The sequence below is a fragment of the Rhinichthys klamathensis genome, unplaced genomic scaffold (assembly GCF_029890125.1).
Source record: "Rhinichthys klamathensis goyatoka isolate OS25496 unplaced genomic scaffold, OSU_Roscu_1.1 h1tg000497l_1, whole genome shotgun sequence".
NCBI classification, from domain to species: Eukaryota; Metazoa; Chordata; class Actinopteri; order Cypriniformes; family Leuciscidae; genus Rhinichthys; species Rhinichthys klamathensis.
In genome coordinates, this window is record NW_026606980.1 from 555717 (window position 1) to 806910 (window position 251194).

Consider the following 251194-nt stretch of genomic DNA (forward strand, 5'->3'; position numbering starts at 1 on the left):
ACACTGTAATAAATGTACAATTACATTGTAATAAACATATAATACCATTGTAATAAATGTATAATTACATTGTAATAAACATATAATTACATTGTAATAAATGTACTTTATAATTATTTTATTTATTTGTTTATTTAACAGGGACATTGCACAACAAATGTGTTGCACAGACCAGAAATAGCTAGAAGCTAATTTTCATCTGTAGTCCCTGGACAGAGGCAAGGTGACAGCAGGTTAATACAGTGGACAATGAGCATTCCCAATGATGATTGGGACTACCAGTAGTATTTACAACTATTTACAGTTCCCTTTTAAATTTACCTTCTTACATTTTTAACCAAACCCCAATTAACCAGTTTTGTGCTAATGATCACAAATCTGACCGTCTTTCAACCATTTCTTCAGATTAAGTTTAAACTGTTGCAAGGTGCTACTCTCTCGCATAGTTAAAGGCAGCGAGTTCCACATCCCTGCAGCTTTCACAGAGAAGCAATTCTGTCCAAAAGCAGAGGACCTAAAGTTGACATAACAGTCTCCTCTGGAGGAGGCTCGCATTGTTCTAAGTCCTACCTCTTCACACGATTTCACAAACATACTCAGGGGCTGTGGTGCCAAATCATGAATTACATTGTAATAAATGTATAATAAGACTGTAACAAATGTATAATTACATTTTACACTACTTTTTTTCAAAAAGAATCGCTACTTTTTAAAAAATGAATCGCTACTTTTTCAAAAATGAATCGATACTTTTTCAAAAATGAATCGTTACTTTTTTTTAAAGAATCGCTACTTTTTCAAAAATGAATCGCTACTTTTTCAAAAATGAATCGCTACTTTTTCAAAAATGATTTGCTACTTTTTCAAAAAGAATCGCTACTTTTTCAAAAGTGAATCGCTACTTTTTCAAAAGTGAATCGATACTTTTTCAAAAATGAATTGCTACTTTTTTAAGTGAATCGATACTTTTTCAAAAAAGAATCGCTACTTTTACGAAAGTGAATCGCTACTTTTTCAAAAAAGAATCGATACTTTTTCAAAAATGAATCGCTACTTTTTCAAAAAGAATCTATACAGTTTTTCATAGTTCTATACAGTTTTTAAACTGTATAGTTACATTGTAATAAACGTTTAATTACATTGTAATAAATGTATAATAAGACTGTAACAAATGTATAATAAAAAATTTTTACACTACTTTTTTCAAAAAGAATCGCTACTTTTTAAAAAATAATCGCTACTTTTTCAAAAAGAATCGCTGGTAACACTTTATTTTATGGTGTCCGTGATACAGAGTAATTACTTAATTAATAACTTAGTAGTAGACATTGTAATAACATGTAACAAAATGTAATTAACATGTAACTAAGTTATGGAACAACCTGTACTTACAGATTGTAATTACACTCATGTAAGAGGCAGCTACTGTTACACATATGTAACAGGCCGAGTCGGTTACATACGTGTTAATAATGTAACAAATGTATAATAACACTGTAATAAATGTATAATTACATTGTAATAACCGTATAATAACACTAATGAACATTGTAATAAACGAATAATTACATTGTAATAAATGTAATCGCGTTATTATAAATGTATAATAACACTGTAAACATGTATAATTATATTGTAATAAACGTATAATTACATTTTAATAAATGTATAATAAAAACCTTGAAAAGATTCGCTACATTTCTCGAAAAGAATCGCTGCTTTTTTACTTCAGAAGTAAACAGTGTAGCTGACTTAAGGTGATGATACACAGGGCAACATTTTGAGCAATGTTGCTGGGCAATGTTGCCGTCAACGGGCAACCAGATGAGACACAGGGCCCACGACCGATCTAAATTATCCAGATAGAAATGTATTGCCCATTTTCAATGGGAAAGTGCCCAAGCAACAATCGCTCGGCAAGATTGCCCAGCAACATTGCTCAAAAAGTTGCCCTGTGTATCATCACCTTTAATGTTTAGCTGACAGAATGTTTATTTTTAAACCACAATTTTTAAACCACAACCCTCTCTAATGTCAGAATGTTTATTTTTAAACCACAACTTCATTGTGTGCTTCTTTTACCGATATATTTACCGATATCTTTTGCATTTCTAATCCAAACAACGTCAAACTCGGCACTGCGCCATAAAACACAAAGTGACCGTTACAGTAACAAGACACCCGTCAAGTTTGAAATCCATCGGACTAACGGTTTGAGAGATATTCGAACAGGCAGACAGACAGACAGACAGACAGACAGACGTTCCTGTAATAAATAGATAGATAGATGAAAATCTGATACGATTTTTTTTTTTAAATTAAGCCGGTCTCAGACTACAGGAGTTTATCAATCTAAATCTTCACAGATTTACTTCTTTCAAATCTCAAACCTGCACACACTGCAAGATTTGAAAATCGTGGCGCATCACACACACTACAAGATATTCTTAAGATTATAATGGCAGATTTAGCACTACACGTAATCTCACGGGGAAGCAGATGTTAACAAAATGGATAGCCTACTGTGTCGCGGCCTACCATTATATGAAGAGACATTATAAAGGCAGTCGTGTTGTTGCCACATTTCAGCTGTTCCTCCTTCTCCGCTGTCCACCTGACCCTGACAGCTGTTTGTTGTTTCGCAGTCGCCATTTCAAAAGTTCTGTCACTTCCGTCTCCTAGTAGACTTGTCTCTCATTGGCTATCGTGATGTAACCATAGTCGGAAGCATTCCGATTTAAAATCCTAAAACATATTTGTTTGATATTGTCAGGGCGGCACCGATTTGTCCGCGAGCAGAGCGGGAGGTTTAGGATTTGATCTGTAAATGCCTCACAATACCTAGCCCGTTCTCAGCTTTTGACCATGCGTCAACATGCCGACGAACATGGTACCCCTTAAGCGTCAACATGAGACGCGCCTCCTAGTGGTCTAACCCTAACCCTACCCCAGACCTAAACCTACCCATAACGGAAGCGCCATCTAACTGACGCTAAAGGGTGCCATGTGCGTCGGATTTAGACGCATGGTCAAAAGCGTCAGTTAGATGACGCCCGAGGATGAGCGTCTCATATTGACGCTTAAAGGGTACCATGTGCGTCGGCATGTTGACGCATGGTCAAAAGTGTCAGTTAGATGACGCCTTGGGATGAGAATGTGTTGCAATACCAGATAATCTGGGCCGAACATCGGAACCGACCAATGCCCTGGACACGAATTTTTTTTCATAAATCGGTCTGAAACTTCTATAGTCTGAACCCGGCTTTAGTGTGGGCCAGCCGTAAAGCATTTAGCCGATTCTTTTAAAAACACTGAAACGTTCATGTTTAGTGATTTAATGAATCATTCACTACACACTGATTTGTTCAAAAGTCAAAACTGATTCATTCAGAATTCAATCACCATTGCGAATCGAGAGCCACATTCCATCTACTTTCCTGTACGTAAACTCCATCCTCCACTCCTTTACTAATGATAGGCCTAAATTCAGATCTTTCCCTTTGTTTTAAGATCGTTTTATTAATTTACTTTCATCAATATTAAGTTAAAGTTATTGTTAACCACAAGTAGGATTGATGACACACAGACTCTGAAAATTGATTGGCTTAAATCGTTCCCTCTAAAAGTGATGCTTTATGCTGTCAGCCTCATCTAACATTTGTTCAGAGATTAAAACTATATCAAATTAAAATACATGTCATCGTGCATCAGTTTCATTGTTTTTCTTTTTTATTTGTTTGTTATCATTAAACTTTTTTTTAAAGAAAACTTCAGCATCATTGGAGAAAGTATGGCCATTCAAATACATTTTGTCATATATTTAGGATCAGGCCTAATATCTAAAGTACGTTTGTTGCACGTTAATGGTGAATGCTGTACACATTACAGTGTGAATTATAGTGCATAATGTATTATTTCTATTAATATAGTCAAAGCTAGAGCAAGCAGTCAACAGAATGTGAACCTGGATTGAAGCAAAGAATGTTTTACTCCCCAAAAAAACAGTGAATAATGGAGAGTGTGATGAATTCATTTTATTCCTCTCCAGGGAAGTCCACACCTCTGATGCAGGATTTGCTACAGAAAGGAGACATGATGGGCCTGTGGCATTTTGAAGAGACCATATTCTTCTATCGACAGTGAACATCCTTCTATTCTCCTTTGATTTAAAAAAAAAAGGTGGAGCTACAATTCCATATTAGGCATGCAAGACAACAGCCACACATACACAAATGAGATATGCATAGCTATTTTTGAGGTTGCCTTGTCCCCGGGCATGTCTTGCTGTGCCGTTAATATTATGGAACTATGAACTGCCTTAACCAAATATAATGCTGAGAAGTTGTGAGAAGTCTATTGATGGAGACATAATGGCTAAACCATTATAACGATGTTGAAGTCCTCACTGTGAAATGCATTGCCAAGGCAAAAAGGGCTTTAGGAAATACACTGCTCCTCCATTAGCTAATTGAATCTGAATGGTTTCTGTGGATGCTTCCTGATGCTTTTACCAGCGATTTGATCAGACCCAAACTGTCTCTGTTTAGCACTCTGAGGACAGCAAACAAGAGGAGAGTCTAAACTCTCCTGATTCTCAGATATACACATGAAAGCTGAATTTGAAAACACCCTAATGGATTACATACCTTTGTGTTTTAAGTGTTTGTTGTTTTGTGAATATAGTAATTCTTCATTTTCTAGGGCTTGGAAGCATAGCTAATGGATCAGCCAGGAATAGTCGCAGAGCTAATGGATCAGTTGGTGTCATAGCAGTGGTTTGAAATGGCTGTGGTGACAGTATTATGGTGGGAGAACCACAGAAAAAGTTCATTTTGTTTGTGTTCTTGTTTCTAAACCTCTTGTTACTCTAAGGCCAGAAAAGACACAGTCATACACTTTCACGGGGTAAAGCTGCTCCGTTAATTTCATTCTATTCAGACTTTTGCAATTGTTTATGTTCACTCAGTATGCCATATTTCTTTTCTTTTTTTCAGCAGGCCTCACATTGATTTGCCGCTAAAATAGGGCACTGCAGTACATGACAGGGAATTGGAGTGAAATGTCAGTCGCAGTCCTTTAGTCCCATCCTTAATTGGTGAGTCTGACTGACCTTTGAGTCTGGGCAAGATCTCAGGAAAAACAGTCAGAAAGTGTGATATCCCCAACCAAAATCGAGTTAGTGGGATGCAATGGAGATGGAGAAAGTATGGCCATTCAAATAGATTTTGTCATGTTTTTAGGATCAGTTAAATATCACACTAATTAAGGTAACAGTAAAGATTGTGACACACGTACTTAAAGGGACAGTTCACCCCAAATTGATAATTCTGTCATCATTTACTGACCCTCATGTTGCTTCAAACCTGCATGCTTTGGGCCCCATGCACTGACTTTCATTGTATGGACAAAGACAGTTAAAATATTCTTCAAATACACTACCGTTCAAAAGTTAATGCCATTATTCAACAAGGGTGCATTCAATTGATCAGAATTGACAGTTAAGACATTTACAATGTTACAAAAGATTTCTATTTCAAATAAATGCTGTTCTTTTGAACTTTCTTTATCAAAGAATCCTAAAAAAAAAATTATCACGGTTTCCACAAATATATTATTCAGCACAACTGTTTTTAATATTGATAATGTTTTCTTGATCAGCAAATCAGCAAATTAGAATGATTTCTGAAGGATCATGTGACACTGAAAATTCAGCTTTGCCATCACAGGAATAAATTACAGTTTATAAAACTGTTTACAATATTACAGTTTTTACTGTATTTTTGATCAAATAAATACATATTTTGGTGAAAACAGAAGGTCCGTACAAAAAAATGTACGGACCCCGAACTTTTGAATGGCAGTGTATCTTCTTTTGTGTTTTGCAGAGGAAAGAATGAAATGCATACAGGTTTGGAACAACACGAGGGTGAGTAAATTACCACAACATTTTATTGTTTTGCATGAACTGTCCCTTTCAGTTCAAATTGTTCACCATATCATTTTTCGGTCACAAAGATCAAGTTCAAAGTGCCTGTATTGCATGCAAATATCCTCAAATCAAAAGCTCTCCAGGAGATATATCCTTGGCAAACTACTATGTCTGCATGGATCTGCTCTTTAATAAACTGTGAACTCATGCAGCCTGATGTATTCAATGTATTCGTGAAAACCTGGTTTCTTTTTTCTCACCATTGAAGCCATTAGATTCTTACACTTGGTTTCACAAACATCAGTTGTATTAGAATCACATAATATGTCAACGGCTCCTGGCAGACTGTTTAATAAGAGCTCATGCACTGGGGTTATGATTTCTGTAATGAGAGCTACGGCCCTAATCTGACCCCGTCTGTGAACCCTTCATAAGTCAGGAGGGCTAAGACCAATTAGGGTGGGATTGTTTACAGGGGATGACACCCTCCGAACGAGAAAGTGAGAAAACATGCCCCAATTACCTGCCGGTGATGTCATCACTCGCGGTCAGACACGCTTGATTCTTACATGACGTGACAGATGCGCTGCGAGCCCCACTGTTCATGTGAAAGATAGCGCTAGCGTCTGTGGCAAACATGCAGAGCAACCTCATAATAGGGAGGAGGCATAAGCTTCACGACACAAAATTCATTCACCGGCTTTGACCGATGATTTCCATATTGCACATTTCATATTTAGATATGATAAAGTATTTCCCTTTATTCATTAGAACATCAGTGTAGCCGACTTGTATTTTCTCCACAGAGAGATTTAGCAAAGGAAGAGAGAGTGAAGGTTAAGCCAAAGGCACACTAGACTCCATCTCCCCCTGAGGTATGTTTATTCGATTAGAGTCACACTGGGATGAAGAGTCTAAGAGATAGTTTCTCATGTTTGGCTTTGCCCATACATACTCCCCTGAAACTGGCCTAATGTATCTTCAGGGGCAGATAACCTAGAGCTGAAATTTCACAGTTAAAAGCAAAGCGTGTGTCCTTGCTTTTAGATATCTTTCTATTGATTTGCTCTGCTATGTGAACAGCCTGTATCTAAGGTGGCTTGGCATCAGCGGGTTTAGAAGATGTTTGTATTCAAGGCTGAATCCCACAGAACCCAACCTCACCACATCCACCTGTTGATCTAGAATGTGCTTTTTAAGATGTTACATAACACACTAGTATTGTATTGTCAATTTCTATGGCTATGTCAACAGCTAATTCTGCTATGTTATTGTTTGGACTCATTTTATGGGTGTTGGACATTATATTGAATGTTCCATTCATGAGGAAAATTAGGTGATCGAGCAGGCCCACAGGAGTGCTTTGCAACAGACTGAATTTAACTGCAGATATTGGGTGCTTAGCCTTTCAGTGTCGGAAGGAGACATAAACTGAGTGCGATTATTCAATAACAGCTGCCAGTGTTGCCATTTGAGGATGAACTACTAATTTTGTCATTTCTGCAGAACCTTCATTGCTGTGTTACCATGAGAACAATAATAATGCAGAAGCTGTAATTGTTTTGGTCCTGGAGACCATTAATATAATGAGACACAGCAAGAATATATATATAAAAAAAAATTCAAAAACAAGCAAAATGAAGTAGAGAGCTTGCATTATGCAGTTTTGAGTTCGAAATTCATTTGTTATAATTCATACAACTATAATTAATTCCACAAAATGGGTATCTCTTCCATTTATGAAAATGTGATTTTAAAGTATTTTCTTGGCTTAACTTATAAAAAAGTTGTACGTTTAACAGTTCGCTTAGCTATCGCTAGCTATGTGCTGAAGATCATGCCACTTAAAGGTGTTTATTACAAAGAGAGTTTAATGCTGGTATTTCTACAAATATCCAGTTTTCAATTATTAGTCGTTTACTGTCATGGTAACAGGGATGGCATTTTGAGATCTCCCCCTACAGACAAAATTTTAATTTAAGATAAAATAAATAAGAGGGAGAGAGAGAGAGAGAGAGAGAGAGAGAGAGAGAGAGCGAAGGCACTTGCTTGTCCTTGAAGAGATCATATGTTGACAAGATGTACAATTGTCCATAATTTTAATACGTTGGAGTTCTGATGGTGACACATAACCTGGGCAAACAATATGGTTTCACTTTATTTTGATGGTCCCTTTAACACATTCTGTTGACTATAAGTAACGTTGCAACTACATGTCTACTAACTCTCATCAGAGTGTTAGTAGAGTATTAGACTGGTAGGGTTAGAATAAGTTGATATGTAGTTACAAAGTTACTTATAGTCAGTAGAATGTCTGTTGAGGGACCATTAAAGAGTTAACAAATATTAAGCAGACAGTCTAATGCTCTAATGAGAGTTAGTTGACAAAGTTACTTAAATAAACAGAATGTTCAAAAAGGACCATCAAAATAAAGTGTTACCAACCATATATAATATATCCTGGTAGAAAGGAACAAAATAAACACACACACAAACACACACACAAATAAATAAATACATTTATTTCTGCATTTGAGTTGATGCATTATGAAATATGTGTATAATAGCACAGTAAAAGTTGGTGTCAGCTTTTCATTGTTTACACATGTTCACGAAGGACACAAAATGCACCAATACTAATGCCTGTTTTGCCCACCTTCAGCTCACTTTTAAATACAGCAGTGGCCCCTATGGGTTACCGTCTGCACAACAATTTTGTATATTTCTGTGGATTCAGTTTACAATTTATCAGCGTATGCAATAAAATCTCCAATTGTTGCTGTAAGATTCACTGTTCATGACCAAACTCGATTTAATGACTTCTTTTCATTTACGAATGAAAACGCTGAGAAGAGTAGCAGAATATGACCAAAGATACAGAGAGAGACTGTCCTGTTGCACGTTTCGCAAAATCATGCTTCATGATTAGAGAATTTAGCAAGGAGAAGATTGGAGCAGCGGCAGTGCAGAATCGAGCGCTGTCCGCGGTGCTGAACTCACTGAGGCGACCTATTGAAGATGAAACGCTCCTCTGTTCTCATTCCTCTCCGCACTCAACTTAGTAGCGCTGTCTCAGACGATGCTTTTCTGTCTGCTCTGGCGGTGCGAGCATCGCCAATGTAGATAAACTTACTTTCGCTCTGGGGAAACGTAATGCCATCGAATTTAATCTCGTTTATTAACTTGACATCAAATTGTTTTCTCGGCGGAGGTGCCGAAGACCAAATGGCGTTATACTGTTTTACCTGCAGTATTTGGGAGTTGATTTAAATGTCGCGGATGACTAGATGATCACGAGAAGGAAGTACATTTGTACATATGTTTTGGATCTTTTTCCCTTCCTTTTCCATATCGTGAGAGGTCTTTTAATGATCGGGGAATCATAATTGCGTTTCTGGATATGTCATTTCTGAAGTGGACATGATCAGCATTCATTTGTAAATAGTAGAGACATTCGGATTATCTGTTGTATTGGAGTAAGCACATTTTTGCACCAACCCGAATTGGAATGATTTCTTGGAGTTTATCATCATGAAGGTGTACTTGCTCGTTTGATTACGATTCCAACAAAGTGGAGCCAGACATTTCAACGCGGTAAGTCTAGTCCAGCCACTTGGTTAAAGGTGTATTCGTGTTTATTGCAATACTTCAATGCAATATTTAATTTATATTGCATGGCCATGATTATATTACTTGCTTAAAATGCATTTATCTTTACATTCAAGGCAGACAGTCTCTGCACAGATACATTCAGCATGCCAGAGGCAGTCATATTATAGACTAGACATTGACAATACTAGACTATCTTTCAGTGTAAAAGGGAAACTCTTCCTTTGAAGTGCTTTCCTCTGCCAGCTTCTTAGTGCGTGCAGAATCTCGCACTACTGTGCCGTTTATGGTTAATTTCTCGTGCTTTCACGAGTGAAGAGGCATTTGGGCTGAAGCCCATTACGCACTCGTTAATGACACAGAAACCGTGTCTTTTCTTCAGGGCTCTTGGAGCAGATGAAATTCAGAGCGTGGAAATGTACGGACATGGGCAATGCACGGACATGGGCAATGCACATCTATCTGCAGTGAGGAATTAGAAGCTGGGGAGCTACCTGTTGTCCCTGAGAAATAGACATCCTGGCTAACTTTGTTGAGCACTGTCTATGATGCCTGTGATTATCTGGGTTTTTGTGTGTGTTGATTTACTTTGTTCTTCGGGGGCTTTTTCCCGTACACACGCTTTATTGTGTATGCTTCAAAGTAATATTTTCACCACCTCCACCAGAGACAGCATTTAGGAGGAAAACACACCACGTTTATGTGAGCTGACTCTTCATCAATCTTTAGGTATCTTCGGCTGATAGTGCATTCTGTATGGGAACAAATGACAGATCTTTACCAGAGATTAACCAGTATGGGAGACCGGGGAGTGCTGTACTGGGTGAGTTGTAACACCTTCAGTTTAACAGGGGTGAAACCACTAACATACATGACCCCCATCCTCATGAGGAGACAGTAGAAGTTTTATTTACAGGACAAGCAATTTCAATTTCCTCAAAATTTTGGATTGGGAGGGTTGTAACACTTCCCAATGTGTATATGTATGTATATATATATATATATATATATATATATATATATATATATTTGAGATTTGTAAATAAATTTGACTACCACAACAAATGCATACTAAAAAAAGTCAATAGGTGTTGCAACTCATACCAGTATAACAGCACTCTGTACCTGACACTAATTTATACAGTTTAGGTTTAAGTCATATATTTCCAAAACTACTTTGTAGCAGATAAATAGCCTATGATAAAAGCATTTGAAGGTTTGAGACAGTGCAACAACAACAAAACAAAAAAACGGATTAACACATTGTTACAACACTTCCCATTCATTCGAGTTTACATTTCTCAGTAACTGTACCATGATCATTGTGACGATCTTTTTATGAGTTAAGATAAAAAAATGCATGTCCAGTTATCAAGCTACGGGTTGTTTACATTTCTTTCAGTGTCATATTTGCAGCATGGAGACTTACAACTTAAGGGACCTGAGACACTCTCCTTGAATGCGTCAAGACTGCCGCGGCAAAGGATGGGCCCTTTTCTCCCGGCGATTTGCGTCGTGCTGCTCGCCCTGAACGCCGCTGTCTCACCGGCTTCTGTCGGCCCCGAGGACTATCCCGCCGCGGAAGAGGCCGAGAGAACTGCCAACAATGACATCATTTTCGATGACTACCGAGGGAAAGGCTGCGTGGATGACAGTGGCTTTGTGTACAAGCTCGGGGAACGCTTCTTCCCTGGCCACTCGAACTGCCCGTGCATGTGCACGGAGGACGGACCTGTCTGTGACCAACCCGAGTGCCCTAAAATACACCCCAAGTGCACCAAGGTGGAACACAACGGGTGTTGCCCCGAATGCAAGGAGGTCAAAAACTTCTGTGAATACAGAGGGAAGACTTATAAAATCCTGGAGGAGTTCAAGGTAGGATCACGCTGCCTCCCAATTACCAGAATAACTATTGCAAAATGATGAGGTTACTTTATTAATTTAGCATTGCATTGGGTTAACCCACAGCCTTTGCATGAATTATTACGTGCGTCTTGCACTACAGCTAAAACTTCAACCATGTATAGTGGAGTATCATGGGGACTTTGTTTAAAAAAGCTCCAAATGGAAAAAAAGCCTTTCCATTATTCTTGCATTGTGGGTGGATTGTATTTTACAGAGTTTGAATTGTTTACTCAAGTCTGCAAATCGCACATGTCTGGCTCTAAGACAGCATTCATGACAAAATTAATCTTGCTTGATGTAGCTTCCAAGAATCCACGAGTGCACCAACTATGTCCTCAAATACAGTATAGTCTGTGTGGGTGGGTCCTTGTATGAGTGCAGTATGCGATATTGTGGGATAGTTTTGTTCTTGTTTTGTTTTACTCCAGCTCATCATGATAAGTCCTATCCATCACTATCAACTGTAATTTGATTAGAACTGTGCCACAAAAACAATCCACTTGACAAAGCAATCCATTTAAAAGTAGCATGCATTTTCTCTTGACTTTAGATTCTAGTTATTTATATTGATCAGAGGAAGAAAGTAAGCCAATCAATCATACAACAAAGCACTGAAGCATTCTTAAAAAGACCCATCAGCCATACACAGATACATGAGTGTTGTGCTGCATGACGAACCATTCTACTAACTTGAGACTCAGAAGACATAGAATTGACAAATATATGAGGCATTTAGTATTTCATGACCGCTTTATCAGACCTAACATGTTGTTGTAAGCTCTTTGGTGAAGAGCAAGAAGTTGCCTCATATTGCCGCATTTATTTACCATAAGTAGTCTATTAAGCAGCTGCATGTACTAGATATTTCTCTAATACTATATAATGTATATAAAACATAACATTACTAACATCAACAGGACCCTTGTTTACGTGGACTGATGCATTTCTACATGCAGGGATGCAGATAGCAGGTGGTACATATATTATTTTTACATACCAGAATGTATTAGTTCCCAGCCTAAGCCACACAAAATGAGTTTTCTTTTTTTTTGAAACATACAATGTCAGAGAATTGAAACTTGCAACACCAGGAAAGCGACTGAGATCACAACAGATGCCCTTGATCACAAGAATTTTTACTTTCACCAACAAAGCTCATTTCCTAGGGTTAACGTGGGCTGTTTCAGCAACTCCAAACTCTAATATAAGTCTTAGATATCAACAAAGGACAAAGCAATAAATCATCAGACACAAAATTAGTCTTTGGGCTTGCAAGTGCACCTCTTAGATTAGAGTTTCCAGCACATGTTAGCACCATTTATGAATTTCATCTCTCTTGAGAACTCTAAATTCTGTACCCTTCTGCAGCATTTTTTATTCTGTCACTGTAATTTAAACATTTATATAAATATGTATGTTTTACATGAATTTTAATACACATATTTGATCATTTAACATTTATTTATAATTTAATAACATTTCATATTATAATTTGGATAGTTATTTGTAACGATTAATCACACTGAGCAAAATCCTATTTCCAAAATGATATTTTAAGATAAACATCATGCATTTATTAAGGAGAAAGAACAGACAGAGCATAAGAAATGTTCTTCGATGTTTCTTATCATTTATACTTCACTGGCCACATTGGTAATTATGCGTTTAATCTTAATTGTGATGCTTTGGATCTTTTTCATGGATTTGCACCGCATGTATCATGAATCTTCTCTCTCCAGAGAACAAGATATCATTAGCATTCATCTCATGCTCACATCTGATTTATTGAGTTTAATCTTGAGATAATGTAAATTCAGGCCTTTTTAGGCAACCTGTCTCCCGACATTAAATGTATTGCAAATATTATTATCTTAGACTATGTTACTAGTAGATAAAAACCAGAACAATGTTTAATATCAGGATTACCGTGGAGTGGAGGGTCTATGTAATTTAGTCTCACTCTGGGTGATGAATTTCCCATCCGGCAACATCTGATATATTATCACTCACAGTTCTGTTGTATCAACATGGGGCTGGCCAGCTTTTGACAAAATCAGCATTTTATTGTAATACCTAGTGTTTTCTTTGAGGTGTCAATCTAAATTCAGTTCCACAAACAGTACCTTGGCCTGTTTCTCTATAAACAAAGACTGAGATTAAGGTTTTCGAAGTCAAACTCGTGCCAATCAAATTCAAATCTGTAAAAGCTGGCAAGGTTAGAGTACTTAGTTTAAGCACCAACATCTAAGGAATATTTTTGTGGCTAACAAGAAAGTCAAATGACATAAATGGCATTACTAGGGAAAGACCGACAAAGTCAAGCAGTTTCTTTTAATTAGGGTCTCTGAGACTTTTAAATCAAATCCATCTTTGTTAGGCGGCTGATTAGCCCTGTTGTGATGCAAGCATATGGTTCAGCTATACGTATTTGCCCATGTAAGTCTGTTTGATAAAAAGATCAGGTCCATCAATACAGCATCTCACCCGCATGTTCTCTCCAACCTTGAGCGGAAGGATAACTTACAATCTTTTATTACCTTTAAAACCGTTTATCTGACTCTACTGATTATCGCCCGTCAGAAGAGACCCTGACTGAAAGCCCATAAACAAAACGATGCAATTCATAACCAGCAGAAATCCGTTTTTGATCAGTTTCTGCTCTGAATTTGAGTTGCGCATTACGCAAACGAGGCATCGTCGCTCAATAGTGTCCAGTGAGATCTCTTTGAATTAAAAAGCAACTACTGAAGTCCAGCTGTGAATGGGAATCAAAGGGCATCACGGCTCTTGATAGCTGATCCAATTAAGAGAAGCCGACAGGGTAACCTTTGGTGTGGGCCACACTGGCATTTTCTCAGCCTTTCTTTGGCGGGGACTGTATTTTCTTGCCTCGGCAGGAGTGGGAGGAGCCCCACAGAGATATGAATCTTACACGCAGAGAAGGCTTTTCACTGTAGAATAAGGAAGACCAATCAGTCAGCAGAGCTTTTTGTTGTTACTAATCACTTCTAATGACAGCTGAGTGACGGATTTCGAAATGAAAGAATCGAAGTGCATCATTAAAGCGATTCACGTTGACCCGTGTGTAACCCAGCTTGACCCCGGACAGTTAAGTGGTTTATTAAATGTCACGTTTCCCAGGCTGAGGGTGATTAAAAGAGCTGTAGGATTTATACCAACTGAGTTGATCACATCATTTCTAAAACATGGCAATAGCTCATTCAATACATCTCTTGATTTTTACAATGTTCCAGTGAAGATGTATGTTCATACAATTCTGTCAGTCGAAACCCTGAGAGAATAAAGTATAACGGACAATTAATTCACTGCTCTCTTTCCTGCACATTTTCTCTCTGTGCTTTGAGGAGGAAGGATGTATTAGGAAGCCTTTTATTTTTATATTTAATATAAAAATACAAGTTTGCAAATACAGTGGCTCCAAAAAGTATTTGGAAATCGATCATTGGTTTAGATCATTTAAAAAAAAAAAAAAAAAAAAACAAATTTAAAAAAAAAAAATACACACAAGCAAATGCATACATACACTACTGTAAAAAAAATATGATTTTTTTTTTTTTTAAAGAAATTAAAGGAGAACTCCGGCGCAAAATGAACCTTTGGTTTAATTACACATTGTTACCTAGTCAACTGTTATCTGAGATTTGTTTTCATGATTATCGAATGTAAATAGTTTTATCTCTACAAACAGTTTAGCCTATAAAGCTAGTATAACGCTAGTATATTGGGCATAGTGTAATGACAAATAAAAATCGCTTGTTAATACCACTAACAAGGCTCAAAATAGCCCCACACTAACACGGTAGCATAATGAGGGTCCCTACCTTCAAACCGAAGCATTGAGAACTTTGTCAGTGTCCAGACAGTTTAATAAGAAGATATTTTAAACATACAGTCAACTTCGCGTATACAGGCAGAAGCCATCTTTGAAATACAGTCTTTACCAGTCGATCTACGAACGCCGATCCAAGCCTGCTGTTCGCGCTCACCTTATCACAACTTATAGCTCGTTCACATTCTCACCAGCGCACTTGGATCGGCGTTCGTAGATCGACTGGTAAAGGCTGTATTTCAAAGATGGCTTCTGCCTGTATACGCGAAGTTGACTGTATGTTTAAAATATCTTCTTATTAAACTGTCTGGACACTGACAAAGTTCTCAATGCTTCGGTTTGAAGGTAGGGACCCTCATTATGCTACCGTGCTAGTGTGGGGCTATTTTCAGCCTTTTTAGTGGTATTAACAAGCGATTTTTATTTGTCATTACTCGATGCCCAATATACTAGCGTTATACTAGCTTTATAGGCTAAACTGTTTTTAGAGATAAAACTATTTACATTCGATAATCATGAAAACAAATCTCAGATAACGGTTGACTAGGTAACAATGTGTAATTAGACCAAAGGTTCATTTTGCGCCGGAGTTCAACTTTAATACTTTTAGGATTGATCAAATGTGACAGTAAAGACATTTAGAATGTTACAAAAGATTTCTTTCGATTCAAATGCCATTCTTTAGAACTTTCTATTCAACAAAGAAATATGTTATATTTTCACAAAAATCTTAGGCAGCACAACTTTATTTATTCTATATTGTTTTCAATATTGATAATAAGAAATGCATTTGAGCACTAAATAAGCATATTAAAATTATTTCAGAAGGATCATGTGACTGAACACTTGAGCAATCAGTTTTAAAACATATTAAAATAGAAAACAGTTACTTTAAATCGATATATTTTACAATGCTAATGCTAATGTGTTTACTGTATTTTTGATCACATGCCTTGGTGAGCATAGAAGACATTAAAAAAATCGTACAGACCCTAAACTTTTAAACGGTAGTGGAGAACTGGCCCAGTCAGTTAAGTTCATAATAATAATAAAATAAAATAAAAAATAGTTTACAGATATACTACTTGGTTTACTAAGGTCTTTGGTTTGCAAAGAAATTGTCCCAATACATTTTGTGGCCACTTTACACAATAACTAAATATACTGTACTGGGAGTGTAAGAACATATAAAAACAATATGATTATAACATTAATGCTCAGTTTCACAGACAAGACTTAAGCTAGTCCCAGTTTAAAATGCATGTTTGAGCTGTCTTAACTGAAAGCAACTTGCACTGACAAATCCTAAAATATGTCAGTGCCTTTGTTTTGTCTCAAGATGCACACTAATAGTGTTTTTTTTCAGGCACATTTAAAAAAGCTACTTAAATGTCCTAATTTAACTAAGGCCTAATCCTGGCTTTATCTAAGCCCTGTCTGTGAAACCAGGCCTATATTTGGTGATTTTATAGGGGGCAGTGGGATTGGGGTTCTGGGGGGTAGTGGTTCCTATTCTGCTGTTGTGTTATATTCACTAAGAGCTCTGAAACTTACCCTCAGTAGGTGTTTCACCTACAGGGTCCCCCAGCAGCCGTGGAAGGGAGCCACTCCACCGCCGCATCCCCAGCCACTTCTCAGCTGCAAGCAAGAGACCTGAGCTATATGGTGAGTTCAGATCCCAGGCAGAAAGGCTAGGGCCGGGATGTGAGCTCTGAACGATCCCGTCTGTGTGCCTGGGATCACCAGGAAGGGGAATACCTGTGAGAGGGGGTGAGAAAATGAAGTTTTGAGGGAATGGCTTATAGATAATGCATGTAAAATAAAATTAGACATATCCTTTCAAAAGCTTATATGTAGCCTCATTGGATTTTTCTTGCTGAATCCTCAAGCATTCAGAGAAAACCATGTTTTGTAAATTAAACAGATAACACTCTCCATTTCACAAGGTTTGGAATTGTCTTGTCATGAGTATCGCTCAACGCTTCGACAAAAGAACAGTGCGTCGGTTTTGTTCAGCATCTCAAAATAAACGGCTGCGCATTTTTCATGCTGAATATTCAACGAGGAAATGTCAATTTAAATTCCATCAAAACCAAGGCAGTGGCTATCACTGTCAAATTGCAACTTTATTAAAACAGAATCGGTTTAGCGCTTAGAAATGTTTCAACTACGACGTCTCTCTCTTCTCTTCTCTCTCGCGCACACGTACATGCAAAATAAGTTGCCCTCTCATCTGCATATGCTACATGTGAGCAGTAATTAGTGACTGTACTCACTCAAACTCTGACACCTGTGAGAGGAAATAGCTATAAAAAGCACCTGAAATGAATTGCTTAAATTGAAAACTGCCTGAGGAACAGCATGGTTTTCATTTAAAACACTGATTAATAGCTAACAAGTAGGCCAGCGGAAACTGGAACTATGAAATGGTTTCAGCAAGTTTAATCTTATAATACCAAATGCTTCAAGTGGAAATTGGTGGTCACTGGCTTCAGTATCTTGATTTTCCCACCATCCTCTCTGTCTTGTATTCCCCGATCCTGGTGTTGTTTTAACATAGCCATATAGGAATGCAACCTTTGCAACCCGCCGTGATCTTTAACATTTTCTGAAGGCACTTCGCATGAGCCTTTTAGTCACCCTCATGTCTGAAACTGCATTTCCCAGAATGCTGTCAGAACGATGTAGCTCAGCATCTGTGCTTAAACTCATTAGGATCTGATGACTCAAGCTCTACATCTGAGCCATCAGTGGCACCATTAGTGAATATAACTGGTTTTAACATATTGTTTTACCACTTTAGAGCCAGCATGCCCACACGATTCAGTGGTGAGGCCCTATAGAGGAAATCCTATCATTATTTACACACCCATATGGCGTTCCAAACCCGTTTGGAATGTTTCCCAGTTGTTATTTTGTCTGTGGGACACAAAAATAAGAATTACTGTTAAACAAAATAGAAGTGACCTTGTCTGCCAAAGTCAAATAAGGATCCAAAACATAGAACGTGTCATATTAATTCTTCTTAGGCCATATGATAGATTTGTGTGATTGGTGTTATCAGTTAATAATTACTTCCAGCCATTGAGTATGTGAGGCGTGCCTTTTCGATATTTTTTTTTTTCTAATTTAAAACTTGACACTCATAATCAATGTAAAATCGTTGTTAAATGGAAACAAGCTACATTAAAACTTAAAACTTAAAAATAAAAGCATAGGTATAGGAAAAAATAATGTCATAAAAGTTGACCCAAAATGAAAATTCTGTCATCATTTACTCACCCTCAAGTTGTTCCAAACCTGTTTGAATTTCTTCCTTCTGCTGAACACAAAAGAAGATATTTTGAAGAATGTAAATAACCAAACAGTTGATGGGCCCCATTGACTTCCATTTTATGTATATATTTGTTTGCTTCGCCATACTATTGAAGTCAACAGGGCCCATCAACTCTTTGGTTACCCATATTTTTCAAAATATCTTCTTTTGAGTTCAGCAGAAGAAAGAAATCCATGCAGATTTGGAACAACTTGAGGGTGAGTAAAGGATGACAGAATTTTAATTTTTGGGTCAACTATCCTTTTATGACATTATTTTCTCAAACTTTATTATAACTTTTTTAATTAATACTTTTATTTAATAAGGATGCATTAAATTACCCTCAGAAACTGTTCTCTTGAAGACTAGACAGAAATGGGAAAAGATAGCTGTGCTCACAGCTTGCAAATGATTCTACAAATGAAGCATTTTGGCATCTCACACCATCTCTGTCACCAGTATTACAATGCTTCATCAGGCCCATGCAAAAAGTACCCTTCTAAGGGCTCATCACCATTTATCTAAGCAGTGATAGCACACAAGAGCAGGAAAGCTCTTGAATCAGAGATGATCTTGAAACAATGTGGGCCCAGGCTGAAGAAGTCATTGTCTGTTCGAGTAGAAAAGAGTATGCCTCCTCATTCTCTGCGACGTGACGAGATAAAACCATCAGCGTTAAACTGACTCATACAGCGTCAACGAATCTAAATGTAACTGGTCAGGTGTAAAATTAGTCCTAATACTACATGCGTTTCCGAAATCTTTTTAATCACATGAGCCATACAGAAATCAATGTAATCGGACAACAGTACAAAAATATCACAGACGCCCCTTTTACACATGTAACCCTTTGTACACACCCTTTGCAGTAATGCAGTTACAAAATATTGTCATCTGCCTTTAAATAAATGTGTTCATAGTATTTATATTACCTGCAGAATGCCAAATATATTGTTCAGCACTCTCTTTTCTCCAGCAGTAGGCCTATATATGGTTATTGTATATATGTATACAGCAGTAGTGACTGCTATAAGATTACATGGGATGCATGACTTCTCATATGTTTTCCTAGAAGTGGACCTTCCTCTAGCACTTATACTGTCTCTGGTACAGTTTTTGTCATTAATAATGGATGGCAGTGCTCTTCTTAAGAAAAGTATCATCCGCCACTGATATACTGTATCAGTCTAAATATATATATATATATATATATATATGTGTGTGTGTGTGTGTGTGTGTGTTAGAATGTTATACATGTAGCACTGTTATAATTACCATCAGAGAACAGGGACTTAATTACCTGTAACCAGGATATGCTGGCTTTGCATGTTAATAAGAGACAAGAGACAAAGTAAATGGAACCACTTTTGGTCACACATCAAAACGAATCGCCAGTTGCCGTGGAAGCAATACAACTATGGTCTCTGATGTGAACTGAACTGAAATGTTAGCTTGAATAATGTAAAAGCACTTGAAAGAATGATTGGCTGATCATAGGAAAGGCCTACATGCGGACCATGCTCGGTCGGCCTTTCTAAAAAAAAAAATTAATCACAAAAATGAATGCGCTATTTTTGAGAGCCCCCAAAATGCATATGCACCTAAGTAACAATTATTAATTTTGAATGAATATATTTAATCTTGACTTTGCTTTTAGAGCATTTCAAACCTTGTTAAAAAAATCAGCTTAAACCAGCCTGAGCTGATTAGGTTGGTCTGGTTTGCTGGTTTATGAGACATTTTATATACTTGTCAGTTTATCAGACTAAGAAAATTTAGCAGGTAAACCAGCTGAACACCAGCTTGGCCAGACTGGCTTAAAACCAGAAAACAATATTTTTTTCAGCAGGGAAATTGTGCCCTGAAATTTTTCCCCTTTCATTTGATTTGCTTACATTTTTGTTGGAACCATGTTGTTGAATAATATATAATGCCATAAGTAGATAATCTTGGAAAGCATAAATCCTTTACAATAAGAGTGATCTTAGTTACATAAAAAGTCTATGAACCTCTTGTCCCATACTGAATATATCTAATGAATAATTTGTAAGGATGATTTTTTTGTAGTACTGCATGTACACTTTGAATCTCATAATACCCACTCAAGACACTGCTCAAGTACTCTTTTGCAAAGCAAAATGTTCAAGATCATAGTCTGTTTTTAAGCGAGAATGTTAATCTCAGCATTCTCTACAATATAAGCAATGAAAACCATACGCTTTTGCCCACTGCTGCCCATTGTATGCTTTATTGGCGTGTGTTGGCCCTACAAGGAGTCTGGCACAATTACAAATGATTTGTATGGGCAAGTTCACAAGCCCCTGTCCCACTGGACTGAATGCTGTTATCAATGGAGAACAGAGGATTATTAGTGTGTACGTGCCACTTACACAGTGTGCAGAGACTAAAGGCCATGACCACTGCCAGGACAAGGGTTTCCAATATCTGTCTGTCCCCGAAACCTTCAGCCCTGTGAGATCCATGCTAGCATACGCACGAGTCAGTGTCACCTCTGTTTAAAAGATGAAATGAATTAATGAAACGGATTGTATCATCCAATAGTTTTCAAAAAATTCCCAGTGCTATAATTTAATACATAGTTAATGTTTTTTTAAGTCTCTTATGCTCATCAAGGCTGAATTTATTCTTCATTTCTTACTGTTATCGTGTTGAATACAGTTGTGCTAGAAACCATGATACACCTTTTTCAGGATTATTTGATGAATAGAAAGTTCAAAAGATCAACATTTGAAAAAGAAATCTTTTGTAATATTATTAATTAATTATTAATGTCTTTGCTGTGACTTTTTATTTAAAAAATAAAATAAAAAATCTAACTGACCCCAAACTAAATGTTGAGTTAATTCTGGTAAATGTTTGGTTGTGATTGTGTCATTTAGAATGGGTTTTTCATCAGAAATGTAATAATATACAATGATAATAATACAAAATTTAAATAATGGTGCAGCGATTCCCATGAACAGAAAAAGCAGAAAATGTGTATATTTGTGATAAGAATTCGTGCCATTCCAAAGTAATAAATACTCATTATGTCATAGACATATTTCAAAATAAAGTGGGATATACAGAATATACCGTTCTTCTCAAATTTAGTTAAGATACCTAGTTTGCTTGTTACTAAGCATTTAAAACAAACATTTTGATTTGAAAAGATTTGATGGCACTAACCTGACAAATGCTGGCAAATTCAGACTTTATTTCTTCATCAAGCGGTTGCTGAATCAACCCAGTACTTTGTAAACATGACATGGTTTAGGCTGACTGATGAAAAAAAAAAGACAGAGAAAGGGTTTTTCAGTTCTGCGTGTAATATACATCAGAAACGGACTATATAGGCATTTAAATAGAATTCTACATATATAGAATCCTATAAATCTGACATGTATATTTTTGACTGCATAAACTCAAAATTCAGCTCTCAAAAATACCCCAAAGTGGCTAACAAAATATTTAGATCTGGTGACTGTGCAGGCCCTGAGAGATGTTCAACTTTACATTCATGTTCATAAAACCATTCTGTCACAAGTCTCTCTGTGTGTATTGGTGAATTATCATGCTGATACACGGCACCCCCTTCAGGGTGCAATGCTTGAACCATTAGGTGCGCATGGTCATCCAGAAGGCTTTGGTAGTCCTTGGCATTGACGCACCCTTCAAGCACAGTGGTAAATGCCATGATATTGCAGCCCAAACCATCACTGATCCACACCATGCTTCACTCTGGGCATGCAACAGTTGGGTCGGTAAGCTTTATTGGGGCTTTTCCACACTGTAACTCCCACAGATGGGAAAGACAGTGAAGGTGGACTCATCAGAGAACAACACATGTTTCACATTGTCCACAGCCCAAGATTTGCACTGTTGGCATCAATCAAACCGACATTTGGCATTGGCTCGAGTGTTTGGCTATAGCAGCCCGACCATGAATATTGACCCTGTGGAGCTCCCGTCCCGACGAACAGTTTTGGTGGAAACAGAAGAGTCGAGGTGCGCATTTATTTCTGCAGTGAGTTGGGCAGCTGTAGTTTTATGTTTTTTGGATATAATCCTAGTTAGTACTTGGACATACCTTTCAGACAGCTTCCTCTTGCGTCGAGAGTTACTACTGTTGGATATGGTTTGTCCTACACGGTGGTATAGCTACCGACATTACCCTGGATACCATAGCTCTCGATACACCAAAGACTTGCTGTCCTGGCCACAGATGCACCAGCAAGACGTGCACCAACAATTTGTCCTCTTTTGAACTCTGATATGTCTCCCATTGTGTTGTATGTATTGCAATATTTTATGTGCATCTGTGATATTGCTTAATTGATAATTCAACCATCACACTCTGCTCTTACTGATGGAATGTCCAATCAGTGAAGATTGCCCACCAGGCCGCACATATATAGGTATGAATCCTCCAACACTAATATAGTGCCAGTGTTTCAGTTTCATTGTCCAACCCCTGTATATATGCTGTTTGCATAAAATTTCAGTCCCCATGTTGCATAATTTCTAAATTTGCATAGATGGTAAACAATTGCCTTAATGATGACAAAGTTGCCTCACAATTGGCCTCTACCTGGGAATCATTCAAATAACTTCCACACTCTCTCAGAGATGAGGAACCATTACTCTAGGACTGCTATGAAAATGAAGACTAGAGAACATTCCAAAATTGCTACTGTGGAAGTTAAAATAAGCACCTCAATTTGAATAAGAGTGAAAAATAATATCCAAGAGTTTGAATGTCCCAGTGGACACTGCTGTTTCAATTATCAGGATGTGGAAGATACCGGTACATCAAACCACCCAGACACTTCCTTGAAAAGGTCGTACCTCAAAACTCTCTGTGCGAACATAAAGGAGACCTGTGAGAGAAGCCAGAGAGAGCCTATCGATCACTTCGAAGGGGCTACAAAGTTCAAGAGCTGAGAATAGAGTAAAGGTGCACTAGTCAACCAAATCTGCACAACATTGGCCTACATTGTGGCACAAATGGGGAAAAATTAGCTTTAAGTAAAAAAAAAAGAAAAATGCTGAGTTTAAAAATAATAGTGTTAAATATTGTTAACTGATAATAATGCCAGCACACTTGATTTTGTGATAAGATTTCAGCCACAATTTTAAGCTATGTGGGAAATGCAGTTTTAACACTGCCCACCATCAAACATTATCATAGCAACTGTGAAGTAGCATCATTCGACTTGCCTCAACAGCCAAAATAATGGACTAAAAACATACCTGAACTGTGTGGGAAGCTGGTACATACTTATTCAAAAAGGTGGCTCTGTAGAATATTTAAATCTGTGAACTGTTTTTTAATACTGTAATAAAACATAAAATCTGTGGTCGCATTCAAATACTAGGCTACATGAAGAGTTTCTGAAATTATCACAGAAATACAAATTTTAGTGTAGGACTTTTGGGGTACATGTAATATTCAGCAGTTGGGGGAGTGTTTAAAAAAAACAAAAAAAACAAACAAATGCAATGTAGAAACTAATCCCCTATTAATTTGGGCTATACTATCCGACAAGTATGTACTGAATGGTACAGTCTCAACATGTTGTTCACTGACTGGTTAGATACTATCTGATGGAATTATTGGCGATACGAGATACATACATGAAGAAAATTCTCGGTCAGCGCCAGGTCTATCGTGCAGTCGTGAATTAGCTGAAGGCAATCAATCGTTTCATGTTCAGTGTGAAAGCTCCATTCGTTGGGGATTCGCATAGCTTTATCGCGTCACGCTCAGTGTAAAAGGGCCTTTATTTTTTATCAAGTAAATAAGCATAAGAGACTTCATAGCATAACTGATTTATTTTAAAAGTAGGCTAATAAAAAATCGGTACAATGGTAGTGTGCAAACAAAGTAAACAAATAAAGAGTTGAAAAGGGAGAGGGATTTGTGACACGAAGCAAGTTATTGCACTTTCATATACCTTTTTAGGGTGTGTTCACACTTGTAGTTTGGTTCGCTTGGTTCGTTCGTTAGGTCCAGAACAAAACAAAAAACATTTAGTCCTGGTCCGCTTAGCGGTCAGATTGGTATTTTCATCACCGAACCTAAAGATACCGACCTAAAGGCATAGGGATTCGTTCACAACCTGACTGGTTTGCTTTCATGACGTATTGCCTATTTTGAGACGGAACTTACAGAACATGTTAAACAATGCTGTGTTCTGGGCTAAAGGCGCTCGTTGTACGTGCGTAGCCTACATATTTTGGTATTTTGACCAGCTGAGAACTTTTTGAAGAGTTTATAAAATGCGTTAAGGAGTCAAAACAGCTGCAGGAATTCCTCCATCACACACACAAACGATCTGCTGCGAGGAGACGAGGTTCTGATTCCTTTACCGAAGTGTGATGGGCAACATCGCGACTATGACGAGAAAAAACAGTTATGCATGAGCATTCTGTCCTTTTTAGGGTCTCATCTTCCTGTTTATTATGTCTTTGGTCCATGTTGCGTTCATTTATCATTGAAACCGCTAAAGAGTTTGTTTGGAAGCGTACCGAGACCCATCTTTTCAGCGGTCTTGGTCCGCTTGTTTGGTGCACACCAGGGTTCAGATGGCAGCGTTCACACTAATTCAAATGAACCGCATTAACAGAGCAATCGCAAAAGGGTTCGTTTTAATCAAACCAAACATGCCATAGACTCACAAATAGGGTCAGTTTGGATTTCATGTTGACTTCCACTGTGGTGTCTTACTTTAAGAGTCTCTCACCGTATCATATTTCTCTGTCTCTCCAGCCTTCGCCCTGTGAATGGTGTCGCTGCGAGCCAAATAACGAGGTGCACTGTGTGGTCGCTGACTGTGCAGTACCAGAGTGCGTCAACCCAGTGTATGAGCCAGAACAGTGCTGCCCCATCTGTAAAAACGGTAAGAACAGCCTATTTGCTATTATAGGTTTATGGAGAAGATGAAAACACCTGCAAGGTGTACTTTAAATAATTCCTTAGAGTTCTCTCTCTACTCTTTCCCAAAGGAAAGCGAATTGTTCTGCTGACTTGCATGTATCAGATTTCATGAAATAGCCGTTATAGTGTGATATAAACAGACAGCTCTATGCACAGGTTGTTTAAAAACCACTCAAACTTTCTATTAGATCTCAGTTTCACCAGCAGGCGAGCTCTGATTACCAATCCTCTGCTCAATTACAGGGGAAATTTGGTTCAGATAAACAGTGTCCCATTGATTAAGACCATGCTAAGAAGGATTAATTGGCCAAAGGGGACTCCTCAATCTCCTGTGACTTGATGCACTATAGTCAGCAAGACCCAATTCCAAAATTACAATTATTGGATTCCAATGGCTCACTGCATGGCCAAGGGCAAGAGATATCCCTGAGTCAGTCCGATACAGCGGCACAAACACAAAATGTAAGCTCAGTGAATCAGTGGGATGAATAAAATGTTGATCGGTACTGTGCTTATAGGCCAGGCAACCTGTAGAAGCTTGCACGACTGGAATGTAACTGTAGATTAGGCAGCAAAAGATAAATATTCTAACTTTCATTTAAGATTAGGATAATAAATATACAAAATATATAAATTTATAATAAATATAAATAATGTGAATATGGTGCACATGTATTCATTTAATTATGTAAAATATTTAAATCAATTGTAATTCACAAATGAAAATATTACATTAAATCAGTCAAATTAATAATAATAATAATAATAATAATGCATGGAAGTACCAAAATACTTGGAATTGTGACTTTTTCTATGTGATAACATTGTTTTTCTACACTGATAAAAAAAAGAAAAAGATATTATCTTTAAGTACTGGTTTTGAAAGAACATCTGCTTTTAGATAAAGCTTTACGGGGGTAAAAATATATGACAGTATCAGACAGCTTACCTTTTTGTTGACGTTATAGATTTTAACAAGCTAAAATGACATCAAGTTTGCGAATTGCAGCCGAGTTCCTGTCTTCAGTCTTAAAGAAATCTTGACGCTCTTTAGTTGCGCCTCAGGAGACGTGTTTGAAAATAGATTGGTAAAGAAAAATCATATCTAATCTTCTAAGTGCAACTTTAAAATCTATGAAATTCCCTCCTTTTTCCCTTCTGGCACACATTGACCTAAATTCTCCAGGATCCACATTACACTCAGAAGTGTGGTGTAAGGTATTGTTGCTAAATAGAGACCGGCTGTGACTTTATGCGTTACTAGCGCAGAAAGACAGCCAGAGATATGCACACACAGATACACAAACCTCGCCTACAGCCTGGAAGAGAACTAATCCAGGCAGACAGGGCACGGTCACAAGCTTGTGGTGGTGGCATTTTAGGGAGGCTGCGGTGGAGCCCGTCCCCTGGAGGAAATAACCAAGTCTGCTTCCAAGATCTTTAGACGGGTCATATCAGGAAGATTCAAATTATTTCCTTGATACTTTGAGATAAAAGTGTTCAATGTACGGTATTATATTAAAAAACCTTCTGACCCAGTACTGCATTTATCATGCAAAAATGGCATTTACATCAGGGTTGGATATAATGAGTAATAAGTGAACTACGAGTACTAAGCAAAGATTATATACAGAATAAAGAAAAGTTTAAAAAAGAGCAAGATTTAACTGATTAACCACAGCCTATGAGAAGCATCAAAGAATCAGAATCACCTTTAAAAAGGGGCGAAACTTAGAATGCATCTAAAGGCTGCAAAATGGTTACTTGCATTGACTTTGGTTGCTGAACAAGAGTCTAGATGCGGTAGAGTTCGGAGATTCTTGATGATTTCGCTAGGAGTGCGCTGAAGCTTTCGATGGTCCAGGTTGAATCCAACGTAGTTACTTGAAGGTAATTTGCCGGTAAAATTCAGGAAGTGTGATGTCTCAAAGAGATTGAGCCAAGATGTTTCTAGATAAGGAACACTTAAAGGTATTTTTTCCAACTTTTTTCCAAATTTGTTTAAACTTTCTATATATATCAATGCATAATTAAAATGTAAGTACTCTGATAAAAAGAGTATAAAAAACGAGTGACTCTAGACCGTTTAATCTGCACTAAACACAGCTCATTATTTCCATCCGGGACAAAACAAAGGATTTGCTTAGGCGACTGTCACTCTCTCGCAACCATGGCAACCACCCTTTTGCCACACAGGACCTGCCCACTTGCGCGTACCCGTTTGATTTGAGGAATTCAAGAGGCACGGAACCTAGGAATAGCAAAACAATGGCAGAGAAAGACCAATTAAAATTCACATATGCAGTTCGCGAAGGCAAACCAGGCAAAAAAAGGAAGACAGTAACGCTACTAGAAAAGGTAATGAACAAAAAGTCTTTGGATAAACAACGATTTATCTGTCCTCGAGCTGACGATGCTGGAGAGTGATTATCAGATAGCCCTTATCAGAGTCAACAATGCTTTCATCATGGAAACTCTTACATGCAGAACACTATATATGTTATGAATCTTACACGAAATTCATCTTCATCACAGTGTAAATGATGGCAATGGAAAAACGTGTATCATGCAACCTGTTTTTAGCTTTGCCTTATAGATAACTAGCTCGTTAGCGAATCAATAAATATATATTTTAAACTTTACCGATATCAATATGCTAGCTTGATATTGAGTACAAAAATACATCTTATTTGTTTATCTCCATAATAATAAAGTTAGATTTTTTTTAATACATGTGATTCTGACATGATGTCACTACATGCACTGCGCTCCTTCCTCTCCGCTAGTCTCAGGTAAATAATGCGTCTTCAGCTCAGCGGTCGGAGTCGCGAGTTCATGTGTTTTGGGGGCGTGGCTTTGGAAGGAGCCCAGAAGGGAGGGGGTGGAGTGAATGGAAACAATGAGCTGTCTTTTAAAACAGTCGTGAGAGGTCTACAGACATTCGATTTTTATACTTTCTTTTTCAGAGTACTTACATTTTAATTATGCATTGATATATACAGAAAGTTTAAACAAATTTGGAAAAGAGTTTTTTTTTAATAAAAATCCTACCTACAATACCTTTAAAGCCAGTCAATCCGTCACACCCATTTTTGGTGAGGTGACCAATCAGAGGTCCGAGTTTTGACCTTATTTGCATGCATATGGTAGTCTGGAGAATTTGTGCAGTTTTACACCAAAGTATGGTAAAAAATAGTATGATGCATTTTACAGTAACATTTACATTCTTAATAGTTCTTGCTTTCCCTGGGAATCGAACCTATGACCTTGGCAATGTAAGCGCCAATGCTCTACTGTTTGAGCTACAGGAAGGCAAGGCATACAGGAGATAGCAAAAGCGAATATGGTTTGTGTTAGCAACACATTATTAGATACACTGCTAGGTAGTCTGGATACCATGTACCAAGTTTTCGCCTCATCTAGGGAACCAATCACAGAACGGGGAGTGAGCAGCAAGATGATGACGACGTCTATGCGACACACTGAAGCAGTTTGTTTATACCTATGGATCCAACATGGCAGCAGACGCGAAGTTACCTTTCGATGCAGCCTTACGGCCGTTTCACAGCGCAAGCGTGAGCGGCACTTGAGCAGCGCGTCAGCGTAACTACATCGTCACTGCAGCTGCAGACGCACGAGAGTATTCACACTGGAAGCGTTTGTACAGTGTCACAGCAGCGGCTCCAAAGCTACATATAAGCGAGCAATTCTTTACAAAGACAACTACATTTGTTTTTAGAAGTTGGTCATTTATAACATTCATAGTCTTGAAAGTTTGTAATGGGGAGGAGTACAACATTCACATATAAATGTTAAACAACAAAACAACCCAGAAAATGGCTCAAATCTATTAGTTTCAGTCATACTTTCGATATGTTTACAAGACTGCAACTCCGCGGATAAAAAACAAAACACAAATAAACCACACACTCGGGTTTGATTTGGGTTGTGGTAGCCCATGTAGCTGTCTGTGTGTTACATAAACTAAAAGAATGTTTATATAATATTTTCCGGCTAGTTTACTTTAGTTTTTTTTTATATATAATACACAACTTTCACCCAAACTGAATAATTAAAAACAAGTTTTTACCGGGTAGCCTAAATCTTCTACAAATATATTTTTGAGTCTTTATTTTCTTTTATTTGCCTAAGTTCTTGTTAAAACTCACTAGACATGCTTATTCTGTGCATTTTGGGCACTTTGTGTGAAATCATACTTATTTTTGTCCATCAAAAGTGTGCTTTCACTTTAATTGAGCTCCTGCTCGACGCTCATGCGCTGCTCCTGCTGCCGGTGTGAATGCACTCATTGATTAACATGCAAGCCTGAAAAAATACGCGCTGCTCACGCATGCGGTGTGAAACGGCCGTTAGATACACGCCATCGTGTACACATAAATCTCATAGACAGTAAAAGAAATGGACGGAGCGACCCCATTGATTTCAACGGAGAAGACTTGAAGCCCGATTATTGCACTTCCTGTCTGATGTCTGAGCGACTGCGCAGGCTCAAACTGAGCGTGACGACAGTCTGGCAGTTGAAAATCTAATAGTAGCTGTGCCAAGACAAATCTGAATCACCTAATTCCTCAAAAACGTTGAAATATTTTGTCCCATTGCTTTTATAGACTCTCTATGTATGGGCTTCTACCTTGACTTTGTGCCTCCATGTCCTCCTGATTGCCTCATAGACAGTTAAAGATTGCCTGCGAGCTTCTCCTCCTGTCTATACGGTAATGTCTCTATTGTGCGACAGAAAGTCCCGTGGTTATGACGCAATTAGCCTATTTTTAAAAAAAACGGCTTCTACGGGGCTATAACGTAAGATACAAAGTAATGGAACATTTTATACATTGTCGTGTTTCTTTAGAAATTAATAATGGACAAATGAAGTCTTTGGACGCCTCAGATGTAAAGTTATTCGCTGTCAAAGTGACGCCAAAATGAATGGGAGTCAATGGGATGCTAACAGCAGGTGATGGTCTGCTACAATGGCGGCTCCCGCGAGGCTTCAACTTCCGGCTGATGGATTACCCCCTTGATAAATCTCTGACCCATCGTCTTCTTCCTCGTCTAATTTCTGTCACTCTACATACGTCATCTGGTATAATTGAAACGATTGGCAATGAGCTACGTAAAGGCGCATTTGATAGACATTCGTAGTACTCAATAAACGGCTCTGGGCATTTGTAAACCACGCCTCAAATACGAGAAAATGAACATGTGGTTCCCAGACCCAAGTCTCAACGAGACTTGGGTCTGACGTTAGCCAGGCTAAAGCCAAAGGCTAATCATATTATTTACCGTTGTGTGTTCGACGTAGTAAGAGCGATACCATTGTACTGGTACTTGTATACTTTTTTGTACCCTTAGGGAAATTTGTCTTGGGCACAGTGTATGCTGCATTTCCAGAATAAAAATAGGACATTTAAAATAAATAAAAATAGATAAGAATTTATAAATAAATTCTAAATCAATCACATGATGTATCTCGCCTAAACAATCCATACAGTAGAGCAAAACATGTAGACTATGTAAACGGTCGTCATACTGCACATCTAAAATGACCACTGTTATCGCACAAATAGTGGTGCATCAACCTTAAGACCAGCAATAAAGTAACACTAAATAAAAATTATAACATAGAGCAATAAATAATGTTAAGTAATCAGTCCAAACCAGAGACAATCATTGTGCAGCGTTTACCTCAGTAAGTGAGTGGATCAGGTATTCTGAGCTGGTGTGAGTGAGTGTAGGCGGAGCTAATTTCAATATTCATGTTTGTATATGAAATGAAGCAAGGGTGTAGTTACATTCAAGCCGTTTTAAGGCATGAAGAATTTTTTTTCACAGGGAAAAAAAAAACATTTAAATATGTCATTTTGGTGATCAAAGATTAGTTTTAAGCAATACAGTTATTGACTACGAGAAGAGATTATTTCAATACCAAACAGATGGCATTAAAACGGTGATACATACTTACATCCTTTGGAGTTTCACTACAACTACAGAGATATAACTAAGCTGATATGGCATAGGGGCATCCATAACCCACGGGAAAATACTATATACAGTTAGCGACGGTTTGATTGTGGGTAAAATGGAGCCAACGTCCTTTTTTATGTGTATTGCAAATTTTGTAGTAGACTCTAGAACACATAGCTGGTGATGTCTGGTGTTGGGGGGTTAGGGGTCCCCACCTCTCTCCTCTCTCCTGTGCTATCTTTGAAGCTTGAGGAGAGCCCCAGACACCGTCTCCGCTAGGATTGTCCAGGGGAGCAGAGGTGATAACAGCCTTTGAAGAGAAGTTGCTTTGTGACTCTTTGGGCAGGGCCAGTGATTTAGTTTTAACAAAAGGGAGAGGAGGAAGGCTTCTGTGATGCCTTAAACATAGTCTCAGCCTCAGACGCCATGCCCACGGACCATTAGCTGAACGTCTGATGTATATGGCACACAAAATTGGAAACACTAAGTAGTCATCTGATTGGTTGAATTCTCCAGGATTTTCGGGAGACTTATGTGTCCCGTTCTTTAAAGATCCGCCGGGAAACAAAGCCATTGTGAAGCCAAACCTCTTCATGAAAGAAGTCTGTCATGTTTACAACCGTGACAATGAGCGCTTATCAGGATCAACTACATGCTGGATTTTCAAAACTATCTGAAGTTCAAAGTTCTTGAATGTAGAATGTATATGCACGTCTGTCTTATATTGTAGGGACATCGACTTTTAATTTTCACCAACCTAAACATGACTCGGAACAAAACAAACTGTGATTGGTTGTTTAACACGTCAGTTAGACTTAGCTCTTTTTGGTTGCAATTTTAGAAGGATGAAAGGCAAAATAATTAGTTCGAGATACCTTATTTCAGTTCAATCAATTCCAATAGCGTTGGTCAAAGGCTGTTCTAAACAGCCTGTCATGTAATCTCTCTCAGATTGTTCCACATGGACAAACTGAGACGTTAAATGTCAAGAGACACTTATCCCAGCATTGACGGAGCTGGCAGAGGATCAACAATGACGCTGGGAATGCCAAGTCTCAGTCAATCAAAATTCAGACATGACTGCATCATTTTTTTAGACTTCCATAAACATATAGCTCACATCTGACTCTCTTGCATGTCATGTCAAAATGAAAGATGTGGAAGCCTGGGAAGTTTCACTTCCTTTCTGAGCCTCTCTTAACGAACCTCACAGGAATGCAGTACTTTTTTGCTGAGGTAAATTTGTACTCAAAAACAGCCTCAAGAAATAGTGATGTGCCTCCTGATGGCTAATTGCCAAATTATGCCTCTAAACCTTGGCACGTGATGCAGCCTTGGATCCATGTTAACCAGAACTTTGTCCAGAAATACTAAACACAGTTTGTGCACTGCTGGAAAGACAACAGGCCATGTTTCTATGTGGGTGAGCCAATCGTGGGCAACCATCTCTCAGTGGCTTCAGTAGTTACCATAGTAATTGCATACTTGTAGGTTGCAAGCTAATCTGAGGGCAATAACGTGGGCCTCCACTGCAACAGAGTAACTTCACCTATGATAATGACTATGATCTGAATGTAGAAAGAACATGTGAAGAACAGGGTGAATTTAAAGCTGCAGAATTAAATAAAAAAAATAAAAAAATACAACATGCTGTAAATATGTAGTATGTATGCACTGCATACGTACCTCATTGTAAAGGAAATACACTGTTTGTCTCTATAGTCACATACTACAAGCATGCATTGGACTCATTATTGTAGCAGTTACATGGTTTCCAAATTTCCACTGTGAAACTGTGCAAGCAAAGTGCTCTAGGTTCACTTTATTTTCACAATTTTGACACTATAAGTTACTAAAAAAGACTCAAGGGTTTGCTGCATGAAAGTAAAACGTTTTGACAATTACAGCTTAAGTGAACCAAAATGACTTCAAAGTCAGGTACAACCAAGGCCAACTGCCATTTTCACTCAGTTCGCTTTTGGGTGAACTGAAAGAGGACTTTTTTTTCTTTAAAAAAAAGACGACGCTTGTGTGAAGACCCTTAAGACACTTCATGAGACAAAAGTAATCACTTGGTGGTTTTTGCATTTCCTGTTCAACATAAGAGCTGAAATGTCAATGTGATTTTATGCCTTCTGTTCTATTTTAGGCTTGATATCTGAGATGTCAAATGTTTATCATATCGTAGTTCAAATTGCAATTACGGAATGTCTCAAAATAAACCAATATGATTTGTTGAATCACACTGCAACAGAAAGAACATCATATGATTCAGAGATTGCAGTTCCTGGTTAGGAAGGATAAAATAAAATATAAATATTTGATGAAAAACTTGTTTTTGTACTAAAGTTGTAGTACTTAAATTACTAAAAAACAAAAACGAATAGAAATATTATAGAAATTATAGAAATATAGCTAAATAGAATTATTAACTAAAAAACTAATAAAAATGACAAAAGCACAAAATTACTAAAACTTAAATTTAAAATGAAAACTAAAAATATAATTAACAGTGTTGGGGTAAAGCATTAAAAGTAATGCGGGTTACGTAATCAGATTACTTTTTCAAGTAACGAGTAAAGTAATGTTACTTTTAAATTTACAACAAAATATCTGAGTTTTTTTTTTCAAACAAGTAACTCAAGTTTAATTATTTAATTAATTTAATTATTTTTATTATATTATATTTCATTTTATTATCTTATTTCCATGCGTATGTATGCTTTTTTTCCTGTGAATTTCTTGTCTGTAAAGCACTTTGTAAACACTGTTTTTAAAAGGTGCTATATACACTCACCGGCCACTTTATTAGGTACACCTGTCAAACTGCTCGTTAACACTTAATTTCTAAGCAGCCAATCACATGGCAGCAACTCAGTGCATTTAGGCATGTAGACATGGTCAAGACAATCTCCTGCAGTTCAAACCGAGCATCAGTATGGGGAAGAAAGGTGATTTGAGTGACTTTGAACGTGGCATGATTGTTGGTGCCAGAAGGGCTGGTCTGAGTATTTCAGAAACTGCTAATCTACTGGGATTTTCACGCACAACCATCTCTAGGGTTTACAGAGAATGGTCCGAAAAAGAAAAAACATCCAGTGAGCGGCAGTTCTGTGGGCGGAAATGCCTTGTTGATGCCAGAGGTCAGAGGAGAATGGCCAGACTGGTTCGAGCTGATAGAAGGGCAACAGTGACTGAAATAACCACTCGTTACAACCGAGGTATGCAGCAAAGCATTTGTGAAGCCACAACACGCACAACCTTGAGGCGGATGGGCTACAACAGCAGAAGACTCCACCGGGTACCACTCATCTCCACTACAAATAGGAAAAAGAGGCTACAATTTGCAAGAGCTCACCAAAATTGAACAGTTGAAGACTGGAAAAATGTTGCCTGGTCTGATGAGTCTCGATTTCTGTTGAGACATTCAGATGTTAGAGTCAGAATTTGGCGTAAACAGAATGAGAACATGGAACCATCATGCCTTGTTACCACTGTGCAGGCTGGTGGTGGTGGTGTAATGGTGTGGGGGATGTTTTCCTGGCACACTTTAGGCCCCTTAGTGCCAATTGGGCATCGTTTAAATGCCACGGCCTACCTGAGCATTGTTTCTGACCATGTCCATCCCTTTATGGCCACCATGTACCCATCCTCTGATGGCTACTTCCACCATGTCACAAAGCTCTAATCATTTCAAATTGGTTTCTTGAACATGACAATGAGTTCACTGTACTAAAATGGCCTCCACAGTCACCAGATCTCAACCCAATAGAGCATCTTTGGGATGTGGTGGAACGGGAGATTCGCATCATGGATGTGCAGCCGACAAATCTGCGGCAACTGTGTGATGCCATCATGTCAATATGGACCAAACTCCCTGAGGAATGCTTCCAGCACCTTGTTGAATCTATGCCACGAAGAATTGAGGCAGTTCTGAAGGCAAAAGGGGGTCCAACCCGTTACTAGCATGGGGTACCTAATAAAGTGGCCGGTGAGTGTAAATAAGCTTTAATATGGTTTCCCATTTATTTACTCTCCTGTCCCCATGTTGAGAGAAATCAGGAGTAAGTTGTGTGCGCTGTGTAAACATGATTGTTATTGCAGTTCTAGACTAAATGTGAGCTGGCATTTACACATCTCACTTGCACAAAAACAGATTCAGTATTCCTCAAAAATGAATAAAAACAGTGAAACACAAACAGTTTTGTTTTTCATAATTTTCTGCAATCCAGAATGGCACAGCTAAAAGGTTTGTTTGTTTGAGCTGCGCCCTCTACGCCCTCTCGCTTGTTCATTTCACTTTTGGTGTGAAAGGGCCTTTACATTTGCCAAAAAAAGAACTTTTATTTTTGTTAATAAAAAAACAAACAAGCAAACCCAGCCCAGGTGAGGAAAAAGTAATACAAAAGTGACACATCATATTACTTTTCATAAAAAGTAAGTAATGCAATATTGTAACGCATTACTTTTAAAAGTAACTTTCACCAACACTGATAATAAAAGCTACAGTACTGGCCAAAAGTGATGTCCTGAGGGGATATTTGTTTTAATGACCCTACAAGTTCGATTAAACCATCAAAATATGAGGAAAATATTTAGTATATTTTTTAAACAAACATTTTAAATATGAGGGATGAACAAAACACTAAATTTGGTAAAGGTATTTTTATGACAAAATTATTTGTCAAAAAAAAATGCAAGCTACAGGTTTCATTTTACTATGCAAAAAAGAAAATTCATAGGGGGAAAAAACATATATTGACCACAACATAATCAGTTATTAATATTTTGTTGGTTCTCTGATGTCTCCACAATTTTGGGTTTTCAGGAATAAAACAATTGACTCCATCACAACTACACAATATGCTAACAAAAGTTTAATGATTTTTGAATAAAGGGTGAGACCGTCAATTTTCCTGGCTGGACATCACTTTTGGCCACTACTGTAATTCAAAATATTAAATATGATAATAGTATATAAATAATACTAAAATACCACAATATGGGACATAAGCTGTTTAACTGCCAATTACGAACTAATACAAACTGCATATTATAACCTTATAATGTACATTGTGCGATGATGTAAATTGTAATCAATGGACTTGATCTTCAAGACAAACTAAAGTCTTAAAACAGATGTCCTGGTCATTAAGGAATGACATCAAGCATGATCCTATCCGTTATCTGTTTGGTTCCTGTCCACCTGGCCAAGGTGTCCTTGCACTAGTGACGCTCTTTTCTATAGGATGATAAATAACTGCTCTTGGCTAGGCTAGTTGTCCCGCATCTCTGTTTCACCCCCTTGAAAGGTTGCTTTTGTACTTTTGCCAACAGCTCATAATTTCTACTGATGGAAATCAAATATTTGAGTGCATGTAAGACTCCTTCAGGTCTCTTAGGAGCATGCAGAATATTGTAGGCAGTAAAGCAATTTGTGCACCGCTAACCCCGCCACCCTATTGCAAGTCTATTAACATGTCTGTGATGTGGTTAAAAGGCAATCTGGATGTTTTCTCCCACAGTAAAAGGGAGGTCATGAAAGCTTGAACTCTTTTTGAAATGTGTGGCACCACTGACTTTTACTGACTTAGAGTGAGGACCATATTTCAGGAAATACTGCAACATCAAACCAGAAGTACTTTTCAAGGACTTGCTTGTCATCAAGAATGGCCTTACATATATGCTGAAATGTTACTTCTGTAAATGCTGTTTTTTATTGGGCCGAGCATGTTGAAAACACTTCTTAAGAGCTGACGTTTTGCTAATTCAGATCTAATTTACAAATAATCATAAATGGCACCACCACAATTATAAAGAAAATGCTGTCTGGGCCTTATAGATGAAATTGCAGCTGTTTACAAAGAAATGCTCAATAGTGCTTAGTACAGATATGTTTTAGAGCAGCGCTTCATTCAAATTGAGCTGAGAATATCCACAAAGTGCAGTGTGGGGGGCTTAAACATTCTGTTTCCAGAAGATTTAATATGAAAAATGGCTTTTTTAAATCTTTATCGATGACCAAGATCACAGTCATTATAATAATATATTCTAATAAGACTTGATTGACCAGTGGCTGGTGCCTGTATAATTAATTTTTTCATAAAGCCATCACACAAATTATGATCACAAATGGGTGATTCTAATCTCTAAAGTGCAGGAACTTTAAAGGGTACCTATTATGCCCTTTTTCAAAGCCTTGTTTTTGTTTTTCGGGTCTACTGGGATAGGTTTATATGCTTGAATGTTAAAAAAAACCCACCTTATTTTTCACATATTTTACATTGTTGCAGCACCTCTCTTCCCAGTCTGTCAGTAACGCTTTGTTTAATACTTTAATTCTGCAATTCTACACACGTTTTATAATTCTCATTAAGAAAACGTGCGTACACACAGATGTGAACTTAGAGTGTGTGTACGCTAAAATCCACGGCAATGTTCGTTCTTAAAAAGATGGTCTTTGACATGGAATAGTGCTTCGTGCCTAGGGTCTAAGCAGACGTACACACTTTGCCTTGTGGCAGAGAGTTGGAGTACTGCAGGAATTTGAAAATCGAAGAAATTCTTGCCGCTTGCCATTCTCAAGTGAAGGATTTGGACGTTAACTGTTGCTCTTGTATATGTTAATGACATTAATTAGGCTGCGTTTACAAGGTGGAGATATGGCTCAGCTGCACACAATGTCAAGATCATTCACGATTTAGGGTGTGTTACACTTGTAGTTCGGTTCACTTGTCCACTTGGCATTCACATCGGCATTTTAACACTGAACCTAAAGATACCGAATCTTAAGGCATAAGGATATGTTCACAACCTGCCTGGTCGGCTTTTATTATTTATATTTCGCAACGGAACTTACCGAAAATCCAAAACAATGCTGTGTTCTGGGCTAGATGCACTCTTTGTATGTGCGTAGCCTACATTATGGTATTTTGACCAGCTGAGAACTTGTGAAGAGTTTATAAAATGTGTAAAGGAGTCAAATCAGCGGCAGGAATCCCTCCGTCACACACATAAATGAAGATCTACTGCGAGGAGAAGCGGTTCTTAGTCCTGTACCGAACTGTGATGGGCAAAATCGTGACTAAAACAAGATTTCCATTACATGAGAGTAGATGTTAAAACTTCATGCTGATTTGTACTCGGCTTTCGCCAAGATAAGCAAAACTAAGACGTAGCTTTACAGTAAACTATGCTTCTCCATCCATTTACGCTTCTTTCCATATGGTGGTGTGACTCCCCTTCTGTCCGGCGTTAACGGCTGCAGTGTACTTGGCGCGTCAGCACACGCGACGGCTGCAACTACAGGACCAGCACAACAACCGTCTGGATTGAGCCGAGTAGGGGACATCTCTAGGGTCTTCAAGTGGGCACCTTCCGTCCTCAGTGTTTCGTCGACTAGCCCACGACACCTCAAGAGGGCTCGACAGTGACTCTGGCGTCCCAGAGTCACCCCCCTCCGTCCCCCACTCAACTCAGTCCAGCTTGCTGACCTCTACATTCCTCCTGCTGCTGAGACCTAACCACAATATCACAATCTCTCCGCGACCCAACCATACGCGCCAACCCGTTTGACTAAGGCTGTCGAGCCCCACTGGTGCGTTAATATGCAGTTTCAGTGGCAACGGTTCCGTATGGCATACCACCTATCGCAAAACACAATATCTGCCCAACCACCCGTCATTCACGCAATAACGTATACAAATAAATCAACAGACTCTTCAAGTTTTCAAGAATTCAACAAAACCGTAGCGTGGCGGCCTGTACACAGCCAGCTAGAATCTTTCCGTCTCAACCACAGCCAGTTGCTGCTCCTTTCTGCTGCTTCAGATAAATTCTTTACTGTGCGACGCAACTCTTGGCCACTGAATCCGACGTCTCTGAGGAACCGGGTTGTAGAGTGTGCCACAAAACCTCGGCAACCCACTTCCACTGGATAAACCTGGACTCTCCATCCTCGCTGTCCTGCTTCAGTGGCCAGATGAGCATACCGCAGTTTCTTCCTCTCATATGCCTCATCTACCGCATCCTCCCATGGCACTGTTAACTCTATCAGTTGAACAATGCGTGCTGATCCAGACCACAAAACAATATCTGGTCGTAGGTTAGTGGTGGCAATCTCAGGTGGAAAAATAAGCCGTTGATCAAGATCAGCCAGCATCTTCCAGTCCCTAGCAGCTTCCAGTTGTCCTGGGCGAGAATTGGTGTTAACACCTTTTCTTGGTGGTTGCTCGCCTGGGCGGAGGAATATTGTCTTCTGCGTGTAATGTTTTGCTAGAACAGGTGGCAACTTATTGGTCATGTTACGCTTGCCTTCTAATGCTAAAGCCAAACATCGCAGTACTTGGTCATGGCGCCAAGTAAACCGCCCTTGGCTAAGAGCCACCTTACATCCTGTCAAAATGTGCCTTAATGTGGCAGGTGATGAACACAGAGGACAAGAGGGATCCTCTCCTACCCAGAGCTTTAGGTTCTGCGGTGATGGGAGAACATCATATGTTGACCTAATAAGGAAACTGATCCTACTCTCTTCCATTGACCAAAGGTCTTTCCAGCCCATCTTACGTTGTTCCACACTCTCCCATCTCATCCACTCTCCCTGCTTGGCCTGGGAAATGGCCTTTATACACCTCATCCTCTCCTCCTGCTTACGCACCTCGTTGACTACCAGCTTCCTCCTTTGAGCTGGGCCTGCCTTGTGCCATTTAGGAGGAGCTAAACTGAGCCCAAAACCCCCTCTTCAATGCTGTACCTGTCCCACGATATCCCCAATTTGAAGGGCAGCCTTTGCCTCTACTACAGATTTCTTTGCTGACCACTTTCTACCAGTTTTTAACACAGGGGCTGCCTCCCTTACACATTTGTCGCGTGACTCTACTAAGGTCATTTCCAGTCTGACCTTGGCACACTTAAACTCCTCAGTTAAAGCAGAGACGGGCAGCTGCAATATTCCAGGAAAAACAGGAAAGCTTGAGCATTCTGTCCTTATCAGGGTCTCATCTTGACATCATGTCCCGTTTTTGGTTTGTCTACATGTCTTTGGTCCATGTTGCATTCATATATTATTTGAACCGCACCAGAGTTCATTTGGAAGCGGACCAAGACCCATCTTTTCAGCGGTCTTGGTCCGCTTGTTTGGTGCGCACCAGGGTTCGGATGGCAGCGTTCACGCTTATTCAAATGAACCGCACTAACAGAGAAATCGCACCAGGGTTGGTTTTAATTGGACCAAACATGCCAAGTGTGAAGTTCACACCCTAAGTGTCACAATGGTATCGGTGTATCCACACCCTGGCAACCATTTAGAGCATCTTATAGATTTCACATCTGGAAGAGAGGTGTACGCATGTTTTTTTGTGCGTATGTTTGTTCACTGAATCACACGTACGTATATTTGAAAAATGATCGTAAGATCAAATGTAAGATGGTTTCTACACAACATTTTATAAATGAGGCCCTTGGTCTCTATGAAGCCCCTTCTTTTGAGCGTTTCGGAAAACGGCCCATACCATAAACACGAGTTTCAACACTACTAATGTGGCTCAACCAGGCCTCGTCACGCTTTTTTTGCATTTGAAGTGGGAATTATTTAAATGAGGAATATTGTGAGTTGTACATTCCCAGAAGAAAACACAAGACTACAATGGAGGCATTTCAGGGAATTCAGAAACATAGAGAAATATAGGCTATAGAATAACTCCCTTTGGTGCTTTGTATCTTTGTAGACCTTTTTCATGCTCAAACAGCAACATTACTCACTAAAGAAAGTTGTAAAAAAGCATAGAAGGACCCTTTTAAGATACTATACAGCCAAACATAAAATAATTATTATCTTATATGAATACCACTGATTGCAGCATCAGTCCCCCTTGAGGTCACCAAAAGTCAAGTACTGTAACAGAGACAGTATATAGACCTTATTCAGAGCAGAGCCATGACAGGTATGAAAGTGAGGCTGTGAGGTATAGACTAACCATGTTTTCAATGGCATCCGCTGTAAAAAGCTATATAGTTCAGAGATCACTTATAATTTTCCACAGCTCATACAGTCTCCGTTTTTATGTCTACTGACATTTCTTGGAAATCAGAAGAACAATCCAAAAACAGATTAAATATCAGTACAACCAACTGAAGAGATTTACGTCTATCCCTCACAGCCTCACTTTCATTCCCGCTAAAGATCAAAGATGGCGCTGCTGTGAATAAGGTCTATAAAGACAAAGAAATGCACAAGCCACAGATAAAAGAATTGCACTGCACAATATAGAGGCTACAGGAATGGACGTTTTGCCTTTACATTGCCCTTGCCTTTTACTTGATGCCTTTATGTCAATTGCTTGCAAAGCACAAATAAAGTAATCTTCAGAAACATTCAGACAAATGTGGCTGTGCTCAGCTTGTAATTGTATGGTAAAAAAACAAAACGCAAACACATCACAGGAATTAATAATACACATTGAGCTTTTTGAGCTATTCCACTTTTGATTTGCCATCATTTAGAAATGCTCACTGCTAATTTACATGGGTAAATATGGACATAAATGCAAAGATATTTGATAAGCAATTATACCAACCGCTTGGGGTTTAATTCACAGCGGGCCACTAATATTTGCTCATTGGGGAATTGCATATAAAACTAAACTCTTCTTGTAAATGATGATCATAAAATACCCTTGGAATTGAAAAACAGTGTCTGTGTTGTCAGAGTTTTAACGTTGCTGTTGACCAGATGAAAATCTGCACTGTTATTTCTTATTCAGCTTATGACCATCTCACCGAACCAGAGAGCACAAAATAAGTAAAAGGAGCCGTTCACATGATGCATCCTTGCAGCTTGATTGAGTGCAAGTACAACGTCGGCACACAATCTTAAAAAAGTGGCATTGAGAGACTAAAGATGTAAAGACTAAAGAAACAGTCAGATCGAACATCCAAAGATGCCCATTTTACACGTTTACATAGCATACGCCAACAATTAAAAACATTAGTATTTAATTTATTCCATTTATGCTTTGGGGGCTTTTCAATGGAAGCTTGTTATCTCACAATTCTGTCTTTTTTCTCTCTCAGAATTGCGAGATTTAAACTCATAATTGTGAGTTATAAAGTCAGAATTGTGTGATAAGAACTCGCAATTCTGACTTTTTCTCGCAATTGCGAGTTTATATCTCACAATTCTGGCTTATTTTTAGTTTAATCTTATCTTTAGTTTTTAGTTTAGTTTACCACTTAATTGGGTTACAAAAAGGTTTAAAACACACATTATAGACTTAACATATGCATATCCAGACACGTAACCATTTTAAAACACATAAACCATATTAAAATATGAATAAATCATAATGCGTATTACAACATGCTTCCAAATAATTTCAGTAACTAATAAATACCAAAATAATACATTAATAATCCTTTTAAAATGTCAAATTACAAAGACGGATAGCCTCTGGCACAAAAGTAAACTTAGTAAAGGTTGGTCACAGACTTAATACTTCCGAAGCGCCTACCCGAAGGTATTATCTCAAAGTGAGTGTTCAAGGGGTGCGTGTTATCGCCCATAATACTCCAGGCTTTCCTTATCACTTGCTGCTCATAAAACAGAATTAAACTCCGCAGACTAGGGGCACGCCGGTAATTGCGAGTTATAAAGTCCAATTCTGAGGAAAAAAGGCTAACTTTTTGCTCAGAATTACGCATTTATATCTCACAATTCTGACTTTATAACTCGCAATTGAGAGTATATATCATGCAATTCTGAGAAAAAAAGTCAAAATTGTGAGATAAAAAGTCGCAATTACCTTTTTTTATATTCAGTGACAGAAACGAGCTTCCATACTTTTTTTTTCAGTGAATAGTAAGTGTTTACATACAAAAAAAAAGTTTGTCAAATTTAATTTGCACCAAAGCAATTTTTTTCAATGCCATGTAAATGCAGTCCTAATGTACACAGAAGCTGCATTTATTTGATCTAAACTACAGTAATATTGCACAAAAAACGGTAATATTGTGAAAAGTATTACAATTTCAAATATCTTTCCTATTTGAATATATTTTGAATTGTCATTTATTCCTGTGATGCAAAGCTGAATTTTCAGCATCATTACTAACCAGTCTTCAGTGTCACATGATCCTTCAAAAATCATTCTAATATGCTGATTTTGTGCTAAAAAACCCAACATTTCTTATGATCAATGTTGAAAAAAGTTGTGATGCTTTTTGTGGAAATGGTAATTCGTTTATTTCAGGATTATTTGATAAATAGAAAGTTCAAAAGAGCAGCATATTTTTTTGTATACAATGTATGTGCACTCCAAAAAAATGCATGATTGTTTCAACCCATGTTTGGGTCAAATAGACAAACCCAACTGTTGGTTTAAATTAAACAGTTTAAACCTAGGTTAATTTAAACCAACGGTTAGTCCATATTTGACCCAAATATGGGTTGAAACAACCCAGTATTTTTTTTTAGAGTCTGGTTGTTTGATTGATTAATTAGCGTATCATCTAATTAATCGTTTTTCTGCATAGCTCTACAATGGTCTACAAGGCCACAATAGAAGAGAATAATGAGTGGAGCGTGCTCAGATCACACATAGTGCCAGCATGGCTGTTCAGCAGCCCCTGCAGCTTGTGGCGCATTAGAATGCAAAGCATCCCAGTGAGAGGATGGGTGTGTGAGGAGGAGAATTAGAGAGAGAAAAAAGAGAGGAAGAAAGAGGAGCAAAAGAGCTTTAGTGTTACAAAAACAAGCCCATCGGTGCATGCCCGTGAAAAACATCCACACGTCTGCTCCGCTTTCGAAACTCCCGTGAGTCACCCCAGCATTCCCTCCAAAAGAGGCTCCTGTGAGCTCTCGCTCATTCCTCCTTCCTTAAAATCTCCTCCTTTTCCCCCATGTGACAGGTCCAAATTGCTTCGCTGGTACCACAATCATCCCAGCTGGCATTGAAGTGAAGGTGGACGACTGCACCATCTGTCGGTGCCACAGCGGGGACTGGTGGAAGCCTGCGCAGTGCTTGCGGCGGGAGTGCCTCAACGGTCAGCCGTCATCATAGAAACCCTCCGGAGATGAAGAGAGGGACACCGATGCGATGTGCTGTCAGCGGCCCACCTTATGACAGCGAGAGACTGACTGACTGGCAGGAGCACAATTCCTCTGGCAAACTGAGACGGCTGGACAAGCTGAGATACATGGGACATGGACTCGACATAATGTACACACACACACACACACACACACAAAAGTCCTTGGCAGAATCATAACAGTTTGTCTTTCACTGAGAACACAGTTTATACTATGGTGAACCTCATGGAAACATTTCACTCCAAAATCAAAAGAAATAAATGAAAAAATGGTACTTTGCATAAAGAAAATAGTCTATTTTAGGACTTTATGATATTTGCATTTTCCCCCATAAAAATGTCCCCCACCCCAATTTTCATTTTATGTTTTCCCTCAGAATTACTTAAATTAATCCAAATGCGCTTTTTTTTTGTAATTGCCAATATTCGCAGGGATTTTCATTCGATTCTCATAATGAAATTCAATGTTTTTTACTGTATTAATATAAAAAAATATTAAATGATTAAATATCAAAATAAGATGACATTATTAAAAATAAATAAATATTAAAAAACATTCAAACCATCTTAAATCACAAATTAAAGTACAACATTCTATCATAATATATAAATACTTTATAACAAAGATTAAAAACTTTTTTTTGCATTACATTAAGAATTACAGTACAATACAATTACGAGAATGGCGATTTTTGCATTGCCGCAAAATGACAATTTAAGTGCAAACGTGCTTAAGTGTTAAAATACCTTAATAGTCCTAAAACGAGCTTCATTTTCTTCAGGCAAAATGCAATTTATTATCTTGTTCATTTGGTGTGAAATATGATCTGGGCATGTTCTTGACAAGTTTCATGAGATTCGCCCACTAGTTTTATTTGTTGCTTATGCTGCTTAAACACAGTGTTTGTATATTTCACGAGACCTTGAGTGCTCAATGAGAACATTTAAACCTAAAATAGCACCTCAGTCCTTTGAAGATAAAGTTGATCATTTTAGTCTGAGCTGACAGTGAGATACAGCATTACATACACAAAACCACACCTCCACTAGTCCTGTACAAGCCTCTGAGTGTGTTCCCACATTTGTTAAGTATGAGTAATATTTAGTGGTAGTATTACTAGGGGGTATTAACTTGTTCATTAAGAAACATGATTAATGACAAATTTGATTTTAATAGTTTAATTAGTGAAACAAGAGGGAATAAGGTAGATCTACTCCACATAATTGGAAAATGGCCCAAGAGAAACAGCTGAGAAGCGAAGATAATTCAGTGATTGTTTAGGGATATAATTTTATTGCTTCATTCATATGAGAAAACTGAAGAATGGAAAAAATATGATAATGGATCCAGCAGTATTGGTTGGAAACAATTTCCATGAATAGGGTACACTTTAACTTCCTGTGTTGTTAACCATTAGTATAGAGACATAAATATTTTATGTAATATAATAATTATATTAAAGCTGCAGTCCGCAGTTTTTCCTCTTTGTCGCCATCTCTGTTTGAAATCTGCAATTGCAGTTATTCGCGGAATAGTCAACTTTACGTGGGTTGTGCCTCGGCACGGCACAGCGCGGATGAACACAATGTTTGAGGAGAGTGTGCTGTGCAGCTGTCAGTCACCGCGCCGGTGTGGATACTGTCATTCGGAATCACAGATTATACTTTTTGGAAGTATGACCAACATAAGAATTTTCACCCTAAATTGTCATCTAAACAAGTAAGAAACATCCACTTTTGTTCTGACCAACTAAGGGAAAGGAAGCATTGCAGTAAATCGCGCTGATTAAATCTAACGATCGCTTATCATATCACGTCAAACCGTGCAAATTATACTTTGTTGTCAAATTGTTAATGTTAACAACATCAGCATTGCGTGACTACATTTAATGCCCTTCAGATATTTATCCTTGTTTTCGCATGGGCCCGGTTGCAGTTTTTCAAACTCTCAGTCCAAAGTCTTTTGTATTTTACAGCGGGTGAATCTGTTGTCAATGGTGATTGTCCTTGAACCTTTCTGGATCCGCCATCAAATTAATACGTTTAATTATATCAAGTGCAGTGAGAAAAGGCTAAATCTCCACCTTCAGCATCCTCACACGCAATAGAGCCTACTAGCCGAGACTCCTTCTTTATGTGTACAGATGTGACGTAATGACGCAAAGACATGCTCGAATCTCCCGCGGAAATCCACCAGTACCACTGGAATTAAAAACATTATTACAAGCTTACCGCTTTGAATCGAGCTAAGGCAAGCAGATAGTTTTGAACACTGGCTGGTTATGTACTTGCTCAAAAATATATTTTGGATCATTTTTAACCCCAAAAAAGTTACGGACTGGAGCTTTAATATATTATAATGTGGTAAAAAAAAATTAAAGAAATTATTACAGCAAGGATGCATCAATATAAGTTCAATTGCGTTTTTTAAAAACGTTCTATTCATAGAATCCTAAGAAAAAAATCAGTTTCCACAAAAACTATTAAGCAGCACAACTGTTCTCATTGATAATAATATAAAATTTTCTTGAGCCCCAAATTAGCATATTAGAATGATTTCTAAAGGATAGTGTGACACTTAAGACTGGAGTAATGATGCTGGAAACAAATTCAGCTTTGCATCACAGGAATAAATTACATTTGAAAATATATTCAACAGTTATTTTTTATTGTAATAACATTTTAGAATATTACTGCATTTTGTTCAATTAAATGCAGCCTTGGTGAGCAGCATAAGAGCATAAGAGACCCCACATTTTTTAACAGTATATATATATATATATATATATATATAAATAATAAAGTGTATAATAACTAATATGTCTATTCAAAGACGACAACAAAATCAGCGTCAGGCACATTCCAATCAAATATCATAGAAAATAAATATGTTAAATAAAACGGCTCCTCAATATTTAGCTTGACCTCCTCTTTCTGAAGATAAAGCACCTTCTTTCATTCATCATTTGTTAAATAAAACGTTGTCGTTTCAGGCAATATACTGTACCCTATTAATGGAAAGCATCCTCTAACGTTAAACCTGTGCAACCAACAAATCTCTACCGTAATGCAGTTTTCTCATCTGTTTGCAAAACCCTTGTTTTTCTCTCCCAAGCCCAAACAAGCACGCTTTCCTAAAGTCTAGCAGCTTGAACTTGTTATCTAAGCAATTAGCCATCCCACAACAGCCTACTTTAATTTTCCTTAATCAGGCAATATGCAGTGATAAATTACCCGCCTCTGCCCTCTGTGGTACTGCCCGGCAGACATGCAGCCCGGCACGCAGAGGGCTAAAACAAAGGAAGGAATCTGCATACAGTCTGGCGCTTCAAAGCCACTTCTTTTGATCTTCCGCGCATCCGTAACCTGGGCTCACGGCAATTTCGCTCGCAGCTTAGAAGGAAGATGTTGATCAACTGCACTTTGAGAAGCACTTAAACCAATAAGAACCTCTAGACAGACTCTGAGCCGCTTTCAGCCCACATTTGCTGATGATTTTTCTGTATCGTAACACATCTGTGCAGAGACCCATTACAGCACGACGTTAGCAAAGACCATCATTCGTCGGTTTAACTAATGCATAGCTTATAGACCCCCTTTAAAACAGGCACCCACCTCCGAGATTTCCTTTTTTCTTACTTTTCACAATGATGAATACCAGTCATTAATTCAATAGGAACTTCACCAAGCACCTGTGATTTATCATAGGTATTTTTTCCCCCTCCAAGAAAATTCAATGCCTTTAACCTTTTGGACTCTGTTTCTAAGCTCTGATGGATGAGCTACTTAATAACAGATCTGCAGATTTGGTAATGAGACGACAATGAATGCAATAGCGTGACCGCCAAAGGTGCTAGATATATATATATTGTCCTAGATATAAATATATATTCGCCCACTGCTTTTTACTTCATCTTTGGGGTCTCTTGTCTCTCTATAGCTCAAGGTAGAAGCCAAGACTTGTCCAATAAGCCAGCAAATCATTAGGTCTCAATTGAAATAATGAACCGTAAAAGTCTATAAATGACATATAGCGAATGACAAATGATTATTAAACAGTCCCGAGAGTCTTCTTCACACTGGACGTTTATTACAGCTCTGAGCATATAAAAAAAAACAGATGTTGTGTAGCAACATCTAACACAGAGACAGGATGATACTAAAAGAACAGATGAGTACACAAGCTGTCATGAGCAAGACTGTGAAGAACTAAGCACCAGACATGACCCACAGCTACAAGCAAAGCTCAGGCTTATGCGAGCGGGCGATCTTTTTGTTTCCGTGGGTTCTGTTTCTCTTTTTGTCCTAAGCCTGCCCATCCCAATGGATGCAAGGTGCTTACCTTTCCAAAATCACAGACTAGAGGAGGATTTCTGAGCTAAACTGCCCTCTGCTGTAGACTGATACATCTACTGTAGCACCAAAACTATAACATCAACAAGAGCTTCAAAGCACTGTGGGAAACTCATTCATTTAATTACTACACAATCTCAGATTACGATGTCATGATATATGGCTGTAAAAACTGACCAGATCACATTTCACCCTAAAAATCAAATATTGCGCAATGAAAATGATGACTATTTGGGGATCAATAAGGATTGGTTTTCAATGTGACATTGTTTTAAGTACCTTTACATGCACCAAATTCTCTATAACCAATCTGGACGTATTGTTTTTGAAGTTTTTTTTTGTATGTAGGCTACCATATTTTCTGGAATATAAGTCGACTAGAATTTGAAAAAATCACATTTTATTATTACATTCAGAAATAATGTAAAATATTGGTAAATAAAACTTTTACAAACACGATAAACCCGTATTTTAGTTCCCATCACAAAATCCCACAATAAATCCTTTCAAATGAATGGTAATTTCCATTCCATTATTCTCAAGGTTGAATCTTAATACATTAGTAAGTTTAAAGAAATATTTAATACTACTATTAATTTGGCCATTAAAGTATAAATATTGAATGTTAACATTTGTTAAAATCACTATAATTTATTTATTGCATTTATTGCATTGCAGTAAGAATTTAAGGAAGGGATTTGCTTAATTGACACAATAATATTGTATAAAATGACAACAAATCTTAATGGTGCTAAAAATGTGATTTGATGTTCTTTGTTTAAAATCGTTCTCTTTATTTTGTTGGTGAAATATGACCTGGACATGTTCTTTACACAATTTTTGTGAGAGTCACCCTAATATAATCAAAGTCTCAGCAGCTACTGAAACAAAACGTGTCCTGGAATTGTTGTACAGGATAAAACTCAGTGTTTCTTTTATATATATATATATATTTACCCTAAAAGTTAATTCAACTGGACAGCTGTTCATTGTTTCGGCATCATATCGCACATCATTGGACATGATGATGTGAGGTATCAGTGAAACTGTCATTTATTGATTATTTATTGACTGAAAGTCAGCCGTGGCACTTACAACTCCCATCTGTCCTCATGTATGATTTTTTCCCCTTACTGTTCTCTTTTGACAATCACATGGATTTCACAATGGCCAGGCCTGATGACGTGGAATACATCTCATTTGTACTTTCTCACAGCGTCTTTTCTCCTGATTCATAACAAAAGCTACAGTAATCCACTGAAGAAAGGACCGGCTTCATCTGTGAAAATATTGTGTTCTGCATCATGCTTCTAGAAAGACCTGATTCTTTGTGCACATGGCCTTCAATGTCTGTCAATGTCTCTACAATTCACTGTCAGTTTTGTAAAGGTGAACCATTGCTCTTTTTTTGAGACACTGACTAACTGTAGCTGGAAGCTGTGAAAGATTGTTCTTTTTTCTAAACAAAACTGTTATATGAACTTGTGCCTGAAAACAAACAAACAAACTGCATCTCTAATGGAAGAGGGGGAAAAATACTGTTAAACAATCAGCTTTTCTTACTGACGGGCACTGAGGGTCATTACGCTTAAAGAGACCGTTCACCCAAAAAACAGACAATTCTGTCATCATTTACTCACCCTCATGTTGTTGTTAAGTCATATGACTTGTATTCATTTTCAAATTGCGCACTTCCATGCAATTACAATGAATGAGGAGCTGAAGCTTTCAAGCTTCAAAAGGACCCCAAACTAAACCAACCAAAATATGTACAAGAGGTTTCAAGAGAGAAGTAATGTCTGATTTGCGAACAAATTATTCAGAAATTTTGAGTTAATCGGTTGGTCACGTAGGCAAAATCTTTCTGACTGATAAATTCACAATTCAGACAAATCTCTAGTCAGACTCACCATCTAAATAAAAGTGAATAAAAACAGAAGAAACAGTTGTAAAGGTTTGAAACAAGATGAGGGTGAGTAAATGACATAATTAGTATTTTCTGTGAACTACTCATTGAAAACTCATTTTACTCAATGATTATGTATCATTTAACAGTTATATTATTTAAGATTAAGAATTATTATTATTATTAATAATATTATTCCTATTATTTTATGGGACAGTACAAAGCCCAGGTGCCCTTCCTAATGTATAAACATGTAAATATCTCAAAGCGTTTAATGTGTATTCTGAATTCAGAGTTAGAAAGAGGATTCAAAACGTGTATTATTTATGAAGACAAAACTATTTTGTTAAATAGACTGAAAAAAGTGTTATTCAGTAAAAAAAAAAGAAAGCCGGTGTATGGATTTTTTTTCCCCTTCCCATCTTTTGTAAGCATATACAACCAGCTCATCTCCAACCAGATGCACAGAGCATCGCCGACACTTATGAGCAGTTCCTACATGCTGACAGGGCAGTATTTTATAACCAGCCATTCATTTACAGTGTGGAAACCTCACATTCCCTCTGTCACAGGGAGAGTCGGGCACATGCTCACTTTATTCTGCTACTGCTAAGAAAACAGACGCCACACTGAGGTCAAAGAGCAGTAAAGAGAGGAACTCAGACCATTACTGTAACTCCACCACAGGTTTACTCATCCATCATTGTCTAGGAAAGCATTAAAGTGCTGATACAAAAGGAGGAAGTGGCACAAAGAAATGCTAGAGCCCCCTAAAAGCTTTTGAAGAAGTGCAACTTTCATAATAAGTAGCAGAGAAAGTAGCCAGAACTGAATTTGCTTCCAATCCTGATGGACCAACACACATTAACATTCATGGAAAGCACTATTCACACACCATTTGTTCTCTAAACGATGTTTTGAGTTAAGTGTTATTCACACAGGACGTCTGTGATAGTGTTACATAAGCTCATGTGTCCACAAGATCATACATAATTAAGGGAAGAAATTAATTAAGGTGAGGATCTTACCTGATGCTTCTACTACTGAGGATCAGACTCTCTGTATTGATTTCATTTTCTTACATCAGATGGAGAATCAGCAGACAGCACTTGAACCGCCAACTGGCAAACAGCCTCAATAATGCAAAGGTTAGCTTAGCTACAATATTCGACAAGTAAAAATAAAAGGCACTACGGCTAGAAATGCATCTATGTTAATATTCTTCAATGCCAATACAGACCCAATATTAAAGGCAGGGTTTTTTGTTATGCTGGCTGAAAGTCTCTTCACATCCTGATAGCAGTCACTAAGTTAAGTGGTCTTAATGTATTTATATGTATATATATATATCGTCTGTGGAAGGCGCAGGACCATAAAATGTTCGTCCAATCATTGGTACGATTTCATAACTGCCGGTCAACGTATATTTCACACTACTCAGGCAGACATCACACATCATCAGCACGTTTCATGCTAGAGTTAGACAGACCTCAGACACCGAACACCGCAACCGAAACAGCAGACACCTTTTACAGTTCCTCCTGGACCCAAACAACGAGCTTATGCACCACACGCACCTACAAGGTTCACACCATAACTACCGTAATTTGGAAAAGATGGAAACCCGTGACGTTATACTCAGAGCGGTTTGTGACTCGAATATATGTTTTGATGGCAACACTATCAACGGCGAAATGAATCTGCAGCAGTCAGTTGGTACAGGTCATTATTATTGTAATGTTATGTGCTTTGAGACATGAGGTGGTTTAACACCGTCTCTCATGACGCTTTTGTTTGCTCCCTGCTGTACGTGTTCATGTGTTTCGAAGGCGGCGTGGTTTTGGAGACATTCCAGACATGCTTTCAAAGCTAGCTCGCTATTGCTAGCCTCTCTGAAAATTAACTACCCTACCTTTAAAATTCCATAATACTACTTTTGTCTAAATAAATTGAAACACTGAAATTAATCATTTAAAAAGTACAAGTAAATTTAGGTAAAACTAATTGTTATACTGTAATAATGGACATTCATTTCGAGAGTTTCTAAAGATTATATTTAACAGTTAAAATTATTTGTGTGTTTTAAATATTAAATTTAAGGCAGGGCCAAGGCTATGTGAAAATATGGACATGCACAACTGAGTATACGTAGAATGTTAATAAGATATACTATATTTATGAATATACAGCATTTAAAAAATGCTGATATCAGATATAGTGCATAAATATCCCTAGCATAACTACAGTATTGTGATAATGTATTATGTGTTATTTTAGTATAATTAAGATACCATTATATAATAGTTTGAATTAGAATTTATTTAATTTTTTTCCATTTTCATTAGAGTTAAAGATTTGGCAATGTTGTCGTGTTTTTGTCATTTTTATTAGTGTTAAAGGAGAACTCCGGCGCAAAATGAACCTTTGGTTTAATTACACATTGTTACCTAGTCAACCGTTATCTGAGATTTGTTTTCATGATTATCGAATGTAAATAGTTTTATCTCTAAAAACAGTTTAGCCTATAAAGCTAGTATAACGCTAGTATATTGGGCATAGTGTAATGACAAATAAAAATCGCTTGTTAATACCACTAAAAAGGCTGAAAATAGCCCCACACTAACACGGTAGCATAATGAGGGTCCCTACCTTCAAACCGAAGCATTGAGAACTTTGTCAGTGTCCAGACAGTTTAATAAGAAGATATTTTATACATACAGTCAACTTTGCATATACAGGCACAAGCCATCTTTGAAATACAGTCTTTACCAGTCGATCTACGAACGCCGATCCAAGCCTGCTGTTCGCGCTCACCTTATCACAACTTATAGCTCGTTCACATTCTCACCAGCGCACTTGGATCGGCGTTCGTAGATCGACTGGTAAAGGCTGTATTTCAAAGATGGCTTGTGCCTGTATACGCGAAGTTGACTGTATGTTTAAAATATCTTCTTATTAAACTGTCTGGACACTGACAAAGTTCTCAATGCTTCGGTTTGAAGGTAGGGACCCTCATTATGCTAGCGTGTTAGTGTGGGGCTATTTTAAGCCTTGTTAGTGGTATTAACAAGCGATTTTTATTTGTCATTACACTATGCCCTATATACTAGCGTTATACTAGCGTTATAGGCTAAACTGTTTTTAGAGATAAAACTATTTACATTCGATAATCATGAAAACAAATCTCAGATAATGGTTGACTAGGTAACAATGTGTAATTAGACCAAAGGTTCATTTTGCGCCGGAGTTCTCCTTTAAATAAAGTTAAACTATAAGAAAATGAAAATTAAAGTTTTTTATATCTTTTTTTTTTTTTATCACAAAAGTTTTTTATTATGGTTTTAGTTTTATTTGTATAATAACCCTGGTCAGAGGATGCCTGAGAAAAAAACTGTTGGTAACTTAATTAAATATTACCAAGGTTATGCAAGATACACATTTGAATCAGATGAGAACGAACCTCAAAAAGAAAAACTAGGCTATTCTGAAGACTAGACTTGAGACATTCTCTAACTGAAATCCAGTTAAGAATCATTCAATTCATATAGTGAAGAAAGCTTGTTTTGCAGCAGAACTACCCAGACATACAAAGAAGATCAATCTTCAGTAGTTCTGAGATTTATAACAGCCTGTTATTCATCAGCATCTGTTGGGTACTATAAGTCTAGGCGATAATTATAAAGTTAGATCTCCAACCGTTCCCTTTAATATAAATTCTGTCTAAAAAGATTATATTGGATGAATATAAAAGCCAGTGTTCATATTAAAGACATCTTCAGACATACTGTAAAACAAAAGCAACATAAGATCCAGCATAGCAAAAAACAATGCATAATGAGTAACTTTGCCCTCAGGATTGTAGCTGTCTGCACACATTGCTCTGTAAAAGTGCATTTGAAAGCTCTTGACTCTTAGTAGTGAGATGATAAAGTTTGCAAAGTCAGGTGTTAAGAGTTAAGGGTGCATGTTTCCCTCTACCCACAGGACCCTCAATACCCTCCAATTAATCACCCCACGAAACCCTGTCCACACCACTAATTGCCTCCCTCCACGTCCCTGCAGGACGAGGGCGAAGCAATTTAATGCAGCTCACAGCAATCAATAGCAATTAGGAGCATCCCTGACTAATCCCATTGAAAGCCGCGTCTTGGGAGATGGCCAAAGAGGACCAGAAATCTTTCATTTTTAACCCTTGCAGAAACGAGAAGCAAAGAAAACAAAAACTTGCTTGTTTGAAAGCCCCAAAGGTTTGAGAATGAATCGCTCTTTTTCTCTTCATTCATCTCTATGGATATTTTTTTTCCCCATCTAATCTAAATGCCACCTCATCATCTGTAGAGTCACAGAAAGCCAGAATCCCATTATCTGTCCTGGTCTATATGAATATCATTTGGTTTTTTTTTTTTTTAAACAAAAGCCATCTAAGCAATTAGCATTGCATTTTAAAGTCTGATGAAGAGGTAAGTTTTGTCTGGGGGAATATAAAACAAAATCCCATTAGATCTCTGAACGGTTGGCACACAAGTTGCGAGTCTGCTCCAAATAGGTCGTATCCTAACAATGGCAAACATTTAAATTTTTTTCTAGCTTTCGTAAGGCATAATTTGACAGAGAAAAAAAGAACAAGCACAATAGACTCTAAAAAGCATGCAAATACTTTCTCGAGAGATTTGCCACGTGACTTGAATCTTCAGGGGATAGTCAGGCCCTTTATTTTGCCTCGCATACAAAAGCTTGATGAAAACAGAGCAATTATAATGTCTCTATCTTCAGATACCGATAAAAACGAATTTCTTTTATGCAGATAATAGGTTTTATTTGATGTCATGAAGTTGAAACAGTTGTACAGCAAGGATATGTTGGTCTAGGGCTCCGGCACAGGCAGGAGCTGGAAGGCAGCTATGCAGCCCAGAAGCCACGTGGATGGAGCCGACCACACCTTACCTACTCGGACCTTCTGGGGTTTGTAGGAGTTCTGAGGATCATATAAGATATACTGGGTGCAGAGAATCTGGTCTGAACCTGGCTGAGCGTGGTAGGCCGCTGCGCTCAGGGTTTGCGTGACATCACTGTCAGGCTTGGGCTGGCGATTCAGAAGCTGACCTCCTCCTGCTTTCACTAACTGAAGGAGCTCATGTTTAGGCGGTTTGAAGAAGGAGCCCAGCATGTAGAAGAAGCAGCCATCAAAGAGTGGAGGCAGCTAAAGATGTATGAGAAAAGGAGAACAATTTAGTACATAAAGCATCAATAAAATACCTGAGTAATCAGTGAAGACATCCTAAAATGGCCTGCGTTGTAATTATTGGCATTTTGTTGAGCCTTTGCCATTTTGATAGTGGAAGTGACAGGACATTATTGGAAAAAAGAGGGAGAAAGCTGACTGGGTCCCACAACGCGCCAGATTTGAACCCACAATTCCCATGAGCAACAAAGCTCAATGTCTCTGAAGTGTGCGAACTGCCAAGTCACAATTCAGACAGAAATATTAGCATTTTTAAAGGTGATGCATGAACACTGGTCATCATTTTTCACCAATACATTTCCAAGAGTGTTCCAGTCTTTTATATAGAAATGTCTAGCTGTTTAAAAATGTTATGTCCCTGATTATACCATGACCACAGAAACCCTTAAAATAGAGCGCTTCACAACTAAAAGGGTAACTAACTACCTGCCATAAAGAGATAAAAGCAGGTGTAAAGAAAGTGCTACATTATGGTTCAGCGAAAATCTGAGCCACTTTCGATGCCATTAATGAAAGCATCTGGCAGGTCATCTGGGGTTAAGTGACAGGCTTCTGCTCTGGTGTGGTCTGGATGGTTCTGGGACAATGCCAGCTCAGGGGAGCTGTAAGATGCCTGTAAGATGTGGGTCACTGGCACACACTTGTTGAGAGGTCAACACGCTTGTCTCAGGTCATTACAGTTGCACGATAACCAGGACACACTTGCAATTTCACACAAAAAACTGCACAATTCATCAAATGGAACACATTCTTTCCATTTGCTTTTCCTGCAACTAAAAAAAAAAAAAAGAAATTAACCATTTTATACAGCAAGGATGAATTAAATTGATCAAAAGTGACACAAAAGACTTCTACAAAAAAAAATTATATACTTGAAATGAATGTATATTTGAAAAAAACGTTCTATTAATCAAAAAATCTGTATCGTGGTTTCCACAAACCTGCCAAATCAGCAATTTAGAATGATTTCTGAAGGACCATGTGACACTGAAATTCAGCTTTACCATCACATGGATAAATTACATAATAAAAATGGTTCAATAAATGTTAAAATATAGTGCTTGGTGAGCACTAGATTTCTTTAAAAAAGCATTCATAAAATCCCAAACTTTTGGTTTGTAGTGTATGTATTGATATTCTATACATCAATTTTTTTTCTCTCCAATATATACTGTATATATGCACCAATATACCAATTTACAGTAATAAACTTCCATAATTACCCACATATTTTTACCAAAATATTCAATACCTTCTGTGATCATTTTCAAGTGATAAGGCAAAATCATCAAATCAGAGTTTGAATCTGAATTTATTCTAACTCGCCCTCTCAATCAGCATTTTTGCTACTGAAGTTTAATCAGAAGTGCAATTAAAACATCTTAATACGGACGTAATAAATCGCAAGTAATTAGACAAGGAATGCATCCGCAGCTGGCCTTCAGAAACCATCATGGACAAATAGAATGTAAAGCCATTTCCATGTTTACAAATGTTGCTTAATTTTACATAACCATCAAAATCATCAAAAATGTATTGTGAAAACATCACCTCGCCCTACCACGCATCCAAAACCCTGCGTTTTTTATGTTAAATGACTGCAAAGATGCTGCTATTAAACTGCGTCACGAGTCTTCTTAGCAATCGGAGCAGAACAGCAAGCTTGGCTTCTTTGCTGCATTGCATTTAAGCAGTACACCGTGGCCTAGGGAGATCACCAGTGCCCTATATTGTCTCACAATGCACAGACCTCTCAGAAAGTCACAAGTGTGTTGCCTCCCTTTGAATTCCCTGTCCTCGAGGAAGTGCGTGGCTTTCTAAACAAGCCACAACCCATAGCACAGTCAGTAATAAAAGCCAAGCCAGCCTGAGGAGAACAGATCAACATGGCAGATTGACAATGAGAGACCATTAAAGAGCAGGACCAGGAGAGGGTTTCACTCAGCCATTATTCCTCCTCTCTGGAGAGGAAAATGTGTCGATAACTGTTAGACCCTTCACATGTTGGCCTGTCACTCACCAGGCTGCCTCTGTTCGCACGGGCACGCAGGGGGCCGTCACCTGCCTCGTACTCGCTCTCCCCGACCCAGCTGCCTGCCTGAAGGCTACAACACACCCCTGGAAAAGAGATTGAGAGTAAGAGAGCGAAACATTACAGATCAACTTAGCAGCTATACATCCGCATTTTAAAGGGATAGTTGACCAGAAATTAAAATTCTGTCATTATTTACTCACCCTCATTTTAAAACTGTATGCTATTTTTTCTTCTGTGGAATATAAAAGGAGTTATTTTGAAATAAAAATTCTCACACAAAGATATTGTATGGCTACATAATACTTAAAATATAGTGGCTAATACATTTTTTATAGTTCTTTTACTGTGGCTAATACATTTATTATAGTTCTTTTACTATGTTTTTGGTCTGTTTTGAAGAATGAGTCAAATGGAAAAAAGCTGCCCCCTTTTTTGTTTGATGGGGGAAGAAAAAAAGCACAAGGGCGAGAAAATAAAGACAGATTTTTCATTTTTCGGGTGAACTTCTAAGTGTAAAAGTTTGAAGGCAAATATGTACAACAGCAGTGATGCAACGTGCACTTAAATTCTGCAAGTCTTATGCTGTATTTTACAACTTTCACTTGGGAAAATTAACAGAGCAGGACAAGATTTTCAGGGCAGGAGACGCACACCTAGAGGGGATGATCTCTCATTTTCTCTCTTATTCATTTCTGTCAGGTAAAATTCTTCACAAAACGTCTTCAGCACAATATACTACAAGTGATCTCTCTGCTGCACAAGGCTGTCCAAAAAAAAAAACAGCTTCTGCTTCACACACATAAAAAACAAATCCTCCATCACAAGCCTTTTTCTCCTGCTGAACTTGTTTACAACTATTTGATAGCGTTCTGCTCGGTTTGCCCTAGTTGTATGTCTGGCTGAAATGGCTCTTTCTTGACTGAAGAGCTCTAGAGTAACAGGCAGCTATTGCCTGTTGTTCCAATGAGAATGACAGAAAAAGGACAAGGGGAATAAATGAGCACCTTGTAGAGCATCTAAAAATATTTATGAAGCCATTTAAGAGAAGAGCGAAGATGCTAGCTCAATCACTCATTGGCTTCTCTAACTGAAAGGCTGTCTTATATGCCTTTATATTGAAACAGGGTTATAAGAGTTTGCCATTTGCCTTTATTTTAATAATATTATAAATATACTTTTGTGTGTGTGTGTTTATATATATATATATATATATATATATATATATATATATACACTCACCGGCCACTTTATTAGGTACCCCATGCTAGTAACGGGTTGGACCCCCTTTTGCCTTCAGAACTGCCTCAATTCATCGTGGCATAGATTCAACAAGGTGCTGGAAGCATTCCTCAGGGAGTTTGGTCCATATTGACATGATGGCATCACACAGTTGCCGCAGATTTGTCGGCTGCACATCCATGATGCGAATCTCCCGTTCCACCACATCCCAAAGATGCTCTATTGGGTTGAGATCTGGTGGCTACAATTTGCAAGAGCTCACCAAAATTGAACAGTTGAAGACTGGAAAAATGTTGCCTGGTCTGATGAGTCTCGATTTCTGTTGAGACATTCAGATGTTAGAGTCAGAATCTGGCGTAAACAGAATGAGAACATGGAACCATCATGCCTTGTTACCACTGTGCAGGCTGGTGGTGGTGGTTTAATGGTGTGGGGGATGTTTTCCTGGCACACTTTAGGCCCCTTAGTGCCGATTGGGCATCGTTTAAATGCCACGGCCTACCTGAGCATTGTTTCTGACCATGTCCATCCCTTTATGGCCACCATGTACCCATCCTCTGATGGCTACTTCCACCATGTCACAAAGCTCTAATCATTTCAAATTGGTTTCTTGAACATGACAATGAGTTCACTGTACTAAAATGGCCCCCACAGTCACCAGATCTCAACCCAATAGAGCATCTTTGGGATGTGGTGGAACGGGAGCTTTGTGCCCTGGATGTGCATCCCACAAATCTCCATCAACTGCAAGATGCTATCCTATCAATATGGGTCAACATTTCTAAAGAATGCCACGTAGAATTAAGGCAGTTCTGAAGCGAAAGGGGGTCAAACACAGTATTAGTATGGTGTTCCTAATAATCCTTTAGGTGAGAGTATATATATATATATATATATATATATATATATATATATATATATATATATATATATATATATATATATATATATATATATATATATATGTGTGTTTGTGTGTGTGTGTGTGTGTGTGTATTTATGTATATTAATATATATATATATATAATAAAAAATAAACTATTTTAAACAAATTAAATTAAAATGAATATATATTAAAAATTATATATGCACACACACACACACACACACACACACACACACACACACACACACATATAAAAGGTCAGTAAGATTTATCTTAGAAACATTATTATAATTTTGTAACATTATAAATGTCTTTACTGTTACTTGTAAATGTATTTCAATTTCAAATAAATGCTGTTCTTTTGTACATTCTATTCATCAAAGACAACAACTATTAGTGGCCAAATCTTCACACCACAAACTGACAAACACATATTAACAGCAAACACACACACTCTCCCCATCCTTCTCTCTGCTCTCGGGGGAAGAAGTCTCCAAACTCATCCTTTCCAATCACCCTAATTCCTGTCTGCTTGATCCTATCCCCACTCATCTCCTTCAAGCCATTTCTTCTTCTGTTGTACCTGCACTTCACACTGGTACCTTTCCCACAGCATTTAAGCAGGCTCAGATAACCACTGCTTAACCCCTAAACCGGCAACATCCATCACAGGATACATACTCTTTAATCTCTTGTAGAATGCATGAGAAAGAATTTTTCATCCAGTTCTGTTATCATTATCATAGTTGAGTCTGTTTGTAGTATGTGGGTATGTGTAAAATTTGACTTGGTTCAAATTTTATGTGCTCATTTTTTTTGATCATCAGTAGAAATCTTGTTCCAGGAACGGGGCCCTATAGGGAATATCATTATAGGCTCCATGTACACAGTCCCCTTTCTCAATCTATGTATTCTGAGTTAAAAAATTGTGCAAATGTTAATATTCCCATATAACACTGACATTATTAAGCTCAGTTAACTCCATCTTTGCATTTTTACTGCAGGGTTTCACACGGCTAATTTTATTTTAGAACAGGGGTAATCAACCCTGCAGGACAGTGGACCTCAAGGGCTAGAGTTGCCCTTAGGTTGAAGATAAAACAATTCAGCTCGGTAAAAATACAAGAAATGTGTATGCCTCAATTTTAGGACACTTAGAAATATAATACATGCAATATATTTATCATATTAATTTTTTTTGCAACAAATAAATCATAGAAATATTGATGACTGGCTTTTTTATACCATAATAGGGCAATGTATCTATATATATGTTTTACTAAATTTCAGATGATATAAAGTGACATGAAATTACTTTTTGTTGATCATTTTCCACTCTTGCCTGTTTAAGGGTTAAGAAACCCACTCTAAATCCAGCACTTTTAGAAAACTACAGACCGGTATGCCTTCTTCCATTCATTGCTAAGACACTTGAGAAAGTCACGTTCAAGCAAGTCTCTACCTTTCTCACACAGAACAACCTCCTGGACAATGACCAGTCTGGTTTCAAAAGCGGCCACTCAACCGAGACTGCCTTGATCTTGGTTATTGAAGCTCTGCGACTGGCAAAAGCAGCTTCCAAATCATCAGTACCACTCATCTTACTGGATCTGTCTGCTTCTTTTGACATGGTTAACCACCAGATCCTTCTGTCAACCCTCATGACAATGGGAATCTCACTCCAGTGGTTCAAGTCTTACCTCTCAAGTAGGTCCTTCAGGGTGTCTTTGAAGGGTGAGTGGTCCAAGTTGCAACATCTAGCTACTGGGGTGCCTCAGGGCTCAGTGCTTGGACCACTTCTCTTCTCCATCTACCAATTGTTTTCTTGTTTTGTAAATAAATTGGTTTAATGTTTGAAGAATTTGTTGTTTGCCTCTTTTATGTTGTGGTATATGAGCCAGCCGTAACAGACATCACTAGGATCTGTCATTCAGAAACCTGGCTTTTCCTATGCTGAGGACATACAACTCTACCTTTCATTACAGCCAGATGATCCGATGGTAGCTGCCCGCATCTCAGTCTACATGACAGACATTTATTGCTGAATGAAGGACCACCACCTTCAACTCACCCTTGCAAAGACAGAACAGCATGTGATCTCAGCCAACCCAACACTACATCATAACTTCTCCATTCAGCTAGGTTCGTCATCCATAACTCCTTACAGGACAGTCAGGAACCTCGGAATTTTAAAATGATTTTTATAATTTTTTAACGTTATTAACATTATTATTAACATAAAATAAGCATGACCTTAAGTTTGCTTTTCAACCCTTTTAATTTTAATTCAGTCAATTAAAATGTTGTTCATTAAATATTTTCATACTATTTTCATATACAAAAATACTAATATAGAATAAAATAAACGCAATACCAAGTGCAAACGGGTCAGGAATGAAAATCAAATTGGTGGGGTGACCAACCATTTTTGTCCACATCCCACTGTAGTCTCTTATCGTAATGGAATAACCCACTTTAGATTAAAACTTTGCATTCCGTTGTGGAATTGTGCCACTGAGCCATTAGCAGGATTAGTATTCCTGCATCCAAAGTGTCACTGTGTATCGCTATCTCTATAACCAGCCAATCCCATAGTCTCAAAACACCTATAGGAACGAGTGCAAGCACACGCAGAATTCTCCATAGTAATCATAAGCTGTAATTGCACTTCCTCTGCCTCTTTAATTATGGTGTTCATTTCCCGGGACCCCGTGAGGGCGGTGGCGGTGAGAATGCTACATCCCAGGGTTAATCCGACTCTCTCTCTGGACGATAGGGCCAGGTTGTTAGCCGAGCACCAAAGAGCCATTAGCATATTAGCTAATTAGATTCACGATGATGGGAGACATCGAAGCTCAGCATGCATGTGTGCAGTGGGTGGCTGTGGATCATGGCGCTGGCAGCTCACACACTCATGGGCACTGAACCGTGATACAGTGAGCCATGGAGACCCATACAGAACATCAAGAGCTCATACATTATGGCACAGACAGAAAGCTAAACTGAATGATGTACACTCACTCATTCTAACATTTGAGACATTATTTTATGGTTGCACAAAAATCGCATGTGGCGATATAATAAAAATGCAACAACTCATGGTACTGCTACAAAGATTGAAGGGTACAAAAACAAAGAGTCTCCAATTTCAAGGGGCTACATGTAGAATTCAGAAACCCTTGTTATTTAACCCTTGTTATTAGCGACACCGGTGGCCATTAAATTAATTGTAGCCAGCAACTTATTGCTGATGCTTGCACTCGAGCACACGTAACATACAAGAGAATGTGATTCAATGCCTGATATACTTAAGGCGAAGTTCTTTTTTAAGCATTCGTTTCATAAGTCATAGAATGGAAGAGAGGCTATCAGGAACGCACGTAAATGTCACATCCTTTGATTTTCCTTATGCTTTTGAGTCCTTCATATAAAAATAAGTCTACAGGCTTTCATAGACAACCTAGAAAGTGGTGTTTTTTAAGTTTAGTTACAAGATGTTCACACATTGGCAATAAAAAAGCTAATAATACATTAAAATTCTTACATATAGCCCTAAAATTCTTACATATAGCCCCTTTAAGTCATTAAGTCATTGCTCATGCTCTGCCAGAGAAAATAGTTACTCTTTAATATTGTTGATACTTGCTCAAAGTCAGATGTCTAGTTTGTTTGTTTTTTTAAAAAGCTCTCTTTACACTCGTACCTGAACTGAGAAGTGGACTTATTTTAAAGAATAGTGTCTCAGTGCAATTTTGGTACATACAAGTTGAAAATATTGTCATATTTTTATCAATAATAATAATTATATTAAACTATTATATGAAAACATTGATTAAATAACAGTATTCATATTTAAATTAATACTGAATTATATAATAATATTATGATAATTATTATTATTATTTGAAAGTATTTTTGTTATACAAAATGGAATAAAAGCTTCTTTCTGTAATGCATTACAATATTTTCATTCTTATTCAGATTTGTATTCTTATCACTTCAATAATATTATAATTAATATATTATTAAATAATAATAGTAATACAACTACATGAAAATATAGTAATATAAAAAAGCTTTTCCATTCAAACAATATTTCCATTCTTATTCTAAATATGATTCTTATTATATCACTACTATTAAATATTACAAGTAATATTTATAATTATTAATAATAATAATAATAATAATGATAATACATCTTTAGAGTTTTAGTGTGTAGCTGACAATAGTTTTTACACTTTTGTAAAATAGTTTTTATGTCCCTTTCGTTAACCCAGTCTTACCTTATTAGAGATTTGCATAATAACTAGAGCAGGTTAGAAATGCTTTAAATTAGGTGAATGTGAAAAAGACTATAGACTTGAAACACACTATAGATTTAAATCATGATACATCAAGCATTTCTAATATCCAGCAAGTAACATTTCCACCACAAGCTTTTTACAACTGTTCGTATCTATAGGGAGAACTGATAGATAAGGCCATAAAATGTTGTCTACTGTGGGCTGGATATTAAAAATGAATAGCAAATATGTTAACAATAACCAAAATCAAAAAATAGATAGCTTGGAGGACAAACACCTCACCAGCAATGATCCCTCTAGGCTGCGAGAACGGCCGAGCACTTCTGATGTTGCTCACGCATAGAGCGAAATGAATTCAGCACAGAAGGCAGACTCAAAAAAGGAAGGGCTTACTTGAATCAGAGCTAAATTAATGGGCATGGCTTCAACCGAAGTCTATTGATTTTCACTATTAAACTGAAGATGTGAGAAATCATATGGAAATATCCATCGCTGATTAATTCATGAGAAAAGGACCACATGCTAAATTTATAGCTGCATTAAATGGAATAGAAAACCATTTCCAAACATATGGTTTGTCCAATCGAAATAGACTTTGCTCATCAAGAACAACACAGATTAAATGCTCACCAAAACGCATGTTAGCAAATCTGGACGTTAGCAGGTGCAAGTAACCCTATTTCTTTGGGGACTGTATTATAAGTTGTATTATAAGAGTTTAGATAGAGACATTTGAATAGTACTAATATTCACGTAAACTTACCAAACTAAGCATAAACTATCTTATCTAAAGCATTGAATCATTACTGTGCACTTACAGCTGAAACGGAGCATCCAGCAGCCGTTGAGGACTCCCTGCAGTGTGGTCAGGATAGAGGGCATGATGGGAACATCTGGTACAACCACATGGGTGACTGGAGAGACATTTAATCAAAGAGTGAAGCAATTAATCACACGAAATAAACAAATAAATGACTAGTAATATGGTAATATATTACATCTGTATTCATTTCTATTGAGAACTAAGCAATGTAATCATTAAATATTCACTGGTTATGTCTAAAGCTCACTTGAATTCATTCATGATCATCAGATGTGGCATTATGATTCTTTGAAAAGCAGTGTGAAATTAAAATACTGTCAGTTAAGTTGTTGATTAACCAGATAGTTAATTTGTTACTCTCAGTGTTATTTTAGTAGTATCTACTGTATTATATACACTCACCGGCCACTTTATTAGGTACCCCATGCTAGTAACGGGTTGGACCCCCTTTTGCCTTCAGAACTGCCTCAATTCTTCGTGGCATAGATTCAACAAGGTGCTGGAAGCATTCCTCAGGGAGTTTGGTCCATATTGACATGATGGCATCACACAGTTGCCGCAGATTTGTCGGCTGCACATCCATGATGCGAATCTCCCGTTCCACCACATCCCAAAGATGCTCTATTGGGTTGAGATCTGGTGACTGTGGAGGCCATTTTAGTACAGTGAACTCATTGTCATGTTCAAGAAACCAATTTGAAATGATTAGAGCTTTGTGACATGGTGGAAGTAGCCATCAGAGGATGGGTACATGGTGGCCATAAAGGGATGGACATGGTCAGAAACAATGCTCAGGTAGGCCGTGGCATTTAAACGATGCCCAATTGGCACTAAGGGGCCTAAAGTGTGCCAGGAAAACATCCCCCACACCATTACACCACCACCACCAGCCTGCACAGTGGTAACAAGGCATGATGGTTCCATGTTCTCATTCTGTTTACGCCAAATTCTGACTCTAACATCTGAATGTCTCAACAGAAATCGAGACTCATCAGACCAGGCAACATTTTTCCAGTCTTCAACTGTTCAATTTTGGTGAGCTCTTGCAAATTGTAGCCTCTTTTTCCTATTTGTAGTGGAGATGAGTGGTACCCGGTGGAGTCTTCTGCTGTTGTAGCCCATCCGCCTCAAGGTTGTGCGTGTTGTGGCTTCACAAATGCTTTGCTGCATACCTCGGTTGTAACGAGTGGTTATTTCAGTCACTGTTGCCCTTCTATCAGCTCGAACCAGTCTGGCCATTCTCCTCTGACCTCTGGCATCAACAAGGCATTTCCGCCCACAGAACTGCCGCTCACTGGATGTTTTTTCTTTTTCGGACCATTCTCTGTAAACCCTAGAGATGGTTGTGCGTGAAAATCCCAGTAGATTAGCAGTTTCTGAAATACTCAGACCAGCCCTTCTGGCACCAACAATCATGCCACGTTCAAAGTCACTCAAATCAACTTTCTTCCCCATACTGATGCTTGGTTTGAACTGCAGGAGATTGTCTTGACCATGTCTACATGCCTAAATGCACTGAGTTGCCGCCATGTGATTGGCTGCTTAGAAATTAAGTGTTAACGAGCAGTTGGACAGGTGTACCTAATAAAGTGGCCGGTGAGTGTATATACACTATTATAGTATTAATTATTTTGAAATGGCTTTTATTTTTATAGTTTCAGTTTTTAGTCATTTTATGTGCCGTTATCATTTGTATTTGTTTTTTTGTTTTTTTTTCAAGTTATCTTTCATTTATTTTTATTTCAGTTTTAGTACTTCAACTCAAACTTATTTCAGTTACACACAAAAAATTGTTTCATTGTGGTTCATGCTGCCTTAAAAAAGTTCAATCAAAGGGACATGGTGATGAAAAAAAATGAGATGAAAATGTCAATGCTTTTGCGTTCTCTAGCAAATGTTTTGCGTCCCCGAGAAACTTTTGAGTTCTTTGCGAGCGAACGCAAAGTTTTTCAAGGGAACGGAAAAGTTTTGCGAGGGAAAGCAAAAGCATTGACATTCTTTTCTCCCATTTCATATTTTTTATTCCATCACCATGTTCCTTTAAGGGCTCCGTAAATATTTTAATTTCGAGGTTTTATTTAATTTACCAAACTGTCTTTATAGTTTTAATACAATTGATGTACAACACTGCACACAATAGACAAAGACACTACATAGAAGCACCTAATATAGAAGTAGTATGCTACACTTCGTCAAGCCCTAGGGATCCTTTTAATTCTAGAAAACGCAAAGCTCCCCTCTTTGTTGTGTGACAAACGCACAGCCTACATTCTTCGAGAAAATTGCATTTTGCCCTTGTTCAGCTATGTGCAGCGTATGAGAAACCGCTTCAATTACTTTAATTCTACTCTGTTTCAACTTTGATTGCTCAGAAGATGAGACACTGCACATTGTTTGTCTGTTGGTGTGATTTCTGGAGGAGTCGAAAGACTCTGCGAGAGCTACATTTGTCACTGAAAGTGCTGGTTTCATAATGTATGATTTCATAATATCCTTCTTATGCTCCAGCTGGATGCCTTGTAATGCTCTTCTATGTGATGGAAGAAAGGCAAAGAAAGAAGAGACACTTCATTTCACTGCTCAGAAAATGTTTCATTGTCGTCTCCAAGGGCTGAGCCGTCCACGAAGTGTTGGAATAGTTTTATCCTCAGCAGACACAAAAAAATATTAAGACCTGACATGCAATTAAATTTGACATTTATTCTGATTAAATGCCACATATTTCATGATAATATGTATTAAATGATTATATGAAGGAAAATTAGCATGTCAAAAAATCTGTTTCGATGATTTTTTAGCACATAAACTATCCTACACCATTGGTGATATAAACACTCATATGCTTATGCTTATGTAAATAAGCTTATTCTGCCACCATGTTCATTTGATTGGTCCATTGTTTTAAACCCGATATTAGACTGTGCTGCATTTTAAAAGTTAGAAAAATAACATTTTCAACCTCACAAAATGTATTAAAAGCTATTTTACAGCTTTGAATGTGGTTCTTTCAATCAGAATTTAGTCTAAACTTTTTTGCTGTTTTGAGTATTTTGTTTGCAACTGATGTTAAATAATATGAAGCTGTTTTGTCTTCATTGGTTATTTTGTTTTCGTAAGTAAAGAAATAAGTTCTCTTACGAGAGGTTCTCTCATACTGCGTAATATCTTACGCTAGGGGAAAACCTCTTTTCCACGAGATATTGAAGCCAAAAATTATCCTTAATATTGAATTAATGTAAAACGCGTTGCGGCAGCATGCAGACATAGGCAAGACGGCTCGCGTGCCTATTGGCTGTCCTGCGGCAACTGCAGCAGCCTATCGAGAGAGGCCCTTGGTGACGTCAGATCCAATGGGGGCGCTTCGTACCCACTACGTCACCTCCCGCCAAAGCGGGCGTGGCCTGGGCCTATAAATATAGCTCGATGGGCTGATATAATCTGATTTTTCATCTCTTCAGCGAAGCTCACGCATCGCTGGATCCGGAGTGAAGAAGCCATGCCGTTTGAGAAAAAAGCCTTCTGTGGGACGAGCCTCTGCATCTGAAGCCGCTGGCCTTCATCTCATCTCTTGTCCAACCCGCGACAGCTCGCTGGTTCGCCTGCCAGCTTCGCCAGCTTCACTCGGGTCGCTCGCCGACGACGAGGCAGCTGCATCTATGGAGGAGGCCAGCTGCTCTATCCTGGCGTCGGACAGTGAGGAGTGAGCGAGCTCCGTGGACCTCCCCCTCTGCCCGCGAGTCGTCAGGGAAACGGGCCAGCATCGAGTCGGAACTGATGCGTCTGCTCTCACAGGCGGTGGCGAGCCTCGGCCTCGAGTGGGAGGCGCCCACGCGCAATCGGCTGGACGCATGTTTCCTGCAAAAGGACCGCGTCCCACCGCCTTCTAGGCCCGCACCTTTTCTTCCTGAGCTTCATGAAGAAGTCGCGAAGTCCTGGAACGCCCCCTTTTCAGCCAGAGTGCGCACCTCTGTCTCAGCAGCATTCTCTGTGGTGGACGGTGCGAAAGACAGAGGATACCAATCTCTTCCTCCTGTGGAAGAAGCTGTAGCGGCCCATCTTTGCCCGCCCTCTGCTGGACGGCGAGCTAAGACGGCGTTACCTTCCAAAGCTTGCCGAACTACTTCCGCCATGCACTCCAGTGCTTATTCCGCTGCTGGGCAGGCTGTGTCGGCATTGCATTCAATGGCCATACTGCAGATACTTCAGGCCGACCTTCTCCGAAAACTGGATGAGGAAGGACCGGAAGATATCAGCGTGCCGGATCTAAGGAGCGCTACGGACCTGGCTCTTCGCGCTGCAAAATCCGCTGCACAGGCCATTGGGCGGACCATGGCCTCTCTCACCGTCGCTGAGACACCTTTGGCTGACGCTATCTGAGATGCCGGACTCGGAGCGCTCTGTGTTCCTCGACGCACCCATCTCCCCAGCTGGCCTCTTTTTTGGATCATCCGTCAAAGATTTCGCGGATAGATTCGCCGAGGTTCAGAAGACGTCACAGGCTATGAAGCACTTCCTCCCGAAGCGCTCTAGCTCCGCAGCAGGTCGCTCAAAACAGCCGTCTGCTCGAAGCTCCCAGCCACAGCCACCAGCCACAGCCGCAGCTTCACAGCGTCGTCAAGCCCGGGACCAGAGACCACGCTCTATCTCTGCTGTCCACCTCCCCCCCTCCGCGTGGGCCCCGGCCGAAGATTGAGATAAAGAAGTCGCGTTATCGGCGCGCCCCCGCCTCGAACGCTGCAAGCACAGTGTTTACGTTACAGCACACCAAAGCTCTCCTAATCGCCACTACATTGCGGTCAGAGCCCAGATCTCATTCTACCCCTAGCTATTCATGTAAATGCGTGGGCAAAGCTTCCCGGGGTATCAGAATGGGTGCTGAACATTATAAAAAGAGGCTATTCGCTGCAGTTCGCTCGACGTCCCCGCTGTTACACGGCGCGGGTCGAAACTAAGGTAAAAACCGAAGTAGCCCATCTACTTCGAGCCGAAATAGCGAAACTATTGAGCAAAGGGGCAATAGAGCCTTTATCTCAAGCTCAGAGCGAAGGGGGCCTATACAGCAGATATTTTCTGGTACCGAAAAAAGACGGGGGTCTCAGACCCATTCTGGATCTAAGACAGCTGAACAAAGTGCTTGTGAAACGCCAGTTCAGAATGCTCACAACCAGGAAAATCCTCGTGCAGATTTGCCAAGGGGACTGGTTTATGTCAATAGATCTGAAGGACACGCATTTTCAAATACAAATAGCGTCACGTCACAGGCGATTCTTGAGATTCGCCTTCGAGGGCCAGGCATATCAATACACAGTCCTACCGTTCGGCCTGTCCCTAGCACCCCGTATATTTACAATGTGCATGGACGCGGCTCTCGCACCCCTGAAACTTCGGGGCAGGCGAGTTTTGAATTACTTGGACGATTGGCTGATTCTAGCTCGATTACACTCAGAGCTCATAGAACACAGGACCATATTACTCGAACATCTCGAGAATCTAGGTCTCAGAGTCAATTCGCCTCAAAGTCGATCAGAAATGCGTCACAGCTCTGAAACCTTGGAGAGCACTCGACTTGTACCAGTCAGGTGTAAACCTGGGGACTTCCTCGAGTGTGAAAGTGGTGTCCTTGGACGCCTCCACCTCGGGATGGGGAGCGCTGCTCGAGGGCAAACCGTTCTTTGGCCAGTGGTCAGAGCGAGAGAAGCTCCTACACATAAACTGTCTAGAAATGATGGCAGTCGAGAACCCGCTGAGGCGTTTTTGTCCCTGAATAAAAGGTCACCACATCTTGGTCCGCTCGGACAACATGACAGTGGTGGCCTACATAAATCGCCAGGGTGGCGTCAGGTCCCGAAACCTTTACAGGCTGACGGAACGCCTCCTGGTCTGGGCTCAGCACAATCTGAGCTCATTGAGAGCAGCACATGTGCCTGGTCACCTGAATCTGGGACCAGACAGACTGTCCAGAAACAATGTTCCAGCAGGAGAATGGTCTCTGCACCCGCAAACGGTCCTACTGCTGTGGGAGACATTCGGCAGAGCGCAGGTAGACCTGTTTGCGTCCCAAGAAAACGCTCACTGTCCGAAGTATTTAGCAACACAGTATAAAGCAACACAGGCTATCAGAAATGGCAAAATCTCGCATTTTAAAGAGAAACTCACCACATGTGGCACTGATGCTAGGGCATTCTGGAAAACAGTCAAGGTAATGGAAAACAAAGTTATTTCCCCTCATTTACCAGTTTCTATGTTATTTAATGACGTTATTATTACTGAGAAGTCTTGGATGGCCTCACTTCTAAACCATCACTTTATTAATGCAACCCATACAGTTTCAATGTCAAACCCTAATCCTGTATCAATGGACACTTCAGTTACAACCGATGCAGATGCTCAACTTTCTTCATCAGACAAGAGGGGCTTCTCCTTTATGCCTCTTTCCACCTCTGAAGTCCAGGATGAACTCACCAAGCTGAATACAAACAAATCTGCTGGTCTTGATGGTCTTGACCCCATGTTCTTAAAAGCAGCATCCAGCATTATTGCCGCTCCCGTCACTAGACTATTTAACATGTCCCTACAGTTCTCTGAGTTCCCTATTGATTGGAAATCAGCCACAATTTCCCCCTCTTCAAAGGGGGTTCTGAATCTGACCCAAATTGTTACCGCCCAATTTCCATCCTTCCATGCCTTGCCAAAGTTCTGGAGAAGCTCGTACAAAAACAGTTAAATGATTTCCTGGATAAAAATCATATATTTTTTGACATGCAATCCGGTTTTCGGACGGGACATGGGTGCATAACAGCCACCACAAAGGTCCTTGATGATGTAATTACAGCATTAGACAGCAAACAGGTCTATATTGCCACCTTTATAGACCTCGCCAAGGCCTTTGACTCTGTCGACCATAGGATCCTCTTACATAAGCTTTCCAGTATTGGTCTGTCCTCCTCTAGCTGTGATTGGTTTGCTAATTATCTCACCAACCGTGTCCAGCAATTGAAGGTTGACAATATTATGTCAGACCCACTTACTGTCTCTAAAGGTGTGCCTCAAGGCTCCATCCTGGGTCCAATCCTTTTTTCTATCTACATCAATGATATAGCCAGAGCTGTTGGTACCTCTCGGATTCATCTTTATGCAGATGATACCATTTTGTACTCAGTTGGTTCCTCTCCCAATTCTGCGGCTTCCAGTCTTAAACTCAGCTTCACCTACATAGAGCAGTTCTTTGACAGTCTCCACCTCCGTATTAACGCCTGTAAGACAAAATGTATCCTTTTTAGCCGAAAACAGGTTACAGAGACTCCACCTACAATCACCTGCATGAACGGTATGGCTCTGGAGTATGTCAAAGAATATAAATATCTAGGTATCTGGTTGGATTCATCCCTGTCATTCATTACACGCATCAATAACCTTCAAACAAAAGTCAAAGCTAGACTAGCCTTTCTTTTCCGTAATAAAGCCTCTTTTACCCATGCTTCCAAATGCACCCTCGTTAAGACGACAGTACTGACAATTTTGGATTACGGCGATATTATCTACAGAATGGCACCAAAAACAGCTTTAAAAAAACTTGACACAATCTATCATTCAGCCATCCGTTTTGCCACTAATGCATCCTTTCACACTCATCACTGTGACCTGTATAAACTGGTGGGTTGGCCCTCCCTTTATACCCGGCGGCTCCATCATTGGTTTCTCTTCATATACAAGACAATTCTGGGCAAGGCACCTTCTCTATTTGTCATCCCTACTTCATGCCGCTCATAACACCTATCACACAAGGTCAAGTAATTTGATTAAATTTAGATTTGGCATCCTCGCCCGGAGCTGTGGTCCCTGCACGCATGGGCCATCAACGGGTACCCGCAAACCTCCCGGAGGGAGTGTTAAACACGATCACGCAGGCTTGAGCGCCGTCTACTAGACGACTCTATTCCTCAAAATGGTCTGTGTTTTCTGGCTGGTGCAAAGCCCGAGGCTTTTCACCACTAGACTGCGGGGTTACGGAAGTTCTCACCTTCCTTCAAGAGCTACTGGATAAGGGCAGAACCCCATCCACGCTCAAAGTTTACGTGGCGGCCATAGCAGCGTTTACAAAACCCGCGACTGGCCAGTCATTGGGGAAGAACGATCTGGTCATCCGCTTCCTTAAAGGAGCTAAGAGGCTGAATCCTCCCAGACCCCCCTCAGTCCCCATGTGGGACCTTTCCACGGTTTTGGAAGCCATGAAAGGTGCCCCGTTCGAGCCAATCCACTTGTCGGACATGAAACATCTGTCATTCAAGACAGTGTTTCTTATGGCTTTTGCTTCAGTGAAGCGCATAGGGGATTTACAAGCGCTCTCAGTAAGCGCGACGTGTATGGAATTTAGGCCAAATGACTCGAAGGTCATACTCAAACCAAGACACGGATACGTGCCTAAATCCCTCAACACACCATTCAGGGCTCAGGTTATTTCCCTGTCTGCCCTGCCGGTTTACAACGAGGAAAAGGACGCGAGCTTCCTTTGCCCAGTCAAGGAATTATGTGTCTCGCTCGTCTGTTTTCAGACAGACTGAGCAGCTCTTCATTTTGTTCAGCGGACGTGCTAAGGGACTAGCCGCATCGAAACAGAGCCTATCCAGATGGATAGTTGATGCTATAGCGCTGGCATACACGTCTAAAGGCTTGAAGTGTCCTTTAGGTGTTAGAGCGCACTCCACAAGAGGCATGGCCTCGTCGTGGGCTTGGTCTAGCGGGATTACCTTTGCAGGATATCTGTATGGCGGCAGGCTGGGCCTCCCGGTCTACATTTATAAGGTTTTATAACCTAGAGGTTCCCGCCTTACAGGCTAAACTACTTTCGGTCTAAAATCAGTATTGTCTGCCCCGTTGCTTCGGCTCAGAATACTACAACCGCTTGAGCACCGCTCGCTGATCGATAAAATTACCCCATGGGCAAAAGTAAGACCCATACTGTTACACAGTTCAGGCCGAACATTTTCACCCTGACTGTGTGGAACACTGTTAATGTGATTAGCTCCCTTAGGACACTAACTTATTGGGAATGACGCTCCTAGCCTCTCTTCTCAGACTCTCTGTGAGTCCCTGGTGATTATGCACTATATGAGCCCCGGGCACTTGCCCTTGGGACTTTGGTGTTGGATCCCAGCACGCACAGCATTTTACACTGTGTTCCCCTAGTGTAAGATATTACGCAGTACGAGAGAACCTCTCGTGAGAGAACGTACTCGGTTACTAACGTAAACTCGGTTCTCTCTAGAAGAGGGAACGAGTACTGCGTATCTTTGCCGTGCCTGCAACACGCTCTGGTTCGCTTCGGCGATGAAAAAACAGATTATATCGGCTCATCGAGCTATATTTATAGGCCCAGGACACGCCCCCGCTTTGGCGGGAGGTGACGTAGTGGGCACGAAGCGCCCTCATTGGATCTGACGTCACCAAGGGCCTCTCTAGATAGGCTGCTGCAGTTGCCGCAGGACAGCCAATAGGCACGCGAGCCGTCTTGCCTATGTCTGTATGCTGCCGCAACGCGTTTTACATTAATTCAAAATTAAGGATAATTTTTGGCTTCAATATCTCGAGGAAAAGAGGTTTTCCCCTAGCGTAAGATATTACGCAGTACTCGTTCCCTCTTTTAGAGAGAACCGAGGTTACGTTAGTAACCGAGTACGTTTTTTCATAGATTTTTTGTTCATGTATAGATTTTTATGAAAGAAACAAAATACTTTTATTCAGCAAGGAAGGATTCAGCATTTTTAAGGTTACAAAAGATTTATATCTCAAATAAATGTTGTTTTCTTGAACTTTCTTTCATCTTATTTATCACGAAAAATTAAGCAGAACAACTTTTCAACATTAACCCTCTGGAGACCAAGAACGCGCCCGCGCGTTTTGCTGTTTTTTTTTTTTTTCACATAGCAGCAACATAGACTTAAAATACTCCATCATTTATGGTCATATAAATAAAATCAATACATGATTATAAACTATAGAGGGTCTTCTTTTTTGTGTACACTCACATTAAGATGAAAACCTTTTTTTTTTTTTTTAAATAAATAAAATAAACAGGGTGCGCTTTCAGCTCACTCTGTCTCCGCAAAAATCTTTCTGAAACATGTCTGGAAAACGAACTGAAAGTCAGCTAATACTTATCACACAAACATGAAACATACGTCTAAAGAACGCTTTAAATTTCTACTTTTAAATAAAACAATTCACATTTAAAACAAATATTCTCCTGCAATGTAATCTGTCTGAAACTAAAGAGAAGTACAGTTTCTCCTGTCTCAGCTCATTATCGTTAATTTGTTCACACCCACTAGCAGAGCGCGCTATTCATAAGATAATGTGTTGAGGCCATATGCTATAGATAAACGCCCCCAGGCAAATGCTGTAAACTACACTATATTTTTTAGTCAGATTAAGATTCGTCTATGAGGAATAATCCTGGGACATTTACCTCAGAACAAGTGCTGGTTTATTTTCACTTCGAGGAGGAGCAACAGATTCAGCTGAGAAGTGTAAGTGTTTTATGCTTGTGCTTTGTTCTAATCGCAATATAGAATAACGTTAGTGTCTGTAAATGGAAAATAGCATACTGTTTAAATGTGAATCATGTTTCTGTGTGTGTGTGTGTGTGTGTGTGTGTGTGTGTGAATGAATGAATGAACGCACAGATACGCACTGTTACAGACGAAATAAAAGACAAAATTTCGTTGACTAGTTTTGGATAAAGTTTTTCAAATCAAATAAGCTTCAAAATAAAGACATCAAATAAGCTTTTGTTAGGAGTTTCTGGGGATAGAAGTGTCCAGACGTATGCACCCTGTATTTTAAAGAAGAACATTTAATTATTTCCGATACATTATTCATTCACAAAGAATTAAGGGACATTATTCATGTCCCTAAAGGTTGGAGTTTTCCTCATTTTTTTAATTAAGGCATTAAGATTTTTTATTCCTCTTTTTAGTCAACTTTAGCATGGGTGTGTTCACTTATTCTAAGCAGTGTGTGTGTGTGTGTGTGTGTGTGTGTGTTTGTGTGTGTATATATATATATATATATATATATATATATATATATATATATATATAATTAAAAAGCAATTTTAACCAGAAAAATCTACAATGCATGCCCAAAGTCGTGCAGCCATATAGTTTCTCTTGATATCAGCATGTTTACAGGTGTTTATTTATTTTTTTACAGGGACAAAATGCCACTGATGAGTCCTGCTGACTTCAACATTCACAGGAGACTGTACATGAACATAGTAAAATGAAAAATCAAACACCTTGGAAATGACAGGTATGTACTATGTTTCAGGAATGGGACAATGCTGGGTGACTGTGCAAGCCTCTGTCTTTAGATCAGTGTGTTTACTAATGTGCTTTTTTGTCCTTTGTTGTGTATCTTTGGATTATGTTGTGTTGTAAATAAATCCAAACAATCTAAAAGCCATTGTTTTTTAAATCTCCTCATTCTTTGTGCAAGGCTCCTCGTAATGATAGGGCCTGATAGCACCTAATAGGGCCATTATGGGAGGGTCTTTGTCTTTCTCAGGTGTGAAATGCCATACATATTAATGAGAGATCACGCCTCCTCGCATAAAACTTTCTCAAACAAAACACGTCATACACATTCTAAAAGACTTTATTGACTTATCTGAATGAGTAGTCAGGATGATTCTCACATAGTTTTGGAGCAAATATTCTAGACTATGTGATACAATTTTCAAAAGTCTTGTGAAGAAATAATCAATATGTGTTTTGTGGCCTTATTGTAGAAACTTTTATTTTTAAGTTTTTCAATAACCATGCATAAATAATATTCTCTCAAAAATACAAACATGTACATACATGTTGCTCACATATTATGGTAGCCCCGTTTGTGCTATATAGAGTGAATTTACACCTTTGGCATTAACATGTTTATAAATAACTGAAAAAAGCACAAATGTCAGTGCATGTCAAAACATCCCAAGGGCCCCAAAAACCCCTTGGTCCCCAGAGGGTTAATAATAATGTAATAAGAAATGTTTCTTGAGCAGCAAATCAGCATATTACAATGATTTCATCATGTGACACTGAAGACTGGAGTAATGATGCTGAAAATGCAGCTTTTCCATGACAAAAATAAAATTTTAATATTAAAATAATTGCAATAATTGCAGTTTTGACTGCATTTTTGATCAAATAATTGCAGCCATGGTGAGCATAGAGAGAGCATTAAAAATGTTTGATCAAACCCAAACTTTTGAACGGTAGACTATACCATTACCATGATATAAAATGACTCATACTATGATACACCGGCGCCCACTCATTCTTTTACACAAAACCCAAAGAAGATGTACCTGCACTTGAAAAGGACTTCACTTGTTTTCCTCCAAGGAGTTGAGCGGCTTTGGAGAGCTGCTTCTGCTGAGTCTGCGTCAGCTGACTGCCAATCAGAACCACTGGACCCGTCTCCCGCACACAGCCTGCAGCCTACAAGAATACAAATAAACTATACCGCACACTTCATTTGCATTTATGCTCTTGACAAATGTGGTCTAAAAGCAACATACAAGATAAAGTGCAAAATACCAGCAATTTTGGTCTGTTTGTTTTCAGTGTGTCTATTTGTTTGTGCCAAGGGTTCGGGTCGTGTACCTTATTGAGGCTGGCGCGGGGCCTCAGGGTGGTTGTTAAAGCTTCCGGGGCCATTCTTAGGACCTCCTGCATTTCTGGAGTCAGTGCATAATCCACCGGCCGCAGGCCAAGCATATTTCTGGGAAACACAGACGTATGTATAGTTTATGCAAAGTACACTTTATTAAAAAGAAAAACATTTTCAAGGACATATTTGACATACTGTGTATCCTCTAGATGTTTTTCTGTTAAGCCTGCTAATACATTGCGCACACAGAAAAGTTGGTGCTTCAACCAGCCTGAAATAAATAAGCCTCACAAAATGGTGCACTTTGTGGATTTGTTTTGTGAACTTCAAAGCAATTCACAAATAAATGCCACAAGAATGTAAGATGTCCCTTTTGTCATTTTGTGACTTAAAAAGGAGCTCACAAAATACCCTCTTTGTGCCATTTTACCAAAAGTCAATGCAACTGGTCTCGTCTTGACCAATCATAGAGGACGGGGTTTTGTGGCAGAGGGGAAAAGATGGCGGATACAAATGTGAATGTAATATTGTTTTACTCTTTCCCCGCCATTGACGTCATTTATGAGACAATGCTTCCACGCCATTGATGGAAATTTCCGGCTTTCCGTGTTTTCACTGTTATACGGTAGAGGACGCTATTAGGCATCTTCTGAAAGTACTGAACCTCCTGATCAAAAGACATGTGAAGAATATCATATGTAAGCAGAAGCATATGTAAAATAATGCGATCCTCAAAATTAAACAGCATATACATTAAAACTGCCTAATGTTACCGAATGAAATGTCGACCCAGGACGAGTTATAGGACTGTGAAAGCTTTAGGGGTGTTGATGGACTCGATCTACTCCATCTATGTTTTGATCATCGTTCTGAATCTGATCTGGATGTAGTCTTAAACAAAAAACACGATTTTCTCAGCTTTTTGCTCAAAATGTTGCTTTTTTATGATATTTATGTGTATAACCCACATTCAAATGTTGATGAAAAAAACTTTTTGTTTGTTTGTTTGATTAAAAGGAGAGGCTCTGTTCTTTCTTTTGATATATTGCATGTTCAGATATTCATACAACCGGCAACTTTTGAATATATATATAAAAAATAAAATAAAAAACGCTGCCGGGGAAAGAGTTAATTGGCTAAAAAAAAGCCAGAGATATTACTCATAATTTTGATGGAATGTTCTCCTTGGAGAACTTTTGTACTTATAATAGTGTTATATTTCTAAAGCAAGTAAACAAAATCTTTATTTTTTCATCAATAAGGATTTTAGAATTGCTATGAATCTCCAAAGTATTAAAATCAAGATGATTTTCCTGCACACTGCTGTAGCTGTCAAAATTCCTAATATTTGTTTATTATTAATCATGACAAAAGAAGCATTTCTGTTTAAATAAATGGGATTTTGTATGCTACAGCAGTTTATTGGACTTTTTCCCATTCTGTATATGTATCTGTGTCCTGCGTACCTGTTTGCAACCATCAAGGTGTGTTAATATAAAGAATAACTTTAGTAAAAAGAAAAAAAAATACACTTTTATTCAGCAAGGACGCATTAAAGCGATACTGAAAATGAAAATTCTGTCATCATTTACTCACCCTCAAGTTGTTGCAACCCTGTATGGGTTTCTTTCTTCTGCTGAACACAAAGGAAGATATTTTGAAGAACGATTGGAAATTTGGCACCATTGGCTTCCATAGTATTTTTTTTTTCTACTATGGAAGTCAATGGTGCCAAACAACTGTTTGGTTCCAATCGTTCTTCAAAATATCTTCATTTGTGTTCAGCAGAAGAAAGAAACTCATACAGGTTTGAAACAACTTGAGGGTGAGTAAATGATGACAGAATTTTCATTTTCGAGTGGAGTATCCCTTTAAATTGATTAAAACTAAAAGCGACAGTAAAGATGCTTATGTTATAAAAAATGTATGCTCCAAACAGGTGCTGTTCTTTTGAACCTCCAATTCATCAATGAATCCTTGTTTCCACAAAAAATATTAAGCAGCACAACTGTTTTCAACATTGATAATAATAAGAAATGTTTCTTGAGCACCAAATCAGCATACTAAAATGATTTCTGAAGGAGTTAGGATCTTATGACAGTGAAAATTGAAGTAATGGATGCTGAAAATGTATATATTAACTGATATATTCAAATGTATTTTAAATTGTAATAATATTTCACAATGTTATTTTTAACCATTTATGATCAAATAAATGCAACACTGGGGAACATAAGAGGCTTCTTTCAAAAACATAAAAAAAAATATAAGGCAAAGCGTAGGACATTTGAGGTTGGCATTAGGGACAGGGCCTCAAAATACTCAAGCGTTTGCAGATTACAGAATTTAAACAGTGTAACTCACTTAGTATGCAAAACTATCAGATGAGCGAGAGGTTAAGGCCTAGGACAAACCCGAAACGGATCTGTTTGGCAAGCAGTATGTGACGGTCGGATCATTTGTCCCTGTTGGCTGTTAGGGAAAGAGAGGTGGAAATGAAAGAAAGTCGAGAGGGATGCATGTTGAGATTAAGCTTTAGCACAGATAACACCTGGGGGGCAATTAAGAGGTCCACTGGTCTATAAAATTTCATTTGGATTCATGAGCCACCCCACACCCCCCAAACAAGCCCACAGTCTCTTCACACTCCCATTGGATGTAAATTATTTTGTTTATAGGACGGCGCACAGCTTCTAATCTCAAAAAGTGAAAATCCAATAATGCCAAAGTGTCTCATACGCAGACGCCACATACATACGTGTGTGTGTTACCCATACTGATAAAGGGGAGGTGTGCAGTCATCACCTCCAGCAAAATAAGACACTCCATGCGGTTAAAGAGTGATATTAGTAAGCTAAAACCTCTCAGCAACTGCATCTATCTCGCAGTTGACAAATCAGACACAGATGCCAACGGTAAAAGGGACCAATGAATCACAGATCGATGGAGATGTGAAAATTAGTCCTCGGAGGTGCTCCAGCTGTTCCTGTTCACATAACCGAAGCAATCAAGAATGGTGGCGCTAAGCACTAGAGCTAACCAGATCTCATCGACTGAAAGAAAGAAGTTCGCTCCTTTGCTCGGATCAGATCAACAAAACAAATCAAGCTCATGCAAGCCCAATCAATCTAAATTTTCCTACTAGTACACAGCTGTTGTGTTCCAAAGCCTAGTGAGCTGCCTCACTAAGTGTCTTGGAATCTTAATTATGCTGCCTCCTAAAACACCCAAGACCAGAATGCACTGCACCAAGCTGAAAATTTGTTAAAGATTAGTGGTTGATCAGCATAGCTTTTTCAATGGTGTTGCCGATACCGACAATCAGCCAAGCAGGCATTACAATTTTAAAATGGTCAAATATTGGCTGCTTCATCTTTTAACAAAAGTTGTTGTTAACTCTCTATTACACTGTGCCTCGTTTACAAGTCAATCTGCAGTCAAATTCTCAGAACAAACATATCATCATCCGAAGCGATCTGGGACGCCATTAAAATAAACCATCCACTTGTTTCCAGTCTGTACAGAGACGCAAAGGAGCTGTTTAAACTGGACTGACAGACTCAAGCGCGCGGAGTATGTTAGAAACTGAAAATGCATCTGTATCTAGAGATGCACCATTAATTGTTAAAAGATCACGATCTCATTCCTTTCAGCTGTGTCTATTAAAAGGTACAATATGTAAGAATTATGTATCAAAATATCCACGGGCACAGTGTTATTTATTTCTTTCAATTATGTACTTACATTATCCTAAATGTTTCCAAACTCTATTTATATATATATATATTGGTGTGCAGTGGTGTTTTGAAATGAGACAATGTATATAAATATATATGTTTATGAATATAAAGAAGCGCTGTTTGTGATGTTCTGCGAGTAGCTGTCTGTGCAGAACGTTCCAAATCAGTCACATATGAGGTCCTGTGACAGTTAGGTGCTGCTTATGCAGCCAGCAGAACACTCGCTAAGTTTTGGAACAGAAATACCGACTCCGTCTTGCTTGTACTTGCTACCTGCATGGTCCCCCAAGAAGCGTCTTTTCTGTTCTGAAACGCATTAAAGATTACTGCTGGTACAGCAGGGATGTGCCAGTCAATTCATGCAACACATTACAGCGAAGGCTCTGCCCACAGCAGTTCCCCACATAGCCCCACTGCTCCGATTCCAGACCGCAAGGAGTGAAAGTGATTGATTACGTCTGACAGGAGTGGATTGCTTCTGTGCAGTGCTTCTATGACAGAGCTGATGCTTCACTTCACCATTGACTAACGAAGCATAAATCTGCTGATGCTTTATGCTCTCCCAATGTACAGCACAGCACTAGTCAATCAATGTACAAAGGGCAGACAGACAAAAAGAGACGCAGAGACGTACACAGAGAACTCTCGGGATGAGTATTCGTGCATCTGGGTTTGCTGCCAATCTTGGGGAAATAGAGTTCATTAAGATAAAGGGCATGTGGGAAGAAGCGGAACAGAAGTTCCCTAACATATCTACACCAGGTATACACAACGGCGCAGTCACAAGATATGAGCGAGATATGAACATATAAAGTTGCAACGGTAGACATGTCTCAACTTGTAGAGATTTTGCAACATCTTTTGTAGTGCAGACTCGGTCAAATGCAGATATATCGACTTCTTCACAACTATTCATTTAATAGTATTAGTTGTATTGTTTGTTTTGATTACAGTTTGATGCAAGATGTGTATTTATGTTATGAAAAATTAAAACAAATTAATTAATAATTAAATATCAAATGAGATAAAGTTATTTTAATATTTAACATTTTATTTCACTGGATTGTCCAAAAGTCCTTGCAGTTCAGCCTTTTGACCGGTAGTGTATACATGTAGTTTTTGCTGCTTAATATTTTTGTGAAAACAGTGATACACAATCATTCAAAAGTTTGGGTTAAGGTTTTTTTTTTTTTAAGAAATCAATACTTTTATTCAGCAAGACAACTAAGACATTTATAATGTAACAAAATATTTCTATTTCAAGAAAATGCTGCTCTTTTGTTTTTTCTATTTATTATAAAAAAGTATCACAAAAACTGAAAAATACAAACATATACATACACACACGAGAATGTGAAGTCAAGTACTCACAGAACACTTTGGGACGCGCCTCGTTCAACCAAGAGCTTGACCACCGCTATGTGGCCGTTCCTGATGGCATCATGCAGTGGAGAGTCGTTCTGATAACCTGGTGTGTTCAACAGCGCCCCCTGCTGAAGCAGTTCCTCCACCACTCCCAGATGACCGAGATTACAGGCCTCGTGCTGCAAAAACAAAACACAATGATAATACATAATTGCCTTAGTACAACAATGTTCTATCATATTATGAAGGATTATACGAGTGAGAGCATTATTATAATAATCTTGACCCAATAGTTCCACAGAATCAACAGCTTGGCAAAGGTCTTTAAGCCAGACCTGTGGAATTTATCACTGGGGGAAATGCAGTTATATATTTGCAGAGATTTTTCTAAGAAACTTAGAACATGTTGTGGTTCATTATTCCAGTTTTGAAAGGTTTTTCATAGAAAATGTATGATTCAGCTGTCAAGACTCCTTTTCCCAATTCTCAGTAGCCTACTGTGAAAGAAATAATGATATATTATTTAAACTGTAAAATACATTTGTAAAGTACAATTTCAAATATATGGGACCAGATCTAAGGGTCACAGTTTTTTACTCCAGTGAATATTTCTCAGGGTATGTTTACTTTTTAAAAGTACATTTCCGTGGAGTCACAAACCATGGAGTCTTGGCTACAAATAAAAAAGCTACGGTACAAACATTTCCACCAGTGTTACTCAGGAATGAAAGATACAGTTCACTGAAAACTATCTATATTGGGTAAGCATGGTCTATAACACTATATGGAGTAGGTTTTCACAATGGAACCTGCCAATAAGCATAAGCATAATTTAAACAGCAAAACTACTATGAAAAACAAAACATTTCATAAAAAGATAAAAATATCAAACCATTGTTTTGGCCAACAAATCTTTTTTTTTACATTATAAAACTATTTAAATGTATAATCCTTATCACTTGACAACTTGCCCCAATCTGACATAATTATGTAAAAAAAAAAATATATATATATATATATTATACATAAATAATAATAATAATAAAATAAAAACCCTTATATATACATACTAATATATATATATACACTCACCGGCCACTTTATTAGGTACCCCATGCTAGTAACGGGTTGGACCCCCTTTTGCCTTCAGAACTGCCTCAATTCTTCGTGGCATAGATTCAACAAGGTGCTGGAAGCATTCCTCAGGGAGTTTGGTCCATATTGACATGATGGCATCACACAGTTGCCGCAGATTTGTCGGCTGCACATCCATGATGCGAATCTCCCGTTCCACCACATCCCAAAGATGCTCTATTGGGTTGAGATCTGGTGACTGTGGAGGCCATTTTAGTACAGTGAACTCATTGTCATGTTCAAGAAACCAATTTGAAATGATTAGAGCTTTGTGACATGGTGGAAGTAGCCATCAGAGGATGGGTACATGGTGGCCATAAAGGGATGGACATGGTCAGAAACAATGCTCAGGTAGGCCGTGGCATTTAAACGATGCCCAATTGGCACTAAGGGGCCTAAAGTGTGCCAGGAAAACATCCCCCACACCATTACACCACCACCACCAGCCTGCACAGTGGTAACAAGGCATGATGGTTCCATGTTCTCATTCTGTTTACGCCAAATTCTGACTCTAACATCTGAATGTCTCAACAGAAATCGAGACTCATCAGACCAGGCAACATTTTTCCAGTCTTCAACTGTTCAATTTTGGTGAGCTCTTGCAAATTGTAGCCTCTTTTTCCTATTTGTAGTGGAGATGAGTGGTACCCGGTGGAGTCTTCTGCTGTTGTAGCCCATCCGCCTCAAGGTTGTGAGTGTTGTGGCTTCACAAATGCTTTGCTGCATACCTCGGTTGTAACGAGTGGTTATTTCAGTCACTGTTGCCCTTCTATCAGCTCGAACCAGTCTGGCCATTCTCCTCTGACCTCTGGCATCAACAAGGCATTTCCGCCCACAGAACTGCCGCTCACTGGATGCTTTTTCTTTTTCGGACCATTCTCTGTAAACCCTAGAGATGGTTGTGCGTGAAAATCCCAGTAGATTAGCAGTTTCTGAAATACTCAGACCAGCCCTTCTGGCACCAACAATCATGCCACGTTCAAAGTCACTCAAATCACCTTTCTTCCCCATACTGATGCTCGGTTTGAACTGCAGGAGATTGTCTTGACCATGTCTACATGCCTAAATGCACTGAGTTGCCGCCATGTGATTGGCTGCTTAGAAATTAAGTGTTAACGAGCAGTTGGACAGGTGTACCTAATAAAGTGGCCGGTGAGTATATATATATATATATATATATATATGTTTGTGTGTGTGTGTGTGTGTATATATATATATATATATACACACACACACACAAAACATTTCAAAGACTACCACAAACATGGAAAGGCAATGGTGAAATCTACATTATCTATTAATGCAGTTGAGTGAACATGCAGCGTTCTGCTAGGATAACATACATTACTGTACAAACAAGGAAAAGCTTTTCAACCATTTTCGGCCCAGACAACCTCGAACAAGAGACAAGGCAGTGTAAAATATTTATACTGAATTGTGTGCGAGTTCTCTTCACTCACCAGTGGTGTCCAGCCTGCGTTGTCCTTCAGGTTGGGGTCAGCTCCCTGAGCAAGGAGCTTACGGACCTCCTCCACATCACCCTGTACAAAAGACCAGGGTCAAAAGATCAGTGGTAGATATTGATCAACCAGACTCAAACACTGACCTAGCATCCATCATTAAGTAGTCAAAGTGACTCGCAGCTAGAATACTAATAAAGAACAATCTCAGATACAAGCAAACAAATGCGGTAATAAATAGTAGATTTAAACTGCTGGTTCTGAGACGCACAAATTGGTGACATGGACAGGAGGGGGGAAATACTAAACTGAAATAATAAAATGCTGCAGCTATGTAATTGACATGTGCATAGTTAAGAATAAAAATAGGCTTACCATATATTCTGGAATTAGTGGAATTTTTGTATCATTTGAAACATCCTGCAACTTACACTGAACAAAATTATAAACGCAACACTTTTGTTTTTGCCCCCATTTTTCATGAGCTGAACTCAAAGATCTAAGACTTTTTCTATGTACACAAAAGGCCTATTTCTCTCAAATATACTGTTCACGAATCTGTCTAAATCTTTGTTAGTGAGCACTTCTCCTTTGCCGAGATAATCCATCCACCTCACAGGTGTGGCATATCAAGATGCTGATTAGACAGGATGATTATTGCACAGGTGTGCCTTAGGCTGGCCACAATAAAAGGCCACTCTAAAATGTGCAGTTTTACTGTCCTGGGCTGGTGTGGTTACACGTGGTCTGCGGTTGTGAGGCCGGTTGGATGTACTGCCAAATTTTTTTAAACACCTTTGGAGCCATTTTAAAAAGGTTGTTGATAGTGGCCTGTGGAATGTTGGTCCACTCCTCTTCAATGGCTGTGCGAAGTTGCTGGATATTGGCAGGACCTGGAACACACTGTCGTATACGCCGATCCAGAGCATCCCAAACACATCAATTCATGCTGACTGCAGGAATGTCCACCAGAGCTGTTGCCGTGAATTGAATGTTCATTTCTCTACCATAAGCCATCTCCAAAGGTGTTTCAGAGAATTTGGCAGTACATCCAACTGGCCTCACAACCGCAGACCACGTGTAACCACACCAGCCCAGGACCTCCACATCCAGCATCTTCCCCTCCAAGATCGTCTGAGACCAGCCACCCGGACAGCTGCTGCAACAACATTTGAGAGAAATAGGCCTTTTGTGTACATAGAAAAAGTCATAGATCTTTGAGTTTAGCTCATGAAAAATGGGGGCAAAAATGGAGTTGCGTTTATAATTTTGTTCAGTGTATATAATGCAATTAACGCCAAGCACGCAGACAAAATACTCTTTAACAAAAATCATTAACTATGTATTTTGAATTTGGTGAATGACTTTATGTTGGTCAACACAGTAGTACAGAAATTATTCATCTCTTGGCTTTCAGTTTTTATCCCTCCTCACATTCATTTACACAGTGTTTTTATATAGCGCATTTCCCACATGCCAGTAATTTAGTTTCACCACAAATTCATTTAGTCTTGGTCTTTCTAATAAATATTCTTTATAATGAATGCCATTGTAGATTAGTTTATACTTATATTTTTCAATCTTGTTCTATAGACTATTAAGCGTTTTTGTGGAGTGAGTGGAAATAAAACATGTTTTTAGTGCTTATAATGTTTATAAACGTTTTTATTTACCGGTATTTTACATTATTTCTGAATGTAATAACAAAATGCTTACACCGATGCAACTTTTGTGGTAACAAAAGGGATGCGCATCATTAAAATTCTGTCTGATACTTACACTCACCGGCCACTTTATTAGGTACACCTGTCCAACTGCTCGTTAACACTTAATTTCTAAGCAGCCAATCACATGGCGGCAACTCAGTGCATTTAGGCATGTAGACATGGTCAAGACAATCTCCTGCAGTTCAAACCGAGCATCAGTATGGGGAAGAAAGGTGATTTGAGTGACTTGGAACGTGGCATGATTGTTGGTGCCAGAAGGGCTGGTCTGAGTATTTCAGAAACTGCTAATCTACTGGGATTTTCACGCACAACCATCTCTAGGGTTTACAGAGAATGGTCCGAAAAAGAAAAAACATCCAGTGAGCGGCAGTTCTGTGGGCGGAAATGCCTTGTTGATGCCAGAGGTCAGAGGAGAATGGCCAGACTGGTTCGAGCTGATAGAAGGGCAACAGTGACTGAAATAACCACTCGTTACAACCGAGGTATGCAGCAAAGCATTTGTGAAGCCACAACACGCACAACCTTGAGGCGGATGGGCTACAACAGCAGAAGACTCCACCGGGTACCACTCATCTCCACTACAAATAGGAAAAAGAGGCTACAATTTGCAAGAGCTCACCAAAATTGAACAGTTGAAGACTGGAAAAATGTTGCCTGGTCTGATGAGTCTCGATTTCTGTTGAGACATTCAGATGTTAGAGTCAGAATTTGGCGTAAACAGAATGAGAACATGGAACCATCATGCCTTGTTACCACTGTGCAGGCTGGTGGTGGTGGTGTAATGGTGTGGGGGATGTTTTCCTGGCACACTTTAGGCCCCTTAGTGCCAATTGGGCATCGTTTAAATGCCACGGCCTACCTGAGCATTGTTTCTGACCATGTCCATCCCTTTATGGCCACCATGTACCCATCCTCTGATGGCTACTTCCACCATGTCACAAAGCTCTAATCATTTCAAATTGGTTTCTTGAACATGACAATGAGTTCACTGTACTAAAATGGCCTCCGCAGTCACCAGATCTCAACCCAATAGAGCATCTTTGGGATGTGGTGGAACGGGAGATTCGCATCATGGATGTGCAGCCGACAAATCTGCGGCAACTGTGTGATGCCATCATGTCAATATGGACCAAACTCCCTGAGGAATGCTTCCAGCACCTTGTTGAATCTATGCCACGAAGAATTGAGGCAGTTCTGAAGGCAAAAGGGGGTCCAACCCGTTACTAGCATGGGGTACCTAATAAAGTGGCCGGTGAGTGTATAAGCCAATAAATATTTTACAATTATCAGATATCGTCCGATAAAAATTAAGTTGATAAAATAATCAATATAATGTGTATTCCTACTAAACCTCTTTTTAAATGGAGATGAAAAAAATATTCCCTGTATTGATATCAAAGGCACTATTTTGGCACAAATGTATCTGTCATTTCGTAGAAGCTAGCCAAACAGATGCCAACAAACCAATGTGTAGATGTGTGGAAGTCAACGCAAACCTTTATGGCAGCTAAGTGCAGTGGCGTCTCTCCATTGTGGTTCCTCTTCATGAAAGAGGGACTTGTCTGATTTCGTCTCACACTGGGAGACTTCCTCCTGAGGTCAGGGGTAGCTGGTGTGATTGGCTTCACATTCTGCTTCTCATTGGACTGTCTGGATGTCCTCTGAGAGGGGTCTTCAGTTCCTTCTTTAGATAACCTATTCTTCCGTCCTGAATTTCTGGGTTGTTTTGGTGTACTCTGCGGACCATAACTGTCCTGATTCTCTCTTGTTCTCTTACCAGTTCCAGGAAGGGAAGGCTGAGGAGGCCCTGGAGCATTTTCATTTGATTCTGGTGGGATATCAGTGTCAACCACAACCTGTTGATCATGATATGATGAACTCAAAGTTGCACAGTTTTGCTTTTCACGGTTTTCAATTTCCATATTTCTTAATATGCTTTTTTGGGGACTGGGAATTTGATTCTCTCCTTGGTGAGGAGCCTTATGAGTCTCCTCGGGCTGGCTGCGAGGGAAAAGAAAAGAAACTCTCTTACCGGACCCCCTGTATTCATCTCCAGAGCTCAGTTTCTCATGCTCTTCATCCTTCTTGTCTATAGCAGCCTGTTTTCCAATGGCCCAATGCTGATTGATAGCTTCTAGCTTCAGCCTCTTACATTCCTGCATAGTCTGAGTCCGTGTTGTGGGTCTTTGACCACCGCTGGCTTTTCTGTAGACTTGGCTCCTTTTTTTCTTTGTTTTCTTATTTGCCTTCCTCCGTGGAGGAGTGGATGAGCCAGATTCCTGGGAGGAAGAGGTGAAGTTGAAGACAGACAGGTCCTTAGGTTCAGACGAAGTGGCTTCCATTCCCTGGAATCCATTTGATTTGTTTGATCCAGCAGGTTTCTCAATACAGCAGCGTATTTTGCGACTTTTTGGGCTAAACCACATCTTGATGTTCTTCTTGTTCTTAGGGACAGAGCTCTTTTCTGATTGTACGGCAGTGGCCGTGGCTAAACAAAGAGAAAAAAATTCATTATTAAAAAATAGTCATCTCAGGAAGTCAAATGTTGAGCACATTAAAGTATTATTTTAAAGGACACAATGAGTGGGTTCCTACACATTTTCCATTTAAAAATCCATACTTTTACAGACTCAAATTTTCAAACCTCCTTCCAAATGATTTTTCCGGTGATATTTAACTTAAATGGTTAACTCAGCATTATTTTCATCACTATTTTTGGTATTTAGTACAATCATCTGTAAATATCTTTTTTCTGTGTTTTTTTTTTCATTGGTTTTCTCAAAGTGATAACATGCGCTAACATGATTATTAAAAATTAAAACCCTTTATAACCTGCATATCTGCACAATGAAAATGTGCACCTTGAAATCATTCAGTCGTGTTCGACAACCCCTAAATAATTACTGAACTTATGCCATGAAAACACTCTGCTTGTATGATACATTTATTTTTAGAAACTCTTAACTTTATATTTTACAAAACTGAATACGGGTGATAGTCTGGAAACACAGATACTTTTTTTCCTTTTGGTTATTCCATTTGGGGTTATTGAATTTATTATTCTTATAGCCTTACAAATTTTTTTGTTTTTTACTTGATGGCTATATCAAGTATTTAAATCTTGTTGTTGTCGTGTATATATATATATATATATATGTTTTTTTTTGTGTGTGTGTGTGTGTGTGTGTGTGTGTGTGTGTGTTTTTACTTCCAAAGATTTCTCCCTTTAATCATCTAAGACTTCCTTATTTGTCATTGACCCTTAAGCTTAAAAAAGAAACCTTTGAAAGAACAGTGAGCTTTGACATTATTTTAAATAGTAGCTAAATGTCCCCTGCTGACATTAACCTCAGAATGCTGGCAGAGCTAAAGCAGAGTGTGGTGTGTAAAGATGTAATGAGCACATTTATCCAGTGGTTTTATACACTTTTCCTGCCTAGCTGTTGTATTTGATGCTACAGCAGCACCAGCATGAGAGATTCAGCATGACCTCTCCACCAACTCAATCTCCTCTGCAGCGTTAAACTCCCTGACCCCTGGGGCACAGACCTGTCTGTCAGACAGCACATCTCTCTGCCATCGGCAACATCACCCCGAGCTTCAACTCAGCTCAGAGGAAACCGCCAGAGCTACTATGGAAAATTACATTGCATAATTATAGTCATTATCAGGCTCAAAGTTCAGTTGGGGATTTGAGTGTTGAAAAAAAAGGACCATCAATTTAAGAAGTCCATAGTGTTCAGTACATTACATTCAGGGATGTAATAATATACAAGTATTATGGTTATATAATTGGGTGCTTGATGTCATGATGTGAAGGTCTTGTCTTACTTGAGGACTCTGGTGACTCCAGCTTGCAGAATAACTGTTATGTTACTGAGCTGTTTGTTGATTTGAATGTCTTTCACCCAAGCAGGACCTTGGCACACAGTGCAACCATCACCAGCATAAGGTCCTGCACAAAACCTATAGGACAGATCACATGCATACTTTATTATTCTGTATACTTATCAGGGCTGGGTGATATAGTGGAAAAACAATGATAATATATATATATATATGTATGTATGCAAGTACCGGTCAAAAACATTACTATTTTTAATGTTTTTAAAAGAAGTCTTTTCTCACCAAGGCTCCATTTATTTGATCAAAAATACAGAACAGTAATATTGTGAATTAGAATTACAATTTTAAAATAATGGTTTTCTATTTTAATATACTGCACAATTAAGGCATTTTAGAAATGTACATTTTACATATACTGTACATTTTAAACACACACACATATATATTAGGGCTGTCAAACGATTAATCGCGAATAATCGCATCCAAAATAAAAGTGTGTTTACATAATATATGTGTGTGTACTGTGTACTTATTTTTAATACATAAATACCCACACATGCATGTGTATTTAAGAAATATTTGCATGTATATACTGTATATAGACTGAATGTAGCCTATATATAATGTATATTTTCTATAAATATAAACATTTTATATATAAATAACATTTTTCTTAAATATATACATGTGTGTATTTATATACAAAATAATTATACACAGTACACACACATATATATTATGTAAACACAAATAAATGTTTTTATTTTGGATGCGATTAATCGTGATTAATCGTTTGACAGCCCTAATATATATATATATACACATATTTGTGTGCGTATACATCTATACTATATATTATATTTGATCAAAAATACTGTAAAAACTATTGTGAAATTAAAATAATTGTTTTCTTTAAAGTACTCTTAATATTTAGTTTCTGCCATAACGGAGCTGAATTTTCAGCAGCCATTACGCCAGCCTTCAATGTCTCAATTCTTAATAATGACTCTTATTATTATTATCATTGTTAAAAACCGTTTTTGCTGCATAACATTTTTTGGAAACCATGATACATTTTTCTCAAGATATTTTGATGAAAGTTCAGTGAATGGCATTTATTTGAAGTGGAAATCTTTTGAAACCTTATAAAAGGCTTTCCTGTCCCTTTCGACCAATTTAATCTGTCCTTGCTGAATAAAAGTATACACTTCTTAAAAAACACCTTCCTTACCCCAAACTTTTTAATGGTAAAAAATTAGGCAACACAACCGGTCCAATGATAATAGGGGGAAAAATTGTTTTAGCTCCAAATCAGCATAATGATTTCTGAAAAATCATGTGACACTGAAGACTGGAGTAATGATGCTGAAAATTCAGCTTTCCCATCATAAATTGCATTTTTAAATTATTTCACAATATTACAGTTTTTAACTCTTCTTTCAAAAACATTACAAAATCTTAATTCTTCCAAACTTTTTACCGGTAGTATCAAAATAAATGGCTAAGGAGAAAGATCTGAGAACATTTGGAATCGTCGACACATTTTTTTTTAAGTAATACTTCTCTTATCCAAGGTAACTTTTAACTTATCAAAAACACCATTACTAAAGGTGTTATTACTGTTTAAATTAATGTAATTCAATCTTAATCTGTGATGAAAAGCCCCGTATGAGCAGCCAATAGTTCAGTCTAAGACAACATTACCCTATTCTTAAGAAATCACAGTAATGTGTTCATTTAGTACTAAAAAACCCTTTCTTATTATCTTAGCGCAGTTAAAAAGGTTGTCCTACTTAATGAAGTGTAGAAACAGCACTTCTACGGCTTTGTTTTGAGTATTGAGCACACTTGCATTCCTAAACTCTAGCTTCAAAAAAGGGCTGTAAAGAAACAGCTTTCTCAAGAAAAGCATCAGTTTGTTGTTCGTTTGAGAGATAAAGGCTATCGCATGTACTAGTGCCTCGAAAGAAGAAAGTAAACTGTGTTGAACCAGGACAGAGAGTGAAGTGGACAAGGCCAGATGCACAACACTGCAGAAGGCAAGTACTTCAGAGTCTCTAGCTTGAGGAACAGACGCTCAGCTGGCAGCTTCAATAAACAGTACACACCAAACACCAGTTTCATCTGCCACACTGAGAAGAAGACAGAGAGACGCTGGCCTTTTAAGAAGACTTTCAAAGATAAAACCACATCTGAAACTGCCAAATGTGAAGAAAAGGGTAGGATGACAAAAATAACATATGAACTCGATGGTAAATGGTTAGAAAAGGAGTATTATGGGAAGGTGAAAGTAAGTTTGAGATGTTGAAGGCCCATCCATAACAATAGGTAAATAATATGTTATGGATCAACCAGCCATAACAATAGGTAAAACCACAGATGTGCAGCAAAAGATTGTTGAACTTCACAAAATAGAAAGTGGCTATAAGAAAATTCCCATTTCCACCATCAGGGCAATAATTAAGAAGTTCCAATCAACAAGAAAAGTTCTGGAAGGCAAATTTGCCTGTCTAATATTGTTTTGATGCGCGGTGAGGAGGAGAGTTTGAGTGGCCAGAGACTCTCCAAGGATCACAGCTGGAGCAAACTCCAGCATATTCAGCATACACTATTTTATGGTCAGATGAAAGTAAAAAAAAAGAAAAGAAAAAAAAAAGAGCTTTTTGGCAGCAAAGCCACCAGATGGGTTTGGTGCAAACAGGGATAAATAGTACCCCATGTCCACAGTTAAATATGCTGCTGGATCTTTAATGTTGTGGGCCTATTTTTCTGCTGGAGGTCCTGGACTTCTTGTTCAGATACATGGCATCATGGATTCTGGCAAATACCAACAGATAAAAAATCAGAACGGCCTCTGCTAGAAATCAATTGGCCCATAGTTGGATCTTCCATCAGGACAACAATCCAAAACAGACATCAAAATCAACCCAAAAATGTGTCACTGAGCACAAAATGAAGCTTTCTGCAATGGCCATCCCGGTCCTCTGACCTGAACCCTATAGAAAATGAGTGGGGGGAACTGAAGACAACAAGCACTAACATGGAGCTGGGAATCTGGAGAGATTCTGTATGGAGGAATGGTCTCTAAACTCTTGTCAGGTGTTCTCCAAACTCATGCATTATAGGAGAAGACTCAGAGCTTTTATCTTGGCAAAAAGAGGTTGAAAAAAAGTATCGAACAAAAGGGTGTCATTACTTGTGCCCAACGTGTATTAGAGAAAAACATTATTTCATAAAGAGATTTTCCTCACATTTTCAATTAATTTCCTTCAATGAAAGGTTCGATTTTTGTGATTTTTTTAATAAAATATCAAAAAGATACCAATGCAGATTTATTTTCACATTTTATGTTCATAACTAGGTTGCCAGTAATTATGACCATGACTGTATGAATGCATGCGTTTGTGTGTGTATAGGCTACAGTGTAACTGTGTATGTGTATGTATGTATATATACACACACAGTCTCTCACACACACACACACACACACAAACACATAAAAATCATATATGTAATCAATCATATGCCTATAGGAGTGTAACAGTTTTAAAGGTATGTTTATTGGATATAGAGATATTCATGACATAAGCCTGATAAAGCTGCAACCCATAAATAAGCTGCAGATTCGGATACGCACGATGCGAAAACATACATAGCAATAATTTACTTAACCAGCAAAGCATATGGTCCAATATGGTTAATTGAGTACAAGGCTTACCGCCTAGCTCCTGAGATATGAGCTGTAAAATCATGTTAAAATGACTTTTTGGCCTGTTAGGACCAGGATGCCTGTCTGCTTTCATTATGAAACTAAAGCATAGCCTACCATTTAGAACACAGCAGAAGTTTTCGGAACTGTGCAAATACCTCTTTAGTCCTGGTAAATGTCTTAGGTTTTGGCAGAATGACAGGATGACATTTCTTGTTCCATAATAACCGAGAAAGAGACCGATCACAATATTTCTTTAAACAGACGTGTTTTGTTTTGCCATAGGTTTTTGCAGGTGGCGCCAACAGCGGGAAGGCGAAGGGGAGGAACTCAGTTGAGCGAACTTACACTCTGATTGGTCAACTGGGCTTTAGTTATGAAGTTCCGTTTTAATGGCTTTCCTTCCTTTATTTTTATATAATAGTTTTACTTACTTCAGAATAAAACGTCAATATAAATCATCCAAAACGTTTTGAAAAACTTTAAATATAAAGTATACTGTCTCATGGGCATTGTATTCTATATATAATATTGTGTCCTATATTGTCGTATATTGTCTTTTATATTGGATAAAATATTAAACATTTATAGATGGCAATCATATTAGTTTGTTTTTCTTTTATCACAAAAGCACAATTAAGTGAATATATGGGTGCACTGCATTCATAATTAGCCTACTTAATTTCATTACTTTGAGTGCTTCTAAAAAAAAAAAAAAAAAAAAACGTTTTCTTGAGAACATACTTGAGAATTAAATACCATGGGTAGTTGTGACTGTGATCATTTCCATTTTAATTTGACTATTGTGTATCAGTGTATCACTAAAGTACAATTCATCACCCTACTGTACATACCTATACAGTTCAGTCGGTTTGGTTAAGATGGTTTGTTGTACATTTGCTTTTAAAAATCCATCTGTAAAGTGAATGTATTTAGCTTTTTAAAATGCCATTGTGTGAGGGGTTAAGTCTTTTGAACTATTTTAAAATGACACCGGTGACAAATTATCAGAAAGTGTCTCACTTTACCTGTGTTCCCATATGTAAAAAAAAAAAGAAAAAAGAAAACTGAAATGCAGTTCGAATGAACATTGGATAGTTCATCACTTCCACAGTGCTTGATATTCTATGCAAAGAAATTGCATACCTCAACTCATGACATAAAGAACCAATTGCACCGCATTCAATAAGACAAACGCTCAACAACTGCATGTGAAAAATAGCTTTAATGTAAAAATAAGCTTGGTACATTTTTAAAAGAGGAACTGTGCCTTGAAGCAGACAGAGGAAAGGGCCGATGAAATATTCAGTACATTCTTGCACAAGAGATGTGCCTTCAGAGAAAATATTAATGAGAGTGAAGATGTGCAGACATTGAAGAATCATTTATATCTCGAAGCCAAAAAGGTCTTTGTGATTTATTTCAACCTCAGACAAGAGCTGCATCGATGCAGCCAGCAGTTTAACAGGATGGACTCTTCTCTCTGCATACATATTTAATTCTGTTATATTTTGATTAAAATATATATAATATATATCTGGTAGAGCTGGTCAAATTTCAAACAATGTAGTAAATAAATGACTTCATTTCCTTTGATAAGTAGCAGCGAATTTGTTTGACGACAAATGAAAGTAGACGTTGAATTTGCATCAAAATATGTAAACTAATGTAGACTTTGCAAATAACAAAACAAAACAAAAAAATCCATAAAAAGGTTATTTATTGTTGATCAATATTTGAACCCATATTTGGAAGAGTAGAAAGAAGATGAATACACATAATTTTTTTTATAAGGATCTTCAATAATTATCCATAAGGTATTTGGCGACTTCATTATTCAATAGCCTACAACATTTGCCTTTCATCAAAGTACAAACAAACCCAAAATATGATCGTGTCTATAAAAGATGTCCTATATATTAAATTAATGTCTTTTTTGAGGTTCATTGAATGTCATAACGTGCAAATATTTTATGAGTCTAAAGCATTGTACGAGTCTAGACTGTCGATGTCCGATCCTTCCGTGACTTCCTGTGCGTCTGTGTCCGTTTTCCCCATGGCGAAGTTAATGAAAACCTAAGGAGACAAGTCAAGACAAGCGTTTAGTCTCCACATCACCACCTCAGTGTCTCTTTTCATTTTTCTCCATTTTCACCATCACAATTAAACATTTTGTCATTATTTACTCATTATTTATTCATATTTCAGTGTATAACAAAAGAGACTTTGGTCTGTTCCTCACATAAAGCTCTTGAATGATTTCAAAAGAATAAATATAGTGTCAGGCAGGGTTATTATTATAAATGAATCTAATTGTTACTTGAAATAAAAGAAATGTTAATATATAATCAAATAAAATATAAAAACAGTATCTCTTAGTATTTTCTTTTAGTCTAAACCTGATGTACAAACCCCCCCTAAAACTACAACTGGGAAAAAAAAACTAGACATTTGACAAAAAGCCAGAACAAATGACTAAAACTTTAACTGAAATTAAAGTGAAAACTGAAAATACAAACAGACAATCTAATTCAAAATATGAATAAAAACTATAAAAGTATCTCAATGATGCTAAAAAAAAACACTGGTTTAAGGACTACTTTTATGACTTGACAAATCACTACGAACTGTAAGAAATGAGATGTGTGAAAATTCTTTAAACAAAAAATAAAATCTTTGTGTTCTACAAAATGTATCTTACCTCATCCAGAGTGGTCTGGCTGACTGAAAAGTGTTTGATTTGCAGTACAGCCTTGTTGGACTCTAGCAGGCCAAAGATTGAAGCCACACCACCAGGAGCAACAGGCACATGGTACTCCACCATATTCGAGTGATGATCCTTTATGGACAGAAGATGGATAACTTAGCTAGCTAAAACAACAGAATACACTTAAAGGGATCACATCAAAGATTTTTAGGTGTTTTTTTTTTTTTTTTTTTTTTTTTTACCTGAGGTCCACTAATAATGTTAGTAACATAATTTTCTTTGTCCCCAAAACAAGCATAATTAAATTTTTATGACCATTTCCACCCTCTCTGGCCCATGCTGTTTTTATTTTTGCTGCTGTGCCTTCAAGACTTCTCTTAGTGTAAACACCCTATTTACATGTGAAATGAGATACAGTGCATTGCTGTCAAGTCCAATATACTGTCATTTAAATCTTCAAAAATTGCATGTGGGCACATATGTGGGCTGTCACATGTTTAAATGTCTTCATCTGATGTAAAAAGCAGAAGTTCAGAACAGGCTGATTTCACAGCTTAGTTTTAAAGAGAATCTATTATGTGGTTTTTTTTTTTTTTTTTTTTTCAGCTTTCTTTAGTGTGTAATGTTTTTGAGCACGGAAAAAGGTCTGGAAAGTTAAAAAGCACAAAGTCACTCCAAAGAGAGATATTCTCTATATATCAGTAAGCACTGAAAGAGGTTCTGCAACAATGTAAAATATGAAAAACATTCAAGCATGAAAACTTGAATTGACTTTGTAAAAGAGTATAATATGTGCTCTTTAAATAGATACTCACTTTCACTGGAAAAGTTTTGAAACTTTCAGAATATGTTTTCATAGAACAATGATCTCTTATCATAGAAAAATCAAAGAATGTGATTCCTCATGTTATGACTCCAGAAATAAAAGTGATCAATTCATTTAAATTTAGGAGATATCCCAGAAAAAAATACCCCAAAAATGTGTTTAAAGAAAAACATCCTTATCGTGTGCTTTTTTTTCTCTCTCTCACCTTCAGGAACGTGCTGGGGAAATTCTGCTGCATGAAGTTACTGATCATATCTACATCATAGGAAGATCCAGCTAAGTACATCTTCACCGTGAATCCTTTGCCAAACCTGTCAGATGAACACAGATTATTTTATCACCAGGAAAAAAAAATTATGAAGCGTCTGCATGAGATATCAGGCTCTAGAGTGTGGAGACGTGAAAGAACTATGGAAAATAATTGGTAGAAGGAAGCACAGGACACAGAAAGATAAACCACTGACCTGTTCTTGATGTGCTGTAGGGAGCCGAGACATCTGAACTGTCCTTTTACCATTATAGCCAGACGGGTGCAAAGGGCCTCACACTCCTCCATACTGTAGGACACAAGGACATATTGCATAGTATATAATATATCACTGTCTTCAGGCTTTTTTAAAACTATTTAAACTTTTAAGACAAACTTTGATTGTTGGCTTCACTAAGCATTGCCTGAAACGATACATAGGTTTTAAAAAACAACAACATATTAACAGGTTAACTCATAATATGTAGTTAAACATGTTTAATGCAATATTTTACTACATTATTTAATATATATGTATACATATGGCAACATTGTCTGTAAAGCTGCTTTGTAAGGATATTTATTGTGGTAAGTGGAATACAAATACATTTAAATGGGATTTTAAATGTTTTATTGTTTTATATTTTAGTTAATACATCTTACTCTAATAGAGGGTTGCTTAGTATAATGACAATGTCAAGGCCAGTTATTGTCCTTAATATTTTTCTCAGTACAAACGCATCTGTATCTATGAAAATATGTAGCTTTATAATTCACAAAAGATGTCCCTTACTGTATATTTGAAAGTGGATCATCATATCTGGATGTCCTTGGCATCAAAAAGCTTGAAACCCCCTGGTTTTGGCTAAATGTGTCGTTACTGCCCCCCATTTGTTTGGAGGAACTGATGCAGTGTCAGTCAAGAGCAGTCATTACCTGTGTGATGTCAGGACCACAGCACATTTGCCCATCACTTGCTCAGAGATGATCTTCCAAAGGTGTCGTTTGGAGCGTGGGTCCATTCCAGAGCTGGGTTCATCCTGAGAGGTTAGAGGAGACATTTAAGAAACATGTGGGATGTTTCTGTGAGTTTACACAATGTGTGCAAATCCCACACACTCCCCAGGTAAATGCAATCGTGCAATGCACCAAGCCAAAATTTCAAGTTAGAATAACTGATGTGCTTAGAGACTTTGGCCAAACAGCACACCGACGCATTTCAGAGGTGTTTGTAATAATGAGTGTGCAACATTTTACCCATTCAAACCCCTCTGAGCAAACACTCAAGACAACATGCAATACAGTGATTTATAATGTAGCTGTACTGATTACTAAATGGTTTCAGTTTCCCCTTTGGTCAGTGGGATGATGTGTGTTTTTCGCTCACCAGAAGAAGGATCTGTGGGTTCCCAATCAGGGCCAAGGCTGTAGACAGCTTCCGGCGGGTTCCACAACTGTAGTTCTCGCTTGTGTTGTGCCTGTGGTAATTCAGCTCCAACTTTTTCAACAGATAGTTCACAACCTAAAGAAAAAAAGATCAAATATTGAGATTCTCACAGCATGTATTAATATAACATCATGTTAAATAAGAAAACAAATTGATAACAATTCGATTTTCACATTTTATGATGCAAATATGAGTTCATCTTGCTCGTGCAAAACCCCACAAATCTAAGGTATTGTGATTGGTTGCCAGGGCGTTGCTACAGTATGTGGTTGCAAAGGTGTTTTGGGTGGTAGTTAGGGTGTTGCTATGTGGTTGTTCAGTGGGGTTTGTTCAAATCCCTAACTCTACAACCATAATAGTGATGTTAGCCTTGCAAACATTACTAATAATGTAAAAATAATTACAATTTTAAATCGAGGTTGCTCAATTAAATCTACATAAACTGAAATCGCGATATGGGCGTAGTGTGATTATCAAATTGCAAAGGCTGTTATTTAATTAAATAAATATATATGCTACGTGTTTCTCATCTCTGCATCTGCTCTGAGTTTGGGTCGCTCATAATGTGCATTTGGAAACACAATATTTGCCAACCAGCTTCCCAACCGTGGTCAACAAAATAGAGGCTCCTCATGGTTTTCATCAAAATAAAATCTTGATGGTTTAATGTTTGAAAATGAAGAAATAAAGACAGCCTTAAATATAAGTATTGTAATTTTACAACTACAAAAATATTATTATTATTTTTTTATTTTGTTTTTACAATGAAATATCCATGATTTTGTTTACTATATTTTTATTAAAAAAAATATTACGAATCACCATTTAAATTGCAATTGCAATTTTTCTCAGAAAAAAATATCACAATTTGATGTTTTCCCAAAATTGTGCAGCCCTATTTCAAAGCATGTATCACACTTGCAGTTCAGTCATAATTTCCCTGCAATTTAGTTTTGATTAACAAAGCAATAATTGTCCCCAAAAAGGCTTAACAAGTTGTTCTAACACATTAATTGTGTAGTCTTGACATCATAATGAGTCCCTTTGAATAATGTTTTGATTAAATGCCTGTTGACATTTGACCCCACACAGAGAATGTCATGGTTTCTGCATTCATTTAACTAATTGGATTCATACATCAAAGGATCCAAGTAGACATTCTATGAATTTAAATAGCTTCTCATAAACCTGCAAGAAACCATAAAGGACTCTCCGTCTAACAGGGGTTATATGCACCTACAGATCATCCTTTTGGGCCGGCATTGAATTGTGTGCTTCCCTCAGGACATCAAAATTTACCAGCCGTTTCCTCTGAATCCTCTAATCCAAGTTAATGGGCCAAACCGCAAAAGCCATTTCAAAGTCTCAGCAGCTTCTACACAAAGGCTTTCGGTAGCCGAAAGATGACTGATGGTATTCATAGATTGTTAAGTCAATTCCTTATTTGCCCTTTTTATAGAAGGGTAACATCATCATTACAGGGTGCCGGTTTTACTTCATTTTAGACAAAGTTGCACTTTATATCAACTTTACTCAAAGATTTAAAGCATTAGTTCTCCAAGCATGAATATTCTGTCATGATCTACTCACCCTTATGTCATTTAAAACCCTTATGATTTTCTTTCATTCACGGGTATATAAAAAGGACAACGTTTGTAGCATGTTCGAGCAGCTCTTTTCCTTAAAATGAAAGTGGATGGTGACCAGGGACTGGTCAAGCTCCAAAAAGACACAAAAAAAAGCAGCATAAAAATAGTCAACATGACTTGTGTGCCATTGTGTTCTATTATAAGTGTTTTGAAGCTAATCAATAGATTTGTGTGAGAAACAGAACCGATTATTCCCTGAAAATCCTTTGGTCACTTTCTTTTCACTTTCTTTTTTTCTAGAAAAAAATAATATTCTTTAAAGCATTTACCTTGGCAGATGATACAGTTTTAACACAACATGAGGTTGAGTAAACAATACTTTTTGCTTTTAAATTTGTTGAATTTCGTCGCATTACTGTAATCAAATACTGCAGGTGGCAAGCTTCATATAAAAACAGACTTTTTTCACAACTTCTGTAGATGACTCCTTTCACCACAGGCTAACCAACGTATTAGTAGAGACAACACCAAATTACATAAGAGAAAGGAAAAAGCTTGACAGTGGGGTATGTGTGTGTGTGTGTGTTTGAGCCATGTGCTCATAACGTCATACTGTAAATGCATGTCACAGTCTCTGATCATAATGGAGTTGATATATTCAGTTCAAGTTTAAGCCCTCTAGATCAAAATATTGTGCAGGATCAGGATGCAATAAAGAGAAAAAAAAGACAAAGCAGTGCGATTTATCTTCTAAACAGTTCTCCTGCGTACCTTCAGAAATATAGCTGTTGAGAACAGCACGGCAGGTCCTGCATTACAAAAACGGATGGTTCTGACTCTAAAATTTGATTTAGAAGCTCACGTATTCCTTACATTTAACTTTTTTAATGTCTTTTTTTCATATTGACATTGCTGCTGCTGTATAAAAGCAATAAAAGCCATGATTCAGTGTTACACTCAGCTATTAATAACCCATAGTTTCATAGAAACACTATTGCGACTAAAACTTATTTTCATAATAACTTACTAATATGACATAGCAACCTCTTATGCAAGCTATATACCAGTGTTTCAGTCTTTAGGAAAACTGATAAAGAGTTCACATCATCTGCAGCCAAAGGCAAGTTTTACAGAAGTGCTTTTTACCAATAATCCTGGGAGAATGCAAGATTAATTAGCTTTCTCGTTAATCAATATGGAAAAGAGCCAACCATTTCGTGTCAAATGCAATACTAAGACAATACCAAACTGAAATCTATTCACGTTCTACCGAGAAGTCCAGCAGGGATTTCCAGGTGGGTCGATGATTGTTAGTGCTGGTCAAGTGAGTAGACCCGCATTGCAAAAGTTGTTTAATTAAAACTGGTGACGCTGGTCTCAATCACAACAGAAGCATCTCAATCACACTCTATGCTGGTGCTTTCAGAACTGCTGTTAAACCTCCATTTCCTGACATGTTTTTGCATGTGTGGAAAGATGTCACACTTGACGAAAGACACATCCAAAATCTTTCTTAGAGTGTTAAAATATGTCATTGAGTTGTGACATGAAATTAACAGACAGCTGTCTGCTATGCCTCATCTCTTCTCTCTCATTTCCAATCAGCAAACTTCCAATCAGTGGAATACATTTAGTTGCATATAAGCAGGGATGTCAAGAGTTCCAGCATTACAGAATCAAATGATGCCAGTCTCTCTTTATTTTTAAGGGGTGGTGATGGCGCAGTGGATAAGACACATGCCTTTGGCGTGAGAGACCCAGGTTCAAATCCACTGTGAGACACCAATGTGTCCCTGAGCAAGACACTTAACCCCTAGTTGCTCCAGAGGCGTGCGACCTCTGACATATATAGCAATTGTAAGTCGCTTTGGATAAAAGCGTCAGCTAAATGAATAAATGTAAATGTAAATTTTCAGCAATACAAACTATAGACTCAGTACTAACTCAGATGACGGCCTTTAAACTTGCGCATGTGTGACTTTCACTTTAAATTGAATTTGCTTCTATATAAAGTTCATAACCCGTTTAAACTTTGGGGTCAGTAAGATTTCTTTATGTTTTTAAAGAAGTCGCCATATGCTCACCATGGCTGCATTTATTTGATCAAAAATACAGTAAAACAATAATATTAATAATAAAATAGCTATTTTACATTTTTATAAAATGTCATTTATTACTGTAATGGCACAGCTGAATTTTCTTTAGTGTCACATGATCCTTCAGAAATCATTCTAATATACTGATTTGGTGCTCAAGACACATTTCCAATTATTATCAATGTTGAAAACAGAATTATTTTTGTGGAAACTGTGACCTTTTTTTTTTTCAGAATTCCTTGATGAATAGAAAGTTCAAAAGGACTGCATTTATTTGAAATAGAAATCTTTTGTAACATTGTAAATGCACTGATCACTTTTGATGTTTCCTTGTTGAAAAAAAGGGTATTATTTAAATCTTACAGACCCCCAATGTTTGAACTCTTGAATTTAGTATCGAGACGCTTGAAATTTTACTGGTATCGAATACTGGGATTTTATTAAATAAAATGACAACCATACACAGGTATCATTATAACCGAAAGCATGCACTGTTTGTAAGTCAGTTTAATAAGAAACTGGCCTTTGCCAGAACAAAATAGATGTTGATATAGCTGTGACCTTACCTGGCCAGTCTCCCTCTTGGAGATGCCCCTGATGCGGGCATAAAAATAGAGATGTTCTTCTCCAGTCAGGAGGTCATCCAGTGCGTCCACCTGGGGGCAGTAACCAATATTTATGCCCTCTCTCCTGCAGTCTATGATGTCAACCATCCTCCTGAGGACACAGGCCAGGGAGATTTATGGACATGCAATGAAACCCAACACAAATGCCTAGTAAAATGCTTTAGAAAAAGACGCTGAGCGACAGTAAAGGTACCAGATGTAGTTTTTAAAAGGAGAAAGAAAAGTACCCGTCAATGTCACGGATCTGAGCCGAGCCATCAGTAGGGCTAATGTCTCCTGTTAGCATCTTGAACGTAGTGGTCTTCCCTGCACCGTTGACTCCCAGCAATCCAAAGCACTAAGGAAGATATTAAGCTTCCGTTCAATCACAATGAATGTTTTGCTGTCAATGATTATTCTTAAAATCTGAATCATAAATCTTCTATGAATAACATTTAAACCATGGAAAATAATGAAGCAAAGCATATGCAAAGTGCCTTAAATATATAGCTGCATTTCCCCTCTGTGATCCATATTCTGGTTAAAACATTCTTGATTTGGTCATTTTGTTTAATACTTGCACGAAACTTTATCCAACTCACTGAAACATTTTTTTTTAAAAGTTTGAAGCATAAAAACAATCAGAACAAGCATTTTGATCTTTGATCTGAATTTACCCAATTTACTTTCATAGTACACATTCTTAACCTCCAGGTATTATAAATCATAAAGTGGAACACCCACTTTTCACAATCCAATTCATTCACAATGCACAAAATGAATGATCAATTCTTGCTGATAATCGGAAATACATCTCATTACGAAAGCAAAATGTATTGCAAATTTATGTTGACTTCAATATTCTTGTGCAAGTAAACGCTCTCATAATTAATTTTACTATGCAAATGGCACAGACCTCGCCAGCTGGGATGCCAACAGACAGCCTCTTCACCGCCTGTACCCTCTTCCTCAGGTTTTGGTACACCTTAGACAGCTCATTAACCTGCAGAATATCTGCACTTGCATCCCCACGGTTCACACGCAAGCGTTCAGCCACCACGTCTTCATCTTCATTGGGGCTATAGCTCTGAACAACGTTCCTCTTACACCAAAATAAACGTCTGTGAAGAAAACACAAATGCACAAAAATGAGACAGCTTTAGGGTAAAAGGTTTTAATAACCAGTAACCACTTTAAATCTATAGTGCCCGAGCCTCAGGTATACCTGACTTTGCGAAGGAGTGTCTTGTTAAGTAGCAGGCGGAGCGTGAAGCAGATGAAACCCTGCAGGAACATGGAGATGTACATCCAGCCCAGAGTGTCCATGCTGAAGGGGTTCTTGTAGGCATCCACCCCAAAAGAGCTCAAGATTTGCACCTGCATGTCAACCCTTGTCAACTCCATCAACCCATTGCCAAAGCTGAACTGAGGGAAGACTAGGAAGATGTTGCTCATGGTACGGTACACATTCTGGATGCTCTGAAATGGACAGGGAGAGCAAGTTAGAGAAGGAAGGACAATGTGCAAAGCTACTTATGTTGATCCATTTTTTTGGTTGGTGGAAATTTATTTGAATATTCTCTGTTCTATTACATACACTACAGTTAAAAAAATTTGGGGTCGGTAAGATATTTTAAAGAGATTTATACTTTTATTCAGCTAGGATGGATTAAACTGATCAAAAGTGACAATAAAGACAATTAAAGACAATTATAATGTTACAAAAGATTTAAATTTTAAACAAATGCTGTTCTTTTGAACTTTCTATGAATCAAAAAAAATTATCACCGTTTCCAAAAAGAATATTAATAATAAGAAGAAATGTTTCTTGAGCACCAAATCAGCATATTAGAATGATTTCTGAAGGATCATGTGACACTGAAGACTGAAGTGATGCTGAAAATTCAGCTTTGCCATCACAGGAATAAATTACATTTTAAAATATATTCAAATAGAAATATAGTTATTTTAAGTTGTAATAATATTTCACACAAAAAATGCCTTGGTGATCATAAGAGACTTCTTTCAAAAACATTAAAAATAATATCTTATCGACCACAAACTTTTGAATGTTAGTATATATCCCTACTTACTAAAGAATAAAATATGGATAATAGGTAATGAGAATTCGAGGGCAATAAATGTGCTTAATTGTCATGAAAAAAATATCACAAAGCAAAAATTCTAAATGGTCTTAAAATTGGTTTCAGTGTCGTAATATAATTTGATTTCTTTTGTAAAAAAATTTTTTAATTTGGGGGTGAAACATCCCTCTGACTTTTCTCTCACCAGGTCATTCTGGTTAAGCTGACCCAGGAAGTAGATAACGGATGTGGCGATGATGGTGTTGATACTGATGAAGAGATTGATGCAAACATAACCAATGAAGGCCATTTCCGTATCCTTGAATATCGAAGACAGAAGGTACATCCAAGGGAAGGTGGAGAAACTGAAAATAAACAATGAAATCAATGTGGTAAGTGACAAGCTTGTCTGAACAGAAGAATTACAACATGGAGGAAGACAAAAGAACTATAGTAAGACTTCTGCTTTGAGTTTAGCAAAGAGAGAGAGAATATATTCCACAGTTGAGCTAAGAAGCCAGAAGATAAATGAGTTCATCTATTTCCTTTTTGTGAAGCATTCTCTCTCCTCTTCAGCTCCACAGAATGATCTGTTTTTTTATTCATTACTCTCGGTGATTGGGGTGGTGGGGTCAAGGAAGAGGATGTGTTTAAACTGAGAGGGTACCGTGTGTGTGTGTGTGTGTGTGTGTTGCGAGTTGGCCGGCCTGTCTGCGTGTATTGTTAGTGGTGGAAAGTCCACACCGCTCAGCTAAACAAAAGCAATTAAGCAGGTTGAAGGGAAAGTGGTCGGATCGCTGTGATGTGTGGTTATTTATGGGCCGAGAGCCGGTGAGCTCACAGGTGGATGAATGCGGGCCAGACTGCTGACTTCACACAATGAACGGCCTCCCAAGCAGCCTGGAGCTCTGAAGCCTAAAGACTGACTGTGAGTGGTCTCACTGCTCTCCACAATGCAATTAACTGGGTGACGAAGTGTGTGAAATCACTTCTTCAGAGCCCAGGCCTTGCAGGAAAGCTTCAAGCAGCTCTCCTCTTTCTAGCAGAGAGCCTGTGTTTACCTGAAAGACGGTGCATTAACTAAAACTTCCCCTTTGCCAATGCTGCGACATGTAGCATTTGATGAATAATACATTCATGAAGCTCCACTGCCTTGAGGACCTGTCAGCGCTGAGACATTCTAATGAGACGTCCGTCTTGTGACAGGAAAGTCTCTGGTGGTAAAGGTACTTTAATGTATGCTGACCCAAATAGCACCAGCAGAAGTGTGACCGCGCCAAGGTTCTGTCTGTCTGTGAAGGCTGGGAGCTGGAACGCTGCTATCATCGCCACCGAGAGGACAACAGGAACCATGTAAAGAGCCTGCAATGCAACAGAAAAGACAAACACGTAAACACAAACAGTCTTCTGTAATATATATATATATTTATATTATATTATATAATCTGAGCAATTAAAATTGCCACAGGCACAAATGGTTGTTGTTACTGCATGCAGTTGATGTATTCTGGGTTGTAATCTTTCTTGCATAGTTTGGGTTTTTGGATATTTAAGATCAATGCAACGGATCTAAAAGGCTGAAATCTATCAACTAATGATGAAGTACCATATCATAGAAGAAGTTGATGATCCAGTAAAAAGGTTCGCTGATGCCAGAGATCTGTTGGAGTCTCTTGGAGCCTGTGTGATGTTCCTGAACCTCATAGATGGCAAAGCTGGCAGTCATGATAGAGTAGCCAGTGAGGACACAGATAGCAACCAAGATGCTGACCAAACCGCCCACCCTTGAGGAATACAAAAAGAAAGATTTCAATACTAAGGATCAGTAAGTGAAAACAGTAATATTGTGAAACATTTTAAAAATAACTCTTTTCTGTTCTCTCTCTCTCTCTCTCTCTCTCTCTCTGTATATATATATATATATATATATATATATATATATAAGAATTGTTTCTGAGCACCAAATCAGCATATTAGAATGATTTCTGAAGGATCATGTGACACTGAAGACTGGAGTAATAGATCCTGAAAATTCAGCTTTGCCATCATAGGAATAAATGACATTTTTAAATATACATTAAATTGATAAATTACTAAATATATATACAGTATATACAATATATATATATATATATATATATATATATATATATATATATATATATATATATATATATATATATATATATTTAGTAATTTATTATTTTAATGTATATTTAAAAATGTAATTTATTCCTATGATGGCAAAGCTGAATTTTCAGCATCATTACTCCAGTCTTCAGTGTCACATGATCCTTCAGAAATCATTCTAATATGCTGATTTGGTGCTCAGAAAAAAATCTAAATATTATTGATGTTAAAAACAATTGCTAATTAATATATTTTTGTGGAAACTCTTTAAAAAAAAAAAATTCTGACCCCCAACCTTTAGTAGCACATATTTATTACATGCACACATTAAGTTTATAATAAGACCAGAAACATGTATTAATAAAGTAAATAGGTCCATAGCTGTACATTTAATAGACACACCTGCAAAAAAAGCTGTTATTCTGCGGCAGCGGTGCAGTGAGAGCATGTCCTGCTGTCTTACCCTTACAATACAAACTGCACTTCATATTTCCAACAGTGTCACACATGAGCTTAACACTGTTCTTCAGTCAAGCCTGATGCATTTACAACGGCACCAGACACAGTGAGGAGAAAACATAAAAGCCACGAGAATTAAGATCTCTCTATCGGTGAGAATTGTGTAAGACAGAGTCAGAGACGATCAAGAGTTCAGTCTCAGCAGGACACTTCTTTTTCTAGCAGTCACCAGCTGAGCTCTTGCCTTTAATGCTGCTCCTTTGCGTCCCATTTCTGCTCCCAAGTACTCCAAAAAAATATAGCAAGAATGGAGGACAAATAAGAACCAGGGAAAGACAGAAGACCCATACCACAGAGTGTTGAGCCTGAATGCAGAAGTGGGGATCATTTTACATTCAGATAAGAAAGGGCTCGGTTTGTTGATGATCACTGAAGTCAAGGGATAAGAAATGACTTATAAAGTACTTGTCTACAGCTTCAGACTTTCCTAGTTCCAATTTTGGAACTTTGTATTGCAGCTTTTCTTACTGCCTCCTAAGAGTGCCTCGATCGTATTGAAGATATTTTCATTACTTTGAATTCAACGTGGCTGCCTGACGCCAATGAAGACTGTTGGACATGGCCTATTTTAGCTATAATTCCTAAATAAGTCATTTTGATTACATTTGGTGTCACTCACATACAACTTTTTCAGATAGTTGTTGAAACTATACAAATGATAAACCTCATGTTAAAGTGGTGCTAATCTATGATTAAGACACTTAATATCGATTTGGTCCTAACTAAGATGACAACAATATTATTATACCTATACCTATTTCATTAGGTATGAGACAAGGTTAGCAATCACTCATTACAATATGTTACTGAAACATAATCTTCGTTTTTGAAGTATATACAACAGACTGCTGCAAGAATGGCAAAATTTTGTAGGCCAACCTAGAAGTTAGAATCACCCTGGTTCCCTCTACATAAAGCCAATAGAGCTTTTCCATTGATTATTTCAGAAAATAAGCTCTGTGACCATCAAAAGTTTGACTTCAATGTCACCACCTCTAAGTTTCAAACCAATATTTTAAGCTTTCTTTAAATCTGCAAGTTGGAAACTTTGAGTTAGAATGGTAAGAGCGCGAGTATTAATACAACAAGGCTTTAAAAACGGACTATAGTTAGTAGATGAGTTTTCCTGCACGGCGTGATGATGTTTAATGTCCCAGACAACCATTGTGGTCCCATTTAACCAGTAAAAGCTTAAATAATTACAAGTAGGGTATTACTGATGTATGTCATAGAAAAAAAGCTTGTGTAAACCACAGACCTTATTTCAGTCATATAACTAAAACCTCATTCAAAAACCCATTGACTGCAGGATGATGGAACCAAAAGTTCAAAAATGATAAATCATTTCTGTGCTTTAGGACTCACGCCTGCAGCACTCTATTTGTAGTTGAAACAGCTGCCTGAGGCTGTTACCAATATGGCCACCAAGTGCTTTGACTTGCCTTAAAATGGGACTTTGCTTTTGATATAAGTATCTGGAAAATGAATGCGTTCTTTTCTGCTCTTTTCAGCTACTCACAGAATCATTTTTTATTTTGAGTAGCCAACCTATTCTTCTTCATTTGACTTGCTTTCTCTGCATGTTTTCTCCTCAGCCTAAGCCTAAGTAGCAGGCGTCAAGCTAGACTCATCCCAGCTGTGAGACTGAAACAATTGCGTTCATTTTACAGAGCGTGTCTTTTAAATTTAGGCACGGTTGAAATCGCCCACAGTGTTGAAAATACAAGCATGTTTGGGTGGCGACGTTGAATCAATTAACCTCTGAACCACCTTCAGAGTAAACACACATTATATTGGGCTAGTAATCAATAAGCCAAGCTCAGGGAAAAAAATCAAAGAGGAGTAAATACAGGAGTCAAATTACATTAGTTCAAGTGCTCCACTAGAATGAAAATGTCAGAGCAATGTTTGCATATCTTATCTAAAGCCCATCATTTGGCTGATTGCTTTCTTTTCCCCACCACTGGGTCTGTGATTTGGTACCGGCCCAACTAATACGCTCAGTCTGTATTTGGTCCCACAGAGTACTTTATCAGCTTTAGCTGCCAGACAGAAGGACGGGCGTGTGTGAGTGTGTGTGTGTGTGTGCGTGCATGCGTGTGTGTGCGTGCTCTTACATTACATCCTCGTCTTGCACTTGGCCAGGGTAGGGGTGGCTGGATATGGAGATAGCTGTAAAGAGAGATTTTAGCACATGAGAAAATACACACTTGCTCGGGCCAACACGTGATCGGTAATCTGCTCCTCCCATGAACCTTTGCTGAATTTATGCTCTGTTTTGCCCTGAATGAGTTCACTGGCTACATTTGAATGAATGCATCCCCCCTTTCCATTATTGACTGCTAGGATTGCATTAATCTTGCCTGGAGGCGGACAGTGAATCTCAGCCAGTGGGCCAGTCTGGCAGTGTTGAAATAAGACCAGCTCTATTCCTTCATTTCAGTTCTCAGCACCTCTAATTAGCATTCAGACCACTCTGCCTTCTAGTGGGAGATAGAATAGACACACTGCCCCCTGTCTAAGGGTAGTGGTATTGCAATTGTTATTGTCACTATTGTCTCTGAAGGCAAGGATGATATTTCAGCATATTGCAAAAAAGCTATTTTTTTTCAGTAATCATAAATATATATATATTTAAAAAAAAGAACTTGGTAAAGTTCTTTGCAGTCAGTCAGAAGGTGTCCTCCTGTCTAAGTGGGCAGTTCTTGCTCAAAATAAGGTGCTAAGTGAATTAGACCTTATGCTGCAAGTCAAAATTCTATACGCAAAAATTAAGCGCACAATAATGAAAATTTGGGATGCATTACACATTTTATCTGTTATACAACTTAAAATTATTAGATATATATACATTACTGTTTAAAAGTTTGGGGTGGTTAAAATTATTAATGCTTTTGAAAGAAGTCTCTTATGCTCATCAAGGCTGAATTTATTTGATCAAAAATATAGTACAAATATTAATATTGTGGAATATTATTACAAATTTTTGTATTAAATATATATATATACAGTATTTTAAATGCAATTTATTCCTGTGACTTTTCCCAGCATCCATTACTCCAGCCTTTAGTGGCACATGCCACATGATCCTTCAGAAATCCTTTTAATTTGCTGTTCAAAAGCTTAATTTTTTAGGGAATAAAGTGATAAAACATTTTCAGAATTTAAAATGTACAAATAATTTTATAAATGTCTTTACAGTTCCTTTTTAGCCATTGAATGCATCCTTGCTGAATACAAATTTTTCTTAAAAAAAAAAAAAAATTCTTACTGACTCCAAACTTTTGAACAACAGTGTATGTGAAATTTTATAGATTCTAAGAGAAACCTAGAATCTACAAAATCTTACACAATTAGAGAGAGAGGTTTAACTAACTATATTGTTGTCGTTTCTCAGGTGGCAGACTGGATCTCAGGATGAAGTTGTTGAGGCTGTTGAGGTAGGCAGGCATGGTGTGGTGACCTTCTGGATTATACCAAATCTGTGTGAACACAAATATTAATACAATGCACCACAATTCCTCTCTAATCAAATAAAGGCTAAGGTAAATAAGGTTCTGTTCCGAAACTTAATGAGCTGCATTGACTGCTGCCTTTTAAGGCTTTATCAGGAAAACTAACAACCTAATATCCAAACATGTGTAAAAACACAGTACCAGATATTAGAATGATTTCTGAAGGATCATGTGACACTGAAGACTGGAGTAATGATGCTGAAAATTCGGCTTGGCCATCGCAGGAATAAATTACATTTTAATATATATACAAATAGAAAACAGTGATTTTTACTGTATTTTTGATTAAATAAATGCAGCCTTGGTGTGCATTAGAGACTTCTTTTAAAACATTACAAAATTACAATGTTTCCAAACTTTTGACAGGCACTGTACATTGCTCATACAAATATTGGGTGAAAAAGACCATTTGTAATTAGACTCAACTACTGTATTTTGGTACTGAAATAACTTTTCTCTTGCTTCATTTGTCATCTTGAAAGTATTTTTTTCACTGAACACTGGGATGCATGCAATATTGCCTTAAAATTATGCCAAAAAGGTATCTTAGAAGGCAACATAATGATGCTGCCTACCTTTTGGAACAGCTTTCACAACAGGAGGGTGATTATGATGCATTAAAATGCTGCCTACGTGGCAGCTTACTTGGTTTTGGAACAGAGCCTGTTAGCGTCCACATAAACTGCTACATTGGGACAATGAGCCACTTTGCCATTGGGGCAATGTACTGTAATATCACTCATCCAAATTACCTTACTAAGCGTTCTGTTATCTGGCACATCTAACATGTCCAACTTAAGATCAATGGGAAGAGGCTTTCCAAAGTCCCAGCCTCCATATCTGAAACAAAGCACAAAACAACTTACATTAGAACGTGTAACTCCTGGCTGGTATAACATCCTGTTCACATGTTGTACATATTTATTACATCTTCTGAATAGCTACTTTATAGCTGAATTCGTTTAATATTTGATGAACTTTACACAGTTATTGAAGTGAACTGACCCAACTCTGAACTGGCTTTACAGCAGAATTAGAATTTGTCTCATATTTATTGAAGTTTGCATCATTGATTCTGTTATTTACAGTGAAGCTGCTTTGAAACAATCTCTACTGTATAAAGCGCTATAAATGTGACTTGACAGTTACTGGGTGCAATGCGCTTGCTGGTAATTTTGACCCTATTTATGCATTTGTGTAGGTTTTTTGGTTAATGCATTCTAGGGTTAAAGGAATCTCTTTTAGTAACTTTAATTGGACTCACAGCCTGTGAATTTATATGTTCTTTCCCACATTCTTTATATATTAAAGCTCAATTTATTTAACAATAACTTTAGTGTTTTGAGACTCTAAAGACTTTTTCCTCATGATATACTCCTAATTAATAGTTGTTGAATTCTCATCCAATTTCTTGATAGAGCAGTGATTTACCTTTTTTATTGCTATTTTCGCCACCACACAGCAGGGCTGTGTGTTTTATTAAATTTTTTTGGAAGAGCAATGTATGAATAATAAATGCATGCCTTACTATTTTAGGTGTAATAAAGTATTTTCATGCCAGCAGCACGCTCAAGAGCTGTGTGCTATTTGACTAGGATGGAAAATGTCAGCTGGTCGGAAATGCCATGGTAAAGATGGGATAAACCGAAGTGCTTCCTCTTTAATTATTAATCAGCCTACCAGCGGTTCATAAATTCCTTAATATTCCACCTCACCATATTCTGAACTTGTGACATTAAGGAATTATCTTTTGAAATTAGTTTAATGCTGTGAAGTGACGTGTGTAATCAAATTCACCTGTTTCTGACGAAGTCATTCGCAGTGGCCAACAGGTAGTCCTCTACGTTGATGCCCGTCAGGTTGTAGACAATCTGGGATGATGGATTTCTTCTGTGAGGTGGTTGGTAACCTGATGCAGGACACGACTGAAAGTGACAGAAAAGTAAGTGATATTTTGAGCAGATGCCGCGATACAGGATTGGGGAAAAATCTGAATATAACAACTTGCTCCCTGTCAAATTGTGAGTAGAATTATCCACGCCCCACAGGAAGCTGATTTGAAAATAACATGAAGAGGCATTTACTAAATTGAAAGTAAATTATAACAAAATTACAAAAATCAACAGGCACACAGCAGAAAATTGCATTATCCCAACTCAAGTTTGGTGACAAAATGTATTAATTACATCATTAAGTTGACTAATTATACCTATTTACTCACTGATATGTAATAGTTTTTCTTCCGTTGATATATTTCCCTGAAATAAGTTAAATTCTCCTAAATAAATTAAACTAAATTGAATACTGCGGAAAAACAGGCAAAAAACTATTTTAATTTCCATACAGAACCACACTGTTTTCATTTCATTTTTTTCAAAAAATAAAAACTGATATACATTCTGATAATATAGAGTCTTCTGAGAAATTAAGTGTTCTACGACAGTCCATAAATGAAAGTCCATATTTTAAAAAACTATAACTCATTTTATAGGTGGCATTTCAAAACATTAATTAATATTATATAATGTCTATGTAAATGTGTTTTGTGAATGATAACACGTTTATGTGTAATTTGAACTGAAATCATTTTTTAAAAGTATTATTTCAATTATTAAACATTCTATTTTTCTTATTCCTTACATTTGAATGTTGATTTTGCATTATACTTGCTGCCTCGATTCATAGTCAAAGGAACTGATTTTAAAAGGCATCCTCAAATTAACTGTGAAGGGCACGCAACCCTGCTGTGATCAACAATCACCTTCACGCTATCAAAACACTAATGATCTTTTTATCAATATTTAAACAGTGAAAGATGCACATCATTGAGGATAAGTGATAATGTTGTTTGTGTTATGATGGTTATGCTCTGTTTGACCCACCTGCACTTGGTTGCTACACTTGCAGGTGGTAAATGCAGCAGAGCTGTTGCCTCCGGAGATCCAGGTCTGAGTTCCTGCAGGTCTCTTTTTGCAAACCCTGTAAAAAAAGAAAGAAAAATGTTTTCTTGTAGTAAAAAGAAGAAGCAAACAATAGTCTACATGCAAGAACCACTTCAAACTGTGTAATGATTATTTTGAAGGTATCAGTGATAAAGTCTATTAGGGAAATCAATCCTACAAACAGGAAATGCATGAGAAATGCAAATGATCCCTGGGTGAATCTCACAAAAACGTGCAAGTGAGGTTCTTCTCTGAGATTTACGCCCCTATACAGAAGCATTATTATAAGCTCTTACAGAAGAATTACAAAAGGCAGAGCTTTCAGATGTGTGGGTGAAAGAGAGAAATGGAAAAACAGAGAACAAGAAAGCAAGAGAGTGGTATGAGCGAGTTACAGAGAGAGTAAAAAGAGTAAGATGAGAAGAGATGGGAAAATAGCGTGATAAAAAACAGTGATAGAAAACTAAAAGTGGCACATTAGTGTGATGAAATTGACCAGGAACGCGAACAGACCCGCTGATACAAGCAGGCAGAGTATCAGAGTCCCAGGGCTCAGATAAGTAGATGGCGACCAGAGCTTAAGAACAGACCTGCGAAGATCAGAGAGGCTAAAATCATAGCCGGCAAAAATGAAAGCCATTTGCAGTGGCCAGGTGAGCTGATGCTGTGATATGTAATCACTCATGGCTTATAGCAGCATGCAGTCTGATTACTGAGCTCACAGTTCTAAACCACACCGCAGATCACCAAGACATATGGATGATTACTTACGAATCTGTGGGGTCTCTCATGCAGACGTGGTCAATGCCTGGATAGGACATCATGGTATCTACAAGACTGCTGGTGGTGGCATTGTGATTCCTGTGGAGATAATGTGCAATGGCACTGTTTAAGGATGAGCAAAATATGTAATATTTACACTATATATATTATATTACTTTGGAGGCAATAGAAAAATAACCAACATTGGGAATAACGCAATAATGTGCTTTTATTTGCCCATTTACGTTGCGTCAGCTAAAGTGGCAATTGGCTAGTTGTGCGCCAGTGAGTGACCCGTAAGTATGAGAGGTATTTTAAAAGCATCTCTGTCATAACCTTCATTAAATGTCACCAGAGTGAGGAAGTTCAAATAATTTCAGTGAATCAGTTATTTTGAATCAGTCAATGAATGATTCGTAAGCATAATTACTCAAAAATGTTCATACAAGTTTTGGTGAGGCATTTTACATGCTTTGAAAGGTTGTAGTAAAATATATATCGAGGTAAATGCTGTTGATTATTATGTATTTTCTATAAATAAAAATGATTATATGTATTTATACTTCGTGTTTTTCCCCCACAAAATGAACACAGCGGGGGGAAGCCTTGCTAAAAAAAAGGATGCTACATTTACATTTCTAAAAATCACCCTTCTAGGCTTCTAGAGTTAAATAAATAAATAAAGGATAGCCAGTCATAATCATAAAATATATTTTGTATATTTTCAATAATGACCAGATGACAGTACATTATCCCATACTGTTATATATATATATATATATACAGTAGCTATTACCCAGTCATTAACAACATTATCATTTTCTGTTATCATCATCACCATTATCTTTGAGTAGATTAGCAAAGTCTAAACTTGAATAAATAAATTTGAATAGAGTTCATGTAGCTCAAAAAACAGAGCATGGCTCTGATAATAGTAATGGTTTCAATACCCGGAGGATACAGAAATGTACACTTTGAATGCAATGTAAGTTGCCGTGGACAAAAGTGTTGGCAAATGGCATAAATGTAAATGAATAGATTATTAATCTTAAAAACAAGTTAATTATCTAAAGTTCAGCAGTACCCATATTATCAAACGGAAATCAGAGCTACTTTTGAATCACAAGCAAGTTACACAACAGAGCGAGTCTAACCTAAAGAAGGCATACTGGTCATCAACGTGGTACAGAGCAGGAGAGAGGACGATCTTAGGGAAGTGCTGAAGATCACTCTTGATGGAGCCCAGGCCCATGGCAGCAATTACAAAGAATACGGGCAGCAACACCTGGGAGAACAGCCCCTTCCAGTCCCTCCTGGAGTGATGCACGCGTTTCAGCAACATGGCCATCACCCGCTGTGCAGTCAAAGCAAGCCCACTCACAGTCGAGGACCCAGTGAGGCCTTTAAAAGAGAAGAAGAGAGTATCCTACATGAGACAGAGCCAATCATCTCAACCGCTTCAATCTAGGTAAATTCTGAAGATGAGCTTTCAAAGTTCAAAGCATTCAAGGGGTAACTGGGAAAGTACAGTCACTAATGCTGCAAGAAACTAATAGTCCTAAAAGACTTACTGGCTTTCTCTCCAAGGTACATGCTGTCGATGTCGTCAGGAATGCTGTCTCTTGAAGCAGAGATGTCATTCACTATTACAGACTCTGACACAGAGAAGGTGTCACTTTCTCTAGGCTCCATGTCATCTCGAGTCAACTGCAGGAACACCTGAGAGAAAACACAATCTTTTTGAGTGCACCTGGACAGGGTGGATCATGGTTCCTCGTGGTTTTGTAAGGTTAACATTAAAGTTAACTTTCCCCCCATTTTTTCTTGATGTGTTTCACGATCCTCACTCTCTCAGAAAAAATCGTAAGTATTTGTACACTGTAAAAAAAAGATTTCTCAAAGTTGTAACTAAAAGATGATTGGAGTATGTTTTTGAAGAATATACTATTTTAGTCTTTCTTCTTCAGAATTTCAGACAAAATGCAATGTGTTACTTGCTGTTTGTCATTTTTTTGTGAAATGTACTAGCAATTTCTGAGTGAGAATTGTAAATCCTACACCAATTTATTTTCAGTGTAGAAATTGTGTGGGAATTTGTGATTTGTGAATAATGAAAACAGCATGCAAATTCATCTTTTGAAAAAGTATGAGACAATATTAAAAACATCTTTATTTTTGTTCTGAAGATGACGGGAAGTGAAAAACTTAATAAAATAGCAATTTAAAGGGGTACTGTCACCATTTACTCACCCTAAAGTTGTTCTAATCCTGTTCTGAACACAAAAGAATATGTTTTGCAGAATGTTGGTAAGCAAACAGTTGCTGGACCCCATTGACTTCCATAGTATGAAAAAAAAATACTTTGGAAGTCAATGGGGGCCAGCAACTGTTTGGTTACCAATATTCTTCAAAATATATTATTTTGTGTTCAAAGAAACTCATACAGGTTTAGAACAACTAACTAATGGTGAGTAAATAATGACAGAATTTGTATTTTTGGGTGAACTATCCCTTTAAAATGCTTGGAAACCCCGGCTGGAAGCTGTTACCCTCATATTGGGAAACCATATCCCATTGGGTGGTCCAATCTCCCACCATAAGATGACTAAAAATAGTAGCCTACACAAATCTTATGCATTTACACATGGATTGATTGCCTCAGAAATTTGAATTTCATGTCAATATAACTCAATATCTCCCAGCTCTATGTGGGATATTTGATTCTGAAATGTGAAGCTTGCACTGTATGCGCCAAGAATCCCAGGGAACCTAGTGTGGTTCAGCTTTCTTTAACAATCTTGGGCTGCTTTGAAGGTTTCTGGGCTGGCTGTCTGAACCCCAGTGGCAGTGGCTCAGTCCATAATTCAATCTTGCACCTGGGGTCTTCATCTGATAATTACCTCTTCCAAGGTGGTGTCTGAAATGCCGTAGCACCCCAGCTGAAGCATGTCCAGGTTCTGATCCAGATCGGTGAGAAGAGACTGGTACGCAGCTGCGTTCTGGGTGGTGTACGATGGAAGGGCGTAGATCAAATCGCCCACCTCTCCCTCCTTCCGTTGAGCGTCAGGCAGGTAGGATTGAATGAAATCCCTGATTACTTCAATGTCAAACTTTTCATTTGAATCAGGACTCTGAACCTGAACCAAAAACATAGAAATGCATGTTGACATAACAATTTTTAAAATATAAATTTTGGAAAACACATTTTACCACAGTAATATATAATGATACATGTCTTAGATAATCCTTATTTACCATTGTATACAGTATATACACTACCTTTCAAAAGTTTTAAATAAGTATGATTTTTTTTTAAAGAAAATAATACTTTTATTCCGCAAGGATGCAGTAAATTGACAAGTGACAGTAAAGACAATAATGTTCCAAAAGATTTCTATTTCAAATAAATGCTGTTCTTTTGAAAGTTATTCTCAAAGAATCCTGACTTTTTTTTTTTCACCGTTTCTACAAAAATATGAAACTGCACAACAGCTTTCTTGAGTACCAAATCAGCATATTAGAGTGATTTCTGAAGGATCATGTGACACTGAAGAGTGGAGTATTGTTCCTAAAAATTCAGCTTTGCCATCACAGGAATAAATTACATTTTTAAATAGAAAAGTTAATTTATTACAACGATATTTCACAATATTATAATTTTTACTGTATTTTTTATTCAAATAAATGCAGTCTGGGTGAACATAAATGACTTAAACCAAAACATTTACAAAAAATCGTACTGACTTTTGAACAGTAGTCTATATCAACGTACCTTGGTGTTACTATTTATACCCTTACTGTAGTGTGCTATGCCACTTTTTTTGAGTTAACTCAAGTAAGAACTGAATGACATTTTTCATGGGATGTACCTTCTTTGTGAGGGTGAGGTTGTAGCCTTTAGCCAGCTTGTCTTTAAGGTAGAAGGGTGAACCACAGCATTTGAGGCCTCCACGCTCCAGGAAGGCGATGCGGTCACTGAGAACTTCAGCCTCATCCAGGTGATGGCTGGAAAGAATGATGGTGCGTTCTGGACAGTTAAACAAAATGAACACAGAGGCATGTCAAATCAAAGATCCACTGATACAGGTAGACAGAGAGAGAGACAGATTCTGAACAAAGAGCTGATGAACAAAGATAAACCAGGAGAATCTGACATGACCCTCTTTTACAGTCTTAAATCCTTGCTCGAGATAAATTCGCTAACTGTCTCCGAGGAAGATAATTAAACATCAGAGGGAGCATGCCGGATAACAATCAGTCGTTACTACATCTGCGTCTGGATTTTTCCCTGTCTGGATTTGACTGCACGCACCTTGAGAAAATCCATTCAAGCTTAATTAAATTCTAAACCAAGTGTCAGATACCCGATAAGAACAAAGCCCTTTGGGGAGGTTTGCCTCAGGTACAAGCCAGGAGATTATTTTCACCCTGGTCTAAATTGCAGAGGGATTTCACCTTGCTTGTGCTGAAGGACAATGTCCCAGATGCTGCGTCGGGAACAGGGATCCACCCCGGTGGTTGGCTCATCTAGCACCACCAGCCGTGAGCCTCCAATGAAGGCAATGGAGATGGATAACTTCCTCTTCATACCTCCTGACAGGGTGCCGACACGCTTGTGGCGGTGGGCGTGCATGTCTGTTTCCATTAGGATTCTAAGACAGGAAAAAGAGGGACCAAGTTAATGCAAATTTCTCATTTAGCGGATACTCTTATCTATAGTGATCTGAGGCAAATTGCCTTGCTCAAGGGCACAGTGTGTTCATGGATTGTCCATTGTGGTATATGAACCAACAAACTATTACCAACCTATTCATTAACCACTAAGACAGACCATTCCCAACTTAAGGTGCAATGCTGGGGACTAACTAAATCTGTACTTTTTGTCTGAAACAGTTATGGTTAACTAAAACTAAATTGAAATAAAGCTGGAATAAAATAAAATAAAATATGCATTTTATGTATATTTAAAAAAAAATACAAAGATGATTAACTCCTCATTTTTAGAGCACTAAAATAATTTCAAGCACTAACATTAATAAATAGAAATAAATAAACCTAAAACTGAACTAGAATCAAAATAAAAGTAAATTAAACCTAAATACGTATATTTAAAAAAAACGAATAAAAATGACAAAAGCATGTAACTAAAAAGTTTTTAAAAAAAGTACAATTAAAGTATAAAAATAAAAGCAATTCAAAATATTAATAAAAACAATAATCGTATATAAATAATACTAAAATAACAGTGGTCTAAAAATAAGTATAAATATTTTATACATTTTCAAGTTAATGAATATACAGATATTTTTCATGGAGAAACAAAACTTTTATGATTTATGACTCTTTTTGCATCTAAATATTTTGTTAAACACTGCTGTTCGTGTTTTCGTCTGATATTGTTATATTTAGAATGAACGTTATTTTCATATTTTACATTTTTTTATCATTCATTATTTATTTTATGTATTATTACTTGTTAATGAAAGCATATCACATATACTTTTTCTTAGCAGCTGAACTATAGATTACAAGTAGGTTGTAGTGTGGGAAGCTACCATTTTAAAGTAGCTTCTCCAACACCATTAAGGCCACATTAGAAACCTACATGCCATATCAGTCAAGATAACAAATGGCTCCCAGATAAAGTAAATTTCTCTCAGGAAATGTAACAGAACAAAGTAATACTGTGAGACAAATGTTGAAACTTACCTGTGCACTTGTTCGTTCACTTCCTGTTTGGTCAAGTTGGGAGCTTTGATCTGAGCGTATAGCAACAGATGTTCCTTAGTGGTAAGGTGGTCGAACAGGACATCATACTGCATGCACACGCCCATCTCTTTACGCACATCATCTATGTACGTCTGCATATCCATCCCGTAAACCTCAATAGTGCCGCTGGTGGGTGAAAACAACCCCGTCAGAAGCGACCTGGAACATAGAAAATACAAAAGTACAGTTCAATTACCTAAAATTCACATGGACTACGTATTTTTATGCTTATTAGAATATGAAATCATTATCTTAGCAATTACAGCATTATTTCAATATAAAATAGACTGTTATGCTCTTACATAGTGGTGGTTTTTCCAGCTCCATTGTGCCCCAGCAGAGAGGTGACATGCCCCTCATAGAAAGAAAGGTTCAGGTTGTCTACAGCATGCCGGCCTCCGTAGGTCTTTGTCAGGCCATAGAGTGACACCCCAACAGGCAATCCTGAGAAGTCTTCTTCTCCATTACTCGCCAAGCTACTTTTACCTAACACAGATGAAGAGAAACAAAGATGTTAAAATATTGCACTGAAATTAAATGGATTAAAATGTTTTCCACAGTTGCAACTTGAGTCACTTTCACAGAGGGTAGAGAGTGCAAGTATATTGGAACAAATAAATTTGAGGCAAATGAAGAAACACTACCATTCAAAAATGGAAAATTGAATACTGGAAAATTGGCTACTAAAAATTCAAATTTGCCATCACAGAAAAAAAAAAGAAATTTTCAAATAAATTAAAATAGAAAAGACAATTTTTAAAATGTAATAATATTTCACAATATTATTTTTGATTTTTGCAGCCTTGGTGAGCATAATAGGTTTCTTTCAAAGATTTTACAGCCCTCAAACTTTTGAACGGTAGTGTAGGTAATGTACTGAGGCGAAACAGAGGGTCTTACTATTTTGTAATAATGACCAGCTGACTGTATATTACCCTGCTACTTACAAAGCTACTAAAACAAATTAATAAACAGGCATTAAAAATGTAGTCATGGAAGCATTTAATTTCTTTGTGAAATTCTTCGATTATCTTTCCCTTAAATCAGCTTACTTGTTTTCCAAAAAAGAAAAAATAGTCGAACAGCACAGAACACAAAGACATTTTGTTGTTTTCTATGAACTAGCTAACATTTTTTGTTGCAATATAGCATGTCTTCCTCTGTAATCGGATGCACCAATTAACTTTCACTGGTATTAAAAAAGGAGTGAAATGAGAGACAAACAAACATACAGATTAGCACTCATGCAAAAGTTCTTTACCGCTCAATGTTGCTATAGACCAATCAGAATCAAGCATTCCACATCAGAGTGTAATAATGTACCTTTGCTCTTGTCAGTGCTCTTTTGCTCCTGCATCATGTTGGTGAACAGCAGCCCTCTGCCTATTTTCTTTGGCGCTTTGCAACAGCAGCTGAACATATCTGCCCAGAAGGATCGTGTCACAGGGAAGTACCATGGAACACCAATCCCATACTTTCCTGATTGAGAGAAAAATACATTGGATTACAGCCATAATATTGTAAAATTCACTTGTCAAATGAATATTGTTTATTAAAAACCACACCAAAAAAATGGTTGAGTTTCTCAATTGAGCAGCTCACACATACCTGGGAAGACCATGCGGATGTAAATCCCAATGATAAAATATACTACTGAGTCAATTAACAGCAACCAGCAGAGCCAACCGAAGGAGGAAGTGTCACCAGCCAGAGGAGAGATATACATGTTGCTCCACTGGATGCCTGAGGTGTAAATTCACAATACATCCAGTCAATGTAATTATCCCAAACAAAAACTAATTACAGAGAGTCTGAGGGTTTATGCCGACTTACCTTCCTCCTGTTTTTCATAGCGGGAGATATACTGACTGGCATAACTGAAGCATGTCGGAGAAAAGATACTCTGTGAACCAAAAACAAACACAGACAGATTTATACTACAGCTGTCATTCGATGTTCACCCAAAAACGAACATTCTGTCATAATTTACTCTCCAACAGGTCATTCCAAACCTTACTTTCTTACAAAACGTGAGCTGTTAAGGACTGCGACACTATCCATAAAAATAAATAAAAAAACTCAGACAGGTTTGGAAAAACATGAGAGTAAATAATGACAAAATCAAAAAAATTGGGGGTGATTATTATTTAAAGTTGTTTTTGCAGCGGCCTGTGCATTATTCCTCTGCTGGTGTTCGCATTAACATTTCTATGAATTATGCGGTTTCACATTTGTGGGTGATATTTCACTTGTGGAGCTGCTATGATAATTAAATTTCACCAAACAAAGAATGCAAATGACTTTTGTTAAATGTCCCGTCTGGCTTTGATTTATAAATAAATTATCCGTAAAAGAATTCTTTCCTCAGTTCCTGTGTGTGTGTGTGTGTGTGTGTGTGTGTGTGTGTGTGTGCAAATATTTTGGTCCCACAATGACAGTAAAACCTGAAATCATTGAGGAAAGTGACCTAGCAAACATACTAAATAATGTATAAATATAAAAATGCAAAAAGGTCCCCACCATGATAGAATGGTGTTTTAGAAATCACAACGAACAGAATGATATTTATAATGTCAAACTGAAAGCCTGAAAAAAAGCCGCATTCATTTTATATAATTAATCTCATGCGTTAATGAGAACTTTGAAAGCCCTTTTACATATCTCAAAATGTAACTGTGCAATGATGAAATATTGCAAACCAATTTAAATGCAGTACAGACCAGAGCGCTCTTCACAGAGAAGGAAAGATTGTCCTCCAAGTGGATCAGCACGATGAAGGGGAAGAAGCTGATGACATAGATAAGGCTGCCGCTCAGCCCGGCGATGTTGGTCTTATCAAAGAAGGTGCTGACCAGGAAGCTGATTGCAAGGATGCTGAAGCCGTAGTCACAAAGGTAGAGGAAGAGCACAAAGCCATCGCTGCGAGGAAGGATGCCGCCACCTTTCAAAATGATGGTGAGGATGATGATGGTCACAAGCAAGAACACAGCACTCTCTATGAACCAGGCAAAGAAGTGGCTGATGGGATTGACCCCCATCATTTTCATGTACTGTGGGATAAGCGAAAAAGAGTTTAGTACCTAATCAAAGCTTGTTGGAACCACCTAGGGGAAAATATGTTTGGTTCCATACCTCATGAAGTCGTAGTTCTCTCTCGTGGACGAGTTTCTTCACAAAGTTGGCGATAAACAGCACCCAGGAAATCATGAGTGCCATTGGGAAGGCAAAAGCGATGCTGTTGAGATAACTGGGGAAGAGAAAGATTTGAGATTAGCAGGTGGAGGCTATATTTGTGATCCTTAACTATATCGCTTCAACTGTTTAAGGAAAAGAAACTGTTGAGCTGGCTGACTTGTTTTGTAATTAAGAGTCTAAATTGATGGCCCAAAGTGTTAAACTTCTCCAATTAATTCAGACGTTAATTTGGGATGTTTTTGTAAGATTACGTTTTGTAAGATTCTTTTTGATTAAACATTACAAATCTTTCACGGATTTCCATCGTCGGGTTTTGAATATGAAGATTTAAACAGTGATGATGTCATAATAATATTTGCATACTGGCCATTTATCCAAAATCTCTTCCATTTTAGCCTTCTTTCACATGTACCTTTGTACAGTGAAATTAATCTAATAATCAGAACTCTCATCATGAGCACAAAACAAAGTTAACTATAGCAATTTCAAAGTGTTTTGTCTTCCCTCGCCATCTCTAAACAATTTTCCAAATTATAACCTTGTTTATTATTATGCTGATTAATAATGCTAAATGTATGGGAAAAACAAAACGTCTGAAGGAGCGACGTGTTAACTTGTCACAAACCTGGTTTAGTTAAACGGTCAGTTATCTGTATGACAGATTCAAATAATTGTATTTGCTGCATTCTCGTTTTCTGCAGCGTTTTAGCAAAAGTATCTATTTTGCTGCTCACTGTGTTTCAGCTATTGTTAAAATAACTTAATGTGGCGCTTTACGTCTTTAGTGTAAATGTTAAAATGATTTTTACTAGTTTGTTAATAAACAAAAACAACACCAGCATCTGTTTAGCCACCTTTGCATTGCAAAATAATTGTATGAGATGTCATTGTGATGTTATTTATATTGATTCTCTAGCCAGCAGAAAATACAGTGCCATGACAACAGCTCTGATGCCAAACCTAAGCTTACCTAAAACCTACACAATTGTTCTGATGTCTTGCAAGCACTACAGTTTCATGTAGCAAATGCAAATCTAGTATTTCTATGAAATACAAGTGAACATTTGTCTTACTAGAGTTTTTTTTCGAATAAACAAAATGAAACAGGTGTTCAGTGTCGGTGTAAAGCTACTGATTATTTGTACAGATGCCACATCTTAGATGAGCATCTCAGTCCTTATATGAGACGCTCAGTGTGTATGTGGGGTTCGTGCTTGTGAGACACTTACTCATCCTTGTAGTAGCAGGGATAAGGGAATGCCTGCATCTGGACCGCCGGCCCATCCATGGCTTTACCCGTCTGCATTTCGATGATGGCTCTCTCGATGCTCTCCTGCAGGAACACAAAGCCTCGGCTGTACCGCTGGGTCTTTGTTGTCGAGATGTAGGCATCTTTCACCCAGAAGGGATTTCGCGAACGGTCGGTGCGCATGACATTCTCGATGTTCATGCGGATGGTGTAGTCGATGTTCGGGGGCAGGCTGCTGGAGGTCTCCTCAGGAAGTTTCAAAATGATGCCTGTGAAGATGAGCAGAACTCGTGTGTATAAAAGGGAATTTCAGTATGCGAGTGATCTGTTGTCATAGTAACCTCAGAGGCCTGCTGCACCTCGATAACAGTGAAAATCTATATCTCAATGGAATTGAATCGAATTGAACTGAATTACAGGCTTTACAGCCCGATGGCTCTCCAGTGACGGTGGTGTCTTCAACCGCAAAGTATCACCTAACGCATGAGTGGAGTAGTCAGTTGAAAAGGTATCTCCTGATGAGAGTAAGTGTGTGTGTGTGTGTGTGTACTCACTGGCGTAGAGCTCACGGTTTTGAGCCTGTCTCTCCGCCTGTTTGTTGAGTTCATCCGTGGAGTTGAAGCCTCGGTAGCGGTCAAAGTTGACACAGGAGGAGAGGTTCAACATCAGCATAGAGAGGGTGGTGATCTGCTCCATGATAAACTTGTTTTTCTCTAACAGGACTGTCATGTTTGCTGAAAAGAGAGTAAGAAAAACTGTTCAAGCCACTGCAGATTTAGGATAAGACACATTTGGGTGTATATTCAGACCGGGCTAGTTTTCCCTGAGGAGGTTTGGTAAATTTGTATCTCACAGACTTAAACCCTAATTGGAAAGTAATGACTGAATTTCTCAGGGAGTCATGAATTCAGCATGTATAGATGGTAGTCTGTAATTTAAAGGGATTTATAGTTCACCCAAAAATGAAAATTCTGTCAACATTTACTCATCCTCAAGTTGTTCCAAACCTGTATCAACTTGTTTCTTAGATATTTTGACTTCCATAATATGCAAAAATACTATGGAAGTCAATGAGGCCCATCAACTATTTGGTTACCGACATTCTTCAAAACATCTTCTTTTGTGTTCAGCAACTCGTTTAACAATTGTCACAAACCTGTTTTAGTTAAACAGTCAGAGTTATCCGTATGACAGATCAAAATAATTGTATTATTTAGTACCGGTATATATATATTTTGCTGCACACTGTGTTTCAGCTACTATTGTTAAAAGAAGATGTTTTGAAGAATGTCGGTAACCAAATAGTTGATGGGCCTCATTGCCTTTTTTTATACTATGGAAGTCAAAATATCTTCTTTTGTGTTCAGCAGAAGAAAGAAATTCATACAGGTTTGGAACTACTTGAGGGTGTGTAAATGATGACAGAATTTTCATTTTTGGGTGAACTATCCCTTTAATTGCTGTGTGAATCGTTAGTCCCTTTTTTAACCACTGCTTATGGTTTATAGACAAACTTCAGGGTCTTTGAGATTACAAGGAAGAATTGATTTATTGTATATATATAAAACGACTCCAAAGTCTCCAAACAAGACTAAATTCTTAGTCATAATAATGAGAAACTTTCTTATAATTATGGGTTAATCTATTATTTAATTTTTTTTAAAACACCTCATTATTAAAACTTTTTATTATAACGCAAAACTGTCTCATAATAATTAATCAGAAACGCTAAATGAGAACTTTCTCGTAATAATGACTTTGTTTCTCATAAAATTGAGAAACATCCTTGTTATATTGACTTATCACATAATAATGAGAAACTTTTTTGTAATAGCAATGATGCATCACCAACCATGATTTCAAACTCTTGAGAACTTACAGAATTGGTTGAGAGTTGAGCTCATTTGTCCAACATCAATACCAGTCTGAGTCTGAATGAAGTTTTGGACGAAGGGATTGCGCAGAGCATTCTGTGAAGAGTTGTTTGATAAAAAAACAGTTAATGCAGTGGAGGGGAATAAAAAAAATGTAATAAAAAGTTATTATTTGATTTTCACTTGACTCATTGTAGTATACCTGGAGTATTGGCAATGTTTTTGTCAGAATGTTAGCAGACTGAATCACATAGGATGATGACTCAATCCACTCAGACGCATAAAGCTTTAGATCACCAAACTGGTGCAGTGAAGAATTTGACTGCAGGAAAAAAAAAAATTTGTTTTGCTACAGTCAAACACAAGACGGTAAAAGAAAACACAATTTTTTTTTCTTTGTAACCAGACTTGGTCTACAGTATATCTTAAGAGGAGAATCAGATATGACTTTGGATGTAGGTCAGATGACCTTGTGTAAAAAAGCAGGATTTATGCTGCACTCCATTCCAAATCGGAAGTGGGATATGTACTTTACTTTGCAGGTATCTGATTCTCATCTAAGACGTATCCTAGCAACCAAACATTGGAGGAAAAATTACACTATGCAATGATATCAATACAATTACCAAAAGAAATGGTCATTCACTGTGTTTAACCATCATGTAGGAACTTTTATTTAATTCATACTTCTTTGAATATACTTATTTGTGCATACTTCTCCCCGGGTGCTGCCATGTTTGCATGATGTCATACATTCACAGTTGTATTAATATTCTCTTACACTTTTCAATGGCGAAAATCAGAAATTCCAACTTGAGAACGTAAAACGCATTTAAAATGGGTTTCGATCTCACATTTTTTTGCTTTTTACATGCATGCATGCATGCAAAAAAAAAAACTGTCAGTTATCATTAATGTATTTTTTGTTACATTGGAAATTTAAAAATAAATTTAAAAGCAGCACCTTTCTCATGATCTCTCTCGTCAGTGGAGTGTCTGGTGAGTAGAGGACCTGTCCTAACAGCATGGGCTTGAGGAAGGCCCAGGCCACCGCACCGCCTGTAGTGTTCACCATATCCAAGTAGAGGTTCATACAGAAGGGACCTGGAGACCAAGACATAAGCAGTATATTAATTAAGCCTGACCACAGCACTTCATCAATCTGAACTCAACATGCTGTAAGCAGATTCTTGACAGGTCATTATCATAATGCTTTATTGCACATTTAGCTGGGTGCTGAGATTATGCGTTCATACTAGCATCGTGTGGGATTTTGAACTTCTTAATGAGCTCTTCTCTGCTGTGGTCCGACTGGACAGAAGGATCAGTCTCGGTTACGATAGGAACTTTCGTTATGGCAAACAGCGTCAGGATGCCATTTTTGCACAAGGCACGAGAGATGGTGTTAAAGGTGGCCCTGCTGGATATGGTGGACCGCTTTCCCCTCACCAGCTGTGGGAGAGAGAATCCAAAGACACATTTAAATAAATAAATAAATACAATAATTAATTAATAAATACATACATGAATTTGTCTTTGGGACAACTTACACCGCGGAACTCTTTGTTGACCGCCAGGTTTAGTTTTCCTATGTTTGTCAGGTATTCCTGCAGTTTGCTAATGGCAGGTAAAAATTTCTGCATCATGTCCGTCAAAAATTTGATAATCTGTAGCATAGTTCCCACTAAATCCTGAATCTCTTTGGATAACATCAGCTGCAAAAAAATGTCACAGGGTTACAACAGGCAACACCACTGGTTTACGGTATTTTTCATTTTTTCTGGAAATGTAACAAAAAGTGGTTTATATATATATATATATATATATGGATATTCCTGATAAATAGCTTTTCATTATAAATAAACAGTATAGCAAAAGCTTGGCCATTTAACAGCAAGACCCAGCCCTAATCTGGAAAAACTAAATAAGAAAAAATAATAATGAATGTATAAGAAAAAAAAGCAACTATTATTTAGTTTCATAGTATTCATGTGCGAAACATTACTTGCATTTAATTAATTACAAAACAGAGGAGCAGCCTTTGTATTTCATTGGATACAGTATGTCCAATACATTCTGTGGCCCCCAGCTCTTTACCCTGAATAAAGCAGTCTTCGTGTCCACATGACGAAGAAAGAGAACCGTGATGCTGTACCAATCATCTGACAGTTCACAGAAGGCACTGAAGATCTCCTGGCCTGTTGGGTCCAGATGCAAAGACGAGGGGTCTGAGCACTGGCGCAGGTTTGCCAACCATGTCAAGATCTGTGATGAGAGGAAAAAGGACAAACAGAGACCATTTCAATAATTGTATATTTCCAAACATCCCACAATAATCTATATATATAAAAAAAAATCTAGACAATCAATTACAAAAGAGCTATAATGCCAACCATTCTCTTGCATTACTTTACATTATGCATGATTTGTGGTGTACCTGCATGTTGCTGCTGGGTAGAGGGTAATCTAGCAGAGTCTGAAGAACGGTAGGGGGGAAGTTGGTATACCGCTTGACATCCTGAACAAACAGAGTTGTATTTTTCAGCAGCTCTGAAACTTTCACTTCAGCTGTCAAAATGCAAGACAAAAGACAAGTGAGAGAGCAGACATGCATGCATGACAAAGTTGAAAAAGACTGATTAAACCACCATCTGATAGCTAAGGAACACTGGTGTTTCTGCAGTTCTTTTGCTGGAAGCGACGGCTGTACACACCTGGAGATGTAATATTGATATCAAGAGTTTTCAGAGTGGAGACGTCGAAGCCTACAACTTGAGAGAGAGTTGAGGTCCTTTGGAAAAAAGAAAAAAAGAGAAAGAGAGATATTAAAACCATGAGTATTATTCCTGGAGACAAACCGTTTAAAATGTTGTAAAATGTATTATATAAATAACTATATATAAAAAAAAAATATATATATATATATTAATATTAGTATTGGCATAAATATAATAATATAATATTATTTTAGATGGGAACCAGTGATAAACAGCTAGATTTAATTATATATATATATATATATATATAGAAGATTTGTAATCATCTGATGAATTGGTGAATCATTAATTTTTTTAACCTATTCATTGGAATTTGGGGTCTGAACAAAACATAAATTCTCAAAATATACCAGACTTGCCAATGCTTCATATGAAAAAGTGGACATTTGAGGCGAGTGAGTTTAATTGCTACCCCAGTTTGCTAAGCTTTAAGCTGTGTATGGTAGAGAATGTGACACTAATAACAAATATAGTGCAAATGATTGAAAAAGTAGCTTGATACTGGAAATGCTTCATTGTATTGAAAAGGAATTAGCTGATTTCACTCTAATAAAAATGTTAGCAGTGTAGCTACTTTTAGTAAGTTACTCCGCAACACTGGTAACATGCATAATACAAGCTACGGCAACAAGGTTGAAGGTCATTATAGAATGCAGTACCAGTCCACTTCAGTGCTGTAAGTGCTAGGGTCTCCAACAAATGTCTGGAAAATCAGATCATAGATGTTGCTGGTTTGGTTCACCAGGCTGGTTGAGAGCACATGGAAGGCCTGGATTGTGGGAACAACGGTGTCACATAGCAGTCTAGGGCCTAGTGGCAGAAACTGGCTGATCAGCTGCACAGAGGCCATGTTTTCCAGAGCACACACCTACATTATCAAGAAAGAAAGTTACAGGTAAACCAACACTACACATAAAATCCACTCATGTGCTACTGTACATAAAACTATATGTATGTCTTCAGAATACTTGAAGTATAGCATATGAGTTAAATGGACTAAAAATGTCTCCTTTTGTAATTGTGTATGGCATGTGCATAATAATGAGTAACTAATGACAAAATGTTGATTTATTTGTTGAGGGACCTATTCTTCTAATAAATGTCATTTTTTTTCTATGTAAACCATCAAATTTCTTACCTGAGTTAACAGGTGGTCCAGTATCAGGCCTGAACTCTCATTTGCCCAGTTGCCTGAGCCAAATTCAAAGGCAGTGTTTAGCACTTGCAGTAGAAGATGCATATTTTCTGCAGAGAGACGAGAGAAATGGAAGACAGAAACAAAGATCAAGTTTTTGCAGAGCTAAAGTAACTTAAATTCCCTACAGGCATCATTACTTGCACCTAACTCTGCTTTCAGGCCAACCTCACTGTGCAGCAAGCAGCAAATGATCTAGCAAAGAAACCCCCCTTAGAAAAAGAAAAGCTTTATGGTGCCGTGTGCTGATTTAGATGTGACAGCTCCTACGTGTATAACACCTCAAGCGATATATAAGATCAGACACTTATGAGGGAAATTAAATGCTCAAGAAGACATCATCTTTATTAAAGAAAATATACCGCAAACTGGAGCGACTTATCAATGAAAATGAGGGAGTGCTGCACACAAAGAAAGTGGGGGAAAACTGTGGATCTCCAGAGAAACAAAAAATTGTGCACTCTGAAGTACAGCATGGTGATATATTTTAAAGTTAACTCTTAAAAGGATACTTCATCAAAATAAATTGATTTACTTGCACTATCTACTGATCTAATTATGTCTTGGTTTCTGGTAAAAATATCTAAACATCTGCAAAACAAAAAAAATTTCAGAAGTGAAATTAATACTTTAGACTTGTTTTCAGAGCATACATCTCAATAGGTTTATTTTTCTTACCCCAATGTTAAAAAAGAAAATCTTGTTTAAAGCACAAATGTCTCTAAATTGTGTTAGATACAGTATATGCGTGGAGGGAGGGAGGGAGGGGGGGGGGGGGGGGGGATGATGCATGCAGATTTGGAATGACACAAGAATGAATAAATAATGAAAATTACATTTTTGGGTGAACTACTTATTTAAAGCAACTGGGCTGATAATAAAAAAGCATAAATAAAAACATAAATATTAGCTATTTTAAAGAGCACAGACACTGTAAAAGGTTTTCTCATATACTCTGTCTGGCCACATGCCTCTTGGCTGAATACTGCAGAAAGCTGACTTCAAACCTGCTGTTTACTGCATTGCTATGAAAACCAAAAACAGGTTTGCAATGACATAAACATAAAGCAACATACATTGTTTAATGTCAATGGGGATTACTAAGAGTAATGTATTCAGTGGGAGAATAGGGAGCCTGCAACATATACTGTGCACATGCATCTTGTTCTTGAGCTTAATAAATGCAAATTATGCAGAAAAATAATGATGTATTCACACAGCTGAATGCAAAATACTTAAACATGCTATATGCAACTGTGGATATCTAGTCAGCACATAAGATTGTCGAAATAAAACCCCTGAATGAACAGTGTTAGAGGTCAATAGATGTTGTGAGATGATTTATGTACCTTGGGATTCGTTGGCCAGACTTCTCATGATGGACTTAATAAGAGAAGAATACTGCAGGTCATCTGGAAGGCTATTAGCAAGGTTTGTCAGCAGCACAGGCAGCCTATGTAAACAGAAAAGTTTAATTAACTAACAAAAAGTTGACATTGTTGCTGGGTTAACTAAATCATAATGCACTACACTATGGATTATGATCATTTATTTTCATGACCTCAAGAATGTGTTCTTTTCAGAGTCATAAACTATATTTCACTGAAGAAGTAAGCAATTATGCGGGGTAAATGCCATGGTGGATGAAACCATGAGAGCAAAGTAATAGCCATGCAATGAACAAGAAAAAGAAATGAAAAACTGGGCCTTGTTATGAGTTCATAACCCGGAACCAGCCTTGAGAGCATAACCTCAAAGAAACTCACTTGTCGGTCCAGTTAGTGTCATTCATCCCCAGCAGATGGCCAATATTCATGCTAGAAGCCCCCAGCACTATTTTGGCGAGTTCAGACTCCACACTGCTGCTATTGCCCTGCGATATGAGATTTTGGATGGTGTGCAGCAGCTGCTGGGTAATATCAACTGTTTGGGTGAGAGGGCTTTGGTCTGCTTGGATGATCATTAAGATTGTCTTCAGGGTGTGCTCCAGGTCTCCTATAATGCTGCTGAAAGAGTCTGTGTTCATGTTGGGCACCATGGCCAGAAGGTTGTTGAAAGAATTGACTACTTGAGATACAGCCCCATTGACATCCCCAAAGGTGCTGGTGTCATTAAGGACAAAAGACATTGTCTCCATGAGTTTCAGCGTGATATTGATGTACAGCCGTCCCTCAACAGGCATTATAGAGTATATGGAAGATGCAACCTCACTTAAAGAGTTCACAACTTGTAAGATTTGGATAGGGGAACCGGATAACTTAAGCCCCTCGTAGAGACTCATGGACACTTGATTAGACACTGTCATCAAGATGTAAACAAGGCCATCTGGAGTCATATGCGTGGATGTCAGATCATAAGTAATGTTTAGAGAGTTAAGGAGAGACTGTGTAACCAACTGAGAGATTTCTGGGAAGTGGGATGTGATTTCTGCAGTGCTGGATACTCTTGAGAGGGCAGTGAAAAGAGCCGATTTGATAGCGAAGAGGTGCACGTGTGTTTCTTCGGGGAGAATGACAACCATCTGATCGAATGTCTGGGTCAAAAGCATCTCTCTCTCAGCATCACTGCTCAGGCTGTAGTTTGACATGGAGAGGTTGAATAGGATGTGGGTGGCCATTGCACTGCTAAGAATGAGGGGATGTGTGACCTCTTGAATGGATTGTCCATTTGGAAGAGTTGTGATATTTGAGAGGGCAAGGACGTGATTTAGGGAGTTAGAAATCATGCTGGTGGACATCATGACTTTTTCTATGTCTCCAGGATATGCCTCAAGCAATGCAAAGGCTTGCAGCATTTGTCCAGATATGTTGAAATACCCTGCTTCCTCTCCAGAGAGGAGTGAGGCGAAGGTTTCAGCAGTTTGATCCATGGCTTCCAAATAGGATGCTATGCTCATCTGAGACCCTGTACTGTAAAATGAGCCAATTATGTTTTGGAGAATGCCAGTGACCTGAGGGCTGATGTCCTTGATTTCCTCAAAGTTCTCACTAAGGATGCTGTTGAGCGTAGTGAGGAACTGGATTGCAGTGTCAGTGCCATTTCCTTCCTGTGAGACTATGTTCGACACCGAAGCTTGAAGTTGTTGGGCCATGTGCTCGATTCTTTGTGTGATGCTCAGAGATGGCTGGTCAGATAGCGCCATGGCCACGTCAATCATTCTTCCTATGCTTTCTGCCAGCTTCTCTATTTTATTAAGGTCGTGCAAACTCCCTCCTTCACTAGCGATCTCCGTGAACATCTCTAGAAACTGTTGTCCATTACTAGGGAGTGTCAAGTAAGACAGCACGTTCAGAGCTGTGTCAATGGTTACATCCTGATTCGTGTTTCCAGCCATTTCCCTTGAAAGACCCTTCAGGATGACACCCAAGTCTGGATTTGCAAAGAAAACATGGATGGTCTCGAAAATTTCAGTCGATGTGGGTGGAATGGAGAGAACTGCAAGCAAGGCTTGGTAGTCGATGTCAAGGAGGTCAAGGAAGTCATCCACCGGCTCCCTCTGAACTTTACGTGCAACACTTCTGGTGTTTCTTGTATGGGACACAAGACCTTGTAGGTTCTGTCCATGAGCAATTCGCATTTTAATTGGGCTTAGATATTGTTCCACAGGGGCGAAGAGGTCACTGGTTAGCTTAATCTGTTTCAGCAGGTATAAAGCATTGCCTGCAAGGTCAATAAAAGTGTTTGACAAGCAAGACAGAGGAGTTGGCATCTTGGTTAGAGCATCCCTTAATATCTCGTACAACTTGCGCAGGATCTCCAAGGTAAAATTTAGTCCAGTATCTTCAGTAGTGTACAGCCAGTTGAAAAACTCAACAGATTTCCACAGGGTGCCACTTGTATCTTCGAAGTACAAAACCTGCTGCATTACTCCATAAAGCATAGGCCACTCTCCCAGCAATCCTGTACCAATGATTTGCTGGATCACCTCTTTTATTATATTGTCAACCATGCTTCCATTGGGCTTCATAAATATGTCTCCACTCAGGATATAATTAATGATTTCCTCTGTGAAATTCATTCCGGTGAGTGTGATCTCCAAAGCCTGCATGACGATCAGAGGGCTTGCAGTGGAGTTCTGGATGAGATAGCCATTCTGTAGGATGTCCTCAATGGTTTTTCCAATTGCTTCGATGTATGGCACCATCCAGGGAGCTTCTGTCTTAATTTGCTCCAGAGCCATTTGTACTGTGGAGAGGCTGATGAGAGAGAAATTAGTATTGCATGGTCACAAAAAAAATTACAAATAAAAAATGGCTTTTTAAGGATCCATTCACTCACTAGATTAGATAATGTACTGTTATGCACATATGAGAGAGATTATGAACTAATTCAGTCCAAGATATTTAAATCGATTTTTATGTATCGGTCATACAAACATAAAATGTCTACAATTTTTAAACTGGATTACTTATATCTAATTGCTGCAAAACAGTTTATAATTCATCTGGATTTTGCTCTCCATTTCAGTGGGCACTCACATTATATTTATAGAACTGTATAGTTATAATAGACTTAGAGACAATTTTCATCATGTTCAATGATCTACAGCGGGTGCATAAATGTTCCTCCAGTCTTACATGACTGATTTGCCCAGATATGCACAAATGCATAATTTGATTCCTATCAGTAGTCAGTTCATTACAGGGATGAGCACATAAAGCAGAATCAATTTAAGAGCAGGGAGATAGAGATAACAGAATAATAGAAACTACTTTATCTGCTCAAACCTGTTTGGAAGCAAAGGAGTCAAACTGAATAAATCAACCTTAATGCAAATTTAATTACTCTTACTTAGTTTGTTTGCATGATTCCAACCCCTGGTCCTTATGGGTAATAACTGCAAATCTCATTGCAAATTTGAGGAGGTTTTTCGGTAATATAATCGGGCTTATGATAATGTCGAGGTATAATGGGCAAATGAGTTCGTGTGGAATTGCTGCATACTTTTGTTGTCGCCAATTTATTCAAGCTATACAGAAAAATAATGGTGAAAAGCTCAATGCACATTGAAGCACAGAGTGTGTATCTTTGTAAAAGATCTTTCTCTGTTATAAGACTGCCATTTGTTTTCTGTCATTTAATATGACTCAGGTCATGTATCACGGTGAGAATATATGTTCCTGTAAAAATAACTCCAGCGCATTAATACCTTTGGTACAGCTGCATCTCCAAGAGCAGGGCATTCCAGTTTGCCTGGTTTGTTAATTCTGATACTGAGAGGTTGGATATCATTGATGTGTAATACAACAGGACTTCAGTTAGGTGAATGCTAGCAAAGGTATTGTTCAGGATCGCCCCGTAGAAATTCTCCAGTGACCCGGCCATCATTTCTGCAGTGACGTTTAACCAAAGAGGGTTCATCTCCATTCCCTGTTTAGAAACATAAAGGGACAAAGTCTAAATCAGTCTTTAGTGCACACCACCATCTAGTGGTGACATATGACAGTTGCATTTGAGAGCAAAAAAAAACTGCTATAAACTACTAACAGAAAAACGGTAAATTGTTCATAAAACTGTAACTTGTCTCACCGTCATATTGAAAGCTGGAGTTGCATCTCCTGGTTTACTGAAGGCTGCTATGACTGGCAGTAGGCTGATGTTACACCACAAAGTGACATGGTCTTCACTTATTCCAGTCACAACTTGGACATCCTGCCATATCCGCTCCACATAGCTGCAGTTCAGGCTCTGACCCCCCAAACCAGCCTGAGGGGTGAGCAATGAAAATTAAATAATTATCAGAGAAGGCAGAGATTGCAAGAGATATAGGATGATAATAAAACTAAAGATACAGCTTGTAAAAGCAAGACAAACTACAGTATACACAGATAAATGTAAAACAAATTATATATAATTTATATTCTTTTCTTCTATCTTATTCTTCAGGGACTTGTCACATTTTAAACTAAATAAAACAATATACCAACCAAATAAATAAATACATAAACACATTTCTCAGTTTGTCAGGATGACAAAAGGTTTTGGCCATGGTTCATATATTGGGCCCAAGGGAAGGGGAGGGGTGATCTTGTTTTATGCCTAATGAATTCAAGTGACGTGATCATTGATACTCTCATAGACAAAGCAGTAGGAAGTAGAGCAATATACAATAATTATACAATATAAAACACAAAAGTAGAAGCAGAAGTAGAGATATATGACTCCTGCCAGGATTTGAGCATCTTTTGTCTAAGGAAACCAAATTCACTCTAGGGATGAAAAGCAGCATCTAACGCACGCTAATGTAGGCTAGCTGTTTATCTGTGATTAATACACTTCTTGGCACACTGAATGGGCCTTTTGGGCCAATATTGCTGTATTCATTTCTAAAAAAATTACTTAATTGTGCCTATAGCTGTTTGGAAACACACAACAAGCTAATTAACAAACACTGCCAAGGTTATGCCTGATCAAAAACATAGCACATTACTGTGATATCGTGTTCTTACTAATAAAAAGAGATTTTAACCGGTTAGCTCTCTAAGCCAACCTTTCAAATCCTCTTTTTTGTGTTTTCTTCAATTGGCATAATAGGGAGCCATTTCTCTCACTTCCAATCACGCACCTAATAAGAGTGCTTGCAAAATGTTGTCTTGGCCAAAATTCAAGATCAAAATCAAGTCATTTGAATTGGCTAGTGGGACACAACCTTATTTTACACTATCATGCTTATATAATGCCATTCTTTTCTTTCTACTGTCACTAAGGACTTTTTAAAGCTGGACCCACAACAAACACATTGTAGATATCTGATAACACAGTATCATGCACATTACTTTGTTATTGATACAGTATGTGTCATGAATGAGAAGGTCAATCATTATTCAACAAGCTTTAGGTGCATTAAACAGGAATGCCAGTTCACCAACCCTCTATTATATGCTGAAAACCCTGCATTCTTTACATTCTTTACAACTTTATGAAAGTACTGTATAATTGTCTTCACAGTCCATCACATCAGTAGATATAAATGTTGTTCTAACCTGTAGAGCAGCTTCTGCAGTCAACACAATGGCCTGTGGCAATCCACTAACAAAAGACTGAGCAGTAAAACTGCTTGTGTTCATAACATGGAAAATATCTGTTAAAAGGCTGGACAATGGCTGCTGGAGAACATAGAAGAGCTCTGTGGAAAAGAAAGCACTTGCATTATAGATGCATACAGTTCATGTCTGGAAGAATCTGGAAACATACCCTGCAACTCTTTTGCAGCTGTATTCAACTGGAGGCATGTTTTTCTCACCTGTTTGTGCCTGCATGTTGTGAGTACTGTTGACAATGGCTTCTTGGATTGTGGACACTATAGACGGCAACGAATCCCAGATGGGAGTATCTCTGAAGGTTGAAAACAGAGCAGCCAGCATCTCCTCCAACCTATTTAACAAACACAGTCGGATTACCATTCAAAAGCTAAGACAATAAAAAAAAGGAACATTTCTAATATATTCTGTGGTTATTTATGCTTATTGGTTTGATTCCTGCCAAATCCATGAATGTAAATGCATGTGTCCTTTTTAATATATTAAAGTGCCCCTATTATGCTTTTTTGAATATTACCTTTCATGCAGTGTAATATAGCCTTCTGTCAATGTAAACGGTAAATTTACGTCTGACATTTCTACCTCCGCTTTCATCATTTGTTATCATTTAAGAGTAGAAAACCCACAACCGCTTGATTATAGAATCATCAAAGATCAGCATATGTAATAAGTGGCTTTGCGCTGACAAAAACTGTTTGACCAAATCAAAAGAAAACCTTCAGTGTGAGGAACAAACTCATTAGTCACAGCCAAAACCATGATCTGTGATCATTTCAAACATGGTCAATGTTTTCAGAGAAACTCAGAGATATGGCCACATGGACTCTCTGATTCTCTTGACAATGTAAATGAAGCTTTTGACTGAAAATCAAATAGTGAGATGCCAGCCTTACTTGTCAAAGGTCAGCTGGTCAGCACTTCCGGAGAGGATCTGGACTAGAACGGCTACAGATTCTGTGGCAGTCTGGGCAGACTCATTCATGAATGGTGACACAGAGCCCAGAAAGATGGCAAGCTGTGGCATCACAAATCAAGTTAAAAGTTTAAAACAAGTATAAATTGACATGTTTGTGTGTTTTTATTTATGCAATAAATCCTCACATCCCAATATGGTGATATTTTTGAGTCAGAAGATCTGTTTGTTATGAAGTAGATTTCAATAACAGGCCTTCGAGAAATAAAAGCAATTTACCTGTTCTGTTATTTCATTTAGGTTGCCAAGACTGAAGTTTCCTAAGTTGTCCCACATGTTTGTATATCCTGAGAAAAATAATATGGTACATATAATATGGTACATATATCTATGACAACTTGATTGAATAAAAAAAGAATGATGCCCACAGTAATTATCATCCAATGAATTCGAACAAACAACACCACAGTAAACTTGCCTTCATTTGATTTTAGAACATACTCTGTGACCTTAAGAATTCCAGATATGATGGGCTGAGCTTTGTTGTCAGATGGCAGAGAATTCTGAAGCTCTCTCATCACATTTACAATGCTGAAAATGAGAAAGAAAAAGATCACTATAACTTCCATGACACATGCATACACAAATACATGTACTGCATATACTCTACATACACACGGCTTTTAGGGTCAGTAAGACATTTTAATGTTTTTAAAATAAGTCTCTCATACTCACCAAGGCTGCCTTATTTGATAAAATATACAGTAAAACACGAATATTGTGAAACAATATTACAATTTAAAATAGCTGTATTTATTTATTTTTTAAAAATCTTACTGGCCCAAAACGTCTGAATGCTGGTACTGTATATACAGTAGATGAATAGATGGATGGATAGATAAATGTCTGTTTTTCGCTATCTACTATATATTAACAGATCTCCCTTATAAAGATACATCCTCTACATTTATACTTCATTCAATTTAGCTAGCAGAGGGGCCTTGGTGATACAAAGGCTGAGAATCACTGCTCTATACATATTTTAGGGGGGAAAAAATAAAAGAGAGACATAGACACAATACTTTGGGAGTAATACAGTCTACACTTACACTTCATTCCATTTGTCAGGTCCAGCAGGTTGGGAGCTGGTCTGCAAATAGGTTATAATGCTGTTTTTCATGGGAACCAACACCTCAACCACCTCTGCTGGCAAAAGGGCATGAAGCGCTCCTTCTACCATCTGGATAGTCTCCTGAGTGAGGTTGCTAGCTTTACTGTAGTCCATGTTAGGGTTCAGGATCAGCTGAAGTGAACCATGAATTGCACCAAGAATACTGTCGACCACATGCTGAGGTAGAGCTCCAGTCTCATTAGAAATACTCTCCAGAAACACTCTCACAGAACTGATGATGGCTTCTGTAAAGTTTTCACTTTGGAGACCACCTTCAGTGCTAGCCACCTGCAGAGCATAGGTTAGTGTCTGAGATACTTGTCCAGTGACAGAGATGAAGGCTCTGTCCTCAGGAGAGAGCAATGGTGTCAGTGCTTCCAAAAGCTGATTAAGATCTTTCCCAGTTGTTGTGAGATCTACAGTGCTAACGTTCCCCTGGAATATTCCGGAAAGTGCCATTGTTAATTGTTGGGTAATTATCCACTCCTTTGTCAAGTTGCCTCCATTTGAGCTCAGAACAAATTCCGTGAGGTTTAGCAACATAGATATGATGGGCTGAGCTGTGTTGTTTGATGGCCAGGAAACCTGAAGTTCTTTCATGACATTTATAACTCTGAAATAGAAAATGAACATTGTCAAGTTTCTCATGACTCTTTCATAAGAGATTTGTTGCATTTATTATTCATGTTCTATAATTCATGTTCAGAACCAGACCTGTTATAAACCTAAATATACTTGAATTAATTAAAAAGTGTACTATCCAAGTAGTAATAGAAGATGTTTATTGTAATAATGAAGACAGTATCGCACACAAAAGTAGTAGCTGTTCCGTGCTACCACACAGTCAGCGATTACAATACAGGTCCGGGCAAAGTAGGAGGGATCATACTAGTCTAGGCCACTCAGTGGTTCATGTAGGTTGTCTACAAACTGGAAGGTTGGTGGTTCAATCCCCGGTTCCACCTGACCAAGTGCCGAGGTGTCCATGAGCAAGACACCTAACCCCAGCTGCCTTGCATGGCTGACACCGCTGTCGGTGTATGAATGAATGAGTGAGTGAATGGGTGAATGTGAGGCAATATGTTAAGCGCTTTGGTGGCCATTGGGTCTGTGAAAGCGCTATATAAATGCAGTCCATTTACCATTTACTAGTCAAACGAACCAGATTTTGGAGGTCAAACGTGCTCCAGCACAGGCCCGGCTCCACGGGGGGGCCAGGGTGGGCCTGGCCCACCCAATCAGAAGCTTGGCCCACCCTGGCCCCACACCACATAACAATCACAAAATTGGTGCGATATTCAATTCAGCTCGAGATAGGCTACGTTATTTTCTATTTTCTACCCAACCCCCTCCTTTTTCCCTCCGAGAGTCCAGTGTTGCCAAATTAGCGCCTTTGTCGCTATTTTTAGAGACTTTTCAGACCCCTTTAGCGAAATTTTTTTCAAAAAAGCGACAAACCTCAGTATAACCTCCAAATGTTGCCAGTACTGTTCTGCGAGCGCGAGGTCTTGCTTTCTCCCTGTCGTCACTCTCTCTAGCTGCGTCTCCCCTGTTCAGTGAATGGCTGAGAGGAGCGCACGGCCGCTGACAGACGCGAATGAGCAGTGTTTTTCCATGGACTTATCACTTATCTGCTTTTCTTTTGTTATATTTAAAGAATTTAGTTTGACCATTTTAATTTTTATTTATTTTCTTTTGCTTATTACTTGTAACACTCACTATCACAGAGCTTAGTTCATCCGGTTCCCTAACTCTCTCAATTCAGATAATGTTCCACATAGGCCAATAAAAAATGTAATCATTCACTATATTATAGCTACTCGTTCTATTGTCTGACAACAAAAAAAATAGGAAATGAGAATAGCTTTATTTGACATTCGGGGTCACACGCAAGGTCTCTCGCTCGCTTTCCCTCTATGCCGTGCGCGCGCGCTACATGGTTTGGAGCACAATCTCTGTCTCTGGCGCTCGCTCTAGATTACGAGAGATTTTAACTAATTTGCGGCATAGCTACTCGATCACGAGTGGCTCAACAGGTAGATATATAGATACACTCATCTTCCAGGCATTTGACCGACCTGGGGTGCGTTTCCCAAAAGCATCGTTGGCCAACTATGATCGCAATTTCCATTGAACTCTATTCTAACGATGGAACTTGCGACCATAGTTGGGTTTGGGAAACGCACCCCAGGTTGACACTTCAGCGTGATAGATCGGGGGTGTGGCGTGTGAGCGTGTGAAACCAATCAAATGCGTGTGTCGCACGGCCAATGCGTGAGAGTTGGCAGCTCTGTATTAGTAGTTTATTAGTATATATATACACTACCGTTCAAAAGTTTGGGGTCGGTACGATTTTAAATACTTTTAAAAGAATTCTCTTCTGCTAACCATGGCTGCGCTTATTTGATTAAAAATACAACAAAAGCTGAATTTTCAGCATCACCAGTGTCAGTGTCTTCAGTGTCAAATGATCCTTCACAAATCAGTATAATATGAGGATTTGATGCTCAAGAAAATTTATTATTATTATCAATGTTGAAACAGTTGTTGGTCTGTCAGTTGTACAGTTTTTTTTTTTTTTTTAGGATTCTTTGATAAATAGGGTTAGGGTTAGAATCTTTTGTAACATTATAAATGTCTTTACTGTCACTTTCGATCAAATTAATTATTCCTTGATAAATAAAAGTATTGATTTCTTTCCTCCAAAAAATAAAAATAAAATTCTCACTGACCCCAAACTTTTAAACGGTAGTGTACATAAAGTTACTACATAGTTCCAAAATGTATACAAAAAATATTAAAAATGAAGAACATGTTAACATTTTTAGTTAGTAGTTGATGTAAATAGTTATTTTAAAAGATCTGCTCCTTTTTATCAAATCTATAGTTACTTAATTGAAACAAGATCTGTTAAGAGGTCAAAAAAAATATTACAAATGCAAAAAGAGAGAATGTAAAAATATATTATAAAAAAATGTAAAGAATGTAAAAATATATATAGTTACTAAATAGTTCCAAAATATGTACAAAAAAATATTAAAAATGAAGAAAAAACAAACACAACAATAACAAACAACCCTAACAATTGCCGTAAATGCATGTAATTAAAATTACTCAACACCCCCCCGACCGGCCCACCTGGAATGTCACTTGGCCCACCTTTCATCTCATATCTGGAGCCGGGCCTGCTCCAGCAAAGTTCAGATAGCCTTGTGTCAGTTTACCCTTATACACATATTGAAAGACAGAGATAGCCAGAATGATTTGGAAGAAATATATTGTCTGCACTTACACTTCATTCCATTTGTCAGGTCCACTAGGTTGGGAGATGGTCTTCAAATAGGTTAGAATGCCACTTGTGATGGGAACCAACACTTCAGCCGCCTCTTCTGGCAAAAGGGCATGAAGAGCTCCCTCTAGCATCTGGACAGTCTCTTGTGTGAGGCTGGTAGCTTGATTGTAGTTCATATTGGGGTTCAGGGTCAGCTGAAGTAAACCATTAAGAGCACCAAGAATATTGTCAACCACATCTTGAGGTAGAGCTCCAGTCTCATTAGACAGACTCTCCAGAACCACTCTCACAGCACTGATGACGGCTTCTGTGAAGTTTTCACTTTGGAGACCACCTTCAGTGCTAGCCACCTGTAGAGCATAGTTTACTCTCTGAGACACCTGTTCAGCAATTGAAATGATGATTTTTTCCTCAGGGTAGAGTAAGGGGGCCATGGCTTGCAGAAGCTGGTCAAGATCCACACCGGTTGCTGCAAGATCTACAGAACTAACATTCCCCTGGAAGACTGCCTCAAGTGCCATTGTCAGTTGTTGGTTAATGATCCAGTCATTTGTCATGTTGCCTTCATTTGGGCTCAGAAGGTTTTCTGTGACTTTTATCATCATTGATATGATGGGCTGAGCTGTGTTGTTAGATGGCAGGTAATTCTGAAGTTCTGTCATCACGTTTATAATGCTGAAAAAGAAAATCAGTAAACTGTCATCTTTCCTCCAAATATACATATAGGTACATATAGAAATGTAATTAGAAACTGAGAGTAAACAGAGAGAAAGAAAAAATATGCAACAAATATATAGTCTCTACACTTACAGTTCATTCCATTGATCAAATCCAGCAGGTTGGGAGATGTTTTTTAGATAGCTTAAAATGCTGTTTTTGATGGGAACCAACACCTCAGCCGCCTCTGCCGGTAAAAGGGCATGAATCACTCCTTCTACCATCTGGAGAGTTTCCTCTGTGAGGTTGCCAAGTTGAGCATAGCTCATATTGGGGTTCAGGATCAGCTGAAGTGAACTATTGAAAGCACCCAGAATTTTATCAACCACATCCTGAGATAGAGCTTCAGTCTCATTAGACAGACTCTCCAGAACCACTCTCACAGCACTGATGACTGCTTCTGTGAAGTTTTCACTTTGGAGACCACCATCAGTGCCAGCCAACTGCAGAGCATAGGTTAGTGTCTGAGACAACTGTTTGGAGACAGAAAGGAAAGCTCTTTCCTCCGGGGAGAGTAGGGGGGCAATGGCTTGCAAAAGCTGGTCAAGATTCACCCCAGTTGTTGCGAGATCTACAGTACTAACATTCCCCAGGAAGATTCTGGCAAGTGCAATTGTCAGTTGTTGGTTAATGATCCAGTCCTTCGTCAAGTTGCCTTCATTTGAGCTTAGAATGAATTCTGAGACCTTCATCAACGTGGATACAATAGGCTGAGCTGTGTTGTTCGATGGGAAGAAATTCTGAAATTCTTTCATCACATTGATAATGCTGAAAAATGAAAATCATCAAGACGGTTATGGAATCTTCCTACCTCTTTAGACATATACAGTCAATCGAAAAAGAGAGACACTTCACATGGAACAAATATATAAGAAAATAAGAAATAAACAATAATTTGGGAGTAATATAGTTTTGCACTTACAGTTCATTCCATATGTCGGATCCACCAGGTTGGGAGATGGTCTGGAAATAGGTGAGAATGCTTTTTGTGATGGGAACCAACACCTCTGCTGCCTCTGCTGGCAAAAGTGCATTAATCAGTCCCTCCACCCTCTGGACAGTCTCCTGTGTGAGGTTGCTAGCTTGAGCATAGCTCATATTGGTGTTCAAGATCAGCTGAAGGGTACCGTTAAAAGTGCTAAGAACATTTTCAACCACCCCCTGAGGTAGAACACCAATCTCATTATACATGCTCTCCAGAACCACTCTCACAGCACTGATGATGGCTTCGGTGAAGTTTTCATTTTGAAGACCACCATCAGTGCTAGCCACCTGTAGAGCGTAGTTTACTGCCTGAGAGACCTGGTCAACAACAGCAAGATACTCTCTCTCTTTAGGAGGGAGTAGGGGAATCATGGCTTGGAGGAGCTTCTCAAGATCCATCCCAGGTGTTGTGATATCTACAGAGCTCATTTCCCATTGGAAAATTCCTGCAAGTGCCGTTGTCACTTGTTGGTTAGTGATCCATTCCCTTGTCGAGCTGAGATAGCTCATGATCTGGGCTTCAATTTCAGCAGGAATACTAATGTTCATTGGGAAGCCAAGAGAATCGTAGAACGCCTGTTGAATCTCAAGGTTTCTTTTAATCAGTCCCAGCTCACCTTGCAACATAATCATAATTGTATTGGCAACTCGTACAAGATCTTCGCCTTCCAGAGGAAGCTGCACATGGGTCAAGTTCTGGATCTGATTCATCACCAGCGTCGCCATATCTGCCTCTGCATTGATGAGTGCCACTTGCATTTCTGTCATGTGTATCAGATGATTGAGAATCTCTGCAAACATACTGCCACTGGTGGCATTTCCAAGCTTGTTAAGATACCACAGTGTGATATCCACATACATCTTCTGTGCATACTGCCCCTGCGCCATCAATGTTGAGTTAATGGTGTGGTATGGATACTGTTCTCTGATTACCTTTTTCAAGAAGTCTTCTAGAATGTTTAAATCACTTGTAATATCAGTGATGTTCTCTACACCGAGACCCTGAAGGTTCTGTCTGATGGCTGACAGTGTTGTTATCAGCACCTCTTCTGTCAATGCAAGTGGGTCAGATCTGGAACTAGACATGTTACTTAGTTTCTGATACGCTACTACAGTGATGTTAAGCAGATCTTTAAGACTCATTTGAGCGTTCTCTGCTACAGGTATTATTTCAATTAAACCAGATGCACTCTGAATGAGCTGAAGGACACATTTGGCTTCTCCACTGGCAGGATGCCATTGTGGAAATTGTGTGGTTTGAGTGTTCAGGCATTGTGGGATTTGAACGGCCATATTCAGAGTCTGCAGTATGGACGCTGACCATCTATAATGAATTGTAGAATTGATTTGTACTAATTCAAAAATGGTGAGATTGGAGGCTTGTAGTCCTTGACTGATGTTGAAAACAGGAGATGCATAAGCCTGCTCGAGAAGATGTTGAACCTTCCTCACAATTTCCATAGAGGCTTCTGCTGGCTGGGACATGTTCCATGGCAGGAACAGAGTGAGCACATCAACCACAACAGGGAGAGTCATGTTTCCCCTAAGAGGTGTTATTTGGATGGTGATATTATTTCCAAATGCAAGCATTGCTCCGAGAAAATCAAATACATTCTGGATATCAGCAACACAGTGCTGGCCAAGAGCTGAACAGATCTCCAGATCTCGAATGAGGACATGAGTCTTATTTAACCCTGCTTCTAACTGATACTGCTGCTCTGGAGGCAAAATGGCTCCAAGTTGGCTCAAAATTGTGTGAAGAACTGCAAAACCCTCCTCATTGTTTAGCATCTGGATGGACCCATTGTTCAAGAACTGAAGAACGTCCATGATCACTGGTTGAAGGCTGGTTGTCTGGGATCCTCCTGACAACAGGTTCTCTATCTGCCCCAGTCCAAGAGCCGCCATGATGTCATTTAACAGATTGAGTGAAAGTTGAGTGTCAAACTGCTGTGTGGACTCAATGTTTGAGAGGAGCTGAATTTCTTTTTCAACTGTATTAATGAGGTTCAGCAACAAGTCTTGTAGTGAAATGTCACTACCAAGCAGTTGATTAGGTATGCTGTTTACAAGGACTTGTTTCAAAAGTGCCATGTAACTGTTTTGGAGGAAAGCCACTGTTCCCTGGAGAGGTCTAAAATCAGAATAAAAATTGTCTGTATTACAGTGGAAATTAGTCTATAACAAAAAAATATATATACATACGGGTCTTCTTATGCAGTTTAATATATTTTGAATATCATGATTCATGAATGCACATAGTAGTAGAGGAGGTAAATATTACTTTCGTATCAATAAATATTTTGCAGTAAACAATCACTACCTTAGCAGGCTGTCAGGTTCAGAGATCACTTCAGATATCAAAGAATGAATCAGTGGAACAGATGTTTCCCATGTAAAGCCGGTCTGACAGGTGAAGGTAAATGAAGTGCCTGCAAAAATGTGAGCATAATTCACTGCATATTATTCATAGTTTTTTGTATATTAATTATAATTTTGTTTAAATAAATAAAATTACAATCAAGCAATAACTTCAGGAATTTCACAATGATGTTAGGTTATAAAATAATTGCAAATTATAACACTTTTCAGTACATTGTCAAAGTTATATTTAAGTCATATCTATAAAACTGGCAACAAATGTTAACTTATAAATATACTATTGTTTATTGTTATTTCATGTTTATTCGAAATACATTAATTTAAATTTATACAGCTTAACTACTTATATAATGTAATTATAATTCAACATAAGAAAAATAATTTATTAAAAACCGATAAAAAATAATAATTAAAACCAGTCTAGATTAATAAATGATGTAAAAAGATTACTCATCATTATAAAATTAATAGCAACAACTATGTTAAATCATATAATTCCACAACATAACCAGATATTAAGAACCAAGTCTACTGATTGATCATAGATTTGTAATTTTTTGACACTCACAGTTTGGTGATACAGTGGCGTTTGGTTGGTAGGTCAAAATCCAATAAGCTATTTGAAAATATGGTTCCATGGAGGGCCACAGAGAGCTCTTCTCTAGCAGAGAACCCATGGTCTCAAGTGCATCAGTACCCCTGTATCACAAGAAATTAAAATGCAAATAAACATGTAAATTGCCCTGAAATGTGTTTCTATGGGGACTGTAATAGTTTGGTTCACTATTTGATGTAATTCTCAACAAAAAACATCCTGATCACATAGCAGAAATTGAACAATAAGTAGGTTACTGACCTGGTCAACAGAATCTGGTCCAAACCAACTGAAATGTTCCCTGGGATCCAAGCAACAAAATATTCCTCATTAAGCTCAGTTTGCAAGTTCTGAAGGGCAGAGCCATACTGCTGGGAGGTTGTGTATAGACTGTGCCACTCCGCCATAAGAATGGAGGGTGTGACGTTGTACATTACAGTTCCATTTACTACACCAACCAACTGTTGGACCTGTGAAAACATTTTTAGTAATAATCATTAATTTCCATTTTTTGTCAAATAGTAACAAAGCTTGAATCTGCAAATCACTTCAAAACACATCCCTTTACCTTCTCGATTACAGGCAAAAGTGGTGTAAAGAGTATTTGCTGAAGACTTGTGTCATTCCCAGAGCAAACTAGAGTGCCCCATAACTGAGGGTCTATAGAGCTGTATGTTGACATCCAAGCCCAGGGAGCAGAAAGTTCTCTGCAGCTAGTGTGACCTTCTAGAACCTGTATGAAAAAATTAGGGGACATCCAATCTGGCAAATGAAGTCTTTAATGCAAACTACATAAAAAAAAATTTTTTAACCCACCTTGGCCACTGTTTGCACAATAGAGTCCATGCCATGGTCAGCCCAGGCCTTAGCAAATGTCTCATTCTGCATTAGAGAAAGGAAGACCTCCTGGACATACTTGGCATCCCCCAGGATCACATCAATGAATTCTGTGAAACAGATAATGATAAATCAGATGAACTACTGTATGTGGCTAGCATTGGAAATTGTTTTCATATCATAATTTTCTTCACATGCTGATACATACGTAGCTGTGCTTCCATTGCAACTCTTGCCACCTGCATGGATGAATGGCCACCCATCATTAAAGTCTGAATGTATTCCCAGCCTGGCATCCCTTGTAGAAAATCAAATGCTGTACTGCCTAATCCGAAGATTCTGTAGGGGGTGTGTGGGGTTTTTGGGTGATAAATAGGGTGGATTTTAGGTTCAACTTTAAAAACAGATTTCTTTTTTTCATTCAGATGTCAGATGAACCAGCAGGAAGTGGCAGTGAGAATAAAATTAACAAAAGTTTTACAATAACCTTTTTTCGTTTTTATGACAAACACTAGGCTATAGGCTGTAGATTTCTCTCGCTAAACCAGCAGTAACAAGTGTTTGTTTGTTTGTTTGTTTGTTTGTTTAATGCCATGCCAGCTTCTGTTGCCAAACTATATCAGGTTTTTCAAATCTATTTTTTGCTAAAAACAATTGCTCCATGTAGGTGCTCTATGCTATTCAAGCACAAAGTCACCTCTCACTTATCAAACCAGATTCTGCAGATGCCACCATAGACAGATTGCGTGACATGCACTCATTCTCAAAAAACAACCAAAAATATGCAAATAAAAACGGGTTATATACTTTCATGGTTCATGGTACTATTTGTTACAGAAAAACAGATCAATCTCATTACTGCATATAACTCCATCTAAACAGATGCAAATAGTCTAGGTTGACATACAATTGTTCCCCTAGGCTCTGTGGCTGAGCGTCACTGCTGCGCTGCGACCTGCTGTGTTTGAGAAGAGCATCCATGCTCGATGGAGAGACTAGGCCCAGCAAGCTGTCGAACACCTCCTTAGTGAAGGCCAGGTCTGCAGAGGCAGAGGTCTGACTCCAGGCCAACAGCACCTGCAGGGAGCACATGCAGGCATGAGACATGAAAATGTTATTGGTCTGGTCATTTACAATATTAAAATATCATGCAAAATTGAAATGAATGCAAATGACATATGCAAGAAGTGGGTTTGCTCAAAATATATCAACAATTTTTTATTTTTTTATTTCAAGCAACTTTACAGGAAGTTATTCGGTCAACAAAAGTAGGTCAACTAGCCTCAAAACGTGCATGTATTATTTTTTTAATCACCCTAAATGAATATGATTAATTAACAGTCCTACTAAATACTCAGCATGGCATTTGTCATATGAACATGTCACATGCCTTTTGAATGCAAAATCATGGTGATAGGATATTGTTGTGGAGTCCCCTCTGAGGTGAGGGGACTATCTAATTGGGGCTCCCTGGAGGCTTGCTCTATATACATACTTTTTATGCAATCAGCCTCAGTGCGGCTAGCGTGCTGTTTTGTATTTAGACTGAGCTGGTTTCCAAGGTAACATGCATAGCTGATGTTTGTGTGTTTTCCCACAAGACAGCAGGTAAGTAGGAGGAACCACAATTGAGAATTTCTCACCCTACAACAGGTTATTTTTTAGGTTATAAAGCAGATATTAATAGATACTGATATGTATCTGAGAAACTTACCTGTTCAACAACCTTCCACGTATTAATCCCTTGAAATATCTGGCCCACTTCCCAGCTCCAACAATAGGAGGCGAGAATGTTTTGGTCACACAAAAAGGTACGAAAGTCTTCCTCATTTAGCAGCACAAGAATCTGAGAAGGACACAATATGTGTGAGTGTGAATGAGTGTGTAGTAATTTGTGTGTGTTTATATAAACTACTAATCTTTAAACAAAGTAAAACAGTCCGACATCGAATTCTTCCCTACTATATAGCACGCGAAAAAAAACAGTAGGCGAAAAGTCCCCGGACGACCTACTACTTCCGGCAGGATTCTGAAGTGTGCATTCGATGGACACCTTACTATCCCATGAGGCCACGGGAGAAAATTAATGAATGGAGGTGAAGCGACGCAACTGACGCTGGTGGGTCACATGTTAATGACAACATGGCGAATGTAGTACGTACGGGTTACATTCATTCTACGCATTCATACCATATAGAACATACATTTTAACGATCTAGAAGTAAGTTTAAAATCAAATGTAGTAACTACTCGGATAGTACGCGATTTAGGACACACTGTTGGTCTCTCCCAAAACAAAAAAATAAAGAAATTTTGCAGAAATTTTGCTAATGTGACCGCATCTTTAGAGTATCATGTTGTTGTGAGCGTAGCAACATGTTATCGCCAAATTCTGCTCAAACTGAAACACAAACTGAATAAAGACTTTTGCCAAAATTGTCAACATATAAAAAAATCCATGAAATGCTGAGAATAAATACTAAAAAGTCATACAATAACTAAATGCATGAATCAAGTTTAATGTTAGAGGATCATGTTGTTGTTAAATTAGCAACATGCTAACATCAAACTCTCCTGAAATATGCTGAAATATAAAATGAATAAGGAAGGTAAATTTCACATGTGTAAACAGAATATTTGTTATGTGCATATTTAATGAATATAAAATGCTTATTAAGAAATTAGCCTTAGTGTTTAAATGTTTAAAATTTCCACCACAGAATAATACGCACATCATTTGAGATGTGGTGGAAATGTTCATAACTTTTAAAGGAAACAAAAGGCAGACAATTCTCTTTGATACACGCCTATACAGTTGATGTAGAAGCGCTCATATTTTGAACAAAGAACCGGCATTGAGAAACCAAGAGAGGCCTACCTTGTCTAGAGGGATCTGGGTTTGGTTGATAAGGTTCTTTATGTCTGAGCTGAGTACAACAATGCTGCTTGGGCTCATAACATCACTCAGTTTGACATTCACATCTATATAAAACAAGAGAAAAATGTGATTGCACTTTTGACCAACACGTGAGAGTTCTTGTGCGAGTATGCAGGCAGGCAGCTTTCTAAAGCACTTGAAAGTTGAACGTTAATTCACACACCACCAGAGTCTTTGCAAAAGATTTGTAAAAAAAATGACTGTTTTCAAAAAGGTTTCCTGAACACTCCTGCCAATAGTCAAACAACCAAGCCCGAAACCAAGCCCCATACCTTTGGTTGAAATCAACCTATGAATGGCTCTCATATGCATATCTGTAATGGTCACCAGCTGGAGTGCCCTTGAAAGCCACCAGAGGGCACTCCACAGCTGACTGTTGTCATTCCCTCACAAACTACATCTCCCATAGTTCTCTGCCTGGACTCATTACAACTCATTGTTTTCACCTGTGTCTCATCTTCTTGTTTGCTCACCCTATTAAAGCCTGGTTCTTTCTGTCATTCCCTGCGAAGTCTTGTTTTGTGTCACACCGCAATTCCGAGCATTCTCCCTGGTTTCGTGTCTCTGGGTTTTTGGATTTCTTGCCTGTTCCGTGGATTACTCTTTTGCCCGTGTTCCCTGCCTTGTTGTGATTGTTTGTTTGTGTATGACCCTTGCCTTGATTTGGATTACAATTGTGAATAACCCTTTAAATAAATACTGCATTTGGAACCTCAACCTTCGTGTCTCAGAGTAGTGATGGCAAGATGAGGCTTCCTGAACCACTGAGACCTCGCAGGCCATTGCTTCACCCAAAGGTTCATTACTCGAAGCTTCATTCAGCATTGCTCACTAGTGACACCTAGCTACTGTGCAAAGAAATAGCAGACAAATTAATTCATTCTGAACCAATGACCCGCCCCCCTCCCGCTCTGTTTTATTTATTTATTTATCTTCTTCTCACTGTTAATGTCTCTGTAACCTTTTATTTGCAATAATAAAGAGATCTGTGCAGACATTTGTCCATTGCCTGGGTATGAAATAAAACGTGTATCTTTCTCTGTCTGCATTTACTTGTACAGAGACAACTGTCACACACACAATTAATTAATTATTCAGAAAAAAATTGGATAGTGACAGTATGAACAACAAAAGTGACTGTGTTGAGTGCAGTGCTTATGGTGGAGGGACTCGAGGTAGTGTAATAAAGTAAACTGCAGTAAACACTGCAGTTTGGGGTGGATGAAGGAAGGATTACAATAGATTTTTATTGAGAAAATGAATTTTTTGAAGTGTGTTGGGGTTTAGACAATTCCTTTTCTTGGACAAAACCTCTCCAGCCTTGGAAAAATATCCTTTCACAAGGAACAGAGGATGTCAGTGCCAGCGGGTATACATGAAGATACTGATGCTTCTGTTGAGCCCAGACAGGGGAGGATTTCCTCTTTCTTGCTTGCTCCATTACCATGAAAAAGGAAGATGTCATAAAAAGCAAACAAATCCAAAAGGGCAATCCAAAACAAAAAGCAGTCCAGTCCAGATCCAAAAATCCAAAGCAATCGAAATAATCTTATCTAATTAATATAACAAGACTATAATATAGCTACTATATTTGATAATAACAATTATTAATAATTATTAATAACTATTCTAACCTGATATAGTGTAATAATATACAGCCCTAACACATATATGACACAATAACGACAATGAGATTTCTCTAACTCTGACTCTCGCGAGTTTCGACCCCCTTTATCCGGAAGCGACACTCAGACCGAACCGATGACGTTGGCCCTGTCCCAAATGGCACACTTCATGTGCACTTTCGGTCTTGTGGACTTACAATGGCTGCCGCGTGCGCGTGTCCGTTAAGTCCGTGAGACCGTCGTGTGTCCCATTTGTCATTTTTAGATCTCAGAAGGGTGCTCGCGAGCGCCCCCTCTGCGGTCGATTTGCGCCCTTGATGCGCACTTTTGCCGAGCCCGCGCTGATGCGGACTCCACAGCAGACTTCTTCCCGACATTCAAAGCGGCGTTACGTCGCGAAAGTGCGGACTCACCAGAGGAAGACCGCGAGTGCTTAGGGTTCCATTTGGGACAGGGCATTCTTCACACAAACCGAGGCCTCGTTTGTCATTAGTCACGTGATTTTCACGTTAACAACACAAGCCTCGAATCGCGGCTTCATCTGGCACGCCTATTTTTTCTCGACACAAGCTCCGACGCCTCGGTTCAAATGTCACATCACTATCTCAGAGCAGTTCGTGACAATATCTGTGCATATTAAACAGGGATCAAAATAATAAGTTCTCAAACTAATAAAATCCATTAAAAACTCCACTTAGCTTTCTTCTATGACAACATAATTGTAATGTGATAATACTTTTTCACAATGCCAAGTAGGATATTCACCTTCATTTAAGGCTGTGGTGCACATAGAACAAGGCTGTCCAAACAGGTTTTGACAATAGAACATTGGTCTCTAAATCCCCTAATGATCAACATCTCCCCCAAGATAGTAAGGAACCTGGCAGTGTTCAATGGTTTAAACCAACAATTGTCAGCTTAACAACCTTTTCTGGTTATCCTTATCCATTGAAAAAACTCATCCAACCTTGTACAAACTTGACACGTAAATAGCCACTTTACTGGCATTTGATATCAATGATATACCAAATGCTGTTTTTTGTGCATTCAAGTTTAAATACTATATTGTTAGATTTTGCTGTATTTGTATTTAGCCAAGCGGTCGTTTGGGTGGCTCGCCAATGTATTCGATTTCTCTAATATATAAAACAAGTATGTTTGACCAGAGTTCGTGTGGGGAGAAAATAAGGTGTGTAGTGTAGCAGTTCTTCAGCAGCGATGTTAGCTTGCCGTTCTTCAAAAATCTTAACCCAAACAGAGATTCAATACTCAATATTTGTGTGGGCCGTCTGGCCTACACCTATCCGTTCCTATGGGCCATTTGGTTCACATCTTTACAGACATGGTTTCATCTTGAGGCACAGTAACAAAGTAAATGCATCTGACTAGTTAACTGAAATACAGCATCTTTCAGTATGCATTTGAATATTAGTTTGTATATATATATATATATATATTAGTGCTGGACAAGTTAACGCGTTATTATCGCGTGAACGCATTTATTAATTAATGCCGACAATTTTTTTATCGCGCGTTAACGCAGAGGTTTTTTTTTATTTTATTTTGAAAGTCCGTTGCTCGCTGCCTCTGAATACACATAGGCCTACAGTCAAACCATGATCACAGGAGGGGTGGGATGTTGGTCAGCCAGCAAATAACCCACCCAAACAAGCAGTGGAGAGGCTTTGGCAGGTTCTCTCAGGTGAACAGAAAGGGAGACAGCGCTCCGCGAGTGAATGACAGGCGCTCTATGGATAGTAACCATGGCACCGGCTTCTGTGCGCTACGCAGCTGTAGCCTTTTTAACTTAAATTAAAATTATACATAACTTTACCTGATAGGCCTGCGTTTAGTTTAGCGGGGATGCTCTGCCATGTGAATTCCCTCCTGTTGATGTCCTGATAACTATTTAGATTCTGGAAACTCACAAACAGCGAGCCGAGGATCAGTCTCTCTTCCAATGATTTGTGCTGCGCGTCGTGTACAAAAAGTTAGACAGTTCAACTTCGGCAACGCGCGGGCGCGTGCGTGAGGCGAGCATGACCGCAACAGTTTCACAGGAACGCACCCGCTTGTCGCTGCACCTGTGCTCGACCACTTCACCTCACTCGTCACTCTAGGCTGATTTATACTTCTGCGTCGGACCTACACCGGAGCCTCTCTACGCTATAGACTACGCGTTGGTTTTCATTTATATATCTGCGTCGTTGTCCGCGTTGACGCGCAATTACACATGAGGGAGAGTGTGAAACCCGGGGAGCGGTTCTAGCAATCACAGCGCTTGCGGTACGCGTAGAATTGACGTTACATTTTTGGAGAGATGCACGTCAGGGTACGCGCGCTACACAGCTACGGCGTGAGTTCGATGCAGAAGTATAAATTGGGCTTTACCTCTGTTTAATGTAATCTTACGTGGGAAACCATGGCATGCCATGACCAAACCTAAGCTGCTATCAGAGAAGTAACGTTGGTCGACTTATATCTGTAGTAGTGATCATGACCCTTTGACTACATAGACTGTTTCTGCTACTCCCTGATACAAGATACCTGTTCAGAAAAAAAGAAAACTGGACTCGTTTTAACAAGCTAGATAAAAGGTAATGCCCTGGCAGTGGCAAATAGCTTTGTTTAAATATTTGATTTGATTACATTAATGTTTAAGTTGAGATTTACAAGAAATATTTTATTGATACTGTGTAAAGGGAATACTGCTGGTATAAAAGCACCTTATTTGTTTAAAGTTTTTGCAAACCACATGTTATTGCACTTTTGTAGCAGTACATTTAAATCAAAAGTGCGCAATACACTACTAGAATTCATTATTCAATTTTGCGCGTAACAATGCTATTAATCGCGATTAATCGCAAGAAAATCATGCGATTAATCGCGATTAAATTTTTTAATCGTTGCCCAGCACTAATATATATATATATATATATATATATACAGTATATATACAGCCTGTGAGTGCCAATACAAGTGGAAAACATTTGAAACTACATTCAACTTAAATTAAAAGGAATTAGCATGTACTCACTAAGTAATTAAGAGAATGATGATAGCACTTAACAATAGATTACCACAAATACCATGCATGCAGTTCACAAAACAAGTTCAGCAAGTCAACTTCAGCATACCTCTCCCTTTCCATTCACCCATGTAGTTGAGAATGCCGATGCCTTTATTGATGACTGGGTTTGTGGCAGCAGTAGAGATGTTGGCCTGTGGGAAAGTCCTCTGGAGGAATGTCAAGGCACTAATTGAAAATAAATAAAGAGAGGCTGAGATTCTTTGAAACTAGTCAAAACAACAAACATTACACATAATTCACACGTAATGGGAATGTGCAGTGTTGTGGATATAAACATCAAACTGACTTTCAAAATCCAAGCAGAGCACCTACATCAACGAAGATATACAGAATATCCAGAACCCTAATGTCTGAACTAACCTATTTTATCACTTGCACTTCTTAATTTACACAGTCGTTCAAAAGTTTGGGGTCAGTAAGATTGTTAAATGTTTCTGGGGAAAAAATGTCACTTATCCTCAGCAAAGCTGCATTTATTTATTTATTTGATCAAAAATACAATGTTTCTTATTCTGAATTTTATTTATTCCTGTGATGGCATAGGAATTACAGTGTCACATTCTGATTGATCCCTCAGAAATCATTCTAATATGCTGATTTGAGGATCAAAAAACATTTCTTATTATTACCAATGTTGAAAACAGTTGTGCATTTTTGTTTTAGGATTATCTGATCAATTGAAAGTTCAAAAGAACAGAATTTATTTGAAATAAAAAACTTTTGTAACATTATAAATGTCTTTACCGTCACTTTTACTCAATTCAATGCATGCTTGCTGAATAAAAATTATAATTTCTTTCAAAAAGAAAAGATTCTTAATAACCCCAAATCTGTGAATGAACTTATGTGCGATATGACCACAATTTTATTTGAACACTATTTTCCTCAAAACTCACTTCTTAAGATTCTCCAATTCCCCTGCCCCAGATTTTAGTTTCTCTTTATCTGTGGGCTTCAGGAAAAGATCTGGCAGGCCAAGCATGAAGTCCCACACTGACGTCTCCTGTTGAAGTCTATCTAGGACCACCACAGTCCCTCCAATCATTTCCAACACTTCTGCCGGGTTATTGAGCAGCATTTCTGTCAGTACCTGGTGACCCACACAAGTCATCAGATAAACATAAAAGCCATGATGTCTAAGGATTCATTTAAATGACACTTTCATTTGATATTCGTGGGCATAAAGAGACTAGACTGAAAGATTGTGAACAGTGTGGGAGGTCTGACCCACCTGGCTCAGGGTTAGTAAGGATGCTTCTAGAACCGTGTCATTAGAACTGCAGAAGTTTATTAAGCCTTGTGTGAAGAGATCGTGGGTCCCGGCTGATGTGTTGATGGCAGTCATGAAGAAACTGCATAAGGACTTTTTCAGAATGTTCACTGACTCCCAAACAGGTTCCATTGTCTACAACAAAGAGTGAAAAAAACAAACATTTTAATAACCAGCCATTTCCTTGTTTGTTGTTGCATGAGTCAAGCCAAGATATTCATGTAACCATATTGCATGAAAAATATACAGAAACATTTAAACTATAATGATTACCTTTTAATGGACCATCACAACAAACATTGAATTTTACAAACATTTCTATTACAATTTTTTTTTACAGTAGATGTATTTTTGTATATTAATAACTATAACTATAACTATAAAAACTATAAATTAATTAACCTTTTACATATTATCTCTTATAAATAAAATAAAATAAAATAAAATAAAATAAAATAAAACAAAATTAAATTAAATTAAATTAAACGTGAGGAATTTTTTAAATGTGGTATATGTACACAAGATACATGGATACATCAAGATTACAAAAAACACAAACCTGATCTGTGTTGTTAAAAGCTTGCATGACGGAAGTCACATTGGGAATGTTTTGAAGGCTGGAATCTTTACAAAAAAAATGTAAACAACAGTTAAAAAACATAGAAACGGATTAATTGTATTTATTTTTGTGGCGTTGTATTAAATGACTAAAGATAATTTACATACTGAGCATCCTGTCCCATATCTCCAGGAGCTCTGGATGATCTGATGTCTCCCTTTTCAGGATTGAGTGAACCAGACCTCCCTTCTCTAGATGGGCCAGTGGAGGTAAACCATGGAGCAGTCCTGGTAGACTAAAATAAAACAGGACCATGGATGATATATACAAGAATTCTAGTTATTTTTTTAAAGAATAATCTATAGTTTTGTTACTTAAAGTGTAGCAAATTGTTATATTATACTACAGTTATATAACATGTGATTATGTACTCAACAAAGACATGGTTATGTAAATGCTGACGTCTTCAAGCCAACACATAAAAGAAACAGGATAGACAGATTTTTTCAAAAGCCCATGTCACAGTGAAAGATGGATCATTACTTAAAGATAAGCACTAGGTGAAGGATTACGAAAACAAATCATGTGAATTTAAACCCTCATTGAGGTATGAGCTGGTAGTGAGTTTGTACAGTGGGTACACAAAGAAATGTAATTAATAAGAGGAAGCAAAAAGAGGAATGCCACCATGGGAGTTTCTGCCCTACCTCCCTCTTTTTTTTATATCTATGGAATGTTTAAATTCACTCATGAAATGTTCTGTGGTTTATGTTAAAGCATAGTAAATCTAAACTAACAAACCTTATTGTTAAATAGAATTTTACTTTACTTTATTGAGGCAGTGCCACTTCATTTTTTTTTTTCATTCTTTAACCTTATACTTTAATTCAGTTCACTGACGTTAGTATAATATTAAAGTTTTTGATCTGGAGGCAAGAAGAGCAAATGTTAACCTAAATGTACGGAAAAGAGCAGCTTTGACATTTTTACTCCTTTTGAGTTTCACAGAAAAACAAGTTTCAAACAATATGACAATATGTACATGACAGAATTAAATTTAAACCAAGTGATCTTGACTGAACTGATCGAATTATAACAATGAATAAGTGATTTCTACTACTAACGTTTTAACTATAATCATTCAATTTATTATCAATTTTTTTTTTTTTTTTAAGTAGCAGGATTCAAGCCTACTTGGCTCAAAAATCTAAAGAGGCACATGACTCACCAAACAAACATTTGCAACAATGACGAAAGATTTTGACTGTTGACTCAACATGGACATTATACACACTGCAGTAAAGAACTGGTGTGGAACAATGGGTTTGGTAAATATTCCTCTGTTAAACAGCCAAACACTTTTGCAAATCATCTGGCCAAACAAGGGTATTCTTAGCTTTATAAATACTGAATACACTATACTTTATGAATACTGAGGCAAAGGGGATAGCGATGTCACGGGAGGTGCAGTATTCTGCCATGAGATCCATTATTATCTCATCAGTGATGCATCCAAACACAGGTGAACTGAGCCATCTTTATCAGACATCTAAGGCACGTGACATTAATGTGCTGGGTCACAAATATCACCAATAATGTGCACATCTGATCATCATAGCACAACCAATATGGAATTCAAAACAAAAACAGACTTGAGGCTTTCTAAGAAAATGGTGCTACATGAAACAAGTTTGTGGGGGAGAAAATGTTTCTGGAAATGTGTTAGATTCAGACCTGTGAGATTCAGCATCCCTGCGGCGACGATGACCTGTGTACCAGTTCGATTTGGACTGTCCCTCATTTAGGTAAGATTTGCCGGTGCACGCAGTGTCGGTGCTACACATGAGGGTCTGCAGGAAAGGGAAAAATCCGGTGCTCGGAAGGTTTTTCGGTGCCACATAGCCTGAAAGAAACAGTGCAGAGTTACATTTTAATGCTCAGAGGTTCGTTTTTTTCATTGTTAAGGATAGCCCATGATGTCTTGTTGAACAGTTTTACTTCTTGTGTTGACATATTTCCCACTGAAACAGGACATATCAAATTCATAATTTGCCACTTGCTATTGCTAGATGATGGCAGGTGGTATAAGTGGGGACATTCTCATTCTAGAGACATTTAATTGGACAGAAACGTGTATACGTCCCTGAGGGAAAGATGAGTCACCAATATTTTTAGTCTGCTTTCCAGGAAGAGAAAGACTGTACATTTTAAATGCATATGTGCTAAAAGTTTTTTTTTTTTTATGTCAACATGGTAGTACTACATATGACCTCAAATCTAATCGGATTTGGACTAAAAGGGGAGAAAAAGAGCATGTATCTCTTAAAACTTAGGAGAAATAAATATGCAATGAGACATTTATATTTGTAAGAATATAGACAATAAAATAAATGAATGCAACTAGTATCCACCTTTGCCCCATGATGCCTTGCAAAATTACTTTAATTAAAGCTGCAGTCGACAAGTCTGGCAGATTGAGTGGACTTAAGCCTAGTTCACACTACAGGATTTAAAAATATCGGGCTGAACTGTGCGGTTCACACTACATGACTTGCTCTCTGTGAATTCAGGAGTGTTCAAGTTGTTGAGCTTAAATTAAGTCATCAAAATTAAACTTAAAAGTGAAAGTATAAATTATCATCAGCAGACCATGAACTAGCCCAAAAGCTCAAATGAGTCTGCAGCAATGTTAAAGATATACAAATACGGATTACGTAAAATATATAGTGTTAATATATACATATATATATATATATATATATTAACTGTGTTAATATATATAAGTCTATATTACTTAACATACATGTATGTTGCATGAATGAAACATTTTCTATTGTTAACTAGAACACTGATGGATATTTCAAAGTGCTTTGCATCATTTTGACAGATAACAAATAAGGGTAAGATTACTTTAGTTTAGGGTCCAATTCTCACTATTAACTAGTTGCTTTGCTTATTAGCATGCATATTACAAGGATATTGGTTGTTAATTAGTAATTATAAAGCACATATTAATGCCTTATTCTGCATGACCATATTCTACATCCCTTAATCCTTCCCAATACCTAAACTTAACAACTACCAGTTACTAACTATTTATAACCAGTAATTAGGAGTTTATTGAGGCAAAATTCATAGTTAATAGTTCGTTAATCGTGAGAATTGGATCCTAATCTAAAGTGTGACCCAAATATTGTATTTCTCTGCTTTAGAAACATTCTAGTTAACACTGCTGAAAGGGATTTGTGGAAGTGACAGCAATAATTTAAAAAGGAGTAGACTCATTGGGAAAAAGTTGATAGTGTAATATTTGCTTGTGGGTGATCTTTGGGATTCAATCCTAAGGAAACTTCAAGAATATAGAAATAAAACCCTCGGACACTGACAATTTCTTATTTCTACTTTTTTCTCTCCTTCCACTCTCTGCATATATACCCCCGTCATAAATAGATACTGCTGAATTGACATCAAATATTCAAATATAACATCAGCTTTCATATTTTACATAATGTAATAAACTTTTAACTCTTACAATAGCCCACATAATTTTGTCTTGAAGTAAAGCTCATATTGAAGTCTTAGATATATCTGATTGCCGACTACAGTCTCTGTTTGACCTCTGAAATTCTAAGAGGAGGTACTTTTCCTCAGGAAAAAAAAAAAATCATTTTCGCATTGCTGTCTGGGGAAAAACATATGAGATCTCAATCATGTTTTTCTCAACCTGGGTTGTTTTTTCTTTTTTCTAGGGGAGGGAGAATGTTTGTTTTTACTGTCTGGTTTTATGGTTTAGGACTTTCAATGGCAATATACCATGTTTGATTTCGTCAGTTCTTAGAAACAAACACAATGCCATGATTCAAAACATACATTACTATAGACTAAGAGTGACCACTTAAAAGGATTATTTTAGGATTATTGACCTTATGCAATGTTTGTCCAGCAAATAGTGTTTGAATGAACCAAAACCATAGAGAAACCATAGAGATTGATATAAAATAAACATGACATTAGCTACTTGGGGTGTGCCAAGCATACAAATGATTTGATCGCTGCAACTTCCTGAAACATACAGAGAAGGTATTATTAAAGGAAAAGTTTGTCATTTACACACCCTCAAGTTGTTCCAAACCTGTACGAATTTCTTTTTTCTGCTAAACACAAAAGAAGATATTTTGAAGAATGTTGGTAACCAGACAGTTGATGAAACAGTTGATGGTCCCCATTGACCTCCAAAGTATGGAAAATACTATGGAAGTCAATGGGGACCATCAACTGTTTCATCAACTTGAGGGTGAGTAAATAATGACAGAATTTACATTTTTGGTTGAACTATCCCTTTAACATGAGGAAATACTAACAAGGACTGTTGCATTCACCCTCTGGTTCTGTTTGTGTGGAGGTCAAAAATTACAGATTAAAAAAAAACTATATTTTAGTGTGATTATGTTTTTATGTATTTAATGTATTTATGTAATAGTTATGATCAATTTATTACATGTTAATCACTTATTGAACATAGACCTGAAAATGACATTTTAAAAAAAGTTAAACAAAAAAACATTAGATAAGATTACAACTGTGACTTTTTTTTCAGGACCATTTAACCTTTATGAATCAGAATCATATCCATGATTTTTTTGTTTTTTTGTTATTCACATAGCAAGTGTCAAAACCTTTACCAAGTTTCATACCATTCCGATAAAGTAAAAAATTCAAACCAAATGAATGAACAGCACCAGAGGGTTCAGTTAATCATCAATAAATTTTAATTTAATAACAAAAGCGATTTTATCATATCCAAATGTTGTTTATTCAGCCATTACAGATTTTTAAAAATATACTAGGATAGATGACAATCCATCATATTTCATTAATTTACTCTTTATAGGGAAAAGGGCGGCCAGGATATTACCTTAAATATTCTCATCATATTAGTTTTTCTTTTAACAATAAAAACAGCACCTACAAAATATACTTTTTTGTTTACTTATCTATACATCTCTCCTATATGCAAATATCAAGGAAAACACACCAACTAGAATTAGTGGGGGTCAGAATAGATTACCTCTGAGGTTAAGCACTTGTTTTCTCACATTATCAAATGAGTTTCTTATGGATGCATATATACAATTAGACAAACACTGAATCTGCCTGTGCAGAACATTGCAAGGCATAAGGGAGCTACTCACGGGAAGGACCAGGCCTAACAACCCAATCCTCCAAAGAGAGATGTGAAATAACAGAAAACTCCCAAAGGACAGTCAGCTTAAAGGGAAAGGTTGCATACAAATCTGAGAATATGTATTTTTATCCCATATCATAGTTAAAGGAACCTGGAGGCAGACGGATAATGTAAAACATTGGAGATTAGCTGCTGGGCATCCATTACGTAGAAATAAGACACTAGTCTAGAACATTCCCAAGCAATGGGGTGGATAACATCAAATGTGCTCAAGAGATCTGTGGCATCAGCCTGCTTAAGATCTGCACCATATTGCACATATTTAAATAGGAAGGAAAACTTGTTCAGCAGCATATCTCCATCAAACCACGAATCAAACCATCAGCAATGTTACTGTTCCTTGCAGATGAGCAGACCCGCTTTCGAGTAGGGAAGTTACAGTACACTAAGTGCAATGACGGTCCCCATGGGCTAACCTGAGGTTAAGTGTTTTGCTCAAGGACATAATAGTAATAAAGCAGGATTGTGATCTCAGTAACTCCACAGGTTCTGACTCAGACCTTCTCAGGATTGAAACCACAAACCTTTATATAGAAGCCCAGAACCTAAACCATCTTTTAACCGACCCAGAATGCCTTCAGTCACTGTCATGTCACTGTGATCACAACAGTATTTAGTTGACTTCCTTTTACAGTCTACATAGGATGCTGTGTAATAGAGGTACTTACAGGTGTCTTTGAGTTTTGGAGGGAACTGTGAACGGGTGACCGCCAGGATGATAAAGATCACAAGTGGCCAGATAAGGAGAGCCAGTGACCAGCCCTGAAAACATCAATAAACAAATGTCCCGTCAGATTTTACTGTTGGTTACATTGTGCTGAGCATACCATAAGACATGTATAGGTCTTCTGAAACATTTAAAAAATATGTTTTAAGGATACAACAATATTAAAGCAATAAAGCACAGGTAATACAAGAACTACTGTCCTACTGTACAATGCAGCAAGTAATTTCTCTGATAGATATCACTCCATAGAATACAGTATCACTTTGCTGTGTTAACTTAATTCTATAAAAGCAATAACGCAACCAAATCAGCTAACAAAAAAAACAAAAAAAACAAGGTGTGTAGAACTTACTCTTAAATTTTAACATTCATTATGTAAATATTATGTTGCGCAAAGGGTTAGGTAGAATAAAAACCTAGCCTGGGAAAACCCAGACAACTTCCGGCAAATTTAGATTTGCTCTGAAAGTTAGTCTGGCAAAGAGCTCATTCAAACCTACAGTCTATGATTCAAACCATAGACTGTAAAAAAATGATTCAAACCCATTTCCAATCCGTCGAAATCGCGGCACCAATCAGAAACGTTGGGGCGGGCTTTACACGATGACGACAGCGCTGGGATTTTGAAGCAGATTTTGTAGCCTACATTACAAAGATGGATGCCGCCGTCGAACATCACTCGTTCGAATCAGCTATCGCGTCTGTTTTAAGCGATTTGAACGTTTCCTTTTTGTTAAAAACCGAGCAAAGAACAACACTCGGAGATGTGTTTCCGCCGCTCTGCATACGTCATCTCCTCGCTCTGATTGGGTTTAGGTCTATCCGCGACGTCCGTTCGTGACGCCCCTCTGGAAATGATTTGTCTATGACGCTTTGCCAGACCATAACTAGTTACAACTGAGAATGGTCTGGTTTTAACCAGGCTAGTAGAAACCCACAGAACTCCACAGAATCCATGCTCAATGCAGACATCATCATTTTAATCTGGGCATCCAGCTTTTTTTTTTTTTTTTGAAACCATAAAATGAGAACATCCAATTGTACAATTTGCATTTACTCACTGGCTGCCGGATGACACTGAGGCCATTTTTCCAGAGAAGAAGTCTTAACTGTTGTAAGAAGGCCATTAGAGGAGACGGCCTGATAGAAACAAAAGAAAAATGCAGGTTATGTTAAATATATTCAGTAATTCCAGCATTGGAACAGATGCTATATGTTTCAACATCAATTGCACTTTAATATCAAGAAGCAATCAAACATAAAAGTTATTAATAATTACCAAGTTAATTATTAATGACTAGGTAATAGTGAACATGATCGAGCTTCAACATCTAACTGATCTCAGCGAGTTCATCATAAATCCACTGCCAAATGAGAATGTTATTCTTTATTCTTGGTAGCCTACACCTTGGACAAACTTGTAGACCACATTACACCAAAAACCAGCGATGGAAATGGGTGCAGCCAGGAAGTGAATTTAAAAGGTGGATGGAGTTCCAGTTCAAAATGTAGAGAATTTTTTGTTTCATATTTTATCCACATAATATCCTCAAAACGCTATGCAAACTTCATATATAAATATAGTTGGATTTTTATGCTTTTAAAATATAAAATAGTGAATCTCTGCCATTTCCACCACTGACAATAAACCCAGTTTAACTAACTTAAAGCAATTTATGATATATGCCTTGTCTACCATTGTTGCACAAGATTTCCAACTTTATATTATAACGCCATTTTGTATAGATGCTGTTTAAATTCATAATAATAAAATTAATAAAATAATTTAAAAAAAAACAAATGTAGGCTACATAAACATAAAAATAATTAAAAAGACTGATTTTTTTAATCTAATCCCCCCTGCCCCTTTACGTTGTGTCTTTGTGCGCTTTTGATTAAAACTGTTGAAAATCACTGAGTTTTTCCTAACTAATCCCCACTAAATTCCATTTACCTCATATTTAATACCGCCAAATAATATTTAATTGACATTATGACTGAATCTCAGTGACTCACTTTATTATCGCACCTACAAAATGAATAGCCTACCGTACCACTTCATCAGATGTCAGAAGTTCAGAACTCTATACTTATTAGAGATCACTAAAAGAATATAAATGGATGAAGTTATATTTACCTTGTTTAGTCTGGGTTGAATTTGGTTTATAGTTATTGGGTCCGATGCGTTTGATATACTGAAGACATTTTGCTAGGTTATTCCTAGCAAAGAGCTCTTTCCATGTGATATTCAACCACCTGAAGAAAAATTAATAATAACAACGAAAATCAAGAATGTACTCCTGTTAATGACGCGCCGTAGAAGAACCGTTTTTAAATCTCGTCAGGTGTTCGCACCGGTGTCAGTGACATCCAATATAGACTTATCTCTGTAATGCTTATGACTGTGGTTGTGCAGTACAGGTGAGAGGCGGGTGTTTCACACACAGCTTGTATGACCGGTTTGAAGATTCCGTGCCGTCTCTCTCTCTCTCTGTGTGTGTGTGTGTGTGTGTGTGTGTGTGTGTTAGAGAGTACAAATATGCAATCGTGGAACGAATATTGTGTTCATATTGAAACTACAAGTAGGCCTATCATCAAATAAAAATGCAATGTCAACCAAAATTTTTATTCGGCTCAATTTATATTGTCTGTTGTACAATCGGGACTATCAATCTACCATCGCAATGGTGTTATTCCCAAGGCGTCATATAATGACGCTTTTGCCAAAGCGTCTACATCCAACGCACATGATAGGCTACCCTTTAGCGTCAATATGAGACGCAGATATATATGGGCCAGAAGGCGCCTCCTATACCCCTTTTCCACCAACAAGAACCGGGTGCTGGTTCAGAGCCAGAGCTGGTTCGGAGTTGGTTCGACTGACAAGCTTACTAAGAACCGGTTTGCCTTTCCACAGGCTAGAGAGCCACAACAGAGCCAGATCTTACGTCACTGCATACATCTCATGTTCCCCAGCAACGCTAGTGCGGTAGCGCCAAACACAAACACGCCAGGCTTGTTCGAGATGCATCGGCTTCTCCCAGATCAATCGCCGCATGACATCAAAGCACTGCAAAAGCGATCCAAAAGCACAAGGAGTCGTATGATCTCCAAACACTCCCGCAGCTCCGATCGGTCCGCGCCGCTCCGATGCATCTCGAACAAGCCATCAACAATAACGGACATTGCGTTACTATGGATGCTCATGGGTTTGCAAAAATACATCGGAATCCAACGCGTTTGTGCAGCTCGCCGTAACTTACATAGACGGATATTATAATCAAGCTGCTATTAGCTCGACTAGCTGCTATTTAAAAATGGCGGTCAGAAGTTTCTATTCGTCTTGTTGGTCACGGTAACCCCGCCCCCAGCCCCTGACGCAAGCGGTTCTTACTTGGCTCTGTTCTAGACCAGCAATGATTTGGTGCTACTGAAGAACCACTTTTCCTAGTTCGGAGCTGGTGCTTTGCGTGTGGAAAAACAAAGAACCGAATTGAAACTAGGCTCTGGCTCCGAACCAGCACCAGCTCTGCCTTGGTAGAAAAGGGGACGGGGTACTAGTGGTCTAACCCTAACACTACCCCAGACCTAAACCTACCCATAACCGAAGCGTGTTATATTGACGCTAAAGGGTGCCATGTGCGTTGGATGCATAGACAGTATAAGAAGTGGACAGAGCCATCTCATTGGAACTCAGTTGAGACAGTTGAAGCCCATTTTTACCGATTTTTGAGCACTTCCGTTCCTGACGCGCAGACTCAAACCGACTCAAACTAAGCTTGATGACGTGAGCAACCTGTCTGACAGACGTTAATCTTCTAGTAGCTGTGCGTGAAAATTGCCAACGTTAATCTTGCAGAGACGGGGAACTTGAGCAAAGAGTTATTTGGCGTGAGTGAGCAGGAGTAAGTATTCCGTTGCTTTTATGGACTCATTATCTATGGGCTTCTCCCTTGACGGTACGTCGCCCCGATTGCCTGCGAGCTACTCCTCGTGTCTGTACGGTAATTTCTGTACACCGCACAGAGAGTCGAGTGGTTATGACGCAATCGTTAGCCTATTTTTACAAAATCTGTTTCTACGGGGCCATAATGTAACATAGAAGGTAATGGAGCCCTTTATACATTGTCGTGTTTCTTTAGAAATAAATAATGGACAAATAGAGTCTTTAAACGCCTCAGATGTAAAGTTATTCGCTGTCAAAGTGATGCCAAAATGAATGGGAGTCAACGGAAATGCTAACGCAAGTGAAGTTCTGCTACAACATGGCGGCACCCGGCCGGCTTCAACTTCCGGTCGATGGATTACCCCCTTGGTTGGATGTAGACGCTTTGGCAGTATATGACGCCTTCGGATGAGAATGCATTGTTTTTGCGCATGTGAAAGGATGCTGGATGCTGGGACACGAGTGAAGCAATAGTTACGCATCCAAGTGCGGATATAGAAACTTTAGGAGCCCAACGCCGGTTTCAGTTTCGCTTTACAAAGGCTAGCCTAAATTTGTTTAGGCTTTAAAATAAATATGGTTTGTGGGCTAATGAATGGCACTATAGCCTAATTGATGTTTATTTTATACTTATATTTTTCATTCTTTTGCGTTGAATACAGTTAAATTTAAAGCATTTGTTGTGGAAATACTAGCCTGGGAAAACCCAGACAACTGAAAGTTAGTCTGGCAAAGAGCTCATTCATCCCCATTTCCAATCCTTCGAAATCGAGGCACCAATCAGAAACGTTGGGGCGGGCTTTACACGATGACGACAGCGCTGGGATTTTGAAGCAGATTTTGTAGCCTACATTACAAAGATGGATGCCACCGTCGAACATCGCGTCTGTTTTAAGCGATTTGAACGTTTCCTTTTTGTTAAAAACCAAGCAAAACACTCGGAGATGTTTCTGCTGCTCTGCATACGTCATCTCCTTCATCGTTCTGATTGGTTTTAGGTCTATCCGCGATGTACGTTGGTGACGCCCCTCTGGAAATGATTGGTCTATGACGCTTTGCCAGACCATAACTAAGTTACAACTGAGAATGGTCTGGTTTTTGACCAGGCTATGGAAATTCCCTAAAAAACATGTTTGTAAACATGTAGTTTTTACCGGTATTTTACATTGTTTTTTAATGTAATAATAAAATGCGACTAATAACTGGTGGATGTTGGCCGGATGTGGGCCGGATCTGGGCCAACACTATGTTGCTGTCTGGAATATTACACGTCAATATACAAAATATGTCATTTTAACAAGAAAAATATGTCGTTTTAACAACAATATCTCATTATTACGAGAAAATCTGTCGTTAAAACGACATAACATCTCGTTATTACGACATAATTGTGTGGGAAAAAATAATGTGTATAGGTGGCAGCAACTGTGACACATTCTACGCCTGCTGTTTCCATCCTATCACCACTAGAGGTTACCTGTTCACAATTAAGACTTTTTCACTGCGCACACAGTTACAGGTTACTTTGGACTACATTTCCCATACTCCATTGCTTTGATTATTTCCACACCTGTAGTCAATATCAGGGACTATAAATCACTGATACATGAGCTCTCTGGTTGCGGAGTATTGTTTAACTATTGTGAAACCTTACTGAGTGTTCATTTCTGTGTCTGCCTGCTCGTCTTGTGACTTTTCTGTTTTGAATATCTCCCTGTCTACTGCCTGCCTCTGATACCTCTGCTTGGTCTTCCGACTATGAGTATTTGCTGCCTGTCCTGATCATTTGCTTGGTTTTGTATTACGTTTTGGCCCAGTCTTCATGGTTGTTTTTGCTGGTTCTGATCTTTGTCCTGTTTGTTAATGATTAAGTCTCTGCCTGTTTTGAACGCATCTCGCTGATTAAAAGCTCTTCACATGGATCCGCACGCCTCTTGTATCTGTCCCAACGTAACAGAATACTCCGCCAAACAAGGATCCACCGGCTTTTCTGAAGAACAAGAACACTGGTCAGGTTTGAACCTTGCAAAACAATTACTAGCCCTAAAACAGGGTATGAGACTGTTAGAGGAATATATTCAGGAGTTTTTGGATTTAGCATATTTTTCTGATCTGCCTGATTGTGTTCTCATTGACTTTTTTTGTGACGGTATAAATAAACCCCTAAGATCTCGATTAATCCATGAGGGTCCTCGAACATCGCTCTGTCATTTTTTAGATTATGCTCTATGTTTACTGGCTCATCTCTCACTGTGGGGGTTGCAGAGGAATGCACCGGTACTTCCGTGCCTATAATGCAGCAGCTCCAGAGCCTCGTGTCGTCTCAGCAGACCTTCCAGAGCCTTGTGTTGTCTCAGCAGACCTTCCAGAGCCTCGTGTCGTCTCAGCAGACCTTCCAGAGCCTCGTGTCGTCTCAGCAGACCTTTCAGAGCCTCGTCTCGTGTCGTCTCAGCAGACCTTCCAGAGCCTCGTGTCGTCTCAGCAGACCTTCCAGAGCCTTGTGTCGTCTCAGCAGACCTTCCAGAGCCTTGTGTTGTCTCAGCAGACCTTCCAGAGCCTCGTGTTGTCTCAGCAGACCTTCCAGAGCCTCGTGTCGTCTCAGCAGACCTTCCAGAGCCTTGTGTTGTCTCAGCAGACCTTCCAGAGCCTCGTGTCGTCTCAGCAGACCTTCCAGAGCCTCGTGTCGTCTCAGCAGACCTTCCAGAGCCTTGTGTCGTCTCAGCAGACCTTCCAGAGCCTTGTGTCGTCTCAGCAGACCTTCCAGAGCCTCGTGTCGTCTCAGCAGACCTTCCAGAGCCTCGTGTCGTCTCAGCAGACCTTCCAGAGCCTCGTGTCGTCTCAGCAGACCTTCCAGAGCCTCACCACGTCATGTCTGCCACTTCAGAGCCACGTCTTGTTGTGGTTGTCGTACCGCAACCCTCCTCTGATCTGTCAGGGGAGACCGTCATCAAGCGCCAGAGGTTGGCATCCAGCATGGAGGATCCACCACTGGTGTCTGTACGCACAGCTGAGATTCCCAAAGCAACTCATTCTGGCCCTTCTACTCCTGAGGTTATCCTGTCGGCCGCTCTCCCTGTAATGGGGCTCGCTTTATGGTGTGTCTGGGCCACGTACACCACCGCTGAATATCCAGAGGTGGTGGCACTCGTTTCAGCTCCTGGCGCGGTGATGACTTTTAGGGATGAACTTTGGTCCAGTTTTGAATTGGTCAGGGAGGCCGATTATGAACTTTTGCCTTGTCCTAAACTAGCCATGAAGATCATTTCTGAACCCTTGTTTTCCTGCCCTGAAACTGCCTTAGAGGCTGGTAATGAACTTTCCTCCTGCGTTGACCTGGATACGGAGGCAATCTTTCAACTACCATCTTGTTCAGCACCACCCAAGCAGACTAACAATGAATTATGGTACCGTCCTGAACTAGCCAGGAAGGACAATTATGGACTTTGGCCCTGTTCTGACCCAATTGTAGAAGCCAGTCCTGAATACTCATGTGATCATCTTCCTCTCAATGAACTCTCGTCCTGTTCTAAACCGACCGAGGAGACTATTAGTGAACTCCCGCTCAGTCTTGATCCGACCACAGAGATCATGAAGGAACTTAGTCTTTGCCCTGTTAACCCTGTCATGACCCAAGACACTATGGAAAAATTTCCTGACGGCTCTAGTAGCCTTGTCGTGACTAAAGTGGCCACAAATGAATTATCTGATTATTCCATTTCTATCCCTGAGTTTTCTGAACTGTCTATTTGCCTAGTTTCCATTCATGAACCTGATTTTGAATTTTATGCTGATTCAGACACTTCCACAGAGATTCTGATTGAACCCGTTGCTTTGCTGGCTTCGACCCGACGGGCTGATCTACCCGAGGGGACGCCCCCGCAGCCTGCTCCGCCCTGGACGCCCCCGCAGCCTGCTCTGCCCTGGCCCTCCATCCCACCCCCGGATCCGCCTCCGCTCCACCACCCACCTGGATTATATTGTTTTAGGAGCGTCTGGAAGCCGCTCCTAGGAGGGGGGCTCTGTGACACATTCTGCGCCTGCTGTTTCCATCCTATCACCACTAGAGGTTACCTGTTCACAATTAAGACTTTTTCACTGCGCACACAGTTACAGGTTACTTTGGACTACATTTCCCATACTCCATTGCTTTGATTATTTCCACACCTGTAGTCAATATCAGGGACTATAAATCACTGATACATGAGCTCTCTGGTTGCGGAGTATTGTTTAACTATTGTGAAACCTTACTAGGGCTGTCACTTTATCGTTCGAAATTCGATTGCACAATCGATCGGACCAACCAACACAAGTTTCAAAAATGAAAATAGGGAATCGATTTTAACAGCCTTTTTTCTTCTTTTTTTTTACCAAAAATGTGTTTTAGGTGGACAGATCAATACAGTATCAGAACATGTAGGATGCTGGAAAATAGCAATGTCTTTTCTGTTAACCAAATTCGCTATTACTTCAATGCAAGTAAACAAGTGCGCTGTTATTTGTTGCTTAGTGACGTGTGTGTGTGTGTGTGTGTGTCTGTTCAAGTAAGCCAGAAATGCGCAGATTCTGTGCAATACGCTGTATTTAATATATCATGAGGACTCGCGAGTTGCGTATTTGCGCTAAATCCGCGCAGATTTGTCTTGCACGAACTTCCCCAGCAAAGTGAGTAAAAACAGAAACACGCCAGATTGGCTCGTGATTTGACAGCATTTCCCGCAAAAGTTAATTTTTACCCGCGTTTGGCAGGTCGGAGGGTGTTAATTTCAATCCCTGAAGTCTGCACTCCTGTTTATCATTGTGCACGCAACTTCACGCCAATAAATCATCAGAAATATTGCTATATTTGTGCGTGTCTCAGGCGCCCTCTTTACGCTCGTCCTAATGCCTAAGTTAGGTGTCCGTGGATTTGCCTGTATTTGGTGTTGAAAATGGAAATGTCTTTAGACATCGAAAATCGATTTTACAATCGATTCAATGAACACTTATGTTTTAAAAAATCGATCAGGATTTTTCCACAAAAGTGACAGCTCTAAACCTTACTGAGTGTTCATTTCTGTGTCTGCCTGCTCGTCTTGTGACTTTTCTGTTGGGATATCTCCCTGGCCCTGTCCCAAATGGAACCCTAAGCACTTGCGGTCTTCCTCTGAGTCCGCACTTCCGCGACGTAACGCCGCTTTGAATGTCGGGAAGAAGTCTGCTGTGGAGTCCGCATCAGCGCGGGCTCGGCAAAAGTGCGCATCAAGGGCGCAAATCGACCGCAGAGGGGGCTCGCGAGCACCCTTCTGAGATCTAAAAATGACAAATGGGACACACTGCGGTCTCACGGACTTAACGGACACGCGCACGCGGCAGCCATTGTAAGGGCCGTTACATAGTCAACGCGAGCAACGCGAGCGACGCGAGCTACGCGCTCCTTTTCATAGTACACAAGCGTCACCGGCGATGCGTGAAATGCAATACACCGATCGCGCAGCAGGGGGTAGTAGAGTCTAGAGTCGGGTCATGTAATATTCAGATCAAAATGGCAACTGAAGAGGAGTGCATATTGCTGATTTTACATCGGCGGCAACAAAGGATGTATACGAACAAGCTCGCATAACTTTTCCTCTTCGCCCGCCATTGTATTCAAATCTTCTTCTTCTGTAAACATAATAATATACCTTTTTATGTACATTACTTGCAATGTCGCCCCCACCGACAACGCATAGTATTGCGTGCATCGGCGCGTCGCGTATCAAAAACTAGGATGACACATTTGGCTACGCATCGACGCATAATGGCGGCCGAAGCGTAGCGATGTGTAGCCTTGCGCACGCGTATGCGTACCGATGCGTTGACTATGTAAGGGCCCTAACGGTACAGATCCACTTTTGCGACACGACTGAAGCGTGGTGTCGCACGCCTCTCCACATTTGTACATTGATGGGCGTTCCTCAAGTTTACCGCTATGGGGGTGGTTTTGACCCAGCGGCCAGTCTAGAACAAAGGCCCCTCGAGAGACTACTTCTATTGGATAGACGCGTCGCGTTTGGCGGATTCATTTGCATAAAGCTGGGCATCGGCCAGCTTTTGGACGCGCAGCATTTTTCCAAATGAAGCGCCGCCTTCCCGGGATGCTTTGCGGGCGCGTTAAAGTCGCGTGACGTCACCCATAGGAAAAAAGTGGAGTGCGACGCGACTGAAGTGCCGCACGGACAAGTGGATCCGCACCGTGAGTCCACAAGACCGAAAGTGCACATGAAGTGTGCCATTTGGGATTGGGCCCCTGTCTCTGATACCTCTGCTTGGCCTTCCGACTATGAGTATTTGCTGCCTGTCCTGATCATTTGCTTGGTTTTGTACTACGTTTTGGCCCAGTCTTCACGGTTGTTTTTGCTGGTTCTGATCTTTGCCTGTTTGTTCATGATTAAGTCTCTGCCTGTTTTGAACGCATCTTGCTGATTAAAAGCTCTGCACATGGATCCGCACGCCTCTTGTATCTGTCCCACCGTAACAGCAACGTGCCACCGTAGAATCGGTTTGCGATTCAGGAACAGTTTCTCTCTACAACAGTAACGTGATATGTAGGCGCAGAGAACAAAACCAGTGGATCAAGGGAAAAAAAAATACCTATGAATTGAAACAAGATATGATTATTGTTTCTATCGTTTGTCAGTGATAAGGAAACTCTTTATTTAAAGGTTTAACACCTGCAGCATTAAGTATACTGCAGGTCAAGACATTTTCCAAACAAAAGAGAAGTCAACACACTAACAATTCACTAAAGCACATAAAGAACTATTGCATTACCATGACTTTGAAGTAGGTCTACTCTTCCATAAAATAGCGTACATATCCTATAGGCCTATATCAAATAATGATATGAAACCATCAGTGTTGGGTAAGTTAAAAAAGTAATTTATTATAGCTAAACTAATTACATCTTCAATAGTGTAATCAGATTACTAGTTACTATCTCTAAAAAAGTATTGGATTACTTGTTACTATACTTTTTAATAATCAACCTCGGCCAGTGCAAGGATGCAATGCTGACCAAAGTGAGTAAAGGGAGAAGGTTACATTAAAAACATACATTTTAACATTACATTTTGATGTTAAATCCACTGTTGTTTTATCAAGTTGTTATAAAGTCAATTAATGCAATTACATAAGAAGTAGGCTAACTGTAATTAAATGACAGAAAAACTAAGAGTAACCCCTTACTTTATTTTTTTCAAGGGGAAAGTAACTAAATTATAGTAATTATTTACAGTAATTAATTACATCCAACACTGATATCACAGCGTGGTACTGTTTGAATGGTACATTTGCTAAACTTATTACATTACCTTTAAATAAACATGTATCAGATTTCAAAATCATCAAATTACAGCAGACTGTTTTTAATAAGTATTTATTTAAAAGTTAAGTTGCTTAAATGAACTGTAAATGAACTTGAAGTAATTTAGTAAAGTCCCATGTAGCTTATAGAGTGCTTCCTCTAATTCGTCAATTTCAGCTGAACTTATTTACATATTAATATTTCAGTTGAGAGGTGGTAACACTTTAGAATACTGTTTCTGTCATTAACGAAAAACTACACAGGAACAAATGTGTAACGCACTATTAACATTCTAGTAATACTATTAACTAACAAGAAACTCTGATTAACAAATTAGTAAGTAACAGTGCTCAGTTGAATGTGATCGTTCACTATTAGCTAATCAGTAAATACTATTTTTTCACCTCACTGAGGACTACTAAGAACAATATCTACATCCTTCTAAAGGAACTACTAATTATTTGGATCAGTATTCTAGTGTGAGGATAACCCACTAGTAATGACTCAAGCATTACCAAATCCATCAGAAGGAATTACTTTTCAAAATCTTACAAAAATCTCTCAAAAGCTTACAATGACTTCAGTCATTTCTAGAGTTATCATGCTTTTCACTTTAGAATACTGATCCAAATTAGTAGTAGTTCCTTTAGAAGGATGTAGTAACACTTGAGTCATTACTAGTGGGTTACCATCACCTTATATTATAAATATCCATGTTAATTATTGACCTGTAGTAGTTCTTAGTTCTCTGGAAGGTATGAAAAAAAAGTTACTGATTAGCTAGTGAACTACCACATTTAACTGCGTGCTATTACTTACTAATTTGTTAATCAGAGTTTCTCATTAGTTAACCGTAGTTACTAGAATGTTAATAGTGCATTACTCATTTGTTCCTGTTATCCACTAATGATGGAACAGTATTCTAAAGTGTTACTGAGAGGTTGGTATAGCTTAACTAACTAATGTTGTAGTAGCTACTTGAGACTGGTCTCAAGAGCATTTATTGAAGGTGTTGGTCTTGTCTCGGTCTTGGGATTTTACTTCAAGACCGGTCAAGACCACAGCATGCAGGGATATCACTAAATTGCCAGCACATCGTCTTATTTGTTAACATCATTAATGTAATTGAATGAAAAACTTCCTGCTTCAAATGCAAACAATAACTTGTTTATAATTTGATTTCTTTTGTTTCTGTTGTGCCGGGTCTGTAATCAACAAGGGATTGTGTCAAAAATGCCTAAAATTACCAAAATAAATCAAATTCCCACAAAATTCAAGATAATGCTTGCAAAAAAGTACTTGTATGAGATCTTGATTTTTATGTTATAGCATATGATATAATTAAGCAATATCACAAGAGCAAGAGGTGTTTTGGTCAAATATGAGCATGACAGCAGTTTGGTCTTGACTACAACACTAATAACTAGTACCAAGCTGAGAGAGAAAATATACCCAACTAAAAATGTGACAATAAGATTCGGTCTCAGATACACAAATCTGTCTTATCACTGTTGTGGTTCACACGCCTATTGTTGTTGAGGAAATTAATATCCATGTCAAGCTGGGAAGGTTTCATGAAGAGTAAAACCTAAAATTCAAATTCATATTTTTGCTATATCTGAGTAAACAAGATTTTTACAGAAAGGTTGAACCATGTTCTCAGGATAAAGGTATTAAATGTCAGGTCGGGATCAGCAAATATTATTACAATATTTACTTTAAAGTATGTGCCTAAAAAAAAAACGGACAAAAAATAAACCTCCTGAGAAATATTCACTGAAGGAAGTGTGAAAAGTCTCCTCTACAATGATGATCTTCACACAAGTTTGAAATTCTTGTTTTCCAGCCTATTCATGTTTACATGAATGGAACAAAGGAGCTAAAGGACTTTTTTTTTTTTTTTACTGTGAAATGGAGATCACATTCAGTGTGTCAACCAAGTCATGATGGTTAGATTGTAAAGTTCATCAAGTTAAACCTTCCTTTAGGTTAGATTCTAATAGGAAAAAGACATAACGTACATACATTATATTGTATATCACCTATGTTTTTCAATTCTAAAGCTGATTAAACACCCAAGATTAGGATCCACTTAGCATGCTGGTAAAATTCGAGACTTGGCTTGGAAAGTTCAACACAGAACAACAACAAAAGACTGAAAAACACTTCATGCTGCCTCTTTTCTGTGAGAATAAGTCACAAAGCATTTCTCCACCCACAAGTTGAGGTAAAATGATCAGTATAGCTTTGAGCAGGACAGATTAGCATCATATGAAACCAGATTCAACCACCAGGAGAGAGATCGCAAAAAACAGTCAGGTATAAACAAACAAAACCTACAGAAATGTAACTAATGTGGCTGATTTATAATGAATTACAGTCCAAGGCACTGATTATAGTTTAAATCCTTAACAATAAAAACTCTTTTCACAGAAATGAAGCAAAAAACACTTGATCACGGTCACATCAAATGATGTGATCATTACAATTTAATTTTTTTTTTAACTTTAAAGGAGCTGTATGTAAGATTGTGGCCAAAACTGGTACTGCAATCACTTTCAAATTACTGTAGAGTGGTGTATCCCCTCCCCCTCCCCCCTGACTCAAGGTTGCCAGATAGGCTGTAGGATCCAGCAGGAACGTGACGAGCTGCAGCTGTGGTAACTAGAGCAGAGCTGGCAACCCGGATGCCGCAACACTACTGACTTCATGATTGGTAGATAGGTGGAGGGAGGAGCATCAGACCAAAACACAACATGACAACATCAACATCAGTTGAGGGCTGCAACTGCACTTTTTAAATGACAATATCCTGGCCGGACTACTGTTGTCAGTGATATAAGTATTTGAAATGTACATGATTTCTTAATGTCTCGTGATATATCAGGGCCATTTTATGATTAATTGAAATAAATTTCTTACATACAGCTCCTTTAAGAAAACATTTATAGAACGGGCACATATACAGTAATTTCAGAATGGTAAAGGTAAACATACACTTAAAAATTTCCAAACAAAAGAAATGCACAAACCAAACCTGCCAATGAAAAACTGCTTGTGTAATGTTGCCATACCAGAAGCTTATCTTTGTAATTTTTATATACTTGTGATTGAACACCTCCAGTTAGCTTTCTTTATGAAAGCAAAAAGCACACTGTGGTATTCAAATTAATAAGAACATGAGAAAGCTTCACTACTGTATAGTGTAAAAATACTGTATGGTTTTTTTTTCTTCTCCAAATAGCAGACAGGCACAATACTGACAGAAATATAGGTGATACTTTATAATAAGGTTCATTATTTAACATTAATGTATTAACTAACGGTGAGCAATACATTTGTTACAGTATCTATTAATCTTTGTTAATGTTAGTTGATCAAAAATACAGCTGTTTATTGTTTGTTCATGTTAGTTCACAGTCCATTATAACAAATACAACCTTGGATCTTAATAATGCATTAGTAAATGTTAAAATTAATATTAACTAAATTAATAAATGCTGTAGAAGTATTGTTCATTCTTAGTTCATGTTAACTAAGGTAGTTAATTAATGTTAACCAAGGTAGTTATTAATGTTAACCAAGGTAGTTATTAATGTTAACCAAGGAACCTTATTGTAAAGTGTTACCGAAATATCAAATAAACACTAACACTGTATGTTTATACATGTTATTTGTCAAAGGCAAAAAATGTGGTGAGACAAAAATAATTGGCAAGTACTAAATTACACAAAAAGCTAGACTTCAAATACTGGAGCAGTGGTGAAAAATCATGTTGAGCATTTTCAAACAGGTTTGCTCATAGTGTTATACACAGTTCATCTTGAGTATCAACAATCCGAATGAAAGAACTGTGAGAACAGAGCAGCAGCATTCACAAATTCCATATCTGACACAAGATATGAGATAAAAGCCATTTGATATATTTATCTTATGGCTCCCCTTATCTAACAAAGGACTAACCCTACATTTTACACAGGATCGGAATCCATCCTTTAAAAGTGGGTATTTTCAACATTGTCAGCAAAAACATTTGAAAAATATAGACAATACTTTTAAATCTGAGAAATCAGTTGCAGTCTGTGTGACCAGCATCATGTTTTCTGTGGTTTCTGTGTTAATAGACAATTTTCCAGTGTGTTGGTTGTTCACATTCGTTCTCATCGTCACCACAGAATCGGTTATAGGTGGTTTTAGGATCGAAACCTAGGATTTCTCTTTCCTCATGTATTCTGAAAGAGAAGGTTGAAACCGATGTCCCAGTGAAATACCTGACAAGAAAGACAACAGATGTGAGTGGGTGATACATTGTTGCTTTAGAAAAGATATGTTGATAGGTTGGTTGTCATATCAAACAATGAGCATTTTTTCCAGTAAAGCAAGTGCTTGAGATGATAGTCATAACGTCATAGGTGACGCTTTTGGTTTTTAATGGAAAGAATCTTTCAGAGTCACACCCAATTCAATGAAACGTTGAATTTCGAATTTGTAATGATCCTTTATCCTAAATAAACTTTTTAAAATTAAGCTGATATTAAAATATAAACTTGAAATAGTTTGCCAAGAGAAAAACAACACATTTTGTGATTATATTATACTCAGTTCTCAAGTTTAAATCGAAACAGAATTGTAGGATTTTCTTTAATACTGACACTTCATCAACTTAATCCTCTAGGGACAGATTTAAAATGAAGCTAGACAAAGAAAAATATAGTTAAATAAAGAAATAAAGGAAAAAAGAATTAAAGAAAAAATTCTTAACTGGCTTGAAAAGCAACTAACTGTAGTAGATGATCTTTTAACACATTTGATAAAGCAGGTTTTGTACACCTACAGCATAAAAAAATGCAATGTCATTCCATGACTTCTTTGTTGCGACAGAAAAAAAATCCCAGCAGAGGGTGTGGTTGAATACCTTGCATGGGCACAGATCCACTGGTCTATGATGGCCACCCCTCCGTCTTTCAGGAGCTCAAGGTCCTCCCAGGTGGGCTCGTAGCGAACCATCTCAGGAAGCATCCTTTTCAGTTTAGCAAGCTCTAAAAGAGGAAAAGGCCTGATGTCACATTCGACTATATGTGTGTGTGTGTGTCTTATGCCCACCAAGGCTGTATTTAATTAATAAAAAATTAAGTAAAAATGGTAATATTGTGAAATTTATGACAATTTAAAATAACGTTGCATAATTGAAAAAAAAATTTAAACTGTAATTTTTTTTCTGTGAATTTTCAGCACCATTACTCCAGTCTTCAGTGTCACATGATCCTTCAGAAATCATTCTAATATGCTAATTTGCTGCTCAAGAAGCATTTCTTATTATTATCAATGTTGAAAACAGTTGTGCTATTTTATTATACTTTTTTGTATCATTCTTTGATAAATATAAAGTTCAAAAGCATTTATTTAAATTGTATTAAAATGTCTTTACTGTTATTTTTTTATCTATTTAACGTGTACTTGCTGAGTAAAAGCTATCAAATGGCTTCAGAAGACATGTAATATAATAGAGCTCAAGTCATATTAAAGGTAGGGTAGGCAATTTTTTTCATAAACACTTTTTGTTATTCTGATTTAAACTCTTTTCACATCCTGATAGCAATTAGTAATAGAAGTGGTCTAAATATATCAATTTTTTTTTTTTTTTTTACATATATATCGTCTGTGGAAGTCTCAGGGCCAAAAAATTTTTTATTTCAAAATGCATTCGGTCCAAATGCAATGATACAATGTCTTACCTGCCTGTGTGTATTTCCATACCTCTACGCACCCAGCTCGCACAGACATCACACGTCATCAGCATGTTCAGTAAGGCTATGTAGAGTTGTAGAGTCACCGGGCACCAAAAACAAACAGCAGCCTCCTTTTACAGTTCCTTCTGAACCAAAACAACGAGCTTATGCTGCGTTCACGCCATGTCATAACCGTAATTACGAGATGGCAACCCGTGATGTTCCTCAGACTCGTATTTATGCGTTTCTATGTCAACACTATCAACGGCGAAATTAATCTGCAGCAGTCAGGTGGTACAAGTTAGAGCTCTTTAAGTTATTTACATTTATTATTATTGTAATGTTATGTGCTTTGAGACATATGTGCTAATTTCACCTCGTCTCATGGCACTTTGCTGAATCTGCTCTGGCTGTGTGCGTTCATGTGTTTTGGAGGAGGCATGGCTTTGGACCTATTGCTAGCCGCTCTGAAATTGCCAACCCTATCTTTAACTACTTTTATGGTGGTTTTTTTATCTTTTTAAAACTGGACAGACATGCATGAATATACTTTAAAATCTTATATTTTGCTGAAGAGAAATAAATATCAGCAAAAGGTTTTGGAATGACACGAAGTTGAGTAAACGATAACAAATATCTGAATTTGTGAGTAAATATTCCTTAAAATACCACAATGTCGTGGATGTTGCTGTTTGGCGGGAAGTATGGCCTCTACCTCTATTCAGTGAAAGTTTTGTAAAAAAACCACACACAAAAAACATGTCTGAACGTAAGCTTAAATGCTTGGTACATTATTGATGTTTTACTATTTTTTTAATCTGTACCTTCTTCGTCTGCATCGGTGGCAACAAAGACTTGCTGAAGCTTGTGCTTCTTCATGAGGCTCTGGATCTTCTTTACTGCACCAATAAGGCTAGGCACATCTTCTCTGTGACCCCAGATGAAGTCCTTCCTACGTAAGTGGACTCCCAGGTAAGGACCTCCCTTAGCACTGCCCAACCTGTTCTGGGCCAAAGAGTTTATAAAAGTTCATGAAACAAATATGACTGCTATCATAATAAAATGAGCGTGGGTGTAAAGCACATTGCAAACATTCTAAAAACGCATTGTCGTGACATGTGAACTAAAGAGCTCAAATCCTTCATCTTGTTGCATAAACACCAGTTTGACTCAAGATACTCAGTATCTATCATGCAGACAGCAGTGACACCAGCACTTCTTGTAGTTGAACAATGAGAAGGGAGTATTACTGTAAGTAAAACATACTTTCATTTGGGTCCAGTCCTCGTTGTATGGTGTCTGGTCCTTTTTATCTGTGGAGTTGAGATACTTGGCCCTAAACTCATCCCCTATGATACGCAAGTGTTTGGCAAACACCATGCTTCGCCGTGTCTGTTGAGCAATATAGTCAAATGTTTGGTTTAATTTCAAACCATCAGGTGAGAAATGTTTCAAAAATCTTAATTACTACTATATTTTGGCTAAATTATTTCTAAAACATGAAAATATTTGTTGATGGACTTACATCCCAGTAGTCCTTCCCAGCATAGTGATCATGAAGGACAGTCTCAGCTCTGTCCAGCATTACTGACCTGTGGTTGAATGAAAACAAAAAAACAACACCCCCATTTGCATTTAAAAGCTATTTTATTGCAATTCTAATTAAAAAGTGACTTACGTGGCTGATAAGTTGTTTTGTAGGAAAGGGGCCAAGATAGAGGCATGTCCCTGAGCAGATAAACAGGTGACATTTAATGCTCTGGTCTCCTCATAACCCCAAAACCAACCTCTGGAGAAAGAGAAACAATATTTAATTCAATAAAAATAGTTTGAACATTAAAATTCTGGCATCATTACTTTGTTCCAATCCTGTGGATTTCTTTCTTCTGTGGAACACAAAAGAAGGACCAGTGTTGAAGGACCAGTCTTGTTTTGTTTGGACTTATCTTGTATAGACAAAACAGTTAAAAATATATTCGTTCACATTCAACAGAACAAAGAAAATCATACACTGGAACAGGGTGAGTAAATGATGACACAACCTATCCCTTTTATTTCAGTTTGTTCGTCACACAAAGGCATCGTATAGTACACAAGTTGTATGTACATACTTTGCAATTCAAAAGAATTAATGTTTTAAAAAAATGAATACTTTTATTCAGCAAGGATACATTAAATTTGTCCAAAGTGACAGTAAAAACTTTAATAATGTTACAAAAGCCTTCTATTTCAAATAAGTGCCGTTCTTTTGAACTATCTATTCATCAAAGAATCCTGAAAAACATTATCATGGTGTCACGGTCCTGGTTGCACCAGAGACAAAACTGGATCTTAGTGCAGCAGTCATTATTAATAACAAACTCAAACTAATAGAAATACTGAAGATTCTCAGAATACAACCACAAGGAACAGAACAACCAGAAACTATCCAAGGGCACGCGTAACGACAGACTGATGAACATGACTCAACACTGGGCTTAAATACACCACAAACAAGAGAGGGTAAATTAACTAGACACACCTGGGGCCTGTACCATGATGGTAGTTGAACAAACTCAGGGTTGCAGGATTAGTTTTGAGTTGACAAAAACAAACCAATCCAACCAGGCTTTGTTGGTACCATGATGCTGATCATCAACTTTCTCTGTCAACTCAGGCTTGGATCCAGAGTTTAGGAGTTTAGGTGTGACATCAATAGCGAACAGCCAATCACATGCTGAGAAAGAGTGAAACTGCGATTCATTTCTCGAGAGAGAGAAGCAGCGCAATTCACTTATTAAATAAAAGTATTAAAATATTATGAATTTAAACAAATTTACACAGCAAGAAGAAAATAGCTGTCTATGAAAGAGGACAACTAAAAGAAAAAGTCTCGCTACTGTATATCAGTGCAAGTAAAAGCTGTGAAGTTAGTTTATACAGTTGATAAAGGTATAGAGAGAATTGAACATTTAAGCTCATATGTAGTCATTTTATAGCTTCATCTATTGACTCTAAAGCGTATTTATATTACCTTTATATATTTATTCATTTAAACTCTACTAAATGATACATGTGTGATCAATTAAGGGTATAATAATTACATAAATAATATCTAAATCATACAAATTTATTATTCTAAATAAGCATTACTAAAAGCCAGACGATTTTGTCTTTAAAAATCATTTGTTATGTAGTGACCTTTAATTTGGAGAGGAAACAGGTGGAGTGACTTAAGCGCGTCACTTTGCTCACAGCTGATTGGTCCAAGTTCGGTTTGCAACCTCTTACCAGGAACATAACCTGCCCTAGACCAAGTTAGCTAGCAGTGGAGTGTAAGTTACTATGGTGATGAACACAGCTAAAAGCCAAACCACTTTCATGGTGCCTAAAACCCAGGGTTGGCGCAAACTAAACTGAAACATACCCGGCTAGCCACCTAAACCGGGTTCATGGTATAGGCCCCTGAACTCAACTAACTTAATCAGTAACCAAGGATACAAACAGGCAGGGGAGGAGGAAGACTGAACTAATGAACACATTAGAAGACTAACTAGGAAACACACACCTGAACAGAGCTGGAAAAGAAAAGAGATTAAAAAATATATATTCTAAACATGAACAAATAAACTCAAAACGTGATACATGGTTTCAATTGGAAGTTGTGCAGTTGAATCACCGTTTTACAAATGCATTAAACGATTTGAATGCACTTCGCTTCGAGCCGGGCAGGTCTTTGCCTCCACGTCGTGCATTAAAATGTGGTACCTGTAATAGTTCTGTTTGTCTTTTGAGTACATCAGTCTTTCAATGCATGGTCGTTCATCCACCTTCTCTTCCCATTTCCCATCTGTCCAGCCCTCTGCATAGCTCTGCAGCACAAGGATCTGGTCAATAAAGGGACCACCAGACTCTGAGACCAATCATAAAGATACAAAATGTGGAAATCATAATTGAGTCGGTTTAATTGTTTATAAATGCAATGTTCCTATTTAAATAAAATATGACTAACTAGACAGTGACGCAAGACCGTCATCATGTGGAATTGCTAAATATTTTAAACCCTTGCACTGAGTTGAAAATCCTGTAACACCTTTAGTGTTCCAAGTCAAAAATGACTGGCCTTTTGTGAATTGCTTGTAAATTGCTTGTTATGCTATATTATCACCAAATATTGCATTCCATCTTTTTGTCGACTTTTTTTTTTTTTTCAATTAGGATAGGTTTTGTATTTATTTTTGGAACTGATTGATCATAGGCCTTATTGATCTGAGCTTCAGCACCTTTGAGTGAAAAAACATTATTTGAGAATAATTTTGTCAATATTAAACAAAATATGGAACAAATGTGCACTGTTTATCACACTAGTGTGCTTTAATGTTTAACCAGGAAATTTGTTTTAATGTGCTTTTATTTTGTGCAAAATTAAGTCACACTTGAGGAGTTCGTGGTCAAAAATGACCGGCCTGCAAAACAATTGTTTATAAATCTCTTGCTACGCCATATTATCACCAAATATTGGATTAAATATTTTTGTCAACTTGTTTTCTTTCAATAAGGACAGGTTTTGTTTTTATTTTAAATGATATAGGCCTCATTGATCTGAGGATACATTTCATCTCTGTGAAAAAGAAAGCCTGTATTACTCAAAATAGTTTGTCTGTGTACATGAACGTGTGTGTGTGTGTGTGTGTGTGTGTGTGTGTGTGTGTGTGTGTGTGTGTGTGCGCGGTAGCGCGAGTGTGCATGTATCCACACATGCACAGGTCCGAGGCCTTTATCTTTTCAAGCACACATGTACATATGTGAACATGTACATGATGAACGCCTTATTTTCGATCTCCCCCTTTCATTTTCAATGGATGGATATAAGCTCAGATGAGGCCTACAATCAGTCAGTTTCAAAAAATAAATATAAAACCTGTCCTAATCGAAAGAAATCAAGTTGACAAAAAGACTGAATCAAATATTTGGTGATAATATAGCATAACGACAGATTTATAAGCTGTTTTTTGTAGGCCGGTAATTTTTGACATTGAACACCACAAGTGTGACTTTGTTCCATTTTGTACAAAATAAAAACATTTCAAAACAAACTTCCTGGTTAAACATTAAAGCATACTAGTGCAATTAACAGTGCACTTTTTTTTTTTTTACAAGGTGAAGGGAAAGTACAAATATTATCCCAAACCGTTGGGAAGTAACCTAGTTATACCCTGTGTGAGTGAAGTTTTAGTCCAATGCGATAACATTAACTACACTTTAAGAAAATCCTCTCTGGGTCAAAATGACCCAAACACAACATATTGGTTAAGCATGTTTCTCCGACATTCCCCCTGTTTGAACAAATTAATGGTAAACAAAAACAGCACAGCTCACCAGCAATAAATTCCTCATACTCGATGACTGGTATCTTAGCCTGCAGGCTGGTCACGCTGAAGAATTCTCCCCAGGGGATGCGAACCTGATGTATATCAGGGCTCTGCCAGTGATATAGACGACCCCATGGAGGCAACACTAGCACCCAGTCGCCCTCTTTCCTCAATGTCTTCAGCAAAGAGGCCATGCGAATGTACACATCCCGACGAAGATTGAAACCCTCAGGTGGATTCACATCATACAGGAGGTATCTGAGCATTACATAAAAACAGGGTCAATTCCTACAGTGCAGTACACTTTCAGGTTCCCAACTTAGGCTTTATGTCTTAATGTGTTGGTTAAAATGTTCACATTTTTAAATATTATTTTTCTATTATTTCTAAAGTTTAATTAATCAAACTTTCAACACTTTTAAAAACTATTTTTAATCAATTTTTGTGTGAAATAATCCATGTGATTTTTCTTTTTGTTATAGACAAAAAGATTTGTTATATTTATTATATATTTGTTATACCCAAGGTATTCTCCAATTAAAATGTTTCAAAGAAGTTTTATTGTACAATTGTATTTTTTTCCAACTTCTATCTTTCCAACTAAATAAATGATTTCTCAGACTGGTCTCACAAAGAAGTTAATAAAATTGAATGAATTGAACCTTCAATAAATTAGTTTGAGCATTTTTGAGGAATTTATTTTTTCATTCAATTTGGTGTGAAATATCCCATGTGATATTTCAATGTTGTCTCTCTTCAAATTAAAATGTTTCAAACAAAACATGTTTTTATTATTGAATGTTCATTATGTTCCCCTACTTCTATATTACTGAAAATCAAATCAATACCAGACTAAAAAAGCATTTATAAAATAGCAGATTTCCCAGACTGCTATCACAAAGAAGTTAATCAAATTTAATGAATTGAACTTTAAATCAATTATTTTGAGCAATTGAATTTTTCATTAAATTTGGTGTGAAATATTCCAGGTGCTTTTTGAAAAAAAAGTTGTCCTTTCAAACCTGACAAAATGATCAAAACGTTTCAAACAAAACATGTTTTTATTGTAAAATTATGTGTAAAATTCTAATATATTTATCTACTTCTATCTCATTTGGAAATCAAATCAATACCAAATTAAATGCATTTATAAAATGCTTCAATTTGACAGAAACGTACATTTCGGTTTCTCGCAGTATTGTTTGTTTTTATAGTAATAATGGACATTTTAGTAAAATAATGATAATATATAACAATGGTGATATCCAATATAATATTCAATATGAAAAAAAAATTCTGGTTTTGTGTCAATAAAGAGGTTCTTGATGGAGGTAAACGAGACAGAAAGGAGAAGTGTTTTACTTCTTATAACCTCATAAACATACTCATTAATTTTAAAATGACGGAGTTCAAAGGGTATTACAAAACATGAACAAACCAACACATGTGAATTTAACAGCTCTGGACAGTAATGTAAAAGCAGGAAGCATCTTTTCCAGTATAACCCTACAAGTCCTACCGAACATCCCGCGATGGTGCAGCCACCGGAGACAGCATCGACTGCCCGGCACGAAAGGGATCGTCGTCTGAGGCCGAAGTTAATTTATAGGATAAAACAGAGAGGATTAATACTGAAAAATATCGTAAAATATGATGGAAGAGGAGAGGCACAGCTGTTCCCCTCCTGTTCGCCATGTCTCTCACACAGCCACGTATTTCCGGCGTTGGTACAGTTGCCTAGCAACTCAGGCTAGTGTTGGGCGCTTTCCAAAGACGCTTCGTGAAGCTTCGAAACCTTTGTGAATCATTTGTTTCGAACCAGTGATTCGGAGCGCGTAAACACGAGGCTTCGTTACGCCATATTCGCCGCTAGGAGGCTCTGTAAGTTCACGAACCATACACGAAAAACATAACATTTGTAGACATTTTTAATGGCACATTTGTGTAATAAAAATAAAGTTTTTTAGTTAATAATCTCTTATTGACCTGATTAATCAAGCTCTCCATAAAACAAGCCCCACAATAAAAAAAATACAAATATTATACACACATAATATACAGAGACTTCATATTTAATGGTATTAGATTATTTGTTTATTGCATTTAATAGATAGGCTTTTATTAAAACATTGGCAATTAGTTTGTAAAAGGTGTTTATTTATTTACTTATGCAAGTTTTCGTTGCATTTACACAGTTGTGAACTTGTGACCAGCAGGTCTTGGTGACATCAGAGGCAGAGCCATATGGGTGACACAAGTGAGTCGCGTTTCGAATCAGTGAATCATTTTGCGAAGCAATTGGTTCAATTGATTCAAAGTTTCGTTTCTCACATCACTAACTTAGGCACCTTCTGTACAGATTACAGAACCTGTTTATATCGGTGTTTTCTCATTTATGTTGTTATCAAAACCTTAGTAAAAAAAACATCAAAAGTGAAATATAATCTTATATGTCATATATATGTCACTTATATGTCGTAATATAATTCAATGACAAGTCGCGGGTGAAACTGTAGTTGGCAGTGTCGAAACTTTTGCTTTGACACATCGCGAGATTTCTTCGATGGTGTCGCGCCACCATGACATCATGAAAGAGGGCCAATGAACAGTGGCGACAGGGTGAAAGCTATCTGTGTATAGTGATCCAGAACATCAGCTGAACTGTCTGAGTTTTAGCCATGTCGTTCATAATTTTAACATCAGCGCACAGGTGAGTGTTCCTGAAGTGTCACATGGTTGATGCTATAATGGATTTGTTCCGCTTATAGACTCCAGAGGTAAAATATTGGATGCAATTTGATGTAAGTTACAGGACATCTGCAGACAGTGCAGCAACACTATACTCTTTCCCAAAAAGAATGAATAAGAAAAAGTTTTGACATCGTCTCTTAAGTATATAATATCTAAGTGTGTGTGTGTGTGTGTCTCTGTGTCTGTGTGTGTGTCTCTGTGTCTGTGTGTGTGTGTGTGTGTGTGTGTGTGTGTGTGTGTGTGTGTTTCTACAAATAAACAACCGAGGTTTCAGTTTCAAAATAGTCTTAAGAGATTAATTTTATTAACAATATGTATAACAATTCGATGTTACAAAAAACAGTGACACAAATATTGATTTTATCCCATACAGACTACGATCAATCGTTAGATTGCAGAGAATACAAGGACACATGGTAAGTTTGATCTCTAAGGAGGGATGACGAGTATTCATGTTAAATATTCATATACAGTGTGTGCATTATTCAGCTAGTCAAGAGTATGGACACACAATGAAATTTATGCTGCTTTTTTTATTGATTTTGATTTATAAATATAAATTGTGCATTGTGTTTAAAAAAAAATGACATTAATGAGCTGGTCTATGTGTGCAAACCTTGATTGGTAATGTACATGTTAGTGTTTAGTCTGGGAACTTCTTTCATTGAGTATTGTTTTATTACTATATGTCTCGTTTCAGATGTCCAGTCAAGCTGGGAACGAAGTTCTGTTTGAGAAAGTAGGGAATGCTGGTGTCATCACACTAAACCGACCCAAAGCTCTCAATGCTCTGAACCTCACCATGATCAGACACATCTACCCTCAGCTGAAGGTTCGGGGAGACTGGAAACCTTTCTCACAACATCACTAACCACCCTGTATTATTGTTATTCACCCGCTCTAACTCTATATGATCATCTCTGATTGTTGACCTGATTTGATCATTGTGTGTTTTGTAGAAATGGGACAAAGACTCCGAAACAGATATTGTGATCATTAAAGGAGCAGGGGAGAAAGCATTCTGTGCTGGTGGGGATATCAGAGGTAATTATCTAAGATAAACATGCAGTTTGTTTTCTCATTCGCTCTTTTATGGATCCGTGCATAGATAATGCAGTGATGCCATTCACACTGAAATGCTAAAATTACTTTCCCAGCTGTCACCGAGGCTGGAAAAGCAGGCGATTCCCTTGCTCAAGACTTTTTCCGTGAGGAATACATTCTGAACAACACTATTGGTATGTTTTCACACTTTTGTTGCCAGTTTTTCGGTTTGATGAACAGATTTATCTATTTATTATTTATTTGACCTTTTTTAGGCACATATCAGAAACCTTATGTGGCCCTAATTGATGGAATTACAATGGGAGGAGTAAGTATTTATTTAAAGTTGTCATCTTGCTGCACAAGTACACCAGCAGATGGTGCTGTCTGTTCTGAGTTAGCAGAATATGTCATCAAAGGCAATGTGGGCCAGCTTGTCTGTGTTTACAAAATAAAATAAAACGATTGAATGACAAAGTGTCCTGCTTTGTATAAACAATACACATAGGCTAGCTGTGCCAATCTTTTCACAGTGTCACTGTGAATTTGTGCAAAACAGTTGGACTCACATTGCCATTGGTTCCTTGCAAAGTTTAGAGCCGCTTACTACTCCTACTATTTCTGCCATTGAAAGATATGGCAAATGTATAGTATCTTAGTATGTTAGTAGTATGTAGTAGTAGAGTAGTATGTTAGTATGCAGTTCCCAATTCAGCATTAGTGTTCTGATTTGTAAACAAATGCATGAAAAATATTAATTATCACAAGGACGCATTATTTTATGAGTTATTATATGACTATTATATGTGTTTTTAGTGCAATTTTCAATATCTTGCAGTCATGTTTGACTATATGAGCTGCAGGAAAGCTGTGATGCACTACGAGTCATAAACCCCTCTTTTAATCCTCTTAATTTCTATCCTGCACCGTGTATTTTATCCAGTAGGTTTCAGCATTGAGCTGCTTTTGCAAACAATCTTTGGGTTTCTTTTGAATCCTGTCTTTTGATTGGTAGGCTAGCCTTTTGATTTAGTCTTGGATTGAGTTTAATATCATTGTGTCCATGTTGCACATAAAACATGTAGGCTTAAATGTCATTCATTTAAGCAGTTAGCAATTAGAAATACATCACAAACAATTATGGATCAATGCACAAAAATTCATACAGAAATTTCGACTGAATTAGAAATTATTCTGCTTACAGGTATTAAAAAAAAATCAAGAGGTGCCTAGAATTTATTCTAATGAATCATCTGCTGTATATAGCGCTTAAAGGTGCTGTGTGTAATTTTTTGACTGTACTAAAGCATAAAAAATTCCATAATATGTATTGCAGATATTTAGGAATCATGCTAAGGTCACACACTTGTTTCTCTGAAAAACAATGCTACAGTCAGTTGTGCTGCGTTCACGCTGTCCTAATTACTGTGGTCATGTGATTCAAGTAGGAGCTCTCAGAAAATGTTCCCCACTTTGAAGTTCTATGAGGACATGAACGCTTTTTACATAATTATGGAAATTATGATGTGGCGTGAACACACCTTTATTCTACTTTGAAATGTGCGTTCTGTGTCGGAATGTCTGTTTTTGTTTTTGTTTTTGTTTTTGTGTGTCTGATTCCGCCCACTTCCAATTTACTTAATAGTATTTCAACATCCCGGTTTGGCAGGAAATACAGCGTATTGCAGCCATGGAAGCCAGAAAATGAACTAGGTCAGAGATCGCAGATTCTACCCAACCTAAAAAGCCTCGGCATCCATCTAAAAAGCTCTATGTCCTGAGGCATATTAAAACGATAAATCAACTTATATAGTATAAGGCTTGTCACCTTCCATTGTGAAATTGCGCTCGTTCCTGTTGTGTGTCTTCAATCCTGTCGAGTATAAGGAGGAGGGGGTGGGGGAAACAACTATTTCCAAGGCTGTGTCCAAAATCACCCCTTATACCTTTAAATAGGACACTATTTGATGGGACAGCCATTTGTAGTGGTGTCCAAAACCATAGTGGACGTTATCGAGTGCAATTTTTCAATCACATAATGCACCGCTATAACGCGTGTACAACTGATGTACGCTCAACAGCTAGAGACTACCCATAATGCACTGTGAGGGTCATTACGAATGAATTTCCGTGTCTCGCCAGAAATTGGCGTTCGCTGCTGAATCATCCATCCATCCATTTTTCAAACCGCTTCTCCAATGTGGGTACAGCGTAATATCATACAGGTATAAATTCCTTTTTTATTGATTATTAAATATTTTAAGTATTAAAGGAACACTCCGACTTTTTGGGACTTTAGCCTATTCACCTTATCCCCCAGAGTTAGATAAGTCCATACATACCTTTTTCATCTCCGTGCGTGCTATAAGTCTGTTTGACGCACCCACCGCTAGCCTAGCTTAGCACAAAGACTGGATGTAAATGGTTGCAGCTAGCATACTAATCCAAATAAGTGACAAAATAACGCAAACATTTTCCTATTTACATGTTGTGATTTGTATAGTCACAGAGTGTACAAAAAACAAAGTCATATGAGACACAGACATATTTTAACCGTATAAATACTGGGAACTATATTCTCTGAAGGCGAAGCACTGCTACTTGGGCGGAGTGATAACCGCAGCACCTGAGACGCGCTCTCTGCTCCTCACCACGGCTCGTCTCAGGTGCTGCGGTTATCACTCCGCCCAAGTAGCAGTGCTTCGCCTTCAGAGAATATAGTTCCCAGTATTTATACGGTTAAAATATGTCTGTGTCTCATATGACTTTGTTTTTTGTACACTCTGTGACTATACAAATCACAACATGTAAATAGGAAAATGTTTGCGTTATTTTGTCACTTATTTGGATTAGTATGCTAGCTGCAACCATTTACATCCAGTCTTTGTGCTAAGCTAGGCTTGCGGTGGGTGCGTCAAACAGACTTATAGCACGCACGGAGATGAAAAAGGTATGTATGGACTTATCTAACTCTGGGGGATAAGGTGAATAGGCTAAAGTCCCAAAAAGTCGGAGTGTTCCTTTAAGGTTTATACATGCTAGTTTCCATGACAATATAAGTCTTTTCATTGCTAATGGAGCTCAGTTTGCTAAGTTTCAAATGAGCAAGTACAAAAATACCAGCATAACAGAGCAGTTGAAATTTTACTGTCGTCACAGTTGCATGGGGTTCTGGCAGTAGGAAAGCAATGTCACAGGGTGAATCTGTCACCACCTGGTGTTTGATTGTTCAGGGATTCTGTTCAAGGTCGAGGTACGGTGGGTCGACCTCGGTGCTGTACATATTTTGGTCGTTTGATGCAGAGCTGTGTGTTGTGTGTCAGCTGAGGACTCTGTACTGTTATTTGGGAATAGAATGACCATGCAAGCTCACTGAGTCCATGATGACCTCTAATGTCTCTAAGGTTTAAAAATGGATTTTTCCATTTACTCAGATATTTGAGAAAAATAAATGGGCAGTAGATGCAGAATTACAAATAATGTCATAATAGTGCATAATAGTTTTTTTTCCATTCCATTTTTTTTTATTCCTCTCCATCATTAAAGTACGGAAGCCCTGAACAAACCACAAAGGGATAGTTCAGGGATAGTTTAAGTTAAAGGGGTGGTTGATTATGATTTCTCTTTTCTAACTTTAGTTAGTGTGTAATGTTGCTGTTTGAGCATAAACAACATCTGCAAAGTTACAACGCTCAAAGTTCAAAGCAAAGGGAGATATTTGCTTTTAAAGAAATCGTTTTTTAAGGACTACAACAAACGGCTGGTAGGAACTACACAAGCTTCCTTCCGGGTTAGTGACATCACTAACCCTAAAATTTACATAAACCCCGCCCCCGGGAACACCCAGTCCATGTTGAGAAGAGGAAGAGTTGTTGTAGTCAAGCACATTTGTGAGTCAGCTCAAACTGTAGCATCTGTCTTTTCACATGCAATAGAAAGTTACTTTGTGTGCATCTCACAACAGTTCCTATACAAGCGATTTATAGATTATCTTGACTGAATATGCTATTGAAGATAGTTAACTCCACATCAGCAACATAAATTCATCAACTAACCATTCAGAGATGTCCTGTTGCATTCTACATGTTGTCACTTCTTCTTAGTCTCTCCATCTTTGTCTGACTCCGGTTTAAACATAAAAGGCAGAACAGTTTCTGACATTTTAGCGTGTGTCTGCGTGAGGTAATCGGAGCAGCTAACACACACACTCTTGAAGCTCCGCCTACTGTGTCGGGAGGTGCAGCTCATTTGCATTTAAAGGGCCAGACACAAAACGGTGCGTTTTTGCTAACCCTCAAAAAGTGACAACTTTAACATGCTATATAAAAATATCTGTGGGGTATTTTGAGCTAAAACTTCACATACACACTCTGGGGACATCAGAGATTTATTTTACATCTTGTGAAAAGGGCATTATACCACCCCTTTAACAGGAACCTTTTTCCCCACCACTGGCGTTTTTAGATTCAGTGGTTTGCCAAGTACCTGATAAAGCTGTTTGCCTTTTTTTGGGATATCTGTGATGAAACGTTCCAGAGCTCTTTCATGTTAGAAAAATACCAGATTAAAGATGGTCTTTAAACATTTTTGGCAACATTTTTGTGCCATATTTGTTTAATAAATAGGGGGTAATGCTGTTTTTGATAGGTACTGTTTTTCATCCTGGAGTTGATTTTTATATTTAGATGCTGCCTACATTGTCTGCAAGTTTTCTGTCAGATTTCAGCCAAACATTTTGGAGAATGGATGAGAGTTTCCACCGCTTCTAGGTAATTGATTTGATGCCTCCAGCTACACGTGTTTCCCGTTTGACTCAGAATACTTACAAATTTGCCAAACGATTCAGAGAGCTTATTCCTACTGCTTCTTCTGCTCTGACTCTGCGATAGTTTGAGATGGTTGTTCTCACTTAATCGTAATCAACCTAATGAGTTTTCATGTAGGGGACACATGTGCTGCTCTGAGTCGGATCACAACATGCTTCTCAAATCCCTCATTATTATTGTCTTTTAATGAGCAGCCCATTGAGAATGCAGTCCCCAGGTGGTTTCGTAATAACTGATTTTATGATGTGTATTTTGTTAAACTAGATGAGTCCATGTCAGTCATGTGCTGTAATGATGAGGCACATCAGCTTAATGCATTGAAGTGATGAAGACGATGCTGTCTCATTTGTAGATCTTCTTTATGACAGAATCAGGTCGAGGTTTGCAGTGACACTTTTGGCTAGGTTATTTTGTATAACGGCTAGTTTAAAATGTTTGTGTCTTGACATTCCAAAATATTTTTTCTTTATAAGCCGTTTCTAACTTTTTGATGATGATTCATCACCAGTGCTAATTTGAGGCAAATACTTTAGATATACAAAGCTGGTGAACTCATTACTATGAATAGGAGAAAGTGCAACACGCAATATGGTGGAATAAGTCTCGCCTTCTATATTAAAGAGCTAATCGCTGATTTGTAAAGTCTTTGTGTCACTGCACCTGCACATGAGCATTGGCGGATCTAGCCTGAAAATAAGCTTTTTAACTAGTGCTGTCAAATTGATTAATTCCATCTAACATAAAACATTGTGTGTGTGTGTATATATATATATATATATATACACACAAACTTTTATGTTAGATGCGATTAATCACAATTAATCGATTAGACAGCACTATGTTTAACACTGTTTGACTTTGAACATAAGACAACAATATTTTATTGGTGATGAACTTAATCGTAAGCTCGGTGAACAGCTCTGGGGAATTTGATGTTTCCCCATACAAAGAGATACTGGCAAGAGGTAGTTGCATGAGTGAAATAGCTGTCTGAGAGGTATTTCAATTATAGCCCCTGAGTGAAATGACTTGCCTTAAAAGGACTTTGTCAGTGGCCAACTAGTATGTTTTTTTTTTTTCTGTGGTGATGCCGATATTTAAAGCAAAGTGCTTAATGGTTGATAAGATGCTAATATGCATCGGTTGCACGATGCACTATCGTTAAAAAGTTTGTGGTCGGTATAAAAAATAAAAATAAAAATTATTACTTCAGAAGGCTGTCTAGTGATTGTGAATTGATAGACTGAGAGAAAGACAGTCCAAAATCGACCTCATTGATGCGACAGCCAGTGGCAGAGATCCTCAAAAAACCCTGTCTCTGTACAGCCGTGATTAATTCGATCTTCAACCAGATGGAACTGGATTAAATATTGTTTCCTATCCCAATCTGACTTTTGACATGTGATGCCGCCTGAATCATAATCATACACTGTTCGTTCGTTGGCCAGAGGAGAACTGCCCTAGCCTGGTTAAAACCAGACCATTCTCAGTTGTTACTGAGTTATGGTCTGGCAAAGCGTCATAGACAAATCATTTCCAGAGGGGCGTCACCAACGGACGTCGCGGATAGACCTAAAACCAATCAGAGCGATGAAGGAGATGACGTATGCAGAGCGGGGGGAGAAACATCATTTTGTTTTTAACAAAAAGGAAACGTTCAAATCGCTCAAAACCGACGCGATAGCTGATTCGAACGAGTGATGTTCGACGGCGGCATCCATCTTTGTAATGTAGGCTACAAAATCTGCTTCAAAATCCCAGCGCTGTCGTCATCGTGTAAAGCCCGCCCCAACGTTTCTGATTGGTGCCGCGATTTCGGCGGATTGGAAATGAGCTTGAATGAGCTCTTTGCCAGACTAACTTTCAGAGCAAATCTAAATTTGCCGGAAGTTGTCTGGGTTTTCCCAGGCTAGAACTGCCCCCTAGCCCCCCACAATTTCCTATAGTTCTGCTGCTCAGCCGAAACAAACTTTGTTGCATTATTTTCCTGCTATCACTGTAAAGCTGCTTTGAAACAATCTGTATTGTAAAAAGCGCTATATAAAAAAAGGTGACTTGACTTGACAAAGATATTCGGCCTGTATCGGTAATCTATAATTATTAACATAACCGATTTAAAGACCTGGTAATCATTTAGCTGTGTCTATAATGCAAGACCGTCAGCCGTGTGCTAGGGTTGCTGTGTTGTACCATTTGTTTCTAATCCTACGTGGTGCAGGAACAATCTGGAGTTTCAGAGCACATAGAGAGATGGTGTGCCATACATCAGTGGACTGTTTGTTATTCCATTCCTGCGTCTGCTGCTTAGGCGATACAGTCATGATGCAGGGTCTCAAACACTACTAAGTCACAGAACATGTTGTTGGTGCTTCACTATAGCAACAGTGCTTAGGGAGAGGCTTAAGTTCTGACACTGAGCATATGGTGCACATCGTTCCAAATTGACTTTGTCCACTTTTTTTCCACTGCTAATGTTTTACAGGACAAGTTCAGGAGTAGTTGCTCATTTCTGTTGTTGAAAACATGTTTTTTTGGACATCTTCACAGATCCTTTCTGTGTCAAAAGAAGTGTCAATCCTTTCTGTGTCATAAGTGACAAAAGAAATGCTGTTCAAATATTTAAATGCTATTCTTTTGAACTTTATATTTATCAAAGATAAAAAAATCAGCTTTGGTGAGCATAAGAGACTTCTTTCAAAAACGTTTTACAAATGTTTGAACAGTAGTGAAAGTCACACTTAAAATGAGGATGATTGTATTAGACAACACAATACCAAAGCAAGTGGCATCTGCATGGTTTAAAGATTGGTTTAGTGGAATTCGGTCGCACCAAATTTGATAACCAGAAAGACAGTATTTTGTCTTCATCTTTAAAAGTATTTTCTTTTTTCATTTACAACCTTGCTCTGAAGCTCTGTGATTTGTGCTTGTACTAATTCTTTAAAACAAAATGCGTTTTATACTTTATCTAATGCAATTAATGTCACCATGAACTGAGCTGTCCACAATTGGCCACAAACTTTTGAACGGAAGTCTTTGTTTTTTCCGTTCTGTTCTTTTCTGTTTTTCACACAAAGGTATTGGATATTTTTTAGAAGTCTTGTGCTTGCGCACAAGTCATATGGACCACGCATACAGATTTGCTACGACATGAGGATGAGTAATACATTTTCATTTTTGAGTGAACTATTCCTGTATTGTCTTACAGTAGATGGGTGTGAGACATAAACCCTCATCTTTCCATCTGGTCTGTGAACATGGTACACAATTATTGATCTGTACTGTTTTCTCTGTCTCGGCAGGGCGTGGGTCTTTCGGTTCATGGACGGTTTCGTGTGGCCACTGAGAAGACACTGTTTGCCATGCCAGAGACGGGCATCGGTAAGAGACAGCCAGTGTTCCTCTCTCTCCCTGTGGGCTGTAACTGGGTTATAATCTGAGTTTTCATTAATAATGTAAAATGGCTTTGGTTTCACAGGAATCAATATTACTTCATCCCAAAAAATGGATTTAAAAAGTGAATGTGAAGCAGCATTTGCCAAAAAAAAACTGTCAAATTGTACGCACTTAAAGGCAGGGTAGGCGATTTGTTCCAGAAACATTTTTTGTTATGCTGGTTACAAGTCTCTTCACATCCTGATAGCAATCACTAAGTTAAGTGGTCTTAATGTATTTATATGTGTATATATATATATATATATATATATATATCGTCTGTGGAAGGCGCAGGACCATAAAATGTTCGTCCAATCATGACCTAGGATGTCCTACCTGCCTGTCAATGTATTTCAATACCTCCGCACACACTGCTCACGCAGACATCACACGTCATCAACGCGTTTCATGATATACAGTTAGACAGACGTCAGTCACCGAGCACCGCACCCGAAACAGCAGCCATCTTTTACAGTTCCTCCTGGACCAAAACAACGAGCTTATGCTGCGTTCACACCGTAACTACTGTAAAGGAGATGGAAACCCGTGATGTTATACTCGAATTTATGCGTTTCAATGACAACACTATCAACTCCGAAATGAATCCACAGCGGTCAGGTGGTACAGGTCACTGCTCTTTAAGTCATGTTCATTATTATTGTAATGTTATGTGCAGTGCAGTGCATGAAAAGGAATCTACATCAAATCCCACGAACGTAAGGATGGCCTTGATAAACTCCAGATCGATCGTAAATAAAACTTTTATTTTAAATGACCTGTTCTCTGTGCAGAGACTGGACTTCCTATTTCTTACTGAGACCTGGCTCTGTCCAGGAGATCTGAGTCCTTTTTACGAACTTCTGCCAAACAAATGTCGCTATTTTAACTCCCCACGGACAACTGGCCGGGGTGGTGGACTAGTGTCTATATATAAAGAACATTTTACCTGTCGCACAGTGACGAGTAACAGTTACAGCAGTTTTGAACTTCAGACGTTTTGCTTTGAACTTGCTGATCCACTTCTGGTTGCTGTTATCTACCGACCACCAAAATATAACACAAACTTTATAACAGATTTTGCGGAATTCCTTGGTGATCTGACCCCAAAATATGATAAGTTTCTTATCGTGGGTGATTTTAATGTGCATGTATGCTGCATGAATGATTGCTTGGCTAAGGAATTCACGCATCTACTAAATGCTTTTGATTTTATTATGGGGATCGATGTTTCCACACACAAAGGTGGCCATACCCTTGACTTAGTGCTCCAGCATGGAGTTTCTATCATTGATTTGGAAATCTGTGAAAACGGGTTCTCTGATCATAAGACTGTTATGTTCACTGTACCCTGCCATGCGAAGATATCTACAACCCTATCTTGTGAGGCTCCATATCGTTACATTAATAATCATACAAAATCATCTTTCCTAACCATCTTTGACGAAGTGATGCCATCGCTCGATGAATTTGCTTGCGAGATCAGCGCGGAAGTACTTCTTTCCAGATTTAATTCCACCTGCTCTGATGTCTTGAATGCCGTGGCACCTTTAAGATCACCGCGACAAAAAATCCATTATGAACCTTGGATTGATGATTCCATTCGTTGCCTCAGACGCTGTTGCAGAAGAGCGGAACGAAATTGGAAAAGGACAGGCTTCAGGTGTCATTTGAGATTTTAAAGGATGCTCTGCGCAGCTACCAGAAGGAAGTAAAGAAAGCCAAATGTCGATATCTATCAAACATTATTAACAAGAACTGCTCCAGACCAAAGACACTTTTTAATATTATAAATGTTACTTTAAATCCATCGACTGTACTCACTCCGGGGGTTGCATCCCCGTCATGTGATGAGTTTTTATTTTTCTTTGAAAACAAAATAAGAGATCTTAGACAGAGTATAACTTGCACGTCCTCTACAATCTCTCTTAATTTTAATAACCATCTCTTAAATGAAACTGATGCTGTGTCATTTAGTGAGTTTAACTCAGTTACTGAGGCGGAATTGTTAGAAATAGCTAAGCAGGTCAAGCCTTCTGGCTCACCACTGGATAGTCTTCCTCCTTTTTTATTCAAACAACTCATTGCAGATATGGCTCCATATTTACTGATTATAATAAATCGCAGTCTAGAATCCGGGATTATGCCTGACTGCTTAAAGCATGCAGTGATCCGTCCAATGATTAAAAAATCTAACCTGGATTCATCTGTTCTGACAAATTTTAGGCCAATTTCTAATTTGCCATTTGTTTCAAAATTTCTTGAAAAAATTATTCTATTACAGTTACAGAGTTATTTAGCTGAGAACTCATTATTTGAAATATTTCAGTCTGGCTTTCGAAAATGTCACTCCACAGAGACTGCATTGGTCAGAGTTCTTAATGATATTTTAATTACTTGCGACTCTGGTGATTTTACAGTACTTGTTCTTCTCGATTTAACAGCAGCGTTTGATACTATTGATCATACCATCCTAATTGACCGTTTAAGGCATTATGTTGGTATAGGAGGTACAGCTTTGAAATGGTTAATATCATTTTTAACAAATAGGAGTTTTTCAGTTAAGATGGGCGAACGTTATTCGAGTACAGCACACCTACACTATGGAGTTCCGCAGGGCTCTATTTTAGCTCCATTATTATTTTCTTTATATATGCTTCCTCTTGGGTCCATTTTTAAAAAACACGGGCTGTCATTTCACTGCTACGCAGACGACACACAGGTTTATTTGCCCGTGAAACGAGATTTTTTAAGCCTAACGTCTCTTACAGCATGCCTAGAGGAGGTAAAGGCATGGCTTTCTTTAAATTTTTTGATTTTTAACGAAAAAAAAACCCGAAATCATTATGTTCAGCCCATCTGAGCAATCAAAACCTGTTAACTTAAATCTGGGTGAGATGTCCGTGTATTTAAAACCCTGGGTGAAAGATTTGGGTTTTGTTTTAGACGACAATCTAAAATTTGATCGTCAAATAAACTCTGTGGTAAAATCGTGTTTCTATCAGCTACGTCTGCTCGTTAAGGCAAAACCGTTTCTCTCATTCAAAGACCTTGAAAAATTAATTCATGTATTTATTTCGACGAGATTGGACTATTGTAATTCATTATATTTGGGAATTTGTCAGCAAACACTATCTCGTTTACAATTTGTCCAAAATGCTACGGCCCGTTTTCTGTGCAAAAAAAAAAAGAGAGAGCATATTACACCAATTCTAAGATCATTGCACTGGTTACCGGTGTGTTACAGAGTAAAATTTAAAGTATTACTTTTAGTTTATAAATCTTTGAATGGATTAGCACCAACGTATCTAGTGGAATTATTAATAGAACAAAAGCCTGCAAGGTCTCTGCGCTCTTCAAATCTGGCCTTACTGTCTACCCCAAAATCGCGGCTAAAGCGCAGAGGAGATCGAGCGTTTTGCATCGCTGCACCTAAACTTTGGAATGCTCTCCCAATTAGCTTAAGACAGGCTCCATCTCTTACTATTTTTAAATCCAAACTTAAAACATATTTATTTTCAAAAGCTTTTGATTAAAAACTGTGTATTTATATGTGCCTACATGTTTCTTAAATATAAAGTTCCTTATTGATTTGTGATTCTATGTGGAAAGCACATTGGTCAACAGCTGTTGTTTTTAATAGTGCTATACAAATAAATTGTCATTGTCATTGTCATGTGTTTCGAGACATGAGGTAGTTTAACGCCGTCTCTCATGACGCTTTTGTTTGCTCCCTGCTGTACGCATTTTGAAAGAGGCGTGGTTTTTGAGACACTATGAAGGGAGGGTGGGATCTCATGCTTTCAAAGCTAACTTGCTATCGCTAACCGCCCTGAAAACTGCCTACCCTACCTTTAAATATAACTTGCATTTTGACTGTTGAATCATGTCCAAACCAGGGGTGACATGATGCGATAAAAGGTATTTTTCCCATGTTCGAGTTTTTGTCCTAACCAGTCACAACAGGGGATTCTATTATGGAAGCGGTTTCTATTTCTGTGAACATGCCAACTATAACAATGATAGTCTCACGTAATGATTATGTGCTTCATTTAATCTTAAAAGTGTCTAATATTACCGTACTGAAAGCGAGAGTGGATAATTCAACTCTGAGCTTGAAAATAAATTAGAGGAAACAAGAACGTTTGAACTGTGAAATCAATGTGAACAAACAAGTGTTTTCAGTGACAAAGACTGTTTCATTCAATCAGTGTTTTTAATAATGTTAAAATGGTGTAATATTTATTAATAAGAAAATGTACCTATCCATTCAATTGCGAGCACAGTGTGCCTGTCGAGAGAGCTCTGCCCACACGCTCTTCTGATTGGCTGTGTGATATTTTATCGATTTTGTCACGTCTCATAGCGCTGTGTCGCATCTGATGTGGACAGATAAATTGCTTGTCACTGGCATCGCGTCTGATTAACTAGATAAACTATATAAATCTTTCAAATCATGGCTAGTCAAATTACAAGCAGACCAACGTGAGCTGAAGATGTTACATCTGCCTCTGAAACGACACAGCACTCACCTTTGTAACTATAAAAAACCCTTTTGGCCCAAAGACTTCTCAAAGCAATCTTTCAAAGCAAATTGTTCATGTCAGTATTATGTGGAAAGTGCATTGAGAGATGGTGTGGATGCTGTCTGATGCTCTTGCTCTCTGAATGAGCAGCATGCTGAAACGCTCCACAGACAGCGGGAATCTCCGTTTCGCTCATGGAAGGAATTCTGGCGATGCGGGCGGCGTCCCATCAATCTGCTGCTGATATGTAAGTGAGTGGGTCTTGTTCCAGTCGTTGGAGCCAGCAGATGATTCTTGCGCTGCAGTATACAGATTTCATTCCCTAACCTCTCATCTGGTCTAGGTTTGGTGGAACTCAAATGTGGACGGCTCAGTTCATGGTGACATTAAATGCATTAGATAACAAAGTATAAAAGCCAGTTTGTTTTAAATAACAAGTAGAAAGCACAAATTGCCACGTTTGGCGTCGGTAAGATTTTTTATGTTTCTAAAATAAGTCTCTTATGTTCACCAAGACTGCATTTATTTCATTGTTTATTTGCATGTAAAATGCAAAGATTTGCTATTTAATTTACAGGACTTACATTTATTCCTGTGATGGCAAAGCTGAATTTCAGCAGCCATCCTGTCTTGATCCTTCAGAAATCATTCTAATGTGCGAACTGTAATCAATGTTGAAAACAGTTGTGCTCCTGAATATTTTTTGTGGAAACCGTGATACTTTTTTTCCCCACGATATTTTGATGAATCGAAAGTTCAAAAGAACAGCATTTATTTGAAATAGAAATATTTAGCAACATTTAAAATGTCTTTCCTGTCACTTTTGATCAATTTAATGTATCTTTGCTTAATAAAAGTATTGAACTCTTTATAGAAACTGAACTTGCCCTAAGTACATCTTAAATTATGTCATCACCTACCCTAACAATACAGGCTTAGAAGGACACGAGAGTGAGAAAATGAAGACAAAATGTACATTTTTTGGGTCCAAAGTGAATGTTTCCACATCCATCTTTTATAACCATTCCCTCATAATATATGTGTGCTGCTGTCTCACTTTTATTGCATGCTTTAGATTTTTCATGCTTCTTTTCATTCCATGTTCTTATCACACCCTGTGAATGGTATGTTGGGAGCCTTGATGCGTTATAAATCAGATTGTCTGTGATGAATACCCTGCCCTTGTCCATATCACATGCTCCTACACATGTAGGCAGAAGTCTGCCTTGGCTATTGTAAATCATTCTAGACTCTTAATGAGAGCGCTTTACAGCATTTCCTCTCGAGCTACACGGCGTCCTTCACTCTTGCGAGCCTTGGGTAAAGACTCCCTGCAGAACTGTTAGAGTGGCAGGAAGTAGGGCTAATCACGGTCTGTGACACATCTGTTAAGCGTCTGTGCAATTGTGTGTGTGTGTGTGTGTGTGTATTTGATTGAGTGAATGCTCGGAGTCTGTGTGCTATCACCCGCTAATTCCATTAAGAGCCCGTGTTTCCCAACCCCAGATGAATGAATAATCCTCTTTGGGTTAGCACTTGTCTTAATGGTTTATTTTGCGGTAAGGCGGCCAGCTTCATCTGTCATGTAGCCGGTACTTCCTTATAGCTCTTCCTTCTTGACATGAGGTGGTTAAACAAGTAATACATCATCATGTGTGCCTGGGATTAATGTGGATGTTTCCTTTGCACCTCTGGTTTGAAGAATGCTGTCGAATCCTGATCAGTTTGAAGTGTGACCCAGTTATACTGGTGTATCCCCCATGCGAACAAGGTGATTGGCCTTGCTGACATGCATCTCCCCCTTCTTGGCTCTAGTAGTCCCATCCATTCATGCACAGGGACAGCATTTGGATAATCTCCAATTATCCTGAATGAGGTACAAGGACCCACACTGTATTTACAGACTTTTTTTTTCATGCCGATTAAATTTTTTTTTTTTTTTTTTTTTTTTTAAAAAAAATGCACTCATTTATTTTTTTGTATTTAGTTTAACACTTACATTAATTGTACTTAAAAAAAAAAAAATTAGAATGATGCGTTTTGTTTATTTTAGATCAGAATAAAGCTAGAATACGTTTTTTTATATATTCTATTTTATTTCAGGTAAAGTTTATATTGTTTCGAGTAACAAAAAGTTTTTTTTATGGTTTTAGTTTTAGTTAAAGATAATAACCCTGACTTGCTTCCTCGGTTGAGGCAGTCTTTCTATGTAGGGTCACTCAAACAAACAGTATTTTGATAGTTCTATAGTATATATGCTTTTCGGGAAAGTTTCACAAATTAGTACTTTAAAAAAATATGTTTAGAATGAGTCAATTTACTATTTTCAAAAAGTACCTAAACTACAAGCCATTAATTGCACATATACACGCATACAGTACATACATATTTATCTATAAGATGATGAGACCTCCAGTCATAGCAAAAAGTTTTAGTGGAAATCTGAATAAATGTTTTAAGCAGATTTGCCATAAGTTGCACAAACACATAGTTCCGCCCCGACTCGCTCCATTGGTTGAGCCACTGCTACTATGTGGGGTTGCTTATACAAACAACATTTTATCTGGTTTAAAGAATTTTTTTTTTCGTGCTTTCTTGTCATGTTGTGCTTTAAATGCTCCAGGCGAAGTGGGATTCCAGAAGGAAAGCACCAAGAACAGCATGTTAGCAGTAGCCTTGAGCCGTTTGTGCTGAGCTGTGAAATTCACCCATGGTGGCACCTTCTCTGTCAATGTGCCAGCCATCTGTGCGTCGAAAATGCAAACCCCCCAGCCAACCCTGCAACCTGAACCCCTCCTCTTCACCCCCTTCCGCTTATGGATTAAGGGGCTATTTGGGTCTTAAAACTATGCCAGCCATAAGACAAAGCGACTGGGTGCACGGCAAACGTAATCTGCATTTATGATATTACATTTGCCTCCTGGAATCAGGTCAGGGGACTTAATCCTGTCGCGCCTTATTCAGAATTCTACCTCATGCTGAGTGTTTATGAGGGAAGTGATGTCATTTTCTCAGCCTTTGCTATTTAAAAAAGCACATCAGGTTAATAAGATTGTAGCGCAGCACTATGCCATTTTATAATCACATCCTGCAGACTGAACACTGGATGGTCATGGCATAATTAGCAACTATTTATATGCTAGGGTTTCTCTTCGGGTTTATACGTCTAACATAACTCTAATAAAGGGTAGATAAAGATAGGCTGTCAATTTAATTCTTAATTTAGTATTAAATATTTTCCAGGTATTTTTTTAATCACATCTTTTGGCTTTAGTGTAATGACAATATAAAATCCTATTATTTAATGTTGTCTTTATACTTTACTATTTTTCTTACACACTATAAATGGGTCTTTTGTACATGGATTGTCCCTTGTATTGTCCCTTGGCATTATCATATTTGTTGGGTCATTGGCATCTAAAATGTGTACTACATCCCCTGTTTAATGTGACTCTTAGTGACTCTTTGTTTATTCAAGTATTTACAGTTCTGATATTACTTATGAAATCTCTTGAGCAATTGTAATAATTCCCTTACACAAATTTCCCTTATTCCTGTGGCCTGAAATTGATCTTTTTTCTTATGTAAAGTCTTGTGTAGCAGATTTTTACTTTAGCTCATGCTCTAAATGTTTTGTTTCTATAGGTCTGTTCCCTGATGTTGGTGGTGGCTACTTCCTGCCTAGACTTCGAGGCAAGCTGGGCCTTTTTCTCGCCCTGACAGGGTTTCGCCTCAAAGGAAGAGATGTTCAAAGAGTCGGGGTTGCTACTCACTTTGTGCAGTCCGAGAAGGTAATGTATATAGAGGGTATGCGCATGACGTCACCGTCGGCCGGAGTGAATGCGGTCACGCCCACAAGTGGCAAAAAGACTGAGCGGCAGCATTTGTTTTCAGCGTGAACGCCGTGAAAATCACACAAAACACATCTAAAACGGGAAAGAGCTTTGCGATTGACTGTACAACTAGATTTGACCAGAAATCTGAGGTACTGTATATTTTTACAGACTGCAAAAAGCTACAGAACAGACTATATTCTGCATAATTGGATGTTTTTAAATAAACACTGACAAAAAACTATACAAGTTTTAGGGCTGGACGATATGATGATATACAGTATAACATTAATGTAAGTGATCACTCGGATTTAGACCTATCTATATTGTATTTATATAAAACAATTACAGGCAAATTGTCTTCATTTATTTCCCTGGCGTCGAAATCAGGCACATATAAATGTCAGGAAACACGATTCCTGGCTGCATGTCAATATCCATGGATCACTGGATCTTTGATAAGTTGTAAGGAACACTATATCGAGTCCAACTTTTAGTTTAAACTGATAATAGTTTGTTTTACTCGCGTTAACGCAGTTTCCCCTATTAACTCCAGTCACGCAGCAGCTCTTCTGCCACTCAGTCCCGCTGAGGGGGGCGTGTTCCGGCGGGGAAGTGACGTTAATGCATTCCCTCTATACTCTAGTAATTGACTGATACATATTGGCTACTTCATTTGACAATATTTGGCATAAATATATCATGTGTCAATTTGTCAAAGTCTACTGATGACCTTGTGAAAAGATATAGCAAATTTTTCTGTTGTCAAAGTTTTTTGTGAATTGAGTAAATATTGTAATGTAAAATATTACTGTTCATTTCAGCAATGCTGTGCATGTCTGATTTGCTTTCATTAATGTAAAATATTATTTTATATATTTTTATATATATAATATGAATAATATATATAAACGTGTAGTTTATAATTTAGTATATAAATGTATTTATTATATAGTATAAAACATTTGAATTATATTTTATTATATATTTATTATATAGTATAAAACATGCCGTTTATATATTAGCATATATATTATAATTTGTTAAATTATAGGTTATTTATTAATATAAAACTATATAAAATATTTTACGTGTGTGTGTGTGTGTGTATGTGTGTGTGTACATGCGCGATTGCGATTTTAAAGACAGCGATTGAATCCTTAATCTGATTATTGGAAATAATCACATTATTGGTGCACATGTACTGTAAACGCAGTCATTGACAAAACCATGCAGCATTTTCACATCCAGCTCCTGGTTTGGACACAGTAGTAAGAAGAAGAAACTATTGTAATTTGAAGGACAGTTTTGAGAGGATGTAACTCAAATTCAAGGTAACGGTGAACCAGCTGTGCTGGTGCCGGCCTCCTGAGCTTTTGGGCTGCAGTTCTTGCATTTGAAGGTACTGAAAGGAGAGGAGTTAGTCAGCATTTCTCAGGCTTGCCAGCGAACTTTCAGCAGCAGGGGGCGACTGAGCACTGACACTACGCCCAGTTCATGTGCCAGAGGTGAAAATGAGTACCAGGGCTTGGCACTGCTAGAGAGAGAGGGGCATACAAGCCTACACACACACTCACATCCTCTGGCCAAGGACAGATGACCAGCAGGATCTGACATACACGCTACTCACAGAAGTGACTTGTGATAAAAATAACCACAAAAGGGCTCATGAGGACAGTGCGTTTGTTTGTACAGCAGAACTAGTGTTGAGCTGATTCACTTTCATTTATGAGCAAATGCATACTGCATAAAAAAATATAATAATAATACATTGAGTCCGGCTATATTATTATTCAACCATGAGCAGTACAGAGTTAGGGAATTTAAAAACTTTTTTTTTTTCAGACCTAGAAAGCTTATGGAAATTTAAAACATTAAGAAATCATGGAAAAACATGGAATTTCTATAGTGAATATTGTCTAGTCCTCTAAAATCAGCTAGAAACTGCTCTTTCTGAGAATAATCTCTGTAAGATTATTTATTTAATAAAAATGGCTTCTAATGGCTGGTGCAATGTATGAGGTTGATATATGCATTATACAAGTCATGACTGCAAAAATGCTATGAACTTGTATTTTACACAATATTTTTTTTTTTAAAACACTGAAAAGGTGTTCAAAAGAAAAAATATCCATTGATACTTATTGATACGATACCATATCAGACAATAGTATCACTCTGAGATGTCTCTCTCTTGCTCTCTGTGTGTGCGTTTCTCGCAAGATGCGTCCCAATTTGCATAGTTATCCAAAAAGAAAAAGTGCACTTTAAATTCCTGGATGATGCACTTATTTAACCAAAAGAAAAGTGTGGAATGCTGGACACTTCATGATCTAAATTGTCACAGATTGCCTTGCTAAGTGGAAAGGAAGGGTTATCTGACTCTGATGGAGGATGACAAAAAAAAACCTTTAAACTTCATACACTACATGGTCATAGTGTATAGTACGTCATTGGGACACTACGCCAGTTAGTTACAGATTAGCTCTGTTCCAATGAACCTCATAAATGATCTATTTGAAACAACTCATGACAAAAATAGCGCTCCTGAAGTGCACTAGAGACTCCATTCACAATTGATTCCAGTAGAGATTAGTGTTGGTATGTGGATAAGCTAACAAATGATGCTCTAATAAGCATACAAATACATATGGGGCACAAATATTGAGTTATAGTCCATTTTTAATTAGACAGAATTTAGTCTATTGGTTAAGTGGTTCATAAACCAATACAACACAATTCACTTTTTTAATTGATACTCTCCGTTGAATGAAATACAGGTCAGCATTTCTCTCGACTTTTTCGCCATATTGAAAGGGATTTTTCACTTTGCTCAGCAAAATTCTGTGAACAAAATCATTCCATTAGAAATCCTCGTGAACGGGCGTTCACAAAAAAGTTGATTTCGAATTTGGCCAGAAGGTGGTATCCTCATGTTGAGAGCTCACTTGTGCTGTCCTGCAGGCAGCAAACTATGTTTTGGATCAGAGCTGTTGTTTTATGTTGTTTCACTGTGCCCCTTCAGTTTCCATCAGGAAACACCTTGTAAAAATAAATCCTGTTGTAAACAAAACATTCCCTTCTCTGCTCCTCAGTATCTGATTTAGACCCACTTTTTTTTCTACCTGTAAGGTTGAGAATTTTCCTTTTTTTTCTCTCTCTCTCTCTTATCAGATTTCATCTCTTGAGAAAGATCTTGTTGACTTGAAGTCTCCATCGGTCAGCGACGTGGCTCAACTTCTAGATACTTATCAAGAACAGGTATGTGGCAGAGACAGATGTGACTTTATAAAACTGTCTGTGCAGACTTTTATAGCCTCGGTGCTTGCAGTTACTCTACACAGTGGTGGGCTTGTATAATCTGTTACCATAGCCACAGTATACAACACTCATGGATCTGCTTTCAGTGCATCTTTATATGGTTCAAATTAAATGCCATGTGGCGACACAAGTGTGGAAGATTATTACCAAAAAATGAACAGCCCTGTGTAGTTCCAAACCGGTATCACTTTCGACCTCGAGTGAAACTCGAAAGAAGTTATTTTTAAAAATGTTGAATGTTTTAAACAACATTGAACTCCACTGACTTGCACAGTGTGTACAATTAAAAAAAAAAAACAGCGAGTCGTTTTTTCAAAACATCATCTTTTATGTTCCACAGAAGAAAGTCATGCAATTATATTAATTATTATTACAATAATACAACTTATATGTTACAATATACAACTATAATATAATGTAATATAATATAATTAATATAATATAAAACAATATAATATATACAATTTGTTTTCTAGGCCTGGGCCTGTTGCAATTATTGATTAATCGTCTGATCGTGGTTATTCGATCTAATCACTGATTGATTACCGTAATAATTGTGCAGTTTAAATTTTAATCGCATTTTTCCATCCAAATAAGGGAAATTTAGGCGCTTAAAGAAGTGCCATCAAAATGCGTGATGTGTGGTAGGAAGAAGTAGAGTTATGATAATTGGCTGGGAGTAAAGAATAAAGAATACAAAAAAAAACCAAAGGTCTTCCTTCATACAAAATTAAGGTTTGTGGATTTTATTATATTATACATTATATTATACTATTAAAATGTGTATGTGTATATATATATATATATATATATATATATATATATATATATATATATATACAGTATATATGAGTGTGTGTGTCTGTATATATACTGTATACGCACATATTTATATATATTTATATATATATAATATGTGCATATACAGTATATACACAGAGACATAATATATATAAATATATACACATATATTATGTAAACACACTTATGTTACATGCAATTATTGCGATTAATCGATTTGACTGCAGTAATTATATCATGTTATGTTATGTTTTTATTTATATTGGCATATGATTCATTATATACATATTATTAATTTCACAGCATTTAAGTTTATCATCTGGGGCTGTTTTATTATAATTGTTATTATTATATTGGCTATATACAATTCCCTGTAAAAAAAATATTAAATCACAATTATGTGTATGATAATCGTCAGAACAAAATTCATGATCGTGACAGGCCTATGTGAGAGTATTCCTGAGCCTCTCCAAAAGCTCAGTTCTCTGCTGTTTTACTATACTCATTACACTCGTAATGGCTTGGTGGTATGGATTTATGGCCATCTGTGGTTAATGCTGTGAAGTTGTGTGTGCCGAACAGGAGTGTCTAAATGATAATTATTATGACTCATACAGTCTTTACATCACAAAGCTTTCCAGAGATCCTCGGGAGGGAGGGACTGATGACACACAACTTTTATGCTCCGGACAAACATATTAGCTTTCACAGACCCTTCCCAGACCCCTTTTGATCATTTCTTTTACTTTATTCTTTTCTGTCATCAACAAATCTTGATAGTAGCCTAATTAAAAATCTAGACGTTGTGAATTATTTACAGTTAGTCTTTGCATTATGGTATGGCATTAATGGGCCATACCCTGGATGTTATCTGGCAATGCTCCTGCTTCAAAGAGAGTTTTATCTACAGCAGCTGTCACTAAACCATAAAACCATACACTTATATCAACTTTGTTCATCAAGGTTGCACTTTAAAGCCTGTCGATTGTTTGATACTAAAGATTAGTTAGGGTGTATCCAGACCTGAGCAGATAAGAGAAGAATATAGACACTTCCATTCTGTATTCAGATTGTATTAATGGTGGATTGTGATTCCATGTCATGGATTCTGTAAGAATGTATTGAAATAGAGATGTCAATGTCTGTGTATCCCTAGAGCAGGCGTAAAATGAAATGTCACTGGGATTCATGTCACAGCTTTTAAGCACTAGGAGGAGAGTGAATTAGTTCGACCATCCGTGCACGGCCTACACAAAGATAAAATGATAAATGGGCTGGATCTGAAACACTCAGTAAACTTTGTGTTAGTTTGTAGTGTGTTATATATATATATATATATATATATACTGTACATACAATCCCGCTCTGAGCAGTGCGAGTAGGCCTAGTTACATTGGTGCCGTGACCCAGATGGGAGTAGGGGTGCGCCAAAATATCGATATGGCGATATATCACGATATTTACTCCCGCGATCGATTCTCGATGCGCTCTTGCCAAGTATCGATCTTAAAAGCCGTTATAAAACGCTCTATTCATTATCCGAGTTGACTGGATTTGACTAGCTTTCATGAGGCACACACGCAAAGTCTCTCGCTCTCTCCCTCTCTGCCGTGCTATGTATGTTATGCGCGCAGTAGGCTGTTCTGTCTCGCATGCGCGCTCTAGATTCCGGGAGATTTGAACTAATTTGCGGGCATCAGGGAGACGCTATCATTATGCGGGAGACTCCCTGAAGTTACGTGAGACTTGGGATGTCTGGCTTTGCAAAAGTCCGCAAAACGGGAAACACGACCACATGTACAGACACCTCACGCGGCATCACCCGGAGCTCTGTGAGAAAGCCGTGGTTGGTGCTGGCTCGAAGCCGACACACCCCGGCGTAAACATTTTTATTACTACTGATTGCAGCAATGTTACACTAAAATAGTGTCTGTGACTGTTTTGTTGCAACTGATAAGACACAAGTTGTTTTTGTTATTGTGTTTCATCCCAAAAAATAAATGGAGATTAATTTTCCTAATTAAAAAAATTTTGTATTTCTTAAAACATGATATATTGTGAGTTATTACAGATAATATGTCGATTATCGCAGTATCGCCCAGTATCGCCATATCGTGATATTATCGGTATCGTGAACAATGTATCGCATATCGTATCGTATCGTGAAGTACCCAGCGATTCCCAGCCCTAGATGGGAGTGAGGTTTAGGGGTGTGTGTGTGTAATGGATGCCAGCAAGCACAGCTCTCTGTAAACCTCACTCCCCTGGCCTCAAGAGGTGCACTAGCAACTGATGCCTGAGGCTGCGGTCTTTAGCATCCTTGTTAGTGTGCCTGCCTCCCATGCTGGTGCGAATCCCACTCTGAGCAGTGCCAGATAGATTGGCACAGTTATATAACCTCACTCCCCTGGCCTCAAGGGATGCACTAGCAACTGATGCTAGAGGCTACATATTCTTTAAATTACCATTTCTATGGATATTTTAAGCAGGGGTGCACATAACTTTTTTTGGTCTGGTTCTCAAGGAAGCACCTGGAGATGCTGCTTCGTACTCACACTTTACACGGCACACTTATCCTACAAGCTGTCATCACTTTCCACCTGACTGCTCTCATCACTTTTCTCGAATATGGTAGATGATGATGATGTTTTTTTTATTGTTTTTTTTAAATTAACATTAATGACAGACAGCAGCAAGAATATTAGGCTGCTGTCACTTTAAGACCAAAATGCATGGACCGAATATACTGACACATACAGGGTTTGAAATTAACTTTTTTGCCCACCAGCCAATTTGGCTACTGATTTTTTAAGTTACCGGCCATTCAGAACTTCTACTAGCCAAAAGAAAAAAAGCCCACTGCTTATATATATATATATATATATATATATAATTTCTTCACACAAAATCCTGTCATGCAGGCATCTTTTATCCTCATCCTTTTCACCAAAAATGTGTTATCTATACGGTACAAAGAACATGTAATGTTGGAAAATAACAATGTCTTTTCTGTTAACCAAATGCTTTTTAATCTTCGCTATTGCTTCAATGCAAATGAACAAGCGCGCCGTTATTTGTTGCGTGCACTTGCATGTTCAAGTAAGCCAGATATGCGCGGATTTGCGCAATACGCCATTTGCGCTAAATCTGCGCAGATTTGGCTTACACGAACTTCCCCAGCAAAGTGAGTAAATATAATAACACGCCAAATTGGCTAGTGACTTGACAGCGTTACCCGCCACAGTTGATTTTTGCCCGCATTTGGCGGGTTGGCGGTTGTTAATTCCACCCTGGACACATCCGGTTTCTTTCTCAACTGTTCACATAACCGAGAGAGAATACTTGCAGAGACAGGTTTTGTGTCCGTTCAAGCGCAAGTAAACGCGAAAGTTGAATCAATTTGGTGTTCAATCGCTGTCTGAATCGTGGCCCTCTGCTTCGGGTGTGTGAGGCTGTGCGCACAGATAACAGCGCGCAAGTCCCGATTTTTGCCTCTTCTTCCACATTTAAAATTGTTTAAATGTGTAAATTGGCAAGACCATAGACGTCCAAATTATAAACTCTATGATGGCCGAACTGTGGGGCTTGGTCCGTACGGATCACGGATCAATTGCCAGCCGGTGCACCCCTAATAATTAATGAACACTTATCATCATGATTTCTATCTTACCAAAGATGGAGATAAAAATCCTACTCCAGGAAGTAAACGTGTCCCTGTCCTCAAAAACGCTTCCCTACACGTTTTTTGATTACCAGTTATGTGCACCCCTGATTATAAACATCTATGTTGCATCTAAATCAGCAAAAACTGATCAGATGAAGGCATTTTAGTAGTCTGGATATGACACAAACATTGAATTCAGACTTGCCTTGATGCCTTCATATCTTTGTAAACTGCCTGATGAGCATTTTTCAGCTTTCAGTCACAGCTAAGGTTTCTGACAGGACAAAAATGTCATCAAACATACACACAGACAGTTGAGGATTGCAGTTGTCTAGGTTGAAATACAGCACTGTATATGTGTTTCAGCTGCTGTCTAAACACAGGCTGCTGTTATGTCTCCTCAGAGCCGTCTGGATGCTGAGAAACCTTTTGTGCTGCAAGAACAGACCAAGGCCATCGACAGGTAAACCTAAAATAAACCATTTGCTTTAACCCCGAATAGAATTAAACTAAAGATCCCCCTCTGAATGGAAAACTAATTATCTATCTTTCTTTTTTTAAATAAACGACAGAGGTATTAGGTATTATAATTTTTAGCCTGATATTGTTTTGAATTGGCCATGTATGGTCATTAGTGACGCTTGCTAAAGTCAATTGACTATTAAAATTGGGGACTAGGGGGGGGGATTCTTTTGACTCGGGCCTGTAAACAATTACAGTACCTAGCAACACCCTAGCAACCACCTACAATACTTTAGCATCATGCCAGCATGGTCAAACACACATTTTCACATTCATTTATTTTTCAGAAGTTATTAAAAGTAGTTTGTAAGTATTGTATGAATATTTTTTTTTTTAATTATCTTTTATTATAAGAAAATTCTGGGTTGAACACAACTTTAGCTCTGTTCAAATGTGAATGTATTTATTCAGAATTTACAATAAAAACTAATATTATGAAATACTAATACAATTTAAAACAATTGTTTGCTTTTTTTAAGATATTTTAAATATATTTAATATATTTATATAAATATTTAAATAAATGTAAATATTTATTTATATTTGTATTTAAATAAAATGTATTTAAATATGTAATTTATTTCTGTGATGGCAAAGCTGAATTTTCAGCATCATTACTCCAGTCTTTAGTCACATGATCCTTCAGAAACCATTCTAATATGCTGATTTGCTGCTTCAGAAACATTTCTTATTATTATATAATGTAACAATGACAGTTCAAAAGAACAGCAATTATTTGAAATATAATTTTTTTATAACATCATAAATGTCTCTGTGCTGTAACTTTTGATTGATTGAAAACATTTTTACTGACCTTTATGAACTTTTGAATAGTAGTGTGTATTTTTAGCTATATCTCCCAGACCTAAAGTATTAAATTTAACCTGTAATATTTAAGTATGAATGACGCAATAATTATGCATCACACTATTTTGCATACCGTGACTGTGGCTGCAGAAACCGTGCTGGCTTGACATCAGTTGACTTCACATTTTTGGAACCAATTAGTTATACATGTGGGTTTGTGTCTGTTTCCCTAGATAAGCTTTAGCCTTCAGGTGCTACTAAAACTTTGAGGCTTCCAGGCAATGTTTGCCTCTCTAAAAGGCCCATAATTCTATGTGCTGGGAAAAAGTTGGGTATATTGATCAAAGGACTGAAATAAGACTGATAAACACTGGACACGCTCCAAAACTTAGTTTCCACCGTGACCGGAGTGTGTGCAGCATTGTCTTTGCGTCTCTCCTTCTGGGGCTTTAGTGTTTAGTTAAACAAATTATTCATCAGCCTATACACCCCTTGTTTACCTGTTTTTGTGGAGTTTGACTCTGCATTGCATATGAGCCTTATGTAACGTCAGTTGGTGTTGCAGTAATCTGCTGTCCCAGGGTCAAATCTGATGGCTAATTTGGCTTGCTTGTTTGAAAAATATACACAAAAAACTTCCATGGATGGTGTTTGCAGGACTGACCCTGTATATTTCGTTATTGTTCTATTGTTTCAGGCTCTTTTCAGCGGGAAGTGTGGAGGACATCATGGAGAACCTTAAGAAAGATGGCTCTGCTTTTGCACTCAAACAGACAGAGGTGAATTCAGGGATGGTGACTAAACGCATTATTAAAAAAAAATAAACCGAAAGTAAAAATCATTTAGTCACCCCAATGTCATTTCCAAACCCTTAAGACTTTCTTTCCTCCATGCAACACAAATGTTGTGATTAACAATTTATATTCCGGGCTTGTCCTCACGCAAAACTTATGACTTCAGAAATCTATGGAATATAGGGCATACTTTTATGATATTTTTTTGTTACTTCAAATTTTTACAGCCCCAGTCCTCATTAACTTTCATTATATTTAAAAGAATGACCAGGATGTTCTACTTATGTTTAAAAAAAAAAAAAAAAAAAAAGGTTATTCAGGTTTGAAATGACATGAAATGTAAATTCATATATATAGATAAATTATACCATTAATTAGTAGAGTAAGTTAACATGCAGGGCAGACTCATACTAAACTCAAAGTTTTTTTTATTTTTTCACAAAAAGTTTTTTTTAAAGTGTCATAAATTTAATATTAACATCTGTTTTATTGAGCTGAAATGTTTAATATATATTCAACAATGATGCATTACATTGAACAAAAGCGATTCCTATTTCATATAAATGCTGTTATTTTGAATTTTCTTATGTATGGTGGATTGATAAGTAGATATTTCATGAAAATATTAAGCAGCACAACACTTTTTTTTCAACACTGATAATAATAAATGTTACTTGAACACTGGAGGATCATGTGACACTGAAGACTGGAGTGATGGCTGCTGATAATTCAGCTTATTCAGAATAAATTACATTTTAAAATAGAAAACAGTCAATTGTAATGATATTTCACAATATTACTGTTTTTACTATATTTATGATCAAATAAATGCAGCCTGGATGAATATAAGAGAGTTCTTTCAAAAACATAAAAAATCTTACCTGTAAACGGGTGTGTATATACACTGTATATACAAATCAATATCAAATAGCTAGTATTTAAAATATAATTTTGCATTGTTTATGAAAAAGTATCATCCGAAATAATCACATACTGTATATAGTAAGTACTACATTTGGTTTGAAACTTGCTGCACAACCGTTAAAAAAGTACGTTCTATATAGTATAGTATAAAACTATATAGTGTAGTATGAATGAAATTTGTATTTCGTCCCTGTATGAAGGCGAGCCGTTTATTCATTCTAAGTCGCAAGTGCAAGGGATGTTTTTATGAACTTCATAAAATTACACTGCAATAAGGAAGGCTGTGGCAGGTTTTAGCTTGATGTTTCCACATCCTGCGCCTGCAGCTGGATAAAGAGTATGATGGTTTCCGGGATATTTGGCGAGATAAAGAAAATGAGCGCGTATGGGTTCTCTGCTCTCTGCGTCATGCAAACCCTCTCTCGTATTGCGTAATGGGCCCTGAATCATATTATACCTCATTAGTATTTCAAAGCCATTCTGTTTTTCCTCCCATAGCGCTACTTTGCCATGCATCACTTTTAGTGTGAGCTGTAGAAAGGAAATTGATGTTTGTGACGTTTCATTGTTGAAAATGTACGGCCAATTTGGCATATCTAATCCACCTAACCTGCATGTCTTTGGAGTGTGTGGGGGAAACCGGAGAACCCAGAGAAAACCAATGCTGAAACAGGGAGAACATGCAAACTCCACGCAGAACGGACTCCTGGATCAGCTGGGGCTCGGACTGTCTTCCCGGCTCTCACTATTTTTTTTATTTTTTATTTCATTGTCCGCTTCAGATTAACTTGCATTTAGATAGCTATGTCAGCTATTTTAATTGTCATTTATTTATTTTTCATTAATGAAATATGGATTTTTGTATTGAATTTTACAGATTCTGGCCAAAATGTCCCCAACCTCTCTGAAGTTAACTTTCAGGCAGATTCAGGAAGGATCAAGAATGAGTTTGCAGGAGGTGCTGGTGATGGAGTACAGACTCAGTCAGGCCTGTATGGTATGTAATGCAATTTTATGTAAATGCAATGCTTTATTATTTCGTTACCTAAATCAAATCAGCTAAAGCTGTTTTTTTTCACAGTATGCCACTTATTAGTTTAGAGGAAGTATTTGTGTTATTCATGTCATGAGGTTTTATTCTTGCTTTGCAGAGAGGCCATGATTTTTATGAGGGAGTCAGAGCAGGTAAGATGCACATTTCTTCAGAAATTCACATATTAGTAAATTTGTTCCTATCGATAACAGTATATAAGGTGTACCGAATCAGGAGTTGCTGTTAAAGGGTTGGACCAGATTTAACACTCCATAATATTAAAGTTTTGTAATTTACTAAATGTAGCATACTGTACACATATATGTTAAATACACGTCTCTATAAATGGCATTTCAATCATTGATCTAATTCCTTTCTGGAAATACCCCATGTGTCCATAATATTATGGTTATGGGTAATTCATATCTGTGTTATACACATGAGATGTTTTTTTTTTTGTTGTAGTTTTTTTCATTACATTTTAACAATTTAAATTCAAATTACAATTCCACATCCTGTTTGCCACCTCAATTAAATCTAAATTCAGGAACTGAATTGATATTTGAAAGATATCCCTAAAAATTCTGAATGAATGAATGCTTATGAAAAAATAGAGCATTATATAATCTTATAATGTCTGTTAATGGTTATAATACAGGGTATTATAGTGTGTTACCTAAAATTAAAGTGCTTTATGTGCTCTTACTTGTATGACATTCTTGGCCACCTCCACTCACCTGACTATTTTTTTTCCCCTGAACAACCCCAGAGAAAGGTCAGTGCATAACTAACAGATCCCCCCCCCTTTCCCCCCTCTCCCCCCCCCTTTCCCCCCTCTCTACTCGCAGTTCTAATCGATAAAGACCAGAGTCCGAAGTGGAGACCTTCTACCCTGTCTGGGGTCTCAGAGCAGGCTGTAGAAGAATGCTTCAGCTCCCTGGCTGAAAGAGACCTCAAACTATAGAAACTCCCCTCAAAAATCCTGCAAGTTGCTTTCATAAACTTCAGAAATTTATCAAAGAAATCAGTATTGTTATTTCTGTCAGCTTAGCTGACGAATGCAAATTCCTCTGAGACTTCTGCACAGATCCGCTGATCCTTGTGTTGAAATGAACAATGTTGGTTCCTTGAGGAAATTTGGGGAGGTTTCTTTTCTCCACTGGGAAATATCATTTAAAATAAGCTAACAATTGAGAGCAGCCTAGTCACATTTTATAAAGGAAAAGTTCACCCAAAAATTAAAATTGTGTCTTCATTTACGCAACCCCATTTCAGACATGTATGCTTTTACTTTTTGATCTTAGAATTTTGAAGAATGTTTTTACATAAACTGCACTAGAATAAGGTTCTACAAATATTCTAATTTTGTGTTCCACAGAAAAAATACCAGAATACAGTACCAGGCGAGTAAATAATCAGAGAATTACCATTTTTGGGTGAACTGTGTGACAATATGAATTAACAGCAGACTTGTCAGTGTGAGGTGCTGGGAATCATATTTTGCATAGGCTACTTCATTCTTAGGGGGTGTCTTTTTCCTTCATACTGTGTAATCATTTGTGTAAACCCCGTGGAAAGAGAATGGCAGATGATTATTTTTGCACATTCTGCAATCCATGATTAACCTTGACAACCTTAACGCATACCCTGGCCACGATTCAGTTTTTGCAGGATTAAAGTACTGTCATGTGGTGCCTGCAGTATGACTGCTATTAACCACAGTGTTTACTACACAAGCACTTCCACTGGCCTACACTATAGACGTATCAAGCCTGACAGGATAAATCTGACAGATGTCAAAACAACTGTGATGCCTTGAATTCAAATGATTTGGTTCTTCTCTGCTTTGCTCATATATCTGTGTGGATGTTCATAAAAGGTGTGTGTCATGACCTATATTTGTGCAAAAACAAAACATAAAAAGATTGTTTTTGATTTTGATAGCAGATATGTCCGTACTGTGTGCCCACAATACCTCTCAATAAAACCAACAGTGTAAAATAAATCTGGTTTTCTGCATTCATTGAGCTAATTAGCAAATTGACTGACAGACTATAGAGGTCGTAGTAAAGTTAGGCACGCCGTTTGGGAATACGGACATGAATGTTACCTCAAATTGTATGACATTTTGCGGAGACGTTTGCTATTACTTTTCAAAGCAATCAGGCTTAAGATTTTCCCCTGGTGGATGCTAAAACAACAACTAAATTCCCATAGACTTGCACTGAAGGAGGGACCGAAGGACCATGTGATAAAGGGCATGTTTTAAAGTTACTCTGTCTTGTTACAATGTTATATTATAAATACGAAACAGAAGAAACTGAAAGAAGGTAACAGCTGAGGTATCGAGAAAGGCTGTGGTTTTATTTATTGGCGTAGCAGTGTTTTTTCCCCCTTTTCTTTAGGTTACAGAACTGAGATTACACAGATTACAGGTAAAACACTTTTGCTGAAATATACACTGAAATATAAAAGACAACTATTTTGGTCAGAATCATCAGCATCTTGTCAAACATTTATGAGATGGAAATCTAAAGAGAAATCAGCTTGACAGTACAGGCTGGTACAAATGTAGTCTGATTGCTGTGTATTTATTTATTTGAATCACTTTTTCCTGTGATACATGATCGCACACTTTTGGTACTTCATAATAAACCAAATATAACCTAGTTCTATTTAGCCTAGTATAAGTAAGGAAGATAAGGAGAGTAGTGAACACCATGAATCCTGTGCTAATTGTTCTTTGAGAAACTGAAATTCTACTCTTGAGCACATTCAGTAATGTGCTGAAAGGCCTCGTAAAATACAACTTTAAGTCCTTCTTTCATATCTTAAGATTTCACTCTGCATTTATGACTCTCTATGCAAAAGTTTAATGGTCAAAGTGCAGTCCTTGCTTAATTGTCTTTGAAACAGGCTGTAACAGTAACTACCCACTTCTTCAGTGGCCTTGGTTCCGGAAGTAATTTTCTCATTGATTTTCTCTATAGGGATTTGAAAAATTTCCTCAGTAAAGGGTTTAAAGCCATGAGCCAAACCAGCCAGAAGTAGTTTGGGAGATTTATTTGATTACAGGACAATGCACAATGCTATTTAGGAGAGGGTGGTTACTGGCGAGTTCACTTCAGAATAGGTTTTCATGGTAACTCTTTATGATTATAAGTAGATAATTCCCTCTGAATTTAAGGTTTTCTTTTTTATGTACTATTTGAAATCACACTGACTTGTGAAGAAGCACTTCAAGAAGCAAACATCACCACCTCAGAGCGCATGGTTGCTAGGTCTTAAAAGGTTTATACATTATCATTTAAAAATCAATCTCTATGGAGATAACGAATGTGATTTTTGCTTCCGGAACCCAACTGTTGCACACTATTGATCTGGAATCATTAAATGTTCATTCATTCATCTTCATTAAAGGGATTCTGGCTACCTGACAGCATGGCACAAGACCCAGAAGTGCCAATAAATCCATCAATAAAAAGCATTGGTGAGCAGCTGTTAAACACTACCAGAAGAGTAATTGTGCTTGTATTAACGATCATTAAGGACATTGGCGTGTTTGGTCCCCAGTCTGAATTTTTAGTGATTCGGCAGTCTTGGTAGCAATATGTAATTTTCAGTTTCTTTTTAAAACTTCTTAGCCTTTAAGAATTGCATATTTGAGCTGCACAGAAGAAAACATCTATTAACAAAATTATATAACGGCTTAAAACACTATATTTGGGATGGATGTATATAATCCTTCCCTTTGAATGTATTCGCTCATGCCATCATCATGAGGATACAGGATGATTAACATCTTTAAACATCTCTAAATCTATGAGTGTGTCATTGATAAACAATGTCTGGTCATAGTAACCACAAGGTCTTTGATTTTGTACCAGGAATTGCGGTTGACACAGCTGTCATGTCTAAAAAAGGATACCGGTGAAGTAATGTACACTTATTGATCCCTAGAAGCCAGCACTGGCCCCTTAAAAAGAAACTGTGACCACTGAGCATGTGCTCTGTTTAAATGTGCGGTAACATTTACTGTTGTTCAGCGAAATCCATGGGGAAAATCCAGCCATTTAAATAGGGGATTGAGGATTTCACCTGAGGGTGATAGATTTCCCCAATCCCCATGCAGATTTCGCAACCGGTACAAGTTGGGTCATTCAAATTCACTACGTTGATCAACGGAAAGCTGCTTGGTTTGAAAGTGACTTGGTTTGAAGAGGCAACAGACAATTAACCTTTTTTCTCTGTGAAATTTTGCAGAAAGCCAATGTGACCACACCTTAAGACGGATGGATGGATGGATGGATGAAATTAGGTACTGTCTGATGTGCTGAAACACAAACATGAAATGCTAAAGGCAAAAAGATGAAGTCTATAATTAACAATGGTTGTGATGACTGTGGCCTTTGGACAATTTCAGGGACTCTCCCATTAAATTTGACGGTAAACAAAACAAAAGACATAAAAAGATAATGTCTTGTATTATAACAGCTCCATGGTCAGTTGTTAAGAAAACAAAAAATATGGCTGAATATTTCATGTGAATCCTAAAGAGATTTTCAGAGAGCCAAAGAACATCTTTCCGAAATGACATGATTATCCACTGGCCTTCATTTGTCGGTCTGAAAGCTCTCCTTTACATACAGGAGAGGTGTGAGCTAGACCAATCCATTCTTATTCCACACAGTTAAAAACTTATGGCACATCACACTCAATGTAGGGGATGTCACTGTACCGGCTGTCCACCTCCGCCCATTGTTGTACTGCCCGGGCCACAATTTCCTCTGAGAGTCTCTGGGCATAGTCCACCAACACCGGATTGACCAGCACTGGGTCCTCCATGGAGCCGATCTCTGAGAAAACTAGAACGGCTTTCTCTCCTTGCTTTCCTGACTTGCCATCCACTTTCTCCGTTGAGCCGGAATTCTGAGTAGGGTCGCGGTGCTTGGATTTCATGCATCCCATGATATAAATAATGTAGCATTGGTTTGAAAGCAGTGAGGCGAAGAGATGCAAAAATGGCGTGATACAGAGGTTATATTCCCTTGGTTGGCAGTTTATAGGGTTTTATATGGTAAGAAGCTAGGATGTAGAGGTATTTCTGTACAAAGTGTAGTCCAGATGGTCAGCCATGATGTATAGCATTCTCACACTTGCCCTGTGTGAAGAAGACGCATGTTTTTAGTGAGTTATTGCGTGTGTTTTCTTGGCTAAATATATATTTTCATGATGACTATTTTTCACAGTGTCAGTTGGCAACCTTGTCCAAGACACTGTAATGACTTGATTTTCACAGGAATGAGGATTTCCTAAAGAGGCAGTATAAAGTAAAAATATAAAACTGCGTGTGCACATAGGGTTTATAAATAACATGTAGTAAATTGGCTAGATATATTATTCATTACTGATGGCAAGTCCGACTCATTTAAAAAGATTTAGTGCTTCTTAACGCGAACACGTAATAACGTCATCAAGTTGACCAGTGGATCGCGGCGTGGTATATCACATGCTCTGATAGCATTTTGGTAAAAGGTAGGGCAGGCAATTTTCAGAGTGGATAGCAATAGCAAGTTAGCTTTGAAAACATGAAATCCCACCCTCCCTTCAGAGCGTCTCCAAAACCACGCCTTCAAAACACATGAACGCGCACAGCAGTTTGCAAAGTGTCACGAGGCGAGAGATGGCATTAAGCTACCTGTCTCAAAGCACATAACATTACAATAATATTGAACGTAAACAATATATCGTCACGGGTTTCCATCTCTTCCAAATTACAGTTATGGTGTGAACGCAGCATAAGCTCATTGTTTTGGTCCAGGAAGAACTGTAAAAGGTGGCAGCTGTTTCGGGTGCGGTGCTCGGTGACTGACATCGGTATAGCGCGGTATAGCATGAAACGCGGTGATGACGTGTGATGTCTGTGTATTCCAATCGGACTTAATTGCAATGATTGGAAGAACATTTTATGGTCCTATATATATATATATATATATATATATATACACACAATTAGGCCACTTAACTTAGTGATTGCTGTCAGGATGTGAAGAGCCTTTCAACCATAACAAAAAAATCTTTCTGGAACAAATCGCCTACACTGCCTTAAGTCATAATGTAGCTGTACAAATGCTATCCATTACGGTTTTTCTATTTATAAGTGTATTTAGCCCAGTTCAGATCCAGCTCATTAAGTAATTTAAAATCTTAAATAATTAGTATTTACATGAAACACTACTACAATTAATTTGTCTCACTCTCCTCCCTAAAGGAGATAAATGCTATACAAACATATACTCTTATGCGCATAACAATCGTGTATGGATAGGGATAACGTTTTATAGTATGTTTTATTTGTAACGTTTCTACTAAATCTGCTTTTCTCTACATCAGTGACACCGGTTCATTTGCTTCACTCTAAAAGTATCTTACAACGGTTGACTTGAAAACCTCTCGGACCGATTAAGTTCGATTTTCGAACGCACCTTTCAGACCGATTTTGTGAACGGGATCAACCTAATCATTCAACTGATCCGACTCAAACGAACGATTCGCTCAGGACTCGGACGTCTATTGCAGTTGGCATTTATCTTGCGCTGCCTGCCTAGTGCAGCTAATGACTAACAGACTTCTCCTTACAACGAAAGCCGGTGGTTCACTCCATTTGCTGCTATCACACATACCAAACATCTATCATGTCTCATTTAAATATAAATCGAATTCTGTGAAAAACATTGTGGATTCTAAGTGTAGCTCTTTTGGGCGTCTGCTAATATTGTATTGAATAATGTTATTACTCACGGCAGTTATTCTCGAATGACACTCAAACCCGTTGTATAGGCTATAGACATCATATGCATATCATGCAGCCAAGGACAACCGACAATCACTGTCTGCAAATCTGAAGTGATCAACAGTTTAATAAACATCATGATTGATGCTATCCTGGTTACAATGTTGTACCAAGGGTGAACGAGATTAAAATTTCAGTTTTGTCGATTTTACTAGTAAATTGGATGGTCGTATTTGTGTCAAGAAAGCTTCAAGGTCAAGTCAAAATTATATTTCAGTTGTTGTTTTTTTAAATGCACGATGATCCGTAATCTAATGTTAAAAGTGCACATTCCAGAGATATATAATCAGTGTGGGTATACATACCCCTTCGGACTGCAGGCTGCGAGCGTCCATATTATGGATACAAAACCGAAGAAAACGTTTAATCCAAATTGAAATGCGTTATTTAAAAGGAACCCTACGATAAATCCACACTAATAAATAATAGGCTGAAGCTCCTTTCTCTTCACCAGTCTCGGTTACTCCACAGGAGAATGAGAAAGCATGTTGAAGAACTTGCTCTGGTAGGATAAGTCGGGTCAGAATTCAGCATGTGCGTCCGGAGTCCACATATAATCATGATGATAACGTTTCAGTTTCATTCCAGTGACAGGACAGCGATGGGGCTTGACAGCGCATTAATCCGTGTTTTTTTTTTTTTTTTATTCCCCCCTGTCCATTCATACATGGCCATCTACATTACTGAATTTGCAGCTGGGAAATTCTTTCTGTTTCACGTACACACTTAGTTCATGCTATCCTTGCCTAAACATTTGTTTGTAAACTGGGTAAAATAGGTTACTGCAACACACGAAGACACAGGTTGCGCCTCGTTGTCTTTTTAAATACATTGTCGCCACCTAGTGAAATGAGCGTTTTCCCTATAGATAGACAAATGTTGATTACCAAACTTGCTCATGCCATATGACCAACCTAGAGATGTTGTAGTCAAGATTTATGAGAAATTTATGAAAGATAAACGTATTTGTTGTCATACAGCATATGTTTTGTCAGGCCTAGGCCTATGATAGGCATTGCCTACCTGATTCATTCAGTTCATGTTTTATCAGACTGCATGGTAAATTTTGAGTTTGTGAGTTTTTACAAAGAATTTCCTGGCAAGAGCATAATATGCTATATTATTTACATTAGGCCTATGTTATGCATTATCATAGCATTTATATTAGAAAGTTTTCTGATCAGTTTCCGTTTTAATTCTCTCCGTCATTATCTTACTTTCACATTATTAGACTGAACCGAAAATATATTGCGATATTAAGTGATACGTAATGGATAATAATGCCCTGTCATCGATCGGCTCATTATCGCAAAATGTTTCGAGACGGGGCGATCAGACGCCAAGTCGTATATGACCCTGAAAGAGTTTATTTTGCGATAATGACCGGATGACTGCACATTATCCCGTTAATTATACGGCTACTTGCCTAATAAATAAATGCACATGAAATGATGATTTTAGCTTAAATTATGTTGTTATGTGAGAAGGAGAAACTGTGTAGGCTAGGCCAATGCATGTGAAATCGGTTGGACAACATCAATTCACAGCTTAACGGCCTATTCCAAGGTAAGGCCTAACTAATTTTTAATTAGGCCTACATATTTTGTCATGAATCATGAGCCAACACATTGATGTAAATTAGAAGTTGTAGAATATTTGTTTATATGTGTGTTTATTAGGCTATGTTTGCGTGTTGCCTATCCTTATTATGTATCCTTTTACAAATAACTCACACTGTGCAAAACTTCATGTCAGGACCTGGTTATTAACGCGTTTTACACTAGACGATCCACAAGATGGCGCTATGTATCTTACCCACAGATCTAAAAAACGAAATAAGCTGCAGCAAACAAGATGAATTGTGATTATTCAATGTTACTATTAAGAAATACATACGTGGTGAAATTATTTTGCGTTACATTGACAGAAGCAACGTGAATATTATACAAATGAACATACTGTCATTTTAGCAGTTATTCACATTAGCAGATGAGCCCACATGTTAAGGCTGCCAATCACCTTTTTACCAAAATCATGCTGCTCATGTGTAAATGTCAAGTAGAGTAGACCATCAAGGTGCCTTATATTGCAATGTAATAAAATAGTAAAACAAATATTCTGTTGCTTATGATTTTATATTCATAAATATCAAATGTAGCCTTTACGTTCTGGGTCAGTTGCGTTTAACGACACACAGGGAGCATCCTGGATGCACGCGCTGAAATATTGTAATAAAAGTGCGTATTTTTTTATATGCATGTGCATAATATGCATTCAAGTTAGACTGGTTCCTCCACGAGTCCTCTAAGATGTGTCATACCTCTTTAAGAACTGCGAAAGAAGTCCAGCTCTGTCCATTAGGTTTATTGTTGCCAGCTCAGCCAATCATTGAATCTTACGACACAATAGAGTGGCCAAAGTTGCAGTATAAAAAGCCTTGCCGAATTTAAGCATGACATCTACTTGTCCGGTGCGTGGTGAGGTTCATTTCCATAGCAAATCAGATCACACATAGCAAACATCCTTTAGCACGCCTTGGAACATGCATTTTACGCAGGTTTTAATTTCTCTAAGTGTATTAATTGCATGTGGTCCAGTGGGTAATGGAGATATAACGGCGCCCCAGCAGCCTTCCACAGCCACGGAGGAAAGCGAACAGTGCTCCACATGTGAGTTCAGGCAACACAGCAAGCTGATGAGACTGCATGCCATCAAGTCCCAAATTCTTAGCAAACTCCGACTCAAACAGGCTCCAAACATCAGCCGGGACGTGGTCAAGCAACTGTTACCCAAAGCACCGCCTTTGCAAGAACTTCTGGATCAGTACGATGTTCTGGGGGATGACAGTAAGGATGGAGCTATGGAAGAGGATGATGAACATGCCACCACAGAGACCATCATGACTATGGCCACAGAGCGTAAGGATCAACTATTTCAAAGATTCATTCATGTAAATGTACTATCCTCTTAATGGACAAAGAATCTAGGGAATAGTCTACTTGGAGAGACCCTTTACGCAGTCTTTACGCCCAAGCCAGTTGCACGTCACGAGGCAGCTATTGTGCATAAAATGCACAGATAAGATGTATAATTGTCGATTCCTATTTTTTAAGGCTTTGTGCCCGTATTTTTCAGCCTTGCTAAAGCAATTTTACGCACGCTGAACATGGAAGCGCAGCAAAAGCGCACCAGCGTCGGTCAGAAGAAAATGTTTTCACCTTTACCACACGTGATATGCGAACTGTAGTTTAAATTGGTTCACATCTTAGTCAATATTTTAGGTGAAACTGTGTATGTCCTAATGCCTTTTATATGTAATGTCTAAATATAGACATTATATCTGTAGCCCATCCATTCGTTTTTAAAGATATAAATAGCATAGTTTCCTTCTGCAATGCCGTATAGCCTACAAATATAGTGTGTATATATCTAATTATTACATATAAATGTCACCTTAATGTATGTAATGTATTTTGTTTTGTGGGCGTAGTCAACGTTATTTCTTTAAAAGTTAAATTTGACTTTTTTTTTTTAAATTAGCCTATATCAGTGCGTCATTTTATGGACCGCTTTAATAATAGAACTCACTGAAAACCAGTAGCCTAGATCCCGTATAATCCCTCTGATTTACTTTCTCTTCTTTTTTTTTTTTCAGCTGACCCCATCGTTCAAGTAGATCGGAAACCGAAGTGTTGTTTTTTCTCATTCAGTCCGAAAATCCAAGCGAACCGGATCGTAAGAGCGCAGGTCTGGGTTCATCTGAGACCGGCGGAAGAAGTGACCACCGTCTTCTTACAGATATCACGGCTGATGCCCGTTACGGACGGAGGAAGACACATACGAATACGATCCCTGAAGATCGATGTGAACGCAGGAGTCACCTCTTGGCAGAGTATAGACGTAAAGCAGGTGCTCACGGTGTGGTTAAGACAACCGGAGACCAACTGGGGCATCGAGATAAACGCGTATGACGCGAAGGGAAACGACTTGGCCGTTACCTCCGCTGAGGCTGGAGAGGATGGACTGGTAAGTTGAGTTGTTGTGTTACCAAATGTGCGTTTTTTTACACAATACAACCACATTTAGACAGAACTCCGTCAATAGTAGTTGCTGTGAATGATAATAGCAAGAAATTATTTATGGTTGTTTCAAATCAGCAATCTCCCAAAAAAAGTAGTGCCTGTAGCACCAATGTAAAAATGTTCTTAATTCCATGTTTCAGAGCGCGGAACATTCAGTGATCAGTGTAGTCGTGAATGTTTTTGTAAATGTAGTCCGAATCCTGAACGAATGATTCGTTCAAACCGGTTCTTTTTAGTGAATCAAAAACGAAAAGCGCGACCACAGTAATTCGGTTTTAGAACTAACGATTATTTTGACCTATTTCTTGTAATGAATCAACAGCATGCTTAGTACAGTCCGATTCCCGAACGAATTACTATTATTAGCTGGTAACACTTATGAATCAGTCGAAACAGTTACAGAGTTAAACTGACTCACTAATTGCGAGTTACTTTCTGATATTTGACTCGAAAGTTAAAACAAACTGAAAAGAATATTATGTTAAGACTCCTGAAACTTGAACCAGAGTAGTTAGTGGTTGTTATCAAGACAACTTGTGTTGTAATCAGTGGTGGTACATTATAAAAATAATGTTTTAGTATTTAAGGTGTGTGAAAACCCATTTAAAAAGCAAAAAATGTATTACCTGTATTTTGATTGTGCTGAAATCTAAATTGATCTCATGATTTGCAGTAAATGCAGTATGAATTGAATGAATTTATTTTTTTACTACAAGAATCCTTAATGGCACCATTAAGGAACGGGAATTGTTAAGTGGATTCAGCACCAGAATAATTCAATTCTTTCCCTTTCTTAATCATATCCGAATTGGCTAGATTTAGCATTCGCTAATCGTTGGACAAATGCCCATAGATATGAAAGTAGCAAGAGTAAACTGAAACGCTGGCTCTTTTGGGTTCGTTCTCTTACAGCTCCCCTTTATGGAGGTGAAAATCTCAGAGGGCCCAAAGCGGATCCGGAGGGACTCTGGACTGGACTGCGACGAGAATTCCTCCGAGTCCCGGTGCTGCAGATACCCTCTCACTGTGGACTTCGAGGACTTCGGCTGGGACTGGATTATTGCTCCAAAACGTTATAAGGCGAATTACTGTTCAGGAGAATGCGACTACATGCACCTGCAGAAGTATCCCCACACCCATCTGGTGAACAAGGCTAATCCACGAGGCACCGCCGGGCCCTGCTGCACCCCCACCAAGATGTCTCCCATCAACATGCTATACTTCAACGGCAAAGAGCAGATCATCTACGGCAAGATCCCGTCAATGGTAGTAGACCGCTGTGGCTGCTCGTGAACCAGTGCCCAGACAGGACTTGATCCGTCTCAAAGACCCGGACATCTGATCACACCACCCGCCATCCATTATCAGTGCTTTCCGCAAGACACTGTGCAATAGAAGGACGCTCACTCACTCTCTGGGCACCGCTTCATTTGACTATGTTTTTTTTTTTGTCATTTTCCTCTAAATCAGTATCTCTGCCACAGGAGTCCAATGTCACATGGATATACTAAAGGAATGTCTTGGAAATGGACACTATTGAAATGGATGACATTCTCTGCTTTATTTCATGTTTTCACCTTGTCAGAATACTCTCATTAGGATACACAGACAACATACAAAAAAAATATATATCACAACCACTCCAAAATACAATCATTTAGATCTTTGCTGTAACCAGTGAGCTTGTTTAAGAAGAGTATCCAAGAGAAACAGAGAGGGACTCTCGAACATTGAACAGAGCTTGAATAGGGTTATCTGACGCGAACTTCCACATACACTGCAATAAACACACAGATCGAATTGTTAATCATAGCTTTTGTCCACTACTCATCTGTCGAACAGCCCTACACACTTGAAGTATTATTGAAATCGACATTAAGGGAGAGAAGGACTTGAAGCAGAGGCGCTGTGAATGCGGTCTACACATTAAAATGTGTTCGAGACAGAGACGTCGGAACTGTAAGAATGAATGTTAATATCACGCTACCACTCTGTCTTCAAACCACACAGTTTGCACTATGGCAGACCAATAAAAAGAATTGGTTGCTAAAAATGTTGTAAAAACTGATTTTGATATGTTTGCTAATTGTATTGTATACTTGCCATTGTTTCCATTAACAGTTGCCTTTTTTAACCACGGTTAGTACATGTATAAGAACACAAGATAGCAACAAAAAAAAGTGTACAATATAAATCTATGTATCTGTTCAAACAAATAAAAGTGCTTGCTTTATATGTTTAACTCTCTTATTTCAAATTGCTTTACAAGAAAGGTTGAGTTTTAAATCGATAATACCTGGAAACATCTAATTCTTTCTGTACTTGAATGATTTATTCCAAGTAATGTAAATCTTTTATTGAGCAATATGGGACCTGATCAGAGCGTTTAAAGGGGAAATTGTTCGCAATGCAAAAGGTGGATGAAGGGTGTTGTCTGAGCTGTGTTAAGAGGTTCTTTCTGGGTTGGATTTACTATCATTTGACCTTTTCATTTGTTTTTCCTGTAATGGCAGCAAGCTGCAGCGTTACATAAGCCCAAATTAACAAATCTCCCCTCGGAATAGTTCAGCGTGAGCATGCAGCAGAGTTTTCTAAAAGCACTTGTGCAGAAATGTTTTGACAGCATGGCTAATTAGACCAAGGCTTATTGGAGCCCTCACTTCCGTCCAGAAGAGGGCGAACTCAGCACTGCCGAGATCTGCTTCCTTTCCTGCTGTGAGTTGGACGGATGCCATGGAAACCAGGTGGGAATTGCTCTGAAATGAACAGAGGGTTGTGGGAGATTAAAAGTCCCTGAGCAATAACATTTCATTCCGCATTTGGGTTGAGATAATGCGCCGTGGATTCTGGATCATTTGCCACATACAATGAAACGTGGGTTCTGAAAAGCCCAAACACCTCACATGAACGCTCTTGAAACTATCGATAAGCGCTTTAACATCTGAATGCGCACCGATAATCAGGTGCATCTCTTCGTAATTCCTCCTGTTCTACATGCAGAAGCGTTCGTGCTATGAATCACGCTCGGCAGAAGAATGAATGATTTGTTTTCTTGTGCATCTGACTTGCAGCGCAGTCCTTAGTGCCAGGTAATGGCAAGTGTATGATAAACAGAAACTGTAACGGTTTCCCCGAGTTGTTATATCTGTCACATGGGAAAAGTTTTCCTGGTCTCCGTGGCTTGACGGCTGCCAGCACATTCCCAGGTTGACAGGAGAGGAAGTGACTGTGAGAAAATGGGAAGGCAGCGTGGCTCCTCGGGGGGACAGAAGACTCCGGGGGGAAACACATAGCTCATCTCAGTCACCAGGCTTCCCCATATCCGCACGAGCTGCAGGGGAGCCGGGAAGGGCTGCATGCGCTCGGACAGGAGGTAAGCACCTTGAACAAGGGGGAAGAGGGACAGCTGCCAGGTGTGGTCAAACATCTGCATCTTCACACTAAACTCTGGAGCAGCTGGGGAAACGCTTGGTTTGAGTGATGAGCTGAAAGTACACACTGCCATGAGGCATCAGGTCGAATATTGATGGCGAGGTTGAAGACAGGCGATGACCGATGATGTATTTTATGCTATTGACATCTCACCTGGTCCGTTGCTGTGGTAAACATGCACTTTTCTATGACCCGTCTGCCAAAAAAGCAATCAAACGATGACAATTTTTCATCTCAAGTTGACAGACGTCCTTCAGGTTTTGAACAAGAGACAAACTATTGTGAATCGTAAGATTATTCGAACTTTAATAAAGATTATAAAGTGTGTTTGTTTATAAATATTAATCAAATTAAAATGGGTTTGTGTTTCATATTTCAATTATTTTATTTTTTTCTGGTCCAGTAGATTTATACATGCACTGCTGATATTTGAATGGTTCAACATAAATTAATAAACATACACTATTAATCAAAGGTTTGGGGTCAGTATGAATAAGAAATGTTTCTTGAGCAGCAGATCAGCATCTTAGAAGGATTTCTGAAGGATTTCTGAAGGATCATGTGACACTGAAGACACTGAAACAAATTCCGTTTTAAAATATATTTAAATACAAAACAGTTATTTTAAATTGCAATTATTATTACAATATTACTGTTTTTACTGTATTTTTAATGGAACAAATGAAGCCTTGGTGAGCATGAGGGACGCATTTCAAAAACTTTTGAATCTGTGGCTTTGGCTTGAAAAACATGGCATGGCGTGATTTGTTTATTATTTAAACCGAACTGATGCTTCTTGCAATTTTGATCAACCTTCATCTAAACCAACTTTACCATGGATTTACCATGGATACCATGATATTTAAATCAGCTGAATTTGCATCAAAAATCTTCAATACTAGGCTACATGACAGAAAACCGAATGTTCAGGTTTGTAAGGTACATAAAACGCAAATGCTCATTAAACAAGACCTAATGACAATGCATTTCCATCAACTAGCCCAAAACTCCTGTCACATCGACCATGCTTAATGTTGAGCTCTGCACTGTTCTCTTCTAATTCAGTCAACAATCAGGTTCTCTCAATGATCACAAGCTAAATGACCTTTAATTTAATGATTAATCTTACATTTTGCAATGTAATAATCGCCTCAATTTCCAAGGGATGTGAGATTCAGTCGCAGTGAACTTCTGCCCTCATCTGAAGAAAGCAAATAAAAGCAATAAAAGACACGAGCCTCGGGCGCAGATGGGCGCAGATGTGCAGCCACTGACGGCTGGTTGTCAGCGCTCCTGATGGATTTATCCAGCGCATCCACACTGGGCCTTGCCTTCAACACCACTTGTTTTTTCACTTAGCTAAGAAATCGACATCCGTCTCTCCCGACACTCTATTGACCCTTGTGGAATCAACATTTGATTAATTACATCGTAAAGCTTCCGGACGTCTAAGACGGGAATGTGTCCTGTTTTAGCAATGTGTAACTCAAGATCACATTTGGGCTGGAATGAGTCATTCAGCAAGATGTGTCCATAAGTCTAAGTTCATTTACAAGGCACCCTAATGACTGAAGTGGAAAAGGTCTGTGGCAGTAAACCATATGCCCCCAGGAGACCAATGACTGACAGTGATGGAGGATAGATGCTCCTCTGAGGAGACTGTGAGATGTCTGGATCATTTGGAAAAGTGGAAACATGTCCCCTCCTGTGTCATCACAACGCCTGTCAGACAGCTGGATATGCAGGAATCGGAGGTGTCTTGTCATATGGAGAAGCAGTTCTGCTTTGTTTTGCAATAATGTTCCTATCAAATATTGTTCAAATAAAATATTGCCAATTGAAATCTATCTATCTATCTATCTATCTATCTATCTATCTATCTATCTATCTATCTATCTATCTATCTATCTATCTATCTATCTATATACTGTATCTATCCATCTATTTATCTGTATGTCTGTCTATCTATCTATCTGTCCATCCGTCTATCTATCTATCCATCTATTTATCTGTCTGTCTGTATGTCTAGATCCATCTGTCCATCTATCTATCCATCAACCTTTCTGTCTGTCTATCCATCTGTCCATCCATCTTAGTATCTATCCATTCATCCATCCATCCATCCATCTATCTGTCTGTCTATCCATTTTTCAATCTATCTATCTATCCATCTACCTTTCTGTCTGTCTATCCATCTGTCCATTCATCTATCTATCCATCTATCTGTCCATCCATCTATCCATCCATCTATCTATCTGTCCATCAGTATATCTATCTATCTATCTATCTATCTATCTGTCTGTCTGTCTATCTATCTATCTATCTATCTATCTATCTATCTATCTATCTATCTATCTATCTATCTATCTATCTATCTATCTATCTATCTATCTATCTATCTATCTATCTATCTATCCATCCTTCCATCCATCTACCTTTCTGTCTGTCCATCCACCTTTCTGTCTGTCTGTCCGTCCATCCATCCATCTATCCGTCTGTCCATCCATCCATCTATACATCTATCTATCCATTTATCCGTCTGTCTGTCTGTCTGTCATCTACATATATGTCAATCAAAGCATAGTTAACCTTAACAACCATTCAGAACACACCATAAACCAACCAGCAGCACCCTAGCAACCACTTAATAAGCAATAAGCATGAGGCTTACCTTGTTCTCTGAGATTCTTCAGATCCTTTTTGCCAGTCAAATCTGTAAGACACATTACAGACTATGTTAATTTGCATTCACAAAACTAACACCAATTACATACAGTTCAGATAGGAAATAAGCAAAGGTAACCCCCATTCCAGCACATAAATCGAACGTTTATAATGTCTCTAAGGACAACATGAAAACCGCAGTCGGTCATTATACAGTTGATGCTGCCAAGTACCACAAGGATCCACCTACTGTGATAACCATATGGTGACACACTTGATACAGTAAAATGGGTCATTTATAACTCCATAGATTTTCTGTGAAAATTTCTAAACAAATGGTGCTGCATGGGTAAAAATGTACTTTATCTGACTCTGAGTTTTGGATTTGTTGCCAGAGCTAAAATTTGACAGAAAAACTTGGACTCTTAAATGTGCAGGTGATTTCAGCTCTCAAACAGAATGATAATATCTACATGGACATCTGTCTTCTGAGCCACAATGTTTCTTAACCTTCGACCCCGTTTCAGAGGCACTGGAATGGCATTTGGCACGTTCCCTGACCACGATGTGCAGCCCATATCATGCCAGACCCTCCTACAGTACTCTCCTTCTACCAGTGCCAGCTGCTCAGTCTTCAATTAATAGATGCCATTTAACCGCTAATTAATATACTGTTAATGTACAGCAGCACGTTTTGGAGATTTGCACTTTGTTTGAGACTGAGCGATTAACGCTTGCTTGTTTGTTTGAAAGAATAAAAATGGCGCCTGAATGAATAGTTGAAAGCCATGGAAAAAGTTGTACAGTAGCTGTCGAATTAACACGATAATATAGAGGGAATAATTATATATATATTTTTTAAAAAATGATGCCATCTACCTCGTAAACAAATTCTGTATATGGGTTCCCTTTCAAGGCGGTCACTTCGACATTACGTCATACTGACGTATATGGGAACTCCTCCCTTCTCCATTTTCACTGAAATCGTATAGGTTAACGCCAGCTGGAGACAGCTGACCAATTGACGCAAAACATGCAAATGCTGACCGGTCCGCGGGCAGTATAAATAGCATGGGCGCGACAATTACGTCAGAATCTCTTTCTTCACGCTAGAAGTCTTATCTGAAGTCATAGTGGAAGTTGCAATAGAGGTTACGCACCATGTTTCCTCCCCGCATCCGATGGCTGCTACATGCCAGATATGTGCGGTATTGACTCGCTCTACCCAAACAAGGATCTACTGAGGCCGCACTCAGGGACGACAGGCATGTGCTGGTCTACCAGTGCGCGCCCTCATAAACCCGGGCATCAGCAGGGATGAGGCCCACTGCCGCCAGCGGCCGCTGGTGGGCCCTCTCACGCCCAACGAAGAGTTGACAGTCGTTCTCCCCTGTGGCCCAGTGGCGGAACCCGAAGCCTTCGCGCGAGAGACCCGTGTTCGATCCCGGCTCTCGAGCAGATACATTTTAACCTGCCCGTCGCCTCTCCGGTCCTTTTCGCGGGCTCGCTAGAAGGACTCGACGCGTTAGGCTTCGTCGGAAAGAATACTTTTATTATTTTACTTAGCCCGGTATCTTACAGCCAGGCTACTTCAAGAAAGATTCCGTCTTCACGACGTCCTATGGTAAGTCATGCGAAGATGCATCCAGAGAGACGAGGCAAGGCCATGGCTCTGTGTCTAAAGGCGCGAAAGTGGTTGTTTCCCCCTGTGGCTCAGTGGCGAAACCCAAAGCAGTCGCACGGGAGACCCGTGTTCGATCCTAGCTCTCACAGCAGATACAATTTAGTCTCGCCGCGGCCAGACTTTAAACCGAAACTTTTGATCTCTATACGGTCCAGCCTTCCTCGATGTCTCTCTTCGTCGGCACCTCGTCCCGCCTAATTCAGCTACAGCCGCCAAAACGGTTCGAACCCGAACAAACCGGATCTTCACCGTTGGCAGAGGGTGGGACCGGGAATGTGGCGACACAGGCCACGGAGAGCGCCGCGCCAGGACGCCCCGCTCTGGTGATGGAGGTGCACAGCTTACAGCTTATGTCGTCAGGCTGCCCTGTATCCTTCAGTGCAACTGGCCATTCTGATTTAACCACGTATCCACAGTTGTTGTCGCTACGCCACTGACGCTGTGTTTATGTTCACACTGCACACTGATATGTGCTATGATTTGTGCCGTTATATATTGCCCTGTTTCTTTCAGTGCGAATGGCTACTCTGATTACCACGTGTTCACAGTTGTTGTCGCTATGCCACTGACGCTGTGTTTATGTACACACTGCACACTGATATGTGCTATGGTTTAACTGTTATATCCTTATATATTGCCCTGTATCCCTCAGTGCAACTGGCCATTCTATTAACCATGTATTCAGTTGTTGCCGCTACGCCACTGACGCTGTGTTTATGTACACACTGCACACTGATTTGTGCTATGATTTAACTGTTATGCCCTTATATGTTGCCCTGTATCCCTCAGTGCAACTGGCCATTCTGATTTAACCACGTATTCACAGTTGTTGTCGCTACGCCACTGACGCTGTGTTTATGTACACACTGCACACTGATTTGTGCTATGATTTAACTGTTATGCCCTTATATATTGCACTGGATCCCAAAGTGCAACTGGCCATTCTGATTTAACCACGTAATCACAGTTGTTGTCGCTACGCCACTGACGCTGTGTTTATGTTCACACTGCACACCGATATGTGCTAAGATTTGCGCCGTTATATGCTGCCCTGTTTCTTCAGTGCAAATGGCTATTCTGATTACCACGTATTCACAGTTGTTGTGCGATGAAATGACGCTGTGTTTACGTGCACTCTACACACTGATATGTGTTCATGATTCATACCACGATATTGCCCTGTACCCTTCAGTGCAACTGGCTATTCTGATTACTACGTATTCACAGTTGTTGCGATGCAACGGACGCTGTGTTACGTACACATGCACTGTTATGTGTATGATTTATGCCATTATATATTGCCCTGTTCCTTATCCTTCAGTGCAAATGGCTATTCCGATTACTACGTATTCACAGTTGTGCGATGCAACTGACGCTGTGTTACGTACACACTGCGTTATGAATTTTGCCGTTGTTGCCCTGTATCCTTCAGTGCAAATGGCTATTCTGATTACTACGTATTCACAGTTGTTGTGCGATGCACCTGACACTGTGTTACGTTCACACTACACAGCGTTATGTGTTGGGATTTATGCCATTATATATTGCCCTGTAATTTTCAGTGCAAATGGCTATTCTGATTACTATGCAGTACGTATTCACAGTTGTTGTGCGATCCAACTGACGCTGTGTTTATGTACACACTATGTGTTATGAATTTTGCCGTTGTATATTGCCCTGTATCCTTCAGTGCAAATAACTATTCTGATTACTACGTATTCACAGTGTGGCGCGATGCAACTGACACTGTGTTACGTACATACAACTCACTGTTATGTGTAATGATTTATGCCATTATATATTGCCCTGTGTCCTTCAGTGCAAATGGCTATTCTGATTACGTACACAGTTGTTGTGCGGTGCAACTGACGCTGTGTACACGCTACGCACTGATGTGCTATGTTTACGCCGCTAAATATTGCCCTGTATCATCAGTGCAACCGGCTATTCTGACTTACTATGTATTCACAGTCGATGTCGCGATGCCTCTGACGCTGTGTTTTTGTACACACTAATGTGACTATGCTATCGCGTTGCCCTGTATCCTTCAGTGCACCTAGCTATCCTATCTAACTGTGCAGTTTGTCGCTACGGCGACTTGCGCTGCATCTGTGTCCACACTGAAGCGTTATGCAGTTATGTGGCTAACGTAACTGACCATTATGTGAACTGTGCATATTCATGCAGTCTCGGTCGCTTCATCGACTTGCACTGCATTATACACTCAGATGTTTGAAATGTGCACACTGATGGGTAATGCTGTTATGTTGCCCTCTGTCCTTCAGTGCAACATCCAGCTATCCTATCTAACTGCATATTCAGTTCTGTCGCTATGGCGACTACACGGCATGTACAAGGACGTGTTTTTGCTATTTTGTTGCCCTGTTTCCTTCAGTGCAAAACTAGCTATCCTAATCAAACCGTGCATATTCATAGTTCTGGATGTATGTACGTAAACGGATGTGTTATGCTGTAATGCTGCCCTGTTTCCTTCAGTGCTGCTAGCCATCCTAATCTAACTATGCATCTTAGTTTCTGTCTCTACACAGTTTCTGTTGCTACAGCGACTTACGCTGCGTTATGTACATGCAAGGATGTGCTATTCCTTGCTCACTTGTGTTATGCTGCCATGTTGCCCTGTATTTTCAGTGCAACTAGCTATCCCAGTCAAACTGTGCATATTCACAGTCTCCGTCGATACGGCGACATGCGCTGCATTTATTTACAAATGGATGTGTTCATGCAGCGGTGTTGCCCCGTATCCTTCAGCCTAATACGGAGCTAACTGCGTGTATTAAGTTGGCGCTACAGCGACCTATGCTGTACGTGCATGTGCTACGCTGTTATATTGCCCCGTTCCTGTCAGGGCAACTGGTTATTCTGTGCTAACTCATATATTCACAGTTGTAGCTACAGTTATGACTGTGTTTGTGTGCTTACTGAGGTGCTATACTATTATGGGGCTATTTTCTAACTGCGTATATTCACAGTTGTCGTCGCTACGGCCACTGGCACTGTGTTTATGTACATTCAGTAATGTGTTGATTTGCACTTCTGTACATTGGCTATAGAACATCGGCTATGTTCTACAAGGTGGCACCCCAGCCCCAAGCTGTGGAACCTTCTTGTGTGTCCGCTGCTGGGTCCTTAGTTGAGCAAGACACTTCACACTGACAAGTGCTGAGACGGAGCTCTCCCTGAGATGGCCTTACCACCGGCTCTCGCCCCAGCGAAGCACTTGGAGACTTACGCTCATTCTAGTGAATGTTGTCGCATTGTCTCGGACCTGATGACTGCAGCGTCACTCTCAGTCCGATACCAAGCTACGTTCCGAAGTCGCTTACACCGTTCAGAGCACAGGTTGATCCCTGCCCGCCTTATCTGCTGAGTTTCAGCCTCGCATAATGCCGATGCTCAGAGTGATGTTGGCCCTGTAAGGGATTTGTGGATGTACGTGGATCACTAGGCAGCAGTCTACCAGCTGTTTGTGTGCTTGGTGGATGGTACTAGGGACGTGCTGTTTTATACAGAGACTTTCTCTCTGAATTTGACGCTTTAAATTTAGGTATGCTGGCTGTCTTCTCAGAACACATTCGCCAGGGTTCCAAGTTTGATGCACCACCTTAGCGTCGTGGGTTCGGTGAGTTTTATCAATGTACTCATGAAACTGTTACCACCAGCTGTGCAGTAGTCTGTATTGCAGAGTTACCATTGCTGCTAACTCTGTGTTATGACTATAAGGTTACATAGCTGTTTCTACACTCTGTGTGTGGCTTAAGGTTATGCAGCTGTCACCGCTATGCCGTCGACACTGTGTTAGCTCTTGTGCTCGAGTGCTTATGGTGTTGTGCTGCCCTGTCCAGAGCAGCCTTCGCCTCATTGCAGTGGATGCACAACTTGGTAAGCCGGAGCAGACGTTGGTCTAGTTTCGCCTATCAGTTTTGAGTGCTCCTAGCGGCGCTGCTGGCTTAGAACTGTTGTTCCTGTGGGAGTGTAGTTTGACTTCACTGCGCTCACGGCGGGATTCTATACAGTTCCCATATACGTCAGTATGACGTAATGTCGAAGTGACCGCCTTGAAAGGGAACGTCTCCGGTTACTATCGTAACCTCGGTTCCCTGAGAGGCGGGAACGAGACATTACGTCAACCGCCGTGCTCGCCGTTTGATCAGCTGTGCTAGCGTTCAGTCTTGATTCTGACGTAATTGTCGCGCCCATGCTATTTATACTGCCCGCGGACCGGTCAGCATTTGCATGTTTTGCGTCAATTGGCCAGCTGTCTCCAGCTGGCGTTAACCTATAAGATTTCAGTGAAAATGGAGAAGGGAGGAGTTCCCATATACGTCAGTATGACGTAATGTCTCGTTCCCGCCTCTCAGGGAACCGAGGTTACGATAGTAACCGGAGACGATTTTCCTACCCTACTTGGAGCAATTCAAGCTAGCTTAGTCCGCCTTTAGAACCGTTCCTCCAGCTGTTACTAACGTTGCCTGGTTACTACAGGCAACGTGTCTAGTGTGCGAATTATTACTTTTATCGCATCTAACGCAACCGTCAACTTTCTTAAAGAAAAAAAAACCTTTCTTTGATACTTTTGTGATGTACCATATGTTGCCATACCTACGTCATTGCATAATAGCCTACTCTATTGTGTATGTTTTGTGTTCATAACCGCTAGATGGAGCTAAACAAAAATGAAAGCAGAGGAAAGGTGTTATGGTAGCTTTTCGCCAAAGAATAAAAAATGTTTAACCCTTGCATGCATGATGAATTATGACAACCTCAGTCAGGATACCCCCCCCCCCCCCCCCCCCCATAATAGAAATGTTTGGTTTTTTTTAAACATATTTTTCAAAGAGATTTTCAGATGTCCACTTGAGTGGACACCATGCGTTTATGGTTTAAACTGAAGAGATACTGTATTACACATAATACAGTAATAACACCGTAATACTGTGTGTATTTAACAAACCAATCCAATTCTAAAATCATGTGAAAAAACTATCAAATATATACAAAAAAAATTAATGCAAAATATTGCAACTTTAGACAATTGAACTGAAGGAAGGAACTGAAGGAATGGGTGGATACAGAGCAACTTGGCATTTCTGACTGCAATGCAATCGAGTTACATCTTCGCGAGTTATAAAGTCAGAATTGCGAGTTTAACGTTATATATCGCAATTCTGACTTAACACGCAATTGTGACTTCATATCATGCATGGAATTCTGACTTTATATCACACAAATCTGTGAAATAAAATTAAGATTTGTGAGATAAAAAGTCGCAATTAGGCGTAGGCTACCTTTTTTATTTTCAAGGAAACAATTACAGGTTTTCGAGAATTTCATTTTTTATTATAGGCTGCATCCAATCCTAAATCAAATAGTTCCCCTACTATATAGTAGGCCTATGCAAAAAAAAACAAAAAAACAGTATGTTACAAGATTAGTATTCATAAAAGAGCAGGCAAAAAGTACCCGGATGACCTACAGTGAAGCAACCTAAGCTGGTAGATCACACATGGCTAATGCAGTACTAGTCATAGTCATTCATACTACACACATTCACACTAGAACACGCTTTTTTAGCAGTCGCAAAGTAAATACTTATTCAAAATAAGTAAGCTATCCAATTTCGGACACAGCCAGAGAGAGAAAACAATGCAGAATTTAAAGACGCTAATCAAAAATTGTATTAAAAACTACAGCATGCTAAAAAGTGCTTGACCACTGTTATACAATGTATTTAAATTAATGTTAGGCTAAATTAAAGTTAGGCTAGACCTATACATTTAAATAAGATTAGGCTACTTGCAGTTAATTTGCTTTATTGGCATAAACTGTAGTTAATTCAATATTTTAATGATTAACAGCACTATAATTTATAGATCGTCTATTTTTTCAATTTATGATTTTTTACTGCAAAATGTGCATGTAGGCCTAATCATTCAGAATTAACTGGGTTATAGCTAATGCTCACTTGAATTTTTTCTAGCTAATTTGACGTTACATTAGGGTGCTAAGGTTCCCAACACATTTTGCTTTACCAGAAACATTTCGTCTTTTTTTCCACTCTCAAAATTGTGTTGGCTCACCTTTCCGTTTTAAGTTAATGGCTTAATAATAAAGCTGGGCTGTGTAAGGCACACAGGAGCCTTAAATAATACAGTTTTTCTCAATTGCTTTGGCATATTTTTCAAAATAGTATTAATATTCTCTAAACTTGTCACAACTGTTTGCTGGAACATAATGAACTGTATTGCATGTCTGCCCAAACCATTTATCTCATCCTTCAAAACCTATTGTGTCAGAAAATTGACCAATGCCAACAAAAGTTTTTTTTTTTTTCATCCAGTGAGCCGCACTGGTCAAAATGTTTAGATGTTTTTTCACCATAGAAATATATACAAATTTCACATACAATACAAATTATACCAATTAACATCAGTTTTGTCTGTATATCACACTGAGCTTTTTAGATACAAATTACTGGGAAAAGTCAATACTGTAGAACACAAAAAGACAATGAACCTTTTTATTTATTGAGTAAAAAATGTGTTACATTGAATAAATAAAAATGCATTTATATAGCACTGATGTAGCTGCCGGTGCTGGGCAAACTTCCATATTTTATTGGTTTATTAGTAATATTGTGATTCCAATTTCATTACAATGGCAGTCCATTTGCCAACTCAGCAGACATTACAAACATCCCATGTCAGATATTTATGGACTATACATGCATGAAAAAGATTTTGATAAGTGAATGTTATATTTTGCATGTGATGGCTCACACGATGAAAGAATGTTTAGAAGATGTCAAGAATTTCACACTTTCACTGAGAATCAGCTCATCAGTTTTGATCAACAATCCATGTGCATTTAGCTATTGGGAAATTGTAGACAATTGTACTTAATCTTTTGCACACGTGTGCCAAAACACATGCAATTTGCCTAAATCAATAAGATAAACAAATCTGATGTGAACAAGAAAGTTGATCTGAACATATTGTTTTGAGAGAAAAAAAAAAAATCTCATTCGAAAACTGCCAAAGCTATTATTTCCCTAATATTTGACAAAAGGCAAAATTTCCCTGCACATTCACTTATAAAAAGACTAGACTAAAATAATCAAATAAAATAGTTTTGTGTATACCAGCTGGCATGCTATACTAGGCTAGCACTAATGAGCTCACATGTGCTGAACCTGAGCGCAGAGCCCACGTGGCAGTGAATCTGATCATGCAACGGCACTGCAACTCGATAGCACGTCTTATGATAATATTGTATTTAACATAGGGAAAGGTCAAACCACAGCACACGTTTTAGTTTTCACGGCCCTGTGCTGCGACTTCAGCACTCGCTCTCGTATAGCTGCAGGGTGCAAATTCTAAAAGCAGGGGAGAGGTGAGGCAGCACTCAGGAGCCTCATTTCGCACTGACCCTTGTTTCAGACTTCCATTAAAGTTGAGAGTATGTGTGCCTGCTCTCTTGAAAGCATATCGGATCGGGCTGTACCGTATATGCTTTGGATGTGAATATCAGCCTGATAAGTCAGGATGATCATCTCAAGAACACGTGACTCCTCAGTTAAAAAGGTCAAACTAAATTCATTTTACCAGCTGTCATCCGTTTTAGGCCAAAAATCAGTTTCTTTCAGAACACTGGAAATGCAACAGGTTTGCATATTCCGTGATGAACCGTGGTGTGAAAAACCGAGCCTGTCGGATCTCATGGGTTGTTCCGATGGTGTACATTGCCTGAAGCTCCCCTGCTTGTGCCCCTTCCTGGCTTTACGTACAGTAACTGTGCACATTTTTCACATCCAAAATGAAACGATACATGCTACGTGCATCGCCTCCTGGCTATTTTTAGTTCAGTGATGAGGATTGAGAAAGGCCAGAGAAAGGAACCCAGCACCACACCCACCTGTTTTAATTTAGCAAACGGAAACATGGCGTAGTGCATGACTGAGCAAAATTTGACAAATAATAACGTCATGCTCATATTCTTGTGCTGAGTCAATAAGTATTGATGCGTTTTATATATATACTACAAATATATATATACAAATCTGTTTCTATTCCTGGGTTTAAATGAAAAATTAAGGCTTGGTTTCACAGACAGGGCTCGGGACTAGGCCTTAGTTAAATTAGGACATTTAAAGCTGCAGCCCGTAACTTTTTTTGTGTTAAATATTTACAAAATGAGTGCATCATGAATCCATTTTCAAACCTTGTTTTTGTCTTCTCCTGAATCACTACGGTACACCTATAATAAGCGTTTATATTCGGACTATTTTAGACTGGCTCGGGTCGTACCACTGCGGAGTAGCCCAGTACCTGTGTGACTCGTCATAGACATGAACAGAGAGAAGTAGCTCCGACTATAATGTTCTTACGCAAAACGCATGCAGTTCTGTTTATTAACCGCTAGTGCGCCAAAATATACGGACTGCAGCTTTATGTAGCCATAGAGAAAAAAACATTAATGATGTGAGACAAAACAATGGCACTGACATAAGATATGCTTTCAGTTAAAACAGCTCAAACATGCATTTTAGTCTGGGATTAAACCTTGGCTGTGAAACCGAGCATAAATCCCAGATGTTCTGGGCCTAGCTTAACCTTGAGACACCGCAGAGACCCATTTCAAAAGGCTTTTAAGAGCTTAAATGACCATAAAGACTAACATGTTTTCACAGCAGTGATATTTAACACAGAGCACATGTTTCTTGAGTGCCTAAGTTAAGGAGTGCAAGGTAATTGCTTTACAGCAGCTGATTGGTAAAATTATGGCCGAATGAGGACATGTGTCAGAGTAATTTAGCTGTGCATTAGAGGCTGAACTCAAAAGCTCCGTTAATTACGTCTAACATTTACTCTCTCCTAAAACCAACCACTTGCCACCACAATTAATGCTGTTCGAGAATCACTTTAAAAACAATACGGACACTGTGGACACTAAGGGGGACTGCAAGCAACAGGTTGGACATTCTGAATGAATATGATGGCTATGGCTTTGTTAGCTGATAACCGCTGCAACCTCATCACTGTGTCAGTGAGTTGAGCTCGAGAATCAGATCAGTCTGATAGTGAGTGAATCATTCAGACTGAATCAAAAGGATTAAAGGGGTCATATAATGCCATTTTTGTACAAGCTAGTATGATTCTTTAGGGTCTAAATTAAAAGTTTGTAATATACTTTAATTAAAAATTCTCATTAGTATTGTAAGAAAACACTTATTTTACTTGGTCAAAAACAGCTCTGTTTTCAGCACGCCGTTTCAGTGTATATGACTTTAAATGATAATGAGCTTTGCTCACCCCGCCTCTCTGTTCTGCGCATACACCGTTTGTAACACAATAACACAATAACCATAACGTGTTGTTCAGTATAAACGTGGGATTATGAATTATATTGAGAACATCATACATAGAAAACATGCCGTAATGTAATGTTACCCTAAGTGTAAACCTTAGACGCATTCATTGTGAAGCGTGCAGCAAGCGATTTGCAAAGATTAATATAAATATTAATATAAAGTTTAATAAAACGTTACACTCACTTCAGTTGTTCTAGAGGTTCAGCAGGAACACGAATAGCTGGTACCGATCCTTTTTTCATGAGCAGCTTCTTAGCAAAACCAGCTTTATACTGACCCTCGTTTATAAAGCAGTCTGGTGAGAAATGATTCGCGCAAACATGAAAGCATTGACGTTGCTCGTGGGGAATATTCCCTTCGAAAACAAACTCAGCCACTGAGTCTTCAGCGGTTCGGATTCAGGAACATTAAAATGACTGCTGTGTTCGTTATTGCACCCAAGAACAGAACACCACAATCGCTTAGACGCCATTCTGCTCATAGACAGTGCTCCAGCACAGCAACAATGACCGCGCCGGTCCGCGCAGACTATGAATGACAGCTCGCTCACGAGCGAGGGCGGGTCTGTGTTGAAACGCTGCTGTCAATCAACAATCGTGGGAGGGGCTTTCGAGCGTGTGACGTCACAAAATCGAACGGCTCAATTTGAGGAAGGGGAAAACATAAGGAGATTAAAACAAAACCACTGGATGGATTTTTATCATTATATGATGGTTGTGTACAGGCACTGCCAACACACATTTCAGTACAATCAACTTGTAAAAGTGCATGTACCATTATATGACCCCTTTAAGCAATTCAGTAAAAAAAAGATTAATGAATCAAAATTTTCAGTGAATAATGACTTTAAAGGGATAGTTCACTTTGAAATGAATTTTTGGTATGTTTTAGCTTACCTCAAGGGCATCCAAGATGTAGGTGTCTTTGTTTCCGCAGTAGTTTCAATTTTGATATTTTTAGGTCAAACCGTTCTTAATTTTTACCATGCTTCAATATTCGACGCTTTAGGCACCCTTTAACGTCAGTTACATGACGCGATCCTATGGCATCATCTTACTGACGCTTTACCTTTAGCGTCAGTTAGATGACGCGGGTAGGTTTAGGTCTGGGGTAGGGTTAGGATTAGATAGCGTCATCTAACTGACGTTAAAGGTAAAGCGTCAGTGAGATGACGCCCTAGGATCGCGTCATGTAACTGACGCTAAAGGGTGCCTAAAGCGTCAAATATTGAAGCATGGTCAAAATGATTCCCAAGGCGTCAGTTTCATGACGCCTAGGGATGAGAATGCGTTGATAATGCAGGTCTATGGTCACTTCCTCAAAGAGCATGTACAGAGAAGTCCAAATTAAACATGATTTAATGACTCGTAAATGTAAGTACACATTGATGGCCTAAGACACGAAATGAGCGGTTTGTGTGAGAAAACGAACAGTATTTATATCGTTTTTACCTCTTGTAAACACAGCCACAGCCACAGCCACATCCAAGTGATCTGAGGGCGCCGGCGCTTCGGTCTTTTCCAGAAAGCACCGGAAGTGATCTCTCGCACGTGTACGTCACTGTTGAAACTACTGCGGAAACAAAGACACCTACATCGTGGATGCCCTTGAGGTAAGCTACAACATACCAAAAATTCATTTCAAAGTGAACTATCCCTTTAAAGTCATTATTCACTGAAAATTTTAAAATTTTCATCAACTTTATTCTTCATAGTGCCTTTTAATTCTTTTTGAAGCTTGATAGCTCATTTTCCTCCTAAAATTTTCTTTAGCTTTTTTTTCCCCCACAAGAAACAATTGGAAAATCAACTACACTACGGTTCAAAGGTTTGGTGTTTTATTTAAAGATTTTTAAAGAATGATTCTTCAGAAATCATTCATGCTGATAAGAAACATTTCTTATTATCAATCTTGAAAACAGTAGTGCTGCTTAATATATTTGTGGAAACTATTATACATTTTTTTCAGGATTCTTTGATGAATAGAAAGTTCAATAGAAAGTTGAAATAGAAGTCTTTACTGTCACTTTTGATCAATTTAACACGTAAAACGTAATTTCTTTAAAACAAAATGTACTGATCCTAAACGTTTGAGCAGTGGTGTCAATAATGAACATACTGCTATTCTTTCCATATTTTGTATAACTATGATATCATTTAAACAACCAATGAGACGGTGTTTTCATATGCATACCTCCAAACATGTTAATATCTCTGAAGAACCCAGAATTTCCTCTTTAAGACTTCAAATTGTGCCCTCTATAGAGGACAAAAACGAATTGCTGGGTCCCCCCAGAGGTTAAAATGCAGTTCGTGGAACTGATCAAACACTGGAAAACCACAAACCATATGTCTACAGGGGAGCAACTGTTAAAACTTCACAGCATCTGAGCCTTATTTTCAGCTGGTAATTGGAGGTCCCTGACTGCGACTGCACACTTTTTGTCAACCCCCAGAGCCCATCTCTTTTGGCTTTATGGGCCCCTAGTGCTTGCTTTCAT

General features: G+C 38.3%; 8 protein-coding genes and 1 long non-coding RNA gene across 9 annotated transcripts; 3 read left to right on the plus strand and 6 right to left on the minus strand.

Annotated features, from left to right (window-relative positions):
* Positions 1–10901: 10901 nt before the first annotated feature.
* On the plus strand, positions 10902–44820 carry vwc2l (von Willebrand factor C domain containing 2 like). The gene is made up of 3 exons (XM_056237759.1): positions 10902–11413; positions 25382–25511; positions 44438–44820. Exons 1-3 carry the CDS (start codon positions 11024–11026, stop codon positions 44587–44589), a joined length of 672 nt encoding a protein of 223 aa, XP_056093734.1. The 5' UTR covers positions 10902–11023; the 3' UTR covers positions 44590–44820.
* Positions 44821–55663: 10843 nt separating this feature from the next.
* Positions 55664–94062, minus strand: bard1 (BRCA1 associated RING domain 1). Its single transcript, XM_056237770.1, is given in 11 exon segments — positions 55664–56076; positions 58139–58236; positions 65404–65499; positions 77767–77899; positions 78065–78182; positions 83183–83355; positions 85771–85851; positions 88994–89985; positions 91329–91366; positions 91368–91463; positions 94058–94062. Coding segments are annotated over 11 exon segments (2166 nt in total). The 3' UTR covers positions 55664–55740.
* A 2732-nt stretch (positions 94063–96794) lies between these two features.
* abca12 (ATP-binding cassette, sub-family A (ABC1), member 12) lies at positions 96795–140877 on the minus strand. Its single transcript, XM_056237757.1, has 51 exons — positions 140813–140877; positions 140514–140635; positions 139824–139954; positions 139564–139706; positions 138110–138286; positions 137730–137950; positions 134347–136776; positions 133930–134033; positions 132524–132630; positions 132045–132253; positions 131323–131399; positions 131046–131176; positions 130706–130873; positions 130159–130323; positions 129865–130060; positions 129573–129712; positions 128811–128930; positions 128614–128704; positions 127289–127468; positions 126715–127003; positions 125423–125537; positions 125011–125340; positions 124124–124193; positions 123899–124033; positions 123614–123769; positions 122593–122776; positions 122231–122449; positions 120977–121173; positions 120391–120548; positions 119422–119658; positions 118093–118240; positions 117676–117922; positions 116531–116620; positions 115700–115796; positions 114615–114742; positions 113570–113657; positions 112679–112784; positions 111420–111474; positions 108260–108437; positions 107900–108015; positions 106859–107018; positions 105795–106048; positions 105486–105690; positions 104818–104927; positions 104531–104681; positions 100220–100354; positions 99769–99872; positions 99050–99142; positions 98791–98896; positions 97754–97891; positions 96795–97128 (listed from the first exon to the last, which is right to left on the minus strand). Exons 1-51 carry the CDS (start codon positions 140867–140869, stop codon positions 97024–97026), a joined length of 9873 nt encoding a protein of 3290 aa, XP_056093732.1. The 5' UTR covers positions 140870–140877; the 3' UTR covers positions 96795–97023.
* A 44-nt stretch (positions 140878–140921) lies between these two features.
* Positions 140922–168360, minus strand: LOC130072593 (uncharacterized). Its single transcript, XM_056237771.1, has 24 exons — positions 168104–168360; positions 167028–167106; positions 165908–166001; positions 161729–161897; positions 160162–160289; positions 159995–160059; positions 159397–159570; positions 159062–159255; positions 158212–158330; positions 153390–153493; positions 152226–152357; positions 151419–151588; positions 150720–150850; positions 150491–150621; positions 150243–150407; positions 149936–150144; positions 149648–149778; positions 149021–149129; positions 146636–148831; positions 145807–146481; positions 144997–145671; positions 141643–142317; positions 140998–141124; positions 140922–140930 (listed from the first exon to the last, which is right to left on the minus strand). The coding sequence occupies exons 2-24, from the start codon at positions 167091–167093 to the stop codon at positions 140922–140924; spliced, it is 6648 nt and encodes a 2215-aa protein (XP_056093746.1). The 5' UTR covers positions 167094–167106; positions 168104–168360.
* Positions 168361–180885: 12525 nt separating this feature from the next.
* On the minus strand, positions 180886–190045 carry pofut2 (protein O-fucosyltransferase 2). Its single transcript, XM_056237768.1, has 9 exons — positions 189833–190045; positions 188321–188571; positions 186710–186854; positions 184641–184751; positions 184488–184554; positions 184229–184354; positions 183787–183967; positions 182149–182272; positions 180886–181504 (listed from the first exon to the last, which is right to left on the minus strand). The coding sequence occupies exons 1-9, from the start codon at positions 190006–190008 to the stop codon at positions 181351–181353; spliced, it is 1335 nt and encodes a 444-aa protein (XP_056093743.1). The 5' UTR covers positions 190009–190045; the 3' UTR covers positions 180886–181350.
* An 838-nt stretch (positions 190046–190883) lies between these two features.
* hibch (3-hydroxyisobutyryl-CoA hydrolase) lies at positions 190884–221725 on the plus strand. The gene is made up of 14 exons (XM_056237756.1): positions 190884–191023; positions 191438–191480; positions 191765–191896; positions 192024–192108; positions 192222–192302; positions 192384–192436; positions 200237–200315; positions 208538–208683; positions 211900–211986; positions 216916–216974; positions 218538–218619; positions 220436–220555; positions 220710–220743; positions 221440–221725. Exons 1-14 carry the CDS (start codon positions 190992–190994, stop codon positions 221553–221555), a joined length of 1149 nt encoding a protein of 382 aa, XP_056093731.1. The 5' UTR covers positions 190884–190991; the 3' UTR covers positions 221556–221725.
* A 3319-nt stretch (positions 221726–225044) lies between these two features.
* On the minus strand, positions 225045–228104 carry LOC130072591 (small membrane A-kinase anchor protein). The gene is made up of 2 exons (XM_056237769.1): positions 227750–228104; positions 225045–225752 (listed from the first exon to the last, which is right to left on the minus strand). The coding sequence occupies exon 2, from the start codon at positions 225557–225559 to the stop codon at positions 225290–225292; it is 270 nt and encodes an 89-aa protein (XP_056093744.1). The 5' UTR covers positions 225560–225752; positions 227750–228104; the 3' UTR covers positions 225045–225289.
* Positions 228105–229885: 1781 nt separating this feature from the next.
* Positions 229886–233758, plus strand: mstnb (myostatin b). The gene is made up of 3 exons (XM_056237767.1): positions 229886–230362; positions 231100–231470; positions 232439–233758. The coding sequence occupies exons 1-3, from the start codon at positions 229987–229989 to the stop codon at positions 232817–232819; spliced, it is 1128 nt and encodes a 375-aa protein (XP_056093742.1). The 5' UTR covers positions 229886–229986; the 3' UTR covers positions 232820–233758.
* Positions 232964–238004, minus strand: LOC130072588 (uncharacterized). Its single transcript, XR_008804143.1, has 2 exons — positions 237630–238004; positions 232964–234282 (listed from the first exon to the last, which is right to left on the minus strand). It is a non-coding gene; the product is annotated as an uncharacterized LOC130072588 (long non-coding RNA).
* Positions 238005–251194: the final 13190 nt, after the last annotated feature.

Bases quoted from the DNA above. Each gene is read 5' to 3' on its own strand.
- LOC130072591 (XM_056237769.1), bottom strand. From the start codon at position 225,559: ATGGGATGCATGAAATCCAAGCACCGCGACCCTACTCAGAATTCCGGC.
- vwc2l (XM_056237759.1), top strand. From the start codon at position 11,024: ATGGGCCCTTTTCTCCCGGCGATTTGCGTCGTGCTGCTCGCCCTGAAC. The intron at 11,414-25,381 runs GTAGGATCACGC...CTGTCTCTCCAG, and splicing joins AAATCCTGGAGGAGTTCAAG to CCTTCGCCCTGTGAATGGTG. The intron at 25,512-44,437 runs GTAAGAACAGCC...CCCATGTGACAG, and splicing joins CTGCCCCATCTGTAAAAACG to GTCCAAATTGCTTCGCTGGT.
- mstnb (XM_056237767.1), top strand. From the start codon at position 229,987: ATGCATTTTACGCAGGTTTTAATTTCTCTAAGTGTATTAATTGCATGT. The intron at 230,363-231,099 runs GTAAGGATCAAC...TTTTTTTTTCAG, and splicing joins CATGACTATGGCCACAGAGC to CTGACCCCATCGTTCAAGTA. The intron at 231,471-232,438 runs GTAAGTTGAGTT...GTTCTCTTACAG, and splicing joins AGGCTGGAGAGGATGGACTG to CTCCCCTTTATGGAGGTGAA.
- abca12 (XM_056237757.1), bottom strand. From the start codon at position 140,869: ATGTGGGACAACTTAGGAAACTTCAGTCTTGGCAACCTAAATGAAATA. The intron at 140,636-140,812 runs GTAAATTGCTTT...GTGATGCCACAG, and splicing joins TAAATGAAATAACAGAACAG to CTTGCCATCTTTCTGGGCTC. The intron at 114,743-115,699 runs GTGGGTCAAACA...TGTCACTTTCAG, and splicing joins AGTGTAGCAACCAAGTGCAG to TCGTGTCCTGCATCAGGTTA.
- hibch (XM_056237756.1), top strand. From the start codon at position 190,992: ATGTCGTTCATAATTTTAACATCAGCGCACAG. The intron at 191,024-191,437 runs GTGAGTGTTCCT...TATCCCATACAG, and splicing joins ATTTTAACATCAGCGCACAG to ACTACGATCAATCGTTAGAT. The intron at 218,620-220,435 runs GTGAATTCAGGG...TGAATTTTACAG, and splicing joins TTGCACTCAAACAGACAGAG to ATTCTGGCCAAAATGTCCCC.
- pofut2 (XM_056237768.1), bottom strand. From the start codon at position 190,008: ATGGCGAACAGGAGGGGAACAGCTGTGCCTCTCCTCTTCCATCATATT. The intron at 188,572-189,832 runs GTAGGACTTGTA...TGTAATGCTCAG, and splicing joins GCACCATCGCGGGATGTTCG to ATACCTCCTGTATGATGTGA. The intron at 183,968-184,228 runs GTATGTTTTACT...TCTTTGGCCCAG, and splicing joins AGGACTGGACCCAAATGAAA to AACAGGTTGGGCAGTGCTAA.
- LOC130072593 (XM_056237771.1), bottom strand. From the start codon at position 167,093: ATGGCCTTCTTACAACAGTTAAGACTTCTTCTCTGGAAAAATGGCCTC. The intron at 153,494-158,211 runs GTATGCTGAAGT...TGTTTTATATAG, and splicing joins GGGTGAATGGAAAGGGAGAG to ATGTGAATGTCAAACTGAGT. The intron at 148,832-149,020 runs GTAGTGATTGTT...TTCTGATTTTAG, and splicing joins GAACCTGACAGCCTGCTAAG to ACCTCTCCAGGGAACAGTGG.